At 34.1% G+C, this 288,358-nt stretch overlaps 1 long non-coding RNA gene across 2 annotated transcripts; it reads right to left on the bottom strand.

Annotated features, from left to right (window-relative positions):
• Positions 1 to 48,512: 48,512 nt before the first annotated feature.
• On the bottom strand, positions 48,513 to 171,921 carry LOC109453549 (uncharacterized). Of its 2 annotated transcripts, XR_002138313.3 has the most exons (4): positions 171,818 to 171,921; positions 105,661 to 105,739; positions 58,955 to 59,012; positions 48,513 to 50,340 (listed from the first exon to the last, which is right to left on the bottom strand). It is a non-coding gene; the product is annotated as an uncharacterized LOC109453549 (long non-coding RNA). The 2 variants fall into 2 exon arrangements; XR_012497744.2 differs by lacking the exon at positions 58,955 to 59,012.
• Between the last annotated feature and the right edge of the window lie 116,437 nt (positions 171,922 to 288,358).

Here is a 288,358-nt window from a genome sequence, read left to right as displayed (position 1 = left end):
TATCAAAATTTTGTGCTCAGAGTTACTCATAGTATTTTTTATAATCCTTTTTTATATCTGTTGTATCAGTAGTGATAGCCCCAGTTTCATTTCTGATATTTATAATATGTGTCTTCTCTTTTTTTTGGTCAGTGTAGAGGTTTGTCAATTTTATTTATTTTTCTAAAAAAAACACTGTTTATTGAGTTTTCTCTCTATTTTATTTTTCTTTTCAATTTCAATGATGTTCTGCTCTTATCATTACTTTTTTTTTTTTCCTTCTGCTTGCTGGTGTTTATTTTATTCTTCTTTTTCTAGGTTCTTGAGGTGGGGGATAATATTATTGATTTGAACCTTTTCTATTTTCTAATGTATGCATCTAGTGCTACATGGTTCCCTTTTAGATTTTAATGTGTTGTATTCTTATTTTCATTCAGTTCAAGTATTTTTTTTAATTTTGATTTCCTTTAAGAATATCTATTTGATATATGGGTTACTTAGAAGTATGTTGTTATTTTCAGTGTGAATTTTTGTTTTCTTTCTAGCACTAATTCCTTGTTTGATTCTATTTTGATCAAAGAACATTATGCATGATTTTAATTAATTTCAATATGTCAAAGTTTGTTTTATGGCACAGGATGTTTCTATCTTGGTATACAATTCATATACAGTTGAAAAAAAATGTATACTTCCTCTGTTGCTGAATGGAATGTTCTATATATGTCAATAAGATCCTGTCAACTGTAGGTGTTGTTGAGTTCCTTTATACTCTTGATGGCTTTATGTTTAGTTATTCTACCAATTAGTTATTCTACCTCTAATCGTGGGTTTGTCTCCTTCTACTTTTAGTTTTATCAGTTTCTTTTCACATATTTTACAATTCTGTTGTTTGGTCCATAAATATTTAAGATTGCTATATTTTCTTATGTGTTAACCCTTTTATTGTTATGTAACAATCTTCTGTTACTGGTAATTTTCTTTGCTCTGAAGTTTGCTTTGTCTAATATTAATATATTTATTTTGCATTTTTAAATTGATGTTTATATGATATATCTTTTTCCTACTGTTACATCCCTGGCTGGGAAAGATATATCATGGATTCATACCGGAGACTAAGCTGTGTAAAAATTTGAATGACCACTGTTTGCTTGATGAGTCTATATTTCATCTGGTAATAGCTAGATTCTCCAGTGTTAAATTGTATATGAAGATATTTACATTAATGTGGTCCAAGTCAGAAGTGAGAGAAATGATAGGTATTTGGAATTAGCAAAAATAAAATTCTCACTCTTAAAATGATCAGGGCTATACTTGATAAATATTTGTTTTTCCTTCAATAAATCAGATATACAGTTTGTATTGATATGTGAATGAATACAATAACTCAAACTTCACAGGCATTCAAATGAATAGAACATATTAAGAAAACTTCTCTCTTGTTTGTTTTTTTACTACTATAAAGAAGACCAGAAAATGATTTATTAAGCTGACTTGTCACAATCTGTGCTGTTATCCCCAAAACAAGCAAAACACCAAATGGAATGCTTCATAAATGTCATCGTATATCGCATATTACAACAATTTTTTACATTACAATTAGTCATTAAAATATGGTTTGAGATCTCTAATAATTATTTTTCACCATTTTTAAATTTGTTAATTTCTAATGATAAATTCCATATTACTTAAAGAGTTTTAAAATAATCAAGATTTTAATGTTTTTTGTAATGTAAAAGAAAATTCTGATGAAGATTTAAATAAATTATTATGGGTTCATTACGGGTGGTCAAAAGCCCAGCTCTGCAGATGGATCCATGATTGAAACAGTAAAATTACTGTTTTTTAAGAATGTAGGGTTACTCGTTAATCTCATAATCTATGTATTTACTCCCTAGCTATTACTAAAACATGTTATTGTTCAATTAACACTTGAATAATACTTCTTTTTTATTTTTTCTCAGAACTGTTGGTCTCTTTGGTAAATATAAGAGTGAAGTGCAATAATTCCTATTTGAATAAATATTTCTTATAGTTTTAATCTCTCTAAAATTAATACAACACTCATATTGTAAACAATATCTAATATACCAATTAGTGCATAATTGTTCAAAATATACACTTGCATAGATGAATGGATGTGCAGAAAAATTTCAGTGAATGAATGTTTTCCTTAAAGGAAACTGAGAAGGTTTTTCAGAACACTATTTCACAGGGATATATATTTTGTTTTTCTTGCCATAATGAGAGGAGTATATAAAATGAAGTAACTGCCTTTGTGTTATAAAATAAGATAAGCTTTTATTGATAATTAATACATTCTGCATTGGATGGCATGATTATGTAATTAGCATGTTTATTTAGTTATTTAGTGTTTCTACTTAGTGTTTTGTTGTCGTTTTATAAATTTTGTTTTGTTTTGTTGTTTCTTGAAGAATTTGAGTCATCTTCAATGCAGTGTAAAGCAATTCTGTTAAACATTCCTTCCAGGACATGCCAAGAAATAAAGCACTTTTAGGAAATGGAAGAATTGCTATCAGGCACCTGTGATGAGTCAATTACTGCAGATAAACACTGAGTTTATGTCTGTTCATCTTGGCAGCCAAGGCAAAAAGGAAAAATGTGGTTTTCCCAAGGTTGTCTTCAGAAACAAACATTTTCTTGGCTCACAATTGAAGGGAGACTTTAACATGTGGTTTCTTGTGTTTAGGGTCATTGAAGAACATAATGGATGATGTCTTCACACATTTTTATGAAAAACATAGACATTATTCAGCTATAAAACCTGCAGTTTTAACATTAGAAGTAATTCAATGAAGATCTTTCTATGGGGCACTGATATAATGAAGTCCACACATGCTGTGTCCTGAAAACCTAACTTGAAACGGATAAAGCCTAGCAAATCTGTAGGAAGAGATAATTAACCTGTCCAAAAGACAGCTTCTTTCAAATATTGGATGTCTCCAATGAACCTTTGGCAAGAACTGCACTGCTGTCAATTTAGAGGTCCTGAATTCCTAATATTTGTTTTGTTAATTAGAGGTAGGCCCCTACAGTTTGAGTAACTAATTTATGGGGGGCGGAGGGAAGAACTGTCTTGTTCACAAAAAGAAGGTCCGTACAAAACATGTAGGTCTCAATATAATGCATTTGACAAAGTAAATCTTTATAAAATCAATTCTAAATTGTAGCTGGATCAAATAACAGTACATTAGGTTTTTCAATATTGCAATTATTTGTGTATTTTTTATATTTGTATCCTAGTTTCATGCATCCATTAATTAAATTTCAATTCCTTGAAGAAAGGAGTTTTTTTTTCTTTTTTGCATACCTTTGCCTTTTCTACAGCAACAAGCAGAGATACCTTACAGTGGTGTACACTTAGTAAGAGCTATTTAATCTAACCAATTATCCATTCCTTTGCTGAAGAACATCTACTAAAATACAACAGTTTTATTTTTCATATAATTGATTCCAAGTTGATGTTTTAAAACAATAATTACTCCAAAGTCATGTTAGACTAATTTCAATCCCTCCTTTTGAAAGATGAAAGGGGTATAATAATGAATTTAAACAAGATATTTAAAGATATGTTTACAATATTCTGATGTCAGATACAGTTTAAAAGTTTTGAAATAGGTTGAGTTAACATACAAGAGAATGTTGCTAGGCAAACAGTAGTAAATAAGATAAATATAGTCTATAACTTTATGATGATGAGGGAAAGTGAAAAATAATCTACTGAGTGTGCTACATATTAAGAATTAAAATATTTAAAGAACATGATGCAGTAGAAACATGTAATGATATTATTTAAGCTATAGTAGGGGTTAAAAAGGACTGAAGAACTAATGTTTAATGTGAGTGTTAAAGAATGAGCAAGAGTAGCTGGGAAATGATAGAGTGAGTGAGAGACTATTTCAGAAAGAAAATAATAGGTGCAAAATCTATATTTGAGGGCAAGCGTGGCATGGTTTAGGTAAGAAATCCAGTATGGCTAAGGTATAGCAATTGAGGGACAAAGTCAGTGTGACAAGTTGGCTGAGCCAGATCTCAGAGAATCTTGAGCACAGGTTTAAGATTTCAGAATGCACTGGCAGATGAAATGCAGACTATTGACAATTTAGCAGCATTTCCCCCTACATTTTTTTTTTCCCCCTAAGGTTGGGATCTGAGCATTATATTTTCCAGAATCCCTACAGCAAGGATCTGGATTAAATCCACCATTGAGTAGCAATTGTATACGTTTTGAAAGGTGGAAGAGAAACAGAAGCCATTATTATTTTTCCTTCTGGCAGACATGTGGATTTTGTCAGAGGTGAGATTTCATAGTAGCCTTATGTATTTCCCTTCCAGCCACTCATTTTAATGTTGAGGGTAAGTATGATCATTGCTGAAACATTCCTGTGTTTCCTGCAACTTCCTGAGTCCCTAAAATCTAGTACACATTTGACTTACGTACAATCTTTCCTGGGTTTAATTTCATAGAGAGCTGTTTAATTGCATAAATCCTTAAATTAAATCATTTTCTCTTTTTCTAACCAAATCCTGATTGATATGATATTTGGTATAATAAATGGTTGGGGGGAGTACACACTATAAAAGCAAAATAAAATTTAATATATGTAGCATTTCTTTAGTCATTTAGGGTATGATGTTGAGAAATTAAATATAGCAGGATGGAAGGATGGAGAATTCTGCCATTCCGTGGAGAAACATGTGGTGAAAAGTAACCTGAAATAAATGTGATGTCAAAATCATGTACTCACTAAGTCTATAGTTCTATGGAAAGTAAGTTAAAGGAGTTAGAATCACTGAACCCTATTTGCTGCATTGGTGAAGGTTTTACTAAAAGGTGATGAATTCAGTCAAGAATTGGCTGATTTCAGGCATAGATAAAAGAGAATGAAGAAAATCCAGAAGTGATGGGCCTTAACATATTGGGAAAGGTAATTGTTTCAAAACTCTGGTAATAAAGGAAAAGAATAGAAACATCTTCAGAGACAAAGGTCCAGTAAGACTTTCATCACAAAAATTGGTCAACTCAAACAGCAAATGTTTTAGTGAGGGATTTACCTTCACAATAAAACCAATTACCTTAGGCATCCTCAAGATATCCAGCATTAATTTGATAGAAGGTGTCAAGTGAGGATAGAAGCAAAAAAGTGAATCAGGCCTGGGAATTATGTCTAGGAAAACCTAGGACATAGTACTGGTACGTGGATCTGAGTAGAAAAAAATAGATTAGAAGCCAACTAAATTTTTAAATGAATTATATTGCCAAACCAATTATTAGCCTGTACATAAAAAACTTTGCTCCAGCCTTAAACTCTCATTTGAAACCCTAAATTTTTACCATTAGGAGACAATATCCAAAATCTGTTCAGACCCAGAAAAGATGTTTTCCCAACACATACTAGTGAAATAGTTATGCAGGATAATGGACCAAAAAAAAATACAGCAAACAAACTTTCAAAAAATTGATCTAGGACCCAAAAAACACTGAAAAAGCTTCTTCCCAGATATAAGATTTATTATTTAGCTGAAGTATTTCCTTACACTTAGGACATAATAAGGTCTGACGGTCAGGATGTCTTCCATTCTTCTCATCTCACCCGGATGTTACTATTGGTGTAATTGTGTCCCACCTTCAGTGTGTAATAATGAGAGTGTATGTTGGGAATGAGGATAACTTGTTTTTTTCACGTAGAGGTTTCTGTACCTAGAGAATCCATAACTGAATCTGAGAGAGGATAATTCATCATCTGGATGATTGATCATCTGAACTTGTAGTTGGATATTGTGGCTGGAAATACTATGTATTTTTCCCTTGGGGAAGTAATGAGCATTTTAAGTATGTGAGAATGATTAAAATGCATATTTAATGCAAAAAAATGTGGACTGTAGCCAAGACTCCTCTAAGTGTCATAAAATCCTTATCTTCTTTCTCCAGTCCACATAATTAGATTTTATTTTCCAGGCTTTATTGTAGTTAAATGTGGTGATATCACTGGATTCTAATCAATGGTATGTGAAGGGACCTACGTGAACCACTTCTAGGTCAAGGCCATAAAAATCCCCAATACATGATTACTCATTCTCACTCTTTATTCCCTGTCCATGCATTTCTCTGTGGAGTTCCAGAGAGTGGTAGAACTATAAGATGCAAGGATCCTGGGTCTTTGAATCACCAATAGAAATACAGGAACTCCATGTTACCAGAATCACTACCTCTGGACTGTTAGTTGAGCAATTAAAGGAATACTCTGGCTGCCAAATGGAAAAATGCATTGGAAATGGGCAATAATAGGTGTGGAGGGACCAGTTAAAAGCCTTGGTATAATAAAAGTCAGGGTAAAGGAGATTTTTGACATGGAATAAATCACTGTCAAAAGCTGTGGGAAAGTTGTATTCATTTTTTTAGGTAAGGTATAATGAATTCTCATAAACTGGGTAGCTTAAAATGACATATTTTTAAAAAAAATCATAGTTCTGGAGTCTAGATGTCCCAAATCAAGGTGCAGATAGGCCTTCTATAGTCCCCACCAGACTCTGAGCTACCCTCAGTGTTATTCCTCCCTTTCTTTGAAGGATGACATATATGTGTGAACATATAGCCCTTTCAGCTATTATAGATTTCCAGAAGTCCAAAAAGCTTCCTTCATTTCTTCCCATCTCTGTCTTCTTAAGTCTGAGGTATCACTGTTTCAGCTGAGATGTTTAATTGAGTGACATGTCTAATCTCTCCAGGCGAAGTTTGTCTAGCCATACCCTTGTTTTTCTCTCTAGAGCACTTTATCATTCTTTGGCAAAATGGACAGGCTAAGAACTTTTCAAATCTTCAAATTCTAGTTCCTATTTGCTTTCAACCTCTTCCTTAGTTTCATTTATCTTGTATTTTGCTATAAGTAGCAAGGAGTAACCAGACTGTGCCTTCCACACTTTGCTTGCAAATCCCCTAAACTAAATATCCCTTGTACATCACCTACAAGTTCTACTTTTCACCCAACAACAGAACACAATTCAGCCAAGTTATCTGACAATTTCTATCAAGGATCATATTTTGAAGGGCATTTCGAAAATCCTGTTTCTCATTTCTATCTAAGACCTCACCAGTAGTACCCTTAGCTTTCACATATCTACCAACAATCTTTTCAGGCCAATCTAGGCTTTTACTATCATGCACGTCAGAATTCTTTCAGACTCTACCCATTATCTATTCCAAGGCCACTTGTACATTTTTAGGGGTTGTTACAACAGCTCCTCACTTCCTGGTGCCAAAATTTGTATTAGTTTCCCATAGATGCCATAACATTTTACCACAAACTGTGTGGCTTAAGACAACAGAAATTTGTTATCTAAAAGTTTTAGAAGCTAAAAGTCAAAACCAAGATGTAGGTAGGGCTATACAGTATCTGAGTCTCTAGGGAAAGATTTGTTCCATGCCTTTCTCTTTGATTCTGGTGTTGCTGGCAATCCTGGTTGTTCCTTAACTTGTAGATGCATCACTCTAATCTCTGCCTCTATCATTAAATAGTATTGTGTGTGTGTGTGTGTGTGTGTGTGTGTGACTCTTCTCATAAAGACACCAATCAAATTGGAATAGGGCCCACCCTAACTCAATATGACCTCAATTTAACTTGATTACATCTGCACAATGTTTCCAACTAAGGTCACATTCACAGTTACTGGGGTAAGGACTTCAACATATCTTTTTGAAGGACACAATTCAACCCATAACAAGAGGCAAACAAGAAAAAGTCTAATTGGTTTCATTAGTTTTAATAATATGAAAATTACTAGTTACTTTGCTAAAAGCATTTAATAACTGTTATACTATATAAGATTTGACAATGTGATATGAGTGCCAAAATAAATAATGCACTTAAAGATACATTATTACAGTTATATTGCTAAAAGAAAAGATTGATATAATTCTGTTATTTTTTTCCTGGTCAAAGTCTGCCTACATCATTTTCTTTTTGGCATCAGAATTTTAGAGGTTCTAGGAGAGTAACAAGGACAGTTATATCTGGAAACAGTCATATATTTTAAAATAATGTGTTTAGACTGGAAAATATACAATTTAAGAGCCTTTGATAGCTATTTTTGATAACTATCTTTGATACTTGATAAAGTAGCATCTAGTTAAGAGATTAAGCTTATCTTATGTAACTTCAGAAGACTGAGTTAAATTGAATGTAGACAAAGAATACTTCACATAGATATGAGAAAGAACTTACTCATTATAGGTGCCTAAAAATGAAATGTGCTTATTTAAATGATAGCAACCTTTATGTAAGGGAAAACTTACAAACGGGGTTAAACAATTGAAAATTAAGGTAGTTATAAAAGGGAATCATAAGGCAAATAACAAAGTGGATTATATGGTCTTCACGTTGTCCCAAACCATGTATTCTCTTATTCTTTTCAAAAAACTAAAATGGCTCTTAAGCATATTTTCAGCTGTAGAAAGTTATATAATAGACCTAGACATATGTGTATTTCCCTCTATTGACTGTAATTGGACAACTTTTATTCAATTCACTGAATATTTATGCTAAATTATTTTCTAATTTTACTAACTTAATTAACTGTAGTTTAATTCTTAGACTATATTTATTCCCTTATCCTCAGTCTGTTTTCCTTACAATAACACTTACTTAACAATAACTTGTTTACTATCTGTCTCCTCCCCGTATTGTAAATTCTATGGAAGTTTGGACCATGTCTGTATCTACATCTCCATTCTGTCTAACGTATAATGGCTACCCAACAATTTTTTTATAAATAATAAATGTAAAGCTTTTTCTGATTTAAAAAGTTTTGACCAACTTTTTTTTATAAGAGTTCTATCAACTCTTATAAACAATTTTGATGGCTATCTGCTGGTTTTCTACATATGAAATCAATGGCAGAAGAGAAATCAATGAAAGATATATAAGTCACCTTTGGAATACTGCATTTAATGTTTAATTTTATTACCAAATACCTACTTGTTTACTGAAATTTAGGAAAATATGAGGATTCAAAAAGATAATAAAAATGGCTTATAATTTGAATCTCCTCACACATTATAAATCAGTTACGATTCTCATGTACTTCTTTTTTTAAAAAAACATAATTTTCATAGACATGATTGCACTATATTCTATCATTTGAATTTGGTATTTTACAGTGTTCAATAAAAATTATAAATAGTACATCTCACATTATTTAGACATTTAAATTGATGAAACATCCCATCTCTTTAACTCTGTTAAATAAGTTTATGATTTACTTAATAGTGAAGTTATTTTTAATGTTAGTAGAATTTGTCTAATAAGTGTTTACATGGTGTCTACCATATTTAAGGAACTACTCTAGATTGTGGGGTTACAAAAGTATGCAAAGAAGTCTTTCTTTTTATGTTTTATTTGAGAGAAATAGTAAATAAACAAGATAACTTCCACTGAGTAGAATGAAGGAATTAAAGGAAAATGGCTTGATAGACAATGTGAAATGGGAGGGAATCTACTTTAGATAGGAAGTGAAAAACGGGACCTTGAGAAGGTGACCCTAGATCTGAGATTAAAATGTAGGGAAGTAGCTTCCCATGGAAAAAGTCTGAGTGAAGCATTCCAAGGAGAGAGAAGGGCAAGGTCAAATGCCCCTGGCTAGAAATAACTTTATTTTTTCAGGGAACCAAGGAAAGTTAAGGGCCTGGAGGAAAGTTAAGGGCAAGCAAGGGTGACGTTGGAGCAGTACGTGGATGTTAAAGAGCGTAGGACGCACTGTGACTCATGTTAATAGGTTTGAATTCTATTCTAAGTGAGATAAGAATCCATTAGAGAATTTAATAAAAGTGTGACATTATTTGATTTATTGTTCTAGAAGCTAAATCTATCTGCCCTGCAGAAAAGATGTAAAGGCACCATTAGAAACAGGAGGCATTGAAGTCATCGAAAATTAAACACAGAGATAAAACTCAGCCGTTTGCATAAAAGAAGGAGCTGTAAAAACTACTATCTGGTCTGTGAAATCTGGACCAGAAGCACCCCGCTCTGCTCGTTTGGGATCCCCCAAGAAAGTGTTCAGACAGTCCTGGGATTAGAGTAGAAGATGAATCACCAGTTAGGAAGGGGAAATTTGAATTCCCATTGTCCTAACAAGTGTAGAACCTTTAGCTGAGAAAGTGACAAAAATAATTTCTCAAAACACAGCAGAAGTAAAAGTGAAATACAACAAAAAGAAGGCCACTACCCTTCTGAGGTCACATGCAAATCCTCAAGTAAGGTGAACTCACTAACATATTTATAACCCACAGGAGAAAGCAAACATTTGATGACAAAGTCAGCTAAGAAAACAAGTGAGAGATTTATATCTAAACAATTATATTATAAAGCAAAATTAAAAGTAAACTAATAAATTACCAAATATTATGAAAGGAATAGTCCTTATTTTATCTCACTTTTTTCATAGATTAGGAAGACAAAGAAAGTTACCGGTTTCCTTTTCTGAAGGTTAAGTGAGGGGGAAAGTAAACTATTTGGTATTTGGAAATGACTGAAAAAATATGCAAATTAAAATATAACTGAATAAGGATGATAAAATAGAAATAATAATTTAGTGTATTTTGTTAAATTAGATGTGATATTCTTAAATTAAAAAAATTAGCAAATCAAATTTACAATGTCTATAAAACAGTATCATATGATCAATAATGACATATTCCAGTAATACAAAGATGATTCAATATTAGAAAAAATTCTATTAATACAATTTTTCACATTGCATAAATGTAAATTTCCATATTATCAGGTTACCATAGTCATCGTCATCATCAGAAAAGATGAAATATAAGTATTGGACGAAAGTCAAAAATTATTCTTAGTAGACACTTAGCCAACCAGGAATAGAAGGTACCATCCTAACCTGTGAGCTATGCTCTATACTGATGCTGATCCAGACACAGTACTGGAGAGAGAACCCGATCTTACCTATGGTTATTTTCATTCTGTTTCACTCTCACTTGAACCAACAAGTAATGTAAAAGACACACAAGTAAGAAACATGCTAACATAGGTAGTTGTATCCCAAACACCTTCACCTCCCTTTTGTGTCATATAGGAAACACTTGATGTCAAATTTACGACGTACTCAATGCTAAAAATTAAGACTTTTTCATTAAGGTTAAGAATACAGCAAAAATGCTTATTATCACTGCTGGCATTCAACATTGTACTCAAGTTCAGAGTAATGCAATATGACAAATAATTAAGAAATATAAAGAATGGAAAGGAGGAAAAAACCCTACTATTCACAGACACATGAAGCAGGTCCTCAAATAACGTTGTTCCATCTAATGTTCTTCTGTTATAACATTGATGACGGGAGGAAAAAATTGATTCCCAGCAATTCTCATCATGTCTACATGGATTTTCTCTAGGTACCCTCGTGTCCTCCCACTTCCCCAAGATGTACATGTGAGGTGATTGGCATGTCCACCCTGTCCCAGTCTGAGTGAGTATGGGGGTGCATGAGTGCGCCCTGAGATGCAAGGGCATCCTATCAAGAGTGAATTCCTGCCTTGTACCCTGAGTTGCTCGGATGGGCTCCAGCCACACATGTGACCTGGAATTGGAATAAGCAGGTGAGAAAAGAATGGCCTTACTTGTTCTTATTAATTTTTCTTAAATATATGCATAGCTCACATTTATTTTAATGTTTAATATTAGAAGTTTTGGGGTTTTTTTATTTAGAAGTTTGGTGATGTTTTTGTAACCAGAAACATGCTGTAGGAACTAAGCTCTTGTTCATATCAATTAACCTATGGTAAAATTGGTTTCATTATAAGTTGTTTCGCTTACAGTTGCAGTTAAGAACCTATCCACGATGTTAAATGAGGACTTGCTATATTTGCTTATTTACATAGAAAATCCAAGAAGAAACACAATATATTTGAAATAAAAGGAGAATTTAGCAAGATTACTTGATATAAAACTAACAACAACAACAACAAAATTAGTACCTTTCTATACATAGGCAATAGCAGATTAGTGATGGGCCAGTTCACAATAGCCATGAAGTCTAAAGTTCTGATGTAAACAGAGAAGGTAAACATTTTTTAAAAGCTTATTGGTTGGTTATTTATTACAAAACAACAAACTACTTAATTTAGTGGCTGAAAACAACCATCTCTCATCATATTTTTGTGGAACTATAAGGAGGCAATACAGCTAGAACAAAATTAGCAGAATAGTAGTCAAAGTGATCAGAGAAATATCAGTAAATCAGACCATGTAAGACCCTGCAAATATATATATATATATATATATATATATATATATATATATATGTGCGTATAGACATATGTGTATATACATATATATATAAATAAACAAAACACCAAATTACCCATTTATAGTGAAAAGAATAAATAGCACATGCAATATTCAGAGACTATAATCTCAGAGGTAATTAAATATTGACATATATATATATATATATATATATATATGGCTAAACATTCACATTGCAAAAAATTTAAAAAATATAATGCATCTGTAAAGCATATTAGTATCTGAGTGAAATTCTAAAACAAAAGCATTAAAAATTACTATTAGAAAACGAGCAGAAGACAGGCATGCCAAATTCATATTAGCAGTTTGGTTGCCTCTGACAAGGATGAGACAGGAATGGCAATTCCAGGAGTATTTAGTATATCTGTATTATGTTTATAACAAAAATTAATATCTGAGCCAAATATTAAATTGTTACCATTCATTAAGGCTGGATATATTACTCTCTGTACTTGTGTGCATATGTGTATTTTTGTGTATCTATGTGCATGTGCGTGTATTTGTACATCGGTGGGTATGTATAAATTTAAAATATACATATTTTTCATTTAAAAGGCAACCTCAAGACCCTGTGTGAGATTACTAACCTGAAACTTTTCTACCTGGTGGCATGTGATAGTGATTGTAGAGTCTGGATTCAGATGTAAGTCTCACTTTCTGTCCTAGTGATAAGGGAAACATCTCCACCCCCATGTCCAGACCTCAGTTATGCATCTATCCTCTCCCATAGCACACCCTTACAATACTCTCAACACATATGTGTATGTGCACACACACATGCACACACAGAGTCTACTATCCCCACTGTTTTTGTTTTTGGTGAACTTCAACACTTCAGCTGCAAGATATTCAAAAGGTAAATCTCCTGACAGATCCTCTACCGATTCCAACTTTTAATCCTCACTCCTCTGAGTTGCTTATATAAATGAATCTGCAAGAAACTCTATCTACTTATGACTGAATATACTGCTTTTTCAGAAAGAAGACTGTGGTTGCAGGCCTCAAGGGATTTCTACATTTTGAATTCATCAAGTTATAGAATAATTTAGGTATTATTATCATTATTTTTCATTTGGCATATTCCCTTGACACTTTCATTAGGAACTCTGGAGATGGAAAGGAGTCAGCTGTTTCAGATCATATTACCATCTTTCCCAGAAGTGCTCTTAAATTGTTCTTGTGTGGTTTTCCAGAGAAATAAAATATACTAATTAGCAATTGCCCAAATCTAATTTGCATTTAAGGTATGATATTAAATTGAGAATCTTAGCCTTTTAATGTTTTTAGAAGAGACCTGGAAATTTTGGACTGCATAAATAAGTCAATAATTTGAAGAAATGTAACAGTTACTCAGTGATAAAATAAGTTGTCTCACTATATGAAAGAAAAATGTTACTAAACCATGACATTATAATAAAGTATAGAAAAGAAAGTGAGATGAAAGAGGGCTTCAAAAAGACTCATGAAAGATCACAGTAGTTCTGGTGGTAATTAAAAATATATCCTTATAATCACGGCAGATTTTCTTAGCAAATTTCAAGTATATAATATAGTATTGAACTATAGTCATTATGCTGTCCATTACATCTTCAGAACTTACTCATTTTATAGCTAAAAGTCTGTACCCTTTGACCAACAATTCCCAGACACCAACTGCCATGCTTCTAGCCCCTGGCAAACTACAATTCTACATCTATGTATCTATGTATCTATCTATGTATCTATCTATGTATCTATCTATCTATCTATCTATCTATCTATCTATCTATCTATCTATGTATCTATCTATGTATCTATCTATCATCTACCTATCATTTATTTATTTTAGATTCTGTATGTAAATGGTACCATACAATATTTGTCTTTTTCTGGCTTATTTCAAAATGCCCTACAGTTTTATCTATGTTGCTGCAAATGGCAGGATTCCCTTATTTTTTATGGCTGAATAATGTTACATACTATAATTTATACATTCTTCTGTCCACAGACACTTAGATTATTTCCATATTTTGACTATTGGGAATAATGCTTTAGTGAATATGAAAGATATCTCTTCAAAATACTGATTTTGTGTTTTGTTTTGTTTTCAGATACATACTTCAAATTGGAATTGTTGGATCATATGGTAGTTCTACTTTTAATTTTTTTGAGAAACCTTAAACCCCATAGGGGCTACACTAATTTACATTCCCACCAATAGTGTGTAAGAGTTCCCTTTTCTCTACATCCTATCATCTTTTTTTAATTTTTTATCTTGTCTTTTTAATAATTGTCATTGTAACAGGTGTGAGATAATATCTCATTTAGGTTTTGATTTGAATTTCCCTGATGATTAGTGCTGTTGGGCACTTTTTCATGTACCTGTTGGTTGTCTGGATGTCTTATTTGAAAACTTCAGGTTCTTTGTCCACTTTTTAAATAATTAATTTTTATCGTTGTTGTTATTGAGTTCCTTATATATTTTAGATATTAATCCCTTGTCAAAGAGCTTACAAATATTTTTCCCCATTCTGTAGGTCGCCTTTTCATGTTGTTGATGTTTTCCTTTGTTGTGCAGAAGCTTTTTAGTTTGAGATAGCCCCACTTGTTGGGACTATGTTTTTTCCTTTGTTGTCTGTGCTTTTGGTGTCAAATCCAAAAATAAATAAATAGATAAATAATTGCCAACATTAATGTCAAGGGGGTTTTCCCCTATGTTTTCTTTGAAAAGTTTTATGATTTCAGGTATTACATTTGTCTTTAATCCATTTTGAGATGACTTTTGTGGCCACTGTAAGATAAGGGTCTGATTTCACTCTCTTGCATGGGGATATCTACTTTTCCCAGCACCATTTATTGAATAGATTATCATTTCCCCATTGTGTGTTTGTGTCCTTGTCAAAGATTAGTTACCCATATTTGTGTGCATTTATTTCTGGACCCTCTATTTTATTCCATTAATCTATGTATCTGTTTTTATATCAGTGCCATACTTTTTTTATTTCTATAACTTTGTAACACAGCTTGATATCAGAAATTGTGATGTCTCTAACTTTGTTATTCTTTCTCAAGATTTAATTGGCCATTTGGGGACTTTAGTAGTTTTATATAAATTTTAAGATTTTTTTTTCTATTTCTGTGAAAAATGCCATTGGAGTTTTGGTAGGGATTGCATTGAATCTATAGATCACTTTGGGTAATATGGACATTTCAACAATATTAATTATTCCAATCCATGGGATATCTTTTCATTTATTTGTACTTTTGTGTTTTTTCTTAACTTGTCTTAATGTTATGAGACAAAATTAATACTGTGTGGACATTCTTACACTTTCCCTTTCCACTAAAAAGAGATCTACTTTGTAGGATCAGTTTTATTTCCCCCTTGTATTAAAAGTAAAATTCTACCATTGCTTTATCAGTTATTTCATGATACAAACATAAGATAAAAATAGGAGGCCCCACCCACCTCTGACAAGTGGTCTGAATGAGAGTCACCTCTTTTAGATATCTCACCTACCTGTCTACAGTGTTAGGTTGGAAAGGAAATATGTGTCTTTATCCAAGCTATTTTTTTTTTTTTCTAAAATATTTTGGAGGTGGAGTTTGGACTGACCAGGACTGACCAATATAGTCCTGCAACAACTGATTATCTGTCCTTGACTCATGAAGAAAGCCTGAGGGAATGAAACCAAGGCGTGGAATGGACTAAGCTATAGAAATAGAACAAGAGAGCCACGCCCTTACTCTTTGTTCTGTCCTTGCCTGTCCTTCCTGTGATTGGCACATGTGAGACATTGTACTTTCTGTTGTGTCTAATGTTCCTGTTTTCTTTTTTCTTAATATTAAAGAATTAATGACTTTTTTGTTTGTCTGTTTTGCCAACTGCTCCTTTTAACTTGCAGTTCAACATTTTCTTTAGTTTAGAGTTTTTACTTGTTTTTATATATTGATTATTATTTGTCCTTCACTGTTTTAATATCTCCCTGATGTATACAGCCAATCTGCATGTTGGCTCTCCAATCACTGATCTCTACATACAGATCTCCACATCTATCCTTCATAATATTCAATTGTCCTGTTCTTTTTACTGATACTCTGAGAAAAAAAATTCTCAGTTTTGTCTTCTTAATTACTAATCTAATAATTTCTGACAATTGCCAGTTGTACTGTTTCCTAAATCTAGTGCTTTTCAAAATTATGCTATTAATTCATTTGTGTGTTTTCTTTTTGTTTTTTTTACTTAGTTTTCCTGTTTTTCTGAATTCTTCTGTAATCTATAGTTACCTACCTTTCAGTCAGCTACATTTTTAAAATTCTCACTTTTTGTCTCATTATCCCATGTTTCCTAGAGATTATGTGCACATGAATTTTATTGAGATACCAATCTGTTACTAAATTTTCTGCATATTTCTCAGTACAAATTATATTTGTTACTAAACTCTTACAATTTACCTTTCTGCTTTTCCATTAAGGAGAAATCTGCTCTGTCGAATGAGTTTTCTCTCCCCCTTGGCTTAAAAGTAAAATTCTTTCATTGCTTTATCTGTTCTTTTGTGATACAAACATAAGAGAAAAATATGAGGCCCCACTTGGCACAAAAATAAAAAAATAAAAATAGTCATTAATTCTTTAATACTAAGGACAAAGAGAAAACAGGAACATTAGATACAACAGAAAGTACATTGTCTCACATGTGCCAACCACGAGAAGGATAGGGGAAGGGCAGAACAAAGAGTAAGAGCGTGGCTCTCTTGTTCTTTTTCTACAGCTTATTCCTGCCTCACCTTGGCTTTACACTGTGCGTCCTAAGTGGCTTTCCCTATTGCAGAATTGCTTATAGGCTCTTTCAACCTGTAGTCTCCCTTTATAGAAGAAGGTAATCAAACATATTAAAGACTAGTATTTGCCATTATTAATATGATTATCTTATCAATTGCTTCCATAACTTTCAAGTGTTAAACTTAAGAGCCTAGAACTTAGTCAAATGTATTTTGACCTCACTTAAATTTCTTTGTGGGACATTAATTTATATAGTTGTCTTTGGAGGAATAATTAATTAGTTTCACCATAAGAAAAAACAATATCCTGAATTACGTGTAACAGTCTACTATACTCTTTCCTTTTCAATGATTGAAAATTTATTGTCAGAGTATACCACTAGCATTGGTTTTTTAAGATTGTTTTGTTTTGTTTTTTCCTGTTACTGTCATTGGAAGCCAGGAAATAAAAGATCCATTCGACTATTCTGAGGAAAGGGTTTTGTCTCTGTGAAATAAAATCTTAGAAGGGATCTAAAAAGAATTAACAGAAAGCTATTTAGCCATGACATTATATATAGCACATTTTTTACATAGCATAAGGGAAGAGAGATAGGTTGTGGCAGATGGGGATTGGAATATTGCATATGGAATCATCCTGAATAGTCCTGATATTCTATTCTGTATTTTTATTCATGCTTCTAGTAGTGGAAACTCCAAGTTCTCCTACTCTGCACTTTTGTAACTATGTCAATGGATTGATATATGAGAAAAATGAACGGCAGTAGCTTTCCATGCACAAATCTATGAGCATGAAAAGTACATTTTATCATCCTCTATAAGTTGTATATAGTAACAACCCTTATTCACTAAATTATACAAAGGAACATTACTCCCTGAAGACTTTAAACTGGATGTTAATAGACATTAGACATCACAAACACCATTATCATCAGGTACTATAATATCTGACATATATACAAAATGTGTGTGTATATGTGTATACATATATGTATATTCATATATTACACATACATACATGTATGTGTATTTTTAAAAATCTCTAAGTTGTTCTTATAAATATCTAAGGTAGGCATGTCAAGATATATATCAATTTTAAATTAATTAATTTGGCCAAAGTCACATTGGTAGAAAATGAACAAGCAAAAACTTAATACTTAGACTTTTAAACTCCAAGATTAATGTCTTTTCTCCATATACCATGTCATCCATTATTAAATTTCTTGACTGCATCTGCTCAATGTTCAGAAAATGCAACTTAAATAGCTCTACTTCAGAAGTACCATGTAAAAATATTAAGTTAGTGCATTTTTAAAAATTTCCAGTGATTCATGGAATGTCTATGCTTTAAATAGAAAATTACTTATGGATCAAAGTGATGTGTTTTTCCAGAGAAGTACGTTGAAATGCCATGGGCCTGATTCTACATGTTTTATCTACCAATGGCAAGATATACATAAATAGATAGATAGATGATAGATAGATAGATAGATAGATAGATAGATAGATAGATAGATAGCACAGTCTTTTAAAATAATACTTATTAAGTTTCTTCAGGACATACATGTTTTATGCATCTACTGTGACACAAAAGACTGAGTTGTTTTGTTTTTTTTAATTACTTCCTTTTCTCTCTGATACAGAAGCAGCTATAGTTAATATGAAGAAGTAAGCACATTGTAAGAATTTAACATGAATTACTCCTTTAATACATAGGCATGATTCTAAGCTAATGAATATGCTATTTTAATTATTTGAGCATGGTTTCTTCAACCAATGGTTTCTGTCTCAAGACAATTATACTTACTGTTTCCATCAACAAAGTTCTCTTTTCCCCAAATATCTTATGAATATAGTCAAATATCCTCTTTGTAGAGAGTTCTTTCTTGACTACCCCTTCTAAATATAAAGCTAATTTCCTCAGCCCAAGAATTGTTATCTTTTAGTATGCTATATTTTTCCTTCATAGACTGCACTTCATCTGGCATATTCTAAATAAATTTGTTTATGTGTTTATTGTGTTTCCTTTCACTAGTTTTCCTGAGAGCAAAGACTGTTATTCCCCTGAATCATTGTCTAGCATTCGATAAACATTTTTTGAATACTTAGCTGGATAAAATACCACTTTAGAATTCATACAGTATTCTTGTTACTTTGTTATTTTTTAACATGCTTTCTCCCATTTTATACTCTTTAAACTATAAAGTTTGTCTTATTTCTATTATAGTAATGGGACATTTTAGGTTTGGATAGTTCAATAACTTTCTTAATAAATGGCAAAGATCAAAAATAGATGTAGTTTTATTTGATTCAAAAGCCCATATTCTTAAAAACTACATTGCACTGCATTTTAATTTAATTGTTACCAGAAACTCTGTTACTAGAACTAGAAATAATAGAAAAAAGAGAAAAGTAAGTTCTAAGGTATAGATTTATTCTCACTGGACATCCCTTCCCTCCATATAAAGTAAATAGGTCTCCTAGCACAGACACAGAGTTTGAGGGAGTTCCTTGTTAAATGACTTTAACCTACGCATTTATTAACTAAACATGATTAATCTAGTTCCAATAAGTGACATATCAACTCTGTGGATTATTCTATGTAACTGAACAAAGTCTTAAACAGGTCCCATAAATTGGGGGGGGGGGTACAAAAAGAGAGAGAGAAAGATGGAAGGAAGGATGGAAGGAAAGAAGGAAAGAAGGGAGGGAGGGAGTAGAGAGCAAGAGAGAGAAATAATTTCCACCCCAATTGCCTTCATAAAAGAGATAGGAAGTTGCTTCCATCCTGCTCCACAGTGAGGTAGGCAGTTTATTAAAAGTGTTTTTTTCAAATGATCTGCAAATAACTGCATCACTACATTGCAAAATTTTGTTGTCCTAGTTGGCATGATTTCCTAGTCCTTTCCCCTAAGCAGGCTAAATTCTCACACCAACATTTCAACATTTCCAGCCAGTCCCTTTCTGGCTTTCACATTTGTTAAAGTGCCAGTATATCCCTTTCAGCCATGGACCAGGCCTGGATAATCTCCATAAACATGGGAAGAATCTCCAAGACACTAACACTGAGGCATACTTGGCAGAAAGAAACCACTGCTCTCCCCCAAACATGGAAAAGTGCACAATGTCCGTGCCAACCTTTAGGCTTCCCATGTGTTTGGCACCTTTTTCATCCTCTAGAACATATATTCTCTGATATTTGTTATACATTTTATTTTTTTCTTGAGTCAATTCACTTTCTGGTATTCATGTTCCCCAGAATAAAGAGTTTGTTTTAGATATACATTTCTTTACCACTTTCAATTTTCATTGTATGGGCAAGTTTTTTTTTTTCCTTTTCTTCCTGGCAATAATTTTCTCCTCTCCAGAGCAAGATTATTGACAAACTATAATAATATTCATAACTGACAATAGTAAAACAATAAAATGTATATAAATTTGTGATATAGGAGTTTGTCTTCACTCTTTCTCAAGTGATTCATGTTTTGTATCTTTTTTATTTATTTATCATTTCTTACCTTAAATTAAAACTGCATTAGTGTCAAGTAAGTGGGATGATCAAGGGAGACAGTAAGAGGAGGTAGTGAGCAATGACCAAGAGAAAAATGTTTCTTATTGCACAATATTACTGAAAACCAGCCTACCACTGTTTTCTTTAAAACATCCTTTCCATCTGGACCTCCCTTATCTGTAAGAGTTTTTTATTTTATTACTATATTCAATCACCTCTTATTTTCTTAAGCAACCTTGTACCTACAAAAGCAGAAAGTTTGTTGCAGCCAGCTCAAATACCCTTGGTCAGAAGGTTTTCGTTTAGGAAAAACAAAACAAACATTTAACATGACATTTTGAACATTTGAAAACTACTAAATTATTTGATTATGAGTAAGAATCCTTAATGTTCTTAGGTAAAAAAACAACAACAAAAAAACTGGATAAAAGGTACAGCACAAAAAGCCAAATGATAAATAGTGTCAGGTTGTCTTGAAATACGAGGTAATAATATGAGGACCCCGAAAAATAAAAGTTGCCAGGATAAGAATGCTCCAACATTGAAATTTCACTCTATACTTTAGAAATATTTAACTTCACCTGTAGGTGAAGCCCTGGACATGGCTTTAAAATGTAATTAATAATATGTTTTATTATTTTACCGTGTTTTATAACTTCCTACCGTGTTTCCCTGAAAATAAGACCTAGCTGGACAATTAAGACTGGTTTTACATTAATTTTTGCTCCAAAAGATGCGTTAAAGCTGATGATCCAATTAGGTCTTGTTTTCAGGGAAACACAGTAGCTATATGGAGAACCACCACCTCACTATGTCTGACCAAATTTCAATTTTTTAAACCTTTTATAACTTTATTTGTGTAAAGTTTGTTATAATGTAATAAGATTTACTTATTTTTAGTAATTGGAAAATTGTCACTATTTAAAAATTTAACATAACCATTTCATTGATGTTTTCCTTTGAAGGATGGCAAGAATACATGTCTGAAAAATCAGAGCTCAAACAGCTACCTACAAATTAAAAGAAGCATTGTCAATGTATTCTCCAATATCTGTTATAAACAACTCGGTGTTAGGATGTTGCTGCAAAAGGGAAAGTAAATACTTAAATATGTGTGACAGGAGAAATTAAGCATAGAATAACTCTGAAGATAAAAAGATAATAAGGGATCCAGATACAACCCACCTACAGGGTAAAATATGGCAGAACAGCTGCAGAAGGGTCAAAGTACACATATTATTGTATATTTAGTATGTTAAAAGTAAACTCTATAATAATATATAAAACCCCAGAAGCTGATATAAAAGAATGCTATTCTACACATACTATTATTATTCCATTTTCCAAAGTGGTATATTAACTGCTGTGTTTTCAATATAATAATTCTCCCTTCAAGCTTTCAACCTCTGCTCCCTGCCACGTTCCTTCTCCCTATTACCTTCATCTCCCTGGCAGCTAATGTCTCAAGGAAGTGATACTACAGCAGAACCAGTGAACAACATATTGGAATTATATAAGACATTGTAGCATTCCATGAAAAAGTTTCCCTAAACTGGAAGAAGAAGAGGAAAAGTATGGTCAGTAAGGAAGAACCTTGGGTGAAAGGGCACTCAGAAGGTTCCCTATGCCTTGCTCCTTATCTCCAGTTGGAGTCTTGGGGCCAGGTGAAAATGACCGAATAACAAACATGGTTTGGAGTGATCTGAAATCATAGGGAAATTCTGCAATTCTTCCTAAGGTAATGGCAAGCTTCATAATGATTCCTCACCCAGCCTTGTAATGTTCTCTGCATGGTGTGATAAGAACAGTGCAAAGTGACCAGGATAGTAGTCAGTAAAACTATGACAGCCTTTTATAATTTCCCCATGCTTTTTTGTACTTGAAAAGTAGAGAATATTTCCTGGGCTCTCAAGAAGAGAACAGGAATAGCTGGGATAATCAGGCTTGGAAACTCTTTGCAATAGGAGAAAGGGGAAGAGAATACCTGGGTGGATTGGCATGTAGCCTTTAACCTACCTAGAGAGGCAAGAGAGATCAGGATTCATCTAGAGTTCTAAGTGGTTTGGCCTGGATGGAGTTTACAAGGGGTTTGGTGGGGGAAACAAGGGAGAATTGTGTTCTAGAAGCCAAGAGTTTCAAGAGAACAGTGAATATAGAAGTCAGGACAGCAAAGGATTGAAAAGCATTCTATGGATTAGCAACCCAGCAGTCACTGGTAAACTCAGTGACAGCAAGATCATTACTGATGAGTGCAGAGACCAAATGGCAAGTTTTGGAAAAAGTGGAGTCAGAATTTTAAGTGAAAATGATAAATAGCACCACAGATATTGGCAGGGGGGACAAGACAGAGGGAAAGCAGTGTGTCAGGGGACATGCAGTTGAAGGGACCTGGAGCTATTGTTGTTTTGACTAACAGAAGGCTGAATATGGTCAGAAGCAAATGGAGTGGGATGCTTAGAGGAACCAATAAGTGATGATATAGTTGACAGAGTAAGTTAGGAGAGGGTGAACTTCAGGTCCCAAGAGAAAAGTTGTGTCTTGCACAGAAAAGGTGGCTAGTAAACATTTTTTTGTAAGAGATTTCCCCTGGATATTCAGAGTAAATTATATATCAGCATAAATTAGTTAAGAGAATCATATGAGTTATGAAAGTGCATTTATATGGAAGCTTCTTTTTGGTCACTTTTAAATAAAATAAATAATTTCACTCTCTTAAATCTAATTTGAATATAGCATGGACTAATTTTCTGTTTTGGGGGTGTTGGGTTTTGTTTTGTTTTGCTTCGCTTTGTTTTGTTTTGATAGCTTTGCCTTTCAATATTTTGGATTTCTGTTTCCCTTTTATGCTGTTCTTTTGATTTGTCAGATCTCAGATCTCCTGTACATTCTTCTCACACCCAATGGTAGTACATAGTTCTAAAAATGCCACATTATGTTTAAGGTCGTGTACATCTGAAAATAGAATATGACTTCTTATATTTTAGAAACAAAACTTGCTAACACAAAATGCCCCAGGGTGCTGGAATTCTGAGCATTTATTTGGAGGGCAGACCATTAATTGTATCACTTAAGTTATAAAACTTGCAATGCTAGAGCTTGGACTTGCTAATAAGGGTCTCTATATAATAAATTCCATTTCTATCACATTGATATAACTGTCGGGCTGGGCGGCCTGCGGGTTCTCTGCTCCCGCTCCCCACACAAGAACGCAGGATATGGTGACGCCAAAAAGGAACACCCACGGAGCCATAGGTAGGGGAGTTATACCACTATGGTCTTACTGGAGGCTGCGTTCACCGGACGTGCGACCTGCTGTCCGTTTTTCCGCCAACCGACCGACAACTCTCCTCCACTCCCCTTGACTCTGCTCCTCTACTCTCCTCGGCTCTCCTCTGTAGCCGCAGCAGTTATATTAGCGGCCAATTGGCTAACTGGCCACAGCCCACGGCCAAACAGCCACAGCCGACGGCCATCCACTACCCAAGCCAGCACCCTTCCATGTGAGGCCGAGAGCCTGTAAACTACTCTCTGGGGCTCTGTCCCCACAATAACTATTACAAAAGTACTACAGCTTGTGAGATTTTTGTCTTTATGTTTTTCCTTTAATGGGCATGTAATCCACAGTGACCTAGATACTTAAGTACTCAAAATTTATAAAGAAACCTCATGTAATAATGCTGCATCCCATAACTGCTCTCTCTTTTTTGAAATAATAAAAGAGGTAGCTCTATTGTTCTTTTTCTTATTTTCTATCTTTCTTTCTCCTTTCTTTCCTTCCTCCCTCCCTCTCTCTCTCTATCCCATCCTTCCTTCTTCCTTCTCTCCCTCCTTTCCTTTCTTTCTTTTTCTAAAAATCTCAATGGTACAATTCTAAAACTTAGTTTTATTTTATCTCTACCAAGATTGCTTTGAAAAAAGCCTTGATACTTTGCTATTTACAAGGTGTGATCAAAAGATATGATGAATGTTTAAATTTAAAAGAAATATCATACAAGAAACACTGCCATTAATCCTGCTCAAACTACTTCCCCTCACTTCAAACATACTTATTCCATCATTCTTGCCACTTTCTGAAGCAGTTCTGGAAGTCCTCTTTCATGAGTGTCTTTAGTTGTGCTGTTGTGGCTGCCTCGATGTCCTGAATCAATTCAAAACATTTTCCTTTCATGGTCATTTTGACTCTGGAGAAGAGCCAGAAGTCTCACGGTGCCATATCTGGTGAATAAGGTGAATGAGGACACACCGTAATGTTTTTATTTGACAGAAATTGCCATACCAGAAGCCATGTGTGATATGGAGCCTTTCTGTTGTGATCACAAAATACGGTAAATGCTTCTGCCAACTGCCATCCAACGGAAAGGCAGGGATCTTCAATACAGAAAGTAGCACATTGAACCTTAGTAACAATGTATGATAAGTTTCAACATGTTAGGTACAGTCAGTCCAGTGTGAGCTAAGGTTAAGAGAAGGTGTGTTTTCAAGTGACCCATAAATCATCCTCCATTATGACAACACTCCGTGTCTCACATGGCTTCTGGTAAATGGCAATTTCTGTCAAATAAAAACATTATGGTGTGTCCTCATCCACCTTATTCACTAGATTAGACACCGTGCAACTTCGTGCTCTTCTCCAAATTCAAAATGATTCAGGACATCGAGGCGGCCATGACAACACAAGTAAAGACACTCACAAAAAAGGACTTCCAGAACTGCTTCAGAAAGTGTCAAGAATGATGGGATAAGTGTATTTGAAGTGAGGAGGAGTATTTTGAGGGGGATTGATGGCAAAGTGTCTTTACTGTATTTTTTTTAATTTAAACATTCATTGTATTTTTTTTTATCATACCTCATATATACTGTGTTTCCCCAAAAATAAGACCTAGCTGGACAATCAGCTCTAATGTATCTTTTGGACCAAAAATTAATATAAGACCCAGTCTTACTTTACTATAATATAAGACTGGGTCTTTATAATACAACATAATATAATATAATATAATATAATATAATATAATATAATATAATATAATATAATATAATATAATATAATACCAGGTCTTATGTTAATTTTTGCTCCAAAAGATGCATTAGAGCTAATTGTCCAGCTAGGTCATATTTTCCGGGAAACATGGTATGCCACCTACTCTATCCATTCATCCATTAATGGATACCCAGGTTGCCTCTATATTTAGCCATTGTAAACAATGCTTCAGGGAACATATTGAAGTATCTCTTTGTCTCTTTGTATCTCATGTGTTTCTTTGAAGTAGTGTTTCAGGTTTCTTCAGATCAACACCCAGAAGTGGTATTATTGGGTCCTTGGTCTCTTGTTATAGCCTTTGTTTTAAAGTCTATTTTGTGTGGTATAAGTATTGCTACCCCAGTTTTTTTGTTTCTTTGTTTGTTTTTCCACTTTCATGAAATATCTTTTTACATCCCTTTACTTTCAGACTGTGTGTGTCTTTAGACATGAAGTGAGTGTATAATAGGCAGCATATGTTGTTTCCTTTTTTTTCTCTCTGTATTTATATATTTTATTAACCTGATTACAACAAATCAAGGTTATTTCCCTTAGAAGATTTTTTTTTTTTTTTACAGCTGACATTCAATATTATTTTATATTAATTTCAGGTGTACAGCATAGTAGTTAGACATTTATGTAATTTATGAAGTCATCCCCTGACTAATACCCACCTTGCACTATACATAGTTACTACCATATTATTGATTATATTTCCTATCCTTTACATCCCCATGACTATTTTGTAACTACCAATTTGTATTTCTTAATCCCTTCACCTTTTCATCTTTCCCCTAAACACCCTCCATCTATCATCTTATAGATATAGTACCCACCTGACACCATACACAGTTCTTACAAAATTATTAACTACATTCTTTATGCTATACCCTACATCCCCATGACTACTGTGTAACAATAAATTTGTACTTCTTGCTCCCTTCCCACTTTTCACCCATCCCTAACACCACTCACATCGGACAACAATTAACATGTTCTCTGTATATACAAATTTGTTTTTGTTTTGTTTATTTGTTGATTGTGTTATTTAGATTCTACTTATAAGTGAAATCATATGACATTTCTCATTTGCTGTCTGACTTACTACAATCAGCACGATACTCTCTAGGTCCATCCATGTCATCAGAGATGGCAAGATTTCATTCTTTTTTATGGCTGAGTAATATTCCATTGTATATATGTACCATCTCTTCTTTATCCATTCATCCATTCAGGGACACCCAGATTGCCATCATATGTTGGCTATTGTAAATAATACTGCAATGAACATATGGATAAGCATGGCTGCTTGAAGTAGCATTTTGGTCTTCTTCAAATAATTATCTAGAAGTGGGAATACTAGGTCCTTCTTTGTCTCTTGTTATAACCTTTGTTTTAAAGTCTATTTTGTCTGGTATAAATATTGCTACCCCAGCTTTTTTGTTTCTTTGTCTGTTCCATTTTCATGAAATATCTTTTTCCATCCCTTTACTTTCAGTCTGTGTGTGTGTTTTGATCTGAAGTGAGAGTCTTGTAGGCAGCATATGTAAGGGTTTTGCTTTCTTATCTTTTCATCCCACCCCCATCTTTTGAATGGAGCATTTAATCCATTTACATTTAAAGTAATCATTGATAGGTATGCAGTTATTGCCATTTTATTGTCATATATATATATATATATATATATATATATATATATATATACACACACACACACACACACACACACACACGCACACACATATGTATTCATTTATTTATTTATTTTAATTTGTCTTAAAAAAGTCTGTCTAGATTCCTTGTAATACTGGTTTGGTGGTGATGAGTTCCTTTAAATTTTTCTTGACAGGGAAACTCTTGATGTGTCCTTTGATTCTAAGTGATAGCTTCCATGGGTAGAGTAATCTTGTAGTTCTTTGCCTTTCATCACTTTGAATATTTCATGTCAATCCCTTCTGGTCTGCAATGCTTCTGTTGAGAAATCAGCTGAAAGTCTATGGGAGCTCCCTTGTACATAATTAATTGCTTTTCTCTTGCTGCTTTTAAGATTTTTTCTTTGTCTTTAATCTTTGACATTAATTATGATATGTCTTAGTGCCAGTCTCCTTAGGTTCATTTTGTTTGGGACTCTGAGCTTCCTGTGCTTATATGTCTTTTTTTTTTTTTTTCACCAGGTTAGGAAAGTTTTCCATCATTATTTTTGTAAATAGGTTTTCAATTCCTTGCTCTCTCTCTTCTCTTTCTGGTACCCCTATGACGTGAGTGTTGATATGCTTGATGTTGTTTCAGAGGCCCCTTAAATTCTCTTCTTTTTTTTTTTTTATTATTCTTTATTATTATTTTTTTTCTTTTTGCAGTTCTGATTGGGTATTTTCTGCCACCTTATCATTTAAATTGCTGATTCACTCCTCTGACTCATCTGATCTACTGTTGATTCTCTTTAATGTATTCTTCATTTCAGTTATTGTATTCTTCATTGTCTTACTGTTTCTTTTCTTTTTTTATGTTTTCTATCTTCTTTTTTTATGTTTACTATCTTTTTGTTGAAGTTCTCTTTGAGATTATTAAGAATCCTTATAACCAGCGTTTTGAACTCTGCATCTGATAGATTGCTTTTGTTTAGTTCTTTTTCTGGAGCTTTATTCTGTTATTTCATTTGGAACATGTTTCTTTGTCTCACCATTTTAGCTGCCTCCCTGTTTTAGTTTCTATGTTTAGGTAGGGCTGCCATGTTTCCTGGTCATATTAGAATGGCACAGCCTCTCTGGTCACCTGAGCTGGGTGCTCCATGTATGTCACTTGTGTGGGTTATGTGTGCCCTCCTGTTGTAGTTGAGCATTGGTTGCTCTTTGCACATCAATGGGAGGACTGACCTTCAGGCTAAATGGTTGTTAGGACTGGCCATGACTGCAGTGGAGGAACTGTTGGGTAGGAGGTGACCCTATGGAGCAGGACTCACTTTAGCAGGGCAATGGTGCCTTCCAAGTCTCTCCTTTGTGTGTCATTTGTAGAGGTGGTGGGTGGTACTCTGGTGTCATCTGAAGCTGGTCACTAGGTGTGTTGGTTCTGAGGCCTCTTGGGAGGGGCTCTGGTGCATACCAAGGTCAGCGGATGCCTGTCCCCTTCCTGGTGACATTTGGTATGAGATACAAAGTGATCTGCAGATGATTGCCACTTGTGCTTGGCTTGGAGGTACTTGAGAGAGACTAAGCTGAAAACTGAGGTCAGTCGCCTCTAGTGCCAGTCTTGGGGCTGCTTACCAAGTGGCATGGGGTATGCTAAGTCCAGATGCCACTTGTTTGGGGTTTCTGAACCTTTGAGAGACTTTAGGAAAGTCTGCTTATGCACCAAGACAGGCCATTTTTATGTGAAAACCACTGGAAGTGGTTTGGGGGTGCCCACAAGTTGGGGGGGTTCTCAGGGAATCACCACATTGGGTCAACCAGTGTTGGCCAGGATGATGGAGACTCAGATATGGCACCCACCTATGTCTGCACGCTAAGAGAGGGGAGAGCTTGAAAAAGAAACAATGGATTCTATGAGCACTTCTGTGTGGAAGAAAGTTGCCCCATCAGCCAGACAATTCACTTCCTCCCTATATTCCCTTGAACTTTTAGAGCTGTGACCTTAGTGCTGGAGTTCAGAGGGAGTAAGTCCATCTGTGAGTAAGTCCATGTGTAAGCCCTTTAAGAGGAGCACATGGGACTCTAGCCCCCTCCATCTTACTCAGCCACAATCTCTGCTGGTTTTCACAGCCAGGACTTGTGGGGACTTTCTTCATGGCACTGCAACCCTGGGCTATAGAGCCTAATGTGGGGCTGAGATCCCTCACTTCTCTAAGAGGATTTCCCCAGCCAAGTTATCCCTCTGATTTTTAACTGCTACACAGAGGTATGGGACCAACCTGTTCAGCATCTCCACCTCTCCTTCCAGTCTCAAGGTAGCTTCTATATATCCTTAGTTATAGGACTTCTGTTCAACTAGACTTCAGGAAATTCTCAATGATGGCTGTTCTGTAGTTTAGTTGTAATTTTAATGTGGCCATGAGAGGAGGCATGCACAGCATTTCTGTACTCTACCATCTTGACCATACTTTATAGTTTGCAACACCTGTGCATGTGTCATATGTTTTTGAACATTATATAAAAGGAATAATTCTGTGTATATTCCATTATCTTCCCTCCTCGACTTTATATCTTGAAATTCATTTAAGTTAGGATATATTGCTTTAACTCTTTCATTCATTCCCACTCTTGCCTTATAATTGACTGTAAATTATCTATTCTACTATTGATATGCATTGGGTTGTTACCTATGTTTTACTATTATGAACAATAATGTTTGTGGGAGAGCTAAAAGAAGTAGGAAACTGGAACCAACTGTTAACTGCAGTGATATGGGCCATTGCTGAGGTGATGCTAAAAAGAACAGCAAGCAGGAAGAAGAGAGCAAAACCTCTTTACTTGTCCTTTCTTCCCAATCTTTCTTATTTTTGCCTCCAATTGCGAAGTCTAGCAGGGAACCAGATGGGAACTTATATATTAATAGTATCCTAGCTCTCAAATCACAAAGATGATTATAGAAAGATGAATTTATAACTAGAGGTAGTTTAATAACCAACAAAATAGGTGGAAATAATTAATGCAAAAACTTAGAAGTCTGAAGTCAGTACTAGTAGAAGATAGAAAAATGAATGATGGAGACTTACACTTACAAAAAGGTACAAAACAAATATTAAATATAAGGCAGGTAGTGAAATCAGAAAATATGTAGCATCAGAGGGATTTGAATCAAGGTCTATTTAAGTCCATAGTATTTATCTTTTCTATTTGGTCTGACACCTGACACAGAGGACATTGAGTTCTTTAGAAAGGTTTCCCTATTTAATTAAACAGGCACATTACATATTTTTGAAATAATGGAAAGACCCAACTTCCACCAAACTTATGAAAAAATGTGTCTTCTCTGAGATTTTTGGATGAAATTGTGTTTAAAGTGATCTAGTTCTGTACTCAATAGAGAATAGTTGCAAGAATCTCCTTTTACCTTAGTTGTGCAGGTTGCTTCCCTTGGGTTGCAAGTTCTAATTTGCTTTATTTGTGATCCTCAGTAATTTCTGTTAATCACAATGCAAAAAAAAAAAAAAGCCAATAAAAAAGACAACAACAAACAAACAAACAAACACATCTTTAAACAGATGTGCTCTATAACATTTATATCAAAGGAATGTGATAGAAATGACTACATTCTTAAAATCAGAATACAATTGGACAGCTTTAATCACTTTATCTTACCATCACTTTTCAATTTCAAAACCACCTCTAGAGGTCTCATCAAAATAAAATATTACCTAACTTGAAAATGAAATCCCCCAAACCTATGTCCCTATCTGGAAGTAGAATAGTCTATTTTGAAAGAAATAGCTATTTACAAAGCAAAATTAGTAGAGTAGCATTTTTCAAAATAAAGGTAATATGTGACCATTTTCTTTTCTGATACTACAATGTGTTATTTTCCTTGGTTAGGTTGTGCTATGAAGCTGAAAGGACATACTTTGGAATTTTGCCCTAACATTTTTCAGCTGCATTACCTTGAATCTATGCTTTTATGGTTGTATTTGTATATTTATGAAAACGTGACAAAACTTCTCTTTGATGGCATTAATTTTTAAATAAGTTAATATTTTAAAGTGCCTGTCATATTATTCATATTATATTGATGATACTTGTTATTACACTATTGTTACTCAAATGCAATGCTATTGACAGCAAGAGATAATTTTCTCTTTAAGTTACTGAGCAGAACTATTTGGTGGGAAGTGAACCACTGCAATGATTCCCATGTAGGAACAACCTCCCTGACCCTGGAAGAGCTCTTAAAGGTAGGGGTTTGGTAAAGAGTGCTATTTACTGAATTAGCTCCTGCCTTCCAAGTGTTCTCAATTATTGTAATCTTGGCTTTCACTAAATAGGATTTTCTCAGCAATACCACAGTTATTGTTCAATTACTGTTCTCCCTTCTGTGGGATCTCTTATACTTCACTGCCTAAGAGCAATGTTCAAACCTATTTTCTGTGCCTCATCTCGTCTCAAATCAACTCCACTACTGAATTCACCTTTTTAATGAATGGCTAACATTTTATTTATGTGTTAATTTTTTAAAGTGTGCTATGCACTCCATCATGTCGACATGACATGCTACTTTTAGTTCATTACATTTTGAATTATCTATATGTAAGAAATCCCAAATCAAAATGTGTTTAATAGAAAAGTTAATTGCAGTTACTTTTGTGTATCTGTAACATTACTCAATAATTGATGATAAAAATGTATTTAAAACTTACCTGTTCAGATTCTCAGACTAAGATTATGAACTTATAGATCTAAAAAATAATTTTGAAAAACGTCATAAAACTTTGTAAAGAAATGAAGAAGATGCTAATAGAAATTTTTATAGAATCTGACTTATGTTTTTTTAATATTTTATTTTATAAACCTTAACACATGGTTACTTTGAAATAATATAGACACCATGCGAATAGTGAAAATGATCTCTTTCACATATATTTCTGCATAACAAACATGGTATTTAATTGGGAATATACTTGCAAACATAGCTTCAATGTGTATTTAAGAAATATTTAATAAAATTCTATTGTACATTGACTATTGTGCTGCATATTGGGCATATGATAATTAATAGTGTAACTCCTGACTAAGGAGTTTTGCATGTGGTGGAGAAGACAGACTAGAAGACAGATAGAAAAGAATTCAAAAGGTGCAATAATGAGATATGCATGGAGTGGATATGGGAACACATAAATGCCAGTCAAACCATTCTCAGGTGTAGAACTTCCTCAGAACACTTGGTAAGAATGTTGCAGATGGAAGGAGCAACATGAACATAGCACAATAAGACAGAGGATTAGGGAAATGGGCTCCGAACATCAAAAAGTGGAAGCAGCTCATTATGACAACTGCATAGAAGTCAGGTCAGGGGAGCGTGGAGAGGTAATCAAAGCCCAAATCATGAAAGACGTCATAGGCCATGCTAGTCGATTCTAATCTTATGAGAGATATAGAAAACTATTAGGGGGTTTTAAGATGAAGAGTGATATGATCAGATTAGATCCAAGAAATATCAATCTGTCAAAGGATCAGAGAAGGCATTTGCAGAAAGCCATGCTGCAGGGAACAGGACCTAATGGGAGTAGGTTGACGCAAAACAGAGAGAACTGAAAGTGTCTAAGTCAGTGTGGCAGTGAGAATGAAGAACAGCAAACATTTTGAGAAATTTGTGCACAGATTCAACAGAAGTTGGGGTCAATCTTCTCATGTCAGATTTGGGTAAATTTTACTTTTCCATTTCAGGTTGAATTTGTACATAGTGTGGTAGTATAAAAGGAATTTTCAGAATAAGAGCTTCCTGTTTTGTAATCAGTATGCTACTTCTAAAAACAAACAGACAAACAAACAAACAAACAAACAAACAAACAAACAAAAAATACAGGCCACCAAGTGAACTGTTATATCTCCGTCTAACTCTACATGGAGTAGGCAAAAGTTAGTTGAACCAAGAATGATTTCATTGTTGGAAAATAGTCTCATCTAGATAGAACTTACTGAAAAGGAAGAAAAAAAATGTGAAATATCTCAAAGCCAAATATTTCACTTACAGATGAAATCATAGTTCAGTGCTGTAAATGGTATTAAGTACAAATTGTCATTAAACTGACACCTCTCCTAAGCAGTAGATTAAGAATTATTATGTAATAACTCTAATAATTATTACTTACATTTGTGAGGATTTCACCATTTACAAAATATTTCCTAATCCATTATCTCATCATAAGAAACTTTTCTTATGATATAATGTATTTGATGTGATGTTAGCAATATATTTTCCAAAGTTGAGATCACTCAGATTTTCTGCATGTGGTTTAGCAGAGCCATGCTCTTTTCAAAACATATTCTGTCAAATGTAGCCATTTACATTCTTATAGGAATTAATCTGTTTATTTGAAAATCTCTTCATTGGCTTCTAATAAAAATTTGTATCGATTGTGAAGTTTTTTACTCACTTATAAGGCACTTAATGGCCACAGACCAATATGTGTGCTAGATCCATTGTCTCTATATGTCCCTTGTTGCCCATTGAGGTCACAATGAGCAGGCCATTTAGTCCTTCCAAAAGCATAAACTCAAATCCCTTGAAGCTGAGGTTTTTAGAAAATATGTTCCTTGATTGTGGAATGTAGTTGCAATTTCGATCCATTATACCTCATATGTCTTCATGAAAAAGAAACAGTTGTGTTTGTCTACATCTCAAAATGCTCAAGATTATTATTTTTGGCAGTCATATCTCTATATCTTAGTACATGTGTATCTTTAATGAATTATACTGTTGTACTTTATCCAATTTATTAAGCTGAAAATTGATCATTTTCTAGGTACACCAAGAGACTCAAAATTTCCCCCACAGTTATTTCCTACTAAAGAAGTAAATGGGTTGTTCTGGTATTTGGATTCTAATAGACCAGATAGGGGGAAAAAATTAAAAGAATAAAAACTCTTTCCTTTATTCCCCCAAATTTATTTCAGCTTCTCAAAGAAAGAATTGTGAGTAAGCCAAAGAAAGACTGTAATCTAGAAAATTAGAGTCATGAGAATAAATTTGAATGCATATAATAGTGCAATTGCTGCATCTCCATATTAAAAAAAAAAATAGGGATGACTCTTTATGGCACAATTCCAAATAATCTATGTAGACATTCCTTCTCCAGAAAGTAGAACTAGATTCTTCTCTCATTGAGTGTGAGCTGGAAGAGAAACTTACTTCCAATGAATTAAGTATGGAAAGAGAAAAGTACTTTACATTGGAGATACTGGCATACATTAACTTCATCATGGTTAACATCACCAGGGAATACGTCAATGATATGTAATCTCTGATATGATGTAATGAGAAGGCCATTTTACCCCTGTGGTATTCTTCCCTTGACCCCCTAACCCCAGTCTAAGCACGAGAAAATCATCCTACAAATCAAAATGCAGGAGCACTACACCTAACTACTTCCTTTCAAAAGTGACAAAGCTATTAAAAATAAAGACAGAATAATTGTCGCAGAGCAGAGATGACTAAGGAGACATGATGACTAAATGCAATGTGGTAGCTCGAATTGGATTCTAAAACAGAAAAATGATGTTCATGGAAATAATTAGTGAAATGTGCAGTTAATAGGAATTCGCCCATTTTAATTTCTTTTAACACCATGGTTACACAAAAGGCCAATATTAGGAGAAAGTTTAGAAGCTACAGTATATCTGACATTCCACAAAATGTGTTTATTTCACAAACATTTATTAAGTATTTGCTATTCATAAAAGGTTGCTGAATATAGCTAAACTTAGCATATATTTAATATAATTCTCTTTTCAATATCTGTTTTAATTTGCAATACCCATAAATGATTTGAGTTGAAAGCCGAAGAAATGAAAATGTCAAGATGATAATTGTTTATTAGCCAAATGATTGTTCACTACATGGATTTTTTTCAACAAATGTCTCATAGTACTTATCTATGTGATGAATAATTTCACCCACGGAAATTGAGATCCTGTTACTGAAAGTTCGGTTAGAAGGCTGCTTTCATTTTCTTTATTGCTTTATCTTTTCATGATTTATACTTAGTCCTATGATATTTTGGAATTTTTACATACTAAATATGGAAACCAAATAAACAAAACATCATATAACATGCCATCCGATAGAGGCACTAGCTCAGAATGAATCAAGATTTCATACACACTAATTAACTGCATTTGGGGGATTTTGAGCACTCTGAGCTCTGTTTTATAACATGAAAAACCAAGGAAAAGGTGATCTTTAAGAGAGCCTTTACAATTCTAAATTTTATAATTTTTGATAATACCACAAGGAGAGAAATTCTTTATAAAAAATAATTTAAAAAAGAATTTTAACCTTTTTGTTTTTATATTTTTGTGGATTGTTTGTCCAGATAATATACTATTAAAAGCACAACCATATATTAAAGAAATCATAACATCTAATTACATTAATATGCCCTATCAGTTAATTAATATACCAATACAATTTCAAGTTTATGGATACATGACAACTTACTAAGAGATAAGCTACTATAATATAGTAGTCACTCAGTCTCAGACACATACAAAAAATTCTGTTTTTTTTTCTGGAAATATCCTCTTTGAAAGCACTTTCTATGTCAATATACACCTTCATTTCTCAAAGTGAGCAACAGTGGAAAGGGTCACTCTCCAATCCCAGCTATATCTCCCCAAAGCATGTAAAATTTAATACACTCTCATTGAGTTTGTAAATATGCTAAGGTGGAACTTTCTTCACAGCCTGTATTTGTGTTGCATCTGTTTTATTTAGTATTACATGAATTATGTATTTTTGTTGTTTTTAATGTCACATGATTTTTAACATCTAGTACTAACAGGATTACGGAAATAGATATAGAGGAAAAATGTAAAAAATAAAAGGTTAATGTAGGAAAAGTTGCTCTTTGGAAAAAAGAAGGTAACATTAAATGAGATGTTTCTTTCTCAAGGCTAAGGACTTTCAACCAATCAGGGCACATAATGTGAGATGTCACTGAGACATGGACTGTGGCTTGTCATGACCTCGGGCCATGCAAATATAGCAAGTCACTCAGTTTCTTTTCCTTTTCAGAAGATCTTTCTCAGCAAGAAGCAGCTAGTTTTTTCGCACAGCAAGCAAGACTCAGCATGTGAAGCTTTGAACAATCCTGCACTGCAGGGAATGTTTTGCAGAAAATGCATGACAAGATTGCCAAAAGGATTACCTCTTGGTTTTCTTTGTCCTTGGGTTTATTTCATCTAATAATGGGGCAAGGATGGTGCCCTTTACAATGAAGAGAGAATTTATTCATGAGTCATATGCAGCAAAATTATTTTAAAATCCTTGTTGCTCATAATTTTCTAAGAAAACAATACCTCATTAATACAAGATGTATATCTTTGCTTTTAAAAGGTATTTATTATTATACTATAAATTGTAGTCATAGAATTATTTGTTCTTGCAACAGCTTGAAACCGAATCCTAAAAAGTAGTGTTTCCTCCCTTTCTTCATTAAAAAAGGTGTGAACAGCCATCAAGAACATAATATAAGGTCAAGGTAAGTGAAAATCAGGCCATTTAACTACAATAAAAATTTCTACAAATAAAACAATACTATAAATTATAAGCATGCTTCTTTTACCTGTTACTTTGAGGTCTGGAAAAAAATATACTTAGCTATCAATTTGATTGTACTAACAAATATGACTGTCCTAGCCTAAGAAATACCATGGGGTTAATGTTAGAACACCTAACTTCAAGTACCACTTCTATTGCTTAGTACTTGGCAGTTTGATTCTCAGTTTCCTTACCTGTGAGTTGGGGATGATGATGTTTAGCCTGCCTAACTCACAAAATTAGAGGATATAATAAAAGAAGGTTTACACATTTTCATAGAATTATAAGGATATATTTCATGAGAAATAAATAAAAAACTAGTGCACAGAAAAAAATTTTGTTCTTATAGTCCATTGGTTTCAATCTACCATATCATTCTGATTTTTGATTTGTCCAGCTATTCCACTAGTCATAAAGTCAGGGAATTGTAACAGCATATGTAGGAGTGAGTGTCAGGAGAAGACAGAGTTGAGTTGGGATCAAAAAGGCTTTCTTCTTGAAGTAGCATTTGATCTTCAGATCCAAAAGATGAACAAGAAGTGAAAATTAAAATGATCAGATATAAGATAGCCTCCAAGTAGATGTCAAAGAATGTGGAAAAAATGGAAATAGCAAGAAAAAGTAAAGACTGGAGTAAAAAAAGAAAAAGAAAAATGCAGGAAAGTGGTATGACTCAATTCTGGAGAGGTAGATAGGATTTGGGCTAATGTCGGTTGCTAGACATAGGTCTTTATATCTAAGGAATGATAAGAAATAATTGAAGGGATATTTAAAGGAGTAGAGTGATATAATCAGATGTCCATTTTTAATAGATCATTTGACAATAATGTGGACAATAGATTTTGGGGAACCAATTATAGACCAGAGGGCCTGGTTGGTTATTTCAAAAGTCCAGGCCAGGAATGACAACCAGACACAGGCATGGCAGTGCAGATAGACAGAAGTATAAAGTTTTGCAATGTGTTTTGGAGATAGAATTGTAAAGACCTGATGATGGCTTGAATGTAGCAAGAAAGAGGGAAGGACCAGTAATAACATCTCATTCCTGAGTTGCTCAATGTCTGATGGTTTGTTTACTGTGACAGGGAATTCCAGAAAAGAACTATGATGAGGGGATGCCAACTAAACAGTAGAGATGAGTGTTAAAGAGATATCTCTGATACAGAGAGTAAATTGAAAATCCGTTTTGTAATGACAATTGAAGCCATCAGTATCAATGAAATCAACAGAGAAAGGGCATTAGAGCAATAAAAATACAGCTCAGGATTGCACTTTAGGATCTCCAAAATTAAGAACATTCAGGACAAATGTGCAAATAAGGTGCTTACTATGAGTTGTATTATTGGGTTTGATACTGCATATAGAAATATTAATACTATTAAAATATTTCCCACAAGATCAGAGTCTAGAAAGGAGTGAAAAAGACATATTTAAGCATCTTTAGGTGCTATAGTTTTCTATAAGAATACAGAAGAGGGACACTTTCTAGGTCTGTGGGTATGGATAGAGAAGAGGGAAGAATTCAAGAGGAGATGATATCTTGGTTGGGCACAAGAGAACAATTTCACTCCTGGACATTTACATGCCCATTCAATACATATTTTTAGAGCTGTACAATATTTCAGGTGCTATTCCAGTTGCCTGGATAAAGTGACTAAAACACACAATACCCATGCTCAAAAGAAGCTTAATTTACCTCATAGGGAAAACAGACAATACACAAGTAAACAAATAATAAGATAGTTTTGTAGAGTCATTATACTATATAGACAATTAAACAGGATAATGAGATAGATATTGGTGCCTTTGGTGGAAAGAGGGAATATATAATCTAGTTAAGGAAGGCCTCATTATACAGATGCTCTTTGAACATAAGAATAACAGGAAGGAGTCAAACATATAACTTTTTGTAGATGAGAGAGAGAGAACAATAAAAGCAATATCTTTATGTTGAAAACTCATTTGCTGTGTTTGAGGAAAAGGACTTTCATTCAACATGATGGTGGGGACATTTAACAAGACGTAGGTAGGAAATAAATTTTGCAGAAAAATGAAGTACTCTTGTACAATGACTTAATTCCTCAGTGAAATATTAGGCAATCTCATCAAGTGTCATTGAGGGTGGAAGAGGGAATGTTGATATATGAGGAGACATATGGCATGAACTGGTCATTTTGAAGAGTAGGAGCATGAGTAATCAGAAACATGAAGTAAGATATATATATATATATATATATATATATATATATATATATATATATATATATTATATATATATATATAATATATATATATGTGTGTGTGTATATATATATATATATATATATATATATATATATATATTTGGTTTTTAACAATGTAGAACAATACAAAATCTTAAATTTTAAGTGAGACAAGTAAGCATGTCTATGTTTCTTTCTTCTAGGTCATTTAGTTAGTCCTCTTCTCATTTGAAATTTGCAATAAATTGGGTTAGAGGCTGTAACTTTGCCAGTGGAATATGACAGAAAGAAAATGGAGCTAGAGAGTGATTATAATAATGTATAATAAAACAAAGACTTGGAAAACAGGGAAGTAACTCTGTGAAGCCAATGAGGGCAAAAAGCTAAAGTACTTGGTAAATTTGAAAAAATATTTAAATAAAAGTATTATGGGAGTTGGATATGATGGTCCAAGAGTAGTTTTTGTTGTTGTTTTGTTTTGTTTTGTTTTTGTTTTTGTTTTTTTGCTTTGTGATTTTGCATCTTGTGCAATTAATAGTGATGGAATTTCAAAAGCTACAGTGTCCAATATACTAGCCATTAGCCACTTTGGCTATTTTAATTTGATATTAATTAAATAAAATTAAACAGAGTTACCAATACAGTCACTCAGTTGCACTAGCCCCAAGACAAGTGCACAATAGCCACAACACAGCTAATGATTATTAGACTGGACACTGCAGAGATAAAACAACCCTATCAATGGAGAAAGTTCTGTTCAAGAGTACTGGTCCAGGTCATCATCTTTGGAATGAATGGTAGATGAAGAGGGAAAAAAAAATGAATGTAAATGAGGAGGCCCTAAAAATAAGAAGCTTTAATGTCCAATTGAGTCTTAACAAGTATACAAAAACATCTAAAATAATCATAAAATGAGGAGAGAGAAAATATTTTGGGGCTGAACCTTTAGCGTAGGTGGCAGTGAAAAGAACTTGTAAGGAGAAACAAGATCAAAAGATCTGGGAGATGTAAAGAGAAAAGAGGAATAGCTGAGCAATCCAAGAGGAAAGAGGAAAGGAGGTAAAGAATTCCAAGAGGAGATACCACATACAGGCTCATAGAAGCCTAACAGAATGCACGGCCATTTGAAAAAAGCTGGAAGTAGTTTCAGATGTCTGTAAAATGAGGAGTGGAGTGCCGAAACACACTTACACAACCATTTCATGTTCATTAACACAGTCAAGTCCACCAGTAGCCTCCCTGAGAGGCTTGTTACAACCCTCGCCAGTTTCCTGATATTCAGTCCCTTGTTTCAATGCTTTACCCTCAAACGAGTGCCACACATAAAAGCAACTCACTGCTTTGTCATCAGCTTCTCACCAATCTGCTTGTGTAATTAACATCACCAGTCCCCTCAACCAAATGATTATTCAAAGTGCACAGTGTAAGGCACTTAGTGATGATTATAAGACTAGCTAATAATACGCTGATGGGGACATCAGTGGGATTGTTGAATCCAGTACAGATAAAATACTTCCAACTGGCAAAAATTTATAGTATGTATATAAATGGATATATATATATATATATATATATATATATATATATATGATACATATGTATATATACACAAGATACATATGTATATATGTGTATGTATATATACATATACATATATACATATATATAAAACATCGTGCTTTGAAAAAAACAGGTAACTAAATACCATTCATTAAATCTCTCAGATATGATGCAAAAAATACTTTTTGAGCAAAATAGTAAGAACAAAACACTTGGAAGACTGAGGGATATTTCTACTCTAGTCCCATATAAAATCAAGTGAAGAAGAAGCAATTATCAAGATAATTCAAGGATAGAATAGAAAAAAAAAAGCAATCTTGCCTAAATTATCTGAATAGTTAATGAAATACTTGAGCTTAAGGCCTCAATTATCCAAGTAAATGAATCCATTTTCCACTAGACTTTGCATGTAAATTTAATGAATAAAATAAATTTGCCTAAGGTACTAATTTGCCTAAGGTGCTAGAGAAGCTCTTTTCTTTCCCTCAAGGTACAATTAAGTCTCTGTTAGACTAGGTTCAATATTATTTAACCTATAACATATACGAGTATTATTTTTAATACTAGCTGCATTATGGTAAACTGTGATCAAAGCATACTAAAGATGCGGCTATACCTAACACATATCCCAAACACCCATATGTAAAGGTATAACTATTTGCTATAGAACTATTGTTCATTGGTAATTAATGGATCTTGATAGCTTACACATTTTATTAATATATATATTTTTTTAAGTATTGAAACTATAACCACAGCAATATTTAATTAACATGACCAAAGAGGTGACACCCTGTCCAATTTGTGCTTTATTAGGTATTTTCCACAATCGTGCAAATTGTAAAATACAAAAATATTATTTCTTGCCAAACGTTTGAAGTTATCCCTGCTTAAACTTTCAGAGTTTTAAATTGGTGAGATGTGACCAAGGAATCATTTGTATAATGCAGACGTAAGAATACCCTGGATATGTTTAAGAAAATAACTCCTAAATTCACAGTATGCCCTTGATAAAATGCTTTCAATTTAATTGACTTAAATGAATTTTTTAAAGAGAATGGGTGGAGTTAGATTTCCAAAGAGAGTGGTTTTGTTTATTCTAGAAATGTCATTATCATCCTGGTCTGTTGCCATCTAAAAACAAAAGACCAAAGGGTATGTCTATGGGAATATTGGCAGGGAAAGCAGATGTTCCCGGTTAAGTCCGTTGTGATTCTAACTTTATCATACAGTATGTTGCACATTTTGAACTTAAATTTATGCTTTAAAATCTAGAGAACACAGCTGAAATGACTTCCCAAATATATCAATAAGAAACAGCTTGTTTAGTAAATGAAGTATCAAAATGCTATGATTGTATTCTCTTCTCCTATAATTTAAGTACTGTGAATCTCCCTCAGAAACCCTTTTTTCTTATACATGCCTAAAATTTGAAATTAGATACGCCTGTAACTTTCCAAGAATGTGGCAATACTGAACTGCCGTTAGGTTTTTTTCTAGATAAGTTTCAGCCTCCTTGCATCTGAAAGCAATTGAGGACAAACTAACCTAAACTGAATTGGATTCAGGCTGAAAGTTCCATAAGTGGTAGAAAGGGTAAATAATAGATTTTTGGAAGTGGTAACCACTTTAAGCTAACCCGAAATTCAGCAAGTTAGATTCATGATGCCAATGATAATGGTCATAAGAATCAAAATAAAACTGGATGTTTGTATTTTGCGCCACTATGTAGACTAATCGTGGTCCATTATAACCAACTAATATTTTTCCACTTCCTTAATATTTCAAACAACTTTACAAATATTTGGTTTACTTTATATTCCTAACAATTCTGTGAAATAAACCAGAGATTATCCATATTTTCTAGATAAGAAAAGTATCTTAGTTACATGAGTTGTTCAAAGCTTCATGAGTAAATAAGTAGCACCATTCACCTTTACTCCTAGTCCCATTCTATTTTCATCAAAATACGATATTCGCCAACCCCTACTGATACATCTACATCCAGGCAGCTTCCTTGTAAATTCCATTAATCTGCTAAAAGAGGGAAACATTATTTTCTTCATGTCTTTCTTAAAATGAATTTCTAATAGTATTACGCACATATGCATTAAAAACATTTTCTGATTCAGACACATTTTGAGGGAGAAAAATTGTTGTAGTTTATTGCAATAATGAAAATAAATTTGTATCTGGTACAATTTTTAAATTATCTATAATTTTGAATAAATTAGTGAATTAAATTTCATCTATAAATGGTTCTTGATTTAAAAGTGTGTAAATAAAAAATATATATACAAAGCATGACATACTCCAGTAAAGAAAGGTTTTCCTTACTCTTGACACATTGAATATAAAAATATACCCAATTTCTGATTTTGGAATACACAATGAGTTGATTTCCAAAGGGGTTTTTTGGTAAGAATTTGCACTTTGTTTTTTTTGCATTTGTATTTATAATATTAAAACGGATGTTACTGTACATCTTTTTAGGACAGATTCATGAGTTAAAGTAATATTGAAATATTTAATTTGAATAAAATTATATGTTCATTCTCAATATTCTTTGAACTCTTTCAAATGAACCGTACAGAGCCTGGCTTTGACACCAGCATTAAAGGATGAGGGCTGGAAGTTTTAAAACCAATTTTGTTTTGAAGAATTTTAAATTTGGAAGCTGTTGTAAGAAACCCCTATGAAAAATACAAATTAATGAAGCACCTGTTAGATGTTTTTACCTTATCTGAAATTTATTTAGCATCAGATTTATTGAGTCTGTTTTTCGTATCCTCAACAGGTTTGCTACATATTGCTGCAACCCATATCTATGGTAATCTTATAATAATAAAGGGGCTACTGTCTTCATATCTCTTGAACCTAATGAAACATCTTGGAATGCAATTACTTGGCATTTCAAAAGTAACATTCAATATACCAATCAAGCAGTTAGCGTGTCATTGTTGAGATAATTTCATAAAAGCAGAGAAGTGAAAGATAGCCTATGGGGAGAAGAAGATGGTATAAAGAGCAACTAGTTCTTTTGTAATTTGATTTCAAGTGTACATCATATACCTTTAATAATATTTGAGACATTAGTTGATAACCAGCTTAAGTCAGTTGTCTCCTCTGATACAGAAAAAATTAGGATATCCTTCAATTATATTATTTTAAATTAACTTATTTACTTATTTTTAGAATTGAGCAAAAGATTTTACCACTAAAAGCAATGAGGTTTGCCAGACAAAATAACAGCAAAATAAGAGTGACATTTTCTTCAAGTTCTAAATTATTTGTGAAGAAAAGATAGTAAGTTGAATTCTAGTGTAATTGTTATTCAATGAACATAGACTACCAAAAACCGAAATTTCCTTTTACTCCCATGACCAAAAGTACTAACTAACGATTATTTAGTACTTCCTGTATATCAAGCACAGTCCTTTGAAGTTGGTATTATTATAATGTCTATTGTGTAGGTGGGGAAACTGAAGTCTAAATTCCCATGGTCACTCAGTCGGCAAGTGAATTTAGTCATCTGGTCCTTCTAGTTCAGAATCCATGCTCATATTTACTATGCTCATGTGAATCTGCTTCTAGATGTTTGTTGCTTTTCTTTCCATTAGCATTATTTGACATTATTATTATTATTATTATTATTATTATGTTAATTCCAGAGACCAATAGCTTTCTTATTGCGCTGGCCAAAGTGGAAATGAAATGCTTTTGATTTGATTCATTCTAACACCGTTTAACATGCAGAAAATTAATTATGACCTAAAAGAGTTTCCCATTTAAAGTTAAATAAGTATGTCTATAGTAGGGTTTTACTATCATATTCAGAGTGAATTTTGGTTTTCTGAATGAGTTTGTTTTGTTATGTCAAACATAATCAAGATATTCCCTGAGATTTAATCATGACATCACATCCGATTCAAACTATATCAGCTAGACACTCTGAGTTTTTATTTATTTATTTATTTATCTATTTTTCCTTCACCCTGGCTGCCAGAAGAAAAACTATGCAATTTTTTAAAATCCAAAATATTTTCTATATCCTGCTCTAAAATATGCTGGCACTTTTACTTTATTTTTATACTATATACAACATGACCCTAATCTTTGATTATGTTTCATTGTTTCCTTGATGCTGACTCCGTGACTAAAAGATAAACTTTAAACCATATCAAGTGATAATCAACATCAGTCTTCAGGGAAAGCTCGCTGCGATAGAACTTTAGGACTCCTTAATAGGACACTGTCTATCAATTGCTTCAATATACATTCTGTCAAAAAATGTAACAGCATAATTGAATGTAAGGCACTTCACATGCTATATATAGAATTTCCAAGGTCAGAAGTAAATATTCCTATGTGATATTTCTCTCATATGAGCTGATATCAATGTTTTCAATAATAAACAATAAGATTCTATCCATACCAACAATATTAATATTCCCAATAAAATCAAGAATAGCTGGCCATGGACTACTTGTTTTTAAATTGCTACATATTTAGTGCAAAAATATTAGTTAAGAAGACTATTTTGAATCAAATTCAATCATTCCACTTTTCAACATAAAAGGACAATGATTTTAGTAAAACTTAGTAAACTGGGACTATTTGTCTTCACTATTTTATGCACATATGTGATTAGAAACATATTAATTACATCCAGGATAGGCACAACGGAAGAGTGTTTTATAGAAACCAGAAAAAGCCCAAAGCTATGGTTATATTTAATTTTTGTAACTTAGCCAAGTCCATTATTCATACTTATAAATTAAAAAGTCACAGTGCTCTCAAAATATTTATACCCCTCTTGATTGTATTAATATTTGATGTTTGATTAGGTTAAAATGCAAATGTAAACCCTCCATATGGTGCAGAGTAGCACAGGAACAATATGTTCCATGTGGGCAAGCCACCTTGGATCTTTCAATATAAATATTCACAAGCTCCATTAACACCACATCATCACTACTTACATTTTAACCTCCCAGGTTTTGGGTCAGTGATAAAATTTGGTCAGTATCTTCACAACAGCAAAATTGATGCTAGTAAAAAGTTCAGGGAATGAAAGTGGATAAGTATACTGAAATAAGTAAAATATAATCCAGCAATAATATTTTCCCAAACACAAAGTGGAGAGAAATAAGAAAATATGATTGTAATGGAATTTAATTCCAAAGGGTGAAAGAAAATATCCAGCAAGACTACTGAGAATCAGAAAAAATAAATAAATTAAACAAATTGAGTCCCTGCCTCACCTACGTTGGCTAATTTCTTTTAATTCTTGTATGAATTTTTATTTTTAGGAACATCTTAAGAAACACTATACCAAATTGATGTACGATTAGAAGGCAACAGAAATGTCAAATAAGCAAAGATAATTATTCTGGTCTGCACCTATTGCTATTTCAGTTTTGAAAGTTGGATAGTGATGTCACTTTGTAAGGGCTAAATATATTAATTTTTAAGAGTAAAATATTTAAGAAATATATTACTGACAGGTTACTGCAGTTGTTTAGTACATAGAGAAAAAGAGGCTAGAATAGTGGAATTGATCTCTAGTTGGAGCAGTTCAGGAAACGTGAGGCTTTCTCCCTCTCAAGCATGTTCATTTGGAAAGTGAAATTCTGCAATCATTTTTGCTATTACAATAAGACCAGCTTATGAATGAAATGTATATGTTAAATAAGACACAGAGAAAAGACAGAATCTTGGTGACACTGAGAATGACCTGATTGAACCACAATGAAGTTCACAGTATTTCAGGATTGATTCAATTATTTATGCCAATAAATATATTTTATTAAAACAAAATTAAAGCAAAATGGATTTTTTTACTTACAAAAAAATAATAATTCTAATTGATTAAAAAAAAAAAAAGGAAAATGAGTAAATGGACCACAACCTGCTCAGTCCCACTATTTAGTTGTTTAAAAAAAAAAAAAAAAAAAGGCAAATATATACACACTCACAAGTAACTCAAAGTACATAACTTATTGAAAACAGTTTGATTGTACTGAAGTTCTTAGAATTATGAAGTCAGATAATTATCATTTTTTGCCCTCACTTTCATTATCTTTAGCTCCATGTTTTTAGCAAGACTTTTCCCCTGTGAGCAGAGAGTGGAAAATACTGGAATTTTCCTATGGATTTTGAGTCTTAGTATTCTTCCTGTGGAAGAATAGGAGGTTGTAGTATTCACTGAAGAATTAGGGAATGCCATAGCTTGGCAATTTCACAACCTTTAAGGAGACAGAAGAGGTCAAAGAGTTTGGATACTTTGGGGTTCTGATCCCATATGACCCTTTCGTCCTTGTGACAGTAACTCATCACATACATTTCTTTGGAGAGATGCTGCAATGACAATCTCAGCAACTTAATCTGGTGCTTCACTTGAAAGAATTTCCTTTGCTTTCCACTCACCACCTAATCTTAGCTTATTCCTCTGGGAGTCCACACTCAGCATATTCTTTCACCACTCGGTAGAGTCAATCTGTGACTGCACTGTAAGCAACACCCAGATGGCTCATTAAAGCCATTATGATTAGCTTTAGATAGTCCCATGAGGTGTGCAGCAGCTTTTCCCTTTCTCATTCTATCTTTGCACTGAATGGGACTAGATTAGGACAGAGATGCCTCAGTTCCTAAACAAGCAGGGAATGGCACTGTTTTTTTTAAACAGCAAAAAGCAGAGAGGTAGGGATAGCTATGTATGTATGTATAGTTTTAATAAACTATCTTTATTATGGAAATGAAGAATCTTTTCCAACAATCCTACAGAAAGAAATTTAGGATAAACAGGGATTTTTTTATCCTTTTTTAAAAACTAGTTTTCAATATTGATATAAAGCTTTTTCAATATTAGTTATGTATTATCTGTGTTAGTGGGTACAAAAGAATTTATGTGGGATGTGACCCACATTTATGCATACACACGTGAAATGTGTATTTTAAGTAGTGACAAAGAAAGAGCACAGTTTAGCATTGCTGGTGATGGCTTTGTTAATATTAAGAGGTATAGTTGTAAATGACAATGTCCACATGTATATAATGAAAATCATAAGCGTATCTACTTATACCTGATACATTGGAGAGTTTTTGGTGGTTCATAATTAGAATACCTCACCAGTGTTTGATTCACTCCTAAGCATTAAATAAACCACTTCCTGAAATACATTATCACTTTCTGAATATGAAATACTTTAATATGACTAAATGATATGCTAGAGACTTGAAAGGACCATAACTAAAATATCTCATTTTTGTTGTTGTTTTCTGACTCAATGCTTTTACCTTTTGATCCTTCATCCCCTACAAAGTCCTGTGAATTATTTCTAAGAATTCTAAAGGGATGTCCTCAATGAGCTCAGTGCTTGTGTTATTCTGTCAGGTACTGCAGGTATGCTGCCATTGGTTCATCCTCTGCTCTACAGGGCACCAGAAGTCTCAGAGGGCATCTTCCTGTTTCACCAGCACAACGGGTGCTCCACTGCTTCTCTGTTAGAAAAGGCTGTACCCCCTTTGTGGGACCTCAATGCCAGGCCCAATAGTTTTCAGAAATTCTCTTCTGATGACTTGAAGCTGTGAAATTTTTCACTAATTTTCAGAGAGGCAGAATAAACACATACCTTTGATTATGGTTCACATGATATTAGAGAAATACACCACAGTGACATTTAGATGTCAAGGTGTCACAGAGTTCACTGTAATGGTACTTCTAGTCCTGTTCTAAGATGCAGGCATGAGCCTAGAAAACTGTACACAAAGACAAGTGAAAGACAAAGACAAGTGAAAGTCATCATATTTATTTATTTATTTATTTATTTATTTATTTATTTATTTATTTATTTATTTATTTATTTTAAAGCCATCATGTGTTATTAGAGCTAGACTTTCTTATTAGGTCAAGTTCATTTTATTTAGATCATTCTCTTAAAAAATGAGGATGTGGAGTAAAACATAGGGAATAGAGTCAATAGAATTTTTAACAGCTATATACAATGTCAGAGGGTAGTAGATTGGGGGAGGGAGGTTATCACTTTGTGAGGGGTGTAAATGTCTAACTATTACATTGTTTTGTACACCTGGAACTAATAACAAATAAGTTAATTAGTTAAAAAATATGTTACCTGCCATGTGAATCTTCAAATTTCCACAAAATAGAATTCTGTTTGATCTGTCCCTTCAGTTTCTCACATATGCTCAAAACTACCTATAACTCAACAGTGTACAATTTAGATTTATAGCTCATATTAAACAAGTTCATGTTTCTGCTAACCATTCTTATCTATGGTCTACGTGAGTAGCAGTAACTGATTCACTCATAAAAATTAGGTTTGCAAACCCATAAACATTTTCAAATTCATCAAAATTATCTTCATCTAAAAACTGAAAACTCCACTGTGGGGACAGAGCCCCAGAGAGTAGTTTACAGGCTCTCGGCCTCGCGTGGAGGGGTGCTGGCTCGGGTGGTGGATGGCTGTCAGCTGTGGCCGGTTGGCCGATTGGCTGCTGGTATAACTGCTGCGGCTACGGAGGACTGCCGTAGGACTGCCGAGGATTGCCGAGGAGTTGAGGAGAAGGGAGGAGAGTCGTCGGTCGGTCAGGTGGCGGAAAGGCGGACGGCAGGTCACGCGTCCGGTGGGCCCAGCCTCCAGTGAGACCATAGTGGTTTGACTCCCCTACCTATGGCTCCGTGGGTGTTCCTTTTTGGCCTCACCATGTCCTGCGTTCTTGTGTGGGGAGCGGGAGCAGAGACCCCGCAGGCCGCCCCGCCTGAAAAATGGTGCAGCGAGCAGGGTCTCCCGCACGACATCCACTCAATGCAATAAACATTTTCAATTTAATTCAGAGTTAAATTAATATATTCTGATTTGACTGACTCTCTGTGGTCCATTTTAGAGGCATTTATTTTCCTTTCAAAGTCTAATCCCTTCAATTATGTGCAAAATGTTTTGCAATTCCTCTTTCAACAATTTCGCTTTATCAATTATTTCCTGTCTTTTCTTTACCAGAACATTCCATTCCAAATATACATATCTACACTGTTCATTTTCTAACCAAGGGCGGGGGGAGAGTCAGCTTAAACCCTATGACACACTTAGGCTATCAATCTCTCTCCATTTTTCCTTTCCCAACTAAATTTCAAAATATTCAAGATTTGTTATTTATATTTCCGTATTCTTCAACTCTTTGAAATCCAGTTTCTGCCTCCCAACCCTCAACGCAAGTTGATTTCACAAGGAAAGGTAAATATAATAAAACATGGAATCTTACTCTTCTCCTTTCCTTAGTTGGCTGTTGAATCAATCTATTATTTGAACCCAGTGGAAAGCCTGAGGATTAGTCAGGTTTCTAGTGCAAATGAAAATTTCCAACCCAAGTTTTCTTGCCAATGTCATACCCATTTTGTTGGAATTGCTCCAAACTCATAGTGCAGGCAAAAATGATAGATATAGGCGGCCCTAGCTGTAAGACAAATTCCTGTTCTCATGACCACAGTTAATTAGTTAGGGTTGGAACATAATCATTATCTAAAAAGAATTGATCATATTCTGTTTCCAGGAAATTTGCATTGAGGATACAGGGAGCCAGACAGTTAGATGCTACACCAGTAAGATCTTGTAGAATATGGGCAGGATCCAGAAACATGGTGAGATGAGGTCTGAACAAGCTGTCTGAAGCAAAGGCATTCTCTCAGCTAGAGGAGACAGAAACAAATGCCCAGAGAAAATGAGTTCAGAATCCATTAGCCTCCAGACTCAGAGTAGCTACCTGATAACTTCCCACTTCTGAATAAGCTGATTTTTAATTTCTGTAAAATTTCTATCTTAAAAATTATACTTTTTAATTTGAGCAAGCTTGCAAGGGGTTCTCTTTATTACAAAGGATGCATGATTAAGACAACCTCAGTAAAGATAACAAATTATTTATTAAGGGTAATGGGCTAAAGAAAAGAACTATTTAAACAGAAGTTCATATATTTTTCCAAAAGACATAGAAAAATACATACTGAAAAATGCATTTTCCAAGAGAATACACTTTACTGAATTATATGGTAAATTGACTCAATTCTAATTTCCTTGACTAGTGCCCAGTCAGTTTTTAAAATATGAGTTTAGTCACGTGTTTATTCCTATAAGCTCTCTACAGAGTATCAATCAGATTTTGAATCAGCAGGTGAATCAATACTTGCCAGAAAGTCATTGCTTATTAGCTTATACCAATTTAAGAAAATGACAGTAGCACATAATTTTAAGTATTTAGCAAAGATTATCTAGGGTTTCTATTTCTTTATCTGTGCCTTCTTATGTTCCATTTTATCCATGAAATTATTAGGAAAAGTGACTAGGTAAAGCAAGAATTTGGAGCACTTCTGAGCTATCTGTAGGATAACCGTGGGTAAGTTACCATAAATTATTTCTATATTTACCTATGGAAGAATATATTTCCGTTTTTGGATTCACTATGCTATATCTATTTAGCAGCAGAAGGTGCGAACTTAGGAGTCTTTTTGTTTGTTTGCTTGTTTGTTTTTTAATATGTTTACATAAAGGTAGAATTAAAACCAAGTCAGTTTCAGTGAATACAGTCATGTGAACCATACAACTACAGATAGTACTATCTATATAGACCACAACGTGAATGTTCATTCCTTTTCCTTAGCTGTGCATGTAAAATCTGCATAACTATTCCTATGTAGATTTCTTGATGATTATACTATATCCATCAGACATAAGGATATATTTTAAATTAGTATTTGTAGAATATGAGCTCCAAAAAGGCAGGAGTTTTTGTCTGTTTAGTTCACTGCGCATCTACAGCACCAAGACTAGCACCTACGATATAGTAGGTGCACAAAAAATATTCATTGCATGAATAAATAATGCAACTAATGGCATTGGACTCACTTGTATTAATTAATAAAATAACAAAATCCTGACTTTCATACAAGTTAACTAAGTCACCAGGTCAAGGATTGGATATAAATTTAATTGATTATTATAAACACAACCATCATTGTTGGAACCATCATTGTTGATTCACATCTTGTCATAAGACTAAATTAGAATACTAAATTCAGTATGTATACAGGGAAAACGCCAATCCTACACTCTTCAACCAACTCTCAGATAGAAGCTTTCTAGTAAGTTCTTAGGCAATAACACATGGAAAAAAAACCTTACATAAAACAAAACAAAAAAATAAAAGATTTGTAGAATATTTTGTGAGGACCACACAATGGTGAATAATAATTTAATTAAAACTTTGAACATTTAATAAAACCTAAAGTTCACTCTGAGCTTTTAATTAAATCTGTTCCTATTATAAATACACCAGGATTGCCCAACTATTAATAGCAGAGGAAATGGAAATTATAAAGCACGGAAATATGCTTTATAATATGCTTCTTAAAACTATGTAAATTTTTTAAGACATCAATATATGTTTTCATAATGTCTTCATTTTGATAATTAATATGTACCAAACCAGTTTCTTCTGCCTGGGTAATTTACATATGATAGCTTTCAATAAGTCCTAGATGATAGTGTATGTTATTCATATAAGGAATTAGTTATGCCGCTGTTAAAGTTCATACAAAAGTTAATGTAGAAGGAAGGGAAGACAAATTAGTCAAACCATTAATTGTGTTGCTGAGTCTAATCATTTGTTTGTTTTAGCTAAAGTTTTCTGCCTTTATTGCAGTCATTAATACTTGACAGTGAATAATCTTGTGTTAAACACTCCTAATTAGGTTAGAATTCCTTTTTTTTTTTTTTTTTTAAGTTGTTGCAGTATGAAACCTGAGGTTCTGTCAATATGGGTGGATATAGTGATCCTTATAACCAAGTCATGGGGTCTAACTTAAGCTGAGAAATGACTTTCCACAATAATAGAACCATGAATAGAGTTCATCATTTTGCTGATGGTTCTTCCCTCGGCAGATATGAGCCATCTAAAGGCAGGAGCATGTTGTAAATCAGGTACTGTTTCCATTAATCAAAATGGGAGTTAAATGTACGTGAAGAGAATGAATCCCCTTAGGTACTTAAAATGTTTCAGTTGCATTTGTTGATGTAGCTTGGTAAGGTATTTTCACACTTTTAAAGAATCACACCTTTCGGCAAAATTAAATAAGAAGCTGCAGATGAGCATGACTTTGCCAAGCCTCTGATTTTCAAACGTTCCTGAAGAGTCCAGGAAACATGTGAAGCAACATCTGTAAAATATGCACATGAGAGGTGGAGAGTGATCCAGACTGCCTGCACCACAGGTAACTTAAAGACACCAGGCAGAAAACAACACTCTGCCAGCTACTTGCTGTATCTCCACCAGATCTCTGCAAAGCAAGGAGTTCGTCACCCAGCGCAAAAATGTGAATTTTGTCCTTCTGCCAGGTTTATAGAAATACTATGAATTGAGTTATTTGCCGTTCTCTCTCTCTCTCTCTCTCTCTCTCTCTCTTTTTTTTTTTTTGTAACCAAGGCATACTTAGATCCAAAAAATGCAAATAGCTTCCTAATTCAGGGTATTGCTACCTTTATTGGCTGGGGGGTGGGGGGAGGCGGGGGGCGGGAAAGAAAGGAAATTATTGAAAAATTCTGTCTTACAAAGATTTGAAAAAAAAGGAGAAGAAATCTAATAAAATTATTTGGAATTCTTTGTATGTACTCTTCATGATGCTCAGATTTTTCTATAACCAGAATAAGGATTAAAGATTTTACCATATAAATGTAGAAATACTTCTGCTCTGAAACATCTTTATTTTAATGTAATTGGAATTTCAGTCTAGTTGGATTCATAATATTTACTGGTATAAGAATATCAAAATGAAGGCTAAGATGGAAGAGACTCAAAAGGGAATAAATAAGTGGGTATGGGAGGCATCTAATATCAAAAATTGAAATAAACTGGCATATTAGGGGCAGGAGAATGAAAGGGAAAAAATAAATAGACTAAATCAAACAAATAGTTTTGCTCACATTTCATACAGAGAATATCATTAGAAAACCAGAAATACTATTTTTTTTCATGGATGAAGTGTGGAAACTAGAAATAAAAGGTAGAACTACATGGGTAGGGATATATGGGCCTCAGAATGGAGACATTTTGTTGTGACTCATCACATATAATATCTATATAAATGGCACAGAGAGGAACTACATAGTAAGATTCATAATTTTGAAAACAACACCAAAAATCTAGGCAGGTAGCAAAATATTAAATTAATGGCTATAAACTGGAAAGATTTTATGAGGCTGTACAGGTGGTTAGAAAAGTGGCAGAGAAATTTGAAAGCATTCAAGTGTAAGATAACATGAGTCCTGAAGTATAATAAGAATGAATGTGTAGACGTCAGTTAGACCAAGAACAGAATTTAGGTGTCATTTCCCTGATAACGGTAATCCAATATGCTATGTGTTAAAAATATAATCCAAAAGGTTTCATCACTGAAAAATGCTCTGGAAGAACATTTTAGAACATTTTAGGAAAACGGAAGAACATTGTTAGATATTAAAGTGTATCTAATGCAGCAGGCACTTTTCTGGACTCTAAGGATAAAGCGCCAGATAAGGTCCCTGCTTTTATGGAACTAGATTTTAACATAGGGGAAAGGCTAATAATAGTAAGTATATTTCAGGAATGTCAAAGCATGCACCTGGAATTTTGTTCCTGCAGATATAAGCATTCCTTACTTAGCTTTTTAAGTCTTGGCTCAAATCCCATCTTCTCAATGAGGCTTTTCCTGAACATCTATTTAAAATTGCAACACTGATCCTATTGTTCAACACCCTCTGTCAGTTTGCTTGCTTTATTTTTTTCTATATAACTCTTTTCACTGCTGACATACCATTTTACTTATTTATTTGTTTATTGCCTATCCCCCCCAACTAGAATGTATATTTTATGCAGCCAGGGATTTTTGTCTATTTTATTTACTACTACATCCCCTGATGTCAAGAAGAGTCCGAAGCACTGTAGGTACCTAATAAATATTGTGGAATTAATGAGTAATGTCACATTTTGAAGAAAATAAACTAAACTAATGGAATAGATGTCTGTGAGGCTCTAGGGCTATGTTAGATAGCGTGGTCAAGAGAGCCATTTAAGTAAATGATGAAAAGTGAGGAAGAGTCTGTCATGTAAAGATACGTGGGGGAGGTAATTTCAAATTACAAACAGCAAGTTCAAAAGTCAAAAGGCAGGTGTGAAGTACAAGAAGTCCTGTAAGGGGGTTGGGTAATGTGAGGGGGGTATGAGGAGAGAAGTGGAAAGAGATGGAACCATAAGATAGGCAAAAGCAAAATTAGGTATTCCCTTGTAGACCATAGTAGATTTGAATAATATTTTGAATACAAATGGATGCTGTTAGAACTTTTTAAAAAACACTCTGGCAATTATATGCACTTTGCTAGGAGGGGTACAGTAAGGAATACTAGAAATATAGAGAATCTTCAAGAGGTTTTGCAGTGGTGCAGAAGTCAGTAGGTTAGGGTAGTGTAGTAGCATTGGAAAGAGTAAGGAAGCAGTAGGCTCCTAGTGCAATCCTTACCTAGCTCACAAATTTGGTGAAATTGGGCCGGTCGTTTAATCCTTGTAAACCTTGGCCTTCTTATCAATAGAATGGGAATTTACTTACTTCAAGGCTTGGATGATTAGGGGATTGGATCATGGTCACATATTTTTTAGGTTAAAAAAAAACTTATATCTGATGATTTTGCATGGACTATTTCTCCAGATGTAAAAGTATGTGTTTATTATTAGAAACACATGGTAGTATATCCACTAGATACAAAAAAAAAAAAAAAAAAAAAAAAAAAGATAGAACATTCATTCCCTCTTGGAATATACTATGCAGAGTGCTTAAAATTTGGACATATGCCTAAAAACCACCTGGAGATGAAAATACCTCAGAGAGACTCAGGAACTGGGTATATCAAGAGCACGCTCTCTGTTCTGGTTTCTGCTTCTCTCCCAAGGATCATTTCTCCTTGGAAACCTGCTTCTAGGTGCAGAAGATGAGGAATCTATTTACCTTAACCCTGCCAGAATTTCAGCATCTATTCTGTTCACAGAAATAATAATTTAAAAGTTTTTATTATTGTTTTTGTGTTAGACTGATATAAATTGTTGTTGAAAAGTTATTTATTCACAATTAAAGCACAAAGAGAAGGACTTAGGTGAATATTGCTGAAAAAATTAGTTTAGAATATTGATAACCTACCCTCTTCAGTGTTGTCATATTTATTTTCAAAAACTAAGTTAAAGATATATATTAAATTTTTCTTAATATTACTGTCATTTTAAATATAATTTTCATTGCTGTGGAATAACACCTAAATTCACAATTATCTGTGAGGCAATATGTAAAACAGTGAAAGAAAAATGAAGTGCTCAAATGAAAGTATAAAACACTATAAATCATGAGTAATAAACAGCTACACTGTAATATAATCCCTTTATCAATATTGAAGGTTTAAAGATGTATTTATTCTATTATTCTTGCAGAAAGATCCCAAATTTGATTTATTTATCTCATTTCAATTAATAGGGAAATACTGCCAAATCTTTTTCCACAGTAAATCCCAAAGATTTGTTAAGAAAAATAATCCAAACACGGAAATAAGGCAGAAAATGGCTACATGTCTTTAATATTGTACTGGAGCATTGTATACCAGGCCAACTCAACACTGTTTAATTTTCTAGTGGAATGCAACTTTGCTTGACTTGCAATTTACTGCTGATTTATGCCCAGAATTTGTTAAAGTTTGTATTATCTTGCATATTGTTTTCTAGTGGAGAAGCAAATTATTTCTGTGTAATTGAAAAGATAACCACATTTACAGTTTTATTGACCTATAGAACACTAAACAACTTTGTTTCTCACTTAGCAAATTTATTTCAGCTTGGCTTTCCGAATTAACTATAAAAATTTGTGGGTCTGACGTGCTTTGACTTAACCTTGCCATCCTGCTGGCTCCCTCATTAACGAGTCAAATGTATGTTTGATATGCGCTCACTATATACTGTATGAGAGACATGGTTTTGACAAGGAAAGTTATACCTTAACAGTTTTCAAGATTCTAGCAAAATGTCCAAGTAGACTCTCTTACTTGAAACAATTAAGCTTAATTACTAAAGAAATACACCTTATGATCTGAAAAAATTGAGTACACTCTTATCACCCTTTGGATTTTGGATTAATTCCTAAGGTGTAGTAGAATTTAACCTTTACTGAATTTTTCTCTTTCTGGTTTTAGTTTGTTTTGGTTTTCATAAGAGTTTGGTTCTTGTTCTGGTTTGCTGATGCTAAGAAATCATTCCCACAGGGAACAGCAGTGGTTGATAATCAAATGTTGTGGTCTGATCTCTGTTAGGATGATGGAAATTTCTCTAAGGTTAGAAATTAATTATTTGTTAGTCTTCTTTTATTATTATTATTATTATTATTATTATTATTATTATTATTTTATTTTGCTCTTTATCCACAATGTTTTAATCAATGAAAACATTTCATACTTACTAGAAAGAAGAAATACTTTGGAGATCTGGATCAGTGAGCTTTTATTTTCTGTTTATATTTGACCTTGATTAAGGTACAAACCTAAAGCTGCAAGTGTTTTGTGCATCTTAGTAACTGAAATTAAGGAAAGCCTTTACTTCTTGTGTAAGATTTTGAAAAAAATGTTATATTTCATAAGTATACACAAATTCAATTTTATTTTTTTTCTTAAAGGAGCTCTGTATTTACATTTCATAGAAAAACATAAGGCAAACATTAATAAAAACAAGGTTTCTAGGGCTGGGGAAGGAAGAAAATGACTGCTCACAATTTAAATATGCTAGTCTTAAACAAAGAAAACAAACTTCTCTCAAAGTGGTTAACTGAGAACCATTTTATAGAAACATTTTATAAAAAACATGAACGTGACTCCTTGATAAAGTCAGATTAGTTTTATAAATTTGGTTAAAGAGACTATTTGTCTTTTTTTCTGATTTTATTTATTCAAATTATAAAAGCATGTATCATAGTTTAAAATGTCTTGAACTTGCTTCTCATAAAAATTAGTTAATATGAACTTTCTAAATGTCTTATATTGGTATACAGATTATATAAATTAACAGTACTCCTGAATTAATATTTATGATTATAAATTATGTATGCTAGAGACAGATATGTTCTCTATGCTTTTTTATTAATTAGCTCAACACTATTGTATGATCTTACAAGGGAAGAGGTGTCAGATAAAAAATGAAGCTTTGTCTTTCTTAGGATATTCTATACAAGTAAAAATTATTAGTATACATATGTTTTAAAGACTATATCCTTTATAAGATGTATTGGATTCCCCTGGAGATGTATCAATGACTTCACTGTCCATAATAAGGTCTTACCTTCACAGGAAACATTGATCAATTCCTTAGGAAAGAGTTATTCATTTCTCTACAAAACAATTTTCACTCTGATGTTGTTTGTTACTATAATGAGATAATAACCTCTGTTCAAACTTATCAACAGGTTGCTTCTACTTTCCCCTTTATGCTTGCCTTAAAGCTCTTCTGCAAACTATAGATATTGTTGAGTTCTCAACAATGAAGGACAGTCTCAAGGCCTGACAAAAATAATAAAACTGTGTTGAGTATTTTTAACTATTGTTACATCAAGGAAAAGATTCATGTATATGGGCTTCTGAGTTGTCATTTCTTAGAAAACTGTCGGACTGCGCTGAGAACTGAGTCAAGATTTCTGTCTGTTTTTACTTAAGAAACAGATGACTCATGAGAACAGCCTGCTGGACCAATATCTAGTGTAACAAGAATTAAGAAAAATTCAATGGAGCACTGAGGGAAATCTAATTTCAGTTACTTTTTATTGAAATATGATGGTATTATTGCTACATATTCACCATTCAATTTTGGTGAGTACTAAGAAGTCTTCTTCTTAACCCTTTTCTAACCCTGGATTCAATAGACTATGCTTTTACAAACTGAAGTAAAATATTTTTTAAATAATATATTTTCCCTAACCTCTCAGAATTCAGAAACAATAATGTTTGCTAAATCTACTTTTTCAATGGCAATGTAGTTACTCTCAAAGATTTAATAAGAATTGTCATCCTGTTTACAAGAATATAATTACACAAATTGATTGTGTAATACAAGTCATAACTGTAGTGTCAAATTTTATTTTATCACATATGATAATCTCACTATTAAGAAAAAAATGCTGTAATTCATATATGGAATTAGTACCTACAAATCCCTCGCAGAAAACAGGTCTGGTAATGGTTATATGGTTTACAGTTCCATACCTTACAGGTAATAAAGAAAGTTACTTCTTCCAGGCTGGAAAACAGGACCTCAGGGGACCTTGAGGAGAGAGGAATTTAACCTTAACTATAAGTACTGCAAATGAAATATGTGGAAATAATATTTTTCAGACTGGTCTCTGATAATCCAAAATAAAAAGCCAACAGGAGTGATTGAAAATAAATATCTGGAATAATAGAAAATATTGAAAATGTGGTCCTCGATTCTTTATAAAATGTCCAAATGAAAATTAACTCTCTGCCTTAATAGTTGCTCAGTGTTGTATGATTCTAAATTTATTAACCATACTACAAGCAGACATATCTAGCTAATTAATTTTCTGCTGTCACTATATAAATTGTTTAGGCCAACAACAAAATGATACTAACTTTTTAATGAAAATATTTGGAGATTATTTATAATAGCAATTAAAGGTTATTAATAAAAATATGCAAAATATAGAAACAAGGCAATAGGATGGCTAAGTATCTTTTTGATGTCATACTAGGCATTGTATACTCAAGGATTAGAGTATACTTATAGTTTACTCAAATATTATTAATTCTCTAGAAGAGGGGTTGGCAAACCTTGGTTCTGAATAAAATTGACATAAATGGAACCATTTTAAAATAGAGCTAAGACAGCCATTTCAAAGTAAGTGCCTTGCTTGTTTCACTACTCAAACCTTTGGAATGTTTGAACTGGGAAAAATAACCTCTGGACTGGCCAAACTAACATAGTTTTTCAAAAACCTGTTTGCAACACTAACAGTAAAGACATCCTGGATACCTGACAAAAAATTAAAGACAGTCTTAGAATTTGCACCGCAATGCATAGCTAAAGAATAACTTAGTTTATTTGCACCTACAAAAGTGCCTTTTCTTTATTCACATAATTATTTCCTTCCCTTTTTCCTAAAATCCCCTTGCCTTCACTACCTAATGGGAACACTATTTGGGTTTCTCCTGAATCAGTGCTTCCTGAATAGCTATTTTTTAACTCAAAATAATGTTTATCGCCTCGTACTTTCGCCTTTTATTGTTAGGTTAACAATACATGGGCCAAATTCCGTCCATGACCTGGAATAATAGAAAATATTGAAAATGTAGTCAATATTTTCAATTGACTACATGAAATTGAATGTGTGTGTATGTTCCTCAAGATGAAAATAGTTTTTACATTTTGAAAGTGTTATAAAAAAATGAAGTGAAGAATATGCAAGGACACGATATGTGGCCTACAAAGCTTAAATGTTTGCTATTGAGCCCTTTACCAAAAAACAAAAAACCTAATTCTTGCTTTAGGATATAGTTTTGCCTGATTTACAATTTACTATTTGTTAAGGCCTAAAGTCTGAGAAGTTGCATGTAAATTTGTCATTTTTTTCTATTTGCCCTTAAAAAGGCAAATTATTACTATCTGGTAGAAAAGGCAACCCTAAATGTTATACTTTTACTAGCCTGTATAACACACTGACCAAATCTGTTTCTCGTATAGCAAACTTATTTGAGTCCTGAAGGACTATGTAAATTTGTTTTTTAAATGCTTCTTAGAAAAGCTTTATCATTCTTCTTGATACTTCATTAATAATTTTAAATATGTTTTGGCATGTGATTACCGTATATTTGTGAGTTATGCTTTATAATTTTTGAAAATCATATTTTGATAAATCTAATATTTTAAGCATGACTATTAAAACAAATAAAATATAAGTAAGATGAAAATTATTCCATTGAATTTCAATATGAAATTTACTTTTTGACTTTTTCTGTAGGGAACATATTCATAGATTGGGGTTGGTTGCAATTCTGTAAAAGTTATAAATATGTACATATATGTATTATATATGTACATAAGGATTATACATATGTACATATATATATACATAATCCTCAAAAGTGCTTTTCATATTGTTTTATATATATATATATAGTTTTATATGTATATATACACACACACATATACCTATGTGTTTTTCTGAATATATATTTACATACGTATATTATATATATACATATATATATTATTTTTGGAAATTAAAGGAAGTAAAGGGACTGTTAAAAGCTATTTACGTATTGCTGTCAAAAACACAAATAACTATTGAGATTGCCATTTTAGCTATTATAAACCAAAAAAGCTCCTACCTGAATGATTTGATGATTTATGACTACACTTCAAAACATTTGAAGTTTTAAAATTTAGTGTTAAAATTTTATGTTATAACAGGTGTATTAAGAACCTCAACTACTTTGCTTTTTTATTTATAATGCAATGATTACCTTTCTCTTAAATATATTCTTTACATGTATGCATTTAATAAGTTTGTGAGGTGTTTAACAAAGTGAAGTGGTATATTGATCTGAATTTGCCAAAATTTGTTTTACTATAATTTTTCAATTTGAAGATATGTCTATTACAATACATTGAAAAAAGTATTAATACAATACTTAAATATAAAACTTTAGGAACATTACAGACAGAGAAATACTTGATTAATAAAATAATTTACACAATAGCACCTACCATTTTGAATACTGAAATAATTCAGATAGATATCCAAAAAAAAACGCTGCTTGTGATTAAGTCAATTATAATATACTAATTCAAAAAATATTTTATAACTATTAAGAGTATGAATAATTTGGGAAATTTGTATTTTATAATATGACAATTGAAATAGTATAACTATAATATTATAACTATTATAATTAACATGTATGTGTAAAATAGGTAGGAATGAAATAGTTCAAAATTCATATATTTTCTATTTTATAAATATTACATAATATTCCTTAATCAAATATTATCAATTATTTAATAACTGAAAAATTCACAGGTGGATTTTACATGTATTAGTTACATTAAAAAATTATATCCAAATAGTTTTTAAATATGAATAAATGCCTTTAATTTGGTAAATTCAGTTATCCTCAATATCTGATATATAATAAGTAGCCAAGAGAAGTCAAGTTGCTGAATATCATATTTAATCACAAAATATAAATCAATTTGAGTTACTTTTACTTTGGCAATTTTAGCTTTGATTTAAGGATTCGTTTGGTTTTGTGAAGAGCTGCAACTAATCTTAGAAGGGTAAATCACATTTTAATTTACAAAATTGACATGTCTAAATATTGTGATCACATGAACTTTATTTTAAGATCAAATAGCTTTTAGAGGTGACTAACAGGAATAAAACTATGTTCTTGAATATAATGTGGAGAATCTGTCACTATGTTTAGAAAGAAAAAGATGCTAGGATTTCCAAAGGGGGTATTTGAAACTACACCCTCAGGTCTCACATTCTTCTCTGTGCTGCTGCTAACAAATTTGCTTTTAAGTAAAGATATCAGTAACTTACATAGAAATCTAAAAATGCCTATGACCACTGGAGAAACAAGATTTAGGTAAAAAGGATGCATGGAAGAAGGATCAATGATTCACTCCAGGTGAAAGGAGATTTCTCTTAATATGTTAGTTGCCTATGACTTGAAACAACAGGATTTAAGCATAAGAGAGGACAACAGGGTGCTGATGTTTCAAATTCACCCCAACTACATGCTGAATTACATAGGATGCTGCATTAAACAGAGTGGTGCTTAAACATGGAGTGGGTGATGTGAAGATGCACATATTTTGCTAGAGGGCCATGTAGTGCAGTGGTTAAGAGTGCCTGCTGTTAAACTGGAAGATTCAAATCTGAGCTCCACTTATTATTAATTGCATCCCTTGGCCAATACCTAACCCAGTGGTTCTCAAAACTTGAGTGTGCATCCGAGTTACCCAAGGGCTAGTGAAAACACATATTGCTATTTCCCACTCCCAAAGTTTCTGATTCAGTAAGTCCGGGCTTTGGCTCAAATATTTGCGTTTTCCAGGTGCTGCTGATGCTGTAATCTAGGAACATATTTTGACACCTAGCATGTCTACACTTCATGGCATTCATCTGTAAAATACTAATAATCAAAGGGTTGGTACAAGGACTAAGTGAAGTAATTTATCTAGGGCTCTTATAAAATACTTGCTTCCTAACAAGCAGTATCACTAACTGAAATACAGGTACTGAGGTAAAATTACAGAAAAAAACAAAAATGGATGCCTACATTTGACCAAACATCAGATGGAAATCTAAACTAATTAAAAGCTTAAAAGTAAAAAGAATGAAAAAAATATATTTGTGATTTGTAATATATATTGACCTGGACAACAGTTTTTAAACCACGGAACAACTACAGAAAATTTTAATCAATTAAAACAAAAACTTGGATATAAAAATTTTACAACTTCCTGAAAATATAATTTAAATAAACATTTAAATCTAAAAATCAAATTAAAAATTTGCATTATATCTTATAAAACTCACGAAGATTGTCTTTAAGAGCTTCAAGAGCTCTTAGAAAGTCATAAGAAAAAAATATAACTATCCTAACTTTCAAAAATGGGCAAAGAATATGACAAGGCAATTCAAAGAAGAGAAAATATATGTATATAGTATACATACAAAAACATTCAACTTCACTGGTCATTGAATGAATGAAAGCTAAAAAAAAAACTTAAGATAGTATTTTTCCTATCAACTTGGCAATTAAAAATGTATAATACCCAATATTTCCAAAAAATGTGTACTGTAATGAATTTCTTGTGAAAATACTAATTATACCTAACTAGAATACAATTTTATAAAACATATGTGCAAATTCTTAAAATGTATTTAATCCACTAGTGATATTTTTGGGAAATTATTACGTTTTAAAAATGATCATAATCTTAAAAATTAATATCTTCTAAATGGTCATGATTGCATCCCCCACAGGAAGCATTCTTCTTGTATCAATTAATGCATATCAATATTTTTATTGAGTTAATATAATAAATAATAATATAAAGTTCATTAAATTATACCGTTTATATATAAATTGTGTAGTATTATATATTACATATATTATGTATAATAATATACAATAAATATATAAAAAGTATATAACTATTTAACTATATTAACATATATTATACATAGTATAAAACTACATATAAATATGTGTGAAGTTTGCCTTTTTATCAGAATACTGTAGAAAATATTATTGAGTCTCAAAAATGTCCATATTAATTATCTTAAAAATACAAGTTACAAAAGAAAATATATAGTATTAATTCATTTGTTCAATAAACTTTTGAGCACACTTCTCTAGGCCAGTTAATTATAGCAATGAATTCACTGCTAAATTATGGTAATCCTGCCATCATGGATCTTACATAGAGCCAGCATATGTATTAGGAATGTGCTATAGACTGAATGTTTGTGCCCACCCCCATTCACATGTTGAAACATAATCCCCAATATGATTGTGTTTTGAGGTGGAGCCTATGGGAGGTGATTCGGTCATTAGAGTACAGCCCCCCTAATGGTATTAGTGCCCTTAAAAAGAGACCACAGAGAGCTCTCTTGCCTTTTCCACCAGGTGAATACACAAAAGGATAGCCTTCTATAAAATAGGAAGCTGTTTCTCACCAGACACGTAATCTGCGGGCACCTTGATCTTGGACTTTCCAGCCTTCACTCTGTGAGAAATAAATTTCTGTTGTTTATAAGGTACCTAGTCTGTGGCATTCTGGTATAGCAGCCTAAATGCACTAAGACGGGATAACAAACAATGAACTAACATTTAAGCAAACTTAGGTATTATATCAGATGTTTATTAAGGGTGAATAAATATCATGGCTGTTGGTAGTGGCAAGGGGCTGGTGAAATAGAGTGGTCACGCAAGGCCGTTCTGACAGTGGTGTTTGAATGAATACAAGGCAGAGTAGGAGAGTGAACCATTCAGATATGTGGAAGAGACCACTCAAAGAGGAGAGAATATTATTTTTGTAATCTATAATTCCATCAGAAGAAGAAGGAGTGTGAGAAACAGAAGAGAAGAGAAACTTATCCATGTGTAAGAAACAAATCCCAAGAGGATGTATACAAGAAAGTGAACAATGATCATTTTTGGGGAATCCATATGATTTTTTTCTTATTTTTTTTAATTCTTTTATTTAAGTTTTTGAATAGCCATTTAATAGTGTCAATATATAATTTGTGGGGCCATTGCTAAATGAAAATGTGGAGCCCTGTTCATGAGCTGGAAATGTGCTGTTAGCAGATCAGAAATACATAGCTTTTTCTCTTTTTGCATATTCCTTCTCTCAATTTACCATGGTGTTTATTATTCCCTATTTAATGTCATTATCAGTAAAGAAAAGGAAAAATTTCAAATTATTTCCATGAATTGTACCATTTATCATTATAGCATACAATGTCAGTCTTAAATACAAGTATAAAAACATTTGACTTACAAAAGAATCACTAAAATTGTGTAATTATTATTTCATAGTTTGTGCATATACATATATTTCTTTATTATCAAGACAGTAGAAATACTGCATAAAATTAACCCAGTTTTAATTTCACTTCTAGTCATGTGCACATCCTACCAGCACATTCTGCCTGCTGGGTATTGAGTAAGGAAGGGCAGAAAGGAAATGAAACTATGAGCTGCCTTATTATTCTCTTTCTTTCCATGTCATAATTTTCAGTGCCAATCATTGGCTCATATGTGAAGTAACATGAGCCAGAAAGAGTATGATAGGGTTTCTTGGCACCTGTATTTCTCAGGCCACTATTGCCTTCTTTCTGTGTTCAAAGCAAGTATTAGTTTGAATGAAAAGTATGGCCTCTCAAGGCTGTCAGTGTCCCTCTTTCTAACTCATATATGTAAGCTTACCTTATATTAGCTCTGAGACCCTCTGTATTCCCATGATACATGGGTTCACCAGTATTCTGGGATTTTTAGGCATTGTTAATGCTGTAAGCAGTGGGAAGGATAAGAACAGTGGACAGGTATATTGCACAAATCTCTTGTTTCTTTGAGCTTTATTTACAAAAAACAAGTTCAAAGATAAAGTCATCAAAATTTCAAGAATTCTTGAAATAGCAGAGCACTGAGCTAAACATGGAACCCAACTGAGCATGCATGGACAGGTCACATACCCATGAAGCCAGCTTTTTAATACAACTTGAATCATTACATCCTCTGATTATACTAAACAACCATAACAAGCATGAGGAAAAAAATGTTAAAGTAATTAAACTTTTGACTAGGTCCCTAGTCTATAATAGATGCTGCTTTGTTTGTTTGTTTGTTTGTTTGTTTATAGAACATATTCTGTGAGCTCCTTTATTTCCCCACCACCAAGGGGAGTGGGAAGTATCTTTATCTTAAGTCATGAAGAGGTCTCAGATGAACCACATGACAAGCGACATATGTGTTTCCTGAAGTTGGGGTCTCTGAGACCTGAAGCCTTATTCATGCCTGAACAGACCATTAAAATAATCAACAGTAAGGCAAGAGAGACAATAAAGGACTATGCCTAGAAAAACTAAAACTCCCATCATGGTGGAATATTTCAACAGTCATTGCTTTCATAGGCCATGTGTGGCCATTGAGGGTCACGCAAACAGAAATAAGTTCTGCCCCAAATGACTGCCAGAGAAAGTAAAAGGACTCCAACAGTGAGTCTGTGTGTGGAGAGGATAGCAGGGAAAACAGCCAAGCAGAGATTTCTTCCAAGGGACCTAACAAATGCACCGCGAGGGATCAAATCATCTACGTAAAAATGTGGAATTTGAATGTGCAGATGATATGAGGGCCACAGCCAGTTTGTAATTCTAGGTAGAATACTCTGTACATTTAAGCGCCTTCACCAAGACATTATATATATACACACACACATATATATATATATATACACACATATATATATATATACATGTATATGTATATATGTAATGTAATACATATATACTATGTATTATATATATATATTATATTATATATATATATATAATATATATATATATATATATATATATATATATTTTTTTTTTTTTTTTTTTTTTTTTTTTTTTAAGCAGATGCCTCTTGATTTACAAGCATCTAATGGCTCTCATTCTCTGAAAGGCAAGACCTTAATACTCAGGGGCAAATATGCATTGGTAACCATGTTGCTTTCAATTTAGAAAAACCTAGAACTATAGATTATTTTAAGAGACACTTTCAAACATCTCTGACTTCTATGCTTCAATTACACTTAATATAGCACATTAACATTCGTAAGAATGCAAACTCTATTCTGAACTAGAAATATAAGGAATGAATGTGCCACTTTTTTCATCATGTTTTATGAACGTTTAATGGTGATTTCCAAAAGAGCTTAAAACTATTATTGTTTCCATTATCAATTTATAGAATTCTAGATTAACACCTACAGGAAATAAAAGGCTTCCTTCTTAATGGCATAGGTTCTTATTAACATTTTCCCCCCTAAATTGAGTCTTTTATTAATTATTTCTTTCTGATGTAATAAAGCCTGAATGCATGCAAATCATTGATATGGCTATTACAAAAACAAAGTTGTCAAAATGTTTCTTCTTTTGAAAATTATCTTTTCTAAAGCACCATTTAGATTGCAGTCTCCTCCAGGGCCAGAAATCTAAATTCAGGATTTTTTGAGGACTCCAGAGTTTCTAGAATTGTATTCTGTGCACAGCGTAAACTCAATCAATATTGATGGACCACCTGTCTATAAGATCTGTACAAAATAATTTGCTGCTCTGTGAAAACTCAAATTAGAGTCCCTAAAGATTACTACTGCCCTAAAGGATGGAGAATAAGTAAGGGAAGGAGGACATAAAAGATTAATGGTCATTCTCATTGTAGCAGATTTTTAAGACGCATTGGACATAGTCATGTTTTGCCATATCACAAACAGTATTTTCTACTACTTCTGGGTTCTGTATGCCCTAAGGTGACTGACTGCTCTCCTGTTCTTTGAGATGATGAGATTTACAGCCAGAAACTGTATCTATTTTATTTAATGATGCAGAGCTATAGACTTTCAGGATTATATATACCAAAAAGGAGAAAGAGTTTGTGAAAAACAATAATTAAAAAAAAAATCAGCGATCGAAGATATATGCCACTATTTTTTAGTGGGAAAAAAAAGTGTACATAGAAGTTATAATAAAATTGATAATGAAAGTGGATTTAATAAGTTAACAAAAAGCAGAGTGAAAACAATCACAGAAAAAAATTTCAAGTCTCCATAATTATATATGACATTCGCATTAGAAAACCTTAAAAATATAATTCTCTTTGTGAGTAAAATTAGGATGGGCAGACTTCTCATTTTCTAAAACAATTCTGTCCTTGAGAATTTTCCATGCTGCACCAATTTTTTTTCCCCAGAAATATTGTGGATCCTCCAAATTCAACAAGCTTGGATAGATATTAAAATGTATGTGTCTTTTTTTGTTTTTAAGTTTTAAGTGTTGATTGATCAAAATTTACCTACTCAAATGAAAAGGATAACCCTCAAACAGGTTATCAGGAACCAGCAAACTTTTTGTATAAAGATACTGACTGAAATACTTTTGACTCTGAGAGCTATACATTCTCTGCTGTAACTACTTATCATTATCATTGTAGACTTAAAATTCAAAAAAGAAAAGAAAATTCATTGACAAAATGAAAATACAAGAATGTGATTCTACTCCAATAAAATTTTATTTACAAAAACAGGTAGTGGAGCATATTTGACTCTTGAAGCTGTAGTTTTCCAACTCCTGATCTATATATACAATCTCACGAATAAGCATTTCCATGGGTTCAGTTGCCTTTCACTAAGTGGGTATTTAGAAATGGAGAACTTGTGTAAGTTTTAGGATCAGGCAAATCAACAAGGAAATGATTCTAGAACAGATGAATTAATCTTGAATTCTAAAGATCATCAAAGTGGCTTTATTTTTATAGTGAATTTATCAGCAACACTGCTGTAAACATCTCTTAAAATCTAATAACATTTCATAAGAGGTATAACAGAAACTTCAATCCATATGTCTATGTATTTAAACCACATACAACCTTCCTTTCTTTTTTTTTTTGTATTAAGAAGAATGTTTACAGTGCAGATAGCACCTGCTTTTATGCCAAGTGTCCCATAGACATATGGTAAATAATAATTAAATAAAATGCCATTAATTCCCATTCTCCTAGTATTTGTTTTACTGATTAGATTTGATTATTTAAATAGTGCAATCTATTCTTAGCTACCCAATTTCTCCTTTCCCTCCAATAGCCTAGATCAATGCTGTGAGGTCAGGAATCCCAGAAGGGTTGAGATTAGGACCCTTGATGGATCTATTATTTTTTTCATCAACATTAAAATACCTTATAGTACTGAAAACATACAAACTATATTCATGATTTTATACATATGTATTATTAATCTATGTTACTTTTTCTATTTTGAGCAGGTACCGCCGGATCAGTAATAAAAATAATTCAGGTTTTAAATTGTGATTTTTATATCTAATACCTAAAGAAATAGACAACAAAAAAAAGAGTTACATATTAGAGAAGAATAGAGGAAATGATTTAAAAAACATACTTTCAAAATGATGCAAAAAATATTGAGTGAAAGAAAATATTATTAGAAAAGGTACAATTTTATATAAACCTATCACACCAGCAGTGATATTGCCTTACAATTCTAGGCACACTATGGGATACTCTTCAGGAGTCTGTCTGAATCTTAAATTATCTAAAATGACAGAATGGCATGGGGATTCCTGGCTGTTGTTTTACTTAGATTAAAACAGTGTGTGTGTGTTTGTGTGTGTGTGTGTGTATCTGTGTGTGTGTCCAACAGGTATAAATCAACTAAACTTTAGAAATAATGTTTTCACTTTACCACACTTATCAGTCTTTCAGTTAAAAGTTCATATATATATATATATATATATATATATATATATATATATATATATAAACTCCACATTAAATGATGAACTAAATATATTTCAGTATTTGTCAGGCCCCAGTTGGCTAGCTAATATTCAAATCAAAATCAGAATGCTCATGAAAACCAAATGCAATCTAAAGAGCAATATCTTAATCCTATGAAATTGTCTCTGATTTGTTAATTGTAAAATTATGTTATTTTATTAAAATAATAAATAATTCATAAGATATATATATATATATATATATATATGATAAAAATAAAATCTGTACCTCTGTAGTTACAAAAACCCATACATAAAATTAGAGCTTAATTTTCTTACCCAAAGTTTTCTCTACTCTTTTATTTATCTGATCATTTATGGCCTTCAACCTGCATACATATTTGACATCATATGTTACTGCTTTATGATCTAGTTTAAAGTCTTTAAGTCGGTTTTATACGTTATGCATACCTCTTCTGCACATAGTTGTTTGTAATAGGCCTAAAATCCATTCACATACTAACGTTTTTGTATTACCTTTCCAGAGTCTAAGAATAATGTTCTTTGTCACCATTGAGCTTAATGAGAGCGATTTGACACATTCATGAAAAATAGCTCTTCTTTTTAGAAAATTTGACAGTTAGCCAGAGAAAAATCATTATTGGGATTTTTTTTCCTATTTGCCAATAGTCAAACTAACACAGTAAAATATCAACCTGCAATTTACATATTTAAAATGAGTAGTAAAGATGGAATAATCAGGATGCCTTCAAAAATAAAAGCATAAATAACATCTTCAAAAATAATTTTCCACCTTTGACAGGTTCAAGTTCAGTTAATGATAGTTGACAAGCCTGAATAGATTAATTTGGATATGTTTTAACCAAAAATCACGTCCCCTTTCTGGTCCAAATTTTTAGATTCATGAAAACATGATTTTCACATTTGCTAAAGTAAGAAAGAAAATGTTAGTTTTCTTTCAAAAAGCAGAAAACATGGGTAAAGTAACATTAGATTTGCTAAGTTTGCTTCAAATGCATATATGAAAAAAAATAAAATGTGTTAAATATCAACCTTAAACAGTGAGCTATCCTGTTTACTTTAGGTTGGATAAAGAATTAAAGAAATGGCTCAAATTAATAGCAAACAACAATAACAACACAATGAGACAAGATCTAAATCAATCAGGTGAAAAATAGCAATATAAATATCAACCAACCACACAGAACAAACAAAATATTCACACCATTTTAGGCCCTCAAAGATATTTTTAAATGTTCACCATCTTCTATATAAAATTGATAGCATATAAAAGAAATATTTAAAATCACCTGTAAATAACTATATTTCTGAAAAAAATTTACCAGTTAATAAACTTTAATTATGGTGGAAATTAGGTGTTTATTTAAATTTAAAAAGTCAGGAAGCATAAATAAATCACACTAAAATAGTGCAGCACTAAATTTTTGAAGAACTTCAACAATTTTAACTCAATTAGGCATAATACTAAATCCATGACTGTAACTGTTAAAGGATCTAATCGAAACAGCTATTTGGAGACTGGATGAAAACTATGGGTTACAGTTATCTTCATTAGACACTTTCTATGTGTCAGGAACACATCCCATCACTTGATTGCTATGTATTATCCTTGTTGTGACCCTATAAGAAAGGTGCTACCATTGTCTGTATTTTAACAGAAACCAAAGAAAAAATATTTTTAAATAACCTACAAATATCCCAAAGTAAGTGGGAGGTAAGTGGTAGAACCAAGATTTGAAAGTGCAAATATCAAAAACTGCCTGAGAAGCTTTGAAAGAAATCTTAACTTCCTGTAAATAATAGACATTGTAAGTAAGTAACACCTTAGCTACTTTATCTCTCTGCCAATAGTTTATCTATCAGTCAGGGATCTGGATAAAAACTTGCTACCTCAAAAGGTTTAACCAAAGTGAGCGTGATGAAGGGATTATTTACAGAGGTTTGGACAAGGTAAAAGGAACCAAGGAAAGCTGGAAAAGCACAGAGGGATTAGTGTAGAGGATTCTGCGGTGTTCTGCCCAGTTCTCTCCTGGATGATAATCCACTCCCTGTCCCACCTACATGGAGTGTTGGACCGAGAATTCACAAAAATTGTCCTCTGCCAAAGAGGTCTATTTCTACCAAGGTTATGCCAGTTCTCTTGGCAGCCCACATCCATTGACAGGTCCTCAGGGAATGCAAAGGCCCAGCCTGCTGACTGCAAGAGTTAAACTTCTTTTAAGGGCCATTCCAGCTTTAGAGCTGACACCACTGTCACCACTGCATCAAAGGACTTTTCTCTCTGTCCCATCCTGTTTTCTTTCATTCAGCAGGTGTTTCTACTGAGGGCACATCCCAATAAGTTTCCTCCACAGAAATATCCCTTTCAGAGTCCATTTCCCAAAGAACTGAGCTAGACAAGTAGCAAGCTGTTAGCATCACAAGACCTTTGGGGCAAGAGGGCGAGAAAGAGGTGGTTCTGATTAGAACCGTAAAAGCAGAAATTGTGTAGCTGGAGCAGTGCCTCTAGGAATGCATGACAGTTAGCACCTTGATGAGGTATGGAGCAGAAAGGAAAATAAATAACCAGTATGCTCTCTCTTTTTCTATTCTCCCACCTCTTGCCTATGACTTTCGTTGCCTGATCCCACCTGGAAGAAGACAGCAGGGAATATAAGAAATGTTCTATGAGGCGTTTAGTCTTCTGGATCATGGAGCTGGACAGAGAAGAAGGGCAACAAATATTAATGGGTGTGGCAAACCAAAGATAAACAGTACATCTTAGAAAACAAATGACTTCACTGATATTTAGTCTCATATTATTTGAGAATAATAAGGCTCACTGGGGTTTACAAATTAACCAGTCTTGGTGAATCTGGATCGATGCATGGCGAAAATAAGTTATCATATCCTAAATAAAGGGTCAGATGGAATAAAACAAAATGAATAATATACTGTTAATTGTATAATTTTCGTCATTTTTTTCTCAAAATGTCATGATGGTTTGAAAAATTAGCTAAAATTTAATCCAAATCCTTTATTATTACCCACCAAAATAAGTCAAGAGTTGGAGAGTAGGCCAAGATACAGTAAAAATGAAAGCTGGGTTGAGGGGCACAAAAGCTGCCATAGACAGAAAAGCATACAAATAGATCGTATTGCCTCCTTCCAGAACTTTTTTTTTATTAATAAAATCTAACATTACTTGACTTTTTTTTTTCCCCCAAGTATTTTCACAAATTTTCCATCTAAAGGACTTGGGGGAATGGAAGATGAACAGGAGGAAAAGGTTTGAATGTATGGATAATTGGATGGACAGAAAATGCAAGCACTTATTATTTAAAGAAAGGGCTTTCCTTTCCTAATAAACTTTAACTTCGTTTTTTGTTAAATAATTTCAAAAAATAACCTCTTAAAGAATATTAGTATCCAGTGAATTGATTTAATATAATAATTTTCACCTTTTCTTTAACTTTGACTCCAGACTATTCTTAGATTACATCTTTTTTAAAGCACACTTTCTTTGAAAAAAAAACACAATGTGTTCTCTTTCACACAAACCCAAAGGTAGACTGGTGGATGATGACAGAGAATGTTCTTCAATCTTGTGTCAGGATATATACAGGAGAATATAGATCAGAACAGGTACCTTAGCAGAGATCTGGGCAGAGAAGGCCAGAAAAACATGGCCTTCTCTGTTTCTCTCTTTATTAACTAGGAAACACCTGCATTTTTTCAAGGATAGGTGAAAAAATATGGAATTCAATTTTCCACAAACTGTAACTATATTATTAACTTTGAAGAATTATGGTTACATGTAAGTTCTATTTTGAACACATCTTGCACACTAGTCATGGTTTAAAAAGTAAATGTATTTATCTGATCCTGTGGTTGGCTATAATAGGCTATACCACTGAGAGGGGTAGAACGAGATAGTGCATTTAGTGTACTGTGACTAGCAAGAAAGGGTGACAAATATAAGGGGGTAGGATGCTGCCTTATGAACAGCTGAATTAAGTAATAAAGATAACTCCAAACCCCAGAACTGTCCTCTTATTCCAAGCAATCTTTTTGGCCTAAGATCACATTGAGGAAAGGCTTGACACCAAAAGCAAAGTTTGCTCTCATGAGCCAAGACAAGGGAAATTTAAAGGACTGAGGTAAAAATTTTCCATACACAGAGGGCAGACAGTGCTCTTGCCAAAAGGGATTGCTAGAGTTTGAGCTTGTCTGAACTGAAACAAATCTGAGAAACCGTAGATTACTTTATCATACATAGAAGGGAACTGAGGCCTAGAGAGAGAGTCAAACAGTAAGTTACACAACTGAACTAAGACCCGGGTTTCCTGAAATGCTTCACCTCTTACATAAAGCCACAGTTGTTCACACAGCTATCTGCCTAGTTTGCAGTGAGCCTAATATTTTATACCAGAAGCTAACATCTCATGACCATTCTGGGCCCAAGGATGACTATTGCTCCTACTTACTTCAATGACTATGTGACGACAAAATTTAAAAAATGAATATGAAACAGTTTTAGAAATAATTGTACAGCTAGCAACTGTTATTGTTATTAATAGTATCTCATTCTCCTCTTTACTTGTGTCACGCATGGGGGGCCAGGGTGTGTGATTCCTCTGATTTTGCTCCATTAATCAGGAGGAAAAATGATGGATTAACTCTTCTTGTAAAATTCAAAAGGGACTTCACTTGTTGTTTGAAATATTCTTTTAACAGAATATAAAAGTCATAATGTCTGGCTCTTGTAGGCTGTAGTGTTTCACCTCCATACATTTAATTGCTGTGACTAAATACTGTTTTCAGTAACCCAAACCATTTCTCTGAGAGAATGTTTAGTGAGCATTTAATTAGTAAATAGGTGAGCAAGCTGGAAACAGCGTGGCTAAGTTTAAAGTTACAATGAATTGAAAACACTTGTTCTGAAAGACATTACTTATGTTTACAGGATGTACCAACAGAAAATCATTATAGGAGGGAAGAAAAGAAGGAAGGGAAGGAGAAAGGGAGGGAGGAAGGATGATTTTCTTCTGAGACATGTCAGCCTTTCTTGTAGAGACCTGTATTACTTTGATTTTAGACTTGCACAGATCTTTCAGACTGTTCAATATAATATTGCACAAATAAAAATTATACACACACTATCATCCAGAAATTGCTCCATACCTTGAGCTCTATACCTGTAACTTAAATACAATTCCCCCCCCCTTTATATTCAGATTTCGCCCCCTTGTTTTTCCCAGTCCTCCCACACTCACCCCCACCTGTCCTTCAACCACCAAGTCCCTGATTCGCTAGTACCTTGAGGACATTTTCTTTCATGGTCAGGTCAGTCAAAAACATGTGCAGATGTTCAAAACATGATATATTTTATGAGTTTGACATTTTTACTGCATTTTTTTCCCCTCAGAAGTTAATTCAGTTTTACTGTTGAAGAAAACTGTCATTTCGCTGTACAAAAAAAAACCACTTTACTGTGAAAATGGCAACATTCTTCCCCAGGGCAAAATGGTGGCTTGCGAATCCTCTCCAAAAGAAAACTGAGACATGACATGAAGTCATCATTTTCATATGAGCAGCCTGTCCGTCCTTCCATTTTTTTGACAGAAGTGAATTTTATAAGTTCAAGGATAAAACAATTTCTTGATAAAGCCTGGTTTTCCTGGAAAATAGATCACATACTGCTTTTTGTTTTAAAATTCTAAATACAGGATCAGAAGATAGATCTACCAAATCAGAGACTGGTACAACTATAAATATTAAACTTATCACTGTTCTAGGTATTCACTTGAAGAAAGATAGTATATAACAAATTATTTACTCTTCCATCTTCTCATTATGCCTCTTCTTGTGCAAGACATTATCTTTAAGTGGTTTTATATTAAAATACAATTAGTTGTGCCTATTGTAGTGACCTAAATGGTGGCCCCCAAACCAAAAACAAACAAACAAAAAAATCAAAATGGTCATCCCTGGAATTGTAAATATCACCTTATATAGCAAAAACAAAATATGATTAAATTAAGCTCTTAAGAGAAAGAGCCTGGATTATCCAAGTAGGTCATAAAGGCCATTACATGTATCCTTATGAGGAAGAGAAAGAAGAGGAGATGAAATGTGAACATGAAGGCAGAGGTGGAGTGATTTGGCCACAACTCAAAGAATGACTGCAGCTACGAGGAACTGGAAGAAGCAAGGAGCAGATTCTTCCCTAAAGCCTTTGGAGGCAATGTGGCCCTGGCAACAGCTTGTTTTCAGATTTCTGGTCTCCAACGCTGTGAGAAAATTAATTTCTGTTGTTTTAAGCCACTCAGCTTGTGGTAATTTTTTATAGAAGCCCTAAGACACTAATAAACCTAATAAATTAAGATTTATGAACAGATCTTACAGCAATGATGACTGAAATGTTGGCATGACATACCAAAGACGACCTACTGTAAGATTCAATAAGAAAGCAACTGAGCTGACTCATCTTAGCTTTTACACTTTGTGTAATCTATACCATGACATATGATTTCTAGCTGCTTCTTGGTTTTTGAAAAGTTGCCTATGGATTCCAATTGGAATTGTGTCTTTCCATGTCATATCCCTCCTTAAATATCATGTTTAGAACTTTCTCAAGAAAGACTTCTATCTTGAGTACAAAAGTAATCAGTCCTTCCACCCTATTTAACTTGTATATGTATTTCCTCTGATGATGTTATATTAATTTTCATTGGGACCAAGATAGTTTGAAATTAGTTTTGTTCTTTCAAAAGTTTCAATATGATTGATCCCTTTGATATTTCCATATCTGTCAATTCTCCATGGTACCTTGAGAATCATGATTTGTAAACAATGTGTGTTGATTTTATAGCATGTAAAAATATTTCTACTTAATGCTTTATGTCTCCCCTCCTTATTTCCATAGTCTTAGCTAAGTTACATATGCAAAGGGAAGAGCAATGGTATAAAATGACTACTGTGTGGAGCAAAGGTGTGAATCAGAGAACATAGAAGAATTCTGGTACTTAAAGTACAAAAGAAAATTACTTATGGCCACATTATTCATGTGTTTTCTCCTCTTCAGCATTGAATGAACAAATTTATATGTGAAAATAAGAGACTTTTGACACAGGGAATACTGCATTCCAGGAGCTCTCATACTTTTGGGATTCAAGAACAATCTACATACCCCAGAGGTCCTACACAATAGTTTAAGAATTGTTTCTCTGTTTTATGCCACTTGGCAACTATTCTATAGGGTCACTGCTGTAATTCCAAATAGTGTATCTCAGAGCAAATTAAAAGATAAGGGTAGGAAATTCAAGTGGTAAAACAAATATTTTTCAACTAGCTGAAGGCTGTCCTGAGTAATAAGAAATAAAAGGCCTTTCTCTCATCCACCCTTGTGTTGAGGGTACTGACTCTGTCTAATCAACAGTCAATTAATCAGAACATTTGAACATGAGATGAATTTATTTCCTCTGGTACATGCTCCCATGTTCTTAAAACCCCTCGAATTCCAATTTTCATTAGTTGATAATTCCATTTTAGTGACAGAGTACTTGGCCATCCACCTGTGCTAAACACTTTGCAAGTCGTGTTTTATAGAATCCAAACTTCATATCAAATGTCTGAAGCAAATATTTCTATTCTTCATGGTGACTGGAGTTCACACTTTCAGGGATCAAAAGAAATATTATTCAAAGAATGAGTGAAGAAAAACTAAGCCAAAGAAGAGAAAACTTTGTTAAACAGGAAGATTGTTTATCTCAACTCTCCATATTTTAACTTCTGGAGAATATGCTTAAAATAATCCTTGTATATAATCCTATGTGTCTCCCAACCCATCTTTCATTTTTATTGTATTTTGGCCTACTCTCCAACTCTTGACTTATTTTGGTGGATAATAACAAAGGATTTGGATTAAATTTCAGATATTTTTCAAACCATGATGACATTTTGAGGGGAAAAAAATGACAAAAACTAAACTATTGACCATATATTACTCAAAGTTATTTTTTGTTCTGTTTTGTTTATTTTGTTTGTTTGTTTTCTTTTGTTGTGCTTTATTCCATCTGACCCTTTATTTAGGATAAGATAACTGAATTCCAGCAGGCACCCAGATTCACCAAGACCGGTCAATTTGTAAAACCCAGTGAGCCTTGCTATTCTCAAATAATATGAGACTAAAAATCATTAAGTCATTTGTTTTCTAATATGCACTGGTTATCTTTGGTTTTCAATACCCATTAAGAATATGAGGAGGGAATAGTCCTAAATTAAAGAGGAATGTGTGGTGGCATGGAACTCAAGAGAACTTACAGTTTTAAACAGAAGAAAATGACACACTAGAAAGGTCAATATTAGAAGAACTAAAAGCAGATCATTAGATTTGATAGTTAGTAGGCTGTACGTGACCTCTGGCTGGCAGGCTTGGCGGAAAGCTACAGGTGAAAGCTTAATTGCAGTGGGCTGTGAATTGGGAATGCAAACAGGATCATTTCCAAGTAATGTCTGAGGAGCTTGAGAGAAGGTCAAAGATTATCTTTATAGGGGGATATAAAACCTGAAAAATAGTTGTTGTTTTTAAAATTTATTTTGCCATCAATTGTATTTCATAACATTCTAATCTGGAAAATACCTATAAACACTTTCTCTATTATACATAGTCACCTTTTGTTATGCCTGTAAGAGTCAGGTTTGCCTAACAAATAGACATTCTTTGACTTTCTGTATTTTTGTCCATTGCAAACAATAGATAATTGGATTCTACACAACAAACCAAACTGGCCATAAGACAACAAAAATTCCCCATGGGCTATTTTGACAACTAGTGTTTTTCATCATCATGACACAGAGTGTTGTCCCAACATTTGCTCAAAGTCATACATAGCTTATATAATTGATATCAGTGCACCTGGGCTCCTGAAGGTTAATCATGTCTACCTCAGTCCTTTACTGGATATAGTCCTTGAAGTAAACAAGAGACAATCCCCCATTCCTTAATTTAGTGACCATTCTATTGAGTCATATTCCTGCAGTTACTATTTGATATTGGACATTTTATAACATGTATGATGTCAGACAATTAATACTGTGAACTCATCCTAGAAAAAGTGCTACATACCTTATTACTGAATATAACTACAGTTACCTTCTCAGTACTCCCCTTGTAGAGCTATGCTGATGTCAGCACCGAGTCCACCCTTTAAAACAATTTTGAAACACTTTTTCTGGAATGGCCATCAAAGCTTTAATTGTATTACCCTTGGAGTTCTGAGTGTTATCAATATATCTTACTTTCAATATTTGCTTTATCTTTGGGTAAAGAAAAAAAGTCACTGAGGGCCAGATCAGGTGAGTAGGGAGGGTGTCCCAATACAGCTATTTGTTTCAGTGGCTAAAACCTCTCTCATAGACAGTGCTGTGTGAGCTGATGCATTGTCGTGATGCAAGAGCCATGAATTGTTGGCAAAAAGTTCAGGTCGTTTTCGTCTAACTTTTTCATGAGCCTTTTCAGCATTTCCAAATTGTAAACTTGGTTAACTGTCCAGTTGGTACAAATTCATAATGAATAACCCCTCTGATGTAAAAAAAAAAAAAAAAAAAAAAAAAAAAAGGTTAGCAACATCATTGCAACAAGTTGTTGAACTTGTCAAACCTCACATAGCATATGGGCTAAGACATAAATAGTTTAATGAGAACCAAAAAAAAATCTTAGTGGGACCTGAAATCTGATTTCCTTTTAATAATAATAATAACAACAACAACAACAAAGCTGCTTTTTTCAGAGAAGGAGTCCATATTGATATGAAAATAGCGATAATACCAGGCCTCTGATAATCCTTCAATGAACTAAACTAATGCCTGAGAGCCTTAGAAAAGAGTAATTGATGTTGATGATTAACACAATTTCCAGATTTTGGGTCACTGCATTGAGGGCCAAGGTCTTGATCCCCTAAGTGGCTGTGATTAACCAATGGTCTGACTTGTGCCTGCTGGAAGGTTTCACTCATTTCCTTGGCAGTATTATTTCATCAGTTAGTTGGATTGAGTCCAGTTTATTTGGCAAAGATTTAGTAGAACCATGCTGTGCCCATTATCTTTCCCTGACAATGATTTAATCTCACTGCAAAAGTGTCATATGTAGTTGGTTGTTATGCTAGGCACACAATTCTTGAATTTGGAAGGGTTGCTTCAATTTTATGTGAGCCCACATTTAGCTATATGAATTTAAAAATATCTTTATAGCAACACAAAAACCATTAATTCATTTATTTTTTGGTTTGTGTGTGTATCCATTAATGTTCTGAGTATTCTGATAGAGTATAGACTAAAAGGATAAAAATGTGATAATAAGTGGTTCTCTAGCCTTTAACAATATATTGAACATTTATTTGTCCATTTTATATATTAATTTAATAGGGCTAGACTCTCTGAATATAGACTATGAATAAGGCATAGCACCAGCATGTAAGAAGCACATAGTCATGGATGCTGTAGACATCTTTATCTAAGAATATGACAGTTTACTCTTTTGGAGAATGATTGTAAGCTTTCTTCTTAAAACAAATTTATTTCTTAGTCTATTTGGGCTTTACAACAAAAATACCATACTACGTGGTTTATAAACAACAGAAATTTATTTCTTACAGTTCGGAGACTGAGAAGTCCTAGATCAAGGCACTAGAATATTTGGTGTTTGGTGAGAGCTGATTTTGACGTACACAACTCTGCTCTGTGTCATGTGGCTGAAGAATCTAGGGAACTCTATGGGGTCTCTTTTATAAGATCACTACCACTTTGTTCAGAAAATATGTCATTAGTTGAGAAAAAACAGTCGTTGACTCTAGTCTTTTTCCTACTCTACCATGATCTTTGAGTGCCTGGTTTTACCCTGAGCCCAAAGGAGAAGGTAGTCTAAAATAAATAAATAAATACATACACGCATACATACATGCATACATACATACATACAAGAAAACACAAACAAACAAAACCAAAGAAAACGTAAACTAAATTAAACTGTATTGATGTTCGAGGTGATATGGGTTAGAATGATATTTTCTATGGAAAAGAAATGAAAGACTATGTTTAGTGCTAGGGTATTAGGAAGGCCAGTGAGTAAAGGAAGTTGGTAACTGGGTTACAATTGTAAATAAGATACTGAGAGTAAGCCTCATTGAGAAAGTGGCATTTGAGCATATTTGCAGGTGAGGAGGTGGTAAGCCCTCAAAATACTTGGACTAAAGACTCTATCTAGGCAGCAGGTAAAGTGAATTCCAAGGCCCTAAACGTGAGAATGTGGCTGGCAAGTTAGAGAATTGTTAGGAGGGCACTGAGATGAAGCAGAGCTTGATGATTAATTTGTGTGTCAATGTGAGTGAGCCACAGGATGTCAGATTAAAAGTTGTTTCTGGATGGGTCTGTGAGGATGCTTCTAGATGCTTTGAATTGGTAGGCTGAGTAAATTAAATTGCCCTCCCCAATGTAACTGGACATCATCCAATGATACCCAAGGCCTGAATAAAACAAAAACTGGAAGAAGGAGGAATTTCCCCTCCCCTTTTTTTTGTGCCTCCCTGTTTCAACCGGGACATCTCAGTTCATCTTCTCCTGTCTTTGAACTGCGATTTACATCAGCAGCAGCCCCAGTTCTCAGGCCTTCAGACTCAGAATTATATCACCAGCACATCACATCAGGTCCACACCTGTTGTCCACACCTGGACAACACATCAGGGTATTTTTCCGTCTCCGTAATTGTATAAGTTGGCATAAATGCTAATACCTCGTTATAGTATACATCTCTACTTCTCTGTTTCTTCAGAGAACCCTGACTAGTACACAGAGTGAGTAAGGGAAAATAGTAATGTGAGATCAGAGGCCAGAAGGTATTGTGATAGCCTTTTACTCTATTGTAAAGTCTTCAGCTTTTCTTCCATGTGAGATGGGAAGAGCCTTTGAGCAGAGGAGTTACATGATTTGATTTGTGTTTAAAATGATATTTTTAGCTGCTGGGTTTAGAACAAAATGCAGAAGGACAAGGTTTGGAAACAGAAAGACAGTTAAGAGTCTACTGCAAAAAATATTTACCGGAGTAATGGTCATTTCTGGCCTCTATGATGCAAGCTAAATTTGAAATAAGTTCTTTCTCTACTGTCGCTAGAAATGAGAATAGAAGAGGAAACCTAAGTCAAAGATGAGTTACTTGGAATTGTCCTCTCACAATACCTAATACCATTATTGAGTGGTAACTTTGTGCCAAGAAATCAGCTTAGTAGTTTTAACATTGTGAATCATCTTATTCAAATCTATAAAACACATACTTTTAACTTTGAAGAAGAAGAGTCTGGGTCAGAACACAAATCCAGACTTAATCTGACTTTAAAGCTCATGCTTTTAACCACATGTCATACTTGCTTGAGCTCTTCAACACCCCTTAGCTCAAATTCTTTAAACATCCCAAATCTATTCCTTTATAATTATTAAAGAGCCATCCAAGTAAATCATGTAAATAAAACCCTTGAAGAAGTATAGCAGAAATTGACCAGGAATGATGTTTGCATGCTAGCCTCCTCGTGCCCTTGCTTATGAAAAACAGACAAATTACATGCCAGATTTGTTTTCTTTTCATTTTCTAAATATTGGAAATATGACTTTTAGCAGAATATTCATATAGTAAATGTACATTATGAAAAACTATTTGGTCTTCAAAAGGTGACAGAAACGTACACATAACTTAAAATACCTTAGGTCTACAATATAACCGTGCTTGGGTCAACCAGTGTCGCTAAAAGCTTTCTAAGTGGAGCTATGGCAATTACCTGTCTCCTCTGATAATAAGGATGTCTCTACTTCAGCTTTTCTAGTTCATACATAGATGGATAAAAGTAGCAAGGCTAGGTTTAGTTTAGACAGGTGATAAGTAGAAAGTACAGACTACTCAGAATGTTTTATTTTTGAAGATCATGGCTGACCCCATGGCTTGGAGTGGTTATGATATCTCAGTTTGTCTTATTAGTTTACTAGCTGTGAGTCCGAGGGCAAGGTACTCAAATACTATACGGCTCAGTTTTCTCATCTGTTTCATGGGCATACTATTCACTGCATATGGTAGATAAATGAGACAATGTGCATGACTCATTCAGGGGAATATAGAAATGTTTAATCATTAAAAACCTTTTTCTGCTTTGCATGGAGCAATATTATCTACAGCAACAAAAGGAGGAAGCATCATTACACAGGGAGCCTCTTAGTTTGCATGTTCTTGGCGGTACGGTCATAGTTCAAAGGTTTCTGCTGATGTAAGTGCTTTCTCATGTTTAGAGTTTGTCCAAACTGGTTGGAATTGTCAGGGATCAGTGCAAGGAGCACAGTTGTACTATTTTCTGTGCTACTTTGGCTCCGTGAATAAACACTGAATATCATATAATTCTGCAGAGCTATCAGCAAATTTATGAGCATTGTCCTTCTCTGAATTTTTAGTAAAGCTGATTCTCTCTAGAAAACTTTTTGTATTGCGTTGCCAAAAGCCAAGTTGACAGCCGTTATAAAAACTGACCAGTGTTTAACACCACATGACTGTACTCTCCTGCCAAATTTTCTGCAAAATTAAAATTTAAGAGTATAATAATCCAATGAATTGCTGTCACACATGTGGTCACTTTTTATTAGACCTAATTTGTAATGAGGCTGATGTGAGTCAGTAATAACACATCACTGGTGTTCTCAGTCTCAGGAACATGCTAGGATTAGGCCTTGGTTAGGATCTCGTGTACTCAAATATGATCATGAGTTTTCTTATTAAAAGTTTAATTATTAATTAAAAATCTTGGCTCCAGTGACCGAAAAAAAAGAACAAAACCAGCTCTTTTCACAAAATGAAAGCTGGCAGAATGACAAACTTATGTTGACTAATTTTCAAAGCAAATTATAAAATTAATACAAAAATGAATGTTTTTGTTTCTGATTCCGTGTATATTTCCCTGTAAAGTATTTTCATGTGTCTGCTGACAAAGGCTGAGAAAAAAAAGAGATGTAAAAGTTGGCTTGCAAAAGAATCTATTGGTCATATCATTGACCTTTTTATCTTTGGACGATGATGGCAACTATAAAGTTACTGACAAATTTTATCATGATAATGCATTGGGGAATTTAATAGATAAACATAATAAAGGAAAGTAACTTCCCCATTAAAGGGTAAACAACATAATATAATAATTTAGATACAGAAGGAATTCAGGTGGTTCAGTCCATTATCCCATGCTTCAACTGAAAAAAAATCAGAGTAAAAATCTGAAGCCTCTTTTAAATGATTGTAAAGGTTCAAACAATCTCTTAATAGGGTGCATGGTATATTAACCTAGTTCTTATACCAATACTATTGCTTCTTTAGAGAATATGATTTTTTTTTCACTTTTAAGCTGTTGAGATATTTTTGTGTTTAGACTCTGTATTTGACTTTCACATTTGCCTCTTCAAACATAAAAATAAGATACCATACTATATAGTGAAAGGTATGTAATTTGTATTTTTCTGTCTAAGTTTTACGAGTTAAATGTCCTCTGTTTCCAGTTTGTGTTTCTCTCACAGTGTTTTAGGTGATGTTTTCATATGTGGAAAGGAACTGACTGCTTAAAGTGCCCATTAGTTAAGAATTTGTCTGTTGATTTGAGTTCTGAAGTGTCTAAAATATATTTGAGTGACTGATGTCTCATATCTCCTACTTCGTGTCAAATCAACATGCATTATCACTGGAGAACTTTGTGAATGGCTTACAAAATCCAGAGGGAAGGCAAACTATTTGCATGGTACTGTGTTGCTTTCCCAGGTATATTTTCCTTGAGTGGCCTTCTGTTATACAATCCACCAAGGAGAAAGTCTTCATTCTGTTTAATTGAATCACTCTCTTTCCTCCACATAAGCATATAGGGTGGGAGTGCTGATGGGGGATGCTTGTGCTGAAGATTTAATTGTCTTGATCTTTTGGTGTTATAACTAAGTGGTTTGGAAGATGGAAGAAACACATCTGGTTATAGATCTATAGCTCTCTCTGTGGTTCTCAACTGGAGGTAAATGTGTCCATCGGGACATTTGGCAATGTCTGGAGACATGTATTTTAGTTGTTACCACTGGGAGGAGCTACTGGCATCTAGTGGGTGCTGGCCAGGGATGCTGCTGCTAAACTCTCTGCAATTCACAGAACAGCTCCCCTTCAACAAAGACTTTTCCTACCCAAAATGTCAATATTGGTGAGATTGAGAAACCTTATTAGGACTTCAAGTTTGAAACTTTCCCATCTTCATTATAGACAAGATTTTGGTCTTTCAGAAAGAAATTATAAAGGGGAGTTTATGAGAAGACTATCTCAAACAATTCTGAACTTCATGGTGTCTCAATGAAGCAAACCCTTTTAAAAAGTTACCTTCCTATAACAGTTAGTGGCTTGGCTCTGGTGAGGCCATCGTTGAAGCTAATTAAAAATCTAACATTTTTCATGCTGTGAGAGAACTCAGGATCCCAGCTCTTTGTTCCAATGTTGCTAGATCACAGGGTTCTACCAAGGTGCATTTGACACTGTCTGGTTCTTAGGCAGCTTGCATGCAAACACTCCTCAATCCTCAAGGCCACACATCGATAATTATTTCACCTCCAGATTCACACGTAGATTTTTGTTCTCCTAACAAATAACAATAAATGAAAATGAAGGAAAATAGCACAGGTATTCACATTCCATCATAGACACTTAGAGTTTTTTCTGCAAAAAAATATTTTCTATGTTAGGAGGAAAAATGACTGGTAAAAATAGGTCATGCAGGAGTGAAGCTTTACAAATTGCAGGTATGCTGCACTTTGCAATAACATTTCTGATTTTAAAAGTAACTCTTGAAGAAGGGTCAAAGCAGAATTCAATGTGATAATATAATTAAAGACATTTTCAATAAGTCAGCACTTATTTTAGTTTCGTTTTCCCCTTGGAATGAAATTGTGCAGGCAATTAGTTTAAATTAGGCTATGTGGGGATATTATTTGTATAACAAAAATATGTTTCCCTTTGTAATTAAATTTAATGGTGTTGCACTGGAGAGAAACTGAACAACTTTCTAAGACTTGTGTTGCTCTCGTCAACCCAGAGTTCTGGGATCCATTGCTATAACAAGTTATTTTGCTACTTCCCTGACATGGTCTGTATTTTTAACATGCTAAGCAGATACTTCTAGCTGAGGAGGAATTTAAGTAAATCATTTTTTTCTGAGGTTCAATTAAGTTCCAATTCTTCCTAGGTTATTTAGATGTTGCTAAAACCTTGCTTTTGTTTTAATCCTCCTAAAGAATGTGAAGCATAGTTTCTAATTATCATTTTATCTGCATACATGAATTTAAGATTGAAACTTTGGGACTATCCCCTGGGACTATCCCAGGGGCTCGGTATATAACATCTATTTATGCACATACATACACACATTTTTACAATATATATATTACATGCATAGTGTATTATTTGAAATGTTACTAGTATGCGTAACTTTCATAATCAGATAAAATAGTTAAGAAAATAATATTTGCTATCCTTTATGGCACACAAAATCTAGATTTGGTTTACTTTCTCTAGATATTGCACTTGGAAGCAGAATGAGTTGTTTTTCTAATATCAAACTCTCTTTCTATTGACACGAATAGGAACAAGTGATTTTACATTAATGGAGTCAAGATTGTGTGGTAGCTTGACAGTTTTGAATTCCCATCCCACTCTGTCATTCACTAGCTTAATATTTCAGGGAAGTGACTGGAACTCTTTAAGTCCCAGTTCTTTCATCTATAAGTTGAAGTAAATAATACCTACATAATAGGTTGTTTCCAAGATCAAATGAATTAATATACTAAAAGTACTAAGCATACTCATAATAAGCGGTTAAGAATTGATGCTAATGTTTATGTCATTGCTATTTTTGTTATTAATAAGGAAAATGAGGAGGGATCAGGAAGGAATAAAACGTCAATCCAGGCAAGTATTTAAGTTTATAAGTTGACACAACTTCATCAACTATTCTGCTCGCTGAAGTGATGAAAGTAAGATACATGAAGCAATTCCAGAATGGATAAAGCTGCTGTATTTCTATCATGCCTTTTTTCTCATACTGTTTCCAAGGCCTGGAATAGTCTTTCCCACTTTCTGCTCAGTAAATGGCTGTTCATTCTGCAGAGCTTATTTACTACTCTGCAAAGCTATGTCTGATCTTTTTGTACTTTTCATTATCAATGCACTTTCTTTATAACTTTGTTAAAGCATTTAGCACATTGAGTACTTTATTACTTACATATTTGTCTCCCGTCATAGGAATGTCAACTTAAAGACCAAAACTGCTCATTTTTCCTTTCCCAGTGCATAGCAATTTCAGGCATATCGTACATGAATACAGTCTTGCTAGATGAATGACTGAACAAATGAGTGAACAAGTGAGTGTATTTTTCTAGCAAGATTTGTTTATCTTATTAGAAATCAGTAGTAACTACTGGGGGTGCCAAAAATATATATACACATGACTTGTATTCATCTTTTGTTATCGGTGTATATTGAGCATTACAATTTTAATATAGTTTTTTTCCTTTTTTTTCCAAAAAATATGTATACATTTTTTGGCATCCTCTGTTTATTCTTCTATTACTTCTAGTCTTCTTTCTGAAAAACATATTTCAGTTGTGTTTGGTCATAAATGTCTTTCTTACTATAGTATTTACCAAATAATTAGCATTACTTTAGTCTGTAATTGTGTTTTCTTTTTATTTCTCAGCATGGAATTTCCTTTATTGGTTAAAATTTAAGGAGGACAAATAAACCAAACAACAATATGCCTTCTTTCTAATCTGCTGACTTTGTTTTTGCCATTCCCTTGCTGCTTATTCTTTCCTAAGCATTTTCAATGGGAGCATATCTCCTACAACTTTATAAAACTTACCCCATAAATCATCACCAGTGACTTCCAATTTCCAAATTCAGTGATGTTTGATTAGCTCCTTGTTTCTTTCTTTGAGATGTATGTGACCTTTCTGACTCTGCTTTCTTTGCCTTCTATAATAGTCTATTAATTTTTCTCTTTCTAAAAAGTTATGCCACATAAGAAATAATATAGAAACATTAGAGTATATTATTGTAAAGTAATTTGTTAAAAATATAAAATTACATCGTAATTTGTTCGTTATGATTTTTTTTTCTATAGAACAAGATAGAGGGGGCTAGCAGTGTTGATAGGTATTGACGTTAAGAAGGGAATTCTGGGATGGGTGCATTATGGAAAGTAGAAACCTCTGGAGTATTTATCCAGCATGATCATGGTGAATTTCAGAGTTGAAACCAGAATTTTAGAAGGTTATTTGGAATTGTAAATTGGCACGAGTGGAGAAATTTTGAGAGGAATGTTAGGATATACCTAAAATGTTATATATAGTACAGGACATATATAACTAATAAATTCTAACATTCATTTGTAATTTCATATGAGTCATAAAGTTTTAATCTAGTTTAACTAAATCATTGATTATTGCCTAAAATCTAGATATCCATGAAATATTGATTAGTTTACAGTACTGAGGGAGTCACATGCTTAATGTGATTATAATATAACGAGGCCAACAACCCAACCATCCACAAACATTAATTCATATTAACGTTTCATATAATGTAGGATTCTACATTTAAAAAAAACAAACTGAAACAGTACAACTGCTTTTTGTAATATTCTAGTTAACTCACATTTATATGTCCATGACGAAACTAACATGTGTCTCTGAAAAGTTATAGATAAAAAGCTGATAAAAATGTAAATTTGAAATTTCTCTGTTGATAAAGCCAAGAAGCTGAGAGCAAAAAAACAACAAACAAACAAAAAAAACCTGTTGCCTCAAAACTATAAAATATACAGATAAATAATACTCAGAAAGACATAGACTGAGAGGAAGAGAGAGAGAGGAGACAGAAATGTGTAATTTAAGTTCTGAAGCAAATCAGGGTTTAGAAAAGAACTCTCAAGACACCAGAATTTGAGAGAATCCTGATAGACATGCAAATCTGAAGGTGAGTTGAAAAAGACAGCAAAGCTGATTACTACAGGTAGAGAAGGGAGTAAACACACAGAAAGGAAATAGAAAACTTCAGATGTCTGTGAGAAATGACAAATATTCTCCAAATAAACGTGGAGCAAGAAAAATACAGTTTGAAAAATATTTCCAGTAGGTAGTGTTACAATGGGCTTCTGGAGGTATTAGTGCTGTCAGATTGTGAAAGGACGCGTGCATTTAGAAACGCAAATCTGAAGTTTGCTTCACAGAGTTGTATTTAAAAGGATTTGTGATTTTTATAAAAATAAGTGTTTTTTTTTTGTTGTTGTTGTTTTGTTTGTTTATTTGTTTTTCTCTACCTCTGTAACAGAGGTCCATTTGGGATTCTCTGAACACAAGTGCTTTTGAGTTCAGTTTTACTTGAGCTGTAGTGGAATATTTGGGTGTGGCTCTTTGAGGGAAGCTGAAATTTGCAGTGATTGTGAAATTCTCAGCAAGGGTATAGACCCAGGATTTTTTAAAAGAAAAAATACTGAATATTAAAAAGAAAAGAAAAACAGGCAATGGATTGAATTGTGAGAGATTTCCATAACCTCAAAAGGTTAATTTAAATCTGAATAAATGACACTTTGCTTTACAAACTTAGATTCATGCAATTAGAAAATGCTGGCAAAGAGCTTCATTAATTAGTGCAACATTTTGTTTTTAGGATATAACTTGCTGAGCATTCACTATGGGAGGTTAGGACACAAGGTCATAGTTAAAAGAAAGTGCCATCAAGTTCATATAAACACAACAAACATGGGAAATATTAGTTCATGACACCAAAAATAGCACTTAATTTCCACAGTGTCATATATATATATAAAATGTTTCCAATTAGGACATTTTAAAAAATTGTGCTGTTTTATGTCAAACTTATTTATATTGATTTGCTATTTGTCAGAAGAATAACCAGAAATCAAAGCTCCTCAGAAAATAATAAGTTGCTATTTGCTGTCACCAATAAACAAATAAAACCCAAGTAGGCTACTTGTAAATCAATATACATTCCTTAACAAAACTAAAATTGGAAATTATTAAAATGCTAATATTTTACAACGAAAAGTTTAATTTATTGAAACCTTCATTTGACATACAAACAAAACATTTTTAGTTTTATTCAATAAAACATTTTGCTTTATTCGGTATTGGTAGACTTATTTAATAAATGATATATTTGTTTCAAGCTTGGGATATAAATGTAGTGTCTTAGTTAATAGGTGATAGGTATTAAGTGAATAATGCATCTGATTTAATAGAGGCTGAACTATATCTGGTTCTGAAAGTGCTTGGTCTTTTTATTTAGAGATTAATTCATATTAAAAGGTGATGCATCTGTTTCAATATGAGCTAATTCACATCTATAATGAATCTTGTTAGGGTGCAAAGGTTAAGACAAAGGATGAGTTTTTTCTCAAGTGGACTTCAAAGGCAGATCAGAGTTTCCAAACAGAAAGAGGGGGAAAAGTGTTAGGATCAAGGGTTTCTGTATTCAGATTAACAGGGAGGAGCTAAACAACCTGTTATTTTCCTTATAGAAGCTTTTTTTCTCTCTGGGAGCATCTTACGTGTTTTGTAGGCACTCCATTACGTATCACATTATTGAAATGCCACACAATGGTTTTAGTTGTACTTTAATATATTCAGATATTATTTGGCATCAGTTAATTAGTTTGTTAAATTTTCAGAATGTTTTAAGGTAGCAGCTTCTGCCTTAAATTGTGATAAAACGAACTTGAAAATCTTAAATTTCCCTTCTCCAATAGACATTCACTGTTCCAAGAATAGTCACCAAATTTATACTTAAAACTAGATGGCAATATTCCCAATTAGTTTTTTATTGTAATATGCACTAAATTACTTTATTCTTATAACTTCAGTAGCATTTGGCTTGTCTCAAGGAAATCAATTTTAATTTCTCTCAACAATACAAGCTAGACTATGTACTTAATAAAATATAGTTTTTTCCATTACCCAGAAGTTAGTTTTATCAATAAATATTTTGTTACTTCAGTTAAATATTTGCAATTTATTGTGAAAGTACCCTAACTTTTAGAATAAGTTATTTTCCTAAGTTAAGAAAATAAGCATAGCATCTATAGCTTCTGGTAAATAGGAGTTAATAAATTTATAATGAATGAATGAATATCTTTTTTTGTGGTTGTTCTGATGACCAGGAATTTTTTTTTTCTTATCCCCTTTACATTCTATGAGAAAAAATGGTGAAAATTTAATAAAAATCAAATACATTCTTTATCAGAGAATACATTTACATGTGACATAAATTTAGTTCGATTGTCAGTGGTTAAGAAGTATCTTTTAAAAATATGTTCCTGATTTTAATATACCTCGGGAAACTTAACTTCACAGGCATATAGTAAATGACTACAAATCACACACACACAAAAATGAAGGTATGTTTACAAAGGATTTTTCTTAAAATAAACAGTCATAGTTTAGAATTAAAAATAAACAGATTACATAATAGAATTTGCTAGCTTGTACTAGTGAAGAAACCATCTTAAATGTTTGTCAGAGGTCATTGAAGATTTTGATCCACTTCATTTTAATTTAGGAACCCAGGCAGCATAACTGCCCTTCACTATAGCAGGAGGAAGAACCTGATGGAGAATCATCCATCAACTTTTAATGCTTTTACCAGGGAGTGGTGCATGTATCATTTTCATCAGCCTAAATCACATGGCAATACCTAAATTCAAGAGGTTGTGAAGTCTAATTCACCCATATGCTCAACAGTATAAGAAATCCAGAAATAGCAAGAGTGGCAATGTCTATCATAGCTTGCAAGAAAATTATATAATTTTAAGGGTTCCAATTCTTTATTTTTATGTGGAGTTAAATTAAAAATAACAACAACAACAACAAAAAAAATCCAGCAGAAAAAAGTAGTGAAAAAAAATGTAGTTTTCCTAAAGAAATGCATATAACTATAAATGATTCATATGTAAAAGAGCTCACATGCTAGATTTTTCTGCTTCATCTTTTCTAGTTTATCTTGTGGTGCTTTATCTGATTTATCATTACATAATCGGAGCATTTAGTGACTACAGCATGACTAGTACTTATCACATAGTATGTTTTCAATACAAACTTGTCACATAAAAAATGAGTAAACAGTAATGAATATAACAGCATATCAAAAATTTCTCCTGACATTAACATTCTGAACTCTGCCACATTGTGTAGGAGAGATGAGGATAAAGTGGAGAGTGACTCTGAGGATAGTTGATGAGGGTCTGAGCTTCTGTAATCAAGAATTAAAGGGAGCCAGTGTCAATGTCAGGAGTCAACGGTGAGAACTTTGGAGAATATGGACACTGAATTGAAGGATGATGGAATTCGACTTAATAAAACAGAATCAGAATCTTCAGAGAAGAGGAGACACCTAGGAATCTGTATTTCACATACGCTAACAACAACAACAACAAAAAGATGTTTGGTGTGCATAAGAATTAAGATAGTTCTTAAATACAACAATATTTCAGAATAAATTGACTGAAATTTTAAGAAACCTTCTAATCCTGAGAATCTAAGATCCCCTAATAAATTTTTCCATAGTGGTTTTCTCATAGAAATATCCATTTCTCTGAATTTCTTGCTGCAATATAAAATTAAGCACCTTAAATTTATGCTGACCTTATTATTCATCTTTATTTCATTCTCTAAGAAATATTAGCTCAGAATCCATGATCGACATTTTGTAAGGTATATTTCATAATAAATTTAGACATAATTAAATTTAACACTATTCTAGTAACAAACACCCTGATTAACCAGAATTCTGGTCAATTGCATTTTCTAACAATTACATTTAACTAGTTCATTCTACTTTTAAAAAATATTATCAAAATTATTTTCTTTCTCAAATGCATTAATTTATTTACTACTTTAATAAATAAAACATAGGTGAAGATAACTGAAATTCCATGGTAATTGAGAATCTGGTAGTGCCTGGAGGGGCCTCCTGAAACTAAATTGTTATTATTTTTTTTTAAATTTATTTTTTAAATTTATTGGGGTGACAATTGTTAGTAAAATTACATAGATTTCAGGTGTACAATTCTGTATTACATCATCTATAAATCCCATTGTGTGTTCACCACTCAGAGTCAGTTCTCCTTCCATCACCATATATTTGATCCCCCTAACCCTCATCTCCCACCCCCCACTGAAACTAAATTCTTGACATTGTATTGTCCTGGAGAAATAAATGTAAAGATAAACCAAATTTGACTGACTCCAGGATTGAGCCAGACAGCTTAATTATTTTTATGGAATACACGCACTCACACACACACACACACACACACACACACACACACACACACATCTTTTTCTATATTTTATGATATCTTTCTAAAGTTCAAAGGAGGCCAAATAATGCTCGACTAGTTGCAGATGCAGTTTAATTGAATTCTGTTGATTCAAGGCCTTGCTATGTTGAAAAAAATAAGTTATTTTTTAAACTTGAATTTTAAAAGTTCTTCCCAGCTTCCCAGGGTGATAAAAATACTTTGAGACTATTGAACATCTGAAATCTACCTAATGGTTATAAATTAGGTGTATATGCATGCATGAAGATTTATTTGTGCAATTATGGAATAGTTCTAACTCAGAAAAGTATAAAAAACACTATTATCTCCATCTCCCAGCATAAAATTTTACATCTTGTCACATATGTTAGAGTACTTAAAGAGAATATCACCTTCCCTACCTTAAAGATGTCTATCCTAAATTTACTGTTAATCATTTTATTTTTATATATTTACTATATGTACTTTTCTACATTTAGCATTTAAAATATACATTTTGTATTTTATATAATTCCTATATTTATACGACTTCAGAAATACATATTATATACTTTCTATATATTCTTATACACATATATACTTATACCATATGTAACCTGATTATATATAGAATACATATATTTAATGTTATTTCCATGTTATCATAAATGTATATTGTAAGAATTGATCTACAAGTTGTTTTTTTGATTTTTGTACAAAATTAAGATTTTACAATGTATCCATTCTTAGTATTTCAGCTCATTTATTATGTTGCTATGTGATATTTAATCATTACTCTACAATTATCCCATAAAGATTTCAATTAACAAATTCTTGCTATTACAAACAATGATCATTAAATGTTCTTATACATGTGTCATTGTATACATATAAGAAAGTTTCTCTATTGTGTATGTCTAAAAATCAAATTGCTATGTCTAAAGCTAGAGTCATCTTCCCTTAATTACACAAGGTCAGTAGTTATCCAAGTGAGTGGAACATGTCTACATATATAATGACAAGATTCTGTTGCTCCACAATTTTGCCATACTTGATATGATGAGAATTTCAATTTTTTGCTGATGTGATAAATTTATCACATAGGTTGTAGTTGCAACCTATATTTCTCTGTTTATTATTGATCAGCTCTTTAAATATTTATTTCTCCATTTGTTATCTTGTTCTGCAAATTGTTCATATAATTTGTCCAGTTTTCTTAGGCAAAGCTCATAATTACTAGCTTGATGGAATATTCTATTAGCGAATCTGTGGAGAAATAGTCACTCTCATACATGGCTGGTGGGAATGCAAAATGGCACAGCCTCTATGTAGGGGAATTTGACAATGTCTAGCAAAATTACATGTGTTTCTACCCTTTAACTCAACAATCCCATTTCTAGGAGTCTATCCTGAAGAAAAACTGGTAAAACTATAAAAAATGGATCACAATCTGTTTGTTACAGACTATTTATGTAACAGATTTTAGGAATAATTCAAATATCCATCTGGTAGAATAAATCATATATACAGAATAAAGTATTGTGAAGCTACAAAAATAATGAGAAATAACTTTATATACTATTGTGAAATTTTTATTAAGAAAAACAAGGTGAAGAAGAAAAGCATATAGCATGCTATCATCTTATCATTTATAAATCATCACATGTATATGTATATATGTACACCTCTTTCATATATTTGTATAAATATGCTAGGCTACTTAGAATATACATTGTTTAAAATATTTGAATTTATAATCACATTTCAAAAGAATCATTCTTAGAAATTGAAAGCAACAAAATAGATTTAAACTATTAATTTTACTATGTATTGAGTTGTTCATATAACTAGCGATGTGACTATAAATACAGTAATTTCACTATATCTGCTTCTAATAATATAATTAAAGATTAAAAAAACATGAAAACTATTTTCATTAATTTTGTTGTTAGTAATAATATCCGTATTATTATCCTGAAATTTTATACAATTTTACATATGAATAACTAAATATAAATTGAATACACATTTTATAAATTTATATAATAAAATTTGCTTATGTCACTAGGTCATATTTTATCTGTTATTTAATATTGTTCTAAGTAAAGGAAAACAGATTTTTTAATAGTATTAATTTAATATTTATCTTTATGTGCACAATGTCAGTTTTAAATGAAAATATAAAAGCACTTAACTCATATGTTGAATCATCAAAATTACACAATGTGTATTCTGTTGCTTGTACATGCATCTGTATTTTATTCTTAGCACAATAGTTGAAATGTGGCACAAGACGAACTCAACTGCTTTTTATTTTTACCTTTTTATATGTGCATAATGCATATTCTATTAAAATCCTCTATCAATAACTTACTATTGAGGAAGGAAGGACTAAAAGGCAAATGAAATATTATTCTATTTTCTCTGTCATCAATGTCAGTATAAGTGTTTGGCTAATACCGAAAAGCAACATGAGTAAGAAAGAAAATGGTAGAGTTCATTGGTTCGTATTTCTTAGACGTCATTGCTCTCTTTCTGCATTTGAAGCAAATTGTTTTTCAAATAGAAAGTATAACCTCTTGGAGCTGTTGTTTTCCCCAATTATTCAGTCATGAACATAACACTTGTACACTTATTTTGTACTTGTTTTTATTCTTGCCGAACTCCCATGAATCCTGGATCCACCAGAATACGGAAATCCCAGTGGGACACTGCAACCATTAAATGTAAATGGAGCAATAAAGACAGCAGTGGACATGTATAGCGTGTGCATCTCCTGTGCTCAAATGCAGGTGCTTTTGTCCCATCAGACTTCACTTAAAAAAGCACAAGTTCAAAGATAAAATGTTTAAAAATTTCATGGCAGTGACAATAAAGCATTAAACATAGCACAAAACCCTTCTGGGCATAGGGCCCTGTGTAAATTGACTGCCCAGGTTGGATGGCCATGAGGGTGATCCTGCTTATGTATAGTCTCATCCTGCCTGAGCCCTAAAAAATCTACTGAAAAAATATGGCTAATAATTGATTATATCTACTCCTAAGAAATAAGTAAAAACACTGCAAATAAATTTCTTATAAAATACCTATAAATGTATCTTATTATTACTAAATTCTATAATCATAGAGAAAGAAATACAGTATAAAATGAGGGTTCACTAGAATGACTTAGGTAGAGATTAAAAGCAGATTTCAATAAAAAAGATTATAACTAGATGAAAGAGATAATGATAGATGGAGAAAGATTCAAGAAGATCGGAAGGAGTTGGTTGTGTAAAAATTAGCATGAGATTGGCCTTCGGAATCAAAAATGCCAAGTTATCCTTTCAAGACACGTTTCAAGAAAGTAGAATGACCACTAGTAGCAGCTGGTCATTTTTTATTTCAATGCGTCTGCACTCTCCTCAATTGCTAAGAAAAGTCCTACCAGTAAGAAGAACAAGGGTTGTAAAAACCACCAAGGATTGAAGCCATGAAATATTTAAAAAGCAGATGAGACTTACTCAGGATTTTTCAGGTTAGATTTATACATGATTTTAAAACGTATTTTGTGAATTAAAATCTTATTTTGTTTATTTTGTTTCATACTTCATTATATGTATATATCCTCCTGTATAAAAATCTCCTTTCTAATTTATGCAATGTGCTAAGAAGAAAACTTCTACTATATTGCAAAAGGTATTTAATTATGAAATTTTAATATAAAATGGACCACTGCAAGATTTGGCATAATTTGATTACCACATTGAGTAGATCTTAATATAACACATTGTGGGAGGAATTGCATGCCCCTGGAGTAGTGGTAACAAATAATAAATAATTTATAAGAAAAACTGAAAAAGGAAAATTCTAGCTCATTTGATCTTTTTATTTCTGAAATTTTGATTTTTGTCTTTCCTTATAGCTCTTTTATGCCACCATGGAATTATTAAGAAACCCACCCTGTCTTTTGGATCTCAGTTGCAGAATTGCCTATACTCCCTGCATATTTTGACCTGTATAACATCTAAAGTGAGATGATATTGTTTGAAAGCAGAGGTAAAGATAACTATAGCAGAATAAGGTTTAGAAGGTAGTATAAAGTTACAGTGCAATAAGGAAAAAAGGCCTGGGGCAGCAGTTAGGAAAGAACATAGCTGAAATCAATCATATCCCAAACATAGAAAACTGTTGGGATGAAGCAATGTAGCACTGATAGGAAAAGGAAAAATCATAAAATTTCAAAAATTAAAACAGGAAGGGTTTTAGATGTTGCTTCACAGAAAGTTCCAGAGTCTTTGACGATTTTAATGGATCTTCTCTGACAGAAAGTTATTCTGTTGCGAAATAATGCAGGGTAAAGTTATTTTAAGCTAAGCTAATCAGTTCTCTTTACTGAAAAACTTGTAAGAAATTATAATACATAAATATCTGGGCTTTTAAAATATGTGGAAAAAAATATTTCCCACCCTTGCTCGGCCTCCGTGTCCCCCCTCGATTTTTTTTTTCTTAGAAAGCCATATTTAATTTTTGAAGAACTCCTTTCCCATTATGTATTTGGCAAACACTGATTATTTCATGTGATCCTAAGGTGAGTAAGTGACTTTTCTAAAATCACACAAATAATTAATGGCAGTGAGTGAGGGGTGAAGGATATTAATATTGTAAGACACAACTTCTACCTGCCAAACATTTTACATGCACCTTATTTAATCTTCATGACAACTCTAAATGATAGCCATTATTATCCCCATTATAAATAAAGAAGGGAGTTCCAAGAAGGGAAATAATTAAGTTATAATGCTACTAAATAGAACCCTGATTTTGGTTTTAAAGCTGACAATGTATTCTTTCCAGTACAAAACATAAAACAAGGCTTTAATTCAATTTTTAATTTAAAAGGCATATTTGGATATGACTCAATAATGCTTATTAAAAAGCAATAGCTAATAATGAATAGCTTTATGGTACTTAAAAACTGCCAGGCACTATTCTAATAATTTTAATAATATATATTCTATATGATTTAATACAACACAGTGATGTAAGTACTACAAATGGCAGGTCAAGTAACTTGTCCAAGGTTCACAGTTCATAAATATTGGAGCTGTCACTTGAACCCAGATGTTGTATTCCAAAATTCCAAATACATACTGTGTCTAGGGAAACAATATAAAAAATTGAAAAATGAATTGTCATACCTTGCATTAAATAACCAATATAACTATTCCATCATTTTTTGGAGCACCTGCTATGTGCCAGGCATTTTTCAAAATGCTAGGGATGTAGTGCTGAACCAGATAAGTTCATTTTTCTCGTGGAAGCTACATTTTCATAAGTGAAAGAGTAAATTTTAAATAAAATAAATATGTATTCATATAGTGATACAGCATAAGAAATACATAAAATAGGCAAACAGACTAAAAAGGGGTTGTGCTAATGTGGAATTGGTGGCACGCGAGTTTGTTGTGGGGGAGGGTAGGAAGTGTTTCACTGATAGTGTTATGGCATCTGAGTCAGAATGCTGAGGAGCATTGACGGGAAAGCCCTGCCATGGATGACCTTGTTTCAAAATGAACCAGCAAGGTGGCCATCAGACTACGATGAGGAGCTGGGATTTTTTCTAAATGAAAAAACAAGACATTGCAGAGTTTTAAGAAGGAAAAAATTGGCTTATGTGTCCTGCCAATATCCATTGGGTCTGATCACTTTAATATTCTTCAGCTGACACCCAACTGCCCTTATCTGTACCTCTTTGCCTGGGGCTTTCTCTGATGCTTTGGAAAGGCTGAACTGCTCACGGAAAGTAGGCCAAAGTGCTGGAAATTTACCCTGCGGAGGCAGCCTTCAGGCAATGACCACTGTATATAAATACCCCAGCTCCCTTACCCTTCTGGTAGGATAGCTCCAAGGAGCTGTTATGCAGACATTAAGTTTTAATAAAACAACAAGTTAGCTGCCTTGATAACACATCCATTATTGGCCATCTTTCTTCCTTTTTTCACTTCTCTATTCCCATTCCATATATTGTTTTACTTCCAAAATAAGATTCTCACACATAAATCTTTGTCAAGCAGCTGCTTCTGGTGGGAACCAACATTGATTTACTTCCTAAAATGATCACTGTCTGCTGTGTGAGAAATCGTGTGAAAGCAAGAAAACAAATAATGAATTATTTTAGAGGTCCAAGTGAAAGATGATAGTAGCTTGAATTAAAAAATAGAGACGGAGGAAAGTGGATATATTCAGTATATGCTCTGAGGGTAGTGTTGACAGAAATTGTCAATAGCATTGTCTATACATTGGTAGAAGAAAAGATTCAAGGAAGACTCCCAATTTTTTTCTTGAATCACTTCAGGGATGGTGATGCTGTATACTGAAATGGGAGATTTAAAGGCTGCACAGTAAGGAGAATTAATTCATATTGTATTTGGGAAATGTTAATTGTGAGTAGACTGTTAGACATCCAGTGATATCAAGTAGACAGATCTTTGAGTTTGTTGGTGCTGGGGAGGAGGAGAGAGCAGGGTGGGAGATGTTATTTTACAATTCCTAATGACTAACGAATATTTAACTTCATGGGACAGGCTGAGATAAACTAGAAAAAGTATAACAACTAGAGGAGACTTGAGAATAGTGCTCTGGTACACAAACTTTTAAAAGTATAGCCAAAAAACAAAAGAGAGCTAACAAAAACAAGATTGCCAAAACATCCAAGGAGTTGAAGAAAAACTAGGCAAGATCAGGGACTCCAAGAAACTTATAACAAAATGATTCAAGAAGATTGAAATCCTCAACTGTGTCATATAGTACTGACAATTCAAGGAACGTGAGGCCAAAAATTGACCTTTGCATTTGGAAATGCAGAAGTCAATGATGATTTGACAAGTATCATTTTGGTAAACTGGTAGGATCAAAACCTTAATAAAAAGAGCAAAGAAGAGAATTGAAGATGAAAAGATTGATAAATAAATTATAGACAAGTGGGAGATTATTAAGCATTTTTTTGAGATAAGCTGAAAAAAATGTGTCAATATCTGGACATAAACAAAATCTGTATACCAGTCCACCTCCCCATTCCCAGTGATATTAAAACATGTTTGTATGATGATATAAAGGGATCATCAGAAGATATTTTGATGATTTTTAAGCAGCTTTTTTCAATACACACACACACATACACACACACACACACACACACACACAGCTGCACTAACACATACAGTATGACTAAATAGTAGAAATGTCTTGAATACATATTTTAGCTGAATGCTGAAAGGCTGAGTGTTAAAAGACAGGAATGGGCTAAAGCTGAGGTTGAAGCCTAAATAGTTCTCTTGTTTAATGAACATCTATGATTCAAGAATAAGTAATAAATTATGCTTAAAGTTAATTAATTAGTAATCCTATTTAATTAAAAAATTATATCAGCCAAATTTATATGTTTGAAAATATAGTGCAGAATAGTGATTTCTCAGCACTGTCAGTGGCTAATGTATTCCATAGTCACTAAAATGCTTGCTGCAATACTAAATATATTCTCATTTTCAGATGGCACATGTAAGAATATTAGTCACCTTTTGGTGCAAAACCAAATATTTTAATTAAGGAGAAAATGTTATTCCAGTAACATGCTTTTTAAGAAAAAATTTATACCTGGGATTTATAGCTTGAGCAATTCTCAAAAATCTTTTGTATTCATCTAACATAAATGGTAGATTATAAAAATCATGTGAGCTAGCTGTTTTTTAAATGTTTAGCCTCATAAACTCAAAACAAAATGGAATTTTTTTTAGAGTATTTGTGTAACGGCTGTGTTTTGAAAATTGATTAGTGAGAACAATACATGTTTTCAGTACCTCAATTTTCTCTAACATTCTCCCCTTTTGTTCTTGTTCCTTATATAATTATAGCACCTGTCTAAGTTAATTTTTCATGGATGTTGCACTGTACATAATTCTGTAGTTTTTCCTATTTGTAAGATGAAATGTCGACTTGACAAAATAGGTATTCTGATTTTGATTCAATCTCACAAGGTCTAAAAACTTCCTAAACAAGACTTTTTCATGGAAAAAATGCATAATATAAACTGAATTAAATAACAGTCAAATACTTCTTAAAATGTTATTTTGTTTAATGTTATAAATGTATGCATGTATACCAAATGACTCTATAAAGTTATAATATAATTTAATATCTAAAGTTTTTTCTTATATTGTTTGTTTGATAAGCATATTTAGACTCAAATATGATATAATAACCTTTTCAAATTTATTTAGCAAATGCACTCACTTTTACTATTTATATTAACAAATGATCTATTTCATTTTTAATGTAACTACTTGAGATTTCTTAATAGTTAGTTCCGTGTGTGTATGTGTATATATATGTGTGTATGTATGTATGTATGTATGTATGTATGTAGATAGATAGATAAGATAGATAGATAGATGATAGATAGATAGATAGATATGTTTCAAACTACTTTTTGTGGTTTTAGCTTCAGATCAGCTATCACTATCAAAACATTCATATTTACCACTTACTATGTGCAAGGCATGTTTTCCAGCATTGTAGTTGCCCCCAAATAAACTCAAAATATTTTTTTCCTTTATGACATACAATCATAGAACTGTGATCCTGAGGACTTTGAATAATTTCTCTTTTCATTCTACTTCGGAAGATTTATTTTTTTCTTAAGGAAAAGGAACAACAAAGAAAGAGCTACAATGCCAACAAGCAACTTACATAATTCCAATGGCAGAAAAACTGAGCAGAATGGCTCAACAACTGCTTCATCAGTTGACCCATCAATCTTCCTAGCACATACAAGAACATAGAAATAAGGGCAATTGCCCTTATTATTATTATTTTTTTCCCTAAGATCTTTGAGAACACATACACACACACACACACACACACACACACACACACACACACACACAGACACACACACATACACACACACACACACACACACACACACACACACACACACACACTTTGGTTGGCTAGAAAAATGCTCTCCCAAAGATGTCAGGTCTTTACTTCCTAGAACCTGTCAATGAAAAAAGGGCTTTGCGATATGATTAAGTCAAAGATCTCGAAATGGGAGTTACCTTGGATTAGCAGGAAGGGCCCTAAATGCTTCACATGTATTATATCTTTACGATAGGGAGAGGGAGATTTGACAGCCCATGCTGGAGAAGATGATGTGAGGATGAACAAAGAAAGTAAAGATCATAGCTTTATTAGGGGTTTCCAGAGAAACAGAAACAATAATATGTATTAATGAATTAATGAATTAATTAGTTGATTAATTTAATTAATTAACATAAAAGAAGACTTATGCAGAATTGGCTCAGGTAATTATAGAGGCTGATAAGTCCCATGATCTGCTGTTGCAGGCTGGAGACCAGAAAAGCTGGTGGTATAGTTTCAGTCCGTATCTGCAAGTCTGAGAATAAGGGAAACCAATGATGTAAATCCCAGTTTATGGGCAGGAGAAAACTAATGTCCCAGTTCAAAAGACAGAAAGAGAACAAATCCTTCTTTCCTCTACTTACTATTCTAGTCAGATCCTCAATGATTAGGATTATGTCTATCCACACTGGGGAGAGGAATTTGCTTTACTGAGTCTACTGATTCAAATATTTATCTCATGCAAAAACAATGTATGAGATCTATTAAGATATAATGTTTAACCTGGGCACCCCATGGCTTAGTCAAGTTAACAGAAAGTAAACCATCACAATGGCCTTGAGCTTTGAAGTGATGTGACCACAAGGCAAGGAAAACTGGAAGCAACTAGAAACTGGAAGAAACAAGGAGTAAATCTTCCCCTAGATCCTCCGGAGGGAATGAGACCCTACTAACACCTTGATTTCAATCTAGTGACACTTCTGGCATCTAGAGCTATAAAAGAATAAAATTCTGTCTTTTTCTAAGTTTATTTCAATTTAATTCTTACTTCCAACAGATTAATATTTCCAAAGCTCTTGAGGATTCATGGACAAATTTGACCCTGCCTTTATTGATTCAACACATATTCATTGAATATGTGAAATCTACTATATTAAGATGGCAATCTCCTTAAACACTTCAAGCACATCTCTTTGACATTCTTTGCATTTTTTCTCTTAAACTTCTCTACCCCAAATATTTTTACTCCATATGTCTCCACGATTCTCTCCCCACTAATTCATGGTTATATTCAAATGTCTCCATTTTAGTAAGTCCTTTTATATCATCTCCTTTTTTATAGTATTGATTACTATGTAAGATATTATGAATGTTATTTGTTTATACTGTTTATTATCTACATTATATAAGAAACTCAGCTCCATGAGGTCAGGGTTTTTTGTGTGTTTTCTTCATGCTATATACCAATACTAATACATAGTAAGTACACAACAAAATATCTGTTGGATGAATGAATGGAAGCTGATGAAAATGGATGAATGAATGAATGAATGAATGAATGAAGATCTATATATTTACCTCCATTGTGATTTTCACCTAATTTACATGTGCATTAATTAATTACTTTGTTTCAGCTACTGGAGTATCAACTTCTCTCACAGGAATAAAGAAAATAAGGTAAAAGCCTAGATGTGGTTCTATTAATAAGATCAAGGATAGTCATTTGTGAAGTAAACTTAACACATATTGTCACATAAGAAGTCCATCCATTATAGATTATGATGTCAAATTGTAAAGGTCTCACAATTTCTAAATAATTTAGAATTAAAAGCAATGCTTTTAAAAATATAAAAGTAATGTTTTTTACTAATTGACATGTATTAGCTGTAGAAAAAAAAGAAGATGTCTTGGATATGAGCCTGAAGGCTGGCACTGTTTAGAATAATGATGTTGTCTAAGTTGGGCATTAATGCCTCTCGTCTAGTTAAATAAGCTCCTCTTCAACCCACATGACTCTCCTTTTTAAGCTTATTATACATTTTCTTGAACTATCTACTCTAATTTAATTTTAAGTAATATCCATAGTGACTTTTTCTAGCATTTATAAGAAGATAACTTTCAAGTCTTATCTTAAGACCTCTCTTCTGCATACCAATTCTATAATCTCTACTGTCCATATTCACTCATGTCCAACTTATTTCCTAATTGTAACAAAATGATTCCTTAGTTATCTCTAAAAAGCTATTTATTTTCGTATCCTAAATGAAGGGAACAATTTGTTCCCTTCAAGCCTTTGCCTTGCTCATGTTATCATCATCATCGTCATCATCATCATCATCTTCATCATCATCATCTTCACCATTCCACCTGTGGAGTAGCCACTGGGTAGCCTAAATTAACAAATAATTTTCTGTGGAATTATTTAGGAGCTAAATTTTGATTTGTTTCCAAATGGCCAGCACATTATTATTCTTTATTTCTTACTGAGATGAATAAACATGGAAATAAAAACACAATATTTCACATTATTATAGTATATTGGTGATTAGAATGACTTCACACTGTGTATTTTTCTCTTCCTAACAATAACAGGAATCATTTAGTTAGAACATATATAACATTGTGGAAAAAGGAAATAAAGCATCAGTAACAAGCATTCCCGAATTCTCAGTTCAAGACTACCACTAGCATGACTTTGAAAAATTCAAATATGTATTTAATTTCCTCATTTATTATAAAAATATAAATATAATAAGATGTTATTATGAAATTATAAATTTTATAATTATTTATGTTATTTTATAATATTTTATATAATATTGTATGAATATTATATAATATATAATATTGTAAAGTAACTGTTTTATAATAATTTATATATTTTTAAATTATTATAAAAATATAAATGTAATAGCTCTTTTATAGAAAATGTATTATACTGTTGTCAGGTTAAAGTAAAGCATTATTATAGGTGAGTATTTCAAAAATTATCAAATCATATTAAAATGCAATAGAATGTTCAGATAGCACAGATATTATAAAATCTATATGTCTTATAGATTTTCAAACTTAGTAATAAAAAGATTTACTGGGAAATAAAATCTGGAATCATAAAACTTTAGAATTTTGTTATCTTAATTATAACCTAGGTACTTAGAAATTATCCATGTTATTTCAAAATTATTTTATGTGTTATCTCTAAAAAGCTGATATTTAACATATGTAGTATTTAACATAAATAGCAAACAATACAATAATTTTCCCAAGTTCATCCAGCTAGTAAATGATCAGGAAATTAATCTGGGTCTACATTATGAGAAACTCCTCTGTAAACTTTCTCTAATATGAGTTAAATTTTAGAAAGAGAAGAAAGGATACAGTCGAGAAGAAGATCTGAAATTGAAAAGTTCCCTGAGCCTTGCTGAAGCTTTAGAAGACATGTTCCTTCTTTCTGTCTTATACTGTATCAGATGAATTTATTTACAAATCCATTTTTCTATAACGAACAATTTGCTCATATATTTTTCAGGCCTCAAATTATCTTACCTCTGTATATGTTCTTTCCTGTAGATGTTTCTTTCCTTTCCGTTTTAACTCTTCGTTAATTCAGTATTAATTTCCTGGTCTGTCATAGCAAAATATCACATATTAGGTGGCTTAAAACAGTACAAATTTATTCTCTTAAAGTTCTGGAGTCTACATATCTGAAATAAAGGTGTGGACATTGTCATCCTCTCTCTGAAGGCTCTGGAGGAGGCTCTCTCTACTTGCCTGTTACTAGCTTCTGCTAGTTGTGGCAATCCTTGTCATTACCTGGCTTGTAGTGGCATAACCAGTCTCTGTTTCTATCTTCATATGTCTGCCTTCTCTCTACCCGTCTCTGCATCCAAATTTTTGTTTTCTTAGAAAGACAACACGCATAGGATTTAGGGCTTATCCTAATCCAGTATGACTTCATCTTAACTTGATTTCATCTACAAATACCCTATATCCAATTAAGATCACATTTATAGGAGGTTAGAACATAAACAAACCTTTTTGTGGGACACAACCCACCACACCCCCTATAGACTACTTTTTACCAAATAGGTAGATAAATATAAAATGAAGCCATACTCAGTCCAAATACACTAAAATATGGGTAATATGTGTAACATATTTATAAATTTATATTATTCAATATCACTGGGTTTATTAACTATATTTGATATCCTGTATGGTGCTAAGTATAGACCTATGTCACAATATATATTCAATAAATTATTAATTAATGGCAACAAAAAAATTACCAAGTTTTCTTCTTTTTCTGTATTGGGTTATATACATAGCCCATCTTTTTCATATATTCTTTTTTTTTTTTTTTTTGCTCATGTGGGGATCGAACTGGCAACCTTGGTGTTAGTAGCACCACGCTCTAACCAACTGAGATAACCAGCTGTCCCTTCTTCACATACTCCTGAGTTTAGAAATATGATTCTAGCCCATAGATAAATTAAGGAGACGGTGTACCAAACAGTGACTGGGAAAGTTTATTAATTTAACTAGATTATAAGCTTTTTGAAGATTAGTGCCATTGTTTATTCCTCTATGGCATATATTTTATGTATCCCTGATATTTCATGTACCCCTATAATAAAAGATCAATAATGGAATAATTGTGCCCTCTAAGTTTAGATCAGGTTTCTTCTTGTTGTCCCTTTTCATCTATTCATGTCATTGGTATTTATTAATTGCCTATTATGTGCCAAACACAATGCAATGAAGATAAAAATAAATACGAAAAAATGTATACAGCTTCCGATCATTTTCACATTTGTTATTTTTTGAATTAATAAGATGATTTCTTCCAAGTTATTGGGTCCTTTTACTTATTTTGTGTTACATTATTCATTTTGTATAAGCAAATAAAATAGAAATAAATAAAATAGAAACTCCTTGAACACAGACATCGTTAGCTGATTCATGAGCATCCCTTGAAGATTCTATAAAGTATAATGTGTTGCACTAAACATATTTACTTAGTGAAACAATAGAGATGTAAGAAAGAAAATTAAGTTGTAACATTAACAAAAGGTTTTTATGTTATAGAGAAAATAAGTTGGTATCGTAGTTCCCTACAACAGAGTTAAACCATTGTATTTGATAATATCCCAAATACGGACACCACTCCCATTTCTCAATATATGCCGATTACCAAGAGAATTTAACAGTACCTTGATCCACAAGGTAGATTCACTATGTAATTTGAGAAGTAATTAGAATGTGAAAGAAATACCAAGACCAAGGCCTTTGCTACTATGGATACCAAATAGAATGCCATTGGCAGAATTTAAACTGACATTGTTTTTTTCTGAAAAGAATGTACAGTTTTATTCCAGGTCAACTAAAAACTTACATTTCGCCTAAGAAAGTAGAACATTGCCATAGCCTTTTATGTTACCTTGGAAAGGTTATTTCAACATTATTAATTTATTAGCACAAAGCTGGCTAATTTCCCCAAGGTTCTTAAAATTTGAGAGCATATCTTTGAGGCTTCTGAAGTGCAATTATTGGAAAATGAATAAAAAGCTTAAATTGGAATACAGGTAATAATCTGTGTTTGACTTCTAATATCACAATCAATCCAAAGAGAGTAGTTTTACTCTGTGTAGCGCTTAAAATAAAAATTAAAAAAAAAAACCTCCAGCTTAGTATTTTAATGAGTATGTTATGTGTGTGTGTGTCTGTGTGCATGTAATTTAAGCTTGTTTTTAAAAATATAAAGACATTTATGAAACATATTAATTATATTTCAGTAAAGAAAAAAAATAATGAGAACCTAAAATCTCTAAATCATTGAGAGAGCATACTAGATTTCCGGAAAGTAATCAAAGGCCAGAAACACTTTCAGACAAATTCTCTTTATTTCTGTCTGTGACTTTGACCCAAAGCCCCACATAATCTCCAAAGTTGATGAACTGAGCTGTATTGTAAACAGGCTTTGAAACTCTTTGGTCTCTGAAATGTCTATGCTCAGTGACCATGTAAGATGACCTGGAGCAACACTGCATTTACAAAAGCAAGTTTGTCCAGAAGTCACATTTGAGATACTGTGTCTTTTCCACATATTTCAAGATAGGAGGAGGATATGGAGTTTGGGGACTGAGCAATCTGGAAGGAGAAAACAGCTAATTGGGCAAAAGCCAAATGCCCTTTTGCTAGCAGAATGACAGGAATGTTCTGAATGTCAAATTTTAACACATTTTGTCTTATCCAGCATCGCCCAGAGTTAAGACTGGTAAACTGGAGTCAGGACTGAACAGTTTGCTTGGTTTTGCCTGTTTTCCACCTTTCCTCTGACTTACACAGTGAATATCACTTAACTTCTCTAGGGCAAGCGGCACCTCCCAAATAGAAATCCTTTTGGGAGCATGAGATTCCATATACATTGCTAGGAAGTGAGTGAAGCATGGAAGTAAGCAACCAAAGGATAGTAATAGGAGAGGAGCTGCAAGCATAGTGTTTGTCTTTATTTTTGTTCATTTGCAATTTATTTATTCCTCATAAAACTCCATCTACTAATGCTTTTGCTAAAATGTAAGTTTATATGCATTATATTATTCCTTAGACTATTTCAGAATTAGTTCTCTTTAGAGTCCTTGGAGTGAGTCTTTTGTATCCAAGTGCTTAGAAAGTACCAGTGACAAAATATGTCTCCATGAAAGGCAAGGCCCAACTTAAGGGAAGCTGCTTAGATACACTTAAACGTATTTGAAAACTTCAGTATTTTTAATTCTTTATCATGAATGGACAATTGCACTATTGAATTATGTTACATCTCATTATAGAATAAATGATTCATTCCTTAATTAGAAAGCTTTCAGAAACTTTTTGTGTTCACTCTTTCAGACTGAAGATATGATATTCTTAACATTACAGAAAATGCCATTGTATAAACTTTCATTTAATTGTATTTTTATTATTCAGCAAATTTAATCTAATTTGAAATGCTAGAATTTATAACTTGAATATATAGATTATTTTTAATAAAAAAGAAAATCAAGTTTAGTGACATAAATGAAAACATGTACTTAAAAAATTAATAAGGTATTTTATAAGGAAAGACATTTCACTGTTAATAATTTCTTAGCTAAGGAAAAAATACAGCTATATTCTTCTACTGTTCACTTTAGATATTCAATTTTCTTGAATTTGGCATCTACAAATATGACCTGAACTATAAGAGGTTATGCACAATAGAATTACCAAAATGCTTGGAAATTAAGGATTTCAGAATCAAGCTAATGTCTTCTGGACAATGTTCCTACAAATATTTTGAGCTACAATATTAAAGAATACCAATCACCACAGGGTGATTGGGGATATGACAGGGTACAAAACTGTCATGGTCCTGTTTTCATGGATATTTACAATTTTAGAGATTGCAGGACTGGTTATAAAAGATATACAAATAAACAGTAACTTTAAAATGAGGGAAGTATAATGAAGGCTAGATAAAGCATATATGTGAACAAGACATGATCTAGCTTAGAAAGTGAAGTTATCCATAAAAAAGTGACTTCGGTTAAAACCATAAGTTTTATAAGGAGTAAACCAAGTGAAGAGAAGGAAGAGAAAACGAAAAATAGAAAGCTGGCCAAAGCCATATTCTTGACAGTGCTGATGAGTGAATATGAACGATTTGTGCAGGAAAAAGGCAAACATGTAACATTTACTATCTTTATTCAAGAAATCCTTACTTTTAGGATCTTCTGATTTTTTTAAACAAGGTGGTCTTTATTTTCACTTTACACACTCACATGGAATGTTGAATATTTAGTGCCCACTTTAATAATTAGTATGGATAAATAAAATCAACTAATAAAATAAAGTGTTTTTAGAATTTAATTAATAGTAATCTTATTAAAGTTTAACAAAACTTATCTAAGTAATCATTCCAAATAAAAGGACGTATATGATTCACAAAAGGTACTATTTAATTTTCCCAGATTGCCCATGGCTTTGTTGTATAAAACTCATGGCAACAGTTTAAAATATAATATAAAAATCAGAGAGAAGAAAAAAAAAAAATGAGGGAAGGGCAAGAAAAAGAAAATCAGTGAACATAAATACATGGAAGACCTGGGCCCACTAACTCCTATAATCCATTCCCACCCAGTGAGTGTGCTGTCACAGAGAACATCGAATATAATCAGACAGTGATACATGATCCATGTGTCAGTAGTGAATTTGCAGTAAACCACTTACTGTTCTCTTACTTTTAACTAGAGTTTTCATAAAATTATTCATTGGAACACGAGTGTTTCTTAAAATGTTTATATATATATATATATATATATATATATATATATATATATATATATATATGTCATAAAAAAAGAAGCAGTTAAATTTTAAAGTAACTGTGAGATATATTGGGCTAAAAATTCAAAGAGATTTTGCACTAAAGAACTTTTCAGAATCCTTAATATATTAGACCTAGTATGTATAGTGCCCCATTAATTTGCCCTTGAAAGCATTTCCTTTTTAATGAACAACTTTAAATGTCGTAAGGGTTACTAACATTTCTAAGAATACAGAGTTTGGGAAACACTGCTTTAAATTATTTCTTCTTATGATGAAGTTTTCTTCTGGAAAGTGTCTCTCTAGAACTGTAAATAAAACTTCTGCTATGGATTAGTGTTGTTCACCAAATATTCCCTGCCCTTCACTTTCTGGAAACAAGTAGGATTGTACTTTCTGGACCCCTTGTGATAGTGTGTTTTCAAGTGAAAGTTCTGCACAATGATGTATGAATGGCAGTGATAATTTTCAATTCCAATTTCAAGAATTTACTTGTCAGTTTGAGATCCCACAAATATATACCAGGGTGCCAAAAAAATGTATACATATGACTTGTATTTATCTTTTGTTATCAGTATATATTGAATATTACAATTTTAATAGTGTTTTCCTTTCTTAAAAAGTGTATACATTTTTTTTAGTACCCTCTGTATATTTTTCTTTATCTCTCACATTGGCCAGCAACATTGGAGGTCATGAATGCTCTGTTGGCATGAGTCCCTCTGAGTGATTGTAATGACAAAACCTCCATCATGACTATTGATGGACATAAGACAAGAGCAAAAACAAAACCTTTTTTTCTTAACCCAGTGAGATGTGGAGGTTGTTACTGAAGTGAAGGTTGTTACAATCTAGTTTCTCCTAATTGACAAATTACCCAAAGTGAAATGCTAAATGTGAATACTGTCAATATTTTTTAAATGTAACAATTAGTTACAAACTAAGAAAAAAGTGATGGACATCACTGTTATTTGTTTTTTTCTTTATTTTTAATCTACCATTAAAATTTTATGGTATTTTCCCACCAGAAAAATTGTGATATATCTATCCATTGACGTTCAGTCAATGATAATTGGTTATGACTATATGCCATGCTTACCAGTTACCTTAGATAAGGAGGTTTTTTAAAGTGTAAACTATCCTGAAGAAACCATTGGTTAAAAACAGAGCATTTAAATCAGACATAAATAGGATGGCTTTTGGCTCTCCTTAACTATATGATCATATACTTTCCTATGAATTAGCTTTCTAATTCAGAAACAGTGAAAAAATAACAGTTTATAGCTATATTTTATAGATTGAATTAAATAATAGGGCTGTAAGCATAGCACTCAAAATAATGAGTTCTAAAAAAAGGGCATCAATTCTATGGGATGAAAATAGTTAGGAACATTCAGAAATGGAATATATGTTCAATAAAAATCAGATTTTATTTCTTTTTTTAATTATATTTCACTCTATCTTATGTACCTTTCAGGAGATTCCAATCCCTCACCCACATTTAAAGTATTACTTTCTCTATATAAATGGTAAAATAAAAGCTTAATATGTACTCTTCTAAATTATTTTAATATTAGGTTGGTGCAAAAGTAATTGCAGTTTAAAAGGTTAAAAATAATTGCAAAAACCACAATTACATTTGCACCAACCTAATAGTAATGTATTACAACTTACAGAGTTTTAATTTTGACTCATGTTTATTATTGATGAGAAAAGTCCTTTTCCTATTTTACTTATACATATTTCCATACAAAAAAATTGTACTGATACCAAAAGATTGTGTCATTTTATGAAGATAGCAGTAGAGTGACTGTGTTTTACCAAACAGTGTGTCATTGATTATGAAAACTGTATTAGTCAGGGTTCTGCAGAGAAACGGGATGTGTGTGTGTGTGTTGGGGGGGATGAGAGAGATTTATTTAGGGAATTGGCTCAGATGATTGTGGGGTCTGGAAGGTCCTAAATTGCAGAGCAAGCTGGCAGGCTGGAGGTCTAAGAGTTGATATTGCAGTTCTGAATTCAACGGTGATCTGGAGGCAGAATTCCTTCTTCTTCAAGGAACCTCAGTTTTTTCTCATATGGCCTTCAACTGATCATATAAGGCCCACCCACACTGTAGTTGTAATTCTGCTTTACTCAGTCTACTGATTTAAATGTTAATCACATTTTAATATAACCTTAACAGGATTATCTAAAAAAGCCTAGCCAAGATGACACGTAAAATCAACTATGACAAGAAAATTATTTTATGTGATTCTGGATTCAGAAAGCAAGTTTATTTTCTAGTCATACATTAACTTTCGAAAAATTACAGTGACACACAAAACTGAAGACCTTTTGATCACTTGAGCTCAACGGTTCAAAAAAATTTTTTTTTCCAGTTTGGGAATTGAAAGTAGTAAAACCATTTTCTAACCAACTAAATATAGGCTGTTATCTAGGGCCCATAGAGGTGTTTAATAAAGGAATTTAATATGCAAATATATTTGTATACAATTTTGAAGAAAACAAAAACAGCTTTATGTAAAAATCTAAAGATTATTTTTAATGAGAACTAAAACGGCAATATAATACATAGCTATAGAAACCAAGCCTCCTCCTTTATCCCTTCACTCTTGCTTACATTGCATCTATAACATAACATATTTGACATAGATTGGCCTTGATTTATTTGGTTATATGCTTGTCTCTTCTACTAAAACACTAGCTCTTTGATACCAAGGATGATATCTTTTTTTTTCTTTCATTTTATTTTTGTATATGTCAGTGTCCAGTAGCTCTAAACACATGTTTATGGGCTTGAATCCATACTTTGAAGTTAGAAAAATATTTCCAGATACAGTTTACATTTGCTTCAACTATACTACATTAGTTTCTATTGTTGCTGTAACAAATAAACAGATATTCAGTGGCTTAAAACAACACAAATGTATTATTTTATAGTCCTACAAGACATCAGCTGGCTGTGTTCCTTTCTGGAGGCTCTTGCTCATTCAGTTATTGGAAAACATTCAGTTCCTTTTGGTTTATGACTGAGGTTACCATTTTCTTGCTGACTGTCATCTGAGAGCTGTTTCCAGCCTCCAGGGGCTGTCTGCGTTCCTTAACACATAGTCCCTTTCTGTACCTCCAAAGCCAGTAATGGTGTATTGAGTCTCTCTCATGGTTTAAATCTCTGCTGCCTCTTTTGTCATCAGATCTGTGACCATTCTACCTTTCTCTTCAGCATTAAGAAACCATGCTATTATATTGGATACATCCAGATAACCAAGGATAATCTCCTTATTTTAATGCTTGAAATCTTATTTCTTCTACAAAGCCTCTTTTGCCATGCAAAGTACCATAGTCATACATTATGTCTGCCATATAAAATGTTGTTATAAGGATCCCTATTTAACAGGGGAAGAAACTGTGGAAAGAAGGTAACATGGTTTCCCACAATCCACATGTTTAAATCACAGATCTTTAGCCCAATCAGACACTCTGTCATCAATGTTAGATCTTTCCATTGTACCAAAATGTCATTTTAGCCCTTAAAAGAATAATTAGGAGAACTATCTGGATTTAGCACTGAAATGAAAGCCATCAAGTCAAAACTAACAAACAAAACTTATTCTGGCTTTTGAGATAAGTAGGTTAAAAGTGTATGTATTTTATAAATAATACATAACTAAATAAATATATACATGCAAAATGAATAATAAAAATGAAAAATAAATGTAAACAACAACTAGAAAGAAAAGCAAGGGAACAGGAAATATCAGGAAATAGATAGATAGATAGATAGATAGATAGATAGATAGATAGATAGATAGATAGATATAGATATATATAGATATACATACATAATACTAATGAGCCCTATTCTTTGTTATTTCCTTCTTTGTAGTTCAGCCACAAGCCTTAAGACTTCAAGCATACTTGATATCAGACAATGAACCGTTTTCCGAGCACAAAAAGAGATAAAAGTTCTATCCACTGTACTAATAGTATAAGACTAGGTGACGATATAAGCACTGCAGCCAATAGAAAGGATAGAGTATCTGTGTAGATTGGCAATAGCTACTGGATGTCTTCAGTGGTCACTTTATAGAGGTACTTACTTCATGATGACACTCAGCATATCTGCACACCTTAATAAACTTATATCAGAAAAAGCTGTGTTTTCCTAGAGATAGACAACTTCTTGACATACTCTAAAGACTCTGGACTGCATCTTGGGTATAAGAATATAAAATCTAATAGCTGTGTTTTGCAGTTAGTAAGTGGCTTGCTGCTGCTGCCATTAAAAAGAGAGAAAAATACCATAAGCACATAAACAATGCTTTATCCAATGAGGTACCTTAAAAACTACAAAAAAATAAAATAAAAACTCATGAATTATTCATTTTAATGTGGCATTTCAATAGAAGCAGCCCAGTGTCTATCTACAGCACAACCCCAAAAGAGTAACACACATGAAAACATTACACTTCTCAGGAGATGGGAAAGTAGATAAACACTGTGCCTGCTTACTTCTGTGATCACATTAAAATTAACACTAAATTATAGAAGAATCAACCTGGAGAACCATCTGAAGTCTAGCGGAATAGAAGTTTTATAACTAAGGACATAAAGAGAAAGTAACATCGAGAATGGTAGGAGGGGTGGAGACGTGAAACAGGCTAGCCCCTAACCTTTGTATGGCAATTGAGAATCAGGAGGGATACCACAGCTAATGTTGTTCCCCCCAAAGGAGCGAGTGACCCCAGCTGCAAACCAACCTCCCCAGCTTGGAGTACTCTTGTCAGATTAGAGGAGCCCCCACAACATCTGGCTGTGGAAAACAGTGGGGATTCTGTTCCAGGTGGGATGGAAGGCTAAGGGAAACTGAGATGTCCTCTTAAATGGCCCCCACACAGATTCACTCACTTGAGGCATTCACCTTGGGATCAGCAGAGAGATGGTGACTCGGGGGGGCATCAGAGGCATACAGGGGACAGAATGAGGTGTGTGACTTCAGAGCAAGGGCTGGAGAACAATTGTCATTTTCCCTGTGAGGGAGCCACATCACGTACAACCAGTAGTCTGGCACCATCTTTCCTGTGCTGAGCCCTACCCACCATGCCCATAACAAATTTGAATTTGATTGGCCTACACAATTCCCTCAGTGCCGGAGGCACTTTATCTCCAAACAGCCAACCCCACCCACATTGCACTCTTTCTTGGAAAACTATCAGAGTCCCTAGGCCCCATGTGGGCAGTGACTGGCTTCAGTGTGCTCTGAGACTTTTGCTGATTTGCTCCAGGCTCAGCACTGGCACCAAACTACAGTCTACATTAACCTGTGACCATAATTCTTCCCACTCTAGTGACTCCTTCAGACCCTACCTCACCCAACTGTGTACCACATGAGGCTTTATCAGTGGCTGAACCTTAAGGGAGCAGGCAGGTGGGAGCAGGCCTTGGAGTGTGCTGAATTTTTGTGGAGCTACCCCAGGTCTGGTACTGGTGGCAGCCATCCTCGGTTCGCAGCATGGCCTCTCTCATGCACCTCCAGGCTTACCACAGGCAGTGAACAAATACAAATCACTTTGCAACTCCTACCAGGTAGTCTCCACCAGTCACAGGAAGCAGGTGAACTGGCACTGCACCAGGGCACCTCCCAAGAAGTCCCAGAACAAACATACTTGTAAGTTGACTTCATACCACAACAGGGCATCACCCAATTAGCCCCACAAGCAGAACGCCCAAAGGGAAGTCTCAGCATGCATCAGAGCTTGCTGGGGCAAATCCCACTTAGTGGGTTAAGCCCCCTGCACAGCAGCCCATAAGCTGTTCATGTGGCCAGACCCCACGGTTAATCAGCATGAGGGTCAATACCATTCACTGACATGCCAATAGCAATCAATGCTCAACTTTAACAGGAGGGCACACATAACCCACATAAGGAACATTCCTGGAGCACCCAGAGCAAGTGACCAGAGAGACTGAGCTAGGGCCCCACCAGGCACCTAGGTAAGTCAACCTGGCCAAGATTGGGAGACATAGTAGATCTACCTAATACATAGAACAAACAGAGAGGCAGCCAAAATGAGGAAGCAAAAAAATATGTCTCAAATGAAAGAACAGGAGAAAACTACAGAAAAAGAACTAAAGAAATAGAAGCAAGCAATGTACCAGATACAGAGCTCAAAACAATGGCTATGAGAATGCTCAAGGAACTTGGTGAGAACTTCAACAAAGAGATAACAAGCATTAAAAAGGACATAGAAACCATAGAAATGAATCAGTTAGAAGTGAATAATATAATACAATAACTGAAATGAAGAATGCACTAGAAGGAATCACCATCAGACTAGATAAAGCAGAAGACTGAATCAGTGATTTTTGGAAGACAAGGTAGCAGAAAGCACCCAAACCGAACAGCAAAAAGAAAAAAGAATTCAAAAAAAAATAAAGAGACAATATCAAGTGTAATTACATTTGCTTCATAGGGGTACCAGAAGGAGAAGAGAGAAAGCAAGGGATTGAGAACCTATTTGAAGAAATAATGACAGAAAACTTTCCTAACCTGGAGAAGGACATAGATATACAGATCTCGGAAGTGCAGAGAGTCCCAAACAAGATGAATCTAAACATGGCCACACTAAGACACATTATAATTAGAATAGCAAAGGTTAAAGACAAAGAGAGAATCCGAAAAACAGCAAGAGAAAGGTAATTAGTAACTTATAAGGAAGAACCAGTAAGATTGTCAGCTGATTTCTCAACAGAAGCTTTGCAAGCCAAAGGGATTGGCAGGAAATAGTCAAATAGTCAAAGTGATGAAAAGCAAGGATCTACAAACAAGATTACTCTACCCAGAAAGGCTATCATTTAAAATCAAAGGATAGATAAACAGCTTCCCAGACAAGAAAAAGCTAAAGGAGTTCATCTCACTAAACCAGTATTACAAGGAATCTTAGAGGGACTTCTTTAGGACAAAAAAAATAAATTACATAAATAAATAAATAAATAAACAAACAAATAAATAAATAAATACATATAGTAAAATGGCAATAGTTGTCAACAATTACTTTAAGTGCAAATGGATTAAATGCTTCAATCAAAAACATAGGGTGGCTGAATGGTAAGAAAACAAAACTCTTACATATGCTGCCTGCAAGAGAATCATTTCAGATCCAAAGACACACACAGATGGAAAGGAAAGGAATAGAAAAGTGATATTTCAGGAAAATGGAAACGAACAAATAAACAATGCTGGGGTAGCAATACTTACACCAAATAAAATAGACTTTAAAACAAAGGCTACAACATGTGAGAAAGAAAGACCCAATGATCCCACTTCTGGACATTTATCTGAAAAACGCAAAACACTACTTCAAGGTAACATGTACAGCCATAGCTCATTGCAGTTTACAATGGTCAAGATGTGGAGGCAGCCCAGATGTGTGTAGATGGAAGAATGGATAAAGAGATGGATGAAGTATTCCTCGGCCATGGAAGGGGATGTGTTCTTGCCATCAGCAGCTGTATGGGTAGATCTGGAGGTAATTGTGTGAGTGGAGTGTCAGACAGAGAAAGACAGATACAATGAGATTTTGTTTATATGTGGAATCTAAAGCACTAAATAAATAAATAAATAAATAAATACAGAAAGAAACTCATTTATATAGAAAACATTTTGATGGCTGCCAGATGGGAGGGGTGTTAGGGGTGTGGATTAAAAAATGGGGAAAGGATGAAGAAGTACAAATTTGTTGTTTCAAAGTAGTTATGGGAATGTAGGGTATAGCATAAGGATTATAGTCAGTAAAATTGTAATAACTATGTATGGTGTCAGATGGGTACTAGATATGTTGGGGTGATAGATGGGAGGGGTTTGGGGGCAGGGTGGAAAAGGTGAAGGGATTAAGAAGTACAAATTGGTAGTTTCAAAATAATCATGGGATGTAAATAAAGCATAGGGAATATACTCAATGATATGGTTCTAGGCAGGTGGATCACTTCTTAAATTATACAAATGTCTAACCATTATGCTGTATACCTTAAATTAATGTAAAATAATATTGAACATCAACGTTAATTGAAAAAAATTAAAAAGGGGGAAAAGATGAGGGAGAAAAAGAGGTCCAAATTTCCAGGTATAAAACAAATAAGTCATGGGGATGTAATGTACAGCACAGGGAATATAGTCAATAATATTGTGATAGTGTGGTAAGGTGTCAGATGGTTGCTAGACTTATCATGGTGATTACTTCTACAGGTATATAAATGTTGAACAACTATTGTGTACCCGTGAAAGTAATACAACATTGTATGTTAGTCATATTTTTAATAATTTTTTTAAAAAGTTATATTTCTCTATGTAAGAAAAGACTATAACCTTAACTGAATAAAACTATAATGATTAAACACTGTAAATGCTAACTTCTTATTTAAAAAATTATAACTACACTATAATAATAAATCAAAACTATCAGCCAATTCATTTCTCTCAAATAAATCTAGTGACTATTTTGAAAAACGAGTAAGAAAATTTCCAATGTTTATAATTTTCCATTTCTCTTAGACTAAAATATTGAAATGAATAAATGTGTAAATTTAAAATGATACATTCTATACTTGATAATGCATATTAATGAGAGATCAAAGCAATGGTATTCAAGAATAAGAGATAATCCCCCAAACTGTTGTATTTATCATTGGAATGTGGTCATACATAGAGTTGTATAAACACTCAGGCTCTGTCCACATGATAACAAATCAACTGCTTAAACAGTGAATCATTTAGGCAGTCAATGCTTCCTTTGTTTACATGATGCCAAGTGTTTGACATTCTATTTGTATAAATGTTAACAATTCCATTACTTAATTAATTTAAACTATTAAACATTTTAATATATTCTAGACAAAGTCATATTTATGTGAAACTATTCCCATATGAAGCTTCTCTGTGTCTAGCTTCTGTAGACATCCCAATCAGCACTATAGGATAGTATAGTATAACGAAAGGGAAAAGTGGAGATTATGCATTAAGCAAATCATCTCTTCTCATGTGTGCGTGTATACGTGCACACAAATATTCATAGGCAAAACTTTACCTGTGATTGCAAACACTGTGCTTGTTGTTATTTTTCTTATTATCATCTTGCTTTAATTCAAAAGTGGTAATATGAATACATGTTATAGGACATGACATGGGTATAGAAAACCACAAGGTTTTGGGAATTATGTTACTTGGGCCTTTGTTCCATCTAAAGATAACCTTTTCAGGTTGTTGGGCAAATCACTTAACCTCTATAGATCTTAGATTCCTCCTTCTTAAAGAGTTTTAAATAAGTTTATTATCTCTAAGAAATTGACTTCATTCCTGGCAGACAGTGTGTATACTTTCAGATAACATCAGATCTGTCTGGTTCCTTTGCTATAGCTAGCCTAGACTATGCCACAAATAGCAGCTCTGACCATCTGGGAGCTATGAAATAATCCTGTTTTTCATACTTATATCAGAGTTTCTTAAACTTCTATGCATAAACATCACCTAGAGGCTTACTTTAAAGATGCCAACTTCCTTGTCCCAGCCTCAGTAACTGAATCAATAGCTGTGTGGCAGGTTCTAAAAATCTGCCTGTTAATTGTCATCCAAAATTGACTCTGATGAAGGTGATTCTCTGACTATATTTTGAGAAACACCTACTCACACCTAACGAAAGCCATAACTGCATGATGAGCATCATTTGCATAGTGAGCAGTTAACATTTGTCCTTGGATTATGGCTATAGTTGTAATTGAGTTGCTGGTATAGTCATGATTGTTTAGCAGATTGTTTAGTCTGGTTTCCTCAAAAGACAACATTTAGAGGAGAATTTGTGTACAAGTGTTCTCAGGAGAAACCAGAACAGGAGTGGGGAAAACAGGATAATTTAAGGCCAAGAAACCTAGCAAGGCAAAATTACAGGTGCAGAGAGCTCCTGAATTACATTGCAGTTTGTCCCATGTTCAGGTAAGGCAACTCGGCCTTTAAACTGTGGCTTTTGCATACTCTGTGGGACCTGAAACACCTAGGCACTTTCATCTCTAGGACAAGTGGCTCCCGGACGAAAAGAACAGTCCTCTGTAGATAACTACAAATTCTAGCCCTTAAGAAAGGAGCATGCAGAAGTTGAGAATACATTTCCCAAGGATATTTAACGGTCAGTGATCTAACAGTTTTCACTACAGCTGGGTATCTCATATCCTATTGTAGCTGTCCCTCAGTATTTGCAGTGCATTTGTTCCAGGACCCCTGAGGATACCAAAATTCACCAATGCTCGAGTCTCTTATATACAATGGCATAGAACAATGCATATAGTCAACTTTCTGTATCCACAGATTCCCAATTGCAGATCAAAAGCACTGTATTCCATCCATGGTTGGTTAAATACAGAGAAGCAAAGCCTGGGGATATGGAGGCTGACTGCACATTTATTGAAAAAAAATCCACGTATAATTGGACCCACGCAGTTCAAACCTATGTTACTTAAGGGACAACTATATATATCTTCCCTTGTTAACTCGGTTTAAATAATAAATACTTGCAAGCTAGAAATGTATTGTTCATGACATTCAGTTACTCTGAGAACCCTGAAAATGGAATTTGAATATTGTTGTTCAGAATATGTCAACTCAAAACAGGCTGCTTTGGCATATTGATTATTTTGAGTTACAGGTGATTGAGAAACAGCAGTTACAAAAAGAACACTGATCACTTTGTTCTTCCTAAAAGCAGGAGATAAAACTCCATGTTAAAGGTGTGCTCCCTGTACCAGGAGTCAGGAACACATTCTTACAACCAAAAACAGGGCACCGAGCCTAAGAAATCTATGCAAGCAAAGCTTGGTAAACTAACCCATATCTCTTCCCAGTCATTTCTCCACAGTTGGCTGCCCCAATCCCAAACTTTTTGTCTTATTTGTTTATTTCTCTGAAAGTTATAAAAATTTTCTGCTCTCGTTATTTCTTTAAGTCTTCATTTTCTTGTGAAGGCTCCCATGTAAAATATTAGATAAATTTGTATGTTTTTCTCCTGTTAATCTGTTTCATGTTGGTTTAATTTTTAGACCGAGCCAGAGACTAAGAGGATAAGGAGAATTTTTTTCTTCCCTAAAATAGCCAATTTACTTGAACTCTTTGCTGTATGTTTTTCTGCTTTGTTTATGTTTCCTAATTCTGATCTCAGTGTACTTCCTTAGAATTTCATCACTGGTATCATCCACGTATTGCCACAAAGCATTCAAAGCTCAGATTGTAATATCACATCTTGTGTTTAGTGAACCCTAATGAATTATCAACACCAATGCTCAGGCCACTGCCTGCTAGGCCTAGGCTACCTTCTAACTTCCATTTGACACTCTTAGACACCATTATACTGCCCTAGGGCAGCTGCCCATTCAAAGAAATCCAATTTGATTCAACTCAAATTAACCAAAATTAAGTACAATCCATGGACCTGCTCCAAATTAGCTTTAGGAAAAAGAAGTCTTTCTATTTGTGTAAGGACTGAAAAGATATGCTTAAATACTATTTTAACACTGAAGTTAGAATGTCTTAAAATTCTTTACTTAGTTAATTTAATCTAATGTACAAAACAATCTGTTCTCTAAGTATTATACAAACAAAACACTAGTTAGAACTATATAAGAAAAATAGTAAAAAATGAATTCTGGTCAACACAGCAGAGTAGGCAAATGTTATTTTCCTCTCGGTACCACATCAATTACAACTGAACCACAGAACAACAATCATTGAGACTCGCCTGAAATCTTGCTGAACCCTACAAAGGGAAATCTTGCAAAGCCCTACAACTATGGACATACAGAAGAAGCCATCTTGAGATGGATAAGAGGGACAGAGATGCTGAGTGGGCTGGTCCCATGCAGGCATGTGACCATTAAAAATCAGGAGGGATAGCTCAGCTGCGGAGGTTCCCCCCCTGAAGAGTGAGGGATCCCAGCCTCTCCCTAGCCTAGGGTTTCAGTGTCAGGGAAGGAAATCCCCATAATTTCTGGTTGTGAAATTCAGTGGAGATTGTGGTTGAGTGAGACGGAGCGCAGCTGCACTCCCAGGGACCCCTCTTAAAGGGACTATGAATGGAGCTGCACTGATGGACTCAATTGCCTGAGCTCCAGCACTGGGGAGGCAGCTGAAAAGGTCCAGGGATATATGGTGAGGAATTTAGTTGTCTAGCTTCAGGGTGAAGGCTGGAGGGACATTTCTCTCTGATAGAGGAGCTGGCAGAAGACATTGTTTATTTTTAGGGCCCTCCCCCTACCTGCATATAGAAGCAAGCAGATATCATATCTGAGTCTTCATCAAACTAGCTATCACCTTTCATCTGCCCTGCCCTAGTGATTCCCTAAGACCACATCCAATTTTCCAGCAAACCCAATCCCCTTCCATTGGTTTTTTTATATAAACAGCCTATCCTGGCTCATGCTTTGGATTTTCCTAAAATCTCTCAAAGGTTCAGAAAACTCAAACAAGCAGCATCTGGCTTAGGTGTGTTCCATACCTCTGGATGAGCAGTCCTAAGCCTTGTACTCATGACAGCTGGCCTGTTTTGTGACTTGGCCTCTTAAGGCACCTCCAAGAACAGTGTGGGTAGCAACCATCTCTGGATTGCTTTGTGGTTCATGCCAGGTGGCCCTGGGCAGGACACAGCCTGGGGCTGAACTTGGCCAGCTCTGGGCCCTCTCCCAGGAGGCCTAGGAGCTGCCAGGCCCAGTGGCCAGCTTCAGACTGGGCTAGAGCATCACCCAGCCACCTCCAAGGATTGCAAAGGGCAGATTGGGCAGGTACCAGAGCCCTACTAAAGTGAACCCTGCTCTGTAGGGTCAGCCCCTTGTACAACAGCTCCTCCACTGTCTTCACAGGCAGTCTTCATAACCAATCAGTCTGAGTTAGACTAACCAATTCCTCCCATGGATGCACAAACAACAATCAAGTCTCAACTACAACAGAAGGGCACACACAATCCACACCTGGAAAACTCAGCTCTGGTGACCAGGGAGAGCATGCTAATACATACGGCCACTCTACTAAGACCAAGAGGCATAGCAGTCCTAAATAGAAACAAACACCTGTAGGCACATGAAGGCACATGAAGGAGCAAACACATGAAGCCAGCCAAAATGGGAAGACAAGGAACATTTCCCAAATAAAAGAACACAATGAAGCTTCAGAAAAAGAACTAAACAAAATGGAGACCAACAATCTACCAGATGCAGAGTTCCAAATACTGATTATAGGGATGCTCAGTCATCTCAGGGAGAACAACAAAGGGATTGGAAATATAAAAATGGAGACAGAAAACATAAATAAAGAACCAGTCAAAAATAAAGAATACAATAACTTAAATCAATACTTTAGAGGGAATCAATAGTACATTAGATGAAGCAGAAGATCGAATCAGCAATTTAGAAGATAAGGTAACAGAAAACAACTAATCAGAACAGCAGAAACAAAAAAGAATTAAAAAAAAAAATGAGGACAGTTTAAGGGGCCCCCTGTGACAACATTAAATATGCCAACATTTGCATCATAGGGGCACCAGAAAGAGAAGAAAGAGAGAGCAAGGATTTGAAAACATATTTGAAGAAATAATGACTAGAAGCTTCCCTAACCTGGCAAAGTAAATACATATACATTCTCAGAAAGCAAAAAGAGTCCCAAACAAGATGAACCCAAAGAGACCAACAACAATACACATCATAATTAAAATGCCAAAAGTTAAAGACAAAGAGAGAATCTTAAAAGCATCAAGGGAGAAGCAGGTAGTTACCTACAGGGAAGCTCCCATAAGACTATCTGCTGATCTCACAACAGAAACTTTGCAGGCCAGAAGAGACAGACATGAAATATTCAAAGTGATGATGAAAAGCAAGGACCTACAACCAAGATTACTCTAGCCAGCAAAGCTATAATTTAGAATCGAAGGACAGATAAAGAGCTTTCAAGACAAGAACAAAACTAAAGGAGTGCATAACCACCAAACCAGTATTACAAGGAATCTTAAAGGGACTTATTTAACACAAAAAGGAAAAAAAAATAATCAAAAATATGAATAACAGAATGGCAATAACTACCTATCAACAATTAGTTTAAATGTAAATGGATTAAATATTCTAATCAAAAGATAGGGTGTATGAATAGCTAAGAGAACAAGACCCTTATATATACTTCCTACAAGATACTCACTTCACATCAAAAAGCACAAATAGACTGAAAGTAAAGGGATGGGAAAAACATATTTCATGTAAATGTAAAAACAAACAAACAACAACCACAACAAAAAAACTGTGGTAGCAATAATCATACCAGACAAAACAGACTTTAAAACAAAGGCTATAAGAAGTGACAAAGAAGGAGCCAGTAATCCCACTTTTGGATAATTATCTGAAGAAAGCCAAAATACTACTTTGAGGCAACATGTGCATCCATATGTTCATTGCAGCACTGTTTACAATGGCCGAGATGTGGAGACAACCTGGGTGTCCATCGATGGAAGAATGGATAAAGAGGAAGTAGTATATATGAGTATATACATTGGAATATTGCTTGGCCATGGAAGGGAGTGGGTTCTCGCTACATTGGTGGCACAGATCGTCCTGAGGGGTATTGTGTTGAGTGGAGTATGTCAGGTAGCAAATGACAGATGTAATGTGATTTTGCTTACATGTGGAATCTAAACAACAAAAACAAACAAATATAACTGAAACAAACTCATATATACAGAGAACAATTTGATGGTTACCAGACAGGAGGGGGTGTTGGGAACGGATGTAGAAGGGAAAAGGATTAAGAAGTACAAATTTGTTGTTACAAAGTAGTCATGGGGATGTAGGGTAGAGCATAAAGAATATAGTCAATAAAATTGTAATATTGTTGTATGGTGTCAGATGGGTACTAGATTTAGTGGGCTGATAGATGGGAGGGAGCTTGGGAGGCAAGGTGAGAAAAGGGAAGGCATTAAAAAGTACAAATTGGTAATTACAAAAATTCTTGGGGATGTAAACTATCACATAGGAAATTAGTCAATAATATGGTAAAAACTATGTATACTGCTAGGTGAGTATTAGACTAGTCAGGGTGATCACTTCTTAAATTATACAAATGTCCAAACCACTATTCTGTACACCTTACATGAATATAAATGATATTGAATGTCAACTGTAATTGAAGGTTTTAAGGGGGGGGGGGAAGGTTAAGATGAATAAGAGGTTCAAATTTCCAGATATAAAACACATAAGTCATGGGAACATAATGTACAGCTTGGGGACTATAGTCAATAATATTGTGATAGCATAGTATGGTGTCAGATGGTTGCTGGATTTATCAAGGTGATCACTTCTTTAGGTATATAAATGTTGAATAACTGGTGTACCCCTGAAACCAATATAATGTTGATTGCTATATTTTAATAAAAATCTAAAAAATAATAAAAAATGATCATTAGTTATTTTTTTAAAATAAAGTTGTAAATGATCTCATGTGCTTTTAATGCCTAAATATTAGGGCTGTTGAATGGCATATAAATCTAGAGGTAGCTACAAAATTGTTTTTTCAGTGGCAACAAGTGTAGAGACAAGTTTTGTTTTGTTTTGTTTTTCTGTTTTGCCATGTAAAGTGATAAAGATGCTGCTAAGTCAAAATGCTAGAAATACATTCCTTGCAGTTTTAGTGCACTTCTAGTGACTAGGAATGCATAGACTTAACTCTAGATATATTCACTTAAAATATGTATTTGAAGGAAAATTAGAACTAAAATATTTAATTTTTTCTACAAGATGACAGATTTAGTGTACTTGGAGGTAGTTGCATATTTATATAGTATTTACCTTTTCTTTTTTTTTAAAGAAACTTATCTGCCTATCAGATAAAAGACAAAACCTTGAAAGCTGTATTGTGTGTGTGAAAATTTCTTCAGTATTGAAGAATATATGGAATCAGTCAATCAGTTCCATCTTCTGACTTAGTGATTTGGTTTGTCATCACAATTATACATAACAGGAATATTTTATCAGTTATTTTTAAGAATCTATTTTACTGAAAAGACTAGCTTGAATATGTTCTTTCCATATATTTGACAAGATATTAGGTTAAAATTAACTGGTCACTTTGGTTCACCTGGCAATCCAACACATACTAGCGCTGAACAAAATAACTTTTTGGAATCTCTAAGCATTTTTTAAAAATGATATGAATTGGCCAACAAGTAGAATTTAGAATTGACAAGTGAAGTGTCTAGATTCCAAAACAATACAGGCTTAAAATTCAGTACCTGTGAATGGGATACTATACAGGTACAGAATTTTTCCATGAAAGCAGAAGATGGAGAGGTGGACATTGCAGGGATTCTGTTTATTTTGGAAAAGCAGAGTATATAGCAAGCTGAATACTATTTGTAAGAAAAAAAGAGTGGTCATATTTATAGACTTTAAAGTATTTTAGATTTCACTTGAGTGTATTTAATAACAATTTTTATGCTTAAATTTTTAGGTATCACATAGTAGGTCATTGTGAATAGGACATAGAATTCTTTCATGTACTGTTTTTTGTCATGCCTGTATCTGCCAAATTTAAGTTAATTAGCCTGAGATGTTTTGCCATATAGACACGCCAAGGTAAACCACAGAGACTGTATTTTTGTAATACTAATTAAATTTATTTTTCACTGTTCAAAGCCAGTCATAATAGACGTAAAATCTAACTTTCCCTTATTTTGGATAATGCCAATCATTTGTGCCAAACTGTCCTGATAGTTCAAGATTAGGGAGTAACACTCAGTAGGCTAAAGTGTTATTAAATTCTAAGCTAGGTTACCATAGACTATAAAGGATACAAAAAGGAGAAGACAATTTAAAGGGTGAAGCATCTATATCTATCTATCTACATATCTGTCTATCTATCTATCTATCTATCTATCTATCTATCTATCTATCTATCTATCTACCTACCTACCTATCATCTATCTATTCATCTGGTAATTCTTAGAGCTAGTGCACACACACACACACACACACACACACACACACACACACTCACATAAAGTGAGTTGAATTTTTTTAAATCATAAAGGCATGCAAAAGTATAGTAGACTTAGGGAATGCCATTATTTCTAGTCACTTCATTGGCTTAAAATAAGGAAATGGTCCAAAACTGCAATCAATTTCACATTATTTCATAAGTTTCTTTTATTCACTTGAGTTTAAAGCTATTATTTCCCTAATAATTAATGTATTTGAGCCAAAGTTTTCCAAGAAAATTCCTTTCAAAACCCAAAATTTATCCTCATTTCTTTCAGAAAAGAGAACTTTATTATGAATTTATATGTTCTATTTTGTTAACAATAATATCTAAGTCCAAAATAACAATAATATCTAAGATAAAAATATTAAACCACTTAGAAATTGACATCCCTTTCAATTGAATAACCAATGCTGATGTAGAAATTAACACAGCGGTAACACTCATTTAAATCTAGAGTTACAAGAACCATTTACGTTTGGTTTGTGATGAAAGCATATGGAAAGGAAAGGGGAGAAAGCTGCTGTTTCTTGTCAGACAACTTCATGGCAAGAATAAATCTCTTTAGACCTATCCCACAGGGAAATAATTTAAAGAAGTTGTTTCACAGCTTGACAACGGTCCTTGTGATTACAGTTTTCTCATTAATTTAAAGATTCATAAGTGAAAAATGAAATTTAAATCTGAATCAAAAATTTTGTTTAAGGGAATTCCAGTGGTGAAATATTCACTTGAATTGCGAAGCTCTTCATGATCTCTTAAGAATTTTTCTGTTTTCCACTGAAATATATTTTACAAGTGATTTTAAAGTGCTATGCCCTTCAATATTTAAAATGGCTGTCAAACAAATCATTAGGTTACACATGAGATTTAAACAAGTAATACAATAATAAAAACAAAAGATGATATCATCTAGAAAATTAAAAATGTAAATTTATATTTTGCATTATTCTTTCAGGTACCTTTGAAAAACTTACTCATACTCCAGTGGTTTGATATTTATAGCTATTCAAAAATAAAATGCATTTTACAATTATAGCTAATAAATTTAACGCATATTAAATATTATAGTTAGTGAGCCTATATTCATGTCGATTATAAGACATCAATATCAACTCAATAATTAGTTATGCCAAAAATTTATATCATTTCTTTGGAAAGAAGCACAAGTTATTGATTCAACATATGGTCAAAAAAAAAAATAAGTGTAGTGTGCTTATGACAACAGATGTATATATAAAAAATAAAGCAGTATGATTTTACTTGACAAGCTGTTCCGTGATTCAGCAGTGTCATGTGGTTCCCCCCAAAATGTTTATATTTCATAATTTTAGTGAAAAATACTGAAAATATGGGTATAATGTTTAGATAGTAGTCTCAAACCTTCTTCTTTTTTTTTCCTTTTTGTCAAAATGTACCAACAGTATTGTTCTCCACTATATACATATGGTGGATTAATGATGTCTGTAAATGTTTTGTCATTTTTTTCTATTAAGAAGTGAATTTGATGCTATTCCCTTGGACCTGGGCTAATGCTCTAACTTGCATTGATCAAGAGAATGAAGCAGAAATGACACTGTGTAACTTTGAGACTGAATCTTGGATCTGCAGATTTTGTTTTGGCACTACTATTAAAACGTTTCATCTTTGAGACCAGCTGCCACACTATGAGAAGGCCTCACTCTGTGTAAAGGCCATGTGAAGAGAAACTGAGGCACTCTTGTTGATAGACCCAGCTGAGCTCCAAACAGTGAGGCCTAGTGGATGTTCCAGGCCAGTATATCCTTTTGATGACTGTAGTCTTAGCTGACACCATATAATCGTGAGAGATAAACAAATGCTTGTTTAGTTTGATCATTTATTGTTTTTAGTCACAATTAATTGATTTTCAGTTATCTATTGTTGGTTTGTTACATGGTAATAGGTAACTGAAGCAATCTTTCACAGTCATAGGTAAATGGAGTGTTTACAAAAGAGGCCTAAATCTTTGACATCCTCGCGATTCATAAATATTAGCATGGGATCTGAGATTGTGTTATTGCTCTCAGCTTGGTGTCCTCAGCTTTCCTTTCAGTCTTGCTGCTTCAGCCAAGTCTCTGTGGTCCAGTCTCTGTGCAGTTTATGAATTAGGAAATCACTCTAATGCTCTTCTGAGACTTCAGTTCCATTCTGAATCCATGGTCGGGCCTGCACAACCTGTCTAACAATTTTCAGGCCCTGTTTCAGTGAACTGACATGATTTTCTACTTTTGCTTGACTAAATGGTGGTCTAGCCCTAATGGACTAAGTCAGCAGAATCCATTATACAACATGTTCATTCAATTGACTTTGAAGTTACATGGTTCTCAGTCCCTTTGAGAACTCATGAAAATTTCACCTCTCTAGAGGCCTCATGTAGAATAGCCAAGTGGTTTTATTATGGATAATAAGAGGAGGCTAGTCTATTCCAAAGTGTATTTTTTAACTGTCAAGGCCCCATTGGAATTTCCTGATAACATAATAGTGAGAAGTAAAACTTGATTATGTAAAGAAAGGCTTAAGAAGTAAATAAGAAAAATGTTAGTAACTGATTTAAATAGTTTATGCTTATTGTCTCATGTTTTCATCAGCTAGGTTCTATGAAGTTTATACATACATAATGTTAGCATGTTTATAATCTAGTTGTGTTGATAGACATACAAAGAGTTAACTGTAGCGTAACTCAGGATAAAATGAATGCTAAAAAGAGTTGTAAGCAGCATCCTGTGTGAGTTCAGAGGACAGAAAGGTTACTTCTGATGTTAGAAATTGACTAGAGAGGAAAGAAAGGGGTTTGAGGAAAGTGTCAAGAAAAAGGAAACATAAGAGTTATATAAGAGGTTAGGACAATTCTAGAGTTAGGGAATGCAATGCACAAAAGAATAGCAAGCATAGGGAATTTGGGAAGTTTGATACTTCTAACATAAAAATAGGAGGATAAATATGAAACAGGAGTTGGGCACCAGATTTCATCAATCTTTGCTAAGAAGTTTGGACATTTTGGTAGCAGTATGGCACTAGGGGATGCTTTTGGGAGGGTGGGGGGCAGTTGAATAACATAACCAAACCGATATTTTGGAAAGATAGGTGGTAGTAGAAAGGAGGATGCTCTGCGGTGTGGATAAATGTGTACCATGTAGAATATTTAGGAAGCTTCGGAAATAGCTCAGTAGAGAAAGGGTGGAAATGCCTGAGTAAATGGTAACAAAAAAGAAGACAACTATCAAAGACTATCATAACAAAACTTGTGGTTGATTTCAAGAGTGAGGATGGAAAGAAACAACTTTGAAATTCCCAAACTGGGTGGCTTGGTAAGAAAGTGCTGTAATTACCCTGGTGAGGACAGAAGACTTTTTGGTTAAAAAAAAAAAAGGGAAGAGAAGCATAAGAACATTCAGGTTTTATGCTGGGATCACAGTCAAGCATTTGCAACTTATTTGTATAACTCATAAAAAAAATTGGTAATGTGACACTAACACAAGATACATCAGTTGTAGAGAGAAATTGAAGTCATGAGAAGAGAAGAAATGTACAGAAGAGAGTAGAGTAAAACCTCTGGGAATCCTGACACTTCAGGAGAATATAAACAGAGATGCTAGTGAAGCAGAATAAGACAATCATGACTCAGTAGTGTTGTGTCCCACGTGAGGAGGGTTGTATAAATTGAATAATTCCCTGATTAAATCTTTCTAGACATTTTTCTGTTTGATATCCCATTTGACTCATAATCTATTGACTCTGAGGACTGTATTGTTCAGGTAGTATCTAAAGTTTTGTTTTTCATTGTGTTAGTAGATCTATACCCCACAAATTAACTGGAATGTCTGCAATACAGGGCTGTGAAAATCCTTTTTGTCCCTCTGGCCTGAGGCAGGGAAGAATGCAGACACTTTCTGCTAGAAAAATTTCTGTCTGTCCTGTGTTTTAAACCTCTAGTTTTTTTTTGTGAGTGCGTTTTTTTGTTTGTTTGTTTGTTTGCTTGCTTGCTTGCTTGCTTGCTTGTTTTGAGTTCCCCTCTTTCCTGGTAGAATATATGGGAGCAAAAGTAATTGTGCAATCTGTCCTCCCTTTTCAGCTGTCCAGGGAACAGGTGAGGACATTATAATTTTAATTTTTCCTTTATAGTCAGAATCAATAATGCCTGTATGAACTGTAACTCCCTTGGATGTTAAACTAGAATGACCAAGGAGAAGTCCAACAGTAAAGGCAAATCCTCTCGATGTCCCCTTCAAGGCTAGCCTGCCTTATACCCTTCTCCACGACAGAAAGAACTGCGGAAGAGCCTCCTGAAGAAGGGGGAGGTGTGTGGGCGGCAGAAAGAAAAAGGATTAGCTCTTTTTCTTTTCCTGCTGCACGGGTGAATCCCATTCACACACTGTAAAAGCCAGCGGCAGCAGATCTGGGGAGGGAACTGAGGGCTCCAACGGGATATATACTGTGGGAGCTTCCAGAGACCCTTCCTCCTTTTCTTCAGATTTCTTTTTTCCTTTATCCTTCTCATCAGTTTGTAAAGTTTTTAAAACTGACCGTATTAATCTCCACGTATCCCAGATGGTTATGAGGAGAGAAACTCCTTTATGATATAATCTGCGGAATTTTGTACAAACTTTTTCCCATGTTTTTAAATCTAACATCCCTAAATTTGGGAACCAAGGAAAACGAGTTACAATTACTTTAAGAAGCTCTTCTAATTTTTGATCTGACACTCGAGTTCTTCCACCTCAAGAAGGTGCTTGAGCAAACAAATATAAGGCCTATATTGGCTATTAACATTCCCATTATGTACAGAGAAAAGGATAGAGAGAAAGACTTTCACTCTGAACAGATTCAGATGCCCGTCTGGTCGCGTCCCTCTTGGGACTTTCAGATCTGTCTTGGCTTAAGGTACACCCGTATAAACCCCGGGCCTGGTTAACTTAGGTGCTAAGTCACCATTTTGCCTTATGACTAGACCACGGAACTGCAGATTAGGGCCCACACAAGCTCCATAGCTGAGGCCGTGGAGCTATAAACACACACTCACACATTCACACCCTTGCACACAGAAAGAGAAAATTCCCCTTTACCGTGGTTAAATTCTCCAGGAGTTACCCTACTTTCTTCTAGTAGTTGTCGCAACCTCTCCTGGGCCTTGCGCCGTGAAACCTCTTTGAAATCTTTTTGTATTCCAACTCGAAGTCGACCTTCCTTCTTGAACCCCACAAGTCAGTTCCAAAATCGGACCCCAGAATTCAGGGAGCCCCACGTTGAGCGCCATATGTCACTTCCCACGTGATGAGGGTTGCGGAGAACGAGGAGGGCAGCGCAAGGTTAAGAAAAGACAGTAGCCATGAATAGAGTTTAAGAGGGGCCAAGTTACCTCCAGCCTCAAGGACTGGATGTGCTGAATGGGGCTTACGCATTAGCTTTTATTAGTTAGGTGAGGAAGTAAAGGAGAGAAAGCTTGTCAATCTCAAGATCTGTGAATCCTATACATCATAACAGGAAACTGATTCAAGCCAATCACCCTTGCTTGCAGGAAGCTAAACCATGAGTCTCAGGATGTATGTACTTCCCCGAGGGACAAAACCTTTATGCATATGAATAGATAGAGAACACACCATTGAATCACTTCCCTTGCAGGTTGTGGGAAGGAATGCAGCCACAGAGGCAGAGGCTCTCCTTAGCTGTGGGAAGTTGGAGGGCTGTGCCCACCTCTATGAACCCCATGGGTTCTCCTGTTGGTTCCCACTGGACTGCGCCTGGCTTGAGTTGCTTCCCCCCACTTGCCCCCCTCCGCCGTGGGAAATCTTACTGGTCATTGGCTGACCAGCCATCTTTCTGGGGCCAAACATGGAGACATAAGGTGCAAGCACAAAGGTGAAGGAAAGTCCCTAATAGAATCCATCTCACAGACTCTCCTTGTTTTAGAGGCAGGAACAAGGAGACAGACGGGTAGGCTGCTGTGTGGCAACAAGTACTGTTATTGAATCAAGGGAGAATTTCATGGAGATAGGTAATTCATGGGGTCAAATATTTAGAAAGGTTAAAGATGATGATCAAAAAAACAAAACTCGAATTCGATAATAAGAGAGTAGTAAGGAGATCGGGAAAGCAAGCGCAAACCAATATTGCAAGACAATTAGCAGAGAAAGGAAAAGAACATTACAAAAATGATATTTGAGGTGCACAGATTATCAACATATATAACAGCTTCTCAGCAGAGATCAGTGATAAATGATCCAAAAATGAATCTGAGTGTAGAATAATGAATTTTAGATTAGTGATTTACTACATAAAGTATTTCATGTAAGGACTATGCTATTATAAATTCCTAAATGATATTGGCACTGCTAGAACAGAGAACACATGGACTATTTAGAAACCACATCTGGGTAGTTTTAACTTATTTTCATCTAAAGTTTTAGCCAAATTCATCTTAAATATTTTGTTCTATAATTTTAGATGATTTGAATATTACTGGGTACATCCAAGGGAAATGTATAATTAAGACTTGATTATGGTTTCACTTAAAATTATATTTCTTTAAAAAAAAAAAGTTAATTCATTTTATTAATACCATACACAATTGTTAGTGATCTTAAAAAATAACGTCCATCATTTTTTTGAGTAATGTTAAGATGCAGAGTGAATAGAAAACGTTGTTCATTTTAACATTTAATACTATTCATTAATCAAGAATCGTTTCTCTTCCTCAGAATTACATAGTTACAGAGTTTACTAACAATAGGGCAATGCCACAGAATTTAGATTTTTTTTTTTCTTGGAAGAAAGAACTATAAAATCGTCATGTTTGTAAAGAAGAGGAAACATGAAACTGAGCAATACAAAGCAGATTTCTCTCAAAAATAGTTTATTAAATTCTTAGTAGATTGCTCTCAGTCTCTAATTAAAAGTGCCTCTTCGGCAGATTCACTTTAGCTTAAAGTATTTTAGCTAAATTCAAAATAGTGGAGTACCAGTTTCACTTTATGTAGTAAATGCTTTGACGGGAAAACTCTACTTTAGCAATCAGATGAATCTTTAGCAGTCAGACGAAACTCTCTACTTTAGTAGCCAGGTGAATCATGACTGAGTATTCCAGCTAATATTCCAAATCAAATCAGTGAATGTGAGGAAGGGGTGAGGCTTCAACTACCTATTTTATTTAAATATAGTTGGAAAACTTGGTCAAATACTTCAAAGGATTATGGATATTTTTTCACTTGTTTGTGATTAAAAACAAATTTTAAAAAGGTCTCCTTTAACTGAAAATACTTAATTAAAGCTAAAGGAGAAAGCTAACCACTTAACAGCAGGGGTACCCATGGATACAAATGCTTCATTAATTAGATAAAAGAGGAGGAGAAAAACATTTCCAAATATATTACTATGTGTTTCTGAACTCATTTTATTAAGCACATTTTTTAAATCAGTTATCGGCATAGACCTCCCATAGTCATGGCTTCAAACACTGTTAGATAACACATCGAAATAAAGAGATAAGATGGAAATGAGCGACATTATTTTTGTTATAAAGAAAGAGCAAAAAGACCTGCTCATGTGTATAGCATATATTCTACTACAAAGCAAAGATCATTCATTCATCCATTCAATCAACAGTGATTTCCTGTCTACAATGCCTGTAGTCCTTTGTAAGTTGCTAAGTATAGAATAGTACATAATAAGAATGCTCAACAACAGGGAGCTCCAATTTCATGTGATAAGTCCTACAAAACAGTTGAGTACAAAGTATTCTGGAAATACCAGGAGACACAATTAAGTCAGTCTCAGGACAAAGAATGTTCTTCTGAGAAAGTTACTTCTATACTTACGACTAGAATGAAAATGACTTAACCAGCCACAGAAAGAGGGAAAAGAATAAACTGAGGCGTGTTAAAAATTTCAAGAGTCTGAGCAAAAATCTATTCAAATCAAGCAGTGCCATGCCATAAGTGGTTAGGAGTACTCCAGCAAGAGGAGGGAGAGGCAAGACTTTTATGGAGTAGGCATGCAATTAAGTCAAGGAAATTATTTGCTTGGCTCTAGAGTAAGCAGTTGCCTTTTTGGGAAAGTCTGGTCAGCTGTATGCGATTGGTTGTCCTTGGGCTTTGTTTTCTTAACCTTGAGGCATTTACAGGCTTAAGATTCAGTTTGCTTTTGTAGGCTGATAAGGCATTTGAACCACCTTAATCTAATGACCTTCTTGTTTAAATAACATAACAGCAAAACATGATATACACATACGCCAGAAAGCTGCAAGAACTTGGGACTTCTGGAACTGAAAGTGATTGCAGTTGATTGGACCACAAACAGCAGAGGTAAAAGATAGAGGCAGGGAGCAGTCAATGATAGACTTCATAAACTATGTTCATAAGAATGGATTTTACTTAGAGTAATAATATGTGTAATCCATGTCAACAACTGTAAATTTTTGGAAAATAGATTTTATATAAATTTAAATAAATCTCCCATTTATGTTATTTTTTTAATTTTTCAATTACAGTTGTCATACAATATTATATCAGATTCAGGTGTACAACATAGTGACTAGGCAGTTATGTAACTTATGAAGTGATCTCCCCAATAAATCTAGTACCCATATGAAACCATACATAGTTATTACAATATTATTGACTTTATTGCCTGTGCTATATATACAACTTCATGAATATTTTGTAACTATTTGTACTTCTAAATCCCTTTCCTTTTTTCACTCATCCCCCAACCCCTTCCATCTGGCAACCATCAAAATGTTCTGTGTATCTATGAGTTTGTTTCTGTTCTGTTTGTTCGCTTATTTGTTTCTTTAGATTTTACATACAAGTGAAATCATATGATCTTTGTCTTTTGCTGTTTGATTTACTACACTCAGCATAATACCTTGTAGGTCTGTCTATCCATGACATCCCAGATGGCAAGAGTTCATTCTTTTTTACAGCTGAGTAATATTTGATTGCATATATGCACCACCTCTTCTTTATCTATTAACCCATTCATGGACACCCAGGTTGCCTTCGTATCTTGGCTATTGTAAATAATGCTGCAATGAACATATGCATGAGTGAGTGTTTTGGTTTCTTTGGATACATACCCGGAAGTGGGATTCCTGAGTCTTATTTGTCTTTTGTTATAGCCTTTGTTTTAAGGCTATATTTTGTCTAGTGTAAGTATTGCTATCTCAGCTTTGTTTGTTTCCATTTTCATTAGATATATTTTTCCATCTCTTTACTTTCAGTCTCTGTGTGTCTTTTGATCTGAAGTGAGCCTCTTGTAGGCAGCATATGTAAGAGTTTAATTTTCTTATCTGTTCAGGCCCACTATCTTTTTTCTTTTTTCTTTTTTTAAGGAGGGTGCATCTCATAGTGGCCCATGTGGGGATCGAACCGGCAACTTTGGTGTTATCAGCACCACACTCTAACTAACTGAGCTGACCAGACAACCGCAGTCCCCCTATCTTTTGAATGGAGCGTTTCGTTTAATCCATTTACATTTAAAGTAATTATTGATAAGTATGAGTATGTAGTTATTGCCATTTTATTATTCTTTTATTTTTTTTTATTTATTTTTTTTTTTGGTCTTAAAGAAGTCCCTCTAAGATAACTTGTAATACTAGTTTGGTGGTGATGAACTTCTTTAGTTTTTTTTTCTTGTCTGGGAAACTCTATCTTCCCTTCAATTCTAAATGATAGCTTTGCTGGATAGAGTAACCTTGGCTGTAGGTACTTGCTTTTCATCATTTTGAACATTTCCTGCCAATCCCTTCAGGCCTGCAAAGTTACTGTTGATAAGTCAACTGATAGTCTTATGGGAGCTCCCTTGTAGGTAAGTAACTGCTTTTCTCTTGCTGCTTTTAAGATTGTCTCTTTGTCTTTAACCTTTGACATTTTAATTACGGTGTGTCTTGGTGTGTACATTTTTTGGGCTCATCTTATTTTGGGGTTCATCTTTGCATTTCCTGGGCTTGTATACCTATTTCCTCTACCAAGTTAAGGAAGTTTTCCATCATATTTTCTTCAAATATATTTTCAAATCCTTGCTCTCTTCTCCTTCTGCAACCCCTATGATGTGAATGTTGATACACTTAATGTTATCCCAGAAGTCCCTTAAACTTGTCTCTCTCTTTTTTTTTTTTTTTTTTTGGTTTGGATTCTTTTTTTATTTTTGCTGTTCTGATTGGGTGTTTTCTGCTAACTTATATTCTAAATTGCTGATTCAATCCTCTGTTTCGTCTAATCTACTATTGATTCTCTGTAATGTATTTTTCATTTCTGACTGGTTCTTTGTAATGTTTTCTATCTCCATTTTCATATTTTGTATATCTTTACTGAAGCTCTCCCTGAGATCACTGAGCATCTCTATAACCAGTGTTTGGAACTCTGTGTCTGGTAGATTGCTTGTCTCTATTTTGTTTCGTTCTTTTTCTGGAGTTTTGCTCTGTTCTTTTATTTGGGACCTGATCCTTTGTCTCCCCAATTTGGCTGCCTCTCTGTGTATGTTTCTATGTATTAGGTAGGGCTTCTATGTCTCCCAGTCTTAGTAGGGTGGCCTCATATAGTAGATGATCTGTGGGGCTCAGTGCAGTCTTCCTGGTCACCTGAGCCATGTACTCCAGGTGTGTCCCTTGTGTGGTTGTGTGTGCCCTCCTCTTGTAGTTGAGCCTTGGTTGCTCTTTGCATGTCAATGGGAGATATTGACACAGGCTCATTAGTTGTTCGGACTGTCCATGACTACAGTGGAGGAGTTGTGCTCCAGGGGTTGATATTACAGAGTAGGATCTGCCTCAGCAATTCTCTGGTGCCTGCCCAATCTGCCTTGGTTGTGTTGTCCTTGGAGGGAGCTGGGTGACGCTCTAGCTTGTTTCAAATCTGGCCACTGGGTATGCCAGACCCAGGGCCACCTGGGAGGGTACCCACTGCAGGTGAAATTCACCCACAGCATCTTCCTCATCTGGGGCCATCCAGTAGAAGCCACAAAGCAATTGCAGATGGCTGCCACCTGCACTGTACTTGAAAGTGCCTTAAGAAGTGAAGTAGAGAATCAAGGCAGGCTGTCACTAGTGCTGGGCTTAGGGCTGCTAAGCCAGACGTACAGACATGCTGAAGCCAGATGCTGCTTTTTGGGTTCTGTAAGCCTTGGAGAGAATTTAGGAAAAGTCTGCAGCATGAGCCAAGGCACACAGATTGTATGAAAAAGCCACTGGAAGCGGCTTGTCTGGGCCCACAAGTTGGGTGATGCTGGGATTCAGGGAATCACCAGGGCAGGGTGAGTGGTGTTAGCCGTCTTGATGGAGACTCAAATATGGCAGCCACCTTCATCTGCATGTCAGGAAGGGGAAGAGCTCAACAAAGAAACAATGGTGTCCACTATCTTCTCTGTCTAGGAGAAAGCTATCACTTAGGCCCTTGTTCTGAAGCCAGACAACTCAGTTTCTTCCCATATGTCCCTGTTGCCTCTCCAGTTGCTGCCTCACTGATGGAGGTCAGAGCCAGGGATTCAGTTGGTGAGCAAGTCCCTGTGCAGTCTCTTTAACAGGAGTGCCTAGGAGTGTAGCTGCCCTCCATCTCACTCAGCCACAACCCCACTGTTTTTACAACCAGAAATTAGGGGGACTTCTCTCCCTGGTTTTGGAACCCTGAGCTGGGGAACATGGTGTGGATCTGGGACCCTTTGATCCTTTGTGAGGGACCTCTGCAGCAAAGAGATCCCTCTACATTTTTAATGGTCACCTGCCAGTGTGGGACCAGCCCATTCCACATCTCTGCCTGTCCTACCAGTCTTAAGATGGCTTCTTCTGTATGTTAGTATTGGTAGAGCTTTGTTCAGGCAATTCTCAATGGTGGTAATTTTGTAGTTCAGTTGTAATTTTCATGAGGTTGTGATAGAAGGTAATCACAGTGTTTACCTACTCTGCCGTCTTGACCTGACCTAAGAAAGAATCCAGTTTCTTACCTCTTTGTTGAAGTTCTCCCTAAGATTATTAAGCATCCTTATAACCAGTATTTTGAACTCTGCATCTGGTAGATTGTCTATGTTTTATTTAGTTCTTTTCTGGAGTTTTGTTTTGTTATTTAATTTAGGACACATTTCTGTGTCTCTTCATTTTGTCGCCCTCTCTGTGTTTGTTTCTATGTAGGAGGTAGAGCTGCTACATCTCCCAGTCTTGGTAGATTGGTCTTATGTAGTAAGTGTCCCGTGGGACCCTGTGGCACAATCTCCCTTGTCACCTGTTCTGGGTGCCCCAGGTCTGTCCCATGTGTTGGTTGTGTGTGCCCTCCTGTTGTATTTAAGCCTTGGTTTCTGTTTGCACATAAGTGGGAAGGATTGACTCTCAGGCTGATTTGTTATTATGACTGGCCATGACTACAGTGAAGAAGCTGTTGAACAGCAGCTGACCCTATGGAGAGGATTCAATTAGCATGGGTCTGGTGCCTGCTGTGAATGCCCTTTGAGTGTGTTGTTTGTGGAGGTGGTTGGATAGTGCTCTTGTGTGGTCTGAAGGTGGCCACTGGGTTTGTTGGTTCTGGGTCCTCTTGGGAGGAGCTCTGGTGCAGACCAAGTTCAGCCATTACCTGTGCCCTGTCCAGGGTCACTTGGTATGAAATACAGTGTAATGTGCAGATGGTTGCCACTTGTGCTGGGCTTGGAGGTGCCTGGGAGAGGTTAAGCTGTGAACTGAGACTGCCTGCTGCTGCTGCCCGGCTTGGGGCTGCTTACCAAGAGGTATGAGGCACACCAAGGTCAAATGCTGCTTGTCTGGGATTTGTGAACCTTTGAAAAATTTTAGGAAAGTCAACAGCATGAGCCAAGACACATTGTTTGTATGGAAAAATCCACTGAAGAATCTTGGGTGGGACTGCAATTTGGGAGGGGCAAGACCTCAGGGAATCACCAGGGCATCTCCACCCCTTCTAGTCTTGATATGGTTTCTTCTGTCTATCCTTCGTTATAGGACTTCTCTTCAGCTAGACGTTAGGTGATTCTCAATGATGGTTGTTCTATAATTTAGTTGTCATTTTGATGTGGTCATGAGAGGAGGCGAGCACAGCATTTATCTACTCTGCCGTCTTGATTGGAAGTAAAAATAAGTTATATTTTTAAAAATATCTCTACATAAACTATATAAGAAACACAACATGTTCAAAATCCATTTTTACATTCATCCAAAGAAAGAATAGACTGTAAGTATCAGCTGCATTTCTCATACAAGTAGACTTAACAACAAATTGTATGCAATGGTTGTTTTGAGGGTCATATTACTTATGAGCCTGGACACAGTCCTGCTATTTAACTTGAATAATACAATTTTTGAAAAGCCAAAAATCATTAATAATAAAATCAAATACTCTAGAACAAAGTATTTCCGAGATTGAAAGACAATTTTGTTTAAAAAATACAATCTTACCATATATGTGAGAGAACTCTTGAAGTACGTGATGGCAGAGACTACCTTTCATACAAATGTGGCATAAGAATTTTCCCTCCTTAAATGAATTTGATGATGGTGATAATGGTTTCCTAAACAATATTATATATATTGTATAATTTAAATTATATTTTGGCAAAGTATGGTTTTGCCTACTTAGCAAAGAAGTAAACAAAATTCTTATTCACTTATTTTTGAAGAAAAGAATAGTAGGAAAATGAATAGAAACGTTCTTTCTGACTCACTCACCAAGCTGCTTTAGGAAAAATTCTAATCTAAGCAATAATGGGGAAACATATAGCAATAGCACCTAGTGCATTAACTTGATGAAATGAAAGCAGTCAGTATCTTGATAATACTAAAAGAAAAGGATGAAATAATAATAAGCTAATGGTAACAGAATGGATTCTTTAAGGCATAAAATGTTTAGCTTCTGCTGCACTAATCACTAATGGAAGCAATGATTTCTCCCCACCCCGCCAAAAAGATGTGCCATAAATATTACCTGATAAGCCTCAAACTACATTTTAACTTTAAGAGCTGGATTTTTCCCAGAGATACTCAGCCAAATAATGCTACATATCTTTTAAGATCAGTTATCTTGCATGTGCCATGGAAGATATTATAAGATTTGTAGCAAAAGCTGTTATGCTTTAAAGATAAGAATCCTGCTTTCAAAGGGAGCAGACTTGCTTTAGTGTTCTACTGTTTATTCTTTTTTAAAAAGCTATAAATATTTTTCTCTTGTGGACTAGATTGATACTGATGTTGTATATATTTCATAACCATTACTTATGACATAATCCAAATCTTAGAGATTACAAATTTCTTCACTTTCTATTGCTAGTTATTTTGATTAGCTTGAAATTGAGCATCATCTTTAAATGGTTCCTTTCTGTGAGTATTTCTATATTGTATAAGGCCAGGAGGCATTCCCTTTTGGGTTTTGCCACTTATATTTCTCTTATTTTTATAATCTTTTTCTTCACTGCATCACGATTATGCAAAGGCAAGGGAAATAACAGTTTTCTGTTATGACACCAAGACAAACTACTTTCGGTTTAAATATACTCCTGGCTAGAAAATGTAATAAACCATGGTACCTATGGAAATACATTAAACATTTCTTGAAGTTAAATTGAGGGATTTTAAATGGACATAAACAGAGAGCATTTGTGTGAGTGATAGAATTTTTTCCTTTGAGAACAATAAGAATACATCAAAATTTTCCATGTCAACTCCCTGAAGTTGGGAAACTTCTTAATTTCAGTAAATCTATTAAAGCCTGGAGAAAAAGAGACTCAAAAAAAAATTGCAAATCAATCTATATATGAAGCATGATCTGAGAATATATCTTGATAAGCAATGTACACTGCTCTTAATCTTTTGGAAAAAAAATATCTGAAGCCAAAATTAGATTTTAAAGGGAAGCAATTAATTGCTGATATTAATTATCTTTGGCATCAAAAACGATTTTCATATTCATAATATTAGAATGTCTTTAATTTGGTTTCTGGTAAATATTTTCATCATTTGCTCATTCTATCTATCCTCCATTATCATCAGTACTTCTCATAATGTTAATGATATAAAGAAGTTAATGAGTGATTTTTTTTTTCTTTGCAATAGTTGTAATGAATGGAATGACTATTTACTGCAAAAATAAAAATGTACCCCTCAACATAGGGAGAAAGGAGAGTATTAAGGCAAATAGATAAATAACTATTTTAGAAATATATATATATATATTTCTAAACATATATACATATATATTTCTAAACATATATACATATATATTTCTAAACATATATATATATATATATATATATATATATATATATATATATGTATATGTTTGCAAACTTGTTGCAATGATGTTGCTAAGCTTTTTTTTCTTTTTTTTATATCAGAGGGATTATTCATTATGAATTTGTAACAACTAGACAGTTAACCAAGTTTACTATTCGGAAGTGTTGAAAAGGCTGCGTGAAAAAGTTAGACAACCTGAATTTTTCGCCAACAATTCATGGCTGCTGCATCACAACAATGCACCAGCTCACACGGCAGGGACTGTCTGTGACGGAGTTTTTAGCCAGTATGCAAATAACCATATTGGAATACCCTCCCTACTCACCTGATCTGGCCCCCAATAACTTCTTTCTTTACCCAAAGATAAAGGAAATATTGAAAGGAAGACATTTTGGTGGCATTCAGGACATCAAGATTAATATGGCTACAGCTCTGATGGCCATTCCATAAAAAGAGTTACAAAATTGCTCTGAAGGGTGGACTAGGTGCTGGTGTCGTGCATAACTTCCCAAGAGGAGTACTTCATAGGTGACCATAATGATATTCAGGAATGAGGTATGTAGCACTTTTTCTAGGATGAGTTCGTGAACTTAATTTTCGGACCATGCACGTGTGCGTGTATGTGTGTTTGTATCATTATATATATTTGCTAATAAAAAGTATGCCACCTGGTTAAATAAAATAATTAGAAAATAAATATAAAAGGCACTGATTATATTAAGGAAAATAAAGCAAAAGAAAGGTTTCTCAATCAAACATTCTTGTATATATCCATTTCTGATGTGATGATTATTTTATGTGTCAACCTGACTAAGCTATAGTATCCAGTTATTTATTCAAATCCTTTTCTAGATGTTGCTATGAAGGTGCAATGTAGATGTGGTTAGGATCTACAGTTAATTGATTTTAAGTAAAGTAGATTATTCTGGATAATGGGGGTGAACATCATCTGATCAGTTGAAGGGTTTAAGAATTAAAAAATGAGGTTTCCTGGAGAAGAAATTCTGCCTCAAGACTGCAGGATTAACTCCTGCCTGTCAGTCTGCCCTACAAATTTTGGAGTTCTCAGTCTGCATGATCATATGAGCCTATTCCTTAAAATAAATGATAAATCTTTTTATATAGAGGTAGAAATAGAGACAGAGATAGAGATGAAGACAGAGGTAGATGTAGATGTAGAGATAGAGATAGAGAGATATAGATGTAGATATAGATATTTAGATATAGATAAAATTGGCTCTGTTTTTCTGGAGAACTCTGACTGATACAGAAGGTAACCCTCTTCCTAAATGCTGTCCTTGTGCGGCTGAGGAAACATTTTTCTTGGTATCATCATCATCTGAAAAAGATTCACTCATAAGTTTTGTTAAATAGAATTTCTGTTAACATGTGATTGCTAGATTCTTCTGAATTAAAATGTCTTATCTTTCATAGTTGTATTCTTATTTATTTTTTCTGTTTACCAAAATATTTGAAAAATGCTCATATAACTACGCAAGAACATTAGTTTTTATACTTTTTCACAAAACATATCGAGGCTATGAGCCTCTCAGTTTTCTATTTAGAGATCAAGAAGGTGGAGCTTACATTCCTTGTCACTGCCTACATTCTCATTCTGCAGTCCCACTCCGGTATATAATAAGAACAGAAACGATTGCTATTATTTCTCACTATCTAAAAGGACCGATCTTAATATGTCTATGTGGTAAAAATACAGATTGTTTAACAATTTGCACAATTTGTACAAGTTTACAATGCTCTATAAAAACTCCTGTTGGTGAAAATATGTATGTGTGATGTATTTATATTAGTACATATGAAAATGTGAACAGCTATTAGGGTATCATATCCTAAATCTCAAATAATATATGAGTGCTCTGGCACTTGTAAAGTCCTGGATAGATGCTAAGTTTATATGAGTACTTAGAGAAGGTCCACGTAGGTGACAGGAATTGACACAGATCCAAAAGAAAAGGTAAGCCTTAGATAACAACATAAGAAATCCAGGCACCCATTGCATCTAGTACAAGTTATAAGCAACAATACAGAACTTGTTAAAAACGTTGGGATTTGGGGGACTATTATCAAGGAAGACAGAGTGAAAGACAGTTTCACATTTTGCCATTTTAAATGTAAAAAAACAAAACAAAACATAACTTTGTGTTACCAATTCAGGCTCCCTGGGTGATTATGCGGCTGCCAATAAAAAAAAGGTTTACTCAAAAAAATAAGTTAGAATAAATGACAATAAACAGTAACACTTTAAAATAATTGCCTAATCAATATTAATTCCTCTGGTATCTATTTAACAGCGTTAATCACAGTGAACTCATTTAGTATTAATGTGAATGTCACAAGTAATTCAATTGGCTTTCCACCGTAATTCAACATTAATTACCTTAACTGGGTCATTATCTTAAAGCACAATCCAGTAAACATCAAAATAAAAGCAATAAAATAACACATTAAAGAATTGTAATGTAGTGCTATACATATTATCTATATATAATAAACTATTTGATTCATTTGAAATATTTTCTTTGAAGGGTTCAATTTATTAGTAGAGTATACACACTCACACTTGCCCACAAACCGACACATCAGTTATGCATATTTGTAAGAAAATGAGTTGAATCTTGTAAATAAATTTGTCAAATATTGAGATTTCCCATTTAAGTTCCAACACTTAGTAAAACAAATTATTTTAACTGTTGATTCCCTATTTGCAAGGGACATATGCATGCATTTTGCCACACAATATGATTTAAGGCAACTATGTTTTATGGTTCCTATGCTAGTTTATCAAGTTTTATTTTTTTCAACTTTCTCCCTATCAAGTTGTCAGATCTCATATGACACTTGTATGTAGGCATTTAATGTAGCTGACTTTTCCCCATTTTTAATTTTATTCTTCTTATACTGAAAGCTAAAAAAGAGAAGGAAGAAAGAGAGGAGGGAAGAAAGGAAGGAAGGAAGGGAGGGAGGGAGGGAGGGAGGGAGGGAGGGAGGGAGGGAGGGAGGGAGGGAGGGAGGGAGGAGAGAGACAATCTTGTTACAAGTATGTGTGAAATATGAATCGGTATGCTCTAAATGGCAGAATGCGGACTTCTGAATGTGAGCTGTTATCTACTGACTATACATCAAATTTAGCTTTGAAAAGCCTCAACATAATCTGTCTTTTAGATTGTTTTCTAGGATGCTAAGATTTCCAAATCTTGATTTCAAGTTAAATTGTTCTGCAATATATCACAAAATGTAAGTGATACACCTAACATTTATTTTACATTTATAGTTCACATATAAGCACTCAAAGAAAGGAGCATGTTTTATTCAACTCTGCACATCCCGTAGCTCCAAGTGCAGGGTTTTGCAAAAACAAATATGGGGGGAAAAAAGGAAAAAAAGTATTCTTCACTTTATCATAGATAAATAAACATGAGAATTACCTACCAAATCACTCATTCATATATACTTATATACCACACACTATTAATGCAATATACAACAGACCTCTTTTGGTAGTTCTTAGAAACAGCACCTCTAAAAAGTATGTCAAACGAAATCTTACATGAAGTCTCAATATATAACACAAACTTGAGTGAAATGGGGCCATGAGACCTGGAGCCCCAAACCAGGCTTTCCAATAAGGAAAAAAGCAGCCTATAGAGAACCACCAGGGAACCTCAGGGCCTCAAGAAAGAACCTGAAAACAGGTGGCAGTGATATAAAATTCAAATCTGAGTGAAAACTGAACTCCATAATTTATTAACTATAGGTTGTTGGTCATGTAACTTAACATTGCTGAGCTTCAATTTGTCTACTTATAAAATGAGACTAAATATATCTACCAGTAAATATTGTTGTGAATAGAATAATAAATATAAGTACCACTATTATTTTGTGTTATTGTTTATCATTAATTCAAAAATATTTTTTGCTATTTTAATTTATATTTTTGCGGTTTCTAGAAAGGCTGACCATCTTTTTATATGTATGGCCACTTGTACATATTCTTCTGTGAATTACCTGTACCTATAATGTTTTTTATTGGACTATTTGTCTTCCTTATTGATTTGTAGGATTTTTTTAAATATATATTACAAAATTTTGTCAGGCTGTCAACTTAAACAATTTTTAGAATAGTTTTTGTTATACTGAAGTTTAACAACTTATACAGTTATATCAGCTTATTGTTTTTCTAGGTTTTAGATCTTTTTTTTTTTTTAAATAGATGTCAGAAATAGGTTTGCTGGATCATATGGTAATTTTTTTATATGGTAATTTTAAGTTTGTTTTCAGGTGTTCTGAGTTTCTTTTATTATGGTTATTATATATGGTTATTATATTATATTTCCCCCTACTCCTCCCCACCTTTGGCAACCATCAGCTTATTCTCTGTATCTGTGGGTCTATTTCTGTTTTGATTTGTTTGTTCACTTTTGTTTTTCAGGTTCCACATTTAAGTGAAATCATTTGATATTTGTTGTTCTTGTCCGACTTATTTTACTTAGCATAATATCTCCTCAGTCCATCCATGTTCTCACAGATGGCAAGATTTCTTTCCATTTATTGCTGAATAGTATTCCATTATATATATACATATATATACATATATATATACATACATACATATATATGCATATCTATATAATTTATCCGTTCATACCTATTGATAGACATCATCTAGGTTACTTCTATGTCTTGCAAAAATATTCACATATACGTTTATATATACATACAAAGGATTATAATTAGTAATAAAGAAAAACAAGGAAATCTTGCCATCTGTGACGACATGGATGGATCTTAAGGACATTATGCTGAGTGAAATAAATCAGACAGAGAAAGACACATACCAGATGAACTCACTTATATGTGGAATACAAAATAAATAAGTCAAGAAACAACCCCTCTCCCCAAAAAATGCTGAGCTTATAAATACATAGAACAGATTGGTGTTGGCCAAAGGCTTGGGGTGAGGGGTGAAGAAATGGGTGAACGTGATCAGAAGGCATAAACTTCCAGGTATAAAATAAGTAATTCATGGGGATGTAATGTGCAGAATGGTGACTGTAGTTAATGATATTAATGATAATATATTGCATTTGAATGTTGTTGAGAGGGTAAACTTAAAAGTTCTCATCACAACAAAAATCATAACTATGTGCAGTCATGGCTGTTAACTAGACTTATAATGGTGATCATTTTGCAATATGCACAAATATCCAGTCATTTTGTTGTACACCTGAAACTGACATAACGTTATATGTCAATTATATCTCAATAAAAAAATCATTTAACTTAATACTTTGTTCCAAGAATAATAGGTGTTGTGAATAAAGTAGTGAACAAAGCAGACCAAGGCCCTGCCTGCATGGAGCTTCTATTCTAGTGGTGGAGATGATACAAAGATAGATGATTCATCATTTCAGATAGTTATAAGTAACATAAATAAAAACAGAGTAGGGAAAGAGATGGAGAGTTGTTTTTGTTTCTCTAGTATTTTGGTAGGGTGCTCAGGAAAACATTTGGAATAAAGTGAGGGAGAAACCCATGTGAGCATGAGGAGGGAGGGATTTCTTGTCAGGGAATTATTTAAAGGTCCTAAGGTGAAATGCTCTTGATATACTGGAGGGACACAGAGGAGGCCAGCACTAGTGTGCTTGCCGAGGACCAAATGGCTGGCCACTGATAGAAACTGAGGTCACCCGTTGTCAGGGACTCTGATTATATAAAACTTTAGACCATTTGAAGATTTAACTCTGAGTTAGATGGGAAGATACTGGATGATTTTGAACAGGGATAGGAGTTGACTCACAAGTTGAAGAAATCACTCTCTTGTACAGGAAAGAAACTGAAAGGGAGGCAACGTGAATGAAGGAAAGAGTTCCAGGAGGCTCCGATCATAAAGGGTGTTGGATGGTGTCTTGTACTGGAAAGCTAGTGATGGAGCTGGAGAAATGTGTGGTTGGAATTGAGAGGTATATTTGTTTTGTTTTTCATTACATGATGGAGTATATATCACAATATAGTAAACACACACATATTTTGAACTAGAACAAGATTCTACTCATTCATATTTGTACTGATACATAATCAAAGTTCTGGGAAAATACTTCCTCTTTCCATTTCCCTCTGATGGCTTTGCATTCCCACTGGCATCCTTCCTCATTCATGTGCTCCTAGTCTAGTATCAAATATGTAATCTAACCTAAGTCTTCTCTGCTTTATTTGTAAAATACTCAGCTTAGCTCTCTAGGTTGAGAGTGAATCTAATAAGAGAGGTAGAAATGCTTTGAAAACTGTAAGAGTGTGCACAGTTGTCAAATGTAATCAATATATTATAATCTATTGCATATAATGTATTATGGTTACTTAAACTTATCATGTGACACGTCCTTTTTTAAATCTACTAACATGTCCGTTTCTACTTTGTTTTCAATGTGCTCTTTCTTTTTCAGTATATTGATGTATACGAAAGAGAATATTATTCAAGTTCTCATGTACTTCTACCTCAGGAAAATGTATTGTGGGTCCATTGGTAGATGTATCTGCTGAGGGAAACCTCCCCAAATCCAGAATAACTATAACACTGCAACATGACATATACTGTCATTGTCTTTCATGAATATAAGTATGTTGGAGAATACATCTCTTCATTGTATTTCATAGCTTGCTAGGCTTGCTAGACTCTTTTTAAAATTATTTATTTATTTATTTATTTTGTCTAGGGGGTGGTGCTATATACAACTACTTTTATAATTGTTTTGTATTTCCCACAGCTTCATCCAATTTATATCATCTTATCTGTTTTGGGTTTTTGTTTGTTTGTTTGTTTGTTTTTGCTGTGCTCTTCCAACTGGTTTTGCTCTTTGACCCCTGAATTTCATCAGGTTTTCCTGTATGTTGCATATTAAGTGTTAAAATGATTCCTATGATTGAATCAGAAGACCTTGACATTTGAACTATTTTTCTACAAGTGACAAAAGAGTTTTTTGAGTCTTCTGAACAATTTGGCCAGACCTATGGATAATTGATGAGAAATTTGCAAAAACACTAGCTGAGGTTGATTAATGTCACTATAAAACTGACTTAATTTTTTTTTTTTTAATTTATAAAGTTGTTAAGACAAGGAGGGATCGATTAACATGTTAGGCTATGTTAGAGTATGTTCTTTTTGGTGAATGTGCAACCTTTTCCCAGAACAATTCAGTTGTAATAACATTTCTAGTTCTAGAATAATAACTTTTAATAATCTTTTCATACTTTGCATCTGGTTTTGCTTACCTCATACAAAAGAGACCTTTCAAACTGTCAATGAAATATCTGCAACACTTATTTATATCATTTTATTTTGTAACAGCATAATTGAGATATAATTCAATATACACATTTAAAGTGTCCAATTCATGTTTCTTAGTGTATTCACAGAATTATGCAATCATCACCATCATCCATTTAGAATATTTTCATCACTCCAAAACCAAACCCTACACCCTGTAGCAGTCACTTTGTACTTCTCCCCAACACTAAGTAAACATTTATTTACATTCTGTTTCTACATATTTGCCTATTCTGGACATTTCTTGTAAGTGGAACCATACAATATATAGTCTTTTGAGACAATTTTTTTCACCTAACATAAAGTTTTCAAGATTCATGTATATTGCAACGTGCATCAACATTTCATTCATTTTGACTGCCAAATAATAGTCCATTGTGTAGATGTAGTACATTGTATATGGTCATTCATCTGTGATAGACTTGGGTTTTTACTACTTTCCCAGCTATTATGAATATGCATGCTATGAACATTCATGTCTAAGTTTTTGTGTGGATATGTGTTTTCATTCTCTTGTGCACATACCTAGGAGTGAAATTTCTGGGTTACATGGTAATCATATGTTTAGCCTTATAAGGAATTTTCACATAGTTTTGCAAAGCAGCTGTGCCATTTTTTGAGCAGTGTATGGGGGCTAGAGCTTTTCCACATCCTTGAAAACACTTGTTATTATCTGCCTTTTTATTTTATCCATGCTGATGAGTATGAAGTGGTATCATATTGTGTTTTAAACTTGCATTTCCTTGAAGGTTAATGATGTTGAACATCTTTCCATATTTTTATTGACCATTAGTATACCTTCTTTGGAGAAATATCTATTCAGATGTTTTCCACTTTTAAAATTTGTTACTTGTCTTTTTATTATTGGGTTGTGATCCTTCTTTATATATTCTAGGTAATTATCACACATTTTATTTACAGATTTTTTCCCCCATTTTGTGGATTGCCACTCCACTTTTTGATGGTGTCTTTTGAACCACAAAAGATTTAAATTTTAATGAAATCCAATTTATTTATGTATTTCTTGTGTTACTTGTGTTTTGGTGTCACATTAAGAATTCATTGCCTTATACAAGGTCATAAAGTATTACACCTATGTTTTCTTTTAAGAGTTTTTTAATTTTAGCTCTTATATTTCGGTCTTTGATCTGTTTTGAGTTAATCCTTATATATAGTATGAGGTAGATACACAAATTATTTTTTTTCTACACGTGGATATGCAATTGTTCCTATACTGTTTGTTGAAAATATTTTTCTACGCAAGACATGTTTGACTTAGTGTAAAGGTAACTAGTGTAAAGACATTTTTTAACAAGCATTAGGTTAATCACTTTATCTATTTCTTGGACTTTATGCTAGGATTCACTAGGTTCTCTCTCCTCTAGCAATTGCAACCAAATTAGTTTCTATATAAATTACTAGGCCTAAATAAGATAACATTTTCTACATCATACATTATAAGTTTCTGCTTTCTTTTCTTTCTTCCTCTCTCTCTCATGTGTGTTAGAATGGGAGACATTGATATTTCGATAGATAGATAGATAGATAGATAGATAGATAGATAGATAGATAGGAAGATATATATATATATATATATATATATATATATATATATATATAATGTATATATAATATATACATTATATATTATGTATAATGTAATACATTATATATGATATGTATATATAATATATATGTAATATAATACATATAATGTAATACATTTTATAATATATCTATTGATGTTTCAATTCCAACACCTGGGATCCTCCACATTCAGAGCATTTTGCTTTTCTCTACCTAATAACTTAAGAGATTGGCTTCCTGCAAATGTGAATAACAAGCTATTTGTTTTTTGTTTTTTTTAATTGGTTCTTTTACTCTATCTTTTCTGTTTTTATTCTAGTTTCTTAAGTGCCTTCTTTCCTATTTCTTGTTATGTTTACTAAGGAACAGACAGAGAACATCTATTTTCCATGACCTCCTTAAGAAATTATTGTTCACAAAAGTTACTCAAACTGCGAAGTGCAGTTATGTGTGCAAGATTAGGAATACTGGGACTGATCTACAAGTATGAGTTATATTATTGCATCTGGCTCCATATCTATGAGCTGATTAGAATAGGTGAGGTACTTGAAATTATAAGCACCAGGTTGATTTTGAAATAGGTATATGTTTTATTGTTTTTCTCACATCATCTTTCAGTTGCTCTGGGCATCTGTGTATATATAGAAATAGTAGCAATACCAATAACTACAATGGATAAGGACGCTCCCACATTTGTGCAAATTGTTCTCTGCACTAATAATCGTGTTTAAATTTTGATCTTCAACTCTCACAGATTGGTCAATGCCTGTAGTTTTTATGGAAGCATCTTTGTGATTTCCTGGAAACTATAAAAGACTTTGCCTGGATCAGCAGCTGTTGGTTGTATGGCATATCTACCTCTAACAGCAGCTTTCGTGAATACAGAAGCAATCCCCACTGGAGATCTAAAATGCTAAATCAATTTCTGTTTTAAAATCTAAACCAAAGTAACTGACTTTTGATGTTCCTGTTAAGAATTTTTAATTTTTGTAAAGCTCCTGGGGATTCTCCTATAAAGCTACTCAAAATGTAAGTGCAATTTATTATCTGCATTATATTAAGTAAAACTCTCTATATTCATTCGCCTTAAAGAGAAAGATACCCTCTTAATAATATATTTATTCTTCATCCCTGAGCAAATATGTGCTTTGAAATAAAATTTGCCCAAAGCACAGAACAGTTTCTGCTCACTCGAAAAGGACATAGGAAATATTCAGACATTACCAATAGTGTACTATCCTATATGGGAAGAACAAACAAGGAGTGGACTCTTGACAAAATCAAAAAGAAATACATTCTTATTCTGTATTTGAAACCATGACATGGAGAAAAACACAGTAGGAACATTCTGCTAGACACATGCAACAGGTTATTTTAGCATTAAAAAAAAATCTTCTAGAAAATTAGTGAAGAATAGTTTTCTTCAATGACTTTAATGTGGTATTAAGAACACTTCTTCCATCTTCTTCAGCTACAACTGAAAGTTAGTTGCCCTTTCCATTTTACCATGCGTCAGAAGAGACCAAAATATGGTTGCATTCAAAGTATGGATGATCTTAGGCACACTGAGGACCCATGCTTGGTGATTGTGAGAGTGAGCTTTGAGGTCAGTGAAAGGCGTAGCTATTATGAATAATGGTGTTGTGAACATTCATGTCCAAGCTTTTGTTGTTTAGCAATGATATTTATAGGATATACAACCTTGGAAAATTATTTAGACAATTTCTCCACATCTTCAAAAGACGTACCATAACACATGGTTTTTAGGGTTACTTTGAATATTAATGTAAGTAATGTACATATAATATACAGCACAATGTCTAGTATTATTTTAAGCCATAGTAAAATAATATTTTTTATTATAGCTGTGTTTGGTGGCTAAAAATGCTCATAGGAAAATAATCAGATTCTTAAGGTGAAACAAAGAAGAAGCAAATACAGCTGCTTTGCATATTGAAGAACAAGAAAAAAAACACTGTTGTTTCATTTTTTTTCCCATCCTACCTGAGTTTGTGTAAGAACTATAAGACCACTATGTGATTATGTAAAAAAGAAAATGTCTGTCATATTGCAATAATGTTTGAAAAGTTCAAAAGGAAAAGGTCAAATAGTGTGCCCAACACACATGAAATGTTTTTATATCTAGTTGGTTAATTAGTTATACATTAATCTGTTGTAGCCTTCAAAAACCTTCAAATGCAAAAGGCATGATTGTACGCTTTCAGAGATTCAGTGAATGGATGATTGACTTCCTTTAACCAGATTTAAATTGTACCTAGCTTCTGCAAGTCAGGCACATGTATTGATTTAATAATTAAGTGCCATATTCTCATTCTCTCTTCTACCCAAGCATTTTCCCTCAGGCAGTGAATATAAATGTTGAAGAATTTGAGAGTCTAGACTTCAGTGGGTAGTCAAAGCTGGTAAAAGAAATGTATTGTTTGTCATGGCAAAACAAATCTAAAGGCATTTGCAGTTCTTGTAATCTTAACTTTAGCAAGACACACAATGCTCATTGGACACCTCAAATGTCACAGAGGTTTCTAAAGGATAAATATATGCTTCTTCTTTTTTTTTTTTTTTTGCTCCTAGTGCCGTAGTAATTGTTGAGACTTTTCTCATAGATATTTAGATCTTATATTCTCATTTTTTCATTTTAGATATAAAGATATTGAAACTCAGAATTTAAAGAAATCATTTTCATTGCACATACATTGGATTCAAAGATTATCCTCTAGAAAAAAATGCATGGTCATAGTAAAAGATAAAAACTTAATATACCTACACATACCCGCATAGCTATCTACATATAATGTATTTCTAAGTTTTAATTAGATTAAAATTGTAAATATATGTACAAATTTATAAATCTCAAAGGAATACATAATATACAATATTATGTTTTACACTGAACATAATATATTTATAAATGTTTATAGTATATTATCTATCTATCTATCTATCTATCTATCTATCTATCTATCTATATTCTTTCTATGTATAAGGGCATATATAGCTAAACCCTAATCGAATCTTCTTAGCAATGATTTGATTAAATATAGGTATATTTTACCCAAATGTTTCCAGACCTTCATAATTGTTTCACATTGTATGGGTGGAATTGAATACACACTTTAAAAATAAACACATACACCCAATGCAAACAGAAACCCCACCTCATTCTTATCTCTACCCAGATTTGATTGAAATCCAGTTAAAGAGGCTAGATAAAGCATAAAGAACATGCCATACTCTCCTTCATCTTCATTCCTTCCATTCATCCCTAAGTCCTCCTTGTTCAACATTACGCAGTTCATAAACAAAAGCATTTAGTTACATATCACAGAATAAAAATGTATATGTAGGGGAAGGAACTATCCACTAGCCACGTCTGGGTCTCATCAGGCTGTTCAAAATGATACATTATATGGATAAATAAAATGCATAAAACACTTATATCCATACACTGTAACCATAAATCCAAGGTGTGAATTATATCCTGGTGCCTACATGAAATGCATGATTAAGTTATTGTGACATCCTTGCCTTTTCCAAACCATCACCATTGCAATGAAGTCACTGAAAACAATCCTGATGAATTAGAAGTGAAGATTGTTTTGATACAGGAGCAAGCATAGCCAGAGATTAAAAAGTACTGGGTAATTAAGAGTATAGTCAAAAAGGAATCCTGAACTGGGGTGGCAACCCATTTTAACAGGAATTGGTCTGGATATAAGATTAAGGGATTAGGGTTCCTATCTCAGCCTAGATACTTATTAACCGTGAAACTTGAGAGAAGCCATTCAATGCTCAGCAATGGAGGGTAAAAAATAACTGCAACACACATTTCAAATAGGTAGAGACAATTGTGAATAAATAATTACACTGCTATGAAAAAAATTCTTCAAGAAAGAAAAAATTAGTTATGTAGGAATATGGCAAAGAAAACAAACTCTCTTTGGGAGTTTTCTGTGACTTCACAAAGTGCACAATTTAAAAACTGTGATTTACCAGATTGGAAACAGAATGGTGAAAACTAGTAGAAATGCATGTGAAAACATATAGCAGTGAAAGAGCATGATAAGAAAATGACTGTAAGAAGGACAGTTGGTGTGGAGGCCACTGGTTATGGTGTAGTGGAGAATATGGACTCAGAAACCAGGAAAAAATCCAAATGTTAGAGGACTTTGCTTGACATGCATTAGCCTCTGGACTCTATCTAATGGGCACACCAAGTCACACGAAAGGTCATTTAGTGGAGAAATCACATGGTTCCATTTGTAAGTCTAGGAAGATAACTTTAGCTATAGTGTGGAGAAACATTTATTGCTGTAAAATCAGGCCATTGCAGTAGCCTAGGAAAGAGAGGTGAGGCATGTAAGAGACTTGCCTAAAACACACACTGTGTGATTGGACAGTAGAAGCCAATTTCAAAAATATTCGTGGGCTGCAATCAACAAACTTTGATAGCCATCTAAGAGTTTGGAATGAGAGGTAAGGGAAAAAAAAGTCCAGAATCACATCAGATTTTTAGCTTGGAATACAGAGTTAATGGTGATGGTTTTTAAGAAAAATGCTGTAAACATGCAAAGATTATCAAATGTGTGTTTAATTTGATTTAAGTTTTGACTTCTTGAATCTTGTCACCAGTTGGAGATCTCATATAGATAATTGAACATATTATGTTTGAACTTAAGAGAATCGCCAGGTTGGGGTATAAAATTTTAGAAGCCAGCAGTTCAGAAATGGTAACTGAGCTTATGGTAGAAGGCGAGGATCTCCCAGGAAGACTCTGTAGAAAAAAATATTTAAAGGGATGAATTCAAAGGAATATCTACATTTAAAGAATAGATAAAAGATACATAGATCTAAAGCCAGTTAGGTTTAATTAATAGGAATAATCAGAGAGGCATTACAGATTTCAGGATTTAGTTGTAGACAAGAGGCCAAAAAGGAGAGGCTTTGCAGTAGTAGAGGTTGTACAGTGTTGTACAGATCAAGTCTCTTGAAGGCTACAAAGAAACTGTGTGGAAGAAACATACCCAGCAAATAATGGAGAGATAGGCAAAAAGTGCATTATACTAGAAATATTTCATTTTATTTGAAATCAACTAGTTCTTTGTATGTTGCAAGTCATATTAAACATGATCTCAGTAATGACTGAAGTGAGTCAGGCCCAGAATTCGAAGCACCATGTCAAATTTTTTTTTACAAGTATCATTGGTGTCTTTGTATGTGGCAGAGTTCTAACATTGACAAGGTAACAATGTAATTGACCTCAATTTTACTCACTATTTTTTTCTGTTTCTTTGAAAGGTATGATTACTAACCATTAATTATTAATTTACTAATGTATTTTTAACATTAGTATTGGAATATGTAGCATTCCTGTAATGTAAACAAAACAGGAATAAAATATTAGTTATAATGTCAACCACTTCCATGAAACCCTGTTTCCATGAAGGACTCAAACATCAGCACTTGTCTTTTCTTTCTGTGTAAGAGTGTTTGCCACTGTGGCAGAGGAGGTATTTTTTAAAAAAAGAAAGTTATCCACATAAAATAACTTAGAAATGTGCTCATGCATAAGAAAAGAAAGTAAGAATATGAAATTCCACAGTGTAAGAACTTCATATTTCTCTGCATTTGGTATTAAATAGTTGAACATATGATTACTATATTCATATATTCACTGCTACATATTTAGTGGAAACATATTCAAAATAACTCTTTGCATTTTAACTCTAAAATCCTGCTTTCTTAAATTTTATCACAAGTTGAAGATATTTTATTTTATGTACAAATTGGATCACAGTATGGAAAATACAACTATTATAGTATATGCTGAAGCTACCTAAATAGATAATGCATTTTTATTCCATGGCTTCCTTTTCCACTTATTTTGGAAAACAATAGGATAATTCAAGATAGTGTTTATTTTCTAATGACTATCCACATAATACCCTGAAGTCCTGTGTTGCTTCTGGAAAGGAGCCTTCAGGGTATATTGGAAACCTCCCTACCTCTGCTACTTTGGTTTTCTGGAAAGCTTTGAGGTTTTAACTTTGATCTCTCACACTGAGATTTTCTCTTCACTCCACTAGCACAGACAGAATCTCTATCCTTGATCTCAAAGGCAATCTTAAACATACTCTTGATACCAGCATCACTCGGTGGTAAAAGTTCCCCCCTTAACCATGGGATGTTTACTCTTTAGTTTATGTGCTGTCCTTTGCTCATCTAGACTCAAAAGTGGCTTATTTAAACTTTCCAACCCAGGAAGAGGTTCTCAGTCATTTAGTTCACATATTTCCTGCCTTGACTAAAGTGTTTTGAGGTTCCATTTTTGTTTCCTCAACTCTTTAAACTCTTTTATACTGAGGAAACTAGATTTTCTCTTTGTTCCATCAAGGAACAAACATTTGACCACAGGATGAACTCAACCAAAAGTGGCTTCGTGTTTAGTCAGAGCTTTAGGATCTTTTGTTATTGTTGTTGTTGTTGTTTTCCCCTGCTTCTCTCAGATATTGAATTTGTTTTGCTATCAAAACTGGTATTAGAAATCCACCTGCTATCAGTCACTTCTAACTTCCTATGCCATTAATATAATGGGTAACCTCAACTAGAGATATTTGTAATTGAGCCCAATATTTCACAGGTGGAAAAACAGGAAGGGTTTGTTTAATATAAAACATAAAGTAACAAACTGTTGGCATTTTTGGAAGAGAATGCTTCTCCAATTCCTGCCAGCCTATAGAATAATTTTCATTTTGTCATCTAATAAAATGAAAACAGGTCATGTGCAAGGGAAGTAGATATTCATTAATATACATTGGTGTCAGTCTTTCATGATAAAGTATGTGAAACATATAACTAATATTTTCATGTACTTTAACCACAACAAAGAACGTTAATAGATATTATCTGACTACTAGCTCCTCACACCAAAAATGTCTGCATTAGATGTTATCATTTTTATGCAAATTTAATAAATAAACTCAAATTTAAAAAGGTAAACCAATTTAAACCAAAGGACCCCAATTAGCAGTGATTGACTCTGGAACTCTACCTCAGGTCTTCCTTCTCACATCTTGTTTCTTTCCCCAACATCACTGCTGCCACAGTTACAATTTCATCGTTTCTCAAAATCTACCATTTTCCCACTTACTTCTTTTAAACCAATGGTTTGTTTTCACTCTATGGATTTCATACAGCATTGAATGGGTTTAATGCCAATTGCAGATGGAATTCAGACTTAAATATTTTAAATACGTCTCTAAAATAAATTAAATAGTTTACTTAGTATTTTTCCTAAGCAAGCTATAGTTCTGGACTTGAGAGGTAGTGCCGGGCCATAATTATACAAGTGTCAGTATTAAAATCCTTAAATTATTATTCCTCAAGCACTACTATTTCACTACTAACACTAGCTGTCTTGTCACATTTGCCTGCTTTCTGTAAGCTCATTTTTGAAGCCATTTCTTTCATTACCTACAGAATTTGCATTTAGATCATCTGGCTATTCCTAGAGTTGTTGGGGGTTCTTCAGGCACAAACAGTCCATTTATAGAGTCACTATTACTAATGCTTCAAACAAGAAGGTATCAATTTCTGAATTCAATTAAATTCAACTTAAAATATCTCTAAAAGATTTTGTAGGCTGTCAGATGGACACATGTCTTACTAGGGACACCACTTCATGGACAGTGTAGGTGCCTGACTACCGCACTATACACCTAAAACTGAAGCTGAATAATATTGTATGTCAGCTATAATTATATATATATATATATATATATATATATATATATATATATATATATAGTCATGGGATAGGGAGTACAGCACAGGGAATAGAGTCAATGGAATTGTAATAGCTATGTACTATGTCAGAGTGATAGTAGATTGGGGGAGGGGGGTTATCACTTTGTGAGGGGTGAATGTCTAACTATTGCATTGTTTTGTACACATGAAACCAAAAAAAAAAAGAAAAAAAATCCCTAAAAGTTATCATGACTTCCAAGGAATTAAATATAGAATGTCTACTATTAATAGCTAAATGAGTTACATTGAATCATTCATTCATTCTGAAAACATTGATTGCACTAAGTTCTTCCAGTTTCCAAAATCATCCCTGAGAAATGTATTCTTGGATATTCCATTTTTTATGGGATATCTATTAAAAGTCTATTACAAAACCAAACAAGAATACCATGATATGAATTTTTGAATATGCTTGTTTTTCATAGGAATAAGGAGGAAATATTATGAAGGCAAAATCCCCAGGTGAAATTATGCTTCTGAGATTGGCTTAATTTGGGATATCATTTATTTCATTATATATATATATATATATATATATATATATATATATATATATATTAATATATTGCTTTGTCTGAATTTGACATGGATGGGATAAAAGATGCTGAGCTAAATCCAGTGCTGGATTCTGAATATACTCCTTGCTCTAATAGACATACCGGGATGTCTCTGTTGCCCTAAGTGGTATAGTCTTCACTGACAATAAAATAATTTTAACAGATGAGTAGCTATTAACTCTGGCTATTGCTATTGTGGCAAAATGCTTGATATATATATGTGTGTGTGTGTGTATGTGTGTGTGTGTCTCCAAACCAAAAGGAACTTGGGGATCCGCTGTCATCTTTCCAAATACCATTTTACACCCCCAGCCCCCCCTTACACCTTAGACTGATCATCAACAGTCCTTGCACATACACCGGTCACTTTACACAACCAAACTGACACTACCAGCTGAATTTATACATACCCTGATAGGTTCAATATCAAGTTAGCCCCTCTTTTTGTCCCTTAGGTAGAGGCATAACTACCCATATATCTTTACAGAAAAGCAAAATTCTTCCTATATTGCGCATTTTAACAAAAGAGGGTTTAGATCAGTAACAGCATTTTTATAACTTGAAACAATGCCATTACTGTTTAATCCTTATTTAGATAAACAAACAAATTAAGCTTTACAAACTACTTTGGGGTTTAAAAACAGAACCCTTGAATTGAAGAAGCATACAGATAGAGAAGTAGTCAGTCACAGGGACGAAATATTATACGGTTACAGTTGCCAGTTAATTATACAGACAATTTTGTTTAGGAGTTTGGAAATTACTTGTGGTTTAGTAGAGATAGGTTTATAGAGGAGATGGAATTTAAGCTGGCTTGAAGACAACTGAAATAAACTACACATACACAAACAACCAGGAGGTCTGACAATTAAGTTTGTGAACTTGTTGCAACAATGTTGCTAACCTTTATTTGATATCAGAAGGATCATTCATCATGAATTTGTACCAAATGGACAAACAGTTAACCAAGTTTACTACCTGGAAGTGCTGAAAAGTCTGCATGAAAAAGTTAGATGTCCTGAACTTTTCACCAACAATTCATGGCTCTTGTATCAACAATGCACCAGCACACATGGTACTGTCTGTAACAGAGTTTTTAGCCAGTAAACAAATAACTGTATTGGAACACCCTCCCTTCTTACCTTATCTGGCCCCCAATGACTTCTTTCTTTACTCAAAGATAAAAGAATATTGAAAGGAAGACATTTTGATGACATTCAGGACATAAAGGTAATACAACGAAAGCACTGATGGCCATTGCAGAAAGAGTTCCAAAATTGCTTTAAAGTGTGGACTAGTCACTGATGCTGGTACATAGCTTCCCAAGGGGAGAACTTCAAAGGTGACCGTAGTGATATTTAGCAATGAGGTATGTAGCTCTTTTTCTAGGATGAGTTTGCAAACTTAATTGTCTGACCTTGTGTGAGTGTGTATGTGTGTGTGTGTGTGAATGAAATATATATATATATGAACTTTAGTTTCTTAATCTTTAAAATAAACCCTTGTTTCAGGGATTCATTTGGTGAATCCACGTAAAATCACCAAGCATAGTGTCTTGTAGATAGTAGGCTCACAATAGTGCTGCATGAGGATAGGTGGAACTTTCTTTCATAAAAGAGAAAGAGAAACCAAGCAAGAAAAGTAAGATAAGTAAAATAATCAAGGTAAAGAAGATAAAATAAATTCTGTATATTAAGGATGCTGGTATGATTGACATGAGGGATCAATAGAAAAGAGAAAAAAGTAGTCAGATTTTGAAATGCCCCCAGAAGACATCTGGATTTAATTTTTGAGAAATGGAAAGTGACAAAATATATTTAAACATGAACATACATTCCCAAAGCAGCATTTTGAAAGCTTAATCTTCGACAGAACACTTTCTGTTTCTTAATAATTATATATTTACAGCCCAACATATTTTTATAACTATGTATATTTAAACTTGGTCTTCAATTATACTTCTCTCCTCTCAATGATCTAATGATGCAGTGACACAGAATTATTTCAGTTAACACCAATTTATCATTAAGTTAGAGAATTAAGGACACTAGGGTAAAATACTTTATCTCAACATTTAAGGAGGCATTTCAACATCCCATAGTAACCAGTTGCTCCATTTTAAGAAATTTGTTTGGTTAAAATGTATACTCTGAGAAGACAATGATCACAACAGATTAGGCTCTCCAAAAACTTTAGAAAATTAAGCAGGATACTATTTTCCAAAACATCAGAAAGCCATTGTCCAGACTGACGGTTGCACTTGCCTAAGATGTTTAGTAAGTTAGTCAGGATAAACTTAGTAACCTCACTCCGAAGGTTAGTGTGTCCAAGTTGCCCAGAAGAAACTTGGAACTAACTACCACAAAGACTGCCTTGGGACATTAATAAATAATATGTTTCTGATGTGACAAGTGTTTATTCTTAACAATAACTTCAATGAAGGAGAGAGAGAGAGAGAGAGAGAGAGAGAGAGAGAGAGAGAGAGAGAGAGAGAGCATGCACAGGGGGCTTGGGGTGGGGGAGACGGGGTGGTAATATGGTTAGTCTTTAGAGCACTATACCAGCAACATTGCTGGTATTTCTGATTAAAGAAATATATATTATAATAAAATAGCAAACATGACTACTGGTGCCTGTCTTAGTCCTTGAAAGAGTTCAAGTCTTTGGCGCCGTCACATGCTTAGTTACTTTGCAAAAACTCTAATGAAGAAAGTGAGAAAGATGTGTTAATATTTAATAAGCCTACTGATCGATTGCTGTGCCTCCTAAAATGTTCATCTCTTTGACTGGTGGGAAATGAACTTCATTAGGATTTCTCTGCCACCTTACAGCTCCTTGTTAATATTTCCCCTTTTGGGGCCCTGAGAAAAAATGCATAGCTTCTTTCCATGAATCTCTGCCAACCATACTCTCCTGCACTATTTTCCATATTCATTTGCTCAGAAAAGTGGATGTAAATCTCATTTTGCAAGGAAAATATTATCAGTTCTTTGTGATCTGAAGTAAAATTCATAAAATGGTGTTTTTATGATTCATAGAAATAACCAGTAGATTGATTTAATATATGAAAGCTAGTACTATATTTAGTTTCAAGCTATGAATATCAAAAATATTGAGCACACTTTTTCATATTTTAGCTTCATTTTACATGTTTTATTTGAAGAAGAAAAAAAAGTGTAGAACCTTGAGAAAAGGGAAACTACCAGGAAAATATTTGTCTATATGAAATAATTATTATAAAATTTCATTTATTTAAAAGACTTCAAATGGAGCAGAAAAAGAAATAGAGAGCAACACTTGTATAATGCTAGTAGTGAAAGAAAAATAAAAATGCTGATTAATAAAATAATTATCTTTGTGACACATTAAGATTTGTTTTGGTATACAGTTTTTCAATTAATATAATATATGTGTGTATAAATGATTCACATTGAAGCTAAACTTAATGGTGGAAAAAAATGTGTTGATAATTCACTATGTGCCCAAAACTTTTTAAATGTTTGGCACGTGTTATCTCATTTAATCCTCATAAGCAAGCAATGAGATATATATATATCATATACTACTATTAGTCCTATTTTAAGAATGAGTCAAATGTATCTCCCTCTTCTGAAAAATTACCTGTTTTTAGAGAAAGCATAAGAAAACACCCAAAGAGAAACTAAATAAAGAGCAAGGGAAAGGTTTTAGGATCAGCCAAAATGAAAGCCAGGCTTCATTTTGATTATTTCAATCTGAATGAGACTGTAATTCAGGAGACCAAGAAACAGAGAACAGCCAAAAGTTCTACTTGTGTCTTTATTCCCTTTATAAAACCATATTATTAATATTCAGTTATTAAAGATACCATTTCTTCTCTAGTCCTCTGCTCATGGTAGAATTTCCTTGGTTTCCAAGCATTTAAGAACGAAAGGTGATATAAATGAATTTCCATCACAACCCACAGGCTGCTGGCTACATAATTTGCAAGACCCAGTACAAAATAAAAACCCAAGGCTCTTTTTTTTATAAATTATTAAAAATCTGAAAATATTTACAGGATACCATCAAGCCAGATTCAGAGTCCTGTAACTGTATAACCTGTACATCTATGGAAATCTCCCTACCCACCGCCAAATTCTGAGTGTTTAGTCTGTGAACTCTTCCAAGGGGGATGGTTTTTGATCATTTATATTATTTACCTTTGACTAAAATTATGGATGTTGGTCACATACAAATTTAGCTCTCTTCCCTTACTTGAGACAGATTTAATTTTGACATTCAATGATAACTTTCTTACTTCATTCAGGATACTGAAGGAAAATTACCCTATGTTTTCTGGAAAAAAAGGTATATATATATATATATATATATATATATATATATATATATATATATATATATATATAATCTCACAACCCTGTTATTTCTCGACAGTTTTCAAAGAGAGAAGCTTTGAACAAGACAAATTTCTGGGAATAGGGTATACCTATCTTTGTGCAGTTACCTAACAGCAAATAAAAGATAATCATAGTTGGTCTATTCTGTTTTTTAAATAAAAAGGACTAAACATAAGTTACGGTTATTTCAGAGGGTATCCCACATCTGGAGTCTATTTCCTATATTGAGGATGGGGGTGGAGGAGCAAAGATGAAAGAAAATGACAGCAAACATTTTTTCCTATACCTCACTCACAGTTTTTGCTGCCTCCAATTTTACTATCTCACCATTTTCCAAGTAGAATTGGCAAGATTGAAACTAGGTCATCCTGACAGGTAAAATATTGAACATGAGCAAATGCAAGGGTTATCTTGCAACCATATTGGTACCTAGAACAAGACCTCTCACATAGAAACTAGTCAATAATACTTATGGAGGTAATGATTGTATTGATAATATATTTACCAAACAAAAAGTGATATGAAGATGTTATTGTAAGTCACAATATAGAGAGGGGGACTCAGGATAGGAAAATTTCGATTATTCTTGAGCAGTAGCACTCATTATTAAATCAGCTTTAATAGCAACAGCTAAAAGCTAAGCTTGTCATCTTACTGGATACATCAGAGTTGCCCCTTATGACCACAGATACTCTGCATTTATACCTCCAAGGAACATTATTCACAGACTTTTAATGTACCTTGCTCCACCTAGAGTTGTGTTCCCAGCAATGCTCTATAAAATATTACTGATACAACTCTGTTGACTATTGAATAATAATTCATTAGCATTTTTAAAAAGTACTTATGGAAGTTATGATTATATGCTAAGAAAAAGGGATGAAAGAGAGATTGTTGGGTGAAAAGGATGACACTGATAAATTTATGAAGAAATACCTACAAAAATCAGGACAATAAAAGAGTATCTTTTACTTTGACCATTATTTGGAAAAGAAATATTAAATTAAACCACTGAAAGCATGATTAAATTATAGATGCACTTAATAAAATATATGTGGGAAAACTTTTCATATTGCTTCAATCCTGTCTTGAGTTGTGTTCCTGAGATTTAATTTGTAAGAATTAAGCATTTCTCCTATCTTAACCTTCCCATTCTCCATGAATAATTTTTTGGTACAATCCCATGTTTTCTGATTATATAAAGACTTAACTTAGTCCTGCCCTTTATTGAATGTTGAATATTTAAGTGCAGCTTTTATTTCAACTGCAAGCTTTTGCTTGTAGCTAGAGTTTTTCATTTTGAAAAGGATATATCTCTTCCCAAATGGCTTATATTTATCTTTAAAAGCAATTTATAAGGAAAATAAATCTGTCATAATCAGGTCACCCAGACATAGTGCTAAAAGCATTCTAATATCTGATAAAGTGTGTGAAATAAGAAATGATGCTAATTTTGCTTTTAAAATTCATGATGTTATAAAACGGTCTTATATAAAAATTTATATTTTATTGTTGGCTGATCCACACATCTTAGGGAAAGAATAACCTGGACTGAGGTAGAATCAGTATAGGCATTATTTTATAATATTTTAACATAGTTTTTTCTGAAGTTTAATAATTTTCCCATTGATTAAACATGTCTATTTGAATTAGGCATATCTTATGTATTGGCAAGTATCGTAGATGAATCTTTGTGGGTTCTAAGATATATTTGGGGTTTCAGATTTCGTTATCCAGGCTTATTTCATTATAATATAATAAAATGCAACTAATGGTAACATTGACATGAGACTGAAATAATCAAACCTCCAGTTATTTTTGAGGAATTGGTTAATTACAGGCTGATTCTGACTAAGCTCGTGTTCGTGGGTGTTTAATTTTTTCAAGAAGTTTATGCATTACACATAGCATTTGTGTATATTCTTAAAAACAATTCAGTATGAAAAATAACAAAAAATTTTTTTTCTATCATACCTTGCTTTGTCTTCTCCAAGGATTGTTCAGTGCTACAAATAAATTATATCCATTAGGTGAATTTGGTTATGTTGATACTAATTGGGCCACAATTAGCACTTTTTGTCTATAATATTAATATTACATAAATCAAATAGTAATTTTAAGCCATAAGTGGCTACTTGGAGAACACATCATTTTGCTATTAACTTATTATAAACTGACAAGGAAGTTTTCATTACCTAAGGCAAAAATTATAAGTAATTTCAAGAGTCTTTTAACTTAAAGGGTAATGGGAATCTTTTGAGATACTTCTGACAAGGAGCATGTTCTCCCAGTGAGGGTCAGAGTTCAATTCCTGAAATCATCCATCACATTTGGACTGGCATGGCCTGAGTAGCTGTAAAAACTGAACTGGAGATAGAACAACCTTGATGACCTCTTAAATCACTTTCACACACACAATTCAGGAAAAACACAAATGCATTCACAAATACCTGATACAAATAACTATACTTTCAAAAGGGTATTAGTGATTAGGAAAAGCAAGTTTTAAGATGACCTGGAGGTCAAAGAATTGTATACATTTAACATTTTCTTTAAAAAGCTTATTTTAATTATATAAACAAAAAACATAATTTCATACTATTATTTCAGTTATAATTAATCAGTTGAAAATATTTATTGATGTCCTTTTACAGGTTAACAATTTTGAGAGTCGTGATAGGTGCAAAAAGTGTTTAGGTAAAGGCCCCTACCTATATAGTTGGTCAGCGAAAATGTATCTGTTTAGCACTAAGAGTTCCTAAAGAACCTATAACCTAATGGTACTTGTAAACTAAATCAGGAATTTCATGTTAACTTTAAGTGGTTCAAACAGCACTGTTTAACCACATTTTTAAAAATCTTTTTCTTACAATGTGGCCTTCATGTTAAAGAATATAGGTGAGGCAACTTTCCCTTGAAGTGCCTTAATACCACCTACTTAGCCTGTTTAATTTCTGAAATACATTGTACATTTCTCTATAATTCTTCATTTCCCCAATTAAAATGTGGACTCCATTACAACAGGAAACAGTGTTGTCTCCACAGCTGATGTCCAGTGACAGACTGTCACGCGGGGTGGCATGTGGGGTCTCTGGTCCTGCTCCCCACATAAGAATGTAGGACATGGAGAGGCCAAAAAGGAACACCCACAGAGCCATAGATGGGGGTGTCATACCACTACATTCTCGCTGGCGGCTGAGTTGGAGACACAGGGAGCCTAGCCACACTATCTGCAAACTGCTGTCCACTTCTCTCTGCCAACCAACCTCATTTGCTAGCTGCAATCCACCGTGCTAACTGCAATCCGCGCTTGCTAGCTCTGCCTCCATCTTCTTGCTAGCCCCCATTTTTCTGCTAGCGTATCCACAGCAGTTATATTAGTGGCCAATGGCTCACTGGTTACAGCTGACAACCAACTATCCACAGTTGATGGCCATCCAATCACAGTTGATGGCCATTTACTACCTGAGCCAGCACCTTTCCACATGTGGCCGAGAGCCTGGAAACTGCACTCCTGGCTCTGTCCCCACAGGCATATTGTAAGTTCTCATTAACTATTTGCTAAATTAATTAATTAAATAACTACCATCACCCTCACCCCATCACCCAAAATCCTAGGCCTGAGAGAAGCCTTCACATAAGTGAAAACAATTGATGTGCAAAACAGCATTCCTCTCAGAAGTAATACATATACTTTTCAGATAAGAGTCAATCTACATCTTCCCTACATAAGAAATGGGTGTAGGACTATATAATCTATTTATAAGCCAAGAAAATTTACTTGGGGGCTGCTTTTCTCTACGTTTATGAAATTAAACCTATTTTGGGTCTACAATTCATCTTCAGTATGAGGGAAAGATTAGATGGAGCTTCCCATGGATAGGAACTGACTGTCACTCATTCCATATTCATGAGTTCTATCACGATGCTGGGGCATTGTAGGAGTTTAACATGTTTTACTAAAATTAGTTCAACCAAAGTACAAACTCCTTTACTCCTTACCGAACTTTTGATTCACAAATTGTCTTTTAAAGTTGGTGGTTGAAGAGAATGTAAACAAAGGGATAATTGTATTCCTTAAAATTCCCTTACAAACAGCCTCATGAGAAACTTCAAATATATCCATAAAGAAAGTAGGATGCAAGTTTTTCAATGAACTCTAAATCTGAGTCTTAAAATATATTATATATGAAGAGATTTCATTATATAGGCTTTTCTTGAACCTCTCTTCTTTAATTAGTTACTAGACTAGGAAAAGTTCCATTTAAATCAGTGTTACAATCAAAATTTCTATATGATAGCAATACTTCTGGAGAAGTAAAAGCAACAATGATAGTGGCTCAATATTAGTTACAATGTTTTCTAAATTCACCTTGATTTTTTATCAAAAATATTTTAATTTCCTAACGTGAGAAAATTAGAAAATTAAATTATGGAATTGACCTCTCTTTTCTCTAAAATACAATGTTCATAGGTTGACCTAAACAAAATCTGCTTAATAATAATAAATATATATATATATATATATATAAAACAAAAATTTTAGTTGGTATACTTACCTGTCCAGAACTTCAATTATTTTTAAAAATTCACACTTTAAAATTTGGAGAAAAATATAAAGATTCATTTAAGAGAAAACCTCAGTAGTTTTCTTATACGACATTCATGTATTTTAAAATTTAGAATGATTTCAAGCATCAACATATTCTATGTAAAAATCAACAGTTGCAAATATTCTTACTAAAATTTCTTCGTTTGGGGATCTTACGAAATAAAAAAACTTTGTTTTCAGTTCTGAGGCCCAGGTTTCATTCAGCTGTAAGGTTATGGCACCCCCTAGCCCCGCTTAACAGAATAGCAGTCAATTCTAGAGCTTTAAAGAATATGTGTATAACCCAGGGGCGTTTTCTCAATTGAGGGATGCGTTTCATTTTATTTGGTAGTAATTGTTTTATTTATTATTGTTTAACACTTCTGGTATATAATATGTTCTGACTCTGAATTATACCAATTGCTGGTGAAGTACAAGAAGCTGATTTATCCTAAAGATCACATAGAACATAAACATATCAAACAGATTTCCACTAGTCCTCAAAATCCACCCACCCCCTATTCATAAAAAAGCCTCATGTTTGGAGTGCAAGTATGAAATATACGATATAACTACGATAGTTATTGGCAAATCTTATGCTAATAGGCAACAGCTCTTTGGGGGGAAAAAAGTACAACACTGAAAAATATATCTGAATCTGACACATGCGGCCACCTCAGATAAGATCTTTACCATTATTATTTTATTCATATAGCATATATTAAGGAAAGAGTTGAAAAATGAAGAATTCTGTGTGCTTGTAATAAATTTAAGCTGTTTTGCTTGTCCTGTCTTTGAATCTTCATGGTTTCCTTATGAAACTACAATGACGATTCCAGCATATCATAATAGTGCTGCTTGCATAGCACCTGTCAGTAGGAATTCAGAAATATAAACTTTAAAGGCTTTGATGGGAATGTAAATGGAATACCAATTTGCCAATGCAGCATTCAACCCTGTACTATCTGTGGCGTCCACAGGATTTCGATTAGTCTGACATTTTTTGCAGACTTCAGGAAAAGAACTATTGTAAAACTTGGAAGCAAACAAAAGGCACATTTTCTCACCTCACTTGGCCCATTTTAGATTTATTCCCCTCTTTGCTCCAAGTATCCTTGAAAGTCATCATTCTTTATTCTGAGATAGTATAAATCTAGATACTGTAAATTACTTTGTCAATGTACATTAAATTTAATTTAGTCTGACCACCACTAATATTCAAAGACCAGCAAATTGATTGTGTTTCTAAAAGGTGATCACATTTATACTGCCAGTTAATGAACTCCATTCTTGTACATTGTTCCTAATGCACACTATTTTAGATCACTTAGTCTACTGCACTCTAATTGAATTTATCATTTGAAACCTTGACGTGATGCTAATGGTCCAAAAATAGCAGAGGCTTTCCAAAGTAGTCCTGTCTGCGAAATGCCATTTATTGATGTTTTCCTGCAACAAACACTTGTCTTTCTTGTCTCTTTGTCAGGGCCAGTTGTCAGTTATTGAGGTACAATTAAAAAGAAAACTTGCGTTTAGAAAAATATATCATTGACCTCTGCAAATTGACTGGCAACATCAAAATATGAAAGTGAAGTTTAGGAAGATTTAATGGGATATATGCAAATTCTCTAAACACAGGCCTGAAACTGTCATATGGCTGCTGTTATTTTAAGATATGCACGATCTCATCTTTCTGTTCTACCCCTTTTATTTTCACTAAATGGAGGCAGCATGTTTGCAAGACTAGTCTGACTTAAGAGAAATGGCAATAGCATTTGCTGGGTTCCACTGTGAAGGATCATTACCAGTGCCAGTTGGATTCATAAGCCAGCAGTAGAGAAAGAAAAAAAAAAAAATGAAACTGATGTAAGATGACATTAAAACAGGAAAAGGGAGTAAAGAAAAGACATAATTTCTGTAGGTTTACATAATCAAGACAGCATTGTAGAAATTAAAAATGAGCAGAGAATAGTATCTGATTATGCTTTAATTTTTTTTAACAAAAGAAGAACCTAATTTAGTGTTGCATTGTAGTTCAAAAATAGCTTCGCATAATTCATAAGGTGTTGTACTTGAGGAGCACTAAAGCTCCTCATTATGATAATGCCTTTTGATAACTTTTATTGAACATAAGCATTCCCATGATTAAATCTCTTAATAGGCAGCTTTCTTCAGTACTGGTTGCCATAATTTCAAAGCTATGCTATCCATACACATTTCTGTGCTGAAACAAGGTTATCTAACATTGCTAGCCAGAAGTCTAATGAGAGAATAATGTATGGAGAAATAATCAAATTACAATAAGATTTCCAATGGAAAAGTACCATTTATACAAAGTTTTGAGCACAGAAATAAGAAATCTTCATCGTGGATTATACTCATATAACCCACATGAAATAGAAAATTAAGGATATTTTTTCAAGTTACCCAACTGTTCCAATTGCTCTTTCTTTTAGATGTCCTCTTAAATTCAGCTTCCTAGGACAAATTAGCTAAGTACACTGTTATCTACAACACCTCCTCCTTCATCTGCTATATGAATTTTGATAGAGTCCTAATATGCAGGTAATTAAAATGCATTGATGATCAGGAATGTGTCAAAGTCCAGGAACTATTCATTTACACATAAGATACCTTCAGTATATTCAGATTCTTTCCTCTAACACAAATCTATGTAAGGAATTCTGAAAGGTCTAAGTTTTGACTCGCAAGCTCACAAATGTGTCTGCCATAATTTTGTAGGTAGCAGCAGAAAATACAAGACTTCTGGGTCAGAGACATAGGATTTTATTACTCACAGCACAGAAAGCAGTAAGAGTTTCATGTTCACATCAGTTGTCCTGTGGCTCAAATCCTACAGGATGACTTGAAGTGTCCCAGAGGATGCTTTGCATACAGTAGGTGTGCATCACAACTGAACTCTGAATTTAGGAAACTGCAATTTGCTGTAATGGATTGTAAACAAATCTGCCTGGACTTTGCCTGGAGGGGAACACTGTCATTATCACAGTGGGCAGCACACACCTGCCCTTTGCTCTGAGGGACACACTATTTCTACTTTCTAAGGCTGCTTGCTATGCAAACATCCATTAAAAGATAACCTGGAATAAACAGAATCAGAGCTGCTGCTTGCACATAAATACAATAGACCCAGGAAGAATTGTTTCCCCTGAACTCTCATAGAACACATTTTCTGCTCAATGTATATTTAAGAAAGATTATTGATGATGATTGATTGAATAATTGATTGATGGTGGAAATGATGCTAAAATTGAATGATCCAGTCAATTTTTTAGAGGTTTTTCCCTCATGATGCCAACCACGAGAATTTTTAGAAATCTAAAGATTTTTAAATGGTTAGTGTTACGTAGAACACAGAACTATACAACCCACAGAATCTCATGTTTTAATTCATGTTTTGGGGTATGATGTAAAGTCTTTGTCCAAGAACCTGACTTGGTAAAACATATGCACATTTAAAAACAGAAGAATTTTGTTTAGAAAACGCCCTTGAGAAAAGAAGAAATAGAAATTTAGAACAAAGAGGAAAATGGAATTAAAAGAAAATTTAAGCCAAAAGTCATGTTGTTTCTTTGGCAGTCAATAGATAGAAATCTTGATTTGCACTGTGGAAACAGAGACGTAATGCTCAAAGTACTTCACTGATAGAACTGTCTAGAGTACACTTTGCTGGTATATATAGGTAGCTTGAAGTGTTCATTGTTTAAAATCATGCTACAAGGGACTCCTATAAATAAAAACAACAACAACATTACAATCAAGATTTTTTAAAATCACATTAGAAATAAACAAACAACTGGATATAGAAAATAAGTTTCCTCCTTAGAAGTAGTTTGTATCAACTGAATTATCTTATCTATCAAATGAAACATAATAGGGAATACCTTTTTATAGATAGCTTTAAATGTACCTTCATATTTAAGGTAAATATGAAAAGACTATCAACATACTTTGCAGATATTGTGAATCTTATTTTGTACAATAAAATAAACAAAGCTCTGCTAAAGTCTGAACTGAAAAAAAGGTGAGTTATTTTAGAGAAAAAAGGAATCATTTGAGATGTAAATATCTAACAAAGCAAAACAGCAAAGGGAATTTAAAAGGCGTTTGAGGAAGAATTGAACAGTTTCTGGTTGTTGAGGTAATTAATTGTTTTTCAAGATCATTAATGTTTTTTTCTTGCACACTACTAATTTTCCTTCAGATTACAGTGGTCATTTAGCAGAACAAGAGGGGAAAAAAGTCTGAAAGCTGGTGTTCATGTACCTAGTGCCAAGGAGGCACCAACAATTTTAACATTCAGTGCTAAGTTCTTTTCTCCTGGCACGTGTCTTCCTACCCCGAAATTCTCTTGCATGCCAGTAAGCTACAACGGTAAAAACTGCATCCATTTGACTGTAATCCATTAATTACAGTCAAAATCAATGTAAAACAGTTTCATCAGTATTTTGAATATGTCCGACTATCTCCATACTACTTCCTGTAAGAATTGGTGTTCTTTTAGGGATCCGATTTTGCATGAAACAATTTGTTCCTATTGTACTGCAAAAAGATTTATTTTGATTGTGTGCCCCACAGAGGCAATTTCTAAGGGATAGATACATTAAGGATGAAATGCTGTGCTTGAAGTACTCTCACAAAACAGAAATGCCAAAAGCTAAGGTGATGGCATAAACAGCTGTAATACCAGTTCTGGCCCCGCACATGGTCATCCTGACCTCCTTAGTTTCCTAATTGCTTTAGTTTTTCATGTGTAGAAGTTTTATTTGCATGGGTACTGAATAACTTAAAACACCCTGACTTCTGTAAGGACCCTTAGAGAGAAGTGGAACTCAAGAGTACAACATCGTATGGATTTAGAAATGATAATGACTAAATCTGACTGATTGACCACTGGAGTTTCTGGCAGGCTAATCTAGTTACCATAGCATTCAAATGCTTTCTTTATCCAGTATGAGGACAAAGCACATTTGCAATGTGATTGGTGAAGAGTTCAACTACTCTAAAAATCAAACCATCAAATAATAAAGCTGGTGAAATTATATAGAACCATGGTTCTGTATACATATGAAAGAAAGATAATGTAGGAGAAAGCATAGAAGCTTTGAAGTTAGAAGTCTGAGTTTGAAATGTCCCTCACTGAAGCGTATTCAATTGCCTTATCTAACAGCAGTTTTCTGAATAACCCCTCCTTGGTCTCACCAAGAGCTGGCATACCGCTAAGTCCTAGTAAGAACAAGACACATGGTAGAAACAGGACACGGGGCATGGATGTGAGTGCTCTGCTCATTAATAAGATTTATTTGCATTTAGCTTATCTGTCTCTTTTCTTTCTTTTTGTCTCACATTTCCATTTCAAATTCTTGAGAGAGAAACTGAATGTTCCCAATTATTTTTACGTACCTGGCCTACCATCTCTGGTCAAGCTGTGTCAATGAAGGCACCACCTTAGAGTGTGTCTGGGGAAAGAGGAAGCCCTCTAGTGGTAACAAACATGACCCTGTGAACCTGATACCTAAGGACTAAATGGTGAGCAGGTAGAACAATCAATATACTTTAAAACTGTATCTTTGGAAGTATGGTAAGGATCTGATATAATTTGTCTGGACCAGGTAGCGCTCAGCAACTGGTAACTATGTTATAACATCATGCTTAAAGAGGTAATCATGGATGGGTGTGATTTAAGAAGTTCCCCAAATGGTATTTGTTTCCCTAAATAACATGGCACCTCAAATTATCCTTATCCTTCCTACTTTTAAAAAGTGTTTCTAGAACAGGCGGTCATTTTAATATGAAGTCAGCTGCTGATTCCATTTCCTACTTTGTTCCCAGATTGATATTTATAAAAGACGTATACGAACACTATCCAGATTAAAACCCTTTACTGGTCCCCTATTTCCCTCCAGATAAAATTCCAGCTTCTTAGAATGTACCTTCATGTTGGTCATGTTTGGCTTCAATGTCTTCGGCGATGCCCTTCTCCTACCAACTTCAAATGCTATGTTTCAGTGATGCCATTCATTTTTCCCCCTTGCTAGATTCTGTAGTTACTGAGGTCCAAACACCACACTAAACAAAAAAATATTTTATAACTAAAATTCAATGATATTCTTTCTGGCAGGAATTGTACCTGGTTTTTATATTGTGTGTGTAATAGCTACCATTATTAAGAATAAAATATCTGTGAGATGCACTATATACCTCTTCTAATCTAACTTTCACAACAGCCTCATGAAGAACATGTTATCATACTAATTTTACAGCTAAGGAAAGAGGCTCGAGTAGGTTAGAAAATTTGCCCAACTTCAGACAGCTAGCAAAAAAACAGAGCCAGACAGGTCCATCTGACTTTAAAATCTGTGTCCTGTTCCATAAGACCCTCTCTGGTCTCCATACTAATGAAGACTCTGAGGGCCACTTGTACTAGTAGAAACAAGTTGATCATCGCTAAATCATGAAGGAACACCAAGGCTGGGTATTTTTGCTCCTACCTACACTAATCTTAGTTCTATAGGATGGGATATGAATACAAGCTCAAACTGCTTGCTGTCCCTATTGTACTTGCCCTTGCCAGTTTTCATTTTCAAATGGTGGGGAAAAAAATGCTGTTTGCTTATTGCTATGGCCACAATGCAAAGAGCATCTGAGTACGGAACAAGAAAGTAAAGGAAAGGTATAAAAAACAGTGATAAAATGATCTATGATTGCTTCCTGTAGAGGAAAAAGAACATGAGATTCTTTCTTTCTTTCTTTCTTTCTTTCTTTCTTTCTTTCTTTCTTTCTTTCTTTCTTTCTTCCTTCCTTCCTTCCTTCCTTCCTTCCTTCCTTCCTTCCTTCCTTCCTTCCTTTCTTTTTTATTTTTGCAAAAATTGTGTCAAAATTCTAAGATAGTCCATTTTGAGTTTTTTTAACCTTGCATTTTGTTTTCCTCGTATTGTTCCTTTTGAAAACAAATAGGTAAGTGGCTTTTTTGTTGTTCTTTTACTTTGTTATTAATTAGTTGTTTAAATGAAAAATATGTATTTTATAAAATATAATGTTTTACCTCAAAGAGACTAACAGTAAAAGAATTTTAAGTATTACACATAATAAGAGGTTCAGAGCAAATACAATGCATTAGTACTTTATAAAATTTCTTCATTATTAAGTTTCTAAAAGGTAAATTACCAGCTTATTCAAAGATAAATTTATCTCCCAAACATAGATATAACATAATAAATATATTTGTAATATTGATTATAATGACACATTGTAAATTAATATTAAAATATATTCAAGCATTTCTTATGTGTTATAAGTCAAAAATTCCAGTTCATCTCTACTAGGTACTTATTATTTAGGCCACCCTTAAACATTTGTAGAAAACCTATCAGCTTGTTTCACAAATAGTTGTTAATTATGTTATTCTCCTGAAACCTCAGAATTTTTTTTAATTATTAGTTTTTTTATTAGTCTCAGGCATACAGAACAACATAGGGATTAGACATTTACATAGCTCACAAAATGAGAACTCCGACAAGTCTACTACCCATCCAACATGGTACGTAGTTATTAGAACATTACTGACTATATTTCCCATGCTGCACTACTCACCCAGTGACTATTTTTTCAATTATACTTAACATTCAGTATTATTTTATATTACTTTCAGGTATGCAGTGCAATGGTTAGACATTTATATAATTTATGAAGTGATTTGCCCGATAAGTCTAGCATCCATCTGACACTATATAAAGCTTGACAATATTCCCTATGCTATACTTTACATCCCCATGATTCTTCTCTAACTACCAATTTGTACTGAAACCTCAGAATTCTTACCAGTGAAAAAAATCTCTCCTTGACCAAACTCTAGTCATGCTCTTCTGAACTCTTGTCTCAACAAGGCCCTGACTTTTGTGCTTCTGTGTTTGTCTCTACATTGGTCAATTTTGGCAAGAATCCTGCTAAATCAGTTTAGCAATTTTCAATATCTGGTTACTTGTGATATCTGATTATCAGTTTCCTCATCCTCCACCGTCTCCCAGGTGATGTCTGAACACTCGAACCTGCCTTCAGAAAGAATGTTGTCAGGTCGGGTTAGCCAATATCCTCTTTTATCCCTGGTACTTTCTCTTAGTAATTTTCCATCCAGTGATCCTCACCCTGCTCCTTGGTTATAAATTCCAATCTTTCCTTGTAGTATTTGAAGTTGAGCCAAATCTTTCTTCCCATCACAAAACCTTATTGCAGTGGCCCCTACACTTATTGTGATGGTCCTGAATCAAGTTTGATTCATTGTTCTTTAACAAGTGTTATTGAATATTTTTTTTCTTTAACATTAGTATATAAAGACCCTACATGGAAGTATCCCAGATGGTAGAGTTGTTTTGAACAATCAGTTAACATAACGACACTGCTGAGCTTAATGCCGGGCACCTAAAGGTACTCAGTGTTTACCTTTTGTGAATGTATAATTTTCAAGATGACAAAATCATGACTCTGAGTAAACATAAAATGGACATTTACCAAATATTTTACTTAGCTCATTAATGGTGAAATAACAAGAAAGATGTTAAAACTGGTTCAAATGAAAATGTCTTATAGAGATTTTTATTTACTACTGGACCAAATTCATTTGCATTTCCATGGAAAGCAATACTACATTTGTTATCAATTTTCTACAACATAACTTTCATTCTTAGAGTTGTAAAATACCCTAGTCAATATAAAAGACAATCAAAGGTGCACAGCCTTCTAGAATCAGATATTCCCCAGAGTGTCTGGTAAACAACATCTGGAGCTGCACTGAAAGGACACCCACGAATCTCATTTGTTATATCTAAGTCAAATTCTTTTTGATAATTGTTTGTCTAATTCCAAGAGAGTATTTTTCTGACACTTCCTTTTCCAAAAGATGTATTTGTTTTAGAACTAAGACTTTATTAATTTTTGTATTCTCTGTACTTAGTATATAGGTACTTGGTAGTCAAGTTAAATAAGATAGTAATAGCCACTCCCACTTATGCATCACTTTATTATATGCAAAAGAGTTTTCTCATGCTTCCTGTCATCTATTCAATTATCTTACTTGGAGCACTGAAAAAACAATGGCAGTCACAATATTACTTTTAATTTAATGTAATAAATAATTAATGAGGACCTCCTACATATTCCCTGAAAAAAAGAGAAGAAAGCTAACTGCAGTGGCTTGCTTTAGATCTCTTCACTTTTCCTCCCTGATAGTACACTGGGCTCTTCTTGTCCATCCTCTCTTTAAGATCATTACCACGGAAACACTTCTGGAGTTTTAATTCTGCTTTTTATAGGGTGTTTCTTATCTAAGTTCCAATGGACAAAATAAACATCATAACTAACTCCCACTGGTTTATGCTGCCATCCTCACAATATCCCTTTCAACAGCTTATGAGGTGTTTCAGATTGCTCCAAGAAACAGCACAAAGCAAATGAAGACTGAGGACAGTTGTGAAATCATGCACATTCACAGGGACCCCATCTGCTGTTTGCTGTTTAGTCTCAGAGGAACTTTTTCAGCCCATGTTTTTTATCAACTGACTTTCCCTTCTCCTAATAAGTCAGCACACTTTCTATCCCTTGAGGATATCACCCTTAAATCTGGCTTCAAAATAGAGGAAAGCTGTCTCTACCTCTCCTCTTACTTACTGCTCCCAATGATAAGCTTTTCAAGAAGAAAAAAAAAAAAACACTAATAATACTAGAAGTCCAGAACAGATCAGGTACTTTGAGTAAATTGTGCATCAAATTGGGTACATTTCATGAAAGGAAGTATAGATAAGAGGCTAAATAATCTATCCATAATTACTAAACAAGAGTGGCAAAGGTAAGATTCAAGCTCAAGATTCAAGGATTGTGCAGAAGGCTTAGTGCTAATAGCAACTTATCTTTGAAGTAAAACAAAAAACAAACAAACAAACAAACAAACAAACCTCCATTTCCATCATCAGCCATTCTCTGTGACTTTGAGCAAGTTAGTTAACTTTCTTCAGCCACGTGGATCTTTTTCTAGAAATAGTAATAGTATGCACTTAATAAGGTAATTTTCAGGATTAAATTAGATACTTCCTGAAAGTCAAGTATCAACTAATATTTTAACTTTCAACATTATTATTTCTGGTTAATGCTCTCTGTCAAAGCTTTTACAGCTAATCAAAATCAAAATCCAACCAACATGAAGAAGTTACAAGGTTAAGATATTTTATAAAGTTCTTAAAGTCTATATAATTGTAAATAGAAATATGAGTGTCTGCTTTCAACACTTAAAACATAAAACACACACACACAAAACAAAACAACAACAACAACAACAAAAACAGGAGATAGAATTTACTAAACGTTTCCATTACAGCTATCCACCCCAAAGTTCTCCTAAGTTTCCAATTTGCATTCTTCCATTAAGTGACAGTTAACTCCATATTTTAGGAAATCACCCTTCTTTTCCTTGGACCATTCATGTGATTATTTGACTCAACTGTGTAATTTTCATTTTTAAGAAAGTGACTTCCATTTCAGTAGTCCACAGCTAGAAAGAGAGAGAGAGAGAAAAGAAAGATTTATTTCTAAAGTACACACTTCTCACCTTAGAGTATATATATATATATATATATATATATATATATATATATATATATATATATATATGACATTTATTTGTATACGCTTATAGAGATATACACTCAGACATTCTAGTTTGCTGTGCAAGTCTTTAACCATGTTGAAAGAAGAAAAATTCACCTGTTTCTGAGTGGTTTCACTGCTGCAGTACCCCATGTAGAATATGGATTTCTATAGGATTTGTTTTCAGTTCTCATCATCCCATTCCATAGAGCTCAATCAAGCCCAAACTTTCAGATTGTTTTGAGCAGTCAACTACTGGCCCCATTCATTTGTTTCAGTGTTTCGAGGATGAAAATGATGGCAGATATTCCTTTGCCACTGCTGATAAATCTTTTTATCTCAGCAGTAATTTTTGACTGAGATTTATTGACTCTCCTCTCTTCCCTCATAATAGGCAATTAGTAATCCCTTTTTCAGACCTTCAATTCAAGTTGTCACAAACTCATGTGGAAAGAGAAAAATTGATCCAAGTCTGGACTAGGACAGTTCACTTTGTAACTTATAAATCCTTTTTGGGAAAAAAAATTATCATCCCTGATAAAAGGCTTAATTAATTTTTAAATAAGTTTTAATGAGAATAAGACCACTTCTGAGAACTCAGCTATCTATTCCCTTAGTGGACTGTTAATCTTGGGGTGGGCCTAATTACCTCTAACCAGTCTTAAAAGGCATAATTCTTAACTAGATTCTTTTTTCTCCTATATAGTACAATGGTTATCTAACCATCCACTTTTCCTAGAATATATCCCAAAGAAAGATCAATCTAATCTGAAACTGATCTGTTAAAAGTTTTTTGTTTTTTTTTTACCACAGCCAGATTATTAAAAAATTTTGACACATACTAAAAGCTGAAATTGTCTAAAAATAGTTTCATCATGTTATTTTTACTTTTTGTTTTGTATTCATCTCCTCTCCAATTTGACTAGCTTTTAAAATACTTTGATGGCAGAGATTACAAAAAAAATTATTTTTTCATTTTTTTAAGTCCTGGCATCGAGAACAGTGCCTATCACATACTCTGTGCTTACTAAATAAAGATCAAACAAAAACAGTAAGAAATAGGCAGTGAGGCAGAAACAGGCATTAAGCAATATTAAGGAGATTGTGGAAGGAAACTAAATTGGTATCCCAATGTATTTCTCAGTATCTAGGATGCCATTCCAATAATACAACAGACCAAGAGCTTAATGGAGTATTAAGGCACAAGTCTCCAAGTCCTGAGGCAGTACATACCCAAGAAGGCATATTATAAAAAAGAATAAAATAAAAATAAAAATAAATTGTTTTCCCTTGAGTTACAAAGTTGGGAACACATTGAAGATGATTAATAAAGCACTGTGTTGCATTACAAGCTGGGAAACCCACTGAGGATGGCTAATAACATACTGAAAATAATAAAAATAATGCTCATGGTTTATACCAGAATAAGGAGACTGTAATTTACCCCAGAAATTGCTCTGAAGCACCAAAAGGAAACCTACTCCTGAGTTTTACTATAGAGGCAGCACCTTGCAGGCCAGCATATGTTTGGAAAACCTGACATATGTATGATACGAATACAAAGATTTGATTTTATTGTAATTAGAACCATTATTGTCATCCTGAGACCAAATTTCTCAAGCCATAGAGAAGTTTAAAGGAATCTAGAGTCAGACCAGTAGCAGCAAAGAAATGTGCATCACAAGACTTTGATGGCCTCAAAATATATATCGTGGCCATAATTAATATGATCAAGAGCTGTTTTATAATTAATGCTATGGTCGTTGGTGGGGGACGGGGCCAAGAGAAACACTTTAAGCTAGCACTGGAACATGTCTCATGAACTCTTTCCTTACCAAGACAACTGGCGTGGGGCAGCAGCAGACACCAGTCAGACTAGAAACTGGAAGAAATAGACTACTTCTAAAAAATAAACTTTGCTCCAACAGGATATAATTTATATTAACCATGAGTCATTTAGATAGAAGATGGAGGATCCAGACAATGTTCAAATTTCATTTATACTCAGTTTGGAACAGCAAACATTTATATGCTATTTTTTTAAGCACCATAGTAGAAAAGATAAAAACAAACAAACAAACAAAAAATATACAAGGTATAATTATACCTATATCTAGATGTATGTTTAGATATCAATATAGACACATGTGCATTAATTATAGATATATGAATAGAACATTACTGGCAATGTTGTCATTACTACTTTAGAAATAAGGAAACTAAGAGTCAGCATGAGGTTACCTTCTTGATTCACAAACCTTTTTGACACCAAAATATGGGAGCCAAATTTTCTACAGATTTTAAAAATCCTCATATATCAACAAGCACTGAAAGTCCCGCTATTTTAATGGAAAAATAATGCAAAAAAGAATATGTCTCATTCACCCACAGATGATGCCTCTTTCTGCTTTTTCTCAACAATTTTCCTTCTATTATTTAATCTCTTTATCAGGTTAATCTATCTAACCTTTAGCACAGAAAGCCCCACAAAGATGCTTTTTTGTTTTTCTGTCACTTAATATTCTCTGTAATGAATTTGACATGTTCTAGAGAAGATCAAGTACTTCTCTAGACACATTCGTTTGTATTGTCTTGTGTAAAAATGTTTTGCATTTGCTTATTATTCAAAATAATTTTCTGAGTTTAGGACAAGCACTGTTCATGCTTGTTAAACTGCTACTTTTCAACAGGTTAAAATGTTCATAACCAAGAAATATAACTGTGGTCTCTTGTGGGCTTTAGTATTCCTTGTGGATGCTTTCTCTTATTTACGTTCAACCATTTACCCAAATGGAGCAAAAGGCCCTCTTGCTCAATCTCTGTAAGTGTGCATACACTGAGAGTCTCTTAAACCTTCATCTCCTTGTGTTTAAAATTGGTTCATATTTCTGAAATAAACATTGCGCCAACCTTAAATACGTTGCGGCAAATATTAAAATCAAATTTTTAAGTTAAAAACAACCTACAGCAATGGAAAAATAAAGATTTTAGCTATGATAGAGTCGAATTCATTTGCAACAGTAAAATCGGATGAATGTTTAATAAAAACATGAACTCCCACAAAGTATTATACAAAAAAACTTTTTCTAAGTGTGGGTAAACTCTGTTCATTGACTAAAAAGTCTTTATAATTCAAGGAGCAATAAGCCACAATCCTAAATCATAAATATAGAAATTATCTAAGCTGCTTGTGATAAACTCATTTATGGTATCAAAAAAAAAAAAAAATACTTGGCACCAAGTAAAACATCTCTTTCTTATCTGAGTTAAACTTTAAATAATCTCTTGCTTGGTCTTCTGCATAACAGACTAGAAGGCTAGCTGAGTCTATGGGATGTCTTAAAATCTCTGTGTTCGGCTATTGTCACAAGGTACTATGAGCTAGATGTTCATGCTGTCAGGAAAAAAACACACGCATGTTTCATTTGAATACATTATTGGATTCAATTGGGGACTATATTTTGTCAGCCCAGAAACTGACATCTATTGAAAAGGTACAATGTACATATATTGAAGATCTAACAAACTATATATTTTTACTATGGCTGTCAGTATAAGCCGGAATACCTGAAAGTATAATATCTACACAAGACAATAGGTCAAAATATATAAAGATTCAGGAAGTCTTTTCTGAATTTCCAGACGTGTTGACTATTAAATTTTGATTAGTTCTTGGTCTCTTTTGTCTCTTCCTTTAAGAATTCCCAATGTTATTATTATTATTATTTTTATTTTTAACCTATAGCTACTGGTATACTTACTAAGGAGAAAATATCTGAAATGCATATTAGGTTTGTACTGTGAAAACACATTTCTGGTCATTTATTGTCTCTCCTAATACACTATCCAATGGCTCATAATTCTAATTCCTGGAAAATATTGCTGGATTTTGGCAGAACCTATGTATATATAATAGGCACACAGTTAGAAACAATGCCCTTTAAGAGCCTAGGAATTTTAAGTCAGAAAGTTTAAGTCCTGGTTCCACCATTTATGAGCTAAAAGATTTGGGCAAAATTAGGTTGTCAGAGTCTAAGTTTCTTCATCTGCTATTTTATAGAGCAAATGAAGTACACTATGAGGAAAGTATTTTTCAAATTACACTATGATACACGTGTTTGTAGTTGTGATCACTATATCTTCTGGGCAAATACTTTTAAAGTTTGATTTTTAATGCTTACTTTGAATATAAAAAAAGGAATTACCGATCTGACTTTCATATCTTGAGTGTTTTTCTGTCAAATTAAGCACTCCCATCACATATGTTTTTAAAGACATTGAAAATGATAACATAAGAGCAAATGTGGAAAATCCTGAAGATTTTGTTATCCAAAATGTCAGCCAGTTCATAGTCACAGGAACAGCCCAATCATAGGGCCAAGGAGGGTTCTAGTCCTCATTTAAGCATTTGAATTTATTCCAATCTGACCCAATTCACTTAACACGATCAGAACTGCAGGTGGCTAGCTAGTTGTGTAATTACAGTTCCACAGTTTCAATTAATACTTTGGACTCAATTTAGTTGTACAAAGAGAATGCAAGATTACCACATAGATTAGTTTTTAAACACTTTTGATCCTTTTGTATTTTAATAAATTTTCCAAATGTTATTATTGCGTTTTTTAAAGATTTGATTCCGGAAAACGTTTGCTCTTTACAGGCTTAGTATCTGCTGAAGAAAGCTGCAGAAAAAAAAAAAAAATGTTCAATAATGGAAATACTAAGCCCTCATTCTCATAATCAACATAAGCTTTGAATCTTTATCACACCTTTATCAACTGTTCATTACATTCTATCCTTGAGGCTCCTGCTGACTTTACTTTTGAACTCTTCATAGCAAAGCTTCTATTTCTTGGTTTTGCTTTGACTAACAATTTTTTCATGTGTTCTGACTTTTGGAGGGACTACTATTTTTATTTTTTATACGGATTTTGATGGTGTTCAGTATTAATATTAGTTTTCCATTCAGGAACATCTACATATAATTAGCAAATTTTATCACATAGGATGAAGTTCACAATTCATATTCCAGGTAAATTACGATTTACATACCGTTAAATTTATCTCCAAAAGAATTTAGCAGTGGACTTTTAAACATTTATCTTTAATAATCTCCACCCTCATTTATAAGTGAAAGTCATCACCTTTGTTTTATTTCATTTTTTTATATTTCACAAGCTATGTTATTTGTAGCACAAATGGTCAAGGTTCTTTGAGTCAAAATGCTTTTGTGTTTACACACTTATTCGTTGCCTTAATTGTTCAACAATTATTCATTTGGGGTCTATTCTGCATTAGGAACAACACTGGATACTACACACAAAAAGAACAAAGCTGAGCAAGGTACTCGTAGCTCCTACCTTTAGAAGACTTGTGGTCTAGTGAATAAGAGAAATTGTTAAATGTAACAAGGTAAGGCTCTAACAAATACGATATGTAAGAACTGACTAGTCTGTGACTTTTTCTGCTTCAGAGATGAGGGGGAGATTCCATAGGGAGTGATATTTGAGCTGAATTATGAGAAATGCACAAGACCACCATTAAAAAATGTTTTAAAAAAATGTAAATAAGGAAATAAATAAAAGTCAAAAGATTATTATAGGCAGGAAGGAATAGGTGGTTGGCCTTTGAATATTACTGGCTCTGGGCTTTCCCTAATACAAATGAGTTAGAGCATATCTCTCTATTTTGTTGTGTGTAACTCTCTGGAAACAATAGTTGTAGATATGGTGTCTCACAAGACCTCGTGCCCAAGGCAGAATCCTAACCATGGTTTATATCCAAAACCTTTCAGCTGCATAATTTGAAAGATTATTTCAGCTCTTTAAGGTAGTTGAGAAACTCAGAAGAAGAATAGTGGTGATTCGTATTTATTCTAATTTAACTTTATTTATTACATACAGAGTTATGCTATAGGTTCACCCTATATACTTTTCTAGTTGCTGTATATAAACTTGTGTAATATACTGTTGTCAATAAGAGTAATTTGCTTTTTATTTTGTTATTATTATTTGAGTGTGTCATAGAATTTTAAACAGTGGTGCTACATACTCTTTTTGTGTGTGTGTTTGTTGTATTAAAATTCAATCTAGTGCCCATATGATGAACTATTATTTCTTAATATTTAATGTGTATAGTGATTGCCAAGTGTTATGGACTGGATATTTGTGTTCACCCAAATTCATATGTTGAAGTCTTAACTCCCAGTGTGGTGGTACTAAGAGGTGGGTCTTTGGGAAGTAGGTTTAGATGAGGTCACAGGGATAGGGTCCCTTATGATGGGATTAATGTCCTTATAAGAAGAGGCCAGAGAGCTGCCTCATGTGAGGATAGAACAAAAAGGCAGCCATCTGCAATACACGAAGAAAGCTTTCACCAGGAACTAAATCAGCAGACATCCTCTTATCTTGGACTTCCCAGCCTCCAGAACTGTGAGAGATAAGTGTTGATTAAGCTACCCAGCTCATGCTATGCTTTTCATAGCAGCCTGAGAAGATTAAGACATCAAATTTAAGGTTTGTATTTCTGCATATGCAAAACTTATTCTTAGACAAACTAGTAAGTATTAAAATACTAAGAGCATACCTTAAACTCAGTTAACCTTGCTGCAGGTTTCCTACCAGTCACTACTCTCAGTCTTGAACTCTTAAGTTCTGAGCTTTTTACCTAGTGGATCTTCTTTTCAATATGAGCTCCACTTCTAGTTCCTCAGAAGTGTTAGGAAATCTTATTTGAGTAAGTAAAATATTTTTTTTAATTAAAATTTATTGAGGTGACCATGGTTAGTAAAATTACATAGGTTTCAAGTATACAATTCTGTAATACATCATCTATATATCACATTGTGTGTTCACTACCCAGAGTCTGTTCTCCTTCCATCACTATATATTTGATCCCGTTTACCCTCATCTACCACCCCCCCTTACCCTCTGATAACCACTAAACTATTATCTGTGTCTATGAGTTTTGGCTTCTTTATTTGTTTGTCTTGTTCCTTTGTTGCTTTCAATTTTATATACCACATATCAGTGAAGTCATATGGTTCTCGACTTTTTCTGTCTCACTTATTTTGCTTAGCATAATAATCTCAAGATCCATCCATGTTGTCGCAAATGACACTATTGAGTAAAGTAATATTTTAATGAACTTGCATAATGGTCATGTGTTGTTTCTTACATTTTTTTCTATGTGTGTGCAAACAGTAAGGACATTTCCATCTTTGAACTCTGTGCTTGCTTGATTCAGTGTGACAACTGCTTAGTAATATCTCTCAGGGTTGTGTTTCAATTACAGTCTGACTACTAACCTGAGCAGACTATCTATGTTGGGATATGCAAAACACCAAGGACACATGCCTTATAGATTTGTGCTAAAGACATGTGCTGCTTGTTTGTACAACCTGTTATTATTTCATGATTAAATCATTTTTTTCTCTCCAACTTTTCTGTTTTTAACTATTATTTCTAATTGTATGACTAAAAATAGATCTATAATGATGAAGCTGTTTATATATAGAAATGGTCAAATAAGGTTTCCCTGCAGCACAATGTTTTCCCTCCTTTTAACAAAATCAATACCTCAGCTGAACTTACAGCTCTTTATGTCCCCAAAAGGAATGTTCTGAATAGAGATTTTTAGGCATTTTGTGTAATGCAGAATGTTCTATAATTTGATATTACAGCTTCTTTAGGAATATGCCCTAAAATCTGCAGCTACCTGTAGATTCAACTCAGAGAATGTTAAGGGGCTCAGGAAGCTGACCTCTCTTTTTCTTGACCTTCTACTTCTCACTATGGCATTCTCTAAAAAAAAATAATAATATCCAATGTGATTACAGAGCTACAAAATTACACATAAATTATACCTTAAGAAGACAACTTTTGTTTATTGATTCCCTGCTCTGTATTAGATACTTCTATGGTTTTATTCCAATACCAAAACCCTGTAAAACAAGTTTGACTATCTCTTTTATATTTGTATAGGAACCAGTGGTAATTCAGGTTCAGCTACTTCCCATGTTCTTACAATGATCGAACAAGGATTCCACCAGTCTGTGCTTTCTCCAAAAATCATCACTCTCTCAATTGGGAAATCATATCACTAGACTATTATAATAAAGGATTAGAAAGTGATTTTATGTTAAAAATCAATGAGAAAATTGTATGTGGGAAAGAATGTTAGACCAAAAAAAAAAAAAAAAAAAAAAAAAAAGACTAGATAAAGAAAAATTTCAATGAAACTGTTTATTCAAGGACATTTTTCCACTGAATTGTAATATATTTTTCTGATGTCAAAATTCATAGAAAAGTAAGACATTTATTTTAGTTTGGCCAACATTTAGTGAGTGCCCATGATGTGCCTCTAACATTATGATAAATGTTAAGACCCACTGAATTGAAAGTGGAACTATGGTAAGCCATGGGGGTTTTCCCTTAAGACCCAAGGTTCTGGGAAGAGGAAATAGCACATTAGGTCTTTGAGCCTGAAAAATGAAGCCACAGACACTGCTGGATTCTATAAACAAGGACCATACTACTGTTATTTTGAAGGGCTTTTTCTTTAAAACGTCTCCAGACACGATCCCTGCATTTTTATGACTATGACAAGGGTTACCCAAACATGATTCTACTCACCCAAACTTCATAAGTTTTAATGCTATTTGCTTAATACTTAGTGCTTTTTGAATTGTGGAATTAAATAATTTTATTAATAAATTAAGATTTAGTTTTCCTAATTCTCCTTTTTTGACCAAAGATATAAATTGTTTGAAGTGACAGCCCTCTCCAACTTATGTTGTCTGTGCATCATATTCTCAATACCATTATCTTTGTTACCCAGACTAGTGTATATTTTCACTCATTAATTCCCCAATAAACGAGGGTTTAACATGTAAATTCTACACAGTGGAATCAACTTTATTTTTATTCCTTTGCCTCACATATTACATCCTAATGATCAGAAATTCTTTTGAGGCTTGCAAAATCTGGACAGAAACTGATCACTACTTCTGCCTATACCACCTTGGCATACATCATAATGGTATTGTGCCGGAAATATTTTCTACAACTTTCCAATCATTGTTCATGCTTTTACCTTTACCTCGCTAATAGTTTGTCCTAAACAAAATAGACAGCAATCCCCAGATCACTTCTGATTGAATTTGTTGACTTCTGGCTTCACGTAGGGTCAAATTCAAACTCTTCTCCATAGGCTATAAGCCCGATAGGGTCTGTTACCCAGATAATTTTCTGATCTCCTATTTCATTACTCTTGTTCTCTCTGATTTTGCTCCAGCCACAGCAACTTCTTTACTGTTTCTCGAACACAACCAATGTATTTCCACCTCAAAACCTTTATACTTGCCTTCTTTAGAACACTCTTCTCTGAAGTATTCAGGTAGTCCATTTCATCCATTTATTTATATCTCTGTTCAAATATCAGTTACATTATCTGAGAGCCTTTCTTGACAGTCTTATATAAAATGTTACCTCTTATCTTTCCTTTAATTCCCTGTTGCCACTTTTATTTTCTTCATAACACTTAACCCTGCCTGGAATATTACTTATTTATTGTCTATCTTACCCCATTATAATGAAAGATTATTGAAGATGGAGATACTTATTTTATTTACTGATTTTTGCGAGCTTTTGTTTGTTTTTAGCATTGATAGCACCTCAAACAGTGCAGAGCATATATTAATGGCATACTTAGCATTGAATGAGGGTCAAGGGAGGCACTGTATAGTTTTTCAAAATAAAAGAAATAACAATCAAAATGGCGGCGTGAGGTGAGCCTCTGGAAATCTCCTCTGGAATTTACAAAAAATTGGAAAACTATAACTCCACAAAGGACTCCCTGTGCAGCAGACAGGCAAGACAAAGAGTCTCACAACTGAATTCACCTGAAGGTGGGCAAATTGCACGAGCAGGGGAGGAGGGAAGGAAGAAGTGCAGAGACAGAACTGCGGGGCGCAAGACGCAGACCTAGCTCAGTGCTCTGAGCTCGCTGCTTCCCGGAACTACCGCAGCTGTGGGAAAGGGAAGAACTCAGACTGTTAGGGTTCCACTTATGGCCCACAGGGCTGAGGGGACAGCATATAACATGGCTGAACCCAACGCTCATGGCAGAGACCTCAGAGCAAACACTGAAGGAAGAAGGCTGAAACAATGGTTTAAGCCCTCAATCCCTCACTGCCACAGAGAATGGAAGCCTTAGGCACTGAGAATAGCCGCCCTCTCCCTACCCTCCCAGGGGTCGCCCTGCCCCCACCTGCCCAGTGCTAGAAGTGGGACAGTAGCAGTGTCAGATCAAAAGAACAGAATATTTGCAGTTCTGAGAACTGTGGTCCACAGACACAGATTTGCAACCCAACAAATTCCAGCAAGGGGAGGGAGCTGTTGAAGCAGAACCGGCTGTGGTGGTGGTCGCTGCCATTGCTCTGGGCCACCTCTCACAACTCACCCCGCCCCTGGCCCACCTATCTGGGCGGATCCCTGCAGGAGTAAACAGAACTGCTGAAATACACAGGCTTCGAATCTGGTGTAGGAAGAGCTGTGGAACTTCAAAAGCTCTCCACATCCCCACATGGACACAGCACCTTATGACTCAGGTGAACTGTTCACAGAGGAGAAGCCCACCTTCCAGGGAATCCCCCTATTCTGTGAGAAGCTGGAATAGTGCAGAGAAAACATAACACTTCAGTGTGAGAGAGGAAAAAAAAGGCTGCCGTTGGAGAGAAAATAAAACATTCCACCAACATGTACTGGAAAACAAACGAAAGACCTCTGTCAACCTGTTGCAGAACCCACTCCTGTAGATGTCTAGGAAGATAAATAATAAATTGCCATGAATAACCAAGGCAACAAGACAGCTTGGAAAGAAAATGAAGTCTCCAGAAAATGAACTTAAAGGTATGGAAATATGTGACTTAATTGACAGAGAATTCAAGATTGCAGTTCTGAAAAAAACTCAATGAGATGCAAGAAAACACAGAAAGGCAATTAAATGAACTCAGAAACACAATCAAAGAACAAAATGAACATTTTACCAAAGAGATTGAAATTTTAAGAAAGAACCAAATAGAATTTCTGTAGATTAAAAACTCAGTCAAAGAAATAAAGAATTAAATAGCCAGCTTAGGTTGTAGAGTTGACGTGATGGAGGAAAGAATCAGTGACATTGAAGACAGAAATGTGGAAATGACACGGATGGAAGAAGAAAGAGACTTGAAACTTAAAAGAAATGAAAAAACTCTATAAGAACTTTCTGACTCCATCAGAAAGAGCAATATAAGAATAATGGGCATACCAGAAGGGGAAGAAAGGGAGACGGGAACAGAGAGTATATTCAAACAAATAGTTGATGAAAACTTCCCAAACTTATGGAAAGAACTGGATCTTTGAATCCAAGAAGCAAATAGAACACCTAATTACCTCAGCCCCAACAGGCCTTCTCCAAGGCACATTGTATTGAAGCTGTCAAAAATCACCAACAAAGAAAGAATCCTCAAGGCAGCCAGGGAAAAGAAGATGGTAACCTACAAAGGAAAGCCCATTAGATTAACATCAGATTTTTTAGCAGAAACTCTACAAGCCAAGAGGGAGTGAAACCAAATATTCACACTATTGAAAGAGAGAAATTATGAGCCAAGAATAATATACCCAGCAAAGATACCCTTTAAATATGAAGGAGGACTAAAGACCTTTCCAGAAATACAGAAGCTGAGGGAATTTTCTAATACACGACCTGCACTACAAGAAATATTACAGGAGGCTATTCGACCACCATCAACAGGGACACTTTGTGGCAACCAAAACATAAAAAGGGGGAGAGTAAAGGCCTGAACCGGTATATGGGAATGGAGAAACTAAGCATGCTGAAGAAACTGGAATACTATAAACATCAAACTTTCTTTTACATAAACTTAATGGTAACCACTCAATAAAAATCCAGAACTGAAATATATACTGTAATAAAAGAAGAAACAGAGGGATATATCATAGAATACCACCACACAGAAATAATAGACAACAACAAAAAGGCAAAGAAACAATGGAAACACAGCCTTTCCAGAAAACTAGAGATAGAATGACAGGAAATCCTCACATATCAATAATCACCTTAAATGTACATGGACTGAACTCACCAATAAAAAGGCACAGAGTAGCAGATTGGATCAAAAACCTAAACCCAACCATATGCTGTCTCCAAGAGACACATCTCAGCTACAAGGACAAGCATAGACTAAAAGTGAAAGGGTGGAAATTGACACTCCAAGCAAATGGTATCCAGAGAAATTCAGGTGTAGCCATAATGATATCAGATGAAACAGACTTCAGGGTGAAAAAGGTAACAAGAGACAAAGACTAACATTTCATAATGGTAAAGGGGACTATACAACAAGAAGACATAACAGTCATCAATATTTATGCCTCCAATCAAGGAGCACCGAAATATACCAAGCAACTACTAACAGAACTAAAGGGAGAAATTGACCAAAACACAATTATAGCAGGCGACCTAAATACATCATTGACATCTGTGGATAAATCATCCAAACAGAAAATATATAATGAAATAGCAGCCCTAAATGACACATTAAATGAAATGGACATAATTGACACGTATAGAGCACTTCATCCTAAAACATCAGATTATACATTTTTTTTCCTAGTGTTCATGGAACATTCTGAAGAATAGTCCATATATTGGGACATAAAACTAGCCTCAGGAAATTTAAGAAGATTGAAATCATACCAAGCATATTCTCTGATCACAAGTTTTTGAAATGGGATATCAACTGCAAAAAGAAAGAAGGAAAAAACACAAACACATGGAGATTCAACAACATACTTTTAAAGAATGACCGGGTCAAAGAAGAAATTAGAGGAGAGATCAAAAGATACATAGAAACAAGTGAGAATGAAAATACATCCTACCAAAATTTTGGGGATTCAGCGGAAGCAGTTTTAAGAGGGAAATTTATGTCATTACAGGCCTATCTCAAGAAATAAGAAAAATCCCAAAGAAGTAACCTCATGTTACACCTTAAAGAACTAGAAAAAGAAGAACAAATGAAACCCATGGTCAGCAGAAGAAAGGAAATAATAAAAATCAGAGCAGAACTAAATGAAATAGAGAACAAAAAGGCAATAGAAAAAATTAATGTGACAAAGAGCTGGTTCTTTGAAAAGATTAACAAAATTGACAAACCCTTCATTAGATTCACTAAGAAAAAGAGAGAAGACACTAATAAACAAAATCAGAAATCAAAAAGGGGAAGTTATAATGGATGCAACAGAAATACAAAGGATCATCCAAGCATACTATGAAGGACTATATGCCACCAAATTCAATAACCTAGAAGAAATGGACAAGTTCTTAGAAACATATAGCCTTCCAAGGCTGAATCATGAAGAACTGGAAAATCTAAACAGACCACTCACCAGTAACGAAATTGAATCAGTCATCCAAAACCTTCCCAAAAGCGAAAGTCCAGGACCAGATGGCTTCACTAGTGAATTCTACCAAACCTGCAAAGATGATCCAATACCAATCCTGCTCAAACTCTTCCAAGAAATTGAAGAAGAGACAGTACTCCCTAACTCATTTTATGAGGCCAACATTACCCTGACACCAAAACCTGTAAGGACAACGCAAAGAAAGAAATCTACAGACTAATATCTCTGATGAATACAGATGCAAAAACCTAAACAAAATTCTAGCAAGTCGAATGCAACAATGCATTAAAAAGATTATTCATCACAATCAAGTGGGGTTCATCCCAGGGGCAAAAGGATGGTTCAACATACACAAATCCATCAGTGTGATACATCACATAAACAAAATAAAGGACAAAAATCATATGATTATATCAATTGATGCAGAAAAAGCATTTGACAAGATACAACATCCATTTATGATTAAAACATATAAAATAGGTATAGAAGGAAAATACTGTAACATAATAATAGTCATATATGACAAACCCTCAGCTAATCTCATAATTAATGGTGAAAACCTGAAGCCCTTTGCTCTATGTTCAGGAACACGACAGGGCTGTCCCCTATCACCTCTGCTTTTCAACATAGTGTTGTAAGTTCTCGCCAGAGCAATCAGGCAAGAGAAAGAAATAAACGGCATCCAAATTGGGAATGAAGAAGTTAAATTGTCACTCTTTGCAGATGACATGATGCTATATACAGAAAACCCTAAAGAGTCCACCAAAGAGCTATTAGAAACAATCAACGAATACAGTCAAGTTGCCAGCTACAAAATCAACGTACAAAAGTCCATTGCATTCCTATACACTACTAATGAAATTTCAGTAAAAGAAAACAACAACAACAATAACAAAAAAAACAAAAACAAAAACAATTTCTTTCACAATTGCAGCAAAAAGAATAAAATATCTAGGAATAGACTTAAACCTAGGATGTGAAAGACCTATATGCTGAAAACTACAAGACATTTTTAAAAGAAATTAAAGAAGACACAAAGAAAAAGACATTCGTGCTCATGGATTGGAAGAAACAACATAGTTAAAATGGCCATATTATGCAAAGCAATATACAGATTTAATGCAATCCCCATCAAAATCCAAATGGCATTTTTTAAAGAAATAGAACAAAAAATCATCAGATATGTTTGGAATCATAAGAGACCCCAAATAGCCAAAGCAATCTTAAGAAAAAAGAACAATGTTGGAGGTATCACACTCCCTGACTTTAACTTGTACTACAGGGCAACAATAATCAAAACAGCATGGTATTGGCAGACAAACAGACACATAGACCAATAGAATAGAATTGAGAACCCAGAAATAAAACCACATAAACATGGACAGATAATTTTTGACATAGAAGTAAAAAACATACAATGGAGAAAAGACAGCCTCTTCAATAAATGGTGCTGGCAGAATTGGAAAGCCACGTGCAAAATAATGAAACTGGACTGCTATCTGTCACCATGTACCAAAATTAATTCAAAATGGATCAAAGACCTAAGCACAAGACCTGAAACAATAAACTGCATAGAAGAAAACATAAACTTATGGACCTTGGGTTCAAAGACTAAACTTATGGACCTTGGGTTCAAAGAGCATTTCATGAATTTGACTCCAAAGGCAAGGGAAGTAAAAGCTAAAATAAATGAATGGGACTATATCAAACTTAAAAGCTCTGCACAGCAAAAGAAACCATCGACAAAATAAAGAGGCAACCAACTGAATGGGAGAAGATTTTTGCAAACACTGCCTCCAATAAAGGGCTAATATCCAAAATATACAAGGAACTCATGCAACTCAACAGCAAAACAACAAACAACCCAACTGAAAAATGGGCAGAGGACCTGAAGAGACATTTCTCCAAAGAAAACATACAAATGGCAAATAGACATATGAAAAAATGCTCAACATCACTAATAATCAGAGAAATGCAAATCAAAACCACAATGAGATATCACCTCACCCCAGTTAGAATGGCTGTCATCAACAAGACAAATAGTAACAAGTGTTGGAGAGGCTGTGGAGAAAAAGGAACCCTCATACACTGTTGGTGGGAATATAGACTGGTGCAGTCGCTATGGAAGGCAGTGTGGAGGTTCCTAAAAAAATTACGAATAGAATTACCATATGACCCAGCAATCCCTCTCCTGGGTATCTACCCCAAAAATCTGAAAACATTTATCCATAAAGACAGTGTGCTCCAATGTTCATTGCAGCTTTATTTACGGTGGCCAAGACAGGGAAACAACCAAAATGTCCTTCGATAGATGAATGGATAAAGAAGTTGTGGTATATATACACAATGGAATACTATTCGGCGGTAAAAAAAGATGAAATAGGATTATTTGTGACAACATGGATGGCTCTTGAGAGTATAATGCTATGCGAAATAAGTCAGACAGAAAAAGCAGAGAACCATATGATTTCACTGATATGTAGTATATGAACCAAAACAACAAAAGAACAAGACAAACAAATGAGAAACAGAAACTCATAGACACAGACAATAGTTTAGTGGTTACCAGAGGGTAAGGGGAGAGGGGGGTGGTAGATGAGGGTAAAGGGGATCAAATATATGGTGATGGAAGGAGAACTGACTCTGGGTGGTGAACACACAATGGGCTTTATAGATGTTGTTATACAGAATTGTACACCTGAAATCTATATAACTTTACTAACAATTGTCACCCCAATAAACTTTAATTAAATAAAAAAAGAAATGACAATCAATTTACTTTAAATAAGGACATTGATCTGGAAGTGGTACACTGTTCCTTATAAAACACTGTTTACAAATAAAAGTGTATTTTTTGAAGCAAAAATTATCTTTCAAGCTGAAAGGTTTTTTGGAAATGGGTTCTTTTATCACACCCCAACACAATTTCACTTTGCTTCTCAACCTATTTAGAAGGAGGGGTTTTTTATATATTGATATATTCTGTTTGTGCACCAAAAAGTATTAAGTGTTATACGTGTGATTAATACAAATAATAATAGTATATTGAAAATAATTATCTAAATAAATCTTTGTAAAACATGTAACTCTTAAGCTACTTTTAAAAGAGAACTCTGTGTGTGTGTGTGTGTGTGTGTCCTGGTTATCTCTTCGCATAGACATTTTTACAGATGTTTAGTTGATGATTTAACATGGATATAGACACATACATTCATAGAACCCTCTACTGTCCATGAGTCAGCATGTCCAAGTTATTATCCTCCCAATTTAGTGTTAATGAAATTCAAATTTGGGTTAATGTTTTTAGAAACTCTCTAGAAGTTTAGAAATAGGGAGAATTTCGCCCTCTCTCAAGTTGCCCAAATATTAATAATAATAAAAAAATCTGCTGCCCATAAAGCTATTGGTGTATTTTGAACCAATTTTATATCAATCTTTTATTTTGAATGCTCATAGCTTTGACTTTGTCACAGGCTACAAGAAACACACTTTATAAGTCTCTTGCTCCCAAGTCTCTAAATTGCACATTCTGAAAAACTGGCTATTTCTGCACAGAACATAGAGATTGAATGCAAGGCTATAATTCACTTTCAGGTTTTCCACTGATGACATAAACCACCAGAGCTTGTTGGTTTATGAACAGCAACAGGACACAGAGACTGAATTATGGCATGTGTCAGTGATGAGAGATACAGAATTGGCACCCCCAACCAAAGATAATAGTTTCATTCCATTTAAATTTGAGACATGGGGGGAAAAGATTTTTAAACATTTACGAAAGAGTTCATCTATGTAACGATTCATATTTTATAAAAGATAACTAGCAAGCACAATTTAAGAAAATATCAAATCTATGCTCTAGAAAACATAAAATATACAGATAGTGCCAGAAAGTCCATAGGTATATCTGGCATTTTACGTAAGTGAGATGTTTCTGAATTTGCTGAGAAAATCACCATTTCTCCCTTCTGGCAGTAGCACCTTACAAAGCATTACCTTATCTCATTCACAGCCCTGGTTTCTGAAAGTGATATACTTATTAACAGCGTAAGGAGATACTGCCTTTTTATTTCTTGATGCCTTTTGAGAGGAAGAAGAGAAGAGAGGTGCAGGCAGAATAAATAAAAGCCACAAGATGATATTTTATAAGGGTAGTTATTAAAGTGCATTTTATAGCATTTTTTTTATTTTTCAAGTTCCCACAGTAGTTCATGTGCCAGGTTTAAAACCGTCAACTGAGCTACTAAGCTGTGTAAAAGCAGTCGAAGGAAAAAGAGTGTCCCAATTTGGTCCTCCTAGAGCCAGTGCCTGAGGTAAGTGTTCTAGAACAAGTATTTTTATTTGGGAGAAACTAGGACTATAAGCAGGGAAGAAAAAACTGTTACAGAAAAGAGAAGGCAGCTAGTGATGGGTGGGTTACTAAACCAGCTATCCCAGTTGCTATTGGAGCTTAGTCCTATAGGAAGACTTTGGGTAACAATGTACAATTACATTAGCCAGTTCAATTTTAACTTCAGATAAATAATGAATTTGTTTTTTTTTTATGTCGGTATGTCCCAAATACTGAATGCCAACCACCCTATGAATGTGAACTATTACCATTTTGTAAGTGTATACTTATATTTTAAAATTATTCATTGTTTATTTATAATTAAAATTTAACTGGGCGTCCTGCCTTTTATTTGTTAAATCTGGGATGGCGAATGGGCTAAATCACGTTTGTGTGAAAAAGCGTAAACAGTTCTCCTGATGGATGTGAAGCTGAGGTTTGGTGGCAACCCAAGAAGCACTATAATTTGAATTTGTAAGGCTACATCACGTCAGTATTTCTGAGCATCTTTTGGGTATGGAGTGAGGCCCAGATTTGAGTCCTGGTGCCTCCAACTTGAATCCTACTTGTGCAAACCTGGGCAAGATAGTTACCTTTCTGAGTTTCAATGTTTCATATCAAAAAGTGAAGATAACAATTTCTTGATGTTTTTATGAGGATTAAATGAAATAATGCACACAAAATAAATTTTAAAATAGTACAGGTGAAAGGCCCACAAAAATCTATCTGACACTGTTCCTCATGGGCTATTTTTTCTTTTTTCTTTTAGCACATCTGAGAATAAATAGCTGTTAAACACATAGTAATAGAGCACATTGTTGAAAATTGCAGGTAGAAAACACACTCAACCTCAAATTTTTTTTATATAGTTAAACCATAAACTGTGTAAGATACTGAGAGTTGGGAGGTGGAAACTTTATCTGTCATTCTATACCTTGATATAGTAGGGAAATGTTCATTTTTATTTTTATCCTTTACTCTTTACATGTATTGCTTATTGAAAATGTTGAACAAGAAGCCATCTAGTGGTCTCTGTTGAACCTCAATGCCAGGCTTCCTTATAATCAGTCCTGAGATCCGTTCTATTTTAGAGACCTCGGAGGGGAAGAACAGAGCACATGAGAGATTCAGGGGCAAGCATAGGTCACAGCTTCTCATACACTTAAGTGCCTGAAATAGAAACAGAAAAACCAGAATAGCTACCAGTTGAGCTGTCTGTGCCATCACTGTCTTTGTCACAAGGGAGTCAGTTCATTTTGGGTGACCTTCTTCCTAAGAGTGCTGTTCTCCCGTCAGTGACATATTGGCTCTCCAGAGTTTTATCAGCAGTGAAATAGCCAGAGTTCATCATATAACTTTCATTCCTAAAGAAGAATCATTCTGTGTTATTGACAGCATCAGCAGGTTAATTAAGAATTCTGCCCATGATGATAAGAAAGATGACATATTTTCAATATCAACTGTCATTGCTCAAGCCCAAGGCATAACATATGTTTGCTCAGTAATACTCAGATATGTTGTGGATTGGTGCAGGAAACTTAATATCTACCCTGGACATAAAATCTAGTATTAGAAAAATAGGCTTTCCAGATCACTGTTATTGTTCTTAGATATAATTATATTTCTCAGGTGAAAAAAAGTTTGTAAACTATTCAATGGGTGTTGCTTTGAATCATGGAAAACAACACTTTCACTTTTTAGTACTTTAACAAACAATGAAAAATATAAAATGCAGTCAGTATACTATAGCGTAGGACACTTAATGCTGAAATGTTGGAAACACAGTTACAAGACAAAATTCTGCCACTGATAGCATTATTATATTAAAATATCTGGCCTTCACTTTTTTGGGTGGCTCTGGAACACCCAGGCAAGTTTTTCAGTGTTTGGAGCAAGTCAACAAGTTTTGAAAGTAGATAAAAATTATTCTCTTTTTTTGGCTTGGTAATCACCTGCTGTGTATTCCTCAGCCACTTGGAGTCATATTTTCCTTTTTTGGAAAATGGGGATTATAATAGCACCGACTTGAGTGAGTTTTTCGGAGAACTGCAGGGAAAGCATTAATCATGGTGGGCAGCATATAGCAAAAGCTTGAGAAGAATGGTTCCAATTCTTCTCTTCTTTCTCCTTATTATTCCTTCTCTCCCACAGCTACTTTGTCCAAAGTCTGTGATTTTGTATGCATGTATAGGGTTATTACTTTGTTTTTGGATTAGCAATATACCAGCATTCATATACTTTTACATCCCTATGCAATTTATTTTTTATTATCAAATATCAACTGAATACTCACAGGGAAAGCAAAAGGTGTATTATAAGGAATAATAAGTTATATTCAATAGGGTAATGAACCCAGATAAAATAAAAAACTTAAGAGTGGCTTACTGAAATTATAATATGAGCTAGAAACAATCACTTAACCATGTACGAGAGTTAAGTAAAATGAGAGGTATTTCTGCCTTGATAGGTCAGAGCCAACATCTTGATGTTAGCATGTGAAACTTGGAACTTGTGCAGATTGCAGAAATGGTAGAAAGGACATTGTACACAGGAAAAAGTAGAGAAGAGACACTGAGTTTGGGAATAGCTAGAAACACACAGGGATATGCAAATACGCAGTTTTGGGTGTAGTACAGAATACAAGAAAGAAGAGTGGGAGGTAAGCCTAAAGAAACAGCTTGGCAAGAAATTTTGGAGAGCCTTATGTGGAATAAAGGAGTTGGAATTGTTTTCCGTTAGAATTGCGGAATAATCAATGTTTTGCAGTTGGGGGTGGGGAAGAACATGATTAGAATTTCACTTTAGGATTATTAATCTGGCAATATCAAGTTATATACATTAGAGCAGAAAGTGACTAGAGGCAGTTAGGTAGACAATAATGAATCCATATACTTAAGCAGTGAAATTAACAAGGGAAAAGTGCTTTTAAAAATATATCAGATATTTATTACAATTCCCAAAGACTCTAAATGTCTTAATTACACATTTAGATGTGTTCTTTCATATTTTTTGGCCTTTTTATTTTTACTTTCTCTTCCTAGAATGTGTTTTTCCATAAGTGGGGAAATCTTACCCATTCTCTTAGAAACAATCCAAATGTTTCTCTTTGAAAGTCTTCTTTGACTTTGTATACTAAAATTAATTTTTAAAATTTTATTCAATATCTGTCAGATACCAGGTACCATTGTAAACATATTACTTATTTCTTATTCTCAAGTTATTTTTGTCTACTGAAGAAGATGGGTAAGTATAAAAATATTATAGTGACCCTTATTGATTGACAAAGCAAATTTATATTGCATTCTGACTGTGAGCCAGATATTATTCTTTTAGATTCTAGGCATATAACAATAAATGGGAGAAACAGATTATTGACTCAAAAACTTTGCATTATATTGGTGCTGTAGGCTGGTAGTGACTGATATAGATATATATATATTTTAAAGCCAAATAAAAATACAGTTTTATTTGTAATGAATATTCATATCATAGTATAAATTCAGAGTGATTGAGTAGAATAGGCATTCTGGTTCACATGAGATGATTAGTAAGGCATTTAGTAAGGTATCAGTAAGGAGAAATTAAGACTTAAGTAATAAAATGAAACAAATCATAACTAAAGTCAATGAAAAAGGTGTACAGGAAGAGAACATATCCAGTGCAAAGACCTAAAAGTGGACTAAGTTGAGCATATTTGAAGAAAAATTTTCCAGTTAATTTTGAGTAGTGAGTAAAGGTGTAGAGCGTTTTGATATGAGGTCAGAGAAGTTGGCCAGACTTTGTAAGACCTTGAGTTTGAATTATTTTCCTAAGTGTAGATGAAAGTCATTGAAAGGTTTAAGTAACCAAGTAAGATGAATATGTCCTTAAATAATTTCTCTGGATGCTATCTAAAGGGCTAACTTTAGAGGGAAAGAGTAATGCACAGAGATTATCTAAGGCAATTGCCATAGTCCAAAAAAGACATAATAATGTGGTTTGAGCTTGGGTGGACACAGTGGGGATGAAGACAAGTGGAAAAACTGGACAAACGTTTTTGAGGTTGAATTTGAGGAATGATGGAAGGGGAAGAATGAGAATTTTGCTTGAATAAACTGGGTGGATGATGTTTACCAAGAAGGGGGCAACTGGTAATGGCACAGGTGAGGGATGTTTGAGAATTAATTGGGGTTTGGATAATTTTGATATTTATGTCAGAAATCTAAGTGGTGATGTCAAGTGAGTTGTTAGAGACGTAAGGATGGGGCTCAAGGAAGCAATAGAGACTAGAGATGTAAATTTGATTGATATTCATTTATAAACGCATTTAGAGCCAGGGGACCAACTAAGATTAACAAAGCCAATAATAAATATAGAGAAGAAAATATGCTCTACGATTAAAATCTTACATAAAACCAATATTTAGAGATTTAATGGAAGAGGAGGAGAAAATAGCCTGAGTGGGAGCCAATACCAAGGGAGAAAAAGCATTAAATTTGGCAATACAGAGGTTATTGGTTGACCTTGACAACAATTGCTTCAGTGGAGTTGTGGGAGGAAAAGACTGTTTAGCTTGAGTTGATATTTGAATTGAGGTCAGGGAAAGTATGATAGAGGAGCAAAAACAATTATATGCTATAATGTCCTTCTCATACAACCGATATATGGTCCTTCCTGTGGCATTTGACTGTTACAATAAAATTAACTTTCGTAGACAAACCAAGGAGTTTACTAAAAAATGGTTGATGAGAAAAAGGATGTAGTAAATGAATATGAATATGTATTTAAAGAAATTTGATAATGAAAGGGGAAATCACATTTTAGTTTGAGAGACTAGCAGTGTAAAGGAAATGTACTAATAAGATTGAGAAAAATTCAGCATGCTTGTGGGTAAAGTTATATAGCCTCCATGTCAGACACCATTCTTTTGTGCATGATCAGCTATAGAAACTTTTTGACAGCTCCCCCTGCATTCGTTCTTATTACTTCCCAATCAGTTCTCTAAAGCATAGCCATAATTATATTCTAGTGCTCAGATCTGATAATGTCATCCCTGTTATCACTTTTACTTAAAGATTAAGCCCAAAGATATAACAGAGCTGGTAGAACCTGCTAATCTTTTAAATTCTTTAGATCTCCATCTTCTCCTTGATAGTAATTTTTTTGACTCATAAACTAAGTTATGACTTTCACCTTCTGTATCTCTGAACACTGTGTCTTTCTCCATTTCTCTTACAAAGATCACTGCACTTTCTCTCTCTCTCTCTCTCTCTCTCTCTCTCTTCAATTACCCATGCTCACTAACAGGCGGTAAGTTGTACCAGGGCAGGGACTGTGTCTATCCTACATAGGCAACTAGCACAGATCCAGGTACTGAGGTATCTCAATAAATATTTGTTTAATTAATGAATAAATCATAAAACCCCAAGTACAAGGATGGGTTTATGATGTAGAAAGGAGTGTAAGGTCAACGTGGAGTTAACATAATGTAACATACAGGGCACAAGAGAATAAAGTGAGAAAAGATGAATAAATATGAGGTTAGGAACACAGATATATAATTCTCTTATATAGAGGGTAATTCTCTCAACTCCAACGATATGCAAAACTCCTATTTACTCTTTAAAACTCAATTTGAGAGACTCTTTACAACCCCTTATTTCTTATCCCCACCTAGACATAATTATCTTTAAAGGTATATTTATATAGTTGTCAAAATTGCATTGATGAACTTATTGCCTCCTATTATAATTTATTCATAAATTATTTATGAACACATCATGGCAAAGACTGTAACTGATTCACCTCTGTTTCTCTAATATCTTACACAGACCACGCTTATAGTGAGGATTCAATTAGGCGTGGATTGAACAGCCTGACTATTCTTATTGAGGAGGAAAAAAAACATAATTATATGTCAAAAACTGGAGGGCAGGGCAAAGGCGGAGTACTCAAAGAGAATAGAAGCTGTTTCTAACCGTTGTTCTTTGGAGCATGCTAATAATCAACTAGAGATTAATAAAAGTATTGATCAGCAGTAGCAAATGAAGATGGGCTTGGATATCATGATTGTGCAGTAAAATAAATTGGCCTAATTTTGTTCACTAAGACTTTACTGAATGCATACAATTCATGACATTAATTTAGATACCAAAAGCGAAAAGATGAATAATACAGTTTCTTTTGTTTAGAAATTTGCAAGCGATTACATGATACCCACCCACAAATGCAACAGCCACAAAAGAGACAGTAGTTAGGGTTTTACAAATATGTGTTCTTATTAAGGTGGGGAAGAATTGCTTAGGATGAAGGAATCTCAGCTGCTAAGAAAACTATGATTGCAAAGACCAGCTGAGGAGTTGGGGCTTATTAAGGAGGCATGGAGGTGAGATAGTGAATGGCATACTAGATGAGAGAACAGCAAAAGAGGAGAGACTGAGCAGGGTCAATAGAAATAAGAAAATAGCATTGGAGATTATGGCTCAAGAGGGAATTTTTAAACAGACTTTAATTCTTAGGCTTCATGTTTCAATTTGGTTAAAAAAAAGTTGTTACAAATACTGCACAGTCTCCAATATGTCATCTTATTGATGAGACTAGGGACGAACCAAAGGGGGGAAAATAGCTTTGAGGAGAGCTTTTGGGCAATCACTATGTGTGACAATAATGAAAACAAAATAGAGTATATTCACAGATTTCTGCTTTGATATGAAATGACAAGTGCAGATGGACACGAAAATAGTTGCTCTGCAGCTTTGAATCTAAACTTACTGTTCAGTTGTTTTGAAAGTGTTTATATCAAGTATACCATTTTCAAAAACCTACAGCACTGTGGCAGGGATATATTATAGAGCCAGAAAATGCTTTCAGAAACAATCAAGATATTATTACTAGAGTCAAAGATTTTTGGAGATGTTTTTGGAAAAGTGTAAGCTTTTATTATGCTTCCTATCTGAACTATAGATACAATTTTGTGGATGAAGCAAATATATGAGCAATCCATGGTATCACACTTTATTGAAGGTAAGTTAAAGAGAGGTGAGTAACAATTTAGCTTGTGGACATGTGGAGAATTTACCTGCTAAAATATTTAGTTATACAATGTTAATACAAAAATTAATATATCAGAAGTGTACACTGATCTCTCAACTCTTCTGTGCTTTGGTTTTCTCTATAACTTTCAATACTGTCAGCATGATAAGTCCGAGCATTCTGAACATGAATATAATGTTGTAAACAGTGATTTAATAATCACTCAAACTTTTGAAAATCTTTCTGTTTTAAAAAATAAAGAATAAAGAAAGGATTCATGGGTGTCAGACATACCTAGGATAACTCCACATATAAGTCATGCTGAGTGTTCTAAACAAGGAGGTGAGAAAACGGGGTGTTATTTTAGGCCAGGAGCTCAAATCTTTATTTTCAATAGGGTATAGAAAAATTTGTTTAATGTTGATATTCAGGAAGTACAATTTGAGGAGGCTAGTCTGTCAGGAAGGAAATAGTGATTAATCTACCAGATTTTAGCTCAGACAAGCTTCCATCGATCAAGACAGTAGACTACTCAAGTGTCATGGAATCCAGGCATAGGAGCTGGCCTCCAGTGAAAGGATGGGCAGGAACTAAGTAGCAATGTAAGGGTAAACTTCTCATAAGACAATTGAAAGAGTACCTCGGAAGAAAGTCAATAAATCAAGCTAAATACACAAAGTGGGTGTTAGAAAGTTTACAAGATAATGTTCATTAAAATACTCAGTGAGTTACACAAAACACTGATGATACAGGAAACATGATTTTTATTCTAACTCAAAGTAGAGGGGGGTGGGTAGGAAATGGACTTAACCCATAGTAGAAATCACGAATCTACAATTTGACAATCATTATGGTAGGATACACCTTTATATTGTTTTTTAATACCCATAACTCTTGAAAGAAATGAAAACATAATTTCATGTATCGAAGGAAAGCAGTGAGGTACAGAGAAGTTATTTTCTCAAAAGTCATGCAGCTGATGTGAAGAGAACTCTTGTTTTGCATGTACATCTTTGAGTCCAGATCTACTGATGCCCACACTACAAAAGTCTTCTGTCACACTCTCCCACCAAGCCTAGATTTTCTTGTCTTAGAGCATTAGTGGGACTGAATCTAAAAATATCAAGGCCTAATTGCTGGTACCCAGGCAAGGCCAAGGATGTCAGTTTTAACACAAGGGCAGTTTTAACACAATTTAGTCTCTACCCACTGTGAGCCGCTACTTTTCTTCTGTTCCTACTTCCCTGGCAAAATAGAATAATAAATATGCTATCTCATTGATTATTGCCTTAAAATTATTAAATTTACAGATGTTATGGACAATTATTCCATGACTTTAGTTAATAAACACTTGAGCATTTTAAATGTGACTTCCCACATCATTTCAACATTTACTAACATATCAGCATGTAGGTAGACAGATTTTTTTTTCAGTGCAGGGACCAAACAAACAGCTAGTCATGAATTCACAATGAAGAACCAGATGTTTGAGAATGGGGAGAAGGCTGAAAAGGGAAAATAGGGATAGGTATCCGCATGGACTTAATCTTAGGAGCTCCCTGGAAATCACTGGGTGAGACAAAGACAGAGGCTTGGGCAGTGAATTATTTAAAACAGAGGGGTGAAAAGAGGAATAATAGTGTGAAATGAAAAAAGAAACATGTATGTTGGTCTTCATCCCCAGCTCCTGGCTAGACCTCCTAAAATCCTTGCAATTTCTTAAGTTGTAAGAATGAGAAGAGCATCTTTTGTTATAATATTTGTCTTTTGTTCCCATCCTGAAGTAACTTAGGAACAAAAAAGGTAAAAGGAGCATATTCTGTTATTAATAACAAGCACCTTTCAACCACACTTGAGTTTATATTAATGAAATGACTTTGGGAAAGACTCTAAGGTTATTGAGCTAGTTCAGGGGAACCAACCATGTGATTAGATTAGAGATTCAGAACTAGCATCCAACTCCCTGATCTCCTGGGAGGGGAGAGGGGCTGGAGGTTGAGTTTACCACTAACGTCCAATAATTTAATCCATTTTGCCTATGTGATAAACCCTCCATAAAAAGCTAATCAAATGGGTTCAGAGAGCTTGTGGGCAGCTGAATACATTGAAGCACTGGGAGGGTGGCATGCCCAGAGCTGGCATGGGATCTCTGTGTCCCTTCCCCCATACCTTGTCCTATGCCTCTCTCTCATCTGGCTGTTCCTGAGTTGTACCCTTTTATAATAAACTGGTAATCTGGTAAGTAAACTGTTTTCCTGAGTTCAGTGAGTCATTCTAACAAATTACCAAACTTGAGGAGCAGGCACAGGAACCTCTGATTTATAGCCAGTTGGCCAGAAATACAGGTGATAGTTTGGGACTTGCAGTTGGTATCTGATGTTGAAGGGAAGTCTCATGGAACAGTCTGTGGGGTCTGTGCTAACTCCAGGTAGTTAGTGTCCGTCGCAATTGCTAGGTATTGAAAATCCACACATTTGGTATTAGAAGTATTTGTGAGTGGAAGAGAAACAGAGGAGGGTTTTCCTTTAATAGACATGTAGGCTTTTGCAGAATTGTAGCTTAGTGAAAATCAAGAGGGCAGCGTATCAGAGTACTGAAGAAATTGGAGTTTAAGTGGTTGCTACAGAGCAGTTAAGAAACAAAGAGACTCTAGAAAGAAGGAACACTGAAGTTCTCAATAACATTGAAGAGAAGGACTAATAATCCTTGTGAGATTGTGTAATGGTGGAAAGATAGGAGGCTGAGGAAAAGGGAAGTTTTATTGCTCAAAATAATCCAATGGGGACACAAAATACATATGTAATGACAACACTTAAAAGTGGTGATAAAGTGGGCTTCCAAAAGGGAGTAAAAGTCCACACTTCAAAAATGTTTAAAATGTTGAATGGGGAACCATTATCTCAAAGGTTAAACTGCAAAGGAATTTCCAGGAACCAGAAAATCTCAAAGACCTACAGGCCTCTGAACTGCTGCTGGGTGATCATGCAGTATTCGAGGTTGGACAATTAAGTTCACGAACTCATCCTAGAAAATGTGCTATACACCTCATTGCTGAATATCACTACGGTCACCTTTGAAGTACCCCCCTTGGGAAGCTATGCACCAACGCCAGTGCATAGTCTATCCTTCAAAGCAATTTTGGAACTGTTTCTGGAATGGCCATCACAGCTGTTGTCCTATTACCCTTGATGTCCTGAATGTCATCAAAATGTCTTCCTTTCAATATTTCCTTTATCTTCAGGTAAAGAAAGAAGTCATTTGGGGCCAGATCAGGTGAGTAGGGAGGGTGTTCCAATATAGTTATGTGTTTACTGGCTAAACACACCTTCACAGATAGTGCTGTGTGAGCTGGTGCATTGTTGTGATGCAAGAGCCATGAACTGTTGGCGAAAAGTTCAGGTCGTCTGACTTTTTCACGCAGACTTTTCAGCACTTCCAAATAGTAAACTTGGTTAACTGTTTGTCCAGTTTGTACAAATTCATAATGAATAATCCCTCTGATATCAAAAAAGGTTAGCAACATTGTTGCAACAAGTTCACAAACTTAATTGTCAAACCTCATATTTCACAACCAATCTCATCATATCCTTTTAGGGGTGGGTGTGTTTGTGTGTTGTTATCTGTGTATCTGTGTATCTGTGAAAGGGGATGAGAAAGTATTGGAAGACAACAACAGGTGGAAAGGAAGAGAAAATGGCTACCGAATTTATTATATATTTTATTTGGATCATTTTTGCTTAATCATATGTTATTGTTATGATGTTAAAAAACTAACTTAATAGTCTTTCACAATGCCTAGTGTAGGCGCGTTAAAACAGTAGCATTCTGAGTGAATCACAAAACAAATATATTATCTATGAAAAATCTATGAAAAATATATTTACAAAACACCAGTGCAAGGAAGAATTCCGTTTCCATCGTCCTCATTATTGTAGCACTTACTAATCATGTATGCTTATGTGCCAGGGAGCATGAAAAACTCTTATAGCTATTTATTGGGCTCAGAGTAAAAATCAACTGAAAACCTGAGATTATTTGAACACTTCAAATTTTATAGTATTTTGCTTTTTTGTGGAATCTAAATCCTCAACTCTCAAATTTTGGAGTCAAAATGTCCTGGATGTTTATCCAGGTCATTCATTAATTGTTACCATTAAACTTTGCTTTCTTTGCTCATTTATACCTATGCATTCTAAATACACTTGTTTTTGTTTTTGTTTTGTTTTTTTGTTTTATAAATTTAGACTCTTAATGTAGCATGTATTAGGAAATCAACCTGACTTTTAAAATAGGGGAATGTCACTGAGAACTGGTTTAATTGCATTTCTTTGCTCTGTCTTTCATGGTATCAAAAGATGGTCATCAATGATTTTTTGACCAACTACATAATTTCTAGCCCAGATTCAGAGACAGAAAGTGAGTGAGAGGGAACATCTTTTCCTTAATCATTGATCAAAAATTTCAAACTTTATTGGACCAAAGAGGGTGAAGGTCAATCCCAAACTATAAAGCTACTACAAAGTGCTGGAGATAATCTTTCCCAAAGGAAAATCTAGGTATTGTTAGGAATAAGAAGGAAGCAAGAAATGCTGAATAGATCAACATCAATAGCTTCACTTCTATCTCAAAGGTTATTCCAAGGACTACATCTGTCTTGTTATATTTTACACCACCACCTAATACAGAGATTAGCACAGATATTTGGAAGTACCTGGAGACAAATTTGGTCACCATAATTGGAATGTATTACTGCAATCTAGTAGTCAGAGACCAGGAATGCTGCCATATAAGCTACAATGTATAGGACAGCCCCCAACAACAAAGAATTATCTGGCATAAGATAGCAATAGGGCTGAGACTAAGGAACTGTGGTTTATTACATTTTTCTCCTTTTAAACTCTGAAATGACTACTTAACTCTTCTGTGAAAATAATAATAAAAGTAACAAATAAAACTTTTAAATGGCTTTAGAATTCATGAGGAAAAAATAAGGCAGATATTCAGAGAAGAAAAAAATCTAAAATGTTTCTATCTATAGATACATACATTTTTATCAGCATAATTTGAAAAAGAAACACATTTCATTGCAAACTGCATACTTTTTATTAAAATTATTACCCAACGACTATGTTCAATTATGACATAATTTGAAAAGTGCAGTCAAGAATTCAAAGGTATCTACTGGAAGTTAAAACTTTGCAAATTTTGTATACTTTGGACTGAGTGAACTGCTATAGAAAGACATTTTTGTTAAGATACAGTTGCCTTTTAAATTGCTAAAAATCATTGAAAAGATAACTGCAAATCTGCTCTTCCATCAAGTGCCAGCTGCAAAATCTTTTTTAGACATAAACACGGATAACATAAAGAATGATAAAATATCTGAAGGGATATTATAAGTCTATAATTCCTTTAAGGGTGCATGTAATCTCATAAATTGTGGGAGCAAACTCAAGCAGTTTAGTCATATGAACACTGAGATGAAATTATAGCTTTCACAATCCCCTGAGAGGATATTCTTTAGATATAATAGAAATTGTAGTCGTTTAGAAATATTCTGCTCTCTTGGCCCCAGAAAAGCACAATGGTCATTCTAAGATTGAAAAACACTAAGCAGGTATCTAAAGAGTGAGTTGAACTGATCATAAGAATAATAGAAAAAAATATATTGAAGTCATTATGGTATTTACTAAGTATAGTATGGTATTCTTTCTAAAATAAGATTTATAAGAGACACCTACATAATTACAGCTATAAGAAGAGATTTTACAGGTGCAAACATAAAGATACTAAAATACATATTGCTAAAGCTCAGCCAGCTTTACATTAACTATATAAAAGATTTTACAGTTACATGAGATAAGCAAATGTAACAGATTAAAAAGAACAAATATCATGGGGTGTTGAAACAGCATAAAGTTCACAAAATATCATAATTGTAGATATACTTAAATTTTGAGATATAAGAACCCTAAAGCATATTGTTCAGTTTCAAAACTCTTGCATTTAGCATGAATTCCATAATGCACGTATTAATAGGACCAAGTTTCCTTTCAATGAGAGTAATTTAAAGAAGTTAAATTTGGTAAACATTTCAAGTATATAGTGAATAAATGTATTAAACCAAGCAGACAATAAATATTTAAACAGATAAGTATGACCTGTTATGTGTAATATTGTCATAATTGTTAAAGTACTCATAACTCTTTAACTGGGGATTTAAAAAATGTTCAATCATATAATTATGCAAAAAGCCAATGTTATAGGATAAATTAGGTTTTATAAATAAAATAAATGAAAATAAGTTTCTATTAGAAGATTCTACCTGAAAGAGGTCAAAATGTCAAAATTTTGCATTTATTTTCATCAATTACCTTATTTTTCTTAGGAAAAACTCTAACCACAAACTTCATTAAATGATATATTGTCTAAGCAGATCAGTACACAAGCCTGTTTAACATCATATTGCTTTATATCTGGAATCCAAAAATGTATAATAAATTTAGAGCAGTTTGACCATGGAAATTACTTTTTAAGAATTGCATTTACATAATATATGCATTCTTCCTACAGCAAATAATATAAATATATATAAAGATACTGAATGGCCAGTGGTCAGAGTGAAGAAAATAGATTCTAGAATATTAGGATCACCAACAGGGAACAAAACTCTACTATTTGATTTAAATCTTGCCAGGGGTTATATTTTTACATTCAAAATTCAACTGGCTCCAAAAGCAAATTGAATTGCTTTCTCTAATAACATATGAAGTTTCCATTGTCTAATAACAAATATCTAGACTATCATCACTCTATTTATTTTATTTAATGTTACATTCAAAATCGCCACTAATGCATAAGCGATTAACCTGTAATTCATGGTATGATTTTTACACATAATCAATATCATTAACATTGACAATTATAAAAGGTCAGTTATTTAGATATTGCATAAAGTAAATATATTATTTTCCTGCATTATTGACGAGATCATGTCAATAGCAACGATATTCAAAAAATGCATAAACATAAAGCCATTGATTCAAATGACTGACTTTTCTCCTTAGAATTTCAATGTAGTCAATTGAATGTTCCAAATTTCTCTCTGCACTGGTAAGATTGACAAATGAAAGTAACCTAAATTGGTTATCTACCAATTTTTTCATTTTAGTGAAATATAAAAATACAAATTTGCAGAATTTCATTAGTTTGGCACATTTTTATTGTTCAAATAACAAAATCATAATACCTATTATTTTAAATCATTTTATAAAATTGTTTCATATTTTAACTTTCAAAATATAAAAAGAATAAAGAAGATATAATCTTCTGACAGAGACTGAGTCTTTTAATTGAATATATAGAATTTTAGGAGAAAATCACTTTGTTCCATGAAGTAATATTAGATTCAACTACATATGAAAGACACCACTCACTCTGACACACACACACAGTAGTGGTTTACCATGATGGGAATGTATTTTTGTTGAACGTAAAAGGTGTCTGGAAGTAGGTAGTCCAGGTTTGGTGTGGAGAACCCATATTCATTACTTACCCACGTTTCTGTGATGTTGCTGCTCCCTCATTAGAGCAATACCTGACACTGCCAAACAGCTACATGAACACCTAACATAGCATTTGCATTTCATACTACAGAGAGATTAGGAGAAGAGTGCATTCTCTCTCACCAAAGGAGACTTCTCAGAGTCTCACATAATACTTCCACTATCACATCATTGGCTAGATGTGGTCATGTGGCCACAACTGTAAGAGAGACTAAGAAGTGTAATCTTCTTGATGGGTGGAATAGTGTCCAAGGGAAAACTGGGATTCAATTACTTAGGAATAGAGATTGACATTGGGAATTGCTTTTCCTTCCTTCCTTCCTTCCTTCCTTCCTTCCTTCCTTCCTTCCTTCCTTCCTTCCTCTCCCTTCCTTCCTTCCTTCCTTCCTTCCTTCCTTTCATTTTTTTTCTTTCATTTGGAGCTGATACAAACTTATCATTCCACAAAATAATGGGCCATAAGGTTTTGGAAACTCTGACTTAAAGACTATCTAATGACTCTAATCTCAAGAAATTTGCACAGTGGGGACAATGTTGGAATAGAAGTAATGTTGGAATAGAGACTCAAGGGACTTTCAACATTTTACAAAGTTTTCTAGATTTCAGATTTCTTACATATAACAGAAGATCAATATTTCAGTCAACACATTTTTTTTTTATATTAGTTTCAGGTGTACAAAACAACATAATGATTAGACATTTACACCTTTCACAAAGTGATCGCCCCCACCAAGTCTACTACCCCTCTGACATTGTATATAGCTGTTAAAATTCCATTGACTATATTCCCTATGCTATATATAATTTATAATTATAGTTGCCATTTAATCATTCAGTATTATTCTACATCAGTTTCAGGTGTACAGTGCAGTGGTCAGACATCTACACAGTCTATGAAGTGATCCGATAAGTCCAGTTCCCATCTTGTTACCCTACATGATCTTTACAACATTATTAGTAAGCACTCAATATGCATTGTTTAAACAACAATTTGTTTAGACAGTTTGGGGAATACAAACAATTGGTTTTTAAACAACACATATTGAGTGTTTACTGTATACTATCCACTTCCTAATAATCCTAGATTGCAAGCATCTCCTTTTGTGTTCCAAAAGCAGAGGCTAAATATTGTAGAAGAATCTGTAAAGCCATAATCATTTCTTCATTAGTCAGAAATTAAAACATTCAGTTTAATGTAACTCTAGGAGAAAGTTGTTAGAACTCATCATAAGCCCTTATACTCTTAAATGGATAGCATGAGACATCTATTAGAAAGGCTCAGTTCCTCCCAATTAACTAAATATATGAATAGCTCAAAGTTGCTTTGCTGACTTCAAACCTCAGTTGGCTCATTTTGAGAAAGGACACAGGTTCACTATATTTTTATTTTAATTCAAATTCTTTTTTTGGTTCTCAGTGCAAATGTCATCCCCTCTGTAGTTTTTCTGTTTTGGATTGAAACAGAGGCTGTAAAAATTTCTCCTAAGGGGTATCACTTAAAAAAAAAAAAAAAAAAAAGAGGTTGGAATCCTTTCAGTTTAAGAATAAACACTAAAGAATAAAATGTGAAACTCAGTAACAACATAAACCCTTTTATCATAAGAGACATTGATCATTTGGAATAAAATCAATAGAGCAAAACATTTCAATGTTGTTTTCTCTTGACTATAATGATATTGTTTTAAATAATGTCATCTTATAAAATAACATTATAGTATTTTCAGGTTTTAATTTCACGTATGTACTTAACAATCATCTAGCATAATGCACTGAAATGCTATTAATTTTCTGATTATTATCTTGTTCCATATTTATGGAAGCAATAAAATAATTGCTCTTGTTCTGTGCTAGATGTTATTTTAGCTTTAAAAAATGTACACTATGGGTTTTTAATGATTATTTAATATGTATTTATCCAGATTCTTTAAACATGCAAAATGATTCAAAACATTAACTATTTGAGATACTATATAGTGGCACTGAATAAATGACTACTTTATGATATTGTAAGTAATTCCATCACTGTATATTTTATTCGTATAGTAGTATGTAAACTAGAATACCTGGGATTCATTTCATATGTTCATTTTATTTCATATTATATTGTTTCTTAGGTGTGGTTTTATTACAGGCAATCAAGGAAATTTGACTAAAGTTATACTTTCAGTATGTCACCTTATTCTTAAAACCTCCAATAAGTGACCACTGCTTACAGCAGGGTTTCTCAACCTCAGCACTGCAGACACTTTGAGCTGCATAATTGTAGTGAGAGCAGTTCTGTGAATTGTAGGATGTTTAATTCACAGAACAGCTCTCACTACAATTGTGCACCCCTGGCCTCTACCTTCTAAGGGCTAAAAGCACCTGGAGTTGTGACAACAAAAATTCTCCAGACATTGACAGACCCTCTACCTCCCAAAGGGTGGGGGAAATTGCTCTGGTTGAAAAACACTGGCCTGCAGGATAAGCCTAATGGCTTCTTAACAGTAGCCAAAGGAGATTCCAGTTTGACATCCTCCTAGCATATTTTTTCTGCAATTCATTATGCTGCAAACTTGATGGTCCTTTATGTGTTCATTCCAAGCCATGGAATTCATTAGCACTGCCAGCTACAGGTTGTACATCCATCTGGTTGTGCTGGTTGCCTTCTCTAAGTGGGCAGGATTCTAGAACCTTCAAAACAATGAGTTCCCAGACCCTTCCCTGGAACTTCTTAACTTTGATTTCCTACTTTTTCCCTCAGGTCTGTATGCTTCTCTTCTTTAGATTTTCTACCTAGTTCATTTTCTACCTAGCTGGCAAAAACGTCCATTTAATCATCACTTCCATAGAGACCCACAGACACATAGACATATAGTTGTTACAATGTGCACTGAATCTGTACTCCATACTCTCCAAGGTTGTTACTAAAGTCTCTTGGTCTTGAACAGGCACAGCTGTACGATTTTGTGAAGGGACATTTATTTTATTTTCGTTTTTTGCATATTGCCCGAAACTTTGGCTTGCTTCATCAAGATAACTGCAAAGATCTTAGATTAAAACTTCGAGTGGGATAGTTCATGAAATTCTCTGGCTTAGATGATAGAACATTTAAGTGAAAAGTTAAAGTTTCTGGTAATCATAAGATGCAAATGTAGAGCTATTCAGGGACATAGTCATCCTGGCCTCAGCAGGCTTCATGCTGAAAGAATGTCTGGATCAATCTGGTCCTTGGCTCTGGGCCATCTACTAACTTATTTACACACAAATACTTATTGTTTATCTGCTAAGTGATAGATAGCATTTTAGGAATTGACAATATAGACCTGAAAAAAAGTTCTTAACATATCTTATATCTTTTAATGAGAGTTATATATTAAGCCTGCTAGCATATAAACAAGGAAGATACACCTACCAAAAACCCACCAATAGAGCTGGGAAGACAGTAGGGATATTTTAGATAGCATGACCATAGAGGGAGTTTTTGAAGAGGAGACAGGTAAACTAAAACTTAGACTGGGAAGTTATCATACGAAGACCTGGAGAAATACAATTCTAGGAAGACAGAGCCACAAGAGCAAAGCCTCCTTTGTGTTCTTAGTGTGGCTGGGGACTAGTAAATTATGAACAGAATGACAATTGAACTTGAAGAAGTAAGCAGGGGCCAGATCATCTGAGAAATTTGGTATTTATTCTAAAAAGACATTGGGTGATTTTAAACATGTGATTAGTACGATCAGAATGATACTTTGAAATAGTTAACTTGGTAATGACAGGTTTCCCGGAGATACAGTCACATAGAAGGGGGCTGTATCTTTATGTCCTTTCCTGGCACAATAGTCCCTACTGAAGTATTTGAACAGCTGATGTCATCCAGAAATTTCCTGTATTCCCTATAGTGGTAGATCCTTGAAAGCAGAATTAGAATTTCATGTTTACTTTTAATTTTCTGGATAAGACATAGGAAAGCTAGATTTGGAATCTTATATGTTTCTGAATTTGTAGGAAAAATATGAGAAACCAGTTGGCTTTCATATCATAAAAAGTGAAGAGAAACAGAGAACAGCAAATAGGAAAATAGATTCTCAGCTTGTAAAGTTTTGCCGTCTAGTATTAGCAGTTTTGCCCTTTTTTTCTGCCAGTAAAACAGAGGGTATGGACATCTTGTCAGTATAAATTTGCCGCCCACTCCGTACTATGTATTTTATATGCAAAGGAATCAGGAATAGCTACAAACTCTTTATGTCTTTTTTTGAAATTTTAGAATATACAGAAACGTGTCCAGAGTCTCAATTCTGACAAGGATAGTCAGGCTAGATATCCTGAAAACCCTCCTCATACAAAATACCTAGAAATGCTGAATTGAATATGATGTTTTCTTAGGTGTATAGCTCAGCTCAGACGACAATAAAGGGCCAGAGAAAAGGGAGTTCCAAACCAACCGATACCATCAGTGATGCTACAGCTGGACTGATTTTGGCAATCAAGAAGCTAGGGTTGCGTTAGGCATGAGGAAAAGAGATATGTTTTGGTCTCCTTTAACTTGGTGAATTGGAACAGACTCCAATATGAATTTCAGTTACCCTAAGGACTCCACCCTCACTGAAAGGGTGTTCAGAAAAATTAAACATACCAGCAAAAGAAGAGAACAAGAAAACTCATCTGTTTTGACCTTTGATCTGAGTGGGGAATAAAAGTGTTCTTTGTAAATCCATAATACCAAACAGGACCTTATGTGGATTAGCTATTTGAATTTTCCAAAAAAACATAAATACAAAGGTATACACATCAGCCCATGCCAAGAAATTACTATAAAGCAGTCTTTGGTAGGCAGTGCTCAGGAACCTATGGTATAAGCAATGCATATCTCTTCCCAGGCCTCATCAGATGCCCACAGAGAAAGCCTAATGAAATGGATATACAATCCAAATTCATATCTAGCATATCTCATTGATTTTTCCAGAAGAAAACATATACAATAAAAAAGAGAAAATATTATGGGAAAGAAAAGAAGGAAGGGAAGAAGGGAGGGGGGAAGGAAGGACAAAATTAATTTACATCCAGACACCTCATTGGAATATTAACTAGAGACAAAAAGAAGGCATTTGAGTAGAGCCTTATTAAGAAAAATTTGACAGCATTTATCAAAATTGGAATTGCATGCATATTTTAACTATGACCATTTTATTTAAAAAAGAGCACCCCCCTCATTTTTTAAAATTTTTTTTACTGCACTTTTTCTTTTCTTTATAGTACTTATCATCACCAGGCATATGATTTAAACATGAGTTTATTTGTTGGCTTTTGAAACCACTAAAATGTCAACTACATATATGTCAGTTTATCAGTTCACTCCTGTTTCCAAAACACATAATAACGGTATGCTCTCGATGGAAATCTGTTGGAGATAGATAAATACAGAGATAGAGATAGAGATAGATATATGTATATATACATACTCATATATACACTAATATATATACACATATGTGCATGTGTAATATATAGCCATATAATATATATTTGCATATATGCTTTATATATCTAATATAATAATGCAGTATATATACCATAAGTAATAGCATAAATTTTTTTTTTAATGTAGCATTTTATACTATAGCAAATTTTGAAATAACCTAATTATCACAAAGAGGAATTAAAGTATCGTGGTCATGCTATTTTACTGCATATATATACACACACACACACACACACACACACACACATATATATATATATATATATATATATATATATATATGTATATATATGCATGCAGAGATGTAGAGGTTATATTAAATGAAATCAAGTCATAAGAAAATATAAATGTAGGAGGTGATGTTATTTACATAAGATATTTTCACATTAAATATTTTTGTTTTTTGGAAAAAACTACAGATTTGTAAACGTAGAGGAAAAGTTCTCAAGGGTTCACACACAATTGCTAGGGTAATAAATTCTGGGAAAGACAGTAAGATAGAAGAGAAGAAGCTATGCAGTAGAGAGCTTCACTAATATTCTATGTATTTCTAAATTATTTGACATTAAAATAAAGATACAGGGATTATATCTGTAGAAAAGATCAGTTATAAAAAATGTAAAAGTGTTCTTTAAAATATTATTTTTAATACTTCTGACATTTTAGCCTGTATATAGTGAATGATTTTGGTGCATTTAACTTCAAGTTAACAGCTACCTAATTATATAGCTAAGAAACCAGTTTCCTCCATAAGCAATTAGTTGCTATTCACTTTAATGAATACCAACTACAGCTGACCCTTTTTGAACAATACTGATTTGAACTGTGCAGGTCCACTTACATGCAGGCTTTTTCAGTAAATACCTGTACTGTTTTCCATCCGTACTTGGAAATCTGAAGATCCAGAGGGCTGGCGATATGCATCGAATTATGCCGTTTTATATACAGGATTTGAGTATCCAAGGATTTTGGTATCAGCAGGCATCTTGGAACCAATCTCCTGTGAATATAGAGGGACAACTTAATTTGGTGGCAGTCAAGAGGTATATACAGATTTTCAACTATACACGGAATTGGTGCCCCTAACACCGCATTGTTCAAGGGTCAACGGTAGCTGCTTATTCATTTTTGCTCCTTAGAGCAAAATAGGTTATTAAAAACAGTATTATCTATCATCTTTCTATCTATCTATCTATCTATCTATCTATCTATCTATCTATCTATCTATTATCTATCTATCTATCTATCTATCTATCTATCTATCATCTATCATCTATCTATCTATCTATCTATCTATCTATCTATCTATCTATCTATCATCAATTGATAGATCTATCATCTACCTATCTACCCAACAAAATGTATTTGTTAGTCGTGTGCTACATCATGGAACTAACTGCTTTCAAGTGTTCTTTTAAAATTGATTCGGTGGATATATGACACATAAAGCACAAGCAACAAAATAAGAAATAAACAAGTGAGACTACATCAAAATGAAAAAAACTTCTACAAAGCAAAAGAAACATTCAACAAAATGAAAAGACAACCTATGGAATAGGAGAAATATTTGCAAACCATATATCTAATAAGAGGTTGATATCCAAAATATATGAAGGACTCATACTTCTCAATAGCAAAAAACATAATAATCCATTTAAAAAATGGACAAACATTTTTTCCAAATAAGATATATGAATAGACAACAGGTACATAAAAAGATGTTCAACATTACTGATCATAAGGGAAATGCAAATCAAAACCATAATGAGCTATCACCTCATACATGTTAGAGTAGTTATCATCATAAACACGAGGGATAACAAATGATGGCAAGGATGTGGACAAAAGAGAACCCTTGTCCACTGCTGATAGGATTATAAATTTGGATAACCAATATGGAAAATGGTATGGCAGGTCTCAAAAAATTAAAATTAAAACTACCATATGATCCAGCGATTCTCCTCCTGGAAATATATTGGAAGGAAATGAAAACACTATGCCAAAGAGATATCTGCACTCCTGTGTTCATAACAGCATCATTTACAATACAAACATATTTCAAGCCAAGACATGGAAACAACATGTATTCATCAATCAAAAAATGAATTCATAAAGAAGTTTGTGTGTATATATATACATATATATATACACACATATATATGTATATATATGTATGTTTGTGTATATATATGTTATATATATACACACATATATATGTATATATGTGTGTTTGTGTATATATATGTGTGTGTGTGTGTATATATATATATATATATATATATATATATATATGTATGTAGATATGTAATTGAGCTATAAGAAAGAAGGAAATTCTGCCTTTTGTGACAACTTGGATGAACCTTAAAGGCATTATGCTAAATAAAGTGAGTTAGAGTAAGACAAATACTGTGTGATCTTACTTATATCCACATATGCAATCTGACAATTTAGTTCACAAACTCATCCTAGAAAAAGTGCTACATACCTCATTGCCAAATATCACTATGGTCACCTTCAAAGTACTCACTTTGGGAAGTTATTCACCGACGCCAGCACCTAGTCCACTCTTCAAAGCAATTTGGGAACTCTTTTTCTGGAATGGCTATCAGAGCTGTTGACATATTACCCTTGATGTTCTAAATGTCCTCAAAATGTCTTCCTTTCAATATTTCCTTTATCATTGGGTAAAGAAAGAAGTCATTAGGGGCCAGATCAGGTGAGAAGGGAGGGTGTTCCAATACAGTTATTTGTTTACTGGCTGAAAACTCCCTCACAGACAGTGCTGTGTAAGCTGGTGCATTGTCGTGATGCAAGAGCCATAAATTGTTGGCGAAAAGTTCAGCTCATCTAACTTTTTCACACAGCATTTTCAGCACTTCCAAATAGTAAATTTGGTTAATTGTTTATCCAATTGGTAAAAATTCATAATGAGTAATCCCTCTGATATAAAAAAAGTTTAGCAACATTGTTTCAACAAGTTCACGAACTTTATTGTCAGACCTCGTAAAACCTTAAATCTTAAAAAAAAAGCACTTATTAAATACTATGGGCCTTTGTTAAAAGGAAGTGTTATGTGTTTTTTATTTTTATATTTTCTACACATATCTTTTAAAAAATATTTTCAATTGAGGTAAAATACACATAACACAATTTACCATCTTAGTTCTTTTTAAGTGTACAGTTCAATAGTGAATAGTATCTTCACAGTGTTGTGGGACCAATTTCCAGAAAACCTTTCACCTTGCAAAACAAACTCTATACCTATTGAACAATAATTCTCCATTTTACTCTTCCCTCAGCCCCTGGCAACTACTTTCTATCTTTATGAATTTGACTACTCACATAAGTGGATTCGTACAGTATCTTTTTTTGACTGGTTTGTTTCACTTGGCATAATATCTTCAAGGTTCTTTCATATTACACCTTGCATCAGAATTTCCATCGATTTTAAGGCTGAACAATATTGCATTGTATGCATATAACACATTTGTCATTTTGTTTACCTGTTCATTCTCATACAGGCACTTGGGTTACTGCTACCTTTAGGCTGTTGTGAATAATGCTACTATAAACAAGAACATTCAAATATCTGTTTGAGATGCTTCTTTCAATTTGTTTGGTTATATACCCAGAAGTGGAATTGCTAAATCATAGGGTAATATCATTATCCTTTATTTTCATATGAGCTCAGCTTGCAACATCTTTGCAGGAGTATATTTTTGCCATCACAGCTTAAATAAATGAACTTTCCTGAGAGAGGCCTTTTCTCATTGTTCTAATACTATAGGATAGTTACTCACTCTTTATAACATTATCTTATTTTAATTTTCTACATAGCACTAACCACTGTCAAAATTTTATTTTTTGTGTATGTACACATATGTTAAGAATTTAGTTTGTTTATTTTAAATTCATTTTTAACCAAAGAATATATTTAAACTTGAATTTAAATTCTCAATATAAGATCCATGAGGATGAAAACTGTATCTTTTTTTTATTCACTTCTATATTCTCAATGCCAGAGCCTTCAATATTTAATTAATGTAATCAATTATAGAATAAGAAGATGTAAATAAAGGGATAAAAAATTCCAGATAATTGTAACAACTCTTCTCTTTGCTTGTGTAGACACATTTGGTACTGTTGATTTTATAAGTCATTTTACAATCTCATAACATTAACCTGAAGATAAACAAAAATAAAGGTCACAGTCAGAATAATGGGTCATGTCCACTTTTAATAGAAATTATTGCATGTTTTCATTCTGTGATGATTTTTATTTCTCGCTACAGTTAGAAAATACAAAGAGTGCTACAATGGAGTAAGAAATTGTTTAAATTGTTGAGCTAAAGGCTAGCTTTTTACTCTATGACTCCTCATTTTATCACAATGACACAACATAAAGTTCAGAGCACATAATGGGGTGAGAAGGAAAAAGTCTTCCAAATAACCTGGCAGGCATATATTTCAATTTAATTTACCTGTCAGCCAGGCAATGGTGACTGAACCCATTATTGGCAGTCCTGTACCATAGTTACTTTCAGACCCTGCCTGTCTAATAGAAGTCACCAACTCACTCTACACTCTGTCTTCATGGCACTCTTTCTGAGATTTTTGGAGTAAAATCTTGATCAGAACAAAGTGTATGTCACATTTCTCCTCTTTTGATAAGGAGAGATATTTAATCTTTGTAGCACTGAAAAATAATCTTTTTAGTTCAAATACTTTATCAATTTTATTATAAATGAGAGGAAATCTACCTATGCTTGTATCATCCATCACAATGAAATAATCATCTCATTTATTTTACCTCACAAGACAGAAAGAAATAAAGCAAAGAAAAAAAAAATTTAAAAGTTTGAGATTACAGGGAAAGGGACTGATATTTCTGAATCAACCAGTCTCTTCTCCAAGTCACACATTGGGTTCACTGTTCCTTGTTGTCTACCATAGTATTTGCCATGGTGCTGCAGTAGAAACTCAGCTTATCAAATTTGTGTGCATAATCATGCCTAAGGACAGATGAAAGCAAAACTGAAACTTGGATGTTAAAAGATATGTTTCAAAAAAAGGGGAGGGGGGTAAATTTATGATCCTTATACAATTAGAAGAATGATCACATATTGAACATTTTACATAGCTCATCAATGAGGAAACTGATGAGGTGTTACTATCAATACAAAAGGGGGTCCAAGGACAGACACATTTATAGATAGGAATATTGAAACAGTGTGTGAATGGAAGCAAAACTGGTTATTTCCTGGGATGAATGGGCTTTTCCTCTACCAGCTAGTATCAAACTACATGTCTATAGACAAGAATTATTTTGCACTGGTATCAGTTACCTACAATTTTCAGAGTTGTGAAACAGCTGCCATGTAATTAGGATCAGATAATCCAGAAGAGTGTTATAAACAACATGCAAAATTTTCCTTACATAGACAAAATGTATATGTGGGTTCTCCCCATTCACAAATACTTGCACCTTTCTTGGTTCTTCTACCTGCCTCACAAATATAATCACCACCAGGAAACTGCTCATGGACAGCTACCACCTAAAGTCTCATGATTATTTGGGGCCAAAACGACATAGGAATATGTATGTTCATAGAAATTTTTCAAAGGGAAAAATATTATAAACAAAAAGCATACCTTGATTATGTTCTCATTTTAAGTAATATTATATCTGACAAAAGATCTTAACCTATATTCCTTAAGTCTTAACACAAAACAACTTTAGGCATATAGAATATAAAAAGTATTTACTTTTATAGGTAAGAAAGTGGAAGCTTGAAAGGTTAAGGAATAGGGCTAAGTCACACATTATTTGGTGGTAAATCCAGTTCTCTTCACTCCAGAAATTACTTTTCCAATTCTCTGAATGAGAAAGGCATGCATGAGCATAGCTTGCAGTCCTACATGAGAGTAAAGTCACAGCAGTTATTGCCATGAATGTGATCCAGGAGTGAACAAATGTTCATCTTGTACCCCACCTTAACCAGAAGTTTTCCTCAAGGCAGATCAAGTCAGGAAAAAGACCAGGAGAGAGAAATGATTACTTCAGGCTTCATAAAATGTTGAGACAGCACTCTTTTTTAGATTTTTTAAAATTTTATTTATTGGGAAAGGGGAACAGGATTTTATTAGGGAACAGTGTGTACTTCCAGGACTTTTTTCCAAGTCAAGTTGTTGCCCTTTCAATCTTAGTTGTGGAGGGCGCAGCTCAGCTCCAGGTCCAGTTGCCATTGCTAGTTGCAGGGAGCATAGCCCACCATCCCTTGCGGGACTTGAGGAGTTGAACTGGCAACCTTGTGGTTGAGAGCCCACTGGCCCATGTGGGATGGAACTGGAAGCCTTTCGGAGTTAGAAGCACGGAACTCCAACCGCCTGAGCCACCGGGCAGGACCTATTGAGACAGCACTCTTGCCAGTATTACTTAAAATAATTCATGCAAAATACTTAGTACAGTCTTGGCATATAGTGAGCCGTCAAAGTTAGTAATTAGTGAAAATAACATGCATTACTAGTATTAATAAAATATAATAAGAAAGAACCTCAGGCTGAGAATATTTTCACAAGATTCCCAATTTTCATAACTTGTTTGTGTTACCTTCAGGATGTGAGGCAGGTTATGGGTTACACAACATCTTACCCTTGTTCAGATTTAAAAATATTTATATCTTATCCTCTACAGTATACTTGCATGTTTCTTCAGGTGAAAGTTTATAGGATGGCTGGTTGCATGCAAGGAGATCAGTAGATGCCCTTGAAAACATGTCAGTATTCCACAGAGAGACTCTAAGAGTGAGCCAGAAGTTAGATGTTCCCGATGACATCCTGCTCTCCTACTTGGTAGACAGAATCTTCTTTCAGTCACTTTACCAGATCCAGAACATGGATCAAAAGCAATATTTGTGACACACACATAATTGTGGCCATTGTATAATTCAAGCATAAATTCAGATCTATCCTGACAAAAAATTATATCCTGATTGTGATAAATGATACTGAACCTCATTATTTTAAAAGAGAACTAAGTATGCCCTGTGAAAGGCACAATCCATCTGTAGCATCCAACAGAAGAAAAACTATTAATGTAGAAGAAAAATACATACATACATATATATAATTAGTACCCCAATGACCAGAACTATTAAAATCACTGGGACCAAATTTTCCACCAAGTCTACAAAAAGTGTTTTTATCCAAAAAGGAGGTTTCTATATTTCTGTGAAAATAAAGGGAAAGAAAAAAAGTAACCTTTCAAATATAGATTTTTATTGTTCAAACATAAAGGAACCTGTTTTGTCCCCCCTCTCTTTTCTTTTTAACGAAATTTTATTCAGGTTTTGAAGGTATGCTGAAAATGGGGACACTGAGTGATAAAATTTCTATCTTTCTTTGCCTCAGCTCTGTAATAAATAGCAGCTAATTTTATTAGCTCTTCAGACTAGTAAATGGCACAATTAAAAACAAAAATATTATTTATTTCACAAAAATCTTAATTGTGTTGATGGTGGAAGTATAATTTCTCCTTACTAGGGTCATCCTATTTCAAATCTTGCTACATTGCTTCATGATTTTCCTCCTTGTTCTCAAAACTCATTTTCATGATACTCTTTGAGCGTATCATTTTTTTCCAGACCTCATTATCTCGATAAATTGAAATTCATTTCATTTCAGATAGAATGATTGTTCTCTTATTGAGAAAATTACCAATATTCTCTTAATCCTCATTAATATTTATTGCACACTTGCACTGCATTATGCATACAATATGCAAAATATATTGTCATTAATCCTAAGATATTTACATATATATGAATAAATCGCTTATTGGTGTTTTCTCCACGGTACTAAGGAAATCATGCTACAGTTAGAAACTAAAGGAATGGTTTAAAAGAAGAGGATAAAAAACTCATTCAGGGCAGGTAGGGTGTCTTTCAACATAAATATGATTGCATCAATTTAAGGACAGATTAGCCTCAATAAATAAGATGAGGGATATGGTTTGTGAGATACAGTCAAAGGAAACAGGGCATCTTATCACCAAGTGGATCCAGAAAGATTCTTGCAGTCTTTTTCCTATCACCCATGTGGGACTGGTTGGTGATGAGATGAGAGAAAACTAAAAAGAAGATAATCTTGTGCAACCAACAAACAGAAAATTTAAGAATCAAAATTAAAAGCAGACTACTAGGGTAGAAAATTTTTCTCAAAAAACAGAAATTATTTTAGAAGAAAAAAGTATTCAAGGTTATACTGTGTCGCTGGGGCAAGAACAATGAAAGTTCTTTAACTTAATGCAAATATACCATATACCAAGAAATGTGCATCGAACATGATGCTTTTTAAAATCATTATATTTGCTTCTACCACCTACCCCTCAAAACAGAAACTGATTTTATTTTTTATTGGAGGAGAAGGTGGTGGTGTGGAGATGAAAGCAAATCAGTATATTTTTGGAATTGTAATAAACTTTGTATTTAAATTTAATTAAAGCTCATTAGCTACCAAGAGAGGATAAGAAGTAAGTAAATCTCCAAAAATGTAAAATTTCCTTTAGACATATTTTAAAACTAAAAGATATATTTTAATTAAAGACTAATGTGCTTTATCAATTTAATAGAAATGCTCTTAATAATTATGTTGCATTGGTTGTGAAAGTGTTGTAAGATATTTAAAAAGCTCGCCATCACTACAAATTACCCAAACACAAGAAGTTTAAAAGGCACACAATAAAAAAATGATGTTTTTGTCTTCTTAAAACAAAAATATCTCTATTTCTTGTGGATTTCCTTGATACACAGTAAAATAGATTTCAAGTAATTCATTTTTTAAATTTGATTGAAGTATAATTGATATCAATGATAGATGAGTTGTATAGATGTGTCTACTGTGTACTCACTGCTCCAATCAATGTACACAAAATATCTGCCATCCCCAAATGTCTCCTAGTACCATATTTCAATCCAAATAATGCTCGTTTCCCTCTCAAAGCAATCACTGTTCTGATTTCTGTCATAAATGAATTTAGTCTCTTTTATAATTCATAAAATGAAATTTGCAGTAGGTACTCTTATGTGTCTAGCTACTTTCATCCAGAACGTTTTTTGTGATTCTTCCATATTGTTGCATCTCAGTAACTGATGTATTTCCATAGCTAAGTAATATTATGTAGTATGAATATACTGCAGTTTGTTTATCCATTAACTTCTTGATTAACATGGTTGATTAAAAAAATCCATGAACATTTGTATACAAGTCTTTTTTTGTGGCTATACCTTTCTATTTCTCTTGGGTAAATACGTAGGAGTATAATTTCTTGGTCATATGGTAGTGAAGGTTTAATTAACTTAATAAGCGACAATCAAATAGCTCCCCAGAGTGTTTATACAGTTTTACACAGAGCAATGTATGAGTTCCAGTTATTCCCCATCCTTGCCAACACTTGATATTTCATTTTTTTAAATTATAGCTATTGAGGTGGGTACATAGGTGGCATCTCATTATGGTTTTAATTTACTAATGATATTGGGAATAGTTCATGTTTCTATTCATCATTCATATATTTTATTTTGTGAAATATATCCTTAATCTTTGACTCATTATTTATTGTATATTTTTATATTATCTTTAAAGTTCTTTATATATCTGGATACAAAGCTATTCAGATTTACGTACTGAAAATTCTCTCCAAGAAAGCAACTTCTTATCCGTTTCTTAATTATTTTTGTTGAAGAGCTCAAATGTTTAATTTTGATGGTCTACTTTATCCATGTTTTTTCATACTTTTCTTTCTTATTTATTTATTTATTTTCTTTTTCATTTATTTCTGATCTTTATTATCTTCCTTCTACTTATCTTGGTTTAATTTGCTTTTTATTTCCTACCATCCTATATTAGAAACATAAATCATTGATATAAAAATCTTTCTTCATTTTCATACAAGCATTTAAAGTTATGAATTTCCTTCTAGCCTATGCTTATCATCACAAAAATGTTGATTGTATGTTTTTATTTTTATTCAAGTAAAGATTCTTTCTAATTTATCTTGTAATTAGTTATAATGTCTTATTTCACTTCTAAATATTTAGGAATTTTCCAGATATCTTTTAGTAATTGATTTCAAATTTAACTCTTTTGTGTTTGTAGAATACATCCTACATGATCTCAATCTTTTTAAATATATTAAAGCCGGCCACATTTCAATGAAGAAGTATTTTAAGGGGCGTCATGATCACCAAAATTACCATTAGTCTCAAACTTTTTTGTGAATATTCTTTTCATCTTCTTTCTCTAACTGAAAATTTATTCTCTAATGATACAAATCTCTATGAAGCTCTCTCAAATGGTGGCTGTTTCTCTCTCAGAACACAATTTCTGGAGGTGGGTATCTTTCCTTTGCTTCACATTGCCACTTCCAGACCATTCTCCTTCAATGATCAAAAAAATGTCTCTCCTTTGAATCCCATTCCAAACCAAAAGATCCACTGTCCTCCACATTGTACCTATCTGTCAATCCTCCATGTACTAACAATAGTCACTCTATGAAAATGTTAATACCTGGCTCACTGGTAACTCTTTCTGACACTGCTCTTATCAGTATCCATTGTTCACAGATTATCCTTTCAATGCCCTGGTCCATTGAATCTTTGACCTCTCCTCCTCCAATAAACTTCTTCTCTACCCAGTTTTAGCCCTGCATTCCCATGGTCATCCTAACATCCTTATTCTTGTCAATAGCTGCAAACTTTTCAAAAATTTAGATGCAAACATCCAATCCTGTACCACCTCCTTGTACCTTTCTTGTTCATTTCCTCTATTACCTCAGCTCCAACAATTCTTACTCCCAATTCCACCTTGAATCAATAGATCCCACCATATTTTCCCTGTTCCTCATCCTCTTCTTTTTCTCTTTTCTTCTAAGTCAAATCCCATAATACTTATCATTATCATCATCATCATCATCATCATCATCATCATCACCATCATCATCTTGCTTTTACCCTTTCTTTCCTTGCCTGTCCTTGTTGTTTTAAAACACTCCCTTGGCAAAATGGCAACCCTTGTTAGACCTGACTACTCTTTTGTAACTGTACCTGTGAAATTGGAAGGAAAAACACACAACCATATAGACAAAATTTAAATTTATGATTCCTTAACACATGTAGGCCTGTAATATTACCTGGCAACCTCCCAAACAATTATTTTAAACTTATCTCTCTCCCCTCAAATCTCTAATACCTACCTCTTCCCTCATCCTCACTCTCAGCTATCTTTCCTTTTATTTTGAAAAAAAAAAAAAGAAAAATCCTGAAACCACCATAAAGGTTTACTACCACCTCTATATTTGTCTTCTTATCTGTATCAGCATCCACATAGTATTACTCTCAGACTGTTAAAATGAATGATCTCTCTCTGCTCCTAGCTAACGCCAGTACTTCTGTACACTGTACACTAGCTCTGAGACTCTTTCCTACTTTGTTCCAGCAATTATAATTATTCCTTCTTACTATCCTGCTTCATCACCTTTCCCTCTCTTCTTTTTCAATATATTTAACATAACCATGGTATTTTTGTTTTCTCTCTCTCTCTCTCTCTCTCTCTCTCTCTCTCTCTCTCTCTCTCCTGCTCTCCTGACTCTACTCCACTCTTTAGTTACTATAGAGCAGAGTTCTTTGACAGAGTTATCTATCTCTCCAAATTGTTTAATTTAGAATTTAAAAAATAAATCCACTACAATCAGAATTTCGCCCTCCCACTATATCACAATGTTCTTCTCGAAGACACCAGATGCTAATGAGCAATCATTTCTTAGTCTTTCCCTTACTTAACCTGCCGGCAACTGTTTACAAGATGTATCACTCTGTACTTCTGGAAATGTATTATTTATCTGGCTTCCAGCATTCCATACTTCCTTGATTTTGATTTTACCTGTCTGGTCACTTTGTCTACTTTCGTGGTTCTTTTATAGTTGTTCAACCAGAACCAGCAATATACTTTATGGAGCTCAGTGCAAAAAAAATGTGGGGCCTATTGGTCAAAAATTAAGAATTACAGTGCAAGAACAGAATCTTAAAACAAGCAGGGGGCTCTTCTGACAATAAAAATTTTAAGCTCAACATATTGTAAATTAAGCTCCTGATCTTTCTTTCAAAGCAGTATGCTATCTATAGCTTTCTCCAATTCAGTTAATGACAATTATTATTCAGTTAATAATAACAATTCAGTTAACACTCTACTCCTTCAGTTTCTCAGGCCCCAAACCATGGTGTTATCTTGTGCTTCTCATTGTCTTATTTCTCAGCCAATTCTATTACCGTGGTTCCCCGAAAACAAGAACTAGCCAGACCATCAGCTCTAATGCGTCTTTTGGAGCAAAAATTAATATAAGACCCGGTATCATATTATGTTATGTTATGTTACGTTATATAGAACCTGGTCTATATAAGACCGGGTCTTATATTAATTTTTGCTCCACAAGATGTATTAGAGCTGATTGTCCAGCTAGGTTTTATTTTCGGGGAAACACGGTAGTCCTACTTTCGAAATCCATCCATAATATAACCACTTCTCCTTTTCGCTAACACTACCATCCTTGTCTAGTTCACTCTAATCTGTCATCTGGATTATTAAAGTACACTTTTGATACCCTGTTTCTGTTATTGATTTCTTTCAGACTTCTCAATGCAGCATGCAGAGTAACCCTGTTAAACATAATACAGATAACGTTACTTCTTTTGCAAAACCATTTGATGCGTACCTCTATCATTCAGCATGAAAAGCAAACTTCTTATTATGTGACTTTATAGTCAAATCCTAGATGTTTTACGCTCCCTTTTACAATATCATCAACTATCTGATCTCACTACTCATTCCCATGACTCTTCCTGTTCCTTGAACAAGTAAGAATGCTCCTTTGAGTTTTTCACTCTTCTTAGAACATTCTTCCCCTAAATACTATATATTGGCTAGGTCGCTCATACTTTTACATGTTTACACAAATTTTACCTTCTATGATAGGTTGAATAATGACCTTCCACTAAAATGCCAATATCCTAATCCTTAGCACCTGTCAATATTTTCTTACATGGTAAATACCGTGTTTCCCTGAAAATAAGACCTAATTGGAAAATAAGCCCTAGCATGATTTTTCAGGATGCTCGTAATATAAAATAAGCCCTACCGTATTTCCCCGAAAATAAGACCGGGTCTTATATTAATTTTTTCTCCAAAAGACACATTAGGGCTTATTTTATATTACAAGCATCCTGAAAAATCATGCTAGGGCTTATTTTCCAGTTAGGTCTTATTTTCGGGGAAACAAGGTAGCGACTTTGCAGGTATAATTAAGCTAAGGATTTTGAAATAGGGAGATTATCTAGATTATCCAGGTAGGTCTAATCTAATCACAAGTTTCCTTATCAAAGTGAGTCATGAAGACCAGAGTAAGTACTAGGACATGAGATAGTGGAAGCAATAGGTTTGAGTGATATGAGGGAGTAGGAGCCAAGAAAAGCATTTAGCTTCTAGAAGCTAGAAAATGTAAAGAAATCAATTCTTCTACGAAGACAAAGAAGCTTTGTCAACACTTTGTATTTACACTACTGACCTCTACAACTGTAAAAATAAATTTGTATTGTTTTAAGCCATTAAGGTTATGCTAATTTTTATAGAAGCAATAAGAAAGTAATAATTCCCTATCACTGAAATTTTCCTTGACCATCTTGTCTAAAGTTTTAGTGGCTTATCCCTCTGCTTATTTAATTTTTCCTCTTATCCTTAGAATACTTATCCAATTAAACACATTCTTGATTATAGTCAGTTATCTAGTATATTTTCAGTCTCTTACTCTGCTTTGTGAGTTCCATAAGAGAAGGGTGTGGGATCTTTTTTTTTTTTTTAATTCAGTAACCTAACTGTAGTACCTAGAACATTCCGGTTACATATTATGTACTCATTGAATATTTGCTGAAAATATTGAGTGTAAGAATGAATTCAGACTTTTTATTTTTCTCTAATTAATGATTGTTATCCTTTCAATGATTGTATCAACAAATCTTCTGGCCTAACTCTAAATGTGTCTGTGTATATGTGCATGTGTGTAAACAACAGTACCGTATTTATATTTAACTAATAATGGCATGATAAATTGTTAGGATGATCTTATGGTGATTTTTATGTGTAATCAATAGGATCAATAGGACCAAACCAAACATTTCACATTTCATATCTGTTTATATTTGCCATGAAAGTGATAATGAAGTTATCTATGATGTTTCAAACAATGTGAATAGAAAATACATGGTGACTCACACATTCCATATATATTTTCTGTTCTTAGCACATAACTATAGCTCTTCCCTACTAGTGTATAGACACAAATATGGCATAGATTTTACAAGATTATGTACCACTTCTTAAGCATAGTAGTAGAATGTCAATGTCTTAGATTTTGACCTTAAGAAAAACATGAAACTACATACTCTATTTTCATTTTTATCTGTAGAGTACCAGGTTAAAGAGGAGAAATATGGTCTTTCAAATAAAGTAGACACTGTGTATAAATGCTGACTGCAGTCTAAGTTTTATCTTTCACAAAGAAAAAACAAAGGAAATAACTTGTGCATTATTTTTTATATAAGGGACTTTTAAAAATCCCTGCTATCCATGCTTAAAAAAACTGAATTCTTAGTAAGCTTGTGAGTTATTCAGCGTCTGTGGCATGTTCAGGCTCATTATGCCATGCCACAGGGACTAAGTACATCATTCTGAGAAAGACATTTCCTTAGTGATATGTTTATTTACAGACTAAAATGTAGGAAATGATTGGGGGAAATATTCCTTCCTATTGCAGAATTGGAAACTTTGGCAATTATTTTCCTTTTATGCTTCTAGGGTTTACTTGGCAATATAAATTTGTATTTAAAGTGTACTTATAATTCACAGGAAGGTGGCTTAATCCTATTAATTGGGGTTTCCAAGAGGACTCATTACAGTAAAAAATAAAAGCTATTGTCAGTCATTTTTTCTCGTATCACAGACTATTTTTGTGTGGGTAGACAAAAGAGCACCACTGTTCCTCTGTAACTGTAATTTTACTGAACAGGTGTGGCACTGAGACATGGAGTGGGAAAAAAATAGGCTAGTGGCATCATTCAGCATTAAGGTGATTATACCATATCAGTGGCCAAATAAAGCTCCTCTACCAATAGGAAATCCATCACTTACAGAGCCATGTTCAGGGGGTGAGGGGAAAGAAGTAGAATATGCATTTTTCAACCACTTTATAAGAAAAGTACATATGTATTTATTGAAAGAGACTTACACATATAGCCCATAGGACAATAGGGCCCAAACACCTATAAGCATCTCCATTTGAAAAGTGCAAAGCACCCTCACGGCTAGCACGTATAAAAATCCTTTTTAATATTAATAAAAATATCACATATATAAATGTTAAATTGGACCCAGTAACTCAAATCATGTTATAGAGTATGCTATTTTAAGTAACTAACTTCACTATAGAGGCAAGGAAACTGAGGAATAAAGTGAGTACTTATCCAAGGTCAATTCCACAGATCAGGAACAGAGCTCAAGCCTATGCATTGGCACAGATCGACTCCCTCACTTGATGTTGGCATATTACACTGAAGGTAACATCATGCGAGTATCTAATAAAGACTTTAAGCTATTATAGTAGAGTGGCTTCAGACAAAGTTCGAATTGATTGAACCTTTCCTCTGAAACTTGAATCAAAGCAAACCCCATCTTTTTTTTTTTCTTTTCTGTACATCTTCTCTTGTAGTGAAGGATCCAAAGATAGCACACAAATGGATGTTTCTCTGATACCTGTGGCTTATCAGTAAGAATAGAAGTAATGGAAATCTTATGAGAAAGCCTGCTCTTAAACGATTTCCAATCCAATTTTTGAACTCAAAAGGCTTGAATTAGTCTCAGATTAACATCCAAGTCTTTCAAAGTACATCTTCCAGGATTCAGTTATCAAGAGTACATCAAACACTGGAATTTAGGTTCAATTTTTGTGGCAAGAGGAGAGATATAGGCAAATATGCAGGTTTTTTTCTTTTCCTTTTTTTATCGTATGCCCCCTTTTGTATCTTTTTAATCTATTTTCTACATGTCATTTATTTTCCCACTTATACTTTCATTACCTTCTTATAAAATAATTAAACATGTATGTGTGGATGCACACATAACCATACATACACAATGCAACGCTTCTTAATGCAACGCTAAAGCACTGGTAAGTCAATAGGTCTTTATATGTGATGCACCATAGCTGCCAACCCTAGGAGGGTTAACATTCAAAGATATTCAGTTTCAGCGTCCTTCAAATGCATTTCAATGGTGGGAATCCAATTCCACTGTGCCTATGAGACAGTGCAGCTGCCATCCTTTTTCTGTCTCTGATCCTCAGTTCTCCTCATTGCAGATATGGTTGGGCTGGCTGCCAAGCTGTTTCAATTTTTTTCTTCCAATTGTAGGTCAGCTTCTATTGGTGCTAACATCTATAAGACAGGCAAGTGGCAAGGGTGTTACAGAGATGTGTCCACTTCAGTCTACTCTGGAGAATTTGCAGAAGAAGAAATGTGAGATTTATTATTCAGAGTGGAAGCCTTTGGGCAATTCATACATCACACATGCAACTAAACATAGTGGGTATTAATTAGAGAAACAAAATCCAGTCTTTTTTTGTTTTTTTTGAGAGGCCACAGTAGTATTCCATCAAGAAGAATCCCATCTACTTTCAGCAACTTTTTCATCTGTGTCCTTTCCAAACCGACCTTTTGAGGAGAGTTCTCCTGCTGAGGTCTAGTGTCTACAGAGGGAGAGCAGTCAGTAGCTTGATGTTTCAAACTGTAGCCCTGGGTGCTTTGTCAAATTTTAAAGAAGAAAGTGCTTCACATCTCACGGTACAAATTGAGACAAATGTTAATATGATATTATGTGCATGTGTTTATTTTTATGAAACTAATATTTAATCTGTTTCAATTAAAATCACCCATGTGTTATTTGACTGCAGATTGCACATATTTGAAAGCTGATGGCCATTATGTGGGGAAAAAAAATTGAAAACGCATGGGTTTTGTACAGTTCTGAGTCAAGTGTAATGTAAACTAAGGATGGTCCCTGCTGGGCAGTTGCAAATGCTTCTGTTGTGGATGAGGCAGCTAATGTCAATGTTAGAAGAAATAAAAGGACACAAAGCAAAGACATGTGTTTCTTTAACTTATGCTTTTCTTCTAAAGGAAACTTTAATATAGTATGCCTCTAAAAGTTGATACAGATGCCATGTTTCCTTATAACATAAAGTCGCTCCAAAAAAAAAAAAAATGTCACTTTCCTTAAAAATATCTGGATGGTTATAACTGAAGAATGCTATTTAGCTGCCATTGTTAAAAGCACTTGGGTCAGTGCCTCTTTGTATATTAAACTACCTGGCACTTGCTTAATACTATGAAATGCAACACTCAGAAACTTCAAACACTGCTATGAACATGCAGTGATATTTCCATTTACTCTTAGGCAATAAGCAGGGCTAAACCCTTTCAAAGGCCATTTTGCCTACATTTTATCATTTTTCTCTGATTCTCCTGCCTGTAATATTGGGATAGTAACTTGTAAATCACTGAACCAAGAGGATTGGATAATTATTCCAGGATTCTGAGTTGAAGCTTCCCAGATGATTCTGATTGATAATCAGCTAATTTGGAAAACTTTTTTCTTTTATTTACTTCAAGGATACTCCATGAAGAGCAAACCCCTGATTTATAAATATATACTCCAATATAGCGAGCCTACTAGACAAATGCTTATATTTTTTATGTCTTTCCCCCAAAGCAATAGACATCCTCTAAAGCCTCATCCTAGTTCCTCCAAAACTCAGCCAGTGTTTTTGTCCAATTGTAACACTTAGTAAAAGCTATGGAAAATAATCTCCTGATTCTTCTCTCATAGCCTCACCCCCACCCCCTTTTCCCAGAAGCCCTTTCTTTGTTTTGCTTTTCTCTTGGTGTTTTTCTTTCCTAAACTTAGTCTATCATTCCACGATAGTTGTCTCCTCATATACCAAGGATTCATATTTTAACTTCTGTAATGGGTTAAATGGGATCCCTCCAAAACATACATCTATATCGTAACCCCTAGAATCTACACTTGTCACCTTAGATGGAAAAAGAGTCTTTGCAGATGCAATTAAGTTAAGAATCTTGAGATGAAACATCCTGGATTATATGAGTTGACTCTAAGGCCAATAACAAATGTCCTTATAAGAGACAGAGAGAAGGCCATGCAAAGACAAAGGTGCAGTCACAAGCCAAGGAATATCTAGAGACACCAGAAGCTGGGAGATGCAAAGGAGGAATCTGCCCTAGCTCATTTGAAGGGAATGTGGATCTGCTGACACCTTCGTATCAGACTTGCAGCCTCCAAAACTGTGAGAAAATAAATTTCTTTTTTTTAAAAAAACCACCAAGTTTGTGGTAATTTGTTATCAAAGCCCTAGGAAACTGATACAATCCCTTTTCTTCTTTACCTGTCTAGCGCACACTCACCTATTTAACACACACACACACACACACACACAAATAAATTTATTCTGCCTCTCCTTTTCTCTTTGTCCTCTCTTCAGACAGTTACACGCCCCATGCCATGAAACGACTTGAATCATAAGCTGGAGAGCAGAATTTGTAATACATCTCTGTGGAGAAAACAGAAGTTATAACCAGATTTGGATTCCTTAAGAGCAGGGACTAAGTATTTTTATTTTACGATTGCTCACACCTAGCATAAATGCAGGCATATGGTTTTTGTTTAATACATGTTTTAAATTAATAACTTTGAAAGTTAGATAAAATTAAACTTCAATGTTTCTAACTTGTACAGTCCCTGAAAATTATTTAAATTGAAGCTCCACTTAAGTTTGCCAAGATGTTTTCATCTACTTCCTCATCCTCTTTAATTCCAACCTTGTGTCCTAAAACACCAGTGACCCAGACGAGTAAATAATAATCATAATCATAACCATAAGAATCAAGTAATGATAATTCAGAGTCTAATGGTATCATGGCAAAATTAATATTTCACTTGCATTTTAGGACAGACATATTTTTTGGAGTTTCATCTGGGAATTTAACTATCATTTAATATATTGTTTGCTTAGAAAATAGATCCTTCAGGGGTGTCGGTTAGCTCAGTTGGTTAGAGCGTGGTGCTAATAACACCAAGATTGCTGGTTCGATCCCCACATGAGCCACTGTGAGTTGTGCCTTCCTTAAAAAAAAAGAAAGAAAATAGATTCTTCACTCTAAGATATGCTTTACAAATAATTCCTGGAACACAATAATTTTATGAGTTAAAGGCTGTTCTCTTCTCATATTGGTAATCCCATCCCTATTTGTATGTTGAATATACTTATCTCTTATGATCTCCAAGTGATAAGGTAATAAGTAAGGCAGACTTTATTCAAAGGGGATTATTATGATTGGTACATGGGGGCTACTGCAGTGTAAGGGTTTCTTAGTAGGAAAGAGATATGGCTCAACCTGAGTATTATAAGAAAAATAGGAATATATAGCCAAGAAAGAAGGCGGATTTCAGCAGATGGAAAATTACCAAAGTTACTAAATAAAATCTTTGATAGGTTTTTATTTCAAGTTTGGTGAGAGTCATGATTTTACCATCTTGAAAATATACTGTCACAGAATGGAAATCCACCTCTTATGTGCCTAGTGTTGAGGAGAAAATAATTTCCTCTACCCTTCTAGGTTCTTCTGGCTCATCTAATAATTCACTTAACATAAGACAAATTAATAGGAGAAAATAAAATTTAATTATGTACATAGAGGGGACCCATAAAAATATAAGACACAAGGACCAGTTGGGCAATTTAGGCTTATATGCCATCCCAAGCTAAGGAATTGGGGTAGGGGCTTGGGACTTCAAAGGGGAGGGTGGCTAATTCACAGAACAATAAGAAGAGCAGATGTTTAGTAATTAAATGTTTTTCTGCCATAAAGATAGGTCATTCAGATAAAAAGTGCTTTCTCTTTCTAGGCGAGCCACTCTATCTAAATTCTTTGTTTAATTAAGGGAGGAGTTATTTTTTTCTTTCTTGATTCTGCTGGGTTTTGATTGCCTTCAGTTCAAAATAGTCTGCATGATCATGTGGCAAATTTGGGGTAAGCTTATTTTAAACCCCTTCAACATACAGAGGGTTCCAAGAATGTATACAGATTTTAATAAAGGAAAAAAAAATGTATCAATTGTATTAATACTCAATATATACAAAAGATAAATACAAATCACGTTTGACTTCTGCAATTGCAAAAGGTGCTCAAAAGTGGTTACCACCAGCATCCAGACACTTCTGATTGTGGTGAACTACTGCTTGAGCATGGATAACATAGCTTAAAACGTGTATACATTTTTTTTGGCACCCCTGGTATTTAGGCAGATCAGAGAAGGATCAGTTGAGATGGCATTAAAGTCAGAGGCATGCTGTTAGATGACACTGGAGAAATAAGCAGTTGCCAGGCCATTAAAAGCCCCAGTAAGGAAAGCGGTACTGTGACTGGATTTGTGATACAAAAATACAAATCCAGCTGCAATATTGTGATGGTTAATTTTGTGTGTCATTTTGGCAAGGCCAGAGTGCCTAGATATTTGGTCAAACATTATTCTGAATGTTTCTATAGGAGTCATTTTGGATGAAATTAACATCTAAATCAGTAGATTTTGAGTAAAGCAGATTGTCTTCCATAATGTGACAGGGCCTCATCCAATCAGTTGAAGGCCTGAATAGAACAAAATGACTGGCCTCTCCCAAGGAGAAAGAAATCACACTAGCAGACAGCCTTCAGACTTGAACAGTAGCATCAGATTCTCTTTTGGTCTCCAGCCCACTAGGCAGATTTTGGACTTTCCAGCTTCTATAATTTCATAGACTAATTCCTTAAGATAACTAATCTTTTCTTTCTTTCTTTCTTTCTTTCTTTCTTTCTTTCTTTCTTTCTTTCTTTCTTTCTTTCTTTCTTTCTTTCTCTCTCTCTCTCTCTCTCTCTCTCTCTCTCTCTCTCTCTCTCTCTAATCTATTTCTTCATCTGGAGTAGTCTAATATGTAGACATTTGTTGGTGGGGCAAAAGGAATGTTGGTATTTCATGTGTGAGTTTACAATAGTTTATTTTTGGGAAGTGTTTCTGGGAGTTCAGAGAAGGGGACTAAAAATCCAATGAAAAAGCAAAATATGCCGGGCATGATGATATATTGGAATTTGGGGGCATGAAAGGGGACTAAAAAAGACTCCCAGGTTTCTCATTCATACATCTAAATGCATGGTGGTGCTGTTCACTGAGCAGTGTTACCCAGAAAAGAACCAGTTTATAAAGAAGAAATGTGATTGTAGGCTTGGAAATATTGAGTTTGAGATGCTTTTGATTAACCCCAAAAGGATAAATTAATGGTTGAATATAAAGACCTAGATAACAGATGAGAGATATAGATTGCACATAAAGTTGAGAATCATCTTCTTATAAGTAGTAACTGATTGGGCATGGATGAAAATACAAAACAGAAAGAAGAAATCTAAGACTAAGTGTTAAAAAACTATAACATTTAATGATAGTATCTGAGACTACAAATATACTGGCAATTTAAATAAACCTTAGGGTTTCAAATGTTTTCATTTTAATACTGTTTATGGGACTTATGTGTATGAAGTTCTTTGAGAAGTGTCATTACTACATGAAAGAATTGATATAACTGGTTTGGATTTACTTGCTTCATTCTTCCAGGTACAAGTTGGATATTTGCAGTATTTTCTTACTTTCTCATTAATCAGTGAATCAGGACAGAATATTGTGTAATTATCATCATAGTTCCTGCAACAGGTTCTTATTTCTCATAAAAAAATTGTCCTTGAGTAGCACTTCCTGGTCATAATGCATGAGCAACTTAGAGAATTCTTCAAGTTTATCAAGAAGCCAGTTCTATGCTAATTTTACAGAATGTTTTGGGAACGCTTTCTGTAATATTTTTTTATAAGTCCTGCAGAAACAAAATCACAAGCATTCACTGCCCAGTTGAAACATTAATTTATAAAGTTTATAAAGTTTCCCAGATGTATAACTTCTATGAGGATATAGGTATCTTGAATATTATTGGATTTATTGAATATTATTGGACACATTATTATTATGATTTTGTGTTGATGTACAAAAATTGTACATGCAGATGCTATCTGATTTAATAGCAACCTAACTTATTCATTCATTCATTCATTCATTCATTCATTCATTCATTTAACAAAAAACTATTAATATACTAAAACACTCCAGGTACTCTATGAGACACTGGCATACAAATATAATTAAGACAAAGATTCTATGCCATAAATAAGCTCACAGCCTGGTGTATACGTATATAATGATATGTTTAATACAATGTGTTACTATCAACAATAAAAACAGTTTATAAAAACATAGATGAGGAGATAAGTAATCCCTCCTGAAATTAAATAGAGGCAGGAGTGAGGGAAGTTTCAAACAATTAGAAAGTATTAACCAGGCCACAAAGGAATGATAGAAAATGCATTTTAGGCAGAAGAAACAGCATGACCAAAAGCACAAAGACATGAAATAGTTTATTTTTTATCAATGTTGCAGACGCATAACGGGAAGTTAGAAAATGGCAAGATACATAGAGAGATAGATGGTAAGGTCACATTACTAAGTGACATAAATAGCAGGCTAGAGAATTTGGGATTATTCTAGTAACAGTGGAGCGTTGTAGATTGAGTTTAAGTATAAAAATTAAAATAACATATTTGTATAGGAAATAATATTGATATTTAGGAAAGGAGTCAATGTAAAATCAACCGTTGTATTCATATTACAATACTTTTCACATTGCTAGTTTTTTGTGTGTTTTTTTTTTTAAATCATGATTGTTAAGCAACATGGTACACTATTTTACTCTGCACCAAATATTCTGTTCTATTGTTCACAGAAATAATCATGATTTTCTTCGGCAAAAAAAGTAAGAAGTAACATGTGCTTCGAGACATGTGACATAGTTTTAAGAATTGCCAAGTGGCATACCACGTTTCATTTTCCTTTACCACAGTGACAATGTTATGGTAAGTCATTTAGATGTTTGGATTGTTTGTTACTGCAAGTAATCTAGAAGAACCTGACTGATATGTGAAATATGTCCTTATGGCGATGATTCCTCTCATATTGGAAACTTGTTAGTAGCCTCCTTGATCTTACTAGTCAAATACCAACGCAGTCTATATAATGCTGCTTGTCCCAAATAGGCTAACTGATATACAGAACACACATTAAAGACAGAAGAGATGTTTAACGTCAGTTACATGGTTGTTTATGACAATGAGAAATAGTAGTTATGTATTCTGTTTCTTTAAAACATTTGAACACAGTGAAATGCAAAGCATGCTAAAAAAAAGTATACACATTTTAAGAAAGAAAAAGATTATGTGAAAATTGTAATACTCAATTTATACTAATAAAAAAGATGAATAAAAGTCACGTTTGACTTCTGCAATTACTAGAGGTGCTGAAAGTGGTTACCATCAGTGTCCAGATGCTTCTGATTATGGTGAACCACTGCTTGAGCCACATTGACCAAAGTGTCCACTTATATCACTGTACATGCCATTTCAATTTCTTCCCAAAGTACTGCCAGTATAGCCAGTTTTCTACAGGACGCCACATCCTGTAAGGTCCCCCATAGGTAGAAGTCAGGGGTGTTAAGTCAGTACTTAACATAACGTTTGAGGAATATGTTCTCCAATTTCAAATACCACTTCAAAATGGTCTTATGCTCCTTGAACGACAACCATGCTTCAGCCATTTCCTTTTACTGTCCTGCCCGTCACATGGTGACACCAGCATTCATTTCATTAATGTCATCTTTTGAGTGAACATCATACTACACATTGCTACCATAATTCAATTCAACTTCAAAAAGTAATACACAGATAACATTGCTTAAGATGTGTATACATTTTTTTGACATCCCCAGTATTACTCATTTACAGTCAATTCACCTTATCCACAGTATTTATGTTGTGTAAAATCACCACAAACACCATATTAGTGAATACTAAACTGTTGCCCTACAGGAAAATAGAGGGTTGATTGCCTCTGGTCAAAACATTGCATTAAACAAACCCAAATTTGTGTTATATGGGTCACTTCCTAACATCCATGTAAAATAAGCCAGTCTCATCAGTATTAATAACGAGCTTTTCTACATAACCCCTTTCCTCTATAACATGCAGTAGGTACATTCTAAATTGTCCCATAGTCTACTGATCTGTAGAACCTGCCTCACCTGTGAGTTTAGCCTTTTTCATGACATCTCACCTTTTGAAACATGTGGGCCCGCCAGCACAATTAGAGAAGTGTTTGTCATTTACCAGGCCCTGGCTAAAAGGACCATACGTTTCTTCGGTTTTCACTCTCTTAACAACGATGTGCATTACACTTCTTTTTAATCAGTTGAAACCACAAATTTAGCAAATGTCCCATCTTTGCCATAGTTTCATCATACACTGTAGATGTTATTTTTGCACTTTCTGGGGCAGTGACTTGGTGAATTTCTTCTTCCCTTTCTGTTTGTACCGTATTGTTGATTCATTAACATTCAACTCATGGCCAACGGCACTTTAAGTCATGCTTGAACAAAGCTTATCTAACACATACTATATTTCCCGCCATAAGGCACATTACAGCCTTCTTGAATTTAGGGCCACTATACAACTCTTTAGCACTATGCTTAGTGTCCATTTTAAAAAGTGAAAACACACACACATGCACACACAGAAGCAAAAAAGCAAACAAGTGGCACTAAATAGACTGTGAAATGAAAACTTGTTCACAATATAAGACCTGAAACAAGGAGGCAGAGCCTCACCTTGTTCAACCTCAGCTGGGAATACGTGCGGCCAAATAAGTCAAAATTATGGCCATCTCAGCACTTGCATGCAAATTTTCTGAAAGCCCTTGAGTGTTGATTTTGGGGTTACAAATAAAATTTAGTTACTAGGCAAATTCACAAATATGGAATCTGTGAATAATGGGGATTAGCTGTATTGGTTTCTTTACTAAATAAAACTACATTCATTTGAACCAAGACTGAACTGATACTATTAAAAATGCTGGGGAAAGTGGGCACAAAACCTAATGAAGATGTGTTCACCATTTCTAGAGACCATATTTAATACAGGGGTAAAAAGTCATGACATCAAATTAGACTTACTCAATTAGGCTAATATTTATTAGTTACCAGGTAAATTAAAATAACTAGATACTTTTATTATTTAGTAAAATAAATACATTGACTATAGTATACTTTCCTAACAGAAGCATTGTTACAATATTACTAAATATAAAAAAAAGCATCCAATCTGCTAACAAGGATTCACGGACATTTGACAACAACCAAATATACAGCGTAAATTACTATAATAAACACATTACGTGTGTAGTGTGAGAAACTGAATTTATGGCTTTGCATCTGATCTCAGCATCTGACTGAGAAATACAGAAGGCTTACCAAGGAAGTTTTTTTTTTTTTTTTTTTTAAATGTTGCTTACAAAAAGGACTGTGGGGTGAAAGTTTTTCTGGCTTACAAAGTAAGGTTGTGGGAAAGTGTTTTTGGTCCAAAAGACAGAGGGTATGGCATTAAAACAAATGTATGGGACCACAGTGGAATTAAGTTGAGTAGCTCAAACCAAACAGATGTTTACTTACTTATTTGTCAATTATAGACATATAATAATGGGCAATAAAATTGTGATTCTGAGCTATGTACGTTTTCATGTAAAATATCAGATTTTGAGAAACTAGGAAGAATTTGGTGCCACTCAATTCTGAAAAGGAGCACCTTTGATTTCTGAGGCTTGGATAAACAAATACAACTTATTTTAACAGAATATGATATCTAACTTGTCATATCACATATGAGTGATTAATTTTATCTTCCAAAATACACAAAGATAAAAGTCAATGAAGTATGTTTCCTACACAGTTATAAGAAACACTGGTATCGTTAAGATGACATTGATTGTGAAATGAAGGATTTTCTCCACACCCTACTGGTAGCAGGACTGAACCTACATTTTCCAAGATAAACTATTTAGCATCAGGAGTTTTGACAGCTCTGGAGGGAAAGAAAAAGGAGTTTTTATTCTTGATAAAATGTACAACCGCAGGTATTGATGCAGTTACAGCTTGAAAGCCTATTCTTAAGCATTGAAAATGACTCAGTAGGGAAATGGTGTGGGTTTAAGTTCTGATAATGCCACAGTAACAAACAGAACAAGAAACTTAAATTATATGCACTTCAGTAAAGTAACAATGTACCTTTACTTTGCAACTCTTGACATGCAAAGCCATGTGTGACCCTCAGTTGATATATACTCCTACAACACTGACTAGATTATAGTTTACCTGTTGGAAATTGTACTTCTAGCCATAGTTAGCAACATTCAAGAACCATATGAGGTGTTACATGACACAAAGATAAGACATCCTTCTCTCTTTAAGTATTTTTCCAACAAATTTTCACATTTTTTATGTTCCTTGTACTACCCTCTGTACTTGCCTTTACTCTAAGCTCTATATTCAGCTCTTTGCCCTGTATAATTTTCAGTTCATAGTCATCAAATCCAAAGATTCAAAGAAACAAGAACACGATGGAAAATAACTAGTGTCTTTCCCACAAAGTTTTTATAGCTGGCAGAAAGAAGAGTGTGACACTACCTCTCTTTGTAAGAAGCTTTGAAAAGGATTCTTGTCCTTTTACAATAAGTGTGATTAATATGATATACTGGTCACTACTGGTTGTTTATATGAAAGGATCTGTGAGTTGTTATTTGGTTTAAGCCTGATAGCCTCAGAGAGTTTGAGCACCTGAGAATGCAAGAAGCTGAGAGGTGGTCTCTGAACAGTCTTTCTATCTCCCTTTCTAAAGTTATATGAAACACCAGTGGAAGTGTGTTGATGAGATTTGAGAACACACGAGCAAGCTAGAGCTTCTCCTAGGAACTCCTGGGAGAAGGGAGGTAAGAAACCTCATTCTTCTTGCAACAGTGAGAGTCAGCAAGCAGCATCTGGGAAGAGGACTTGCCATTCTTTAAACCAAGATCAAGCATGTGATTTAGCAGATCTCTGGGAAAATCTAGACAGCAGAAACCAGTGGAAAACGGGCAGCCTCTTTACTGCTTGTGATTCTGGGAGGACTAACCCTGCCCTGCAGGGTAATTTGATGGTAGTTTACATTAACCTCAGTCCCACTGTTTGAGAAAGGGCTGTGATTCACACACAGGAAATCACGTAACATCAGGCCTCCACCCCATTTCTCAGCTGAAGGTAATACTCTCCAATTTGTTGTCAACTAAGCCACAAAAACCGAAATGTCTATGCCTTCCTTCTAAAATCGGTACTTTGTGGACTCGGATGAATGCTGATGGAACATATAAAAAAACAGAAGAAAGTAACGTATCACTGTAAACCACTAAGAGAAGATCAAGTGTTAATTTAGAATAGTTGGCAACAACTGAAATGGATGTGGTGACGAGTAAGAAAAAAAATTGCTAAGGCACGTGGACGAGTAATTTGAGCACAGAATGTATTCTGGAACACATATTACATAATATAAAAAATCAATAGGGGAACTGGAAATTAGAAGGGTCACTGCTAAGAACAGATCTATTGATCTTAAAGATCAAATAGAAAACGAAATTTCACAACACAGAGCAAGAATAAAAAAGAAATGGGAATCTTGAGGGAAAAGCTCAAAGATAAGAAAGATAGCTACCTGGAAATATAAAATGTAAAACATAGGAGTGCCAGATGAAAGAAAAAGAAAATGGTAAAAAAAACTAATAATTAGACAATAGAAGAAAAATTTCCTGAGTTGAAGGGTTTGATTCTGCATAAGGAAAAGATTCACAAACTTCTAGGCAGGCTTAATAAAAATTTATAAATTTTATATTAAAAAGAGAAAATGTCACCAGGGTGAAGACTGGAAATTGTATGGGGGTGGGAGTACAGAGGGGTTATATGCAATATGGCAATCAGATTATCACTAGACTTTTCATCTGAAATGTTGAGAGGCAATGAAATAATAGCTAAAGACTATTGAGTGAAATGTTATAATTGCATAATCTTACATATAGTCCAGTCACAAACTAACAGAATTAATATAGTAATTTATTATACTGGGTAGACACAAGACCAATGTAAAATTAGTAGGTTTTTTAGGATAGCTATAATAGTCAAAATGGAAAATAACCAATTTATAATTATGATGAAACTAAAATAGTATTGGAGTAAACTATGTAAGAAAGAGGTAGGGTTCGTTAAAAGAGACCTACGATGTATTGAAGGACATAAAAGAGACCCTATTTTTTCTTTTTCTTTCTTTCTTTTTTTTTTTTTTAAATCACGTCATGCTCCTGGATGGCAAGATTTAATATCAGGAAAAATGTCAGATTTTGCATGTGTTTTATCATTCATTTATTCAAGAAAAATTAGTTTTTACTTGTCTGTGTATTGAGAATGAAAGGTGGGATACAGACAACAAAATAAACAAACAAAATGTGTGTTAAACAGTGGCAAAATGCTATGGAGAAAAATAAAGCAGGGAAAGTACATAGAAACTGTTTTAGAGATAGCACTTTCTCATAGGGTGGTTGAAAAGAGCTTCAATGAGATGGTGAATTTGAATGCAGACCTGAAGGATGGTAAGAGAGCGAGCCATATGGCAACTGGGCATCAAGAAGAGGAGAAATGTACAATGTCTGAGTTGAGATTGTGCAAGAAGTTAATATAAGCATAGTGGAGTGAGCAAAGGGAAGAATAGATGAGTTCCGTGAGGAAGACCCAGATCATGTAATTCATTGTATTTTGTTTTTCACTCTGAATAGGATGGAAAGTCACATGAGGGCTGTAAGCAGATGAGTAGCATGATGTGAGTTACTTTATAACAGGATAATTCCCTTTGCTCTATGGACTGTACTAACAGGTTCAAGGGCAGAAGCGGGAAGAGAAGTGGTGAGGCTATCACAGCTATTCAGGGGAGAAATAAAGGTGACATGGGCCCAGTTGTAGCCACAGAACTTGTGAGAAGTGGTTATATCCTGGACATATTTGAAAGCTAAAGCCTTGGTACTGGATCTTTGGTATGAGAAAAAAAAGGTGAAGTTAAGAATAACATGGTTTTTGTTTAAGTTCACATAGATTTACCATTAACTGGGAAGGGAAAGACTGCAACAGAAGCTTGATATTAAACATATTACATGTGAGATACCTATTTCAAAAGTTTAAATGGAAATATGGATGGTTATACGTGAGTTTGGAATTTAACAGAAAAGGTCTAATCAAATTAATATATATTCCAATTATTATCTAAATGGGAAATATTTTAGAACATTAATACATTGATTTTAAGTAATTTCAGAGTTAATTTGAAAAAAATCTGGGGAAACTATAATATAATAAGACATAGTAAAACTTATTATAAATTCACTCTAACAAAAAGAATATGGTATTGTCAAAGGAATAAAAGTAGGTCTACATAAAAGAACACCCAGAAATTAAATTTGTGTATATAATGAAATAATACATTACAAAGATAACATTGTCTTTCAGTAAAAAATGGATTATTCAGTAAATGTTTCTGGCATGTCAAAGACAGTTGTTCATATCATAGACAAAATATAGTTATAATTATATTTAATACATAAATGTAAACTTTACAACAATCAATACACACACTTGATGTGTGCTTGTGTCAAGCTTATTGAAGTTTCCCATTCCAAATTTGATGCACATTGATTACTACTGGAAACTGAGATTTAGCAAAATTAAGCAACTTGCCCAAATTAACATAGTTATTAAGTGGTTAACCAGGATTTAAAATCCATCATGTTCCAAAGCAAAACGTTTTACCTCCATGCTGAATGGTGTGTCTGGTGTTTCTTGGATCAGCTGTATTTATTTATAAGGTACAATTTGATTGTAGAGAAGAGAAAAATGACTCAGAGCAGATAAATAAGCTAGCGTATTTATGCAGTGGGAAGACACAAGATGAGGCTCTACTCAAATATTTGACTCCTGGTTTTGTATTAATAGTAAGGCTATGCTGCCATGCAGCGATGTGCCCTGAGCTGCGTTAGACCACCATGGGGGTGCTCTGTGAGCTCAAAGGAAAGAACCACAAAATCCACTAGAGAGAGCATGGAATTTCTCAGGAAAGACTGTCATGAAAGTGCCACTTAAATGTTGGCAGGCAAGGTGGGAGAGTCCCAGTCGCTTGATCCAATTCCAGTTTCTATGATTTTGACCACTGACCTCTTCTGAGACCTGAGATTTCTTGAAATGTTTGGCTCACTACTAGTCCACACCTTTTCAAATCTACCCTTTTGCTACCTACACATAGACTTTCCCTTTCCGCACATGAAAGCCCCTGTTTCATACTGGGTTGGGAAGGAAGACACTCTTTAGTGTCTAACAGCAGTGTGATAATGGGAGATCACTGACCCTAAGCATCTCATTTATGATCATCATAGCAAGATTCCTGTGAAAACCTAATTTCTATATCTGGGGATTGATTTCCCTCCTTCAGGCAAAACACTCTTATGCAATTCACCAAAGAACATTTCAAACAGTTCATAGCTTCTGTTTGAAAAAAACACAAAAACAAAACATAATCCTTCCTAGTACAGATAACATGGTTAACACAATAAGCTCTTCTGGGAACGGTCCATGGTTACATAACATTTAATAAATTCCCAAATGGATGGGTGGCTTTCTCCTCAGAAGACTAGAACTATTCATTTTGCCTATTATCATTTGTGCTTTTTTTTTAAATTTCTTTTTGAAAGGACCCCCTCCCCCAATTGGGTTGATTATACATCTATCACCTCACATATTGACTGTGTGTGTGTGTGTGTGTGTGTGTGTGTGTGTGAACATTTAAGTTTTACTCTCTTAGCAATTTTCAATTTTACAGTATGTGTTATTAACTATAGTCACCAGGTTATATATTAGATCCCCATTTGGTACTTTTCAATGCATGCTATGAAAATGTGTATGGACATTCAAGAAACCTAACTTTAGTGCAAGCACAAAAATATAAGATTGAATGTAAAATTGTATTATGATCAGAAAAATTCATACTGTGCAATCAAGCAGGCTATGAACACATTACAGACACAGGTTGATTCAACATCCACATCTACTTTAGTTCCTGGGTACAACCATTAGGTGGATTATGACTCCCCCAGTGCCCACATACTTAATTCTCTTAACCATAGGAATTTTACAAACTCTGAAGACAATACATCTCCCTCTATTGTCATTAAATCATAAGACCACAATATAAATAGAAGGGGAAAAAAACAGACTTTCCTAAATAAGATCTTTAAACACTAGCTCCAGAAATACAAAATAGAGAAATGTGTTCCCCGACAAAAACAAACCACACATAAACTCAAAACTGCATGAAAGTACAGTAGTAAAAAGTGACAGACTATAAAGGTTTGGAACATAAAACATCCTTGTTTCATATTTCTTCGAGATAACCTGCAACCTTCTCTGGTAATATATCTATAAAAGCCAGAGTGAGTTATTTGAATTTATTTTACTAGATACAGCTTAAAAATCATTGCCAAAGGAATTCTGGTATTTTCCAGTAATTCTGCAAGCAACAGAAATGGGAGAACCTCAGTTGCAAGCTCTAGTTATGTAGGGAAACCAACTTCTCATAAGTTCTTTGACAAATATCTCAACTGAAATTAAACTCTTTCATCTGTTATTTTGTACTTTCACTTAGCAGAAAGGAGCAAATTCTGTGTGTGCCCTACCCAAGTCCCCTTTTCTGACTGGTGCTCACAATTCCTGCTGAATGTTGGGAAAATGGTTTATACACACAAGCTTCTCTGAAGCCATACCTTGGCTGACAGCCAATTCCACCACTCCAACTCTTCCTGGGAGGCTACATCCTCATCCCCAGAGATGCTGATAATGCCTGATTACATAGGGGTATATAAGCTACTTCCAATCACAAAGCAGAATACCTCTACAATGCAATTCACACTCCAGAAAATGTCTTTGATCAGGCTAATGACAGAATTTACTTGTGACCACAATCTTGTCAGATCATTCCTTCTCATTTCGCACCCCCCCACTCCCCCACATGTTTTTATCAAAGAGCACTACTTTGATAAATCCAAGAGTCTAAATCTCTGTCTTAGGCAGTCTCAGATTCTAGAAAACCAAACCTAAGATACAAATTATGTTTCTTCCTCAGACTTAAATTATTACTATGCATATTTATCTTATCTTGAGTTTAAACTTTCTAAAAAAGGATAATCTCTGATTCATTTTGAGAAAACAATGTTTTACATGGTCTTCTAATAACCATTTTTCAACAAGCATAACACTCCATCTTTCCTTTCCTATTTAGTTATTAATGTGAGGATGGCCTGGATTACTAATAACTTCCATGTGTGTCATATCTATATGCCTATCAATGACCATGTGTATTTTTCACTGCTTATATCATCCCTTTGTCTATCTTTGTTTTTTTCTTGACAATTTTCATCTCTCGTTATCAGCCCCCTACATTAAAAATTAGTAGAATAATTTGTAATTGGACAAATCTCCCGGTTAATATATGTGTGGATATGAATGTACAAGCATAAATCTCTTTCAACTACTTAGAAAATAAGTATATATCAATCTTGACCTTGATAATTTTATAATGAAAAGAAAGAAAAGGGAGCTATGTTTATCTTTTGTTAATGTAAATTTTTGTAACATCTAAAATGTACTGTATACGGGGATAGTCATAAGCTCCCACTTGTACAGTGTTCCATAACAAAATAACTTTATGTAAGCACAAAAGGATAAAATGGCCATAGAAACACTGTTTATTATATTGCTTCAATAATAGTAAATAATTGATTTCACTGGTTGTGTAGTCATTTAAATTAGTCATTACATGCCATTTCAAGTTGCACTATGATTAACCTGATAGGAATGGCTGTCTCTTCTATTGAGTATCTCTTAGTATCTTTCATTTCTGGCACTAGGCAAATTATTGATGTTCAGCAAATGTGTATTGAATGTAAATTCATTGTGTAATACGTAAGGTTTTTCTAATTCGAAACAACATCCAATGATTATGTAGACAAAGAAAAGTTTGTTCTTCTCATCTCATCCACCAAGGTAGAAAAAAAGAGCATATTTTGTTTCCAACAAATCAATGTAGCAGGGGTTCTTCTTTTCCCCTTCAGAAGTAAAGGAGTAAAACAAGGAAGAGTAAAAGAAAATGAAAGCAAAAATTTTAACAATAGCATGTTAAGTTTAATGGTTATAAAAAATATTTTAGACTTTTGATTGAAGCTGGATATTTTCAGAAATAATCATATCACATAGAAAAACAGTATTAAAAAATACACCAGTTGATAATTATAACTAATTGTATGATTGCATCTTTTTCTCTATCAAAATATTAATTTTATATATATGTATATTTAAAATTTTTATCCCAAGTTTACAAAAGTTTGCTAAACTTTGTATTGAACCACAACTATGGACTTTGGGAGTTTTCTTTCTTTTTTTAATCTTCTAAGGTTATAGACATTATCAGTAAAGAAACACACACACACACACACACACACACACACACACACACACATTAACATCACCCTCTTGTGGACCACTCCCTCTACTGACCAGCAGCATAAAAAAATAGATCAGTATAAATTCAAAGCATCGGTACAATATCCCCCATTAAAATGGAAAAAGTGTCCCAGGAACCTATATTTTCTAGAAGAAAAAAAAATCTGCAAGTCTGTTTTGTCTCCTTTTCACCACTATTTAAATTATTTTACTTACCTATTAATATCCTAAACTGCATATTATACATGTATTCAGAATGCCAATCACCAGTTTCATTGATCGTATATACTTATTACAGACTCTGGTAATAAAATGAGTGAATTATTAATAAATGGCTTAACAAACAAAAAATAATAGTAATTTTAATAAATTTAATATCACAAGTTATCTTTACAAACACTCTAAGCTAGAATATAATCAGAGAGTTGCATGATTGTTGCAAGCACATGTACTGAGCTTTAGACATTCAGCATCGCTTAACAATACAATTTTTAAAATCCAATTTCTAGTTTTACATGTAAGGTGCCTGGAAGTCACCACTACATCCTAACAGAAAAAAAAAAAAAAAAAGGAAAAATCAACAATTTTCTTGGATCCTAAAGAGAAAGGAGGACACAGGGCAAGTTACTGGCCCCTGGATTGGAGAAACAGGTAAATACAGGAAATCACAACTTACCTGAGCAGAGACTCGGGAATGGAAGCTACCATGGGAACCAGTGTCGGGGACGTAAAATCTGAACTGTAACTGAAAAATTTCTGGAGGCTCAGTGTGAACAATTCTGAGAGTTAAAAACTCCAGAGAAACCCCCACGATATCATGAGATATATCTCCAGCAGCTCAACCATATCCCCCCAGTAAATACAGGAGAAAAATCCCCTGTAGCTTCTGACAGGGGAAAGGGTAAAGGAACCATGTTGAAATATGCCAGAGTACTCTATTCTTAACAAGGCCTGCCCTCAGGGGAAACTAGTTAACCAGAACCTAACCTGCAAGGTATTATCAGAGCTTAACCTGGGGAAGTAAAATATCCAACTCCAGCTGGCCTTAGCAATCCTCCATTTGAATGGGAAGAAAAAATACAAACAAACAAACTGAGATTCACACTCAACAGGCTGTGAAGTTCACAGTCAAGAGGCACAGGCCTACTAAAAGACTGAGACCTAATCATAGGACTATGTATAGAATCCTTCCCCCATCCCCATAGCTCTCCATTGTATTACTAATGGCCTATTTACAGCAGTTCCTTTTATTCAGCACATGATGTCTGGCTGCCATGAAAAAATTACAAAGCCTACCAAAAGGCAAAAAAGAAAAAAAAAAAAAAAAAAGGAAAAGATTCGAAGAGGCAGAATAATCATCAGAACAAGACATGGCAGGGTTGTTTAAATTATCAAACCAAGAATTTATACAACCATAAATATATACGATAAGGAGGCTGACGGGTATAGTGGAGAGCATGAAAGAACAGATGGGTGATGTAAGCAGTGAGAGGGAAATCCTAACAAAAAGAGATACTGGAGAGAGGAAAAAGAACAAAAACAGAAATAGAGGCTGCCTTTGATTGGCTTATTAGTAGACTGAACATAGCTAAGACAAAAAAAATTATATATGTGTATATATATATATATATATATATATATACATATATATGTACATATATACATATATATACGTATATACATGTGTGTGTATATATATATATATATATATATATATATATATATATATATATCTGATCTAGAGGATATATTCAATAGAATCCTCAAAAACCCAAAGCAAAGAGAACAAAGGCAGGGAAAAAAAAAAAAAAAAAACACCCAGAATATCCAAGGACTGTGGGACAACTACAAAAGGCATAATTGGAATATCAGAAAGAGAAGACAGAACAGAAGAAATATTTGCAACAGTAATGACAGAATTTTCCCAAATGAATATCACACAGCAAATCTCAGACCAAGAAAGCTCAGAGAACACCAAGTAGGATAAATACAAAACAAAACAAAACAAAAAAATCAAACGTAAGCATATAATTTCAAATTACAGAAAATCAAAGATAAAGTAAAAGTGAGGGAGCAGGACTAAAACCACTTTACCTGTAGAGGATCGAAGATAAGAATTACATCTGCCTTCTCCTTAGAAACCATGCAAGCAAGAAGAGAACTGAGTGAAATATTAAAATATTGAAATCAAGAAACACCAACTTAGAATTCTGCACCCTGTAAAATTATTCTTCAAAGCTAAAGGAGAACTAAAGACTCTCAGACAAGTAAAAATTGAGGGTATTTGTTGCCAATGGACTAGCCTTCCAAGAAATGTTAAAAGAAATTCTTTTGAGAAAAAGAAAATAATGTAAGTCAGAATCTTGGATCTGAAGATTCTCAGATCTTCATATTAAAGAAACGAACAGCACTAAAGACGGAATAAGTGAAGGTAAAATAAAAACTTTTAACTTTTTATTCTTAATTGATCTAACATAAAAATGAGTCAACAATCTAAATATAAGAGTTTAAGCTATAAAGCTCTTAGACGAAAACATGTAATTAATTTTCTTGACTTTGGATTTGGCAATGGATTCTTAGATACGACACCTACAGTGCGAGTAACAAAAGAAAAAAATTGATAAATTAGACTTCATCAAAATTAAAAACGTTTATGTATCAAGGGACTCTAGTGAAACTGTACCAATGACTTTCATGTTGGAAGGACAAATTCTTATGCCTCATTTTCTTTAATTATCAGTAGCATTTGCCATAATTAGCACCTCCCTCTTTGTTCGTTAGGCATCCAGGTCACTACACTCTCCTGGTTTTTCTTCTGTTTTTCTGGCCTTTCTTTCTTCTTTGTTTCTTCTCTTTTTCCCAATCTCTAAATGTTAGAATGCTCACAGGCTCAGTTTGGGATCCTTTTCTTTTCTCTATACTCACTCCTTTATCGATGTTATAAAATCTCATTGCTTTGAACACCATCTATATGACTTATGATGCCCAAATCTATGTATGTTCATCTGTAGTAGCTAATCTCTAAAAAAAATGGGCTGCTGTGAGCTGGATGTACAGGTATTCTCATTCTTATATATCCCCCTTCCCTTGAATGTAAGCTAACCCTGTGACTTTCTCTTGACCAGCAGAATAGAAAAATGAGGCTTTGTGATTTCCAATGCTAGGTCAAAGGAACCTTGCAACTTGCATTTGGGCATTTGAAATGGTTGTTTCTTGGATTTCTTTCTTGGAACCTAGTCATCATGCAAGCCAAAGCCACAAGGAAAGACCACAGGTATATGCTCTGTCGATAGTCCTGGCAGAGCTTCTAGCTAACAGATAGCAGCAACAGCACATCATGTGAATGGGTTCTTCACATGCCATTATGTGAATGGGTTCTTCAAATGATTCTAACCCCAGACTCCGTTTTACTGCAACCCCATGAGAGACACAAAACAAGTACCACTCAGCTAAACCCAGTCAACCATGAAAAATAATAATACATTATTGTTTGAAGCCACTGTTTTGGGTAGTTTGCTATGCAGCAATAGATAACTGGATCACTCGAATTCCCTGCTCAGATATCCTGCCCACTTTGCTTCTCTACTAGATGGCTAATAGGCATGTCAAACTTAGTATGTCTAAAATAAACTGTTGATCTTTCTCCAACAAGCATGACTGCCTCCCAGCTTTTCCCATCCCAATATATGATCACTCTTTCATTACAGATGCTCAGGCCAAAACCTTTGGTTTCATCATTGATTCCTCTTTCAGTCACATGGCAAATTCAATCTGACAATGAATCCTGTTAATTTTACCTTCAAAATATAACCAGAATCTAGCTATTTTCCCATGCAACTTCATATTAAAAAAATCTCCCCCTTGTTCAACCTATTCCAGATACCCTGGGACATTACATATACTCTCACGCCTTAAGGCTTTGGTATTTTGTGTTGCTCCACATATAAGCACACCTACTCTCTCACCTCCTTTGTGTTTCTGTTCAAATGTTTTTTGTTTGTTTGTTTGTTTGTTTGGTTTCCAGTGAAGTCTTTCCTGACCAAACAATTTTAAATTATGGCCCATCTTCACCAAAGACATTGCCTATTCCTCTTTCACATAGCATTTTCCTTAATTTGACATATTATATAATTTTATTACTTATCCTATTCTGTGATTATTTGTTTGTTTATTATCTGCCTCACCACTGATTCCCATGACCACAGGGATTTTGACTGCTAGCTCTAGAACTTAGAATACCTTCAGAAGTATAACAGATAATAAATACTGCGGAATTGGGAAATGAGTAAGATAATCTCTCTTTGTTATTTTAATATACACAGTTAAAACAAATTGGGTTTTGGTTTAAATTTTCTTCTATAGTCTATGTGCTAAAATTAGTGACCAAATTAATTAAGTTTATAAGAGAAAACAGTATTTTGACAAAGGTTGTAAGAGATGAAGGGAATTTTTTGCAACTCTCATCCTTAATGTTGTGCTATGTTTTTCAAAGATGTTTTATATGTATACTAGAAGTAATTAAATAAATTTTTAACTAGTCAACCCAGCACATGTTTGTGGTAGTTATAAAATTTAAAGTGAATTTGCATTTTAATTCACACTGCAGTATTTACATTTATATGCAGATCTCATTTCTTATAAATTTATATTCTAAAACCTAAATCTTCACCTTGCCTTAACACTTTAAGATTCTATAACTAGGACAAAATACACACACACCAGCTTTAGAAATATTTTTGGTAGTGTCAACTTGAAATTGAAACAAAAAATTAAATGTTGACATATAGTCATGAAATTTAACTGAGGAAAATTATGGGGATTACAAACTATTGACTAAATGTAACTGCTTCAGTGATGGGTGACATCACAAATAAGTTAGATATCAGACTCCTAAGACAGCCCGATAGGCTGAGACAATGAGTTTAACTTAAGATGAGAATTAATAGAGACAAATATAAATTTCTGTTGTTCAGCTTAGTAAAAACAACTCTAACAAGTATGAAATCTGGAAGTATGGCCTAGCAAAAAAATCTTTAAAAAGACATATGGATTTAAGAGACCATGAGTACAAGAGACGTGTTATGTTTCTGCACAATAAAAGCAAAATTACCATTAAACAATATTAATGAGTGTGAAGTTGTTGGTGGTGGTGTTTTGCACTGTGCTTCCCAACCCTACCTGTAGTGTTTTTTGTCTTGTTTTGTTTTGTTTTTAGTTCTTGGAACATAGAGCCAACTGAAATATACTCAGAGGTGATAGCTTAATATGTTGAGTAGTGTTTAAATGATGTCAAATGGGAAAAAATTCAGTGGGTCAGAGGACGCTTAACTCATTTTAAAAAATAAGACACAAGGGGATCGCGCTTAGCAGCTATTTCCAAATGCACATATACGGAGAGTTGTCTTTGTGGGGGTGAATTAAACTTGTTCTAAGACCCTTCATATGTAGAGATAGTATTCATATTCCCATATGTTACCATTATGGCACATAGATCATCTGAAAAATCCTCCATTTGCAAAACACTTAGATATTAGTCTTATTACACACTTATTTTTAAATGTACTATTTCAAAATAAGAAAATTAATTTCCCAGAGACTGAAAAATAATGGAGCAGAATTCTAAAGCCAGAGTGGTAAGTAACTACTGAAGCTATGCTACTTCAGGGTAAAAATGTATGGAGCTGGGTGTTAAAGGACAGCACTTGGGAAACAGCAAATTAAGCTGTGGAGAGGAAATGAAAATGAGGATCCCTCTCCCCTCCACATAAAGTTGGATACCTCACTAGAGTCCCTTTCTGAGTAAAGGTGTGATTACTAATATATCGTCTTGTCTATAGCAAGGAGAACCAAAGAAGCAGCCTGTCTGTTTCTTCCAAGATAACAGGTTGGAAAGTAACCATAGTAATAGCCTACTCTGAAAAGTATGATTATAGGTCTAACCTCAGGTAAGTCTTTTATTATGGTGACCAGAGAACAACTGCACTCTAAGAAACTCCAAGAAATTAAATTAAAACTAGGCTTCCACACCCAATTCAAATGAACACAATTCCACTCAGGAGGAAAGCCTCTCAATTGAGCTTTCTTGGTATATGTGCCAATTAGGTCCTGGTAAATAACGGGCTCACAATAGAAATAAAAACTTTGAATACAAAAGGAAATAAGCCACCATGAGTGAGAAAAATACTAAGAGTAAACAAAAAATATTAGATTCAGTCCAAAGAACTTCAGATATTAGAATCATCAAATACAAAAAATAACGTGTGTACAAAAATACTCCAAGAAATAAACATGGGCTTCAAAACATGAGGAAAAAAACCAGAAGCTTTTGAAAATATTCCATCAGATTTGAAAAAGGACCAAATAAGTAAATAAATAAGTAAATAAGTAAATAAATAAATAAATAAATACTGGGAATGAAATATCTTCATGTTGCAAGTTCAAGTCCAAAAACTGGCAAGCACTACATTCAAGAAGAGCAGATGTTTCACTTCGAGTAACAAAACCTGATGTAACAGCTCAAACAGTGGGGCAGAAGGAGTTCCCTGTTGCTCAGCTTTTTTGCTCTATTCATGTCTTCAGTGCATTGGATGAGGCCTCCCTGCATTAGTGAGGGCAATGCGCTTTACTCAGTTTACCAATCAAGGGTTAATCTCTTCCAAAATCACCCTCACCTCACAGACACACCCAGAACAATGTTTGACCAAGTGTCTGAGCACTTCATCGCTCCATCAGGTTGACACATAAAATTCACCTTCACAATAACATAAAAGCTTTATTTTTTAAAAGTATTAAACAAAACCTAGAAGACTTAATTGTGGTTAGAAAACATAACATTAATTCCATGGACCAAATATCTATGCATTTGTATTACATTACTGTTACAGAAAAGGATTTAAAAATGTCTTTAATTTAAGGTAGGAGAAAACAGATTTAGCTTTAGTGCTATCCTCAGATTCTCTTCACATTTCTCAGAAACTCTTATTTTTTTCTGGAATTGTGTTTTGTGTCTTAGTAGGTGACACTCACTCCAGGTAGAGCCGCTTGTCATTGAAAATCATTGACTTGCTTACCCACCAGTGTTTTTCTATATATCCATGTCACATTCACTTATGTGTGGGTTCCTATTATATTCTGACCAGAAGACATGTGAATGGGTACAGCTCAGTTCTTTAAAGCATAACATCACATTTCTATCTGTGAATCCATTATCTAAATACAAGAGACTGTTTTTGTACGTGTGTAGAAGGAAGATTATAACGTCTAATACCTCTTTATGGCAGTATATTGGAATCTGTCCTAAGTTTATATCTCTAAGATTTTGCTTTATAAAATGCATATTTTGAATACTATTTGTCTTTAACATCATTTTAAATAAATATGAGCTCCTCAAAAATATAGAAAATATTTAGATGTATCAAGATAAAAAAATAAATATTCAAACTTATATCACTGAAACCTGACAACATATTATTTGACATCATTTCTATCTCTATCTCCTTATTGTTCCCAACAAGATTTGGGGAATTTTTAACATAGTTTAATTATGCTATATTTACAACTTGGCATCCTAGCTATTATGGAAAATAACAACCTGCTGACATTTTAAAGTACACACATGCTTAGATCCTACTCAAGACCAATTAAATCAGAATCCCTAGAGGTGAGGTTAGTCGTATTTATTTTTTTAAGCATTCCCTAGATGATTGTAATAGTGCAACCAGGGTTGAGAACCACTGATATAACATGGAAGCATTGTCCATGTTATTAAATAGTTTTCATAAACATTGCTTTAAATGAGTGCCTGCGTTATATAAGCATACTGAAATTTATCTAATATTCTTAGTGTTGGATATTTAGGTTATTTTCAATTATACATTTAAATATGGATAGATCCAAATATAGGGAAAAACTCAATCTTCCTAAATATTATTATCAGAAGATGCAGATGTGTTAACTCCTTTTGAGAGGAGTTAAATTACAAAATGGACCTAATACCCTGAAATGACACATATTTTCCTTTAAGTACTTTTGACCATTAAATGACAATAGCTGGGGCTATAACGAAAATTGAAAGAACGAAGCATCACTGCCAGAATTCATAATTTTGCTAAGAATCTAAAATTGATTATAACTTTAAGAAGCCTCTAGTATATGCTTTATATTTATTGCTTTGTTCATTATATATATATATATATATATATATATATATATATATATATATATATATATACATGTAAATAAAAACAATTTTAATTGTGTAGGATTTTTCTTTGGGAGGGTCGTAGATTTTTATGACCTCAGTCCTTGATTATTTTGAAGACTACTAACTCCACATAAGTCATGGAAGAGTAATTTATTTTAAGAAATAGAGAAAAATCACATTGTATTTGATTTGGGGGGCTGTGATGAAAAGAGGTATTTTGTCAAAATCCAATTCAGACATCCCTATGGAAAATTAAGACAGTTGGGATTAGATAGTATCCACTTATCCAATTTCTGCCTCACTGTGTCTTCTTTGTTTGAATTAATCTGGGTAATGAACACCCAAACCAAATTATTTTGGGTTGATTACCCATGAAAAGTGGGTTAATTGTTTAATAGCCATGGGTACAAGTAGGTATAAGTATTTTAATATACATAAACTTCTAATTGGCATATTTGATAGTAGCATAAAATGCATATACAATGAAATCAACAATATAGAGTCACATTAAAAGTTGATTAATCTTCTTGTTACTATAATTTAATTGTCTGTAAAATTGGTTGCTAAATACTGGGGAAAAAGTCATCTGATAATTGTTTCTATTAAAAAGAAAACAAGGACAACTGAGTGTTTTCCAAGTACTAAGCAAATAAATCTCAATTTTGAGAAAATATGGGAAGAAAGGAGATATTCAGTGCCACTTACAATGAAAGGCAAATGTAACAAATGGTTGTTCTATTATCAGTTCAGCTTATTATAAGGCTTGGGTACAATCAGATGCAGCCATCCACATTCGAAGGCAGTTTAAAGTGAAATCTACATAAAAGTATTGAATTTCTAAGGAAAATGGTGGCATCTAATTGAATGATGCTGGCTAGCATTTACATCCTCTCGGCAAGAAAAATGGACCAATCAAGAAACACCAACTATACCTATGTTTTCTAATTTACTTCCTGAGGTCCTTAAGGGGAAGACCTTATTAGAAAATAACAACCAGAGGCATTATCTTTCTTTCACTTTCAATAAAGGTGCACAAGATTCTGATGAAAAATTCCAGCATTCAGCTCTCCTTTCATGACAGAAGCAATGGACCCAATTAAAAAAATCCGGTGAATGGATCCATTAAGTTTTGCCCTTTCTTGAGAAAAACAACAACAACAATAGAACACAAGGGAATAAAAAAATAACAACAACAACCAAAAAGGATAGAGAGCAGGAAAGTGAGCACGAAGTATCAGCAGGGAAGCTGCAAATGTGAACAGAGGTTATTACAAAGGTCACAAATTTAACAATGAAGCCAACCAAACGCTTTAACTTAATTGTCAAATCATCCTAATTTTCTATGTCTTTTCTTGTTTTATTTTTCTCTTTTATTCAATTTATACTTCAGCTGATTTCTTTTGCTTCTTATGGAAAAGTGGGCTGCTACTGAAATTGCTTTTTGCTCCTTTAAGAGATGAAGAAGAAATGATATATTTCCCTTCAGCTTTTATTTCAGAGGACAACTCCTAGTGGTAACTAGTTGAGAGGCATCATTTTGGCATAGCCCTAGTAAGTTTCCTTCAGCTGAATGGTATTTAAAACTACTACTATCACAGAAATCTTAATAAGTCCAAGTTTTGGTGAAAACCAAAGAGAACCTCCTTGCTATGCTGGAGTTACCTGTTCTTTTTTTCTGTAAAAAGCAATAAGGTTTACCTCCGTCTCACAACTTAGCAGCTTTAACATGATTGTTGGTCGTGTGGCCCATAGGGACCTAATTACTGCTTATGTGCCATTCCCTCCTCCTTCTCTTCTCCTCTCCAGTGCACTAAAGCCCAGGGTTCACAGCTAAGCCACGTTTCTAGACTATGCCTGGGAGAGAGCCAGACTGAGAATCCTTCACAACTGGCCATGAAGCCAAGACACAAACAATGAGAGCAATAAATACCTACAAATGCTCACACAAGGAGCTAGAGACTTCTAAGAGAATAAAAGAGGTGGTCATTGGGGAGTTACAGTAAAATTTCACCTAGAGAAACAGAAACATATTAAGCATCAGAAAAAAAGCAAAAGCAGGTTGACTGTTTCTGGGATTTCATAAACTTTACCCAAGGCAGCTGCATGGTCAGAGGAGGCCCCGCTGCTCGGCTCTGCTCCTCTCTGCATACTAGCCAGATGACACTCCTGCGGGACAAAATGGATTCCCGATTGTACATATTAATTTTGATGCTCGCCTAGAGCCACAATTTCTCATTCTCTGTCAACCGGTGTGGTTAATTATGTACTGTAATATTTAAATTACAACTCTGATTATTCTTGAAAGATAATTAGACTAACAAAAAGAAGGAGACAGAGTTGCAATGAAGGTTGTTCTGAAGGTTCTGGTTATAGCAGGAAGACGGTATATTCTCCCAGAAGTGAGAATCATTTGTGGCACAGCTGGGCCATGGGGAGAATGCAATGAACTCTTTGGAACCATGAATTCATTTTAATTATGGAGGGGCCATCTGGTTGAGATAAAGAGAGAAAATATAACCCATTCTGTTAGATGATTTGTCAAACTTTGAGTTACATGTGCACTTCCCTAGTAAATTCTCGCTCTCTATATTTTCCCTCTCTTTGTTTCAGAACTTACATTTTGCCCCAAACATAAAAAGGACTTCTTACCTTGTTCATGTCCTTATTTTTTTCAAAATCCTAAACCTAGTTGATACAAAACCTTATTATTAATACACAGGTATTTTAGTGTGTCACTGTCTCTTACTGATATCTCTTCGAAATTAACATAAGGTATTAGATGAAACAGAGTCTGTGGATACTTGGTCTATTTTTTTTTCTTCCATCAATGGAGATATTCATGTAAATTTAACACATGCATTCATGTAATTATTGAACCTATTAGTAGATGGATTTGTGCCAAATATGAAATAAATATTTAATTAAAAGAAATTAGCTCTTAATGTGTTTCTCTGGCATTATCAAAGATATATTTGGCATGAGACAGTAACTTATTTTTATTTTAAAATCTGTTTTCATTAATTTTTTTTGTACACACTAATAAAGCCAGGTGGACATAATCAGTCAAGTGATACATTCAAAGAATGACACTCAAGAACCAAAGTACAGTCCAGGATGCAACACCATCCACCAAATTTTTTACTTTCTGTTTCCCTCCCCTCTCTTCCTCCCTTTTCTCCCTGCCTCCCTCCTTTCCTCCCTTCTGTAAACATTGAAGCAAACTTTGTGTTATTTCAGGCGTAAGTTTAGTCACTGGAGAAACAAATAAGACATAGTAGCAGGAGAAGCCAGTAACTGTGATTTCACCCAATATAATAAATGCTATTTCACATGTATTTCTTCTATTGTGCTAAATATTATTAGTGATGAATACAATTAAGTAGTTTATTCTACCTTATCAGCGCTTCAAGGAAGTTGGATAAAAGCCAAATTACTATGAGACACTTAGTACCAAACAGTTGGTCTCCAACAACTTTTATAGTCATGTGGACAAACTAGATTTTCTGAACATTAATAAAGTATTTCAAATTATTGGTAATAGCATAATATAATGGGTAAAATCACTAGCTTTGACTTCTCACAGATTTGGGTACTAATATCAGGGTCAACACTTAATAGTCATATGACTTCCTAAATTACTTAATTAGTCTAAATGTCAACTTTGTTATCAACACAATGAGATGCAACTGATTTGTTCTGCGAATTAAATGGCATAATGTATGTAAAGTGCTCACTATAAGTCCTGGCTTATATAATTAACAAATATATTATTATTTCTGTTACAATTATTTGTATTACAAGTATTCCAAAATTGAAATAGTCATTGGCGTTCAAAATCACTGTCTGACAATTCCCCCATGTGTACAACAGGAATCCAATCCAATATAATTTAAGAGAGGTATATGTATCTGTTCTCTTAGTTCGTGAAAGGACACTTAGATGTCTTTAAATATAGGATTTGGAAACACAATAATGCTCTTTAATGGTTGAAGAGACTCATGACTAAATTAATATGAATGCAATGAGAAAAGTATGCGGGACTAGAAGCAGGAATATAATCTACAACCTATTGAATTCACAAAGAGTCAAAGAGGTTATTGGCTTTTCTGAAATGCCTAGGTGTGCTTCTAGCTAACTAATAGGGATAATCCCATGCTCTATTGACCTTTATAAAATAGTTTGCCAGGAAAATGCTCAATTCCCAGACAATGCTTACTACATGCCAGGTGTCTAGAGAAGAAAATAGCCAAGAGAGTCAGATGGATTAAAAAAAAATTATAACAAGCTTTTCATGACTTTTACAAAAGATAATTCTAATCAAATCTCTCAGTAATGAAATAAATTATATTGCAAGTATTTAGAGCAATATTTGTAATGATTTCTTTATTGCTGAGTGCCCTTACCCAATAGGAGGTAGTTACTTTTACTGGAGTTATTATAAAGGCCAGATAAGACTGTGTAGTAACTTGATTATATCTTGTTTCCTGTTACTAACTTAATTCCAATTTCCATTTTAAAATGCCAGTAATGATTGTTAGTTTCTTGAGATAGTAAAACACTCCTAAAACAGACAACATGGTTTCCAACAGCTGGAATTTATATATTCTGTTTATAAGTTGTATAACTTGTTTTTACAACTTTATTCTAAAAAGGAAACCAACAACGGATTCAAACACACACACACACACACACACACACACACACACATCTCTAGCAATTTTTGTTTTTTCAATCAGTAAATGTAGGACTCAGTAGAAAACAAGTCACAGAAGTCTAAGTGCATAGACTTCAGGCAGATATAAGAAATGCCACACCTCAGGTAGCCTCTTCTCATGATGAAGACCTAGAAATGTCAGTTGCCATACGAACAGCCACTTCAGGCTTAGTACAGAGAGGCTATTCCCATCTCATAATCAACACTACTACTACTAATAATAATAATAAATAAAATATCAGTGCTGTATCCTAGAAAACACCTAATTCAATTACTTATCAGTATACTGGAAGCTTGTAGAATTACTGTCAGCATCTTAAATGAGGGAACGTAGTACACTTGACATAAAAATAAAAAACTTTCTCATTCATTGTTTCCTTTTTTTTTTAACTTTTATTTATTTAAGTGTGTTTTTCCAGGACCCATCAGCTCCAAGTCAAATAGTTATTTCAATCTAGTTGTGGAGGGCATAGCTCACAGTGGCCCATGTGGGGACCGAACAGGCAACCTTGTGTTAAGAGCACCGTGTTCTAACCAACTGAGCTAAGTGGCCTCCCGGCATTGTTTCTTGAGTGAGAAATCTATCTACCAGTTTGTCAACTGAATCACTGACCAGATAGTCTTGCTATTTTACATGACTTTGTTCTGTAGCAAATTAAATAATTTTCTTTGCTTTTCTGGTAACCGAGTTTCGGCTTCTTCCCAGGAAAGCTATGAGAAAACTAAGATGAAGTTTGGGTAACATATTATAATGAACGTCATAAATACTTCACACTTTTAATTTGGTTTTAATAAGATACTTAATCTCTGTTGATTATAAATAATTGAATATTAAAAACACATCTATTGAAAATTTTAACCACTAAGAATAAGATAGAGTAGATAAATATTACATAGTTTTTACATTGTGTAAATAAGCCAAGAGGAAAAACATTATCCATTTTTATTCAATAGCAACTATTTTTATTTGAAGGGATAGGCTAAATACCATCATTTTAGTACAGCATGTTAAAGACCAATAGAATATTCAAAGCACATTAAGTGAGATTTAGTAAGCATAAATTTGATATGTGTCTATGATATAGCTGCTCATCTTCAATAAACGGGTTTCTAATAAGCAGTTGGTATTTATTTAACAAAAGCAACTGTTATATTGAATAAATTAAATGCCTATTTAAGACACTTTATCCAGCAGAAAGAGGTAGCACAACTTCCCTGCAGCACCACAAACGATTGTGTTAATCCTGGAGTGCTCTAACACCCTGTTGTCAGTGGGGAGCACGTCACACTCTACCACAGCGTGACCAGTATTATACAGCATGAGGAGGCACAGCCATGAAGAATCAATCCAGGCATTTTGACAAGATTCTGTTGGCTGAAACTATTGCAATCCTTAAACATCAACTCAGAGTACACAAAAAAGAGAGCAAGTCTCTATTTCTTTTCAACAAGTCTGGAAGAAAAGGACTTTAATATTTGCTTTGATTCTATGGCTACATGCTCTTCAATTATCAAATATGCCACTCAACCTGGAACATGATTTGCCAACTCACCACTTGGCATGTATATGCAACTTACTAATCCTGGATGCTGCTTCAACAGCCCTGAGGCATGAGGTTTCTGAAATTATTATGAGCTCCACGGGTATATTTCCAGCTGATTTCCCAGTATCATTCAATGTTTTCTTAAGTGAAAGATTTTACAGAAAAAATCATTTGTTTTGATCATTTAATGTTGTCATTTATTATACTATGGACTTAAATGATAGAGCAGAATCAGGTTGCCTATCAAATCTGTCTGCAGCCAGCAATACCTACCTATATAGTGAATATTTTTAGATAGTGCTTCTTTGGTTATATGGGTTTAGATACATGGATAGCTTGAATTTCATAAAGATGATTCTGTTCTTATTTAAAATCTTTATAGCAAGCATCTTATACAACAACTGAGTATTCATATTCAATTCAGTTATTAAAATGCTACTTTCCTCCACTGAACAGAAAAGTCATTATAAAACAAACTGTATTCCTATTCATCATTGTCTTTTCTTACTTCTGACCAGCCACAGGCTTTTTTGCCCAATATTATATAAGCAAAATAAAACTGTCCAATGATGATCCTAGAGATTCTAAGCAAATTATTTTAAGTAGCTCTAGCTATCTATTATATAGATTGTTGATAAAATAGTCATGGTCTTTCCTTAACTAACCTGCCAGTCCTGAAATTATAAGTTTGTACACAGATAGATAGATAGATAGATAGATAGATAGATAGATAGATAGATAGATGATAGATAGATAGATAATATGAAGTGACTCATTTCAAGTTCCTTAAATTCCAGAAATTTAATTTTCAGAAAATTATTTGAATAATTTTAGAAAGCAGAGTAAAGAGAGAGAGGTGCAGTAAAGTTTGTGGTAAGGCATCTATTAAGCAACTGTGGAATGATCCACAGGCTAAAAGGAGGAGCCAGACACACTAGCTAATATTTCTTGTATAACAATTTGATTCTGATTCCAGGAAGAAAGAAAGGACCCTATAGATAAAACAATTGCTCTGTGATTCTCTTCCAACTCCTATCCAGGCTTACCAATAGCTTCAGTATTTATTAATCTTTGGAATTTTCTCTCCTTCAAACTAGAATACTAGATAGAAAATGTACGTGTGTGTGTGGTTGTGTGTGTGTGTGTGTGTGTGCATATTTTGTGTATGTATGTCCAATTTTTATTATTTTTGTTTTCTATCACTGAAAAAGAGGAAGGCATGCACACACAATTAAGATAAGAGAAAGAAATATTGGAGATTTAAAATTTTTCTTCCAAGAAAAAAAATTGTAACTGTGAAGAAGTGATGGAAGTTAACACACACACACACACACACACACACACACACACACATTCCACCTCACATTCCAGTTTGAAGGAGAGGAGAAACTAGCTCACAGAAGTCAGTTTGCTTCCCACAAAGAAGAATGGTAGAATTAGTCTGAAAAATTTTAGTTATTTTCCCCAAATTGACCATTCAGTTACCTCATCCCACTTCCCCAATCATATTAAGTAAAACATTAGAAATACAGACTTAAACTGATTGAGCTCATTTCACCGGAATGTAATATTAAGAATAGAAGAGAATTATTCTCCAGTAAAAAAATAAATAAATAAATAAAAGAAAAGAAAATATAAAAGTAAAGTGTGAAGTGGGAGAACAGTGACCTGGTCATAATCATATTAATATCTACTACCTGTGATTGATTTGAAATTATTGCTCAATAAATCTTATTGAAAGAAAGGTTGAAAGGTTGAGTGAATAATTGATATAACTTTCTTTAAACTTTATCACAATTCTCTTGACAAAAGGTATCAAAATTGTATACCTAAGTAAGCCGTAAGAGAGCATAGTAGAGTAGCAAAAACATAGAGCTTGAAACCATAAATACCCCTTGTTGGAAAACTAACCAGCTAACACCTGGAGAAGTAACTTTATCTCTATGCTTTATCTGTATACTATTATAACCAAGACTAATTCATAGGATCATTGGAAAGATAGAATGAAAACAATCTGTGGATAGTGTAGCACAGTGCATGCCACTTAGTAAGTGATTATTAAACGGAAGCAATGAATGATTTGTTACCTAGTTCTTCAATGTTTATAGACTCAGACTGTCCTTTGATAATGATAGTAGATCTTAGCAAATCTGAAAGTTGATGACACTGTATGGCAGCTGCTTCCGTGTGGTAACTTAGTGTTTCAGACTGTGTTAATATGATGACCCTTACCCTTCAACATGAAGCTTCAGAATTTTCCTTGGCAGTAGAAGGAAACATGGAAATGTCTATACTTTGGTGCTTTGACTCATAAGTGCTACTCATCACCATGTGTCACAGCCCACTGGCCATCACTAGTTATATGACCTTGTTCAGTGGCATAGGGAGCTGCAAAATTTGACCTTCCATTAGTCCAGGAAAGGGAAGAGAATCAGAAGTACTGGTGTATTTTAATAATGTCTCCCACATCAAGCTTTTTGTCTTTTATTGACTTTGGTTTTCTACTACACTCTCACTCTTAAAGAAAACATCAGACCTTTCTTTCCTGGATAAGAACTTCAACTGGCAACACCTGTCTCCTAAACAAGTTTCTGTTCAAGGCTTCACTTCCTTGCATGTCACTATCCACACGGAACCCTGAATACCAAAATCCAACTGCACAACTACTAGAATGAGGGAAACATGACTTTTCTATTATAAAATAAGTTCAGAAAACAAATAGTTTAATGTGGTAACCGGAACAACTACTCGCTTTTGGTTTTGTTACTGGAAGTAAAACACCCCAAAACAGCAGTTGCAATCTTATTTTTCTTGATATTAGTCAAACCACAGTTGTATCATATTATGTTCTGGACAATTCAGTTAGGGATAAAGATACACTGCAATGTAATCAGAGAAGAGCAATGAGAATGGTGAGAAAATTCTATGCCAAGTTATATGAGAAACAGTTGAACTAAGAGATGAGCATGCATAGCCAGGAAATGAGCACCCCTCAGGCAGGACATGATTGCTGTCTTCAAATATTTGAGGGGTTGTCATGTGGGAGAAGTGTTAGACTTGCTCTGTATAACCCTAGGGTATAGTGAGAACCAGTAGGTAGAAGCAAAAAACAGACTTAATTTGGCTTATTTTAAGGAAGATCTATCAGAACCAAACCACAATGTATTAGGCTGCCTCAGGAACTAGTAAGTTCCTCGTCAGAAAAATAGTTCAAGCCAACTGATAGTCATGTGATGGGGATATTTCAAAAAGATTTCAAGCGTAAGATAGTGTTTGGATAAATATATTTAGGTAGGATAACCCTAGAATTTATCATCCAAACTGGGACCAGAATAAAAATGGGTGTTATTAACAATTATGCCAGAAAGACAGGCATAAACTAAATCTATTCCAACCAAACAGGGAAGTGTGGTCTTCCTACATTTAAGGTATCTTCCAGCTATGAGATTATTTTGCATTATTTCTTAACAATAACATGTCAATTTTACCTTGATAATTTACCTTTCTGAGTGTATTTGCAAAACAAAGGATTTCTGAACAGTCAATGATGAGTGTTTGTTTGTTTGTTTGTTTTTGACACTGTGACAAGCCAATGAGGGATGTTTTGCTCAGGTTGGCATGTATGTTTTGTAGCTTTAAATCTCACTGTGCAGTTGTCTTCATATAGGATTTGGTTATAGGCAAAGTTTATCCAGAATACAACCATATAACAAAATGCATAGCATATATTTAGCAAGTCATGTGAAAAGATGTCATGCCCTCACAGATTTATCCCCAAGCTAATCTAGTCAGACAAGGAAGGTGGTTTGAGTGACTACTGTGAGCCAGCAGCTACGCTAGTTACTACACACCGTTCAGTCCTGACGGCACCTCTATCAAGTAGCATTATCACTTGTCAGGTAGGTATTATTATCTCCAAGTCATAGTCTAGAAAACTAAGTTTGAGAGACTTTCTATAACTAGTCCCAGGACATAAACTTAATACACTGGAGAATTAGAATTTGCATCCATATCTGTCAAAAGCATGTGCTTGTGACATGCCTGGGTATCAGCCCTGGATGGAAACACTAACATACAAAAAGAGGATCTGATATTTGAATATGATGGCTAACATTCGTATAGTAGTATTTTAGAGTTTCTAAATGACCTTCATTCATTTATATTCAATTGATTGCCCAAACTTTTGTGCATCTACTAGGTTTTAGGCACTAATCTAGGTACTGGGGATGTTAAAATTAATTCTACAAAAGAAAAGAATAGAATTGCAACTAGATGAGAAGAAATGTGTATTACTTGTAGCTTATTTTGCTTATTTTTCAAATTGAAAAATAATGGGAGTATGTAATATATTTGAGAATTTTCCCTCAGCTGAGAAATGGTTGGGAGAAACTCAGAGGAGGAAAGAAGACAAGCTCTAAATTGCAATATGAGGAAGTTGTCTGCCGAGTGGTAAGCAGGGTGGGCTGCAGTGAGAAAACAATGAAGCAAGGAGAGAAGACAGGGAACTCTGATGGTCCATATGCGAATGTGTAAGCTATGTAAGGTGTTGGGAGCTAGGTAGAAATGCATAGGAAGACACGCAATTGTATCCTCATAACAAAGAATGAAAGCCTGAGTTACTAGTATTTAACACATATTGTGGATTAGAATCCTGAGTTACCAAAAGTCACATAAACTCCAAAGCTTACACTCATCCCATTCCAATACACTGTGCTGGTTGTCACTAGTAATGATTAAACTCGAAGAGAAAGTATAAGAATGTGATAAATAAGAGTGAAAGAGCCCTTTCAGTATTGCCTTTCTCTTTGTTGGTTGAGCATTTTGAGTTAGTACACTAACATTTTAAACTTCCTCCCAGCTCCCTCACATCCTCATTTTCTGTAAAATCACAAATGAAGTAATGAGCAACAGACAGAGATTTCAGCTTAGCTAAACGAAAACAAGAAAGGTGAAGGCAAGAAAATAGTCCTGTAACATGTTCCAAGGAGAAATTCCAAAACAGAATGAAATATTTCCTGGTGTAAAATGCTCTCAGTGGACTGAAAAATTTTCTTGGAACCCAAGACAACAGGTAAAGTCTGTTCCTCATTAGCTTGTGCGATAATGACCCAATATTACATTTTCTATTTCTTTGGAACTCATTTGTTTTCATTACATCAGGTGGTTGTTATTATGATGTGTTAATGGGCTTCAAGCAGGGCTGTCCTCTGTGACTCAGACTCTGATTACTAAAATGAGAGTTTTGATATTTCTTATTATACCAACTCAGTTTGCATTCCAATTGTTAATACTTTGTCCACCAGAGTAGTGCTGAATTTGAAAGGCATGCAAAGGAAAGAAAGTGAGAATTTTATTTTTATTTTCAATTCTAGATTCCTTTCATCCAAAAGTTTGTCTTTCATGACTCAGCACCATATTTCAATTCTTTTCTGCCCCCAGCCTCATTGCTAAAGTCTTTTGGAACATTTTTAAATGTGGAAAAAACACTCACAAGTTCCTTTTCTTTCTTCATTTTGCCTTTCAGTTCCATACAGTGTTTTCTGGCATAAACAGTCTCCCTGTTTTTGCCTTCTGATCTTATTTCCACAGGAATTTCTCTAGCCATCCAGGTCATGACTCTTTGATGCAAGATGATTGTAATGAACTTCTGTAGCTCATCACTTTTAAATATAAATAAGCTAAATGAATTGTTCCTAAGCATTGCACTTCTTTAAAGGTGAGCCCACTGCTAATGCATTATTGATACTTTTTTTTTAAATGTATAAGAAAGTCTTGCAGCCAGAGATCAAATTCAGTTTCTTCATAAGACTAAAGAGAGAACCATCACACTTCTAGTCTGACTCAGACTAGAGCTATTTTTTCAGAAGCTGCTCTAAATAAATCCCACAAACTGAGCATTTCCATATCACCCATTCTATTTATCCGGAACTTCCCTGATAACGGATGCATACTTCACTGTACTCACAGGAACAGCACAGTCTCCATTTAACTGGATAACAAATGAACTTATTTAAATGCCTAACTCTATGTTTCCACACACAAGATGAGCTCGGTGTTTACCTGAGGGGACTGTCTTTACTCACTAATGTGCACTTTACAATAACCTAAGAAAACAAAAACAACCCTCTCACTCCCAGGAAAGTGGTACTTGTGATAATTACAGCAATACTAAACAGCCTTGCCTTTCCAGACAGTACAGAAATAACATTTGGTTGAACACATTTTTGTTCTGTGTCTATGGAAAGATTCCTTTATGTTTTCTTTGTTTGGGTAACCGTTAATGTTATTGCCGTTTATACTATTGGACTTGCAAAGATGGCCTGCATTTTGACTCCCTCAGCTTTTGCTGATGTCTACCACATGTTGGTGTACCTTACATTATTTCTCTCCACTTCCCCTGCCCCCAAAACATTCAGCATCACAGATGGCATTTTATAGACAGCTATTTCTGTGTAAGTGCGGGTATTTAACTTTGCATTCAGCTGAGGACAGAAGATGTCATGAGGGCTTTGTCCTCTAAAGTGTGCTGTTATGTTACTGCTTCCCTTTAAAGTTAATTGCATGTTTCCTTGTCACTGATTAAATAGATGTTCTGAATGTGTCTGTACGCAGTCCTTTCTATTTTCTCCTGTTTGTTGGGGTCAGATTACATTTATAAAGACTCACTACAACAGCTGTTTTGAGATCTTTGTAACACAGAAATTTAGAAAGGAGTTGTTAGGGAGTCACAGAATTGAAACACACTGGGACAAAAAATAGTAGCGATTACACTAAAAGCCAAATATAAGCTATTTCATAAAAATATTCATTTTTCATATATAGAATAGTTTATACCTATAACTATGTTGTTTGATGGAATATAAAGTGTAACCATATGAATTCATGATATGATATTTTCTGGAATTAAGAACTGAAACAAATGAACAACACAAAGTAATTTTAAAAAAAATAATGTTTAGCCTAATAATTGATCTAATCACTGTTGATCAAACATGTGAACAAATGACAACTACGGAAACTAAAGGGATTATAGTAAAGATACTATCACTAATTTGTCTACCAAGAAAAGTATTTTTATTGTTTAATGCATCTTTGAAAATTCAGTTTTTACAAAATAAAATCAAGAAAGTTAAAAGAAAAACTAGAAGATACAAGAAAGAGCAAAAGTAGGAAAAAAATGAAGAAGATATTAACAATTATAAACAATTTGTGGCAGAACTGTTGGCAGAAGTTAGAAGTAGCAAGTAAACAACAGATATATAATCACAAACACAGATGTCTATGGGGCAAATAAATAACATACGTGAAGGTGGAAAGTAAGGTGATCTAAATCATGATGCAAAATACTTGATTGCAATTGAAATCCTTAAAAATATTCTCTTCTTTCACAGATAAACATGTTCTCTCATTTTTCTTGGGGTCTACTTGTGATTTTCCCACTTCTGTGTACAAAGAGCATTTCACTTTCCTCAAAGCTATGTATCGATTAGGCAAGTGCTAAGAAGTAACAATTGGCAGTAGGCCTCAATGTTCGGGTCACAAAAAGCACCAATACAAATTCACTGTTTTAAGTATAGTAGATTGTAAATTAGTCAAGGACAGGAACATTCATTATCTATCCTCAATTGTTACTCTATTGCATGACACGTAGAAGACATTTATCAAAAGCTTATTGCATTAAATTAATTTTTACAGATAGGGTGCCAAAAAATGTATACACATTTTAAGAAAGGAAAAAACTGCATTAAAATTGTAATACTCAATATATACCAACAACAAAAGATGAACACAAGTCACGTTTGATTTCTGCAATAACAAGAGGTGCTCAAAGTGGTTACTATCAGCATAATTTTCATACATTTTTTTTCCTTTATTAAAATGTGTATACATTTTTTGGGGGGCACCCTTTCTATAAAGAAGACCAAGTGACAGCATTCCAGAACAGAATGAGTTGGTTCACCCTCACTTGCAGAGCCAAACACTAAACACTGAGAATTGCACTGAAGAAATATTGACAATTTCATTAATGAATGGTGCCATCCACGAGAAGGGGAAGCTAATGCTCACAACCCGAAACCCCCAATCATGTGTAGGTTACAGATAATATGGGCAAAATCACAGGACACCATGAGTTAGGGGTTTGCGTTCATGCTGGGAGCTGATTGGGAGCTGATTGGTCGGAGGTGAGGTAGAGGTAATGAATCACTTCTTCAGGTCTTAAGGACAGTACTGAGGTCTTTTCCAGAATCCCTCTGTCTAGACTTATGGGAAAGTAGCCAGAGGGATGTTCCAACGCAGGGCTCAGGAACTGAAACATTAATTAGGTGAAGATGTTGTCTTTAGTCTGCTAGTGGTCCGCATCATGTGACCACTAGTCAGATCTGGGCTACTGTCTTCTGCTGCCTCCAGGGTTGCTGATTATCCAAGGCAATATATATATATATATATATATATATATATATATATATATATATATATATTGCCTTGGATAATATATATATATATATAATAATATATATATATATATATATATATATATATATATATATATCTCCAAAAATAAAATGTGTACACATTTTAAGAAAGGAAAACTGTATTAAAATTGTAACACAATATATACTGATAACAGAAGATGAATGCAAGTCACATTTGACTTCTGCAATAACAAGAGGTGATCAAGTTTGTTACCATCAGCGTCCAGACACTTCTGATTACAGCAAACAAAGTGTCCACTTGTATACATTTTTTTTGGCACCCCCACTATATATTTGGGGGAGAGAGAGAGAGAGAGAGAGAGAGAGAGAGAGAGAGAGAGAGAGAAATGATTTCTAGAGTTAGGATTTAAAACTAAATGTAACCAGTCATAAGGACCCCCGGTTTAAAAGAATGAAACTAGAATAGAGGTAGGGGGGAAATATAATCATTTCTTTCTCTGTATTATAACATTTGAAATTCATCAGTGTTCCTCAAGCATGTGTTCTTGAGTACGTGTGTATTTATGTGTGTATGTAAACATTTATCTACATCTCAAAAAGCCTTACATCTTTCTACCATGTGGTCATAAAGACATGCTTATCAGGATAATTTAGCAGTGTGGTGAGGGGTTAAGGCCTGGAAGGAAAGAGGTGGATGAAAAATGAGGACAAGTTTATGCCATCTGCGCTCTTGCCCATATCAGTGTTTTGATACAATAATATGTACCCCCATAATGTGTTACCAAGAAAGTCTAAAGTTAAGACTCTCTGCATGAAGGATAAATGCACAAGGAAGCAAATACTGCATTTTTTCAAAGATTAAGGTAAATGGACAAAGAAAGGAAGAATGGATTTTTCAGAGATCTAAATTTTGAATTATAAAAGCTCAAAGTAGAGGGGAAATAATCCCACTAAGCCTGAATTTTTTTATGTAATCTCTTTCATATTTTAATGGCCCAAGTTAACAGAGGATTTTGATAAATTGTCCCTATAGATAACATCTCACAGCTAGCCTTGAGGGATGCTAGCATTTTGTTTCAGAAAGCATTAAACTCAAGTCCCTAGCCAAATTACATTTAGTAGTTTACCTTTGAAAATTTCCATTATATGTAAAACTAATAGCCTGTCCTATGTCATCCTGAATAGATAGAAAGCAGTGTGCACAATTATTAAACCATTTGCAGGGTCAAATGAAGTAAGACAAGGCACTTATTTACACAAATCAGTTACAAGACTTCTATTCGTTTATACACATGCCTTAAGGAAGCATGATATATTTGAAAGATTGGCCTCCATACTCAATTTTTTTTAGCTAGTCATGAACCCACCTTTATATTGTCTAGGTTTCCTGATATGTTTGAATTACCAGTGGTATATCAGCAAATCATCTACAAATATTTCAATCATTACATTTAATATACATTATATATGCTACATGTTATATATACGTGATATATATATATATATATATATATATATACATGAAATATACAGGGGTGCTAAAGTGACCATACAAGTGGTCACTTTGATGAACGTTGATCAAGCAGTAGTTTGCCATAACCAGAAGTGTCTAGACGCTGATGGGAACCACTTTGAACACCTCTTGTAATTGCAGAAATCAAAGTGACTTGTGTTCATCTTTTATTATCTGTATTTATTGAGTATTACAATTATAATACAGTTTTCTTTTCTTAAAATGTGTATACATTTTACATATATATATACACATATAAATGATTCAGAGAATTTTTTAAAGCCCCTTTTATTGAATAACTAGCTAATCAATTAATTACTTCCACAACACTTTATTATTAAATAGAAAGTATAGGGCAAGCATCTGATGACTGTTGGCAATGCAGATATTGGTCCCTGTTTCCTAGACCCACACACAGCCTTAGCCTTGGGTTACTTGATCACATTATAGTTTGTAATATACTGATTTTTATTCATCTAGTTGTCTTTATTCCACAGATCTATTCTTTGCCCTCTTATTTATATCAGGCCCATGTGTGATAAACAAAATTATTTTTCATTCTGGTGTTGGGGAAGACCTACAGCTACATGAGTTAAGATACTTATTTGTTTATCACATTTATTTTTCTAGAGAAATTTTTGGACAACAGAGCACTTCTGTGCTGAGAAATTCTGTTATCTGTGTTTCATTAATACAGTCAGCAGGATCATTACCTCCAAACTCAACAAAAAATAAACTATATTCTTTTGTATGTGGCACAAAATGAAATATGCACTGGATATTTATAGCATTGTTCTAATCAATTTCTAATTGATCAAATTTATATATTTAGGAAGCTTAAAACTACACACACACAAAGTAATGGTGCTATGGCCATCTTTTAACTCCTTTCAATTATTTTCCAACTGTTACTAGATAAGAGGCGAAGACTGCTTCTTCTACTCTAAGATACATTATTTTCAGTATGGATTCCAAGATCTAAATGGAAATTGTGAAGCAGAAAAAAAAAAGTAGAAGAGAATAACATAATAAAAAGCCTGAAGCCCCTCTTCCTAAAAGTATCATTCTTTGATACAAAATGATTTTGCCTACCAGTTTAAACAACTTGGGGATAATGGCTCTCTCAAAATTAATAATGTGCATGAGAGGACTGTGGAAAAAATGGAGATTGCTTAGTGGTAGAGATAGTCATGGCAGATTAATATTTCTACCCATGTGGGTCATTTTTTAAGATTACTTTCTAGATACACACTCATCTAGGTACTTAATGAGAGCTGAATTTTAATCCTGAATGTGCTACAAACTAGGTTACATCAACAGGTGAGTTTTTCTTTGTTGTTGCTGTTCTGTTTTTTTTGTTTTTGTTTTTCTTTATTCAGGACTTAGTTTAACAATGGGTGAAATCACATAATCTCTAAAATATTGTTCAGGTCTCTGAATCTAAATCTTATTGCTAATTTATATACCAGTCCATAAAAATATGTATTGTTTTATCATATTCCTGTGGCAGCCAGGTCATCTTATGTGACTTTAAGGGAAAATCTCTGAGAGCGGGGTTTAGGGACTATACTAAAATACTTTATTTTTTAAAAAGACTTTGACAAGTTTTCTGGCCATAAAATGCATTGGTATCTTGAAACTGTGACTAATTGGTTCTAAACACCAACACTTTACAAGGGTGGAGTACACTAATAAGATATTGTCCTAACATCACAGTCATCATATTTTTTTTTCTGTTTTACAAATGGTTAGCCAAGCATTAAGACATCTTGTTCATAGTAAGAAAATTAATTGCTTTATAATTAGAAATAAATTTGTTTCAATTTTGGACATTTCTCTCTAAGGTGAAAACATTTTTCTGTATTGCATTTGGCATGTGAAAATTTTTAAATGTATGAGATCAATTCCTTTCCATAGATACCTTGCAGAGTGATCAAATTCTTACAAGTAGTATTCTCTTACGCAGTTCAACTCCCAATTAATAAACAGTTTAGTACCCAAGCCTCAAACCTCTCCCATGATGGACTCCATTACAAGGACTCACAATGAAGAATGTCTTGAATAACTAAACTCATTATAAGGATTAAAACAAAGAAATGAACATTCCATAAATATTAAAATTATCTAGCCTTCAAAGATATTCTCTCTGCTTATTATCAGCAAATTTTCTTGATCAAATGTGAACTATCAATGCGTCAGTATTCAGCAAATATTAGTTTTGGAAGGGTGTATGTTGATATCAGCAGGAAACAAAAAGGAAAACATTAAAAGGTATGAAACTTTAAAACAATAGTTTAAAGGTGTTTTATAAACTACAGATGGCTTACACCATTTAAGCGAATATTTGCAGAAGGATGAGAAACAGGATTGAGAAAAAAGAAAATCATTTGAAAATAACGTCTCCCATGCAATATGTTGTAATTAAAGCAGAAATATGCAATGTGGAAATCGCCTCTTTCATTTTAATTAATTAATTAATGTATTTATTTATTTATTTATTTATTTATTTATTTATTTATATTTTCAAAGAGTTTTATTAAAATATAGATAACATACAATGTTATATTAGTTTCAGGTGTACCCACAGTTATTCAACATTTATATACCTAAAGAAGTGATCACCATGATAAGTCCAGCAACCATCTGACACTGTACTATGCTATCACAATAGTATTGACTGTATTCTCTGTGTTCTCCATTACATCCCCATGACTTGTTTGTTTTATACTTGGAATTTGAACTTCTTATTCCCCTTTACAATTTTCCCCTCTTTTTAAATTTTTCAATTACAGTTGACATTCGATATTGTTTTATATTAATTTCAGGTGTACAGCATAGTGGTTAGACAGTTATATAATTTAAGAAATGAACCCCCTGACTAATCTAGTACCCACCTGGCACTATACATAGCTATTACCATATCATTGACTATATTCTTTATGCTTTACTTTACATCCTTATGACTATTTTGTAACTACCAATTTGTACTTCTTAATCCCTTCACTTTTTTCACCCTGCCTGCCTGCCAACCCCCCTCCCATCTATCACCCCAATAAAACTAGTACCCATCTGACACCATATAGTTATTACAATATTATTGACTATATTCCTTATGCTGTTCCATATATCCCCATGACTACTGTGTAACAACCAATTTGTACTTCTTAATTCCTTCACATTTTTTACCCACACACCCATCCGTGCTTCCATCTGGTAACCATCAAAATGTTCTTTGTATCTATGAGTTTGTTTCTGTTTTGTTTGTTTGTTTATTTTGCTCTTTAGATTTCACATATAAGAAGTGAAATTGTAATATTTGTCTCTGTCTGACTTATTTCACTCAACACAATACTCTCTAGGTCCATTCACATTGTTTGCAGATGGCGAGATTTCATTATTTTTTTTATGGCTGAGTAATATTCCATTGTATATATGCAGTACCTCTTCTTTATCCATTCAGGGACACCTGGGTTGCCTTCATATCTTGGCTACTGTGAACAATGCTGCTGTGAACATATGGATGCAGATGTCCTCTCAAAACAGCATTTGGGTTTCTTCAGATAAATACACAGAAATGGGATTACTAGCTTCTTTGTTTTTTCATTAGAGCATTTGTTTTAAAGTCTATTTTGTTTGGTATAAGTATTGCTACCAGTTTGTTAGTTGTTGTTTTGTTTTCATTTCTATTTTCATGAAATATCTTTTTTCATCCTTTATTTTTCAGTCTGTGTGTGTATTTTGACCTGAAGTGAGTCTCTCGTAGGCAGCATATGGGTATTCTTTTCTTATCCATTCAGCCATCCTGTGTGTTTTTATTGAAGCAGTTAATCCAATTAGTAGTGAAGTAATTGTTGATAGATATGTAGTTATTGACATTTTATTATTCATATATATATATATATATATATATATATATATATATATATATATATTTTTTTTTTTTTTTTTTTTTTTTTTTTTCCATTTTAAACAGTCCTCGTAGGAGCCCTTGTAATACTGGTTTGGTGGTAACAAACTCCTTTAACTTTATCTTGTCTGGGAAGCTCTTTATCTGTTCTTTGATTCTAAATCATAGCTTTGCTGGGTAATCTTGATTGTAGGTCCTCGCTTTTCATCATTTTGAGTATTTTGTGCCAATCCCTTCTGGCCTGCGAAGTTTCTGTTGAGAAATTAGCAGTCTTATGGGAGCTCTCTTGCAGGTAACTAACCGCTTTTCTCTTGCTGCTTTTAAGATTCTTTCTTTGTCTTTAATCTTTAGCATTTTAATTATGATGTGTCTTGGTGTGGGCCTCTTTGGATTCATCTTGTTTTGGACTCTCTGCATTTCCTGGGCTTGTATGTCTGTTTCCTTTGCCAGGTCAGGGAAGTTTTCCATCATTATTTCTTCAAATAGGTTTTCATTTCCTTGCTTTCTCTCTTCTCCTTCTGGTACCCCTATGATGCAAATGTTGGTATGCTTGATGTTGTCCTCGAGGCCCCTTAAATTGTCCTCATTTTTTTTGTTATTATTCTTTTTTCTTTTTGCTGTTGTGATTAGGTGTTTTCTGCTACTTTATCTTTTAAATTGCTGATTTGATCATCTGCTTCATTTAATCTACTGTTGATTTACTCTAATGTATTTTTCTTTCTAAATTTATTGGGGTGACAATTGTTAGTAAAATTATATAGATTTCAGGTGTACAACTCTGTAATACATCATCTATAAATCTCATTGTGTGTTCACCACCCAGAGTCAGCTCTCCTTCCATCACAATATATTTGATCCCCCTTACCCTCATCTCCCACTCCCCTCCCCCTTACTCTAACGTATTTTTTATTTCAGTTGTATTCTTTATTTCTGACTGTTTCTTTTTTTATGTTTTCTATCTCCGTTTTTATATGTCTTATCTCTTTGTTGAAGTTCTCCTGAGATCACTGAGCATCCTTATAACAAGTGTTTGAACTCTGAGTCTGGTAGATTGCTTGTCTCCACTTTGTTTAGTTCTTTTCTAGAAGCTTTGCTCTGTTTGTTTATTTGGGATACACTTCTTTGTTTCCCCATTTTGGCTGCTTCCTTTTGTTTGTTTCTATGTATTAGGTAGAGCTGCTATGTCTCCTGGTCTTAGTAGAGTGGTCTTATGTAGTAGGTGTTCTATGGGAGCTAGTGGCACAGTATCCATCAGAACAGGGTGCTCCAAGTATGTCCCTTGTGTGAATTTTGTGTGTCCTCCTCTTATAGTTGAACCTTGGTTGCTCTTTGCAAGTCCATGGGGAGGTTTTATCCTCAAGCTGATTGCTAGTGAGGACTGACTGTGACTATAGTGGAGGAGGTGTGGTGTAGGGGCTGACCTTATGGAGCAGTATTTGCTTTAGCAAGGCTTTGCTCAGTTTGCCTTTTGGGTGTGTTGTCCTTGGAGGTGGCAGGTTAATGCTCAGCCTAGGTCCTAAGCTGGCCACTGGACATGCCAGCAACAGGACTTCCTGGGAGGGGACCAGGTGCATGCCTAATTCACCCTCAGCCTTTTCCTTGCTGGGGGGCACCTGAAATGAGCCACAAAGCAATCCACAGATGGCCCCCATCAGTGCTGTGCTTGGAAGTGCCTCGAGAGGTCAAGCCTTGAACCAAGGCCAGCTGTCACTAGTGCCAGGCTTATGGGTCATTCTGAAGCCAGATGCACTTGTTTGGGGTTTATGAGCCTTTGAAAGTTTTTGTTGTTGTTGCTGCTGTTATTGTTGTTGTTGTTTAAGTTGACAGCATGAGCTAAGACAGATTGTATGGAAAAGCCACTGGAAGAAGCTTGGGTGTGCCAGAAAGATGGGTAGAGCACAGTGTTAGGGAATCGCAAGGGCAGGGCAGGTGAAAGGTGATAGTTTAATGGAGACTCAGATATGACGTCTGCCTGCATCTGCACACAGGGATAGGAGGGCTCAACAAAGAAACAATGGTTTCTACCAGCTCCTCCATCCAGGAGAAAGCTGCCCCTCCAGCCCTCACCCTGAAGCAAGACAAGTCAGTTCCTCCCTGCATGTCCCTGGCACCTTTTGAGCCACTGTTGCAGCACTGGAGCTCAGAGCGAGTGAGTCGGTCAGTGAATAAGTCCATGCACAGGTCCTTTCAGAGGAACATAGGGAATGCAGCCACCATCTGCCCCACTCAGCAATAAATTCCACTGGTTTTCACAGCCAAAAGTTGTGGGGACTTCTCTCTCTGGCACTAGAATCCTGGGCTGGGATGTTTGGTGTGATGCTGGGATTCCTCTATCATCTGGGTGGTGGTCCTCTGCAGCCGAGATATCCCTCCTGATTTTTACTGGTCACATATGGGTGTGGATCACCCCTTTCCATGTCTCTGCCCCTCCTACCAGTCTCAAGGTGGCTTCTTCTATATGTCTTTAATTGTAGGGCTTCAGTTCAGCTAGACTTCAGGTGATTGTCAATGATGGTTGTTCTATAGTTTAGTTGCAATTTTTATGTGGTTGTGAGAGGAGCTGAGCATGGCCTTTACCTACCTCATCATCTTGACTGGAAGCTCCTGGAAATTGCCTCTTAATATCTTCATGTTACAGCAGAGATGAAATATTCTAGGCTATATAAACAGCAGATCAGTGAGAAATTAAAAACATTCAAAGGCATAATCTTTGAATTTAGAATTCCAGAATGGGATCTCTTTATGCCAAACACAAACACCACAACAGCCAAATACACTTAACTGCCATACACATACTATGACCTGCTTTGACTATTCCCATTTTAGTTACCACCAGTTGTTATGAAAATGAAAGAAAGAAAGAAAGAAAGAAAGAAAGAAAGAAAGAAAGAAAGAAAGAAAGAAAGAAAGAAAGAAAGAAAGAAAGGAAGGAAGGAAGAATAAAAACAAAGCTGAATTTCAAGGCCGATGGAAGCTGAAGGGTAATCAAATCAAGACTGCTGGCTTCTTTTCTCCTCCAGACATGCTTCTGGAGTTGGACAAAGCACCCCACACCTATCCCTCTTCTATTGCTGAACGAGTAGCTCAAACTGAAATGCAGCTTTCCCATTTTAGGCTGTAACATCATTAGTGCTCAGAAGATGAGCACCATAAAAGCACAAAGTGCATTGTCAGTGTACAGATAGAAGATGACTGTAGAAGGTAACCAAAGGAGAATTGGCCAATTCACTGATATTCTCCTCATTTATAACTGATTCTGTGTACTGGCGTGGTGCTGGAAAGCACCCTTGCTTCAGGTATTGTTTCTGGAAAGTGACATGAAGCTATGTTGCAACACATCCCTATGCAAATTTTTTAGAGTAGTTAAGGAAGTCCAGACCCCTACAGTAAAATTTTGATGAGTTCTATGCTGTATTCATACATTCTTCACTGATATTTTTTTTCTTTTTATCCCTACAATGAGCTTGTGCATTATGCACAGCCTTATTAATACATAAAGGAATATGTAATACATTATACTAAATATATGCTTTGGGTACTAAAGTAGGAGAAGGTATAAGGGAGAACATATCTAATTAAGCAGAAGCTGATGTAAATATTATAAATCAACAGGTTTTGCAAAATATTGCAAAGCTGGTTTAACATAATGTATGCCAACATTAAATATTATTTTTCATCAGACACTGAAGTGAATGTTACAGAAAAAATTATTACCCTAAAAGCATCTTTAATAGATACTTCTGTAACTGAGTCATGATATACACCACCCCTCCCATCTTGGGTGCCTTCTTTACTCTTACAATGTAATGTAACTCTCTTCTTCAAAACACTCTTCTCAAGGTTAAATCCATGTGGCTTTGATCATTTCCCTTAATCAACCAACCACTGTTGATTCTCCATATTACTTGTGTCCCTATCTTGCAACATTTAATGGAAGAAGGTTTACTTAAACAGAAATGTCCGTATGGTCTGGTGTGTTGTGAGCACAGGGGACTCTTGCCCAAACACCATATGGAATTCTGAAATTGCTTGGATTCAATTTTGATTGATTAAAAAATTGTTCTTTGCAAAGTCTTCATAAATCCCTGGGAATCAGGGGAAATCATAAAACTCAGAGAAAGGAGAGCACAAAAAAGAATGGGCAGAGAAATGCCAATCATAAATGAGGGAAGAAGCCATAGAACTGCTTTCCTTTCATTTTCAGTTAGCAGAAAAACCATGATGGCCACAGTAGTAATGAATTATACCTGGGCCTAGGAGCAGGTAGGAAGTTTTCAAAACTAGAAGCCTGAAAGAAGAAGGCAAAGGATGAAGAGAAGGAGGCTAAGCAAAGCACAGATGCAGAGAATGTTTCTGGAGAGACAGTCAACTTATTTTATTGCTTGGGGATCAAAAAGAAGATACCTCAAATCAAATCAAGTCATGCAGTAGATGTGGGATTTCAATTTTTACAGGTTGATTAGATTCTATTTTCACTGAACCCTGTGGACTTTCTGAGAGGACTTGAAACTCCTTCCAGTGCTTTGCAAAATTTCCCTACATGTAAATTTTCTGCAAAGGGATTGTTCTGTGTATTAGCCACCAAACAATAGCATGGAGAGGACAGATGCCACAATAGATACAAAGTCAAGGGTTTGAACCACATTTGTGATTCTTCAGCTCCCAGACCATCTGAATGAAAGGAAAACCCCCATTAGCAGTCATATGCTATTCAGCAGCAGTGTACTCCTCCAAGATTTTACTTCCTTAAGTGTAAACATGCCTCCCTGCTTTTTGTTTGTTTGTTTGTTTTTAATCCTTTAACACCATGTGCACAAAAACAAAGAACGAGTGATTCTGGCCCAGTGAGTACTTGGCATAGAGGGACAGAAGTTCAACAAAGACAAATGCAAACTACAACTGCAGGTGCGTTCTTAGCTGAGGGCACATCATTACTGAGGACCTGAGCACCTGGGGCAGGTGCAAGATACCAAGTGCTCAAGGTCTCTCTTGTCAAAACACTAATAGGCAGATACATTGAATGTCCCTACGTTTAGCAATTGCAGGCATCCTAGACAGAACCGTGTGCTGTTTATTAAAATTGTTATATTGCTAGGCCCTCAGCATAGCTCTGAGATCAGAGAAATATGTAAGTATAATGCAACAAAGGGAAATCAATTTCTCTTGGGCTCTACTCCATTTAAACCATGTGAATGCAAGTGTGGAAAAAACAAACAGGCATTTGGTAGATTTAGGATTTCAAGCTATGAGCCTATTGAGAGAGAAGTTTGTGTGCCACATTACAAATTATTATAGCGAGAGTCAGGTGGATAAGCGAGAAGTGAGAGGTCTATACTCTTGGGTTTTCATTTCCAAAATGACTTCGTTGAGGTCTTTTCAATTTAATCCTAGAAATAAACAACTGCTGAGAGTAAGCGGTGACAGAACGTAGGAAGGGGAAGACGACTTCAAGAGGCTGTTTCCGATGAGACTGGGTCCCTAAGCCCTTCAGGATTTCAAGAGGAGACTAAGGGTTTTAATTGGATTTTAAATAGTATTAGTAGTCAGGAAAGGTTTGGGGTGCACTGTGGCCTGCTTTGCAAGCACAACAGGCAGCCGTGTTTCAAAATTGACCTTTATCAGATGGTGGTATGTTTATTTCAGTCTGTCACAGAGAAGGATAAGAAAACACTGCTACTAGGCCATGCCATTTTAGTTATAAAAATAAAACAAAGCAAAAACTAAAGATGCTCTGCCTACTTGGTTCAACTCCTAAGTGAGGGAATTGGGGGAGAATTCAGTAGGTTAGAGGAAGAATGAATTTGCAGCAGTGAAGAAACTGAGGTCAACATCTTCTTGGCCAGTTACTGAAGTGATGAGAGGAAAATGAGCTAAGATGAAACAAAAGTAGAGAAACTTGAAATAAGTGTCAAGCAAGCACTAATTATTTGAGAAAATTCAGAACAGAACTTCAACAGTGGTCTATTCAGCTCCCCTCCCCCTTCTTCCCCCTTTCCTCATCAATGTATTTTCTGGGTATCAAGAACTCCAGTACCTTCAGAGACTTGGCTCCAAGGTCAAGAAAGAAATGTTACACTGTACTTTTATATAATAAAGTTCAGTTATATCTCAAATTCTATTTCCTTTTTAATTACAATTTTCTTACCTGAGCCTCAAGTGATTCTAATGTTACCATTAACCCTGGAGGCCCGAGTTATTTTATGTTCAGCCGTGAGTATTGGAAGTGCAGCTCCTACATAGGCAATTTCTCTTCTTCCTGAACTTTAGCCAAGTGGATAGCATCAACCTAAAGTTTCTAGTTACTCCTGCCCTATAGAGACACAGGTGCCCTAGGGAAAGCTTAGAAATTTGAAATAAACTGAAGATTATATTGCTTCTGAAGTATTTGGGCACTATGGAATTAGAGAACAGACAGCAGAATTTTAAAGTGAGGGATATTCTAAAACTGGACTTTTTACAAAAGATACTCTAGTGCCTGTTTTAAATTTTAAACTGTCATTTTGAGCCAGCATTTATTTGGAAAGTGTTATTATGTGGATTATTAAGAACAGATGGAAACTAATATCTTGAGACAAACTTATGTATTTCAAAAAAAAGAAGAGCTATTTATAACCCAGTAAGAATATTGGCTAACAATTATCTAATTACATTTGTGACAGGATGGAAAATATATGACACAAATGCTCCCTTGCCAACCCTTCACCCATGGCAGATATTGGTCAATCTATCACAGCACTCTCTCCATTTGTGCCAGATATTGGTAGCTGGGTCATTAAATGGATTTTCCCTTTTTGCTGGGCACACAGCTAGACTTTACTTCCCAACCTCCTCATAGTTAGAAATGACCATGTGACAGTGCTAACCATCAGAATTTAGCAGAAATGATGTCTGGTATGTTTAGACATGACCCGAAAATACCACTCACACGTGATTCTTTCTGCTGGATAGAATGGAGCTATTTCCAACATTGACAAACAAATTCATTATAGAATGTGCTGCTGGAAAGTAAAGTTTCCAGAACAAAACAGCAGTTAAGAAGCCGGTGGCACTAAAACTGATATCTGAGACTGAAAAACTACAGATCCTGGCTGTACAGTAAAAATATCTGGTAAAATTGTCATCTATGATAACTTGAAATCACAGCTTACCTGTTGAGTAAGTAGCTCTAGGAGAAGTGTTGGAAAGAGCCGGAGTGTTGGCCACTATTGCCTAATTTTAACAAGCTATTTAAGAATGAGATAAGAATGAAAATTGAAGGTTAGAGATCAAGAACAGCCTTACAGATTTGGAAAACCCAACTTCTTCTGGACCCCATACAGTAAGTCATGAGATGTAAAAAGTCTTCAGTGAAAAAATCTAGTACTACTTCTCAGTTAAACAAAGTGATGGAGCTTTTCTGAAAGGTCATATTAAGGCTATTACCTTTCCACTCAAGTGTATTGTTTCAGGCAGCCAGAGAAACAGGGAGAGAGAGAGAGAGAGAGAGAGAGAGAGAGAGAGAGAGAGAGAGAGAGAGAGAGAGAGAGAGATATTATGAAATCTCAATAAAATCTGTCAACCTCATGGGAAATTCTGAAGTTAGACTGAATCTTCATCTTCTCTATTTCACTATTTTTTCTTTTACCTCCCTACAAAACTTTCTTTTAAAAAATTTTATCAAGACTTATTTTTCTCAGCTTCCCATAAACCCCATCTCTAGCTCCTTATGCCCTATAAAATCTTTTCTCGCTATAGCAGACAAAAGTGGTCTTTCTTCTGAAAGGCAAAACCACATATTATCTGCAACATATTTGGCAGATGTTCTTGTATTCTCGTATATTTAAACTTTCAGGCAGCGTGCCTTATTATCTTATCCAGGTTTAAATGTCTTTAAATCAGGACTTACATCTTATTGTCTTTTAGAACCTGCAAAGCTTCCAACAAAGTACTTTGAATATAGCTTTGAAGAATTAATAAATTACCAGTGCATTCAAGCATTGTCTGTTTTGTTTCTCTTGACTGTAATTGTAACTGATTTAATCCTATCATCTACTTCTTGAATCTTCAGGAACTTCCTATTTCCTGAAGATCTGTGACTAAAATATGTATCTCTGTTCTCGGACCTAAAGCTTTAGAAGTTCCCCATGTATCTCTAAAACTCTGCTAACATCTCAAGTCAAAATAAACCATATTTCTCACTTAGAATAACGGCAGTTTAGAGCCAATCTAGTCAAATTCTTCACCCCTTTTTCCTTCCTCCCATCCTTCCTTCCTTCCTTCCTTCCTTCCTTCCTTCCTTCCTTCCTTCCTTCCTTCCTTCCTTCCTTCCTTCCCTCCCTCCCTCCTTTCCTTCCTTCCTTGCCTCCCTCCCTCCCTTCTTCCTTCCTTTCTTCCTTCTTTCCTTCCTTCCTTTCCCTTTCTTCCTACCTTCTTTCCTTCCTTCTTTCAGCTTTCCTTCCTTCCTCTTTCCCTCCCACTCTCTTCTATTCCTACTTTCTTTATTTTCTTCCTCTGTTCCTTTTTTATATAGATGAGAAAACTGAATCACAGAAATGGTAGCATGCCTTGTTCAACATCACATTGTATTTAGTCAAGGCCCATATCTTCTAATTCTTTGCTAAAGATTCTTTTTAGTATACAATACTTGCATGTCATGTTAACACACACTCAAGGCTAAAAGAAGTAAATGCCTTCAACTGTAAACTTTTAGCTTTCTCTTTATATCTAGTAATTTTTGGAAGATAAAACTTGCCTTTTTATTTATCCTACTATGCATGGATCTTGTCTACCATGATTATTCAGCTATTACAATACTGATA

Source organism: Rhinolophus sinicus, chromosome 14, assembly GCF_057876585.1.
Source record: "Rhinolophus sinicus isolate RSI-liver-muscle chromosome 14, RSI-T2T, whole genome shotgun sequence".
NCBI classification, from domain to species: Eukaryota; Metazoa; Chordata; class Mammalia; order Chiroptera; family Rhinolophidae; genus Rhinolophus; species Rhinolophus sinicus.
This window is presented reverse-complemented; position numbering and strand designations above follow the sequence as displayed.